At 42.5% G+C, this 270486-nt stretch overlaps 1 protein-coding gene and 1 long non-coding RNA gene across 3 annotated transcripts; one reads left to right on the top strand and one right to left on the bottom strand.

The window, feature by feature from the left end:
• Nucleotides 1–33473: 33473 nt before the first annotated feature.
• LOC135448636 (uncharacterized) lies at nt 33474–43868 on the bottom strand. Of its 2 annotated transcripts, none has more exons than XR_010440538.1 (3): nt 43612–43868; nt 35874–35951; nt 33474–34478 (listed from the first exon to the last, which is right to left on the bottom strand). It is a non-coding gene; the product is annotated as an uncharacterized LOC135448636 (long non-coding RNA). The 2 variants fall into 2 exon arrangements; XR_010440537.1 differs by lacking the exon at nt 43612–43868 and adding an exon at nt 36082–36194.
• A 489-nt stretch (nt 43869–44357) lies between these two features.
• On the top strand, nt 44358–206319 carry KCNH5 (potassium voltage-gated channel subfamily H member 5). Its single transcript, XM_064713419.1, has 11 exons — nt 44358–44489; nt 57211–57334; nt 63333–63439; nt 67742–67870; nt 82122–82237; nt 86951–87343; nt 102389–102818; nt 143724–143923; nt 155239–155491; nt 165950–166146; nt 194145–206319. The coding sequence occupies exons 1-11, from the start codon at nt 44417–44419 to the stop codon at nt 195090–195092; spliced, it is 2970 nt and encodes a 989-aa protein (XP_064569489.1). The 5' UTR covers nt 44358–44416; the 3' UTR covers nt 195093–206319.
• Nucleotides 206320–270486: the final 64167 nt, after the last annotated feature.

Genomic DNA, 270486 nt, shown 5'->3' with positions numbered 1-270486 from the left:
TGTGAATAATGGAAGTGTGGCCATGAAGCCAGAGCCTAAACAAAGGATGACCTGGAATAAACCAGCATGAGGAGTTTACCTTGCAGGTGAAGGAAGGCTGACGTCTGACCTGCAAAACTCAAACTCAGTGCTACCAGTTTGCTTTCCCTGTATGAGTGATATGTGCAGCTTTAGAGGAGTTATGATGAAGTTATAAAATAAGAATTGTATCCAGACTAAAAACACATGTTCTTTTAATCTCATGACTTTAACTCAGTTTGGCACCATTTAGATCAGCTGGATCAAAACATTTTATGAGCTGGTTTAGCTTCAGCAAATTCTGATCACGTTGTTTTATACCACTTTACTCAGGGGACTGAGAGAGTGCTTATCCCTCTGCTGCTCTGGGCTTGTTGTTTTTTACTTATCTTGGCTGTGTGAATTAACAGGCCAGACCTGTCATCCAGCAGTCTGGCAAAGTTTGAGGCAATCCTGTTGCACTTTACAGAAAATTTGTTAACCTGCAAATGGTAAGTGACAATTCTATAGGTTAAACTGACCCTTCTGCACTGCTGTGCAAGTTTCAGCTCCCCCAAGAGTCCTTCTGAACAATGGAGCTGCCTTCAAGCCCCAGCCTGGAAGCCACGGGGTTATTGGTAATCATTAGCAAATGTCAGAGAGTTCTAATGATTTAGTCTGCATCCAGGGCTTTTTTTTTTTTTGCTTTTTCACTAATCAGATTAGAATTGGTCAGATTTTTTTCCCAAGATTTCAGTCATTACCATCTCACAAACCCAATAAGAGCAGGCTGGTTACAAGCCTGTGGGAAGGTGTGTCTGAAGCAAAAATAAAAAAAGAAAGTAAAGCAAATGAGTCTGAATGCTTGGAAATCTTGTTTAAATGCGTGTGGTTCTCAAGTATCCAGTCTGTTTCCCACTGATTTTACAAGTTTCTAGCCAAGGGCACCTCAGCTCAAGCAGATGTGGGCAGGTGGAGTGAAGATGAGCACTGTAGAGTGAAGATGCCACCTGAGGCACTTCCCAGCCAAGTTTCTCAGGCAATCTCTGCTCTTGATGAAGTGCCTCTGACCTTTTGCTAATTAATGGATTTACTGGCAGCAGATCTATTCCTAAGGCTGCAGAGTATCTCCAGCTCCCATGAGCATCACCTTCATCTTCATCAGCACAGGTCAGACAGGGGTGCCTGGCACTGCTTCCTTGGGGAGTAGCAAGTTCAAGGCTGGTGCAAAAACTTTAGGTGAGAAGATCTTCAGGACACAAAGGACTTGCAAATTTCTAAATTAGCTCTGCAATTAGCAATATCTTGGCCAATTAACTTTATTTTGTATTTCTGTGCAGGCTCACAGGAGGAAAAAAGGGATATGATGCTTTGTCATGCTCTCCCTGCTCTCTTCCCCTGGCCAACCTGCCATCCCCACATTTCTCCAGTGCCTCCTGAAATGCAGTGGTCTAACTCTGTGCAATCTTATGAATTTAAAACCTGGCAGCCAGAGCAATGTTCTGTATTAAGTGTTTTCCTCACCAGACCTGACTGATTTTAAGGGGTTTTAACTCTTTCTTGTGTCTTGTTCTCCTGATTCCTCTCCTGCCCTAAACCAAGCAGATCTGTCTCTACATTCTCATGCTTAAGAAGCTCTCCAGGGTGGGGGATTTTGAAGGTGACAACACTGCTGTGAAGCTTTTCTCCCCATGCCTTGCTGCTAGAAATAGACACATTCAGCCACTCTCCTTCCACCTACCAGTGTTGATGAGGAAATGAAGTTTCTGGCACTACTACTGAACTGTAAATTGATTTCAGGCAAATCTTCTCACATTTTTCTTATCCTTTGTCTAATCTGTTTAGATTTTGAGTTTTTTAGGGCAGGGATTGTGTTGATATTGGACTGAACATAGCAAAACTATATTAAGCTTAACTATCACTGTGCTGTTCAAAACCAAGTTTCCCTGGCTATCAAATTCAGGACCTTGACTGGACTATGTTGTTGCGAGAGCCAACCTTTTGCAGTAAAAAAAAAAATCTTTGAGACTTTAAGACATCCCCACAGTCACCCCATCTCTCACCTCCAGTCTTAGATATTGGGGTGGCTCCTGTTTGTTCCAGGGTTGCTTGATGGACCTTCACATCATGCTAAGATTTAATTAAATGAGAGCATTTTATCCTTATCCCCTCCATCCTCTCTCCCCCTTTCTTTCTGTCAGCCCCATTCATCAGCCTCCCACTCCAGTGAAGTGCTCACTGAGACCTCAAGTGAATTTGATATATCGAAAAGCAGAAGCAGCAAATTCAGGATAAAAAAATGATAGTTTGACAGTGACCACAGGAGGGGTGGAAGTGCTCTGTGTGAAGCCTTTTTAGAGGCATCTTGCTGATGGGCAGGTGCTGAGAGCCAGCTTTGAGGCTTGTTGAGAGAGAGCAAGTCTCTCTCCAACCATGCCACCCCATCAGGCAGATGCCACCAGCACCACCACTGTGGTGGCCATGCCAGCAGTGGGAGTTCTCTGTTTCAAGCTGGTGCCATGGATATAATTAGTGCCATGGATATAATTAGTGCCATTGGATCTCCCTTTGCAAAGATGAGCTAATAAAACAAGAGGCTTTTGGGAGAGGAGGTCAAGCAATGGAAGTTTCATGTCCTGCCCAGCAGAGACACCTCTTTCTTCCCAGAGGGGGCTGCTGTAAAATGAGAACTGCTCATGTTGTGTTTGTGTGTTTGTGAATGGGGAGGGCAGTTTTCTGCTAGGGCAGATGATTCTCTCTGTTACCTCAGAATTACCTGATGCAGTTAATTCTGCATCACTGACTGCAGACAGTGCTCTCTGCGTGTGTCACCACCCCCCCAGCTGGTGGTACTTATCCAGAGTCTGCATTTCCAGCTGTTTTCTGTTCATAGGTATTTGAATTTGGGCTTTGAGGATGAGTTTTCCTTAGAGGTGTGAAAGTTGCCTCTGGATACTGGAATATCTGCACCTGGTGCATTTTCTCCCTGTTTGCATCAGAATTTTCTCATTTTCTTCCAGAAAATCACTGGCTGTTGCCTCTGCCTTCTCTGCTTTATGGCTTTGTTTTTGCATGGCTCTCTTCTTCCCTTCCCTTCCCTTCCCTTCCCTTCCCTTCCCTTCCCTTCCCTTCCCTTCCCTTCCCTTCCCTTCCCTTCCCTTCCCTTCCCTTCCCTTCCCTTCCTTCCCTTCCCTTCCCTTCCCTTCCCTTCCCTTCCCTTCCCTTCCCTTCCCTTCCCTTCCCTTCCCTTCCCTTCCCTTCCCTTCCCTTCCCTTCCCTTCCCTTCCCTTCCCTTCCCTTCCCTTCCCTTCCCTTCCCTTCCCTTCCCTGTTGTTTACCTCTCCCTGTCACAGTGGGGAGAAATGGACTTAGGTAAGAATTCCGCCTGGGATTAGCATAGCAGAAAAAACATCAGGCAATTTCTTTCTCCCTACCTATGATGTTTTCCATAAAGATTTTTTTTTTCCTAAATTACATTTATTTTAGGTTGAGCAGTACAGCAGGAGGTTAAACAAAGAGAAACCTCATCTATGCCTCTTCTGCATCTCGAAATGGCATTTGCCTGTGCTGATGGAGGACTGCTGGGAATGTAAAAGGGCTGCAATCAGGAAATCAAGCAGCACTGGGGGCACCAACACTGTGATCAATTAGCACCGTGTGTGCAGGTACTCAGTGAAGCCATTACAGGGACAAATCTCTTTTGTTCACCTCTGAGTAATGCTTGGGACATAATCTGCAATTTCTTTAAAAGCAGAGAAACTTCCCCAAGTTTAGATGGGTCCAAATGTAATGTTTCCAATGGGGGAAGAGGTTCGTGTCTAAAAACATGCCAGCTGGAATCTGGAGGTTTTCAGCTTCCCCCTTTCCAGCCCAAATTGCCAAGCTGGCTTTATCGTTGAAATGAACACACGTCTGATTCATAAAACATTCATGCAGAGTTTTTACTCTCTTGGAAAGAAGGGAGCAGGCTGCTTCCAGGAAGGGAATGTGCTTTTTTGCTTCATCTGATCTCTCTGCCTCCACTCAAAAAATAAGCAGAAGGCTGCTGCTGCCTCCACAAACCATAGCAGGCAGACAGGAGGAGGACCAAGGTGGCAAGCAAAGGGATGTCACAGTTTTTGTGCTGTGCCTCCTTGCTGAGCCTGCTCTCAGCACAGCCCTGTGCCAAAGCTCTGCAATGAGGCCCAGGAGCACCATTTCCAAACCTGCTGCTCAGACTGGCTCAAGTGGAGTGGATCATCCAAGTAAAGCCCTTATCTCATCAGTGACAGAGGAATGAGGAATGCTTCCTTTTTTTTCTGTCTATTTGTACTGTTGAACCTCAGGGCAGGGACCAGCTCCTGCCTTGTCTGAAGGGTGTGGGCCCATGACACAGCTAAACCGACTTGCTGATTGCCACCCAGAAAGTGCCTGGTCTAACTTGACAATGAGCTTTTTAAAGGAGAAAATGCAGAGAAAATTATTCAGCTCTTTTACCCCCTTTGCACTGATTTTTCTGCAGGCTGATGTCCCCCAGCTTAGTGTCCCCCACTATAGGGACAGCTTGATTTTCCACAAGTGATGAGAATTATGGGAGAAGTTCTGACAGCAGCGGGTTACTTTGCTCCTTTTGTAGGAATTAGAGATTTTATTTGCACTGACAAATCATTCTCTTGCTTTAAAAGTGTCTGGGTGTGGTGGTAAAATGAGTGAGGAGCATGGGCACCCCACCTAGGCTGCTGAAATGTCCAAAAATCACAGGAGGCTGAAGGTTAAGGCCTTAGGTCAAAGCCTCAGGACCTACAAAGAGCTGAGCATACAGTGGAAGGGAGAGGGAGAGGTGGAAAACAGTCAGAAGCAGCAATTTTGCTGCAGGTAATGCAGCTGTCAGTGTGCCTGTGCCAAAGGCTGTGGTTTGTGTGTTGCAGGAACTGCAGCTACACCATGCTGGGCATCCATGGCACACTCAGGCTGATTTAGAAACTCTTCACCCGTCTGTGCCTCCTCTTTCTCATCACTGCCTGGCTCATTCCTTCTCTGAGAAGGTGCTGACATCTCTCAGGAGGAAGCTCTGCTTGTTTTGCAGTGAAATTCAGGTATGATGTCTCCTGGGGGATCTGTGGCTGCTGAATTCTGCTAGTGCTGCTGTGCTCTGCACTGGGCTGCAATCAGTGCAGGCAGCTCCTTGAAGATTTCAGGGGTCAGGGCTCCCTTTCCCTGCTCCCTGTTCTCCCACAGTGGCACATTAAATTAAAATAAGCCTGGTTAAACATTAGCCACCATCTCAGAGCTCTCTGAGTTTGCTCCCAGTGCCTGCCATTGAATGGCAGAAATCCCTGTGGGTTATTTTCCTTAGTTTAGGAGCAGTTGGGACCATCCTGTCTTCATGGCAGTGGATTTTGCACTGGTGATGTCTCTGGAGGTTTAGTGGGCAAAATTGACTCCTAATATTTTCTAATTTTATTTCATAAAATAAATATGATGTGGATGGCAATTACAGAGAATAATTTGTGGATCCACTCCCAGTGAAATATTATTGACTGAGCTTAACTCCAACATAATTTTTCTATTCTTTTCAGGAGATATTTGGTAATAGTCAGATACAGGTTGCTGTTTTCACAGCACATGTTTAGAAAATGGTCAGGAAGATCAGTTTTCTTTCTTGTCTCTCTGATTTGCACCCTGCAGGCATCAGACCTGATTATTTGAGTTGAATCGTGATGAACTCTACAATTTCTGATATGCAGAGAGCACATAATTTCTCCTCCTTGCCTGTGGTGGTGGATTTTGGGCAGAGGTCTCTGATCAAGAGGGGATCAGTAGAGTGTGGAGATGAACAAACATCTCAGACCAAGTGGGTGTATTTCACAAATGAAGGAAAATAACAGAGAAACTGACTTGAAGACAACAAGCAGCTGATGAGCATCAGTACTTTACACTTCAGACTTCTGTGATGGATTTTGCTCATCACTGGTGGGAGCAGAACAGCCCCCAATTTTCTTGCAGGCAATCTGGAGACCCAGCCTGATCCCAGTAGGCATCATCCAATGGAACATTTCCTTGGAAAAGCTTTTCCCAAAGCCCACTGCATTCATCTGAGCCCTGTGGCCATGTGTTGCCCTGGATTTGCCAAGGGCAAACAAATCCATTTGTTGCCCTGGATTTGCCAAGGGTCCCAGATATAAAGTGTCACACACTCTTGTCTTTTTCCACTTGAGCACCCAAGCAGCCTGAGAGCACAGGGCTGCAGAAATCCCATCGTGGTCACACCCTCCAGAGCAATTCCTCCTTATCCCCTGGCCCACGGGGCTTGTGAGGATGGTGAAGCACAGCCAGGCTCCCACACTCAGTCCTGAGCCCACCAGCCTTCATCCTTACCAGCTGGACTCAGTGATCTCAGAGGTCTTTTCCAACCTTAATGATTCTGTGATTATAGAATATTAACCTATTTGTTTCAAATATTCCTTGCAAGGTTCATTTCTCTCAACATGAAGGTGGCTTTAAAGGTATTCATTACATTACTGGCATTTTCACCCTTTTTTTAGCCCAGCCTTCATCACCATCATCAGCTGAGCCAGGAAACCCACATGGCAGATGCTGTTCAGGTGCTCAGCAAAGAGAGCAGATGGTTCCAAGAGCATTTCAACCCTTTCTGTTCTCTCTCAGCCATGTCTCAGCCCTACCTGAGGAGGAAAAGGGCTGGGATCCTGGAATATGTTGTGACTTTCCCTCTGTCATGGGTGACAGCCCTATCCTTTGTTTGCAAGTGAACAGCAGGAATAAGAGGCTTCATTTCAGCCTGTGGCTGTCACACTGAAATCCTCCAGTGGCTTTTAGTCCTTCTTGAAGCTCATCCTCAGACCTCCATCCACTTTCAAAATGCTCATTGAGACCAATTTTCCAATTTTAGTTACTGGTTAACCATTACAAATTAAAATCCCCATTTAAAGCCATTCATTAAATATCTGAATTGTGGCATGACATCTGAATAATGGCATGGCGCTTGCATACATTTCTCTTCTTTCTCAGATGTCTTGAGTACTGTTAATTTTTTTTACTGGTTTGGAAGTACAGCTGGGATCACTACCATTTCAGTGCCCAAGATAATTTTGGGCTACATTCTAATTTTTGGTGGAAAAGAAAAATAATAAAAAAGAAAAAAGAAAAAAAGTAATACATGGAATAACACAGATAAACTTACTTTATAAGTTTTGACAGAAAAGGAGCTGTCAAGCTCTTCAGAAATCTGTCCTCATGAGATTTCCCAAATTTTTGACCAGGTCCTGCTAACAGTCCTTTTCCAAATTTGTGCTGAGGTAAGGAGGACTGGAAAACAGTCCATTGGGAAATCATCTGAGAGTGGGTTCATGTGACAGCTCCTTCTGTGACTTGTCATGCCGTGAATAGCAGAGCAACAGCCTTTCAGCACTCACCCATGTCACTGCCTGCCTTGCTTTTGATGGAACTGGGCTGGGTGGAAACGAGGGAAAACTTAACAGAGCTCTTTATTTCCGTAAAAGGTCTGGTCTGTGCTCCCATTCAATGTTTGCATAATCTGATTTAAGTGCCCTGGTGTCACCGTGGCCCTGCTGCCGTGGCTCTGTGCTGGCATGCAGGGTTTGCACCCAGCAGTGCTTTGGGGATGGGGGACACGCTGCTGTCACACCCAGCACTGTGCACAGGGACAGGGACACTCAGCAGCTCCAGCCTCCGGCAGGGCAGAGGTGCAAGGGAGAGCAGGGGAACCAGGAGGGGAAGTGTGGTCCAGCTGACGTGTGAGGTTCTGGGCTTGCCAGAAATAGCAGCCCATGCCCTTGACCCATGAGCACTGGTTATCTCTGGCTTAGATAAATGCCTTTGAGTCATGTGCTGTGCCTAAAGCAGGTTGCTCTGAGTGCAAGCTGGGGGCCAGAGTAGCTGTTTATGAGATTGTCCTAATGTGGGACCTGCTACTCTGCAGCACGTGGGAAGGACTGGGTGTAAGGTGCTAAAATGGAAAGATGTAGAGCTGCTGGAGTGAGTCCAGAGCAGGCCATGAAGATGATCAGAGGAATGGAGCTCTTCTGCTACAAGGAAAGTCTAAGAGAGTTGGGGCTGTTCAGATCGGAGAAAAGAAGGCTCTGTAATGACCATATTGTGACCTTTCAGTACCAAAAAGGACTCCAGGAGAGCTGGAGAGGAATTATTGATATGGGCAGAGCTTGATAGGACAGGGAGGAATGGCTTCATACTGAAGGAGGGTGGATTTGGATTAGGTACTAGGAAGTAGTTATTGACTGTGAGGGTGGTGAGGCCCTGGCCCAGGTTGCCCAGAGAAGCTGTGGCTGCCCCATCACTGGAAATGTCCAAATCCGGGTGGGATGTGGCTTTGACCAACCTGGTCTATTGGAAGGTATCCCTGCCCATGGCAGGGAGGTTGGAATTAGATGGTTTTTGAGGTCCCTTCCAACCCAAACCATTCTGTGACTGTGATTTCTGTGTAAACTGTCCTGCAGGTGCCCCTCAAGCAGAGCAGACAATTCTCAGGGCTCAGCTCAAGGCTCCTGTGCTTCTCTCTGTTACAGCAGAGATGTCTGCCTGAAAATGTCCTTTAGGAAAGTACATTCCTTCTCCCTGCCCAGCTGTATCAAAGACCATGAAGACATCAGCAATGAACACCTGATGGCACAGAGGCCTTTCCTTAGTTCAGTTCTTTCCTCCTCCTCTTGTTGCCTTTCCCTGTTAAGACCATCCCATTGATTGGGCTTGAATTTGTGCTTGAACTTGTTGCATCACACAAATCCTACCAGCTGCTGCCATTCTGCCCCAAGAGGCAAAATCCAGCTCTGAACACTTCCTGTGACTAAATTTTTTTGGCTGGCAAGTCCCTTGGTTCCCAGCCAACACAAATCAGTTTGGGAACCAACAAGCTGGCAAATTTTGGGGTTTCAGAAGAGTGGGTTCAAAATGGGCTTGGAACACAAAAAGATAGGACAATAGAGACATGAGATCTTCTCAGGTGCACAATCACATGCCACCTTTTCTTCCTTCCAGAGTCTAGAAACCACATTTACATCTGAGCAGGACTGATTTGGTGGCGCAAGCAATTTCCCACAACCACGAGGTTACTTCTCACATCAGGCAGCTGCTCACAGCTGCTGTTTCCCACTGTGGATACACACAGCTTTGCTGTTAAGATGCAGGGGGAGAACTTGAGCTTTCAAACCCTAAACAAGCTATTTGCTTCTCCTTCTGTCTCTTTTTTCCCACAGCTGACCTCCGTGTCCAGCCGCGAAGGCATTTTCTGTTTTACGAGTAGCGGTGAGCGGGGTGCCAGCAGGTGAAATCCCAGCCTCTCCCGCCTCTCTGTAATTAGCAGCCCCAAATATGGAGCAGTGTCTGACCCTGTGACATTTTTTTCCTAAGGCTTTTATTAATTTGACACTGGTTTTCATAGCAACTCACCAGGGAGCTGTAACAAACACTCAGCTGTACCTGACAGAAAATGGGGGGTTTATCTGCTCTAAAGGTTATTCCAAGCGTCAGAGGCCAACTGTGGTTTGCATCCTGGGGAACTGCTCCAACTGTTTGATGGAAAAAACATGGAGCACTAAAGTGGGAACATTACAGTTTAAAAACAGGGTTTGTGTCACCTTGAGCTCTGTTATTGTGGCCTATCCAAACTCCTGCTCTCTGTGGAGCAGGCAGGTAGGGGGCTTCAAACACCCTTAATGTCACTGCTCCTCAGGGGACACTGCCTTGTCACCTCCAAACTGATTTGAAATAAAGGTTTTGTTGTTTCATTCCTTAGCTGATGGGGAATTTTTTTATTTTCTGAAGTGGGCTTTTCTGTTGTTTCCACAAAAAAACTGTTCTCAGGGCTCTTGTGATCACTTTGCTCCTGCTCTGCCCATTTCTGGTAGGAGTACACTGTTGCAAGTAATTCTTGGACACCTCAAATTGCCTGTTTTTTTGGGCCAGACACTGTGGCAATGGCCACAGCATATGCAAGTTTGTGGGGTTTTTTTGTTAGTTTGTGGGTTTGTGCATTTTTTTGTTTCATTGTGTTGTCCAATGGACTTCAACTTTTGGGTTCATGTGGTGTTTTGTCTCAGGTGTTTTGTCATTATCCTAATGAAATTTGATGGCAGTGTTTACCCAGTGCATGCTCTATCTGGACAGGGGTATTTCCTGTCATCCTTTCCTTGATGAACCTGAAGTGCTCTGTTGGAAGATACTTCATTCCTATGGAGTATCTAATGACCCCAAATTCCAGTCATGATCTGGTTGCTACAATCAAGGACTTTGTCCTCCCCTTATTGATACATCATTCTTCTGTAATTTACAGTCTATTCTGTCTTTTTTCCTGTTGTTGCCCACTTTGTAGATACCCCCTTCAGTGAGGAAGGGTGTGGTGTTCAGCACAAAGACACCATTCAGGGGCTCTCTGGTGGCTCAGGACATGATTCAGTGGTAACAGGGTGCTGCTGGATTACCAGTTGGACCTAAAGTGATCTCAGAGGTCTTTTCCAACCTTAATGATTCTGTGATTATAGAATATTAACCTATTTGTTTCACATATCCCTTGCAAGGCTCATTTCTCCCAACACAAAGGTGGCTTTAAAGGTATTCATTGCATTACTGGCATTTTCACCTTTTTTTTAGCCCATATGTTGGTTCTTTTGTCTAACCCTAAGAGTTTCTCCTCTAGCATAAATGAAAATCTCTATTTCTATATTCTCTATTTATTTTCTCTCTGTATCTCTATTATATTGTGAAAATCTCTTCTTTTAGTGTTAGGCACTCTGGAATGTTCTATGTGTTTTTTGTAAAATCCGAATTGTTTCTGAGAAGATTTGAATGCACTGGACAGTTGAGTGATGGACCAGTCAGCTGTCAGTGCAGAATGAGAGAATCACAGAATATGCTGAGTTGGAATAGACCCTCCAGGATCATGGAGTCCAGTTCCTGGCCCTGCACAGGCCAACCCAAGAGTCACACCCTGTGTCTGAGAGCATTGTGCAAACACTCCTTGAGCTCTGTCAGGTTTGGCGCTGTCACCACTGCCCTGGGGAACCTGTTCCAGTGCTCTGGGAGAAAAACTTTTCCCTAAACCTCCCCCTACTCAGGTTCATGCCATTTCCTCTGTGTTTAAGCAGCACTGCAGTTATTAATGCTTCATTCCCCCTCTGCAGATTTAACAGTGGTAGCCTGAGACCTGTACATCCTAAATTTTTACTATTCTTAAACAGATAAACCTGACATTTAAATTCCCTGGAAAACTCATTATTTTCTGTCTCAGATTCCCTTAAGATCTCAGCAAAGCTTCCATAAAAAGGCCTGTGATTGAGACAGGAGTTCTTTCCTCTCTTACCTTGTGTGGGGGCAGCATGTGTGGTGAACTGTTCGTGCTAACTGCAGGTGGGATGTTAAATTCACTAACACCTGCTGCTAATTCTGCTGAGTAGGTAAATAGGCTCATGCTGTTGTTCTTTTCTGGCTGTTTCCATCTGCAGTGAGGTGAAATTTGAGGGACTGCACCTTGCATTCATTTGCAAAGCAAAATCATTCCTAGGTGCGGGCATTTTTGGGAAGAAGGAAAGGACAAAGAACATCCAGACATCATAAAGCAGCAGTCTGTGTCCAAAGCATAGCCCAGTGCAGTTTCACAGCTGCCAGCAGAGAGGGGTAGCCAGCCATGCAGACAACAGCTGCATTGCCAAGGAACAAAATTACAGAGCCAGATGTTCCTCTTGGAAGTACATTACACTGAACTTGGTAGATGCGTGCAGTAGCTGCCAAGTGCTTCTCTTATTTGGTCATAGGTAATGATTCCTCTATCAGGGAATGTGGAGGAAAAAGACCACACAGAATATCCTCCTCAAAATACTGCAGTTGAAACATTAACTTCTCTTGGACCAGAAAGATTTGGGAGCTCCATGGCAACCTTCACATCTTGTTTGAAGGATAATGTTGTTTACTACCAGGCATGAAGTGAGAAACTTACAGCTCCTGAAGCCAAATGCTTTCAAGGTATTTGCTACTGAAAGGTGACTAAAAGACAACTTTTATAGCAACCACAGTTGTTTGTGGGCGCTGTTGTAGTTCTCAGCTCAGGCTGGAAGTGAGAAGGAGAGCTGCTGGTTGTGTCTCTGAAGCAAATACTGGGAGCTCAGGTTTCTGAGGACGTGTCGGTGCTGCAGCCAGGATCTCAGTGCAGATCCAGGCTGAAAGAAGGAGCTGGGTGTGAGCAGGGACTGGCCAGGGGAGTGCTGAGCATCTTCATTCAGCTGTTTTGTCTTCACAGGCAAGTGGTGAAGGCATTTCAGTCTGGAGCTAACACTGAAAGGGTCCATGGTGCTCTGCAAGGCAGCACTCAGGCACACAGGCTCAGACCATGCCAGCTCATAAAAGTGCCTGACTTGGGGCTGCTGGTTGCCAACAGAGAAGGTTTGATATTCTTTAGGGAGATCCACCCCTCCACAGACCCCAGGCACCTCTCTAAGTACTCATCTAATGAGAACTTGGATGACTGAATCCTTGGAAAGAGGGAATATTGGCATCTCTGAGATAACTGGAGAGATAATTCATGTCTTGCATCTCTTCAGTCATCTTTCTTAAACTCTCTGAATCTGATCATTCTCTCCTAGGACTCACAAGTTGCAAACCCAGTTCTTTTTTAAAAGTACCTTCTATTTAATAACCAAAGAAATGCAGAATAGTCCAAATCCCTCTGCCAAATAAATCTGTCAGTAAGGAACTTACCCCTAGAAATTACTTTGGCCCAACATTTCCTGTACATAATATTAAACTTACTTCTGCACCATCAACAAATTTAAGATCCTATATCTCAGGGATTGTAACAGAGTCCAGAAAAGCTGCAGATCATGAATGAAACCTGCAAATCATACTGAGATTTTTAAAAAATTCTAATCACATCCAGTTCATGGTCCCACTATTATTTGAGAAGGGAGGGAAAAGGTCAGATTAAATGCTGAGGGTTGGGAGAGGGAACTGCCTGCCTATTTTCCATTTTTCTATATGATTGAAGGACAATAAGTTTCTCTCCCCACCTAGTGGTCACTAAGAGCCTTTTAATAGAACAGCAGCCTGAACCAGGGTGCTCAGCAGCAGATCCATGCTCTGATTTTTCCACAAAGTGGGAAAATCAGGGAGGAGATGGTTGCTCCCTTTGCTGTAGGTTATCTAGCTCAGATGAAGGCAGAGAGCAGGATCCCTGGAGGATTCACTTTTTATTCCAATATACTCTTAAAATATGGTGAGGGTAAGAAACTGAACTGATGGTAGGAAATGACTGTGAACAAATGATTGGGTTGTGGCTGCTGATTTTTCCTTCTGCTGTAATCCTCCCTCTGTGGGTTTTGTGGTGAGTGAGAGCAAGTTTGAAATGTGACAGGCACAGATACATCTTCATTGCTCAACAGTGAGTTTGGCCTGGCTGTGGTTAATTCTGGAAATAGTGTGGCATCGGGTGAGGGGAGAGGCATATGAAATTAAAATGAATATGGATGTTAAGCAAAGCTGATGCTGACTCTCCTAAATATGAATAAGTAAGCCAGGAGAGTAAGCAGTGAAAGCAAAATTTGAATTCTTCTCATTCCAGTGCCCTAAGGAGTTATCAGTAACAAGAGGAAAATATATGTGAGGCAAAAACATGGTCATAGTACACAAGACATTCCACCTCCTTTTTTGAGATTGTTCATCGTACATATCCTGTGGGGAGTGGGCATTTTGGGGAAAACAATGCCTTTTTTATTGCTACCCCTCCTTTAAAGCAGGTCACAAGACATCACAGAGATGAGCCCTGCTGGTACTTCCTGCTGACTCTGGGTTACCCAGGGATGTCTCCCTGCCTCAAAACTAGGTGATCTCCTGCTGTGCTTCCCAGAACTTCACTGCAATTTTGTTAATCTGTAGCTGTGAAATGAGGGTAATGATATTTTTCTTGCTGTGAATAAAACTTCGAAAATGAAAGTTGAAAATTGTAATTAAAGACTGCAGTATGCCAAAGATGCTGACAGAGGTTTTATCATTTACAGGGCAGTGTAAATGTGTCCTTCCCTCCAGCTGGAAAAGTCTCAGGGAGCCCCAGTCCTGTCCCACATGTGGAGGCAGGGTCTGGATCATCAGCTCACACCCCAACAGACAAATTTCACAGATGAATTTTATAGAAAATCCCTGGAACTGGAGGCTGCCCTGAGCTTTGTCCCTTCCCTCTGGATGCAGACCCAGGTGATCTGTGGGGACTCAGAGGTTGCTCACTCAGGTGCCACTTCGCCATCTCACCCTGGCATACCCAATTCACTGCTTGCTGATGAGCTTTCCCCTCCTGCACACTAATAAAGTCTTTTAACTGAGTTTTGAACTGCTCTCAGCTCTAGCAAATTGGGACAAGCTTCCCTGGAGAGAAGACAGATGTCTCCCCTCAGACTTCCCACCACTTGTCTCAGGTGTCAGACTTGACTTTGTCTTTAATAAATACCTAAACCAGGGAGAGAAGCTGAAAGCCCATGGGAAGGGATCAAATTATCCTGTGGCTCAGGTGAGGAGGAGAAAAAAGGTCTGGCAGGAGGTTTCCACATGTGACACCACGTTTCTGAAAGGTACAGTGGGATTAGCTTGGGATGGAAGAAGTGCAAGTTAAATTCCTTCTCAGCTAAAACCTAGTTATTATTTTCTCCACTTGACTCTACAGGGACCTTCATGCTGTGCCTTACAGTGGTATAATAAAGCAGATGGAGAGAAATGTGCATCCTCCCTCCAGCTCTCTTATCAATACCTCTGCTGAACAGTAAATAACAGGGAAATGGAGCTGGCTTGTCAATGTTCCCAGCTGCCGTGGCTTTCTCCAAACATACAGCCAGATATTTATTGCTAACTGTTCTGAAATAAAGAACAGCATGGGACAGGGATGTGGACACATTGTCTTGCTTAAATAAGATATTACTGACAGCCAGTGTTAGATAGCTTGGGGTTTTTATATTTTTATTTTCAGCAGATGTTTCCCTTACAGAGGGTGCCAGAGAAGCTGTCAATGTAGATTAACTGACTAATTTCAAATTAGGTGAGGTTGACAGCTAACCCTAATTTACACCCTGAATACCTAAAGGGTGTGTTTGTAGGGTTATGGGGCTGATGATTCTTTGCTGGAAGGGGAGTGCATCCCTTCCCCACCATCCTGGCTCTTGGGCCTGCCTGGTCACAGCTGGCTCAGGTTTGTCTCTGGGCATCTCCTGCTCTTCTTGGTGGGTAGGACCTGGTGTATGGTCTCCTTGAGCCAGGTCTCACAAGCTCTTGGAGATCTATATCACACCCTAGATAGCTCAGTTACCTTGGAAGGCATAAAATCAGCAGGATGGATTCTGTGGTAGTGTTGGAAACAAAAAAGTTTTAATAAAAGGCAAAATAACAAAACTCTTGTTCTGGTTTAGGGCAAATCTGGGAGAAAACCTCCAAAGGGGGCCCCTCCCACAAGGCAAACCCACACGGCCCCTCCCCACAACCAATTCAGGAAAAATTCCTCAAAGAGAAGTGGAAAGAACCTGTTTATTTAACAGGCACAGCACCCCCAGCACACAAAATGAACAATGCTGGGTGACACCACTCTGTCACTGCTCTGAAAAAGATGACAAATTCAGAAAGTCTCTCTGGGGGTGCTCGCTCTGTTCTCAGTCCCTCCGGCGCTGGGGCAGCTGCTGCCCAGAGTAGGCCCCGCTGGGCCACAAGGTGCAAACTCTCGGGGTTTGCCAGGGCCCAGCCTGCAGCAGGCTTGAGTGGTTCCAAAAAGGAAAAACAGTCCATGGAAAAATTTGGACTGCTTAGGTAAACTAACTAATGAGAAGGAAAAAGCAAGAGCAAAGCAGGAGCAAGAGGAAGAGCAAAGCAAAAAGCCAAGCAAAAAGCAAAAGCAGTACTATGTACTGCCCTGTCTGTGTGTCCTGCCAGCCGTGACGGAGCGGCTGATAAAACCAAAACAAAACTTTCACTCTTCAGAGCCAGTCTTGAAGGACAGAACATAATATCCAGCATAAACAGAACACATGAATGGGGATACAAGCATCATAATGTCACCCTAGGATAACTCTTTGCAGGGAAAAAGTGAGCCAGGTGCAACAGGTTCTTGCTCCTGGTAAAACACCTCAGAAAAGTGATTAGTTTCTTTGTTCTCTTCTTTTTCTAGTAAATTGCTCAGGCAGGAGCTTTTTTACTTTTTAGCAATTTACTTTTTAGCTTCTGTCCAATTGGCTATCCTTAAGTTTGAGGTGAAGTTCCCCAGGTCCTATGAGGTGGCTTTTTGCCTAATTGAGGAAAGAAACTTCTGGGATTTTTTCCTTTTTAAGGAGACAAAGGATAGTTTTGTCACTCCATCAACAGGGGGCACCTTCCTATAACGACCCTCCTAGCTGAGGCCACCTGCATGCTCCTGAAGCTTTAATTGAGGTCATTAACATGATGGATGGAAGTATTGTGTGCAACTGAGCAGGACAGAGCACGTCAGGAGCCCCGTGTGCTCTCAGCCTGAGGACAGATTGGTGGGACATCTTTTTGCAAGCTCCTGGAAACCACACTTCCCTTGTTTCTCATCACTGAAATCAAGACATCCAACATCTACCACCTCCTGCTTTCCCACTCATCCTGTCAAATAGGGAAATGAGTTTGGGCTGGGTACTATTTGTTCTTGACACTCACTCTAGCTTTTTTTAAAATCACTTTATAGTTCTCCTGGTGTTTATAAACAGATTGTTTAATAATTTGAGCTATTCTCTTTCCAGACTGATGGTTTTTTGGTTCCCCAGACCCTCATTTCCCACCTTTAATACTGAGAAGCACTCTGTTTACTCTCCTGGTGTGCAACACAGAACATTTTATGCAAGAAACAGCAAACTAATATTGCATTGTAGCAACTATTCTGAGTCATCCCAAGGATTAAACAGGAACAACAGCAGTGCTAGAACCTGAATGTTCAGAGAGATAACAAGGCAGCAGGGAAAGGCTATGCCAGCAGCAGCATCCCACCTTTGCACAGGATGGGTGGCAGCCGTGGTGGCTCAGTCAGGATGGGCTGAAGGGAGAAAAGCATCTGCCAGACAAGAATTTCACATCCTGGAGCATCGTCAGAATTGAAATATTTGGGTGTTTGGCTGCTGGAATTTTGATGCTTTGGCAGAGGTGCACTGCTGTCCAACTACTAGTGTGGAAGAGCCAAACTTGCCTTTTCCAGAATGCACTGATGGACTGAAAGAACTGACAGGCCAAAGTCAGACATATGACTTCTGTCATATCCACATTAATCCCTGGTGTTGAAAAAAATGAAAGAATCATCTCGTTTAATAAAAACTGAATTAGGTTCCCAAACAGTTTATTTAAAAAAAAAGTTTCTTTTTCTCTGGCAATGCTTGATTGACCTATTTTGGTGGATTAGGCACTGGGACATGATGCTTATATAAACTTTCTTAATAAGCTGTGCTAGACACAAACATCCCTTATGAAAACTATTATCTTCTTGCTGCTGACAACTGCATCCTTTTTATTGTTCAGAACATAACACAAGGCTAAAGTACTGAGAATTCAGAAGACACTTTTATCATTAATAACTTCTTAATTTTCCCTTTGCCTGTCTTTCCATTAAGAAAAGTAAATGTTTAAATTCAAGTGTACCATTGCTATATTGGATCTGAATTTGTAATTTATATTTCTCATAGCTTAGAAAATTAAAATTTGGGGAAATACCATCATTTTGTCATAATGAATTTCAGTTTCAAACACTCTTGACGTGCACCATCACATAAAATATTTTTTATTTAACATTGAGGAGGAGTTTTGACGCTGTGCAGTGGTTCCTAGGGTTCTCTCTTTACATGTAGGATGGTGTCTCAGCCTTAGCCCCTTGCTGTGAAATGTGAGTCCTGTGCATGGCCATACAAGTCAACACTGAAGGAAGCAAGGGGATGTCTGTACTCCTCAAGGTGAGGCAATATTTTAGCCCAAAAATGAACCCAGGATTTGAGGTGAGGCCTCACAATGCCCAGCACAGGGTATCCCTTCCCTGGTCCTGCTGGCCACACCATTGCTGATTCAGGCCAGGTGCCACTGGCCTCCTTGACCACCTGGGCACAAACTGGCTCATAATAAAGATTGCCACCTCAGGTCCTCTTTGAGTTCTACCATGCTCTTCTTTCCTTCACACCACAAGTTTTCAGTAACCTTTGCTGATGGCAAATAGCTTTCTTTTCCCAGTGTCTTTCTGCAGTGCTTTTCTTCCCATGTGACAGACAAAATAATTTAAAAGTGATTATTTTTTTCTTGATACTATAGCAACTGCATCATGTTCCATATAATATAATTAATATTAATATTATTATACTAAATATATTTCTTATATTAAATACTTTTTTTCTTATATTAATTCTAAAGCAGCTGCATCATGTTCCCAAGTCAAATATTGTCATTATTTAAAACAGATCTCTTCTTCATTCCTTCAGTATTTAGTCAGAAGAAATGAAGTCAGCAGAAAAAATGGTCACAAAGCCCAGTTGCCAAATATTTCCATTACAGAGAGCTCTCAGTCAAGTGTCTGCAGACATAATGAACAGGAACTGCAGCCAAGTTCACAGAGTATTGGGGACAAGTTAATGGGAAGCTCACAGGACAGACTGCAGCTCACTTATGCAGGTACACCCCTTCTCTCCATAAAATGAGGAAGATTTGACTGTAGGGTCTTTAGAGGTGTAAAAGAAAGTCCTTTAGGGAAACCTGTCACTAGACTGGTGTGCAATAAATGCTTGAGATCAGCTGCAAAGCACACTCACCTTGGTTCTTGGGGAAGTGACCCAAGGGTTGTTAGGAAAGTGAATCCTCTGCTTTCAGTGGGATTGGGGGTACTGGCTGCTGCACTCATGTCCTGGTGTTCCCTGGTGGTGGAGAAACCTGAGGGACCTCATGTGGTCACAGCAAAACCTATTTTAACTTTTAACAAACCATAGCTGGGAAGACATCTCACAAGACAAGCACAATCACTTTTTAAATTTCTTTTGTGGCTGACAGAATGGCCCTAAGGAAACAACATCTTGCATCCTAAGAATATCTCTAAATAAAATTGAGGTGAAAGTGGGCAGTGACAACAACATTAGCCCTGTGGCACTGGTGTGATTGGGTATTTAGGAATACCCTGGAGGTGTTGAACAGCCTTTGGTACAAACACTCCTCTATTTTGGTAACAACCTGACTGACTTAGTGGTGCAACACTTCTAAAGCAACTCAGGAGAGCATCTGTCCCTGTTAATATGAAACATTAAATAAATACATTGCAGAAATCAACCATGGAGTGTTACTTGAAGATGATGAATTGACACTGATCACCCAGAAAGAGCACAGACTGAGCAAATTACACTTTATGAAACAGAGTGTTGAGAAAGCTGGAATATTTGCAACCTTTTCAAAATGGTAGAGAACCTGGGCCCACACACTAAATCACTGAAAGGGATGTGAAGGAAAGGTACACATTTATTTTCCTTCTGGTTAATTGGCTGGCTTGCCCTATCTCATGGAGTTATCTTTTTAAATAAAACCTGGTTAAGTGATGTTTGAGCAGTCAGGCCATCCATAATCCAGGCTGGTGAGTTGCTGGTCCTCTGAAGCTGGCTCTGAAGGTACAGAGGACAAAGCAGTGACAATCTGCTGAGGATATTTCAGGGGATATTTCTCTTTGGATTTGGGGAGACAAAGAAATGCACAGCTCCACAATAACCTACAAAACACATGAAAGCTGAAGCCTCCTCCTTTGCTAGGAAATAGAAATTCATCAGATCCCTCCTGAAGGCTGACAGCAAGAAACATCTTGCTAGGATTAAGGTTTTGTTTCATTTCTGCTCCCTTGGAAAGAGCTGATGGTGCTGCAAAACCAAGAGAGACTCTTGGATGGAGGAAAAAAATTAAAAAGAAATTCTAGGATATATTTAAATGTTAAATAATGTTTAATGTATGGTGTCTGAGACAGAATGTGCTTAATTAGGGGAAACAGGAAATCTGTCTAAGAAAATAAATGAGTATTGACTGAAGATTTGAGGGGAGTGGACTGAACTGACCCATAGTGTCAATTTTGTGTTGCTCTTGGGATGAGTTTGGCACAAATTGTATAAATGTCAAAACCAGGTAAAAAGATAATTGTTGATTTTATTTGCACTTAGCCTTGCTCATGGTGGTTGCTGTTCACAGCTGAGTCTCCTGAGAGGATTAGTAATTCAACTAATGAAGACTAATAATGCAGGTAAATTAGTTTGTGTTTGATGTAATGGACTATTTTTTGAAACTCTAATGATGTAACTGGGAAATCTGTACTCATTTTCAAGTTCCAGATGGTTTAAGAGCTAAGTCTGATTTTCTGAAAAAATGCCTCAGATGCATCATCTTCAGAACATCTGTATTTAAATTATATCTGTCTTGTCCTGTGTGATGAGCAAGGTATGCATTTTCTTCTACTCTTCCAGGAAATGTGATTTATGGTTTTATACTGTACAGGAATTGCAGAATAAGCATCCAGATTAAGTCAGGAAGATGCAAGTTTGGGTGCTGTGCAGGGATGGGCTCCAGATTTGGTTAATTACTTCACACTGAAGGAACGACCGCGTCAGAAGAGAAATCTCTGCCCTGCATGTGATTTGGCAACCCTTCTAACAACCAGCTCAAGGCATGAACTGAACTCCTGACCCTGCCTGTCCAGCTACAGTGGGATTTTCCCCTCTCACTCCCTGTCTTCCAGGTGTTTTTGGCTGGTGTTTGGGGCTTAGTAAGACTCAGGCTGAACTTGCTTCCAGCTGAGTTTGGATAATTCATCCCCCTGGGAAGGGGGGGCAGGTGAGCAGAAGAGATGAGATTGCAGAGCACACCTTCATCTCTCTTCCTTCTTCATACCAAATCTGGGATTTGGGATTTGATAGGGGGACAGGGAACACTCCCACATTGTTTTTCAAGAACAGGTTTTTTTCAGCACTTTTCATAGACAGGCACCTCTATTATTTTCTGTAAAAGTGCACTTAAATGCTCTGATCTTATTATTTTTCTACCATTTGTGACCCCTTAATTTAACATTAGGGAGGAGTGACTCTGCAGGCCTTTGGCAGCAATCTGAAAGCCACCAGCTGGAAAACATCCCATAGCACATCTTGAAGCAGCCAACACAGTGTCTGCAAGCTTGGCATGTCCTTCCCTCCTCTGAGCACCTTGCAGCACATAAGCACACAAATAAACCAGCTCTTGTGGGTGTTTAGATTGTGCTCTTGGCTTATCTTTAGGTAGAAAAAATGTGGGCAGAGCAGTGTTTTATTCAGGTGGGGTTTTTTTGAATGTGCACATGTAAGGTCTTCATGGAAAACCCTTCTCCAACAGCCAGCAGCAGTGTGTGTGATACACATTCAGGAAAGGACTTGGAACAGATTTCCTGGAGCTCTTGCTCATGCCAGACACCTTTGTACTGAAAGAAGGGTTCTGTGGGAACTCTGGGAACTCTGCCTTGCACAATTCCTGTCTGCTTTTCTGCTCTCCTGACTTCAGTCCACAGGAAAGCTTGTGGTGGCCCTCTGCAGCATATTGTGATGGTTAATGTGAGTTACCTGTGTGTTACCTCTAGTTTAATTCCTATCCCCAGCTGAAAACCAGAACAAATTATTGCAAGGGAACTGGTGAACTCCTGAGGTGTGACAGAGCCTGGGAAGCCAAAGTTGTGATGATCAGAAGGTAAGACCTCGTGTGGAAAACCAAGAAAAATTGCTCAGTGGTGTGTTGTAGCTTTGAATAATCCATGTAAGGAATGCCAAAAGTCCACTATAAAGGATGATTTGGTGGGCAGGAGGAACCTTGGTGGGTGAGTGGGCACCAGGGACCAGCTGGGTACAGGAAGCTGTACCATGGCTTGTGCCCCTTTCTAGTGTGTCTGATTTTGTTCCTGAACAATGACTACTGAACTTCTTAATCTAGTCTTAATTTTGGTTATTGTTAAATGTTTTCTTCTCTGTTGTTTCTCTAGGGAAATGTTAAATTATCCTTTGTTGTTTTTTTTCTTCTCCATCTGTCTACTGGTGTTTATCTCTTCCTGGAAGAAATCCAGATTTAGTAATTAAGGCACTAGAAACAGTCAGAGGTGGGATCAGTAGATAAAATGTAATTCTAATATATCTATGAATCTCTCTGCAGTAAATATTTTAACAATTTAGGCCAAATCCTCCATGAACACAAACAGAGTTTTTGGAGATCACTGTCTTACACCTACTGGGCATCTGTGTAAAACTGCACTGGCAGCTCCATTGTGATTGTCTGGGAAAACTTAAAAAAGTTACCTTAGGAAGATGAGGTACAATACCCTGCCCAACAGGCAGTTTGGATGAAATGTGTGATTTTTTCCTCACATCCTGTGATGTATGCTTGCTTATCTTTTTCCCTTGGCAGTTTTCAAATACCCTGAAATAGAATTATGTCTGCATAGGTAAAATCTTCAGTTCAGTGGTGAGCAGTTGGATTATTATATTAACTAGACAAGGGGTGTAACTTATTCCCTAATTTGGGCGCTTAGATGAGGATTTGTGGTAGAAACATTCCACAGGAAATAAAACCACAAAAAATCATTCTGGAGAACAGCAGCAAATTGCATGAAAATTCCCCAAATCCCACCACTCCTGGACATCCTGTTTACCCTTCTGCTGAAGTCTGGAGCAGATTTCCATGCCATAGCTGGTGGCATGCACTATTTCTGTCCTCCCTGACCTCAGAAAAGGCTCTCATGGGACACTGGCCCTGAGGTCATCCTCAGCTGCAAGCCCTGGGCAAACTGAGGTCAGGTGTAACCCACCAAACCTGCAAAGTGCCAAATGTTGTTCTGTCACCCCCTGGTGTGGTTCAAAGGCTGCAGAGGGACACATGGGATGGTTGCTGGCCACAGCCATGGCAAGAGAAGGACTTCTGAGTGAACATCTCCCTAGGTGATCAAAAGTTTTCCAAGAGACTGTATGGATGAACCCTAACAAAAGATGAAAAATCAAAAGAAAGTTTCTTAATGGCAATGGAAGCCTGGTGGCAATTCCTGCTTGCCAAAACTGAGAGGCACAGGTCCTTTAGGAGCAAAGGCAGCAGCAGTTAGATGGGAACAGACAGCTTATTGCATAATTAAAGCAATTAATCCCTCAGTGTGTCTTCCTTCACAAGCAGAACCAATAACCTCATGTCTTTTAAACAATGACAGTTCCACTAACTCAATAGAGAGTTTGAAGAAAGCATTGGATAAGAATGCAGCATTCTTATAATAGGAAGAAAAACAGCCTCATTGAAATGTTATGTACATGCTCCATCCTTTAACAAACAGAGATTTCAGGAAGCTGAGAGCAAAATCTGAGTCTATAAATCTTCCTGTATTACTGTGGAACATTATGTAACACAACACAAAGTATAACATAATATAGTGATACAATTTAATAATATAAAATTTAAGGTTTAAAATGCATCTGTTCTTCAAAACCAGGGTCCAAGGCTCATATGGCCCTTCTGGGTGGCCTCTTTCCTTATGTGGAATTGAGATGAAAACCCTTACCTCAAGCTTGTGTCTGCACTGAATGTGTGATCAAAGAACAAACCACAATGATCTTTAAAGTCACCAGAAAGCTGCATGTCTATCAGAGACAAATTTAATTATGATTCTGAGATGCCAAAAGCATCTTTTTCCTTCAAGGTTTGCCAATTCATTTGAAAGAAGACGTAAAGGATGCATCTGTGCAAAAGCTTGGAGTTACACAGCTGGAAAAGGGGGAAGCCAGTTGTTTATCCCTTCTTGCATTTGCACAAGCAAACACTGCACAGGCTGGCAAGGACCTGTCCCACTGTTGTATTGGCAGGGAGGAATGAAGAATCCCTGTTCTCAGAAGGCTAATTTATTACATTATTATATATGTTATATTAAAGAATACTATATTATACTAAAGAATACAGAAAGGATACTTACTCAAAAAGATAATTATGCAAACCCATGACTCTTTCCAGAGCCTCAACACAGCTTGGCCCTGATTGGCCAAAGAGTCAAACAACCAGAATCCAACGAAACAATCACCTGTGGGTAAACAATCTCCAAACACATTCCACATGAGCACAACACAGGAGAAGCAAATGAGGTAAGAATTGTTTTCCTTTTCTCTGAGGCTTCTCAGCTTCCCAGGAGAAAAACCCTGGGTGAAGGGATTTTTTCAGAGAATGTGAATGCTACACCCCACACCATGTCTGTGTCTAGCTGTGAGTGCTCAGACAGGAAAAGCTGTGCCTGGCTCTGACCAGAAGCTTTTGGAAGCAATAATGAGAAAAGCTTGTGGCAGCACCAGCTCATCTATGAGACACAGTGATGTTCCCACAGAAATATGCTCCTGTGGTTAAGTACACACCAAGAGAAAATACACCCCATGCAGATTTCTTGGTCAGTTGGTTTCTGGCAGGGGCAGACAATTAGAAAGAGGAATTTTCAGACATAAATCAGCTTTGTTTGGGCTGAGCAGCATTTGTGATGTAAGAAATGAAGGCCCCAGCAATGGCAGATGCTTGGCTGTCCTTGGCTGTTTCACTTTATTTCAGTGTTAAAGTGTCTGTCCTGGGAGGAGTCAGGAGCTAGGGTTAACTGGGTTTTAGGGAACTACACCAAATTAATTCATTTTGGGGAAACATGTTTTGCAAAGAGTGAATAAAGATCAAAACCTGTGAAGTGACATTAACTCTGACAACCTGCATTTCCATGGGATATTTTTGTCCTCTGAAACAGAACCTGGTAGTGATGATTGAAATAGGGTGCTTTTGTTGTTGATACTAAAAAAAGCAAATACTGTCTGCAATTAGAATTTTCAGTTGGGGTGGAGTTTTTTGGGTATTTTCTTTCCCAGTAGGCTCAAGGATTTTTATTGGGAATTATCAGTAGGAGCTATAAAAAGTTGTCTTGCTATGTCTGTGTAAAAGCTTGCTCTTTGAGATATGCTTGTTGTTTAGGTCTGTTCATTTTGGTTTTGTTTTCCTGGGAGACAAGTCCATGAATGAAGGACCACAGAATGGTTTGGGTTGGAAGAGACCCTAAAGACCATCTTGTTCCATCGCCTGCCATGGGCAGGGACACCTTCCATTATCCCAGGTTGCTCCAAGCCCCATCCAACCTGGCCTTGGACATTTCCAGGGATGGAGCATCCACAGCTTCTCTGGGCACACTCTGTCAGGGCCTCACCACCCTCACAACCGAGAATTTATTCCTATTCTAAACCTCAGATTGTCCTGACCCATGTACAGGATGTTGCACTTGGCCTTGTTGATAATAAACCTTTGTGAGATTTATTATCATTTTTGTATGAGATTTTTTTTTTCTCAGAATAAGTCATGATGGCAGCTGCTGCCCTCAGATTTCCTATTGCAAACAAACAAAAAATCAGAACTTTTGGTTCAGATATTTGTCTCAGTGTTCAAAGAGCAGCTAGATGAGCTCACAGAGGAAGAAGCTGCCTGTCAATGTTAAATGCAAAGGAAACATCTCTGGCTGAGGAAACTCCTGGAGTGCAAAATATCTATTTTGGAGTACATGGACTGTACCCTCATATGGCTGCCAGGTGCTTGTATTCCCTCCCATACTGTCAGTTCTCTGTCAGTTCTGGAAACAGGACAATGGGTCTTTTATCGGCAGCAGCACCTCAGGTTTTTGCCCTTGTGTTTTTATTCCCGGTCATGAAACCACAAAAACTTTGTTGCTTTGAAAATGTTTCTCAGCAGCAACACACCTGATTTTTGGAGCTACTGTGGCTGCATATCACAGCAGAAGATAAACCAGCATGTTGATGTGGTAATCTACATTGCAAAATTTGCATATGAAACAAAAAAATAAATAGAGTGTATTGAAACAGAAAGGTGCTGCAGTGAGGTGCACCTAGGTAACTGTGGAAACTGTCACTTTTTGAAAGTAACCACCAAAAATTAAGAAGACATATGACAAAACCTCATGAAAATCCCTTAAAAGCTTAATACAAACCTCATTAAATAACAATCAGAGCAGTAAACTCTTTGTGGCTTGTTCTGGTCATATGAGCTCATTTGTGGCTTGATTTTCTCTTGATTAAATTCTTTGTGAGAGCTGCTCTCAAAGGCAGGAAAAACAATGGGTTAGTTTCATATACCTGATTTAATCAGATTGCCCAAATTATCATTTTTCAGTGCTGCCAGGGAGTCAGAAACAACCTCATATTCTGCTCCTCAGTCCCAATCATTTTGGCATCCACAGAGTTTGGACCAGGGAAGTGTGAAAGAAACAGGTGGTAGCAGCAGTGCAGTGGAAAGTTTCAATAAGTGGCTCAGGCCAATGCAGCACTTACATGGGGTCAGCTGGCTTAGAAGTCTTGGAGAACTTTGTACTGGAAATATTCAGTGGACCCCAAGGTGACGTGAGCCCCAGCTGTGACTTCTCCAGCCCCTTTGTGCAGCCACTGTCCGTGATGCCTCAGGTTTAGCTTTTGTATTTTTCAGATTCTGTACTGCTTTGGTGCGTAGTTCTGAGCTTCATATAAGGGGATGGTGAGCTCTCTTCACAGAGTAGGGAGACAAAACAATTCCTTCTCTAGCTGGGGACCAAGGAGAAATGATCCAAATCTCAAGCCCAAGAGTATAATCAACATGGACTGAAGAGAAAAAAACAAGAAGGATGGGACTTTATAAGCTAAAGCTGTAATTGGACAATTAACTCCAATATGCAAATGGACCAGAACTTATAAAAGTGTGTGACCCTGTGACCAGTTGTCTGTTTTGTGACCGTTTTGGCTTCATCTTGGATGTAGCCCTGGCTGGGCTGTTTTGCTGCCCAAGGTGAATCCGTTGAGGCCTTTTAATAAATCCCTACTTTACTCTTTAACTCTGTTTAGCCTCTCTTCTAGGTCAGCCTTCACAAAGCATCATCAGGACAAAGTGGGAGTTCCTCGATGGGTTCAATTTGGTTAAAGAACTGCTGATTGTGTGTTAGAGAAGAAAAGGCCTTTCTGCAGATTCCTAAATAATCTGGTTTACTGTTGCTGAATGCCTCTTGCCCTCACCTGAAGCCATTTGGATGAGCTCTGGTCACAGTGATGCTCCTTGAGGGGTGTATTTGCACCCTGTCTTGTGGTAGCCTGCCTGGAAAATATCCCAGCTGTCAAAAATAAACCTATACATCATTCCCTTTTTTTTTCCCTTTCCCCTAAATTTTGTACTCAAGACTTCAAGTTTGATAAGTGAAAAACCATTTAATCAAAACACCTTTCAAAAAAGGAAACTACAAATTAAGAGGACATGTTGCCTTAACAAATGTCTTCAGTTAATTTGAACTGCCCAGCTGCTTGAGGAATCCCAGAAGGATGTAACATAAGGCTATGCCTATTTTTCACCAGCAGTCTCCAAGAAAATTTACCAATTTTTCTATTATTTATTAAGGTCTTCTGTGTTCTTTTATTGAAATCTGCCCAGAAGGAAGCAGGACTCAGCTCCTGCCTCTGATGGACCAGGCAGAATCACGTGCTGTGTTTGACATGCTAGTCCCTCAGAGCCTGGAAAACATGAAGAAATTTGAGATGTCCTGCAGGAATGTGGAAGACATCATGTGCCTTGGAGCTTGGTGAATTTCCAGCAAAATTTACTTTTGCTCCAGATTCATATTAATTCCTCAAAATCTGCCAGTTGAGACACTCTTAGCTAAGAAAACTGGAGGAAATTGAAAATCAGGGTAGACCAGAGGCACCCTTGCACACAGGGTCTGAGTTTTGTGAAAAGAACAACTTTAGGGATCCCTGTGAACCTGGGGAAAACGTCTCCACAATGCAAAGCAGCTGTGAAAAGTCAAGAACATTATGGAAGCTGTGTTAACAAGGGAATAGGGAGTAATACAGAAAGTCCAGGGGCTTGACAAATTAATCAGAGCTGGGCAGCAGTTTAAGAAACCTCACAAGGATATAAACCAGAGCTGCTCAAGTGATTTCCACCAAGAGCTGCTGGAGAGATGTAAACACTGCAAGGGGTTGGGTTGTTTCACTTCAGAGGGATCTCAGGTTATTCAGGAGTGCTGGGGAGAGGGAGGGGGATTGGCAGCACCAAAGGGAAGCCAGGGGTGATGCTCTGGGGGAGGTGTGTGTGACACAGAGCTCCTGTGTGCAGGGCACAGAGGGGATGGAGAGCGATTGGATCATGTGGGGATATGGACAAGGGGAAATGGCTTTAAGATGAAGGAAGATAGATTTAAATTTTATATTAAATTCTTCCCTGTGAGGGTAGTGAGGCACTGGCACAGGCTGCCCAGAGAAGCTGTAGAACATACATCCCTGGAAGAGTTCAAGGCCATTTTGGATGGCATTTTGAACAAGCTGGTCTAGTGGAAGGTGTCCCTGTCCATGACAGGAGGTTGGAATGAGATGATCTTTAAGGTCCCTTCCAACACAGACCATTTGGTGACCCTGTGATTTATTGATTTATTTATTTATTTAGTGGGCTGAAACAGGATTCAGAACGAAAGGACAGCCTGAAGCTGCAGGATTTGAGAAATAAAATAGTAGATGGAGTAAGAAAAAAACATAGATGATCTGAATAAAAAGAATTTCAGGCAATATTTTTTACACTGAGTCTCTGTTCAGACTACACAATAGAGAATTAGTAAACCTTATTCATTAAAAGCAGAATTGTGTTATTTAATTTCCAATTAATAGATATATTTCAACCTCCTAGGCAAAGACAACAGAGTAACTGGAGACAGACCTGCTCATGCTGCAGATCAAATTGCTATTATCTCTTTTAAGGGTGTTCCTTACTGATGCAGCTCCTTGTCCTCTGTCTGCTTATTCCAGCTCACAGATCACCACACTATATCACATTTCTAAAATACATAATGCTTTGCCTGAAAACATTTAGAACTGGCCATGGGTAAAGATCATCTTCAGATTCTGATCACTATTATTGGAACATGAAAGAGGAGAATGTTTTTTTCTCTTGGCAAAAACATCATATCCTTGGGTGAGTTTGGTGGTTCACTCCATTGCAGTGCTGCTCTCTGAATCCACTGTGTTTATTTGTTCTGAACTTGTTCCACCCTTGCAAGAGGCACGGGAGGAGGAAAGTGCAAGAAGAGGAGTTTAAGAGGGAAGAGATCAGGGTCAAAAGGAGGGAAATGGAGAGGGGTGAGAAGCAGCATGAAGTGGAGGCAGAAAGAAAAGGCTGCAGAAGGAGGGGAAGGCACAGATACTCTGAGCTGGGAGGATGTGGGAGCCATTGGAGCCTGGCAGAGGATCCAGCACTGAGCCTGAAATGCAGGGAATCTGCAGAGCCTGTGATCTAAACCATCAAGGGCATCCCACTGTCTTCTGCTCAGCGCATGGGATGTAGGAGTGTGCTCTCTGTTGATGGAGTGACAAAACTATCCTTTGTCTCTTTAACAGGAAAAAGCCCAGAAGTTTCTCTCATCCATTAGGTGAAAAGCCACCTCATAGGACCTAGGAGACTTCACTTCAAACTTAAGGATGACTGATTAGACAGAAGCCAAAGTCCTGCCTGGGCAATTAACTAGAAAAAGGAGTGAACAAAGAAAATAACTGCTTTTGTGAGATGTTTTTACCAAGAGCAAGAAAATCTAGCACCTGACTCAGTTTTTCTGCTTGTTATTTTGCCTTTTATTAAACCTTTTTATTTATAACACTGCAACAGAAGCCATCTTGCTGATTATTGTGCCTCTAAGAGTAGTTGAGCTATTTTGGGTGTGTTATAGGCTTCTTAAAACTCATTAGACCTAGCTTGAAGAGGTTACTATAACAATGGGACTGGGCTTGGGCATCACCTGGAAGGAGGCTGAAATCATGGAAACACTTCAGTGTCAGGAATTGATGTAACCAGGACAAAAGAATGGTTTAGAAGAGGCAGGCAGTTCTGCTTCACAGCATAGATAATTCTGATTGTATTATGTTTTCTGGTTTTGTTGGCAAATATCTGACAGCATGAGACAACAAATGGCTTTTAACTTATTGTTTTCTCTAAGGAAAGCATTATTTTTTAAAGATCTCACCATTAAATCTGCATATACTCCGAGCCTGAAGAAAACAATCTGATGGAGGAAGGGGATGGAAGAGCAGAAAATCTATTTGCTAAGTCTTGCAATGGAGAATATATATTTTAATGCAAAACAGGGATGGCAAGGGAAGCTTTAGACAGCTTCAAAGTAAAAGCATCCAGGCAGGCAGTCCTGCAGGACTTCAAAACCTTGCGTGGAGACAAAGCTTATTGTACATCAGAGCTTGAAATTCAAATCAAGCAGAGATCAAGCCAAGCCAACTTTGAGCATTTTGCCTTTCACTTGATGTCCTTAAAGGCTGCAAGTGTTCCTTTATCATTTTCTTGCATCACATGCCATTTTCAGTGTTGTTTTGCAGGAGTTTCTTTGCTCCTTTTCTCCCGGTTTCCTTGAGTGGTTACACAGATTTGTAGTGTATCACATGTGTTTTTTAAAGCTTTTGTTCAGCTGGATTCCCCTTCCCTCCCTTCAGCCTCAAAGGCAGATTTACAGGAATCTTTCAGAGATATGACATTGCATTATTTTAAAAGCTTTGCTCTTCTTATCTTCATGGCCTTGGAGGTCACAAAGAACTACATGTGAGGATAAACATCAGGTTCCCCAGCATGGAATAAAGTCAGGCTGGATTGCAAAAAACACTTTAACACATAAATCCAGATACTCTTTGCAATGTCTCCCCTGTCTCCTATCACTGATGAGATTTCTTGAATTTATTTAAAAGACAGGAGGGGAAAGTGCCAGGAAGAGCAAAAATATCCCCAAACCTTTTTCAAAGGACCTGAAATAACATTTTAATTCCATCCAAATAATGCTGGTACAAGAGTGGCTCAGTTATTTTATGACAAAAGCAGCAAAGGAATTTTGTTGCCCAACTACTGATAGGGGTTATATTTCATTAATGAACATCCAAAATATCATCTCATGTAGAATGTTTTCATACTAAGGGCAGAGAGGAAATTACATTTGCTTTTGTTGAAGGAGCAACTGGATATTGGAAAATTGTTGCAGGCTTTGCTGGATTTGATTCAGAGAAATGCTTACAGCTTGGTTCTCTATTGCCTGTGTTTTTTACTGTAATTTCAGCCATGCTGTTTCTCCATGTGCTGCTGCAATTAAGGAACCCGAGTCCTTTATATTAGATTTTCCCACATCCAGAGACAACTGAGATGGCTGGAGGGGTGGCACCCCATCTCTTGGCTCCCAGGGTGCAATATCAAAACCTGCACCAGCTGCCTCCTGATCTGCTGGATGAGACCCAGGTGACTGAATTAGCACCAACCCTCCCTCTGCCTGGGACCAAGAATGAAAATGGGACAAATCAGCCTGGTTTTGGCAGTGACACAGTGTCCCTGCAGGGCACCAAGGGGCTGGGTGGCACTTGGGGGTCTCCCAGGCTCCCACTCTGGGTCCCTGGGGATTTCAGCGCCCCTGTAGTGCCTGGGTGCCTGTCCTGATTTAGGGCAAATTTGGGAGCAAACCTCCAAAGGGGGTCCCTCCCCACAACCAGGTTGGGAAGGATTCCTCAGAGAGAAGCAGAAAGAACCTGTTTATTTAACAGGCACAGCACCCCCAGCACACAAAATGAACAATGCTGGGTGACACCACTCTGTCACTGCTCTGAAAAAGATGACAAATTCAGAAAGTCTCTCTGGGGGTGCTCGCTCTGTTCTCAGTCCCTCCGGCGCTGGGGCAGCTGCTGCCCAGAGTAGGCCCCGCTGGGCCACAAGGTGCAAACTCTCGGGGTTTGCCAGGGCCCAGCCTGGAGCAGGCTCGAGTGGTGCCAAAAAAGGGAAAGGAAAAACAGTCCATGGAAAAATTTGGACTGCTTAGGTAAACTAACTAATGAGCAGAAGCAAAAAGCAAGAGAAAAGCAGGAGCAAAGCAGAAGCAAGAGCAAAGCAAAAAACTAAAGTAAAAAGCAAAACACCATGTACTGCCCTGTGTGTCCCGCCAGCCGTGGACTATTTTGCTGATAGCAAAACCAAACCAAAACTTTCACTCTTCAGAGCCAGTCTTGAAGGCACAGAACATCATATCCAGCATAAACAGAACACATGAATGGGGATACAAGCATCATAACGTCACCCTAGGACAGTGCCACTTAAAGCCTGGGAGGGAGTGAGGACAAGGTCCTGTGCTTTGCCAAGTGGGCAGGGTTGGGGCATGCAGAAACAGCTTTGCAGTGATTTAAACAAGACCAAGGAGCAGTGCTGGTTTTGGCTGTGCCTGCTAAGGCTGAGGGAGATGAGGTTCATGTGGCCATCAGACACAAAAATATCTCCTCGTGTTCCCCTGCATTTCAGTGCTCTGTCTTTTCACAGAGAGTTCAGTTTGTCCCTTTTGCTCCTAACCCTGCTCTCACTGGCAAGCTTTTCATCTGAAGGCAGAAATTAGGCTACAAGGAAAGGAGCTACTCCAGGAGCTGAGCTAAGGGAATGGAGTGGGATTAAGGGGCAATGGTTTCAAACGGAGAGGGCTGGCTTAGATGAGGTATTAGGAGGAATTTCTGGACTGTGAGGGAGGTGAGGCACTGGCACAAGTTTCCCAGAGCAGCTGTGGATGCGCCATCCCTGGAAATATTCAAGGCCAGGCTGGATGGGACTTTGAGCAACTTGGTCTTGTGGAAGGTGTCCCTGCCCATGGGATTTGGAATAGAGAATCTTTAAGATTCCTTCCAAGCCAAACCATTCTGTGATTCTGTGACACTGAAGTTCCGATTCTGTGACACTGTGACAGTTCCTTCATCTCTGAACAGTTCCTCCATCAGTGTGGTGGACACCCCAGGAGGAGGCTGCTGCTGCAGATCCCCAGCCCTGGCCTCCCTGTCTCTGAGGAAACCTGGAGTTTGTTGCATCACAGGCTCAAACAAGAGGGGGTGGCACAGGAACCCTCACAAATGGAACAACCTCAATGGTGGCATTTGCAGTAAAATGTGAGAGGATGGTGATTCCTGCTGTGTGCCTCCAATTCTGATGCTGTTTCCAGCTGAGGACAAGAGGATGATCTTTGCATTTTGCTCTGCTGCATAGGTCTGAGCTATTTGTTGCTTCCATAACCTTAAAGGTCTTTTCCAACTGGAATGGCTCTGTGATTCCATACTGAGTGGTTTCTTTCTGAGGGACAAACTGCTCAGCAAGCTCAGGAGGATTGGTCCAGCATCTCCTCTGGGGATGTGTCTGCCAGGCAGGAGGGACAGGATGTCACTATAGGACACGAAACAACATGAGGGCACACACAGCTGCTCTCAAGGTAAAGAAAAATGGGAAGTTTATTTTCTGACTCCAACATTAATAGTTTTCCAAAAGTGACAATGACACCTCTCACACCTCTCCAATGACACTGGACAAACCAACAGTCCATCAAATTTCTCCTCCTCCATAAAGAATGCAAAACAATAAGTTATTTACAGAAAGTGTGTGAGAAAGTTTGCAACAAGAATGTAAACATCAGAAGACTGAGAAAAACTTAAAAAATCAGGGCGACAACAGGCTGAAAGGCAGAGGTACAGAGAGGGGTACAAGCAGCCTCTCTTCACTCACAGGAGTGATTCCTGCCTCTGAAGATGTTGACTCTTACTGCTCCTGAGACCACAGGCAGGAGTCTCTCAGCATCTTCTGCTGTGCTCGACATTCACTCAACAGAAAAAGTGCTGTTGGCCAAAGGAATTTTGGTAAAAGCTCTTCACTTAATTTTGTGTATTTTTGTTTAATTGTTCCTAAGACTTTTTTCAAGGAAGGGCAATTCCAAATTGAGGTTAGATTGACTACAGAATACACACCCAGCTGGAGATGCTGTTAGTTTTCAGTTTGGAGCTCTCCTCAGAAACCAATGAAATATGTTGTGGAAAAGCCAAAAACCCCAAGTAATTTTGGCTTTAAACACCTGACCCACAATTAGCATTTTGCCTTTTTCTAACGGATAGCACAGAAGCCCCAGGCTGTGACTGCTGGTTGTTCAGTCAGGAGAGCAGGAGACTCAGGGGGGCTTTGCTGTTCTCTGCAACTCCCTGCAGGGAGGCTGCAGCCAGGTGGGAGTTGGTCTCTTCTCCCAGGTGATGGGACAAGTGGAAATGGCCTCAAGCTGTGCCAGGAGAGGTTTAGATTGGATTTTTGGAATAGTTTTGTTGCTGAAGGGATGTCAAGCAGTGAAACAGGCTGCCCAGGGCAGTGGTGGAGTCACCATCCCTGGAGGGATTTCAGATATGTAGATGTGGCATTTGGGGATGTGGTTTCATGGTGTGGGCTTGGCAGTGCTGGGTGAATAGCTGGGCTCAGTGATCTTAGAGGTGTTTTTGACCCTAATGATTCTCTGAATCCATTTTCCTGCTATTTCCATGTGCAGAGATTGAGGACAGGATGTTGCAGAGCACATCTGATGGTGTGGGCTGGCTTTGTAGGTACAGAAACAATTCATATACCAGAATGTGACTCTGTGCCTGTGAAGGAGGAGACAAAATTAATTCAGGTGAGTCTGGAGCATAATCCCTGTGCCCATGCAAAGCCTTAAATGTTCAGTGGGATGCTTGAGTCAGCAGGAGGAGATGAGGAGTCCCCGTGGGCACAGGCGAGGGTTTAAGCTGTGTATAACCAACAGGGGGCATTAGGTTTATGCTTATTAAATGTGTATTTCTATTTCTAGCAGGGAAAAATCTCCAAGTAGTTTGATTGAAAACAGCAGGATGTGAATCTTGTACCCTATAAAAGATGCAGGATTCTGTTGTTCAGTTTTTTTTTTTCCCCCAGAAGATTTAGTAACTGTATGTCTGCTTTTCTTTAGGTCTAGCCTGTATCTATTCTGAGACAAAGAGATAGATGATAGATGTAATTAACAATCAGATTATTTTTGCATGATTTGCAGCTCAAAAAGCACTTGAAAAATAGAAGTGTTTCTGGTACAAATTTGTTTGTATTGATAATTCCCAGTTTTCTAACCAGAAATTAATGTAAGGCTGCAATTATATCTTTCTGATGGAAATGAGATTCAGCAATGCACAGTCAACTGCTGCCCTTAATTTTGGAGAAATCCTTGCCCTGAATTATTTCATTACTGAATGCAAAGGACTCCAGTGAGGAGCTACAGTGCAAGCACAAATTGGGGTCTTTGGAAATGAAAGTAATATTTATTACAGAGATAATTATTATGGCTAGAACCACTCATACTCCTGTACATGGCATTATTCATATACACATTCCTTTTGTATTTATATTTTGTATTCACAGCACTGACTGTAAGAGCAACATTTTCCTCTTCACACAGAAGTGGAAAACTGTAGCCTGCTCTGCACTCCTGTCACACCCCAGCAGCTGGAAAACTTTTTTAGGTGATTTCTACAATCTGTAGTTAACTTGAGCTGCATTTGGAAACATGGAAATAGATAAAGCAATTAGATGTCAAATAGTTAAGGCATACAGCTGTGACCTGCTTTCAAATTATTGTCCCTAATGTTCAGATGCTCTGTTTCAAGAAGTTGGTTTAATTACCTGCCTTATGTTAAAATGGGTTTTACACCACCTAATAACTTCTTCCAAAGTAAAGTTAGGATTTTGAAGTAAAGAAATTATCAACCTCTAGCAGTTGCAGACTTTTTGCCTGAGATACTCTCAGCAACTCTTGTTCCCCCACTGTCAGAGAAGAGAAATTCTAATGGATCAGGGGCACACCGTAACTCCTTTCCCCTGAGCCCTCTTTAAACCCTTGTCATAAAAAAAAAAAAAAAAAAAAAAAAAAAAAAAAAAGGTAACACAAGATTGGTTCATTTTTATCCAGCCAGTAGTTGTTTGGTGGGAGGGTTGGATCCAACTCATCAGTGGCTTCACTCTGAGGGACACACCTCATCCAAAGACTTTCTTCCACAGTCCCAATGTGCTGCAGGCAGTTCAAGGTCTGTAGGCTTCAGGCTGGTCACCCACTATAAAGAGAAAAATGTGTTTTATCTTACCCGGTTTGTAAACACAAGGGAAGGAACCAGATCACCTAGAAATATATATATTTTTTTGAAAGTTGCTTGGTCAATGCCCTGGCACATTCTTCCTTCTTACTGAGCAGAATTTTGTGTCCTCCAGTACTTAGGCTGAACAGCATTTTAAGCAGGATCCCATCTGCTGGGCCAGTTTGTGTTAGTGAGGAGTGCTGTTACTCTGTGTATCCAACAGAACAGCAAATTAGGGACACCTTTTCCATGCTAATCAATTAGTCACATAAGATGCTCCTGCTTTCCAAAGAAGTGCTGGAGTAGCAGCTGTGTGACTTGTTATGAAAGGTCTGTGTGTCAGCAGATTCTGCCTCTATGTTGTGCTTTTCTGCAGAGCCAGCAGCAAATCCTAATAAAACTTAATGTGAGAAAACATTGCCAGTGAGGTGATAGGTTGAGATTAACTGCACTAAAGAGAGGCAATTCCATGCTAAGTCTTTTTAAACTTCTCTGTAGAGTCACTGTTATAAACATACCAATTTAAGGGCTTCTTTCTGCTCCCGTGAAAATCAATATGAAAACTCACATTGAATTAATCTAAAAAAGAAAAAGCAGCCAGCCAGCTGCTCATCCTACACTTGGACAGCTACACTTTCTGGCTTTCCAGTAACACAAGTTCTAACAAGTATGTTTAAACTCAAAATTAGCCCCATGCTGAGCTCTAATGACAATTCCTAAAAAAAAAATAAAAAAAATTGCAATTGAGGTAAGCTCTGATCCAAGTAATTTCCTTCTCAAAGATAATTTTTATAAACAAGTGTATATAAATAAGTTTGAAATTGGAAAAAATTACCCAACAACTTGTTCTTAACTTTATCACTGTTATTGTAACATATTCCCCCAAACATATAAAACCCTTCACTTAGATTTCCTACATTAGAAGAAAATGTGTTTTCCACCAAATGTGTTTAACATCTTTTTGTGGTGTTTGGGTTTTTAGGTACATTTAAGTTGGGTTTAAGTTCCAGGACATTTAATGTCGCCCACTTATGTACATCCTTCAGCTGCCAGAAAGTCTTGAGATTTTCTGGTGCACTTGAGGCACAATCCCCAGGCTCTCAGAGATTTCCCTGTAATATAAAATGGGGTGAACACAGTGGACTTTCAGTTCTGGGGAAGGTTTTTTTTTTCTGTAGGTCCTGCTGATTCAGCAGAGGCCCCAAAACTGGCATGATGCTCACATGGAGAAGGATCCAGAAGAGGTGTCAGATGTGGGGATAACCTGTAGCACCTCTGGGGAGGAAAATGAAGTGTCTCACTTTGCCACAGGCACCTGTGATCACTGACTGCTCTGTCCCCCTGCCTGCCAGTGCAGCTCCCCCTGTGTGTGCTACCACCTGTGGAAGGACAAAAATATTCAGCATCCAAAAAAAAAATAAAATAAGAGCCATGATGAAAAACTAGAGCCTCAGATCCTTGAGTCATAGGAGCAGGAACTCTCAGCTTGCCCTTCTTTAGCAAAGAAAATATATGCACTTTGGAATCCCCCAAAAAGCCTGGTCAGAGCACAGCCTATGAAACAATTCCTGTGTTGGAGTCTGCAGGAAGCCTGAAAAAGAGCTCTGATGCAGAAAATGGCTCCATTCTCCAGCAGGGTGCTTGCTCTCCTATCATCTCCCACATGTGCCCGTGGCTCCAAAGAGTGGGGGTTATTTGCTGCTGCTCCTTTCACACTCCCCCAGTTCCCCTCTGATGGGATTGTGACCTTTGGGGTGCAATGGGGGGTGTCATGCTCTTTGGGGCTTCTATCAGACTTAATCCAGGCTATTATCTACTCCTGCCTGAAAAATATCCCTTTCTGCTATGAGGGTAGCATTTATTTCTGAGTTTCCTGCCCCTGTGGTGCCAAGGATTTCTTGCTGGTTCAAGTAGTCCAAAGATTCCCCAAAACATGGAACTTTGGAGTCAGGAGCAGGTTTTTTTAAGTCTATTGCAAACTGTACCCAGGGAGGACCTGTGAGCCTGTGCAGTCTTTGCTTCTGTCATGGATTTCCTCAGAGCATGCCTGCAAGGATGATTTTGGGGTAAAAATCCAGTATTAGTCAAAAAGATCAAGAGAAGCAGAATGAGATTCTGTGACATGTTCTTAGATGGACACTACTTTAAATGCAAAATGCTTCTTCTAAGATAAACCAGTGGATTGTTTCCAATTCTTAATCTTTTCTGTGGTGATTCAGCTATTGGCAAAAATAAGATTAAGAGTATGATGTTGAAGCACTGTCATCCCATCTTCCCATGGTTGTTATTTAATGTATTACCTGTTCAGGGCAAAAATATTTTCTCCATAAGAAAAACCAACAAAAACAACAACCCTCCCCAAAGAAACCCCAAAAGCCCCCACCAAAAACCAAACAAAAAAACCCCAACCCCCCCAACAAAACAAAACAAAACAAGACAAAAAGTCCAACAAACAAACAAAGAACAAAAAAACAACAACAACAACACAAACAAAAAAACCCTCCCCCAAAACAACAGCAAGAAGAAAAGGGGATGAGTCCATTTTTCTTGGTCCTCTGTAATTAATGCAGTGATTTATCTCTGTAAAGCCTGCCAATAAATTATTGGTTGCTATCAAGTTATTTCTCAGCATGAATCCCTGGGAGAGGAAGTTGCCATGGGCTCATCAGAGCCCCCAGTGATTAATGTGGGTGCTGATATTTGCTGTCCTTATGATGGAAGAACATTTCCTGCCCTTATTCCACATACATTTTGGACTACTGAACACCAAACATTTATTTTTCACATCTGACTCTGACTGTGATTTACTTGTCCCAAAAATTTCTTCCTGGGCATCTTCAAGCTGCCATCCTATGGCACTGTGGTCATCCTGGGGCTTTAGGTTAAATCAGAGGACTCTTCTCTCCTTTCCAAACAGGAGATGGAGATTTCCACCTCTTCTCTCCTGAAAGGTCCTGAAGACATGAAAACTTTCACTCTTATCACTGTATGCTTCCTTAGCCACAAATGTGCTGCAGCATGTGTCAGGATTTCCTTTCAGGGTTAGAATTATGAACTCTCTACCCTTAAAAATGACGGACTCCCTTCCTTCCAGGGAGAAAGTACAGAGGAGCCTTGGTTTGGGCCTTGCAGCACCTGCCTGATGCTGTGATAATGGACTTTGAAAGTTCTGATGCTGTTCAATTCTAGGTGTTATTTTAGGTCATTTCAGAAGCTTTAATCGCTCCCTGTGTCTGCACAGCTGGACTCATGATAACTGAAGCACAGACCTTGCAGGTGAAGGAATATGAAAAATAACATTAATAAAATGATAATGTGTTAAAGGCTCTTTTCCCAAGTGTCTGATTCTGGCTAAAGAAAAAGCTGTGGAAAAGGAAAATTGGGTTTCCAGGAACCCCAAAGGGAGGCAATGGCCATATAATGGCTGGGTTGCTTCTGCCCTTATGTCTGTGCATTGAAACACAGTCTTCAGTTTCATTCCTCACAATATTTCATGTATGTGCATGTATAAACTTCTGACTTGTGTGCAACTTTGGCCTGTAATATCTTCGTATGTGTGCCCACTAGAGAAAATGAAAGCGATGAAATAATAAGGCAAGGGCTATAAAAAGTGTCACGTTAAAAGCAAGCAAGAGCTGTTACTGTTAAATCTCCTGTTAAACAGGGATCTTACATGAAGCTGTTCAAGTCATTCAAGCCCAGGCTCTCCCATTCTTCCTCTATTTTTCATGAGCTACTGGAGAATGCAGAGGTTGTGATTTGGAGAATTGCTTTGCTCTCACAGCTGTAACCAAAGCCTCCAGATACTGAATGCACAAAGTTCTGCTGAACTGAGACTCCTCTACTAAAGCATCCTGGAGGTCTCAAGTTGGACACTGTAATTTTGTGACCATTTTGACCTTAATCTCCCCGTGCCCCAGTTTCCTGTCTGATCCTGGTATGACGAGGTAAAATGCAGAAGATATTCAATGGTGCCTACAAAGCACCAGCAGATTAGTGATGAGCACCACACACACAAAAAATTAATCATGCCATCCTTGAGCACAGGTTGGCTGGGGTCCCAGGAAGGTGGCACAGGGCCATGTTGGATGAGAAGTGTAAAAGGGAGAGGCTTAGCCATTATCCTCAGTGCATCCCAGGTGCAGGACACACAGGGAGCCTTAATTCTCCTGATTCCTGTGTGCTTGACTCAGCTGAATGCTGTTGCTTCCCTTAAGTTCTTCATTCCTTTGCTTTGCACTGCCAAAGGGACTGAGGGACAGGACATTCATAACCTCCAGGTCTAGCTGTCCAGACTTAACTTGCCCAACACAACAGAGAATAAAGAATTCTCATCGGTGCCAAATTAGAATCCGGCGAGTGCTTTAGGTCTGAGGTTTCATCAATACTTTCCATCAATTTTTATACCAAAAGCAGCGAGTTTTGTCAAGTTTTTATTGATTTCCTGTCTGCCAAACTGCTTTTTCAAATTTGTAATGGGGTAAGAAGCAAAACCCCTCAAAACAGGGAAGGAAAGAAACAGCAACTTTTTATTTTTAGGAAAGAAACAGCAATTTATTTCCTCCCCCTCTGTATTTTTTGTCATCTAAGTATTTTTCTGGTATTATCAGAGCTGCCATGAGCAGAGGTATTTCCTTCTTTTTGAAGGCTACTGTCTGAAGGCAATGCAGAAATGCAGATCTGATGCCATCCCCTCAGCAACCTTAAGACTCAGATTCCACCTTTATGGTGAGCAGGATGGTGAGCTCAGAGATGCTGCTTTGCTTCCTGCAGGTTTCTGACAAACCTCTCCACAGTTCTTGGGTAATGTTTTTGGAGTCAGTAAAAAACCCCCATGCCTTATAGTCCTCCCTACTGAGGAGAAAAAATTGCAGTATGAGCTCCCCTGTTGTCCCACCCCAGTGTCTGACAACAAATGTTCTTCTTCACTCACGGAGTAAGATTTATTGTCGAATGCCTCTTAGGAGAAAAGTCTCTTCTCTCACATTCTTTGGTGCAGATTTTTTTGCCTTTAAGGAGAAAACTCTACCTGCTTTTCCACCATTAAATGTTAAGGATGTTAAAATGAAGGATGTTAAATCCTTCAAATGTCTGGCATTTGTTTCCCACTTGAGCTGTTGTTACAGTAATACATGCAGCTCATTGGAAATCAAATAGTGCTAATTTGGAGTTCATATGCACAAATCACATTGTTTATAACCAAAGCCCACGTTCATCTTGATGGTGGTTTTTAGAATGGGAAGTCTTCTGTGTGCACCTGGGCTAGCAAATCAGCTCTGAGCCTTGCCAAGGGTATCCCATGACTCAGCTCTGCTCTGAACATTTTTAGCCCTACACGGATGAGTCTCAAGGGTCCCCAGGGCAGTCCCAGGGAACCTGACTCACCTTGTTACACACAGCACTGAGAGCAAAGGGGATGTGGAGCTGTTCAGCAGCTGGGATGTGCCAATGACTCAGGCTGTTGCATTGGATCAGTGCCTGACCTGTTTATGCTGCTCTGTCTCCCTCCTCTCTTAGGAGCCCTGGGAGCGATGATTCTTCAATTCATAAATTCACAGAAGACACATTTAAAGCTCTGTGCTGTGAATAAGAACCAGTTCTGAAATGTTTAATAGTCCCTGAAGGAAAATAACCCTCTCCTGTAGGTTTAGATTCCAAGGGTCAGCTCTTCACTACATGCAGCTGAACTTCATAGTGTGTGCTGCCTCCACTTGCTGTGGGAGCTCCGTGCTCACCCACTGCTGGGTGGATTTGGGGGATTGTGCCTTTTGTAGAAATACCAGAAAAGAGGGAAGTCACCCTGAGCAGCTGCTTCAAATTTTAGAAGAAAGGAAATGGTGAAGCAGAAGAGGAAGGAATCGTGACTACTTTTACTCTGGTACAGAGATGTGCTCATTCCCTTTCTGCCTTTTTCCTTTTAGGAAAGGAAAACTCGTTTCTTCCCTTAAAGAAATGAAGTTTGCAAGCCAGGAAGAAAGAAGAACTAGGAATGCTCTGATCATTCATCAGGAATGTTGTTACATTTAGCTTAAACTACTTTTCTCTTTTTAATGTTTTAACAATTAATTAATTCCTTAAAATTGAAATTGTTTTGACTTATCTATTCTGGAAAAAAAAAGGCATTTTGAATCACAGTGGGTTTTCTGCCACACTTGAGAACAGCAGGTTGAGACTGGGGTGTTTTTGATGTAGAAAGAAGCTGCCTAGTTGTCTTTTTCCTACTTGCAATGACCTCAAACCTTTCTGACAGTTTCCTACCTGGTGGTTCGATGCTGTTTCAAAGCACAATTTGAAGATTCCCAAAAGAAGACAAGAGTCTCTTTGCAGTTCCCAGTTTGCTTTCTTTGTCAGACTCTTCTTTTCAAGATTATCTTTAGCCCTGTCCAGCATTCCAGGAAAAGTAACAAGTGCCCTCTGGAGTTTTTTGCACCCTTGTTATAGAAACATCCCACCACGTCTTGCCATTTCTGTCTGACGTCTGTGACATTTAAAGATATGTTTTTGGAGCTTGCCCCTCTCCATAACCTATTGTTTAATTAGTGCCACTGGAAATACAGCAAGAGAACTTAAAAATGAGGGATCTGAAGTTGAGGAGATGGAGCAGGGAGGATGGAGTGGCTCTTGGGCATGATGAAATGTTTAGTGGAAAGGGTGAACAAGGAGTTTGATGAAAAGGGGCATGGGAGGACAAGCAGCAAGTTTAGGTTTCAAAATGAGGTTGGGAAATGAGTAGAAAAAATTCAGATTGGTTGGGAGGGAGGGAACTGGGGAGGAAGAGGTCATGGCAACACTGTCCAGACAGATCAGTCACACAGTATTTGCTGGGTTAGGTGACCTACAGCTCACTTGAAACAAACAAAGGTGTTGCCCTCCAGCATCCAATTACCAGGAGAAAAATTCCCCTGCACCTCGGGGCAGCGCTCAGCAGGAGTATCTTTTAAACCACACCACTCTAAGGAAAGCCCTGAAGATGCCAGACCTGGGAGGAAAACAGGAATGTTTGACAAATCGGGTCTGGTTCACACCTCAAACTTGTTTTCTGTCAGCACTCCTAATTGAGCTGCTCCTGATTTGCATTCGTTTAAATGAAAGGAAAACCAGACATTTTCCAGGAACAGCAGCAGTGGCACCTAGGAAAGTGCTGCTCCAGCAGCAGCTCCTGGTGTGGCAGAGATTTTAAACTTTAAGCCGTGGAGTGCAGGTGACCTCAGTGTGCGTCGCTGGACCAAGTCTCAAGCACAGGAAGGAGCAGGTGTTGCAAGCAGAATGAAAAGATAAATAAATTGATTTTTCCACAGTGGAATGATGTCCTCTGGGAGATGCACTGCTGCTTGTGCCAAGCAGGGCAGGAGCGTGCGGCACAGCGGGATGTGCTCTGCAGAGCGTGCTCCTGCTCTGAACAAACACTGATTTTCCATGTCTTGGTTCCCTCTACCATCCTTGCCTGTATGCAGCAGCATGCTAAATTAGCAGAGGCAGAAGCAGTAGGTCGAGAAATTCCTTCCAGGATTTTACTGTCCATAGCTTTAAAAAATACGGTCCTAGTCAGGAAAGGGCTGGAGGGAGGAGGGCGGCTGGGTCAGGAACAGGGCAGAGCGTACTCGGGAGCTCGGGTGTGGCGGCTCCGGCACTGACTCACCTGCTCCTCTGGGGCTCCGGCGCGGCAGAGCCTGCTCCCTGAATACAGGGAGAAAAGAGAAAATACGAGGAGAGAAACCCCAAATCCGCCTCCTGTTGCCTCGCACGGAGAGGGGGGAATCCTCCAAGAAACATCTTGATGCCTTCAGGCAAGGCTAGTGGCATTTAACACGTTTCGTTGCACTTTGCGTTTATCTTTTGCGGGCAAAGCGCGGCCGCCTTCCCGTGTGCCACACAAGCATTCCCAAGTGTTTTCCCTCGAACCCAACCGCTGGAAAAAAAAAAAAAAACAAACAAGAAAAACCAACAAAAAACAACCCTACACAAGCCAAAGAACAACCACAAACAAAACAATGTCTAGATGCAGAACCTGAGTTTCGCTCAGGGCAGAACTTCGCAGGGGACCAGCGAAGGCGGGGTGGGGGTGATGCTCGGGGGATGCTCGCGGACTCCGCGCGGTGCCTCCCGCATCTTCCCCATCCCGGGGCGTCCATCCCCGTCCCCATCCCCTGCCGTGTCCCCCCCGCATCCCCCCCATCCCCGGGCGTACCCCGGGTCGGCGGGGCGGGCGCGCAGGCGCAGGGGGGGCGGGCGCGGCGCTGGGAGCGCGGAGCGCGGCGCGGCCCCAGACCGCGCTGCAGCCGCCGCGGGGGCGCCACTACCATGAGCGGCCGCGGCCGCCCCTGCGCGACTCACGGGCACCGGGCGCTGCCGCCGCCGCCGCCGCCGCCGCCGGCCCCCCCCCGCCGCCGCCGCCGCCGCCGCTGCCGCCGCGCACCCCCGGCCCCCGAGCCCGGCGCTGCAGGATGCCGGGGGGCAAGAGAGGGCTGGTGGCACCGCAGAACACCTTCCTGGAGAACATCGTCCGGCGCTCCAGCGGTGAGAGATCCCCCCCGTCATGCATCCATCCGTCCGTCCGTCCATCCATCCGTCCATCCCTCGGTCCCTCCGGCGTTGCCGCGCCGGTGGGTCCGTGCCAAAGCGGTGCCTTCAAGGAACGCGATCCGCTCGTCCCCTCCGGAGCATCCCCTCGCGGTCCTTGCCCTGTCTCCCCGCACTTCTCTCATCGCAGTCGCTACTGCCAATTCGAACCTTCTTCTCTTTTATGATTTTCAGTTTATCCTCTTCGCTTATTGAGTCTATAATTTTTAAATATTTTTTCTTGTTCTTTAGTTTTGTAATAATTAGGACTTGCAACTGTTTCCATGCAGGGGGTTCAAAGTTTTTTTGCGATTCTGTGGCACTTTAAAGTCTGTGGCGAAGGTGCCGGGAAAGCGGTGAGGGAGTGCCTGTGGTTTGGATGATGGCAATCCTGTGGCTGAGCAAATGGGTTAAGAACTGTCTGCACTTGGTCATTTACGGCTCCTCTGTTAGGTGAATATTTACAGGGCTGGTTCAGGACTGTGGCACCCAGTTATTCCTTGCTGCCGGAGTTAATTTCACCCTTTCTATTGCAATGCAGTGATCGAGAGCACTGTACACAGTTCCATTAAAGTTACGATGTGTTTGCAGCTCTTTGGGTGTGCTGGTGTAGGTGCTGCTTTAGGCAAGTCCTGTGCTAGTTATATTAAATTTTTAATGTAGTTTTTGCACTGGCACAGAGCTACTGAGACATAGGAGTGTTTGCACAAATGTAGGAGAGCTCGGCTTTGGGTTTTGCCAAAAGATAACTCCTTGGTCAGCCCAGGTTTAGGGTGATGCTGCCAGGGGGAAGCATTGCTGTGCCAGTGTACACCTGGGCTCAGGAGTGGGAAAGGTGAGCAGAGCAGAGCGTAGAGAAGAATTACTGCATTTAGTATTAATCAAGACACCAGTGGGCTTTGAAATTATGCTGAAAAATGTTCCTTTCCACCTTTCCCTATTGCACAGTGCTGGATGTACCTCTCAGTCACACCAGTGTGGTCTGGTGTGCTGGCTTGGAGTGGATTTGGACAGCAGGTAGTGAACTGGTGATTCATGGGTTTTCCTCATAAGCAGGAGTGGGATGAGGAGTTGGAATTTGTTTTAAAATGTTGTGTGTTAACATGCCAGCTTTGTATTGAGCTGGTTTTGGGGGGCTTCCTCCCTGTTGTGTTGCCTCTGTCAGTTCTGTGGTTGGCAGCTGACTCCCTGTCAAGCCCTGTAGCTGCCCGATCTCCAAGAGCTGCTTTCCCACAGTAGTGTATTTATTTCCCAGAATATTAAATGCAGGCTAATTAATAGGCATTTATATAGCACTTTCCCTCTGACAATTTCAAAGTGTTGGGTGGAATTTAATTACACTTCACGGCTCCTTGTGGAAGAGGACATACAGAGATTTTCTCAACCTGTTCATCAAATTGTGGCATGAATGGGGGCTTGGGGCATCACAGATCCTTTCCCTAGGTCAGGCAGCATGTCAGTGGTGGGCTGGGAGCATGGTTTGGGAATGCCATGGTTTTGTACCATGCTCTAATTAAATCCCACATCCTCCCTGGTGAAAGCTCAGTAAGGCTTTGAGACATCAAAAATTGGAAAGCTCAGAAGGCTTTTGAACATTATACTTTAAAAGCATGTATCCCCTCCGGTTTTTAACCTGGTTTAATTTAGGAGCACAAATCATGCTGATCTGGTCATTCATTCTGCTTTTTCTGTGCCACTGATGATGTCTAAGCATGGTGTTCACTAGAGAGGTAAATCTTCCCTGTTGGACACAAAGAGGAAAGTAGATTGGGAATTTGTATTTAACTCATGTAAGTTGTCAGTGTTATGAGCTGAAACATGATTTAGTTCTTATTTTTGTCATCCAGGACATAGCCTTATTTATCCTGTATAGAAATAGTAATTTTCATTGGATTCAGTACTGTTTAATCCAAACTTAATAGTATACAGTGGAGCAAATCTGGTTCAAGTATCTCCTGCCAGTGCTTGAAGAAGACAAGGATTTGGTCTGCTGGGTTTGTTTTTAGACTTGGATTCACCAAGTTCCAAGGGATTTTTCCTTGACAATTTGAGGAATGGGATGAAGGAAAGACTGATGATTGTTTTTTAAAATACATCTTCAGCATTCCCCCAAAAGTGTTTCTGTCACCGTTCCTGGTTCAGGAACATTCTCTTTTGAGATTTGTCACATTTATGCAATCTCATTGCACTTCTTGATCACAAATCTTTTCTTAACAAGGTTTGTAGGTACAGGTAATAACTTTTATTAGGCTTTGGGTATCGCTGGAAAAAATCAGGCAGGTATTTCAGCAGATAGGCTCTTCTTCAGGTGAAATAGAAGCAATGGCTTCACAATGAAGTGTTGATGGAGACAAATTACTCAGAGTTACCAGAGATGGATCCTAATAACAAAATTTATAGACAGAATTGTAATAATTTTAAAATATGGAAAGTCAGGACTGGGAGCGAGTGTAGCGGGAACACGCTGTGCAGGCTTGGTGTGGTGTCTAGCCTTGTGTTAAAAGCAATCATATATTAAATTTTCAGCATTATTTGGGCACTTTCTCTTTAGGAATGTTGTGAACCCTTCCTTTTTACCTCATCTTTGGCTGCTCATCAGGTTAAAATTGTGGGAGAAGCCCTCACAGTGTGCAGCCAAGAGCAAAGCACCAAGGACTTGAGGAGAAAGGAATGGGGTGGCTGTGACCAGGGTGGCCATGAAACAGTGACTGTGGCTCTTTGCCCTCTCTCTTGGAGAGTGGGAGAGCTGGGCTGCTCTGCTGGATGCCCTGCTGGATGTCCCTCTCCATGCCAGGGTGTTTGGGAAGGCTGGAGCTGGTGTCAGAGTGATGGAGAGGTCCCACCGTGTTCCCCTGGGGGAACAACATCTCCTTTGGAGACAGCTTTACTCCTTGGAGTTAGTGAAGTGTTTAAGGCCAGCATTGAAGGTTGGTTTTTGGGCAGCATCACGGCTGCAGGTCCTTTCCAAAGCATGAGGGGTGCATGGCAGCCTCTGCTCTGCAGGGTCTTTGCCCTCTCCATAGCTGAGCTCCACTTAAGGAGAGCCAAAGCCCACAGGGAGAGCACTCTGTCCTTAGGGCTGCTGTGCCTGGTGAAAGGGACAAGTAGACCTGTCTTCAGGGTAATCTCAGTGCACTCTGTGCAATCTTTTTTTTTTTCCTTTTTTCCTTTAAAGCACAGTGAAAATACACTGAGGCTTATCTGAGGCTCACAAAGATTGATGCGATCTCGCTCCAGCCTTGTCTGTGCCCTAGATCTGAAGAGCACCAGGTGTTTTGCTGAGCTGAAAGGTGTTTTGTGAGAGCACTGGGCTAAATCACATTAAGGTGACTGCCTTTTACTGCCATTAGTATTTGGGATGTTTAATAAGGACCATCCTAAGGGCAATGTTCTCTCCCAAGATGTTCTCAGCAGGCTGTGCCTGTTATTACTGATATTGTTGTTCACTTCTTCAGTGCATTCAGAGCTTTAAGTGATACTGACCTCTGCTCAGCGCCGTGCAAGTGCAGAGGGTACAGAATTGGGCAAGTCTCTAGATCAGGGCTGGGATTTATGGACCTCTCCCATGGGCAGAGTCATCCAGTGAGTTGAGCCATGCAAGTTTTGTCTTGCTTTCACAAATTCTATCAGCAGAAAAATTAAGTATATGTTAATGGCATAATTTGCTTTTGTCGTAGAGCGTGAATTTGTGGAAAGGGTGAGTCTGGGACTTGGCAGCAATATGCAGCAGAGACCGCTAACAGTTTGGAAGAGGGGAGGAATTTAGTGAAAAACTATATAATCTTATCTATATGATAACATTCATCATTATTGGATATTGTTTCTGTTGCAATAACTCTTAGAAGCTTCCTCATGAAAATGGGTCTTTCACAAATGCATTTTGACACTGGGATGAAATATTAGCTCTCTAAGGCTTACATGGGAATTTCAGCATGAGTTTTAATGAAGCTAGCATTTTATTCCTGGCCTTTTTCACCTTTATGCTGTGTTCCTAAAAAGCAATTCCTTCACACAATTCCTTTATGCCCTGCTGGGTCCCTGTGACTGGTGGGTGGAAGGATCTGCTCTGTTCATAGGTGATTTTTGGAGTCAGGTTACCTGGAAAGGAGGAAAAAACAAGTGTCACATCTGTAGCAATAAGGCACCTTTTAAATTTTTATTCCACTGGTTTTACAGCTAAAATACATGTCTCTTGTCTCTTCTGTTCTTACTAGCTGTGTAGGGTTCCTGTCTTCCAGGCAGGGATGTAGGATGTGATGCATGTGGGCTTCTCTCCCCTACATTAAACCAAGCTGCATTTTCATCTGGCGCCAATTAAATCACACATGCTGCACAGAGAAAGTTCTTTAAAGCAAAGTATTTCAAGTTTAGTGCATGTCTGTCACTTGGGATCCTCAGAGAAAAATGCAGGGCTCAGCAGTTCCCTAAATCCCTGCTTGAAAGCAGGATGCACCGTGGGGTGAAAGTTTCCATCCTCCAGTTCAGCTCAGGAGTTAAAGAAGGGATTTCCAAGGTGCTCATGTCATTGGGTTTTCTTTGGCATTGGAAGGTACAGGGCTCCTTCTGCAGTTTCTGTGACTGCAGGGAGCTTGCTGACACATGAATCAATGCAAAGTGGATTTTTACACTGACAAGCATTACTAGATGACATATGTGAGGGGTTTGCAATTGCAGACACCCTGTTTTCCTTGCTTTTCAAGTGGGCTTGCTGAGCACAGACAGATTAAGCATCTCTGTTTGCTGCTGCTGAAATTGGGGGAGTTCTGCATGGCTAAAGTGTTTATTTTTACTTTTAAAGAATAGTTATGGAAGCTCTGTGCCATTTTATTAATTTAGAAACTTAAAGAATTGCTATGTTGTTAGTGAAAGGAAAAGCTGGATTTTCTTGAGATATGATCAGCTGCTTTGTGGTCTTATTTCTAATTATGGCTGTGCCCTTCCTTCCTTCCTTCCTTCCTTCCTTCCTTCCTTCCTTCCTTCCTTCCTTCCTTCCTTCCTTCCTTCCTTCCTTCCTTCCTTCCTTCCTTCCTTCCTTCCTTCCTTCCTTCCTTCCTTCCTTCCTTCCTTCCTTCCTTCCTTCCTTCCTTCCTTCCTTCCTTCCTTCCTTCCTTCCTTCCTTCCTTCCTTCCTTCCTTCCTTCCTTCCTTCCTTCCTTCCTTCCTTCCTTCCTTCCTTCCTTCCTTCCTTCCTTCCTTCCTTCCTTCCTTCCTTCCTTCTTCCCGTTATTTTATTTAATTTTATTCTTATTTTTGTAATTTTTCTTCTTATTTTTGTAATTTTTTTCTTATTTTTGTAGTTTTTTTTCTTATTTTTCTTCCTTATCTTTCGTTCTGTACTTGGTGGAAGAGGTTTCCATCCTCTCTTTTTGGAGGAAGTTTGAGAGCTGCTGAGCACTTGCCACAAGAGGTCACTGCAAGAGTTGCTGCATTCCCAGGTTAATGTTGAAACCTGTGAGAAGGAAAATAATTAAATTGATTTTTTTTTTTTTGAGGAAACATTTGAGTTTTCTTATTGCAGTCGGAAGGAGTTTGCAGCCAAAGAATAATCTCAGGAAGTGGAAATACATTTAATTAGCCTGTTTTACAAGGTGCTGTCTGGTGGTGAACTGGGATTTTAAGTCATTCTCTTGGATAGCTGAAGGAAATAGGATTTTCTGATTTGATAACATTAAATAATAGAAGATTTGGGAGTTGGTACTCTAATAATCTGCTTTTCAGATAAAAGGACAATACTTGTTTAATCAGCACACTCAGGACACTGGCTATTGGAACTGCTGAGCCCTGGCTATCCCAAGTGCCTGACTCCCCACCTGGGAGGGGTTTTAGGATCAGTCCTGTGGAAAGCTTTGCTCCAGCCCCTGGCACAGAGAGGAGACACAGGGGGTGCAGCTGATTTTCTGCCCAAACAGGTTTTTTGGAGAAGCAGCCAGGCTCTGTGGAGCTGCAGCCAGGGCTGGATCAGTGTTTGCAAGAGGAGCCCTGTGTCTGAGGAGCTCCTGGTACCACAATTTTCTCCTCTGGGAATGTGAAGACAGCACTTTCATTTGGGTAAAGCTGGAAGTCTGGATTCTGCTTCTCCCTGAGGGTGCCTGTGTGCCTTGAGTGAGAGCTGCAGCGTGCTCCAGTTTGAATTTAGATCCGGTATATCTATGTTGTGTTCTGCATAATTTTAATAGAGAGCAGATTCAGCAGTGGCATCTAGATGATTACTAGGATAGGTGAGGGTCAGTTTAATTCTAGGATAAATGGATGTGTGGGGGAGAAACTGTGATCAGAATTGTATAAAATGTCAATTTTTCAGGTAATTCATAGAGATTCTCTCATGTCCTTACTGCCTCAGAGCTCTTCCTGGGGTCAGTGACGTGCCACAGGAAAGGCAGGGGCTGTTTGCGGGCTTCCATTCACATTCCAAATGACTGCAGTTCATTTTCTGACTTTTCGAGGAGGTAAATTTCAGGCAGGCTCTAATTTTTCTTCTTGAGCTCTCTTGCTAAATTGCTGAAAGCTGCTGTGTTCCCAGCTGAGTGGCTTACATGTGGATTTAATATTTCAGCCAGGGCTGGGTTATTCATCTTCTGTTTTGTTTGAGGAGCACGTTTTTGAGGCAGGAAGTGGATAATTCCAGCCCAGTCAGTGTGATCACACCTTGCTCTGGCTTTAGCCCTCTGCATCTTCATGAGTATTAAATAAAGACAACACTGGCACAGAAAGGTGACGTAAAGAGTCAGTCCTTTGAGAGGTTTTTTTGTTTTTTTCAGGCAAGCAACACTTAATGTACTAGGTAAATTGGATGACAGTGATGTTTTGCATGCTTTAAAGACACTGGGGAAATTACAGCTTTGTTAGAAAACAGCGCTGTGGTTTTACAGACAGGAGTACAAAGTGCTGGTGGAGGTTGTGCTTCAAGAGCAGAGGTTTGTCTGCAGCCAGCCCCAGAGCTGGAGGGGTGTTGGTGCCTGTTGAGGCAGATTTCAGAGGGCTGTGCCCTCCAAGAGGGTTTAGGATCTTCCTCTGTATTCCATGGGGATGCAGCACATCTGGAGCACGTGGCTGGAGTCAGCACAGACAACACCAGGGGTTGTCAGGGGCAGGACTCACTCAGGAAAGCTAAGAAAATTAAAAAAGAGACTTTTTTTATTACAACCCTCCTGAGTACACCCTTTACAAGATGCTCTAAACAAGTCTGCAGCAATTTGCTGACCCTGTGTAGATTTGAGGAGAATCAACTGACAGCAGTTGAAGTGGTTTGGGTCTTTTATATCAGCAAAAAAAGGCAAATTCCAGATATTTCCCAGCCCCATGAGGTCTGAGCTGCCTTTGCTGTGCAGTGGAAGGGTGGCAATTCTGAAGGACAGCTCTGTGTAAAGTTGACAGAGGTAGGAATTTGCTCCTAGATGAAAATGCTGCTGCTTTTTGTTATTATAATCATTATTGTTGTTTGTGTTCTGCTGCTACTTTATTTTCTTTAGAACGTCTTTTCAGTGGTGACCTTTCTAAAAGAGGTCAGTTGCCAGTTTCCTTGAGGAGAAAGGGAATTCTCAAAAATGGTGATTTAAACAATTTTGGTTGCAAGTGGTACCCAAGCATTCTTGAGAAAAGATGATTAGAGACAACGTTTCTCACTTGGTTAAGCATATCTCCTGGAATGATTTAGCTGTTCTTGCTCTCTTGTCATTACATAACAAGAATTTTACACTGCTTTAGGCATTTTGTTAGTTAAAAAAATTGCTCGCACGCTGTGGTCTTTTTATTTTGTTTTAATAACAAACACAAGGCTCAGCACCGTGTTGAGTGCCAGCTACTGCAAGATAGAGTAAGATTAAAAGCTTGCTGCTCTAAAGCATAGGCTGCCTTTAAACAAAAGAGCTTTTTTTACAAAATAAAATCGTGGCAACAGCAAATGCAGTGCCTTTTAAAAAATTGTTTTTCTCAATTGTGTTTTCCAACATGAAGTTTTGCTGACTGAATGCCTCTAATACCCTGTTTCCTTGCCATCAGCATTAAACCTTGCAAATAGGAGAGTTATGTTAGTTAATAAAAAACCTGCTGCCTTCCTGAGAGGAATCTGGCAACTCTGAGACAGATAAATGTGCTGGCAGACCCTGCTTTCCTTACAGACAGACAGACAGACAGACGGACAGACGCTGGTGTTCAGAGGTGTCCAGCCAAGGAGCATGCACAACCTACAGAGCTGGGATTTGGGTTCCCCACAGCACATCAGAAAGGGGAATGGGTGGAGAAGATGGTTGGTGGAGGCAATGACATCAAGACAAGCTTAGAAATAATAAAAATTGACATCAAGCTTGGAAATAATAAAAATTGGCCTTTTATCTGTAAGGAAATGGGAAGTGGATGTGCACTTTCAGTGCATTGGAGAAATCCAAGAAGGATGAACACATCACCAGGGATTTTGGGGTAGTCATCATGTGAGTTTTGAAATTAGCTGCATGTAAGTGTTTTCAGAATATGAGGCACCACAGCATGGTCATCTGGATCCCAGTTTCCTGGAGTTTCACCACATGCTGGATCAGACCAGAGTTTATCAGAGTTGCTGTCCAGCTTGCAGCAGTGACCAGTGTCTCTCTGACCAGTGGGGAAGCCTCCAGCTTCTGTAGAGAAATATTTATGAGATTGGGAAGCTTCACAGAGAGAGATTTTCCTTTCTGGGCACAGCAGGGATATTGCACAAGTTTTGGTTTACAGCACCTTACAGATGACATCAGCTGTATTTGTGCCCTGCCATTCCTAACTTTGGCTGTCCTTGGCAATCCCTGCTGTGATCTTTCCATGAAGTTGTGACATAATTAAAGCAAATTCATGTATTCTGGTGTAGGTATAGTGGCTGGATTCAGTAATGCCCAGTTAAAAGTAACTAATCTCTCTTAAGAAACACTTTTTATTGAGAATAACTCCAACAGAACATATTCTCTCAAAAGACTTGCTTGCAGAATGTAGTTCTTGTCTATTGGATCTGACAGGAATATGGCTATGGAGATCCCAGTGCTGGTGCCATGCCCATCACTCTGCCATTTCCAGATCTTTTGCTGGCTCCTTTTTCTTCTGAAGAGGGTCTAAAACACCCCTTTTATCTGTCAAAGACCCCTTTTATCTGTCAAAGAGGTTGCCTCTCCCATGAAAGGAGTCTGAACACCTCCATTTTTGGCTGTCCTGTGGCAAATGGAGATGGAGATAAAATGAGGTTTTTTCCAGTCTTTGTCTCTTACATCTGGTTCAGGCAGCCAGCTGGAAATTGGACAGAGTGGAATTGGCCATAGACTTGTGGAAATAATGATCAAAGACACAACTGTGATGACCTTTCTTTGCCAGGAAATCATGAATCTGAACTGTGGGAATACAAAAGTCAGGCATGCAAAATTTAGTCCAGAACTGGCTGTGGATTCATCCTCATTGGAAGGAACTGCAGAAATGAGCTTTCAATGAGTAGTTAGTGGTGATAACACGATTTTATAAAATTGTGGTCAAAACCAGAGAGGTTCTCTCAAAATGTCCTGTCATCCAGTACACAGTTTGGATTTTTACAGCTGGGTATGTCCTGGCTCATGTAGAATTAAATCTGCATGGAGTTATGATTTGTAACTGCAGAAATAGGGGAGAATTAATTGTGTCTTTGTTGAAGAAAATAATGACTTCTGGTAAAATATAAGGTAGGTTAAATACAGAGGGTTCAGTGAATACTGAGATGTGGGTACCCAGTAAAACCAAAGGGTCAGACACTGACCTGTTCTTCCTTCAATTTTATCAAGTTGCTCAGTGAGCAGCAGCATTAATGAAACGTGGATTCCTGTGGATTTGTGCCTGGATTTATTGGTCCCTAACAAGAGGCAAAGACTGATTTAAGATTTTCCTTCAACTGGAATTGCACACACACACACACACACACACACACACATATTGGTAATGGACTTGGAGTGCTGAATTTGCAGTTGGGCTCAATAATCTTGGAGGCTTTTTCAAGCCAAAAAGATTCTATGATTCATATTCCTGTGCTGAGAATGGGTGAATGAGCTTTGCTTGTTTAGAAGACAAGGGTAAAAAAAAGAAGTCAGTTAAGTAAAGGAAAATTCAAGGGGACAAAAGAAAATGTCGTCTAAAACCTGGTCAAGTTTCTAGTATGAATATTATGAATCTGATCTAACATTAAATATTAAAAATACTAATATCTACCAAGATGTTTCTAGTGTCTTTTTTACCTCAAATTTATGGGATTTAAAAGAAAAACAAACCCGCAACAATTTGTCAATAGCTTGGCTTTACATTTTGTCCCTTTCAAGTTTCTTGAGGATTCGATCAATTTGTTGAATGCCTTACCAAATATTTTGACACCCTCGTGTGCAAAGAAGTATAAAATCCACAGAAAACAACAATTAAATGCTATTTATCTGGCTGCAGCGCATATCTTCTGCTGTGTGCTCTGTGTCCTGAAACAGGGATGGGATGGGATGGGATGGGATGGGATGGGATGGGATGGGATGGGATGGGATGGGATGGGATGGGATGGGATGGGATGGGATGGGATGGGATGGGATGGGATGGGAACACCCAAGTGAGTCATGTCTGAGGCTGGGAGGCTTTGCAGGAGGGTTGTCTGCTCTTGGACTGTGACCCTCTGGGGAGCTCAGGGATCTGCAGAGCACCCCTGAGTGCGTCATCACCAGGCTGTGCCCTTTGTGTCAAGGTGTGTTGTTGTTGGAACCCAGGACATCCCTCTGGCTGTCCTGAGTAGCCCGGACCCTGCCAGGGGGCTCAGAGACTCTGGCACAGAGCCCAAGATGCCCCTGTGGTTTGATTATGACCCATGGAGCAAGTTATCAACCTTAGATGAAGATCAGCAAGCCATGACAAACTAATTAGAATTATAGTGAATTTATCATGAGGTGAAAAAGTAGATTTTGTGGTTTTTAGAATGGGATTCAGGGGGAAAGATGGAGGGATCTGGGTGTGTCCAGTCTTTCTCCTTCTTCTTCTTGGCCTCCATCTTCTGCTGTGATGCTCTGTGCACACGTGAAAAAGGATTTTCACAATTTTTTTAAGGTTAATTAATTAGTGTATCTGGCCAGTACAGCCAATAGGAAATCAGTTACCTCAGTAACCCACCCTTGGGCCAGCCCTTTGGAGTTGCTCCCGGGGCTTCTTTGCCCTATTTTCTTGTTATGTCTTTTAAGTTCTGGTGGAAAACAAAATGTCCTTATGAGAAATTCCTTAAGTATAAGATTAAACAGAATTTCAAGAATGTGATAGAAAAAGGGTAGCTTATTATGAGAAAGGGCGAGAAAAGCACTAGAAGGTATACACATATTAAATTAAAATATATGAAAATATATAAAAAAAATCTTGAGGCATCAGTGGAGATGCAGGTGTGGGGGTAGTGCCAGTACAGTGGGATGAGCTCCAGCAAACCCTTTGTTCCCAGGGGGTTGAGCTAGTGGAATCCAGGGATATTTTATGTAATACTCAGGTTTTACTCTGTGTCTTCTGCTGTTTGTAGAGAGGGCATCTTTCTGGGCAGGAAAGCAAATTTTTAAAGTTGACATTTAGGCTTAAAGACTATTTGTGATGGATCTGAATAAATGCCTTGAGTGTAAAAGTCGATTTCACAAAATCTAAACTTCTATTTCTCCCATTGGTTGGCTTTTAAATATTTTAAAATCTGCTTTTCTGTAGAAAATCCAATAATCTCCAGATTATTTTTTTTCAAAATTCATGCTTATAAAGGAAAAATATAGAATTACTGTTTTTTAAAATACATGTTCCACATCCAATAGAATAATATTTGCAGAATGTGCAATCCAGTCACAGTTATAAACACTCTGAGTAGGGCATGTGTAGCTCATGCAAACTCAGTGTCACTTTTATGTTTAAATCACTATGCACACCTGAGTGAATGTCTGTTGTTGTCATAACCATTCTTTGGCTATTATGAGGAAAATTTGTAAAAATATCCCTTTTTTCCCCCACAAGAACTGCTGAAAAGAACATTTCCTGTAATTTTTATGCAGCAATGATTGTTAATAGTTACATTTTAATAGCTTTTTAGCAGCAGTGAATGGGACATATAGTTCCATAGCTGTAGTCAAAATGAAATTGAAAACTAACAGTAAAAATAAAGAAAACATTGAAGATTACCATGGACTACAATTTTAAAACATCTGCTTTCCTCAGTGTCACCTGGCACTCTGTCCCTCTTCCCAGGGATGCTGGCTGTGTCCTGCAAAACAGAATCAGACCTGCCAGGAAGAAAAATATTCCTTCTCTCAAGCAAAAGAGTCATTGTCAGCTTTGGGCACAGATACATTTCAGCATTAAAACTCAGTTTGCATGTTAATTTAATGTTGCTTTCAAGACATGTATCAAATAAAAATAAAACATGCTGTCTTGCCCAGACGTGGTGAATAAATGAATGCTTTCTAAATTGTTAAGGAATTGGGGCTTATATTGGTGTTTTGTGGTGTAGGAAGCTTCTTGCATTACCAGGATTATTATACAGTTACTGTGTTTGATAACAAATTCTTTTCAGATGTCCACTTGGATTTCCCTCTGAAACACCAAGGTAGAAATTACTGTCAGGAACAACTCTGCATCTGCTGTGTAACACAAGCAGGATTTCTTTGTGCTTTGCCACTGACAGCAGCCCTTTCTCCCTTGTGCTTTTGTCCTTTCAGAATCCAGTTTTTTGTTGGGAAACGCCCAGATTGTGGACTGGCCCGTAGTTTACAGTAATGACGGATTTTGCAAACTCTCTGGGTACCACCGAGCTGACGTCATGCAGAAGAGCAGCACCTGCAGGTATGCACATTGCCTTTTCTGCTGCCATTTGGTGCACTGGGAAACTTTTAATCTGCTGGGAGGAATGGTGAGGGTCTGGGAGAAAGGATTCAGGTGAGAAAGGCATTGTTTTGTGGATGCTGAAGTCTTAAAACAGGATTTAAATGAAACTGATACAGAATTTATACAGCTCACAACTTACACAGAACATGGTAAAGCACCTTGAAATTTATCCTGGCTAGTATTGGTGATCCAGTAAATGAGTGGGGTTTTAGGTAATACAGTTCAAAGGCATTTTTGCTAGATTGTTCTGAGTTCTGCTGTTACATGTCAGGAGGCAGTGGGCTCTTCTGCAACCCATGCTGGCCCCTATTATTAAGCAAACACAGAGCCGAGTAATGCACAAAGTGCATCTTTATTCCCCAGAGAGTGATTAGGCTGCTGATATATTTACTCTAAGCATTGCAGCTTTATGGCTTTTTTCTTTCACTGGTGGTCTTTCAGGAGCCAGCAGCTGTGATTTGTGGCTGGATGTGCATTTGAGCTGTGCCTGCTGCCTCCTTTAGAAAGGGATGCTTTTGGGGAAGGACTGGCTCCCTGATGTGTGTGTGAGCAAAGCAAATGAGGGACAGGGGCAAGAAGGGAGGGCTGAGATACAAGTTTGTGTAGATTGTCCCTTTCAGCCTTCAGGGACTGACCAATTTCAGACATTAGGGACAGAGGATGGAATATTTGGAAGTGTTCAAGGCCAGGCTGGACAGAGCTTGGAGGAACGTGGTCTGGCGGAAGGTGTCCCTGCCCATGTCAGGGGGTTTGGGTCTTTAATGGTCCCTTTCAGCCCAAACCATTCTGTGATTCTGTGATGGTTCTGTGATCAGCAGTGATGATTTCTGGGAGATGATGCTGCCATACACTGGTGATCAGTTGATGCTTCAGCTGGCAGGGGCAGGGTGGGGAGGGATCCTGTCCCTGGATGGCAGTCACTGCTTCCTCCAGAGAGCAACCCCTGCTGGTCATTGTAAACAAGGTGCCCTGACAAAGGCAGGAATGATGCATCTGACTCCATATTCTCAGAAGGCTCATTTATTACCTTATTACACTGTATTATATTAAAGAATACTATACTATACTAAAGAATACAGAAAGGATACTTACAGAAAGCTAAAAGATAATAATGAAAACTCGTGACTCTTTCCAAAGTCCTGGCACAGCTTGGTCCTGATTGGCCAAAGAGTCAAAACAACCCACAGCAGAACCCAATGAAACAATCACCCGTGGGTAAACAATCTCCAAACAGATACTAACAATGTATATCTAGCCCCTGATCCAAGTTGTTTTTATTACTGATCCTGAGTGTGATAAAGGACAATTTATAAATATTGCAATGTTTGGTCAATTGGCCTCAGGCTATAAGTGCTTCAAAATCATCTTTCAGCCCTACTTTTCTCCTGGTAGTCCAGTGAGAATTCACTATATTCTCTTTCCCACCCCATCCCCTGCATTTGGACTGTTCATGTGCTGTGTAGGTGTGGCACTCATGGACATGATTTAGTGATGGATGTGGCAGTGTTGGGTTAACAATTAGATTTGATGATCTTGAAGGTCTTTCCCAACCTAAATAATTCTGTGGTTGTGTGATTTTAAATCTCAGATGGTCTTGCCTGATACAGATCACAGGGAGAGGTGGATCAGCTGAAGGCACTGGAGGTGTGAGTGAGTTTTGTTCCAGCTCAGGCAATGAGCTAGTCCTGTGACAGGCTGGTAATTCCTTTGAATTTGTACTTCTCTCATCTTTTTAATCAGCAACAGTATGCTCACTGGCAGGAAAATCACTTAGAAATCCCTCAGTATGGGTGCCAGTCTCCTTAGTTTCACAGGCACTATATAAAAAGCACATTATACATAGGAGTCAGCCTATACTGGGTGTTGGGAGTTGATATGTGTTCTTTCTGAGCTCACGTGGCACTCAAAACTGCATGTGTAGCTTGGGCTGATATATAGAATCATTGGTATAAATGAGTGCTAAAATGCAGAGAATTTTTTTGGTGGAAGAACTTTTCATCTGCTGTGCCAGGTGAAAATGAGCTGACAGTCCAGGAGGAACGGGGTTCATGTGACTGAGACACCTCTAACCTCCATTTAACCAAAAAAAGACCTTCTGGAGGTGTAGGTCAGCCAGCATCCAGGAAAATCACTGATTTGTGCCCAATTGTCCCCAGACATGACCATGTGTGTCTTCATGAAAGAATAAACAGTTGTAAAACACTGAAATGCAGTTTAATGTTGCAAGTTATTTCAGTATTTTCTAAATATTGCTGCTTATCAGCTAAGCTCTGTGATTTCATCATGCCTTTGGGAGAGCAGGCATCCTTTAATGGACCTACCCTGGCATTTGGCACCTGGCATTCACTCCAGGCTTTGCTCTGCTTGCCTTTCCTTGCACATGAGATTTCCACAGCCACTGTTCCCACTGGAACACCTGGTCAGCATCTCTGCCCTGCCTTGTTTTGATTTGCTGCCCTGACAAGTGGGATTAAAAACCAGCCTGCAAGGGAAATCCTGGCTCTAGTGAAGCTAAAGGCAAAATTCCCACTGTGCTCAAAGAAATGGGATTGTGCATGGTGGGTACAGCTGGACTTGAAGAAGGGTGGATCTGGTGCTGGGGTGGCACCTCTGTGGCCTGAGTTTTGTGTGTCCTTACAGTGCCAATGGTGTCTGCTCTTCACCTTGCAGAGTTTTGAAGCTAAATGTGTGCAGATGTGTATCTGTATTTGCTGTTCCTGATGTGTGGATGTTTTTCTCTTGTAATTGCTGCCCTGACTGCTTGTGGATGAAGAGAGCTGTAAATAGGTGTAGGGCTGGATGCCTTCAGTGCTTCACTTTTCCTCTGTCCTGGATAATTCCTTTCAAAGGAAGGAGGAATTTTTGCAGTTTGCTGCTGCCCTGCAAACCCAGACCTGCTCTGATGCTGCTGCTCTGCATCCTGGCAAAGGACAGAGCAGCACAATGTGAACCTTCAGACTTTGAGGCTTTTCTGTGCCAAGAAGTGCTTTAACAGGAAGGTGGGAGCCCAGGCATCCTAAGTGACAACTGGTCTGTTTTAGAGGTGGAGAAAATATCTAAGATCGTTCCTCTCTCTGTGTACTTCAGCAAGTCTTGCTTCTCTTTGATAAGTGTGTTTTCTATGTAGTAAGATTCCCAGTAGCAGAGTGGTTTTGATATTTATGTCTTGTGCAGTTTGCACTCAAGGCATTTGACAAGCACAAAATAACAGAAAAAAAAGAAAAGGCAGAAAAAGACAGAGTGATTGACTAAAGAAGTAGGAGTCCCTCCATGTGTACAAAATAGGACAGACTAAATTAAATTAAACTTGTGATAAGCAAAAATCTTATATAACTCATGCAGTAAAAGGCTCTGAGGTTCCTTTGGTGCTGTTAAAAATTGCCTTCTGAAAAATGTTTTTATTGTTCCAGAAGCCTTTAAAATGTCTCTTTATGTGTGAATATAATATGAGATTTGAGCATTACAGGTTTACTGCAACAATAAGCTGCTTGTAATTTAAAACATAAAGTTGATTGATCATGTTCTGCAGCACTAACTGGTATCGTCCACCTCTCATCATCAAATAGGATTTGTCATTTTAACACTAATTAGTGATGACTTTCTGTATTATAAATGATGTAAAATCAAGCACTCAACAAATTCTTGCTAGTTTTTCCTTCAGGACTATGAGAAACATTGTTTTAAGTCTCAAGAAAACAAAAAAGAGATGCATCAGAGCATTAAAAAAGGCATAGATTAAAAAAAAAATTAAAAATATCAAACTCTTTTTGCTGTCCTCTCCTGTATAAATGTATAAAAGGTTATCAGGTGAAATGGGGAAAGGCAGGTCATTCGAAAAGCAGCAGTGGGCTGTGTTCTGCATGTCCTCCAGACACCTGTGCATGTTAATGACAATCAGGACATTACTGAGGCCTCGTGCCTGGCTGAAACCATTTCCTGCTGTCAGCTCCTCTGGTGGCACCTCCTTTGCTGTCCCAAAGGTGACACCATCCCAGCACCGCCACCTGCACCACACAGCCATGCTCCCAGTGCCACATCCTCGTGTCTTCTGAGCACTTCCAGGGTTGGTGATCCCACAGCATTCCTGGGCAGCCTGAGCCCCCTTTCAGTGATGTTTTTCCCAATACCCCATCTAATCAATGCCTGTGCTGTGTGACCAGTGAAGAGGCAACTGCAGGGACACTCAGATGTAGCAGCCACTCTGATGCCTCCATCACCCAGACTAGGTGTTGTCTTTGGTGGGAATGCCCCAACGAAGGCAGGAATGATGAATCTGACTCCATGTTCTCAGAAGGATAATTTATTACTTTATAATACTATATTATATTAAAAAATACTTTACTATACTAAAGGATACAGAAAAGATACTTATTAAAATGCTAAAAAAGATAATAAAGAAAACTCGTGACTCTTTCCAGAGTCCCAACACATCTTGGCCCTGATTGGCCAAAAAGTGAGAACAACTCACACCAGAATCCAATGAAACAATCACCTGTGGGTAAACAATCTCCAAACACATTCCACATGAGCAAAACACAGGAGAAGCAAATGAGATAAGAGTTGTTTTCCTTTTCTCTGAGGCTTCTCAGCTTCCCAGGAGAAAAACCCTGGGTGAAGGGACTTTTTCAGAGAATGTGAATGCTACAACCAGGCACCACCCTGTTGTGGGAGCAGCTCCATTGCTTCCCTGGGCTGGCTGTGAAGGGAAAAGATTCATGGTCTGGCCTTCATTGAGTACTTTAATGCTTGCTGAGCCTCTAACCGCTGTGTTGTTTTATTGTTTCTTTCAGAGCAGTAGACATAAAATAAATGTTTATTGAACCTTTGGAGGTCTGTTGATCAATAAGAGAAGCTGCACTGAAACCACAGAGGCACTGATAGCTTTTCCCTTTCATATTTTCAGAGTGTTCTGTTGTAGGTTTCAGCTGAGGCTCAAACTGTTTGTGAACTATGAGAATGGAGGGTGGGGGGAAAGTCTGATCAATTAAAATTATATTCATCTAAGTGTCTGGAAGCTTTTATCTGATGTTCCATTTTCTTTCAGGCCTGTAATTGGGAATTTGCACAGAGCAGCCTTCACTTATTTTTAATCCAGGGTAGAATGACAATAAAAGCCTGGCTGTTTCCTTACAAAGGCTGTCAAAAGCAAGGTCAGGGGGTTGGGTTTGCTTACACCAGCTGGAGGTCTGACCTGGAAAAGAATGCCAAGATGAGATGCTTAAGTGGCAAGAAATAGCAGAGTTAAAATTACATTTTTACATTCTCAGCCTGGAGAGGGATGAGTCTCCAAAAGCTTTCTAGTATTTTCCACTGAACTATTAAAGAAATGTGGTATACAGTAAGGAAAATGAAGATGAATTTGGTTGTCTGATCGTAGTGGGGACATAGCTACACACTGCAGTCATTGCTCTTCACTGTTTAAATCCTACCTCTATTTGGATTGGTATTTAGTAAAAGAATTCCAATTATCTCATTGTCCCAGATGTATCTTGACAAGATTAGATTTGCATCCATTGGTTCAGCCAACAGCCTTTACCTGTAGTAGCTTACATCCCTCCTCCGGAAGGATTTTCAGGAGGATTGAACAAAATTTGGGAGATTTTAGAGGTTTTGTTCAATTTTCTCTGTTTTGACAGGAATACTGCCATGGCCTGCAGCTGTGGTGATAATGGTTTCATAAGCTGTCAGCTTTTTCTAACCTTATATCCTTAAAGATATACTCAGTAAAGCACTTAATGAAGCATTACGTTGGATTTATTTGCAGTAAGGAGGTGGTCATGGTTACTTGCTATTGTAGGTGTCCTTGTGACACTCTAAATATTTAAATGGGGTGTAAATCATAATTAAACCTTGGTAAATGACAGTTCACAGCATCTTTAATGCTTTTGCTATTTAGGGTGACTGTAAAAATGTTGTTGCTTGTCTAGAAAAAAAGAGAATTTTTTTCTTTTTTCAGTTTTATGTATGGTGAACTGACAGACAAGAAGACCATTGAAAAAGTCAGACAGACTTTCGACAACTATGAGTCAAACTGCTTTGAAATTCTCCTCTACAAGAAAAACAGTATGTATATATTTGTGTGTGGTGCTGGGAGTGAAAAAGCATATTGAAAGCTTGTAATAGACTGAAAGAAATTTTCATTTTGACATATGAGTAAATTTGGGGCAAGATTTGGAGAAGAAACAGGCATTATGGTTGCCACAGCTCAGGAAGAGATTTCTCTTTTCAGGCCAAGCATTCAGATTGCCAAGAATAGTAGTTGTTCCCTGCTGTCTCTAGTCTGACTCCTTCTTTCAAAAATATATTTAGTTTTGAGGATTGTTTCCCTGAAGGGAAACTGACTGGGCTAAGTGAAAAGAAATGCTGAATGAGGCTCCCCCACATCCTCAGGAAACTCCCCCATGTTTCCACAAGTGAGAAGCCAGGCCCTGGTTGTGGAGTGGCTGCTCCTGGTGCTGTTGAGATGCCTCTGTGTGTATAAACCAACATGTGCCAGCTCTAGGGAGATCACTAAGCTGGCACATGGCCCAGGGATTAGTGAGAAAACCAGGGACTTCCATGGCTCAGTGAGATTCAGGGCCTCTGTTCCTTCTTCTTGGTGGCATTGGGTTTGCAGGAAGTTGCCAGAACTGGAGATTTTCTTCATTTTTTCTTAACCATGAGCCATTCCAGCCACATTTTCTCTCCTGGGCAGCACTGGCTTGTTGACTTAGAGCACATTCTGAGCCCAGCCCATGCTGTTGTGTGGCCTCCTGCTGGACTTGTGCATGGTGGACAGATCTGCTGAGCTGGTGGTTGTGCAGCCTCCTTCCCTAGCACAGGCCATCTTCCAAGATAGAAAGCCAAAACTCAGATTAAAGGTGCTCCAAAAAAGCTGGTTCCTCTGTCTGCACAGAGTTAGTCCAGGTGACAGGGCTAGTGGCCAAGAGCAGCCCAAGCAGACCTGATGGAGATGCTCTCCTCAGTCTGGCTCTCAGTACAGGGTGCAGGTGCTATGTGGGGCTGGGGATCTTTCCCCTGGTTCACCTGCTTGGAGCCCAGAATCTGAGGCCATGCTTCCCCTGGGTGGGCTTTGATGTTGACATGGGATTGCCAGAGCTTTGCCTTTTATGCTGACATGGGATTACCAGAGCTTTTCCCTCCATGCTGTGGCTGAGGGAAGTGAATGCTGTGCCTCAGGAAAGAGCTCCCTGTGCCTGACTGCCCCATTTCACTGCAAACTCACCCAAACCTTTCATGACATTGAAGGGAGCGTCCTGGACACCTCCTCTTATGCTTTACCTCTGTTTTCCCTTTTTAGACTCAATCTTCCTGTGTGGGCACTAAAATAGCAGAAAATGCTTGTAGAGTTCTCAGTTCTGCCTACATCAAGGCATTTTAGCCAACATGTTAATTAAAGTGAGAAGCCAGAGCAGCTCTGAAGTCCTGCTGTTCCTGCAGGTGCCCAGGGGAGCCCTCCAAATGACCTCTTTTTGGTTCCTAAGCATATGGATGTGTCTGTTCCACAGATCTTCTGCTTCTCTTCCTGTTTCCTGTGCATTCCAGGTCACCTGGATGCTCCCTCACATCAGGGGAATCTCCTGGGACAGGCTCATGTTGGGTATCTTTGCCAGTGGTGGTGCCCAGCACTGCCATGCCCTGTGTCCATGTGATTTCCAAAGTGGATCCCAGAGACCCTGTGCTCACTCCAACCCTGGCTTCTCTTAGTAAATGCTGCTCTTAGCTCTTGCTCTAGAATGGGCCTGAATTATATGCCTTTCTATTTTATTTATGTATAAGAAGAGAAAAGTCTTCTTTTGGTGACTTTCCTGTAACAAGGCAGATGCTTTTTGCTTTGGGTTGTGGATTGTCTGCTGGAGATTGATGATGCTGCAGAGATTTATTGAGCTGCAGTTGCCTTAATAAAATCTTCACCTTTGCCCAGATCTGCGAGCCTACACTTTCCATAAATTATGCAGGATTACAGAAGGACTTTATGGAAAATTACTCAGTATTTCTCTCTGGGCTTGAGTCACTTCCCATCCATAACATCTGTTGTCAGCTTTCTTCTCCATCACCCAGAGCCCAGAACCTCAACCCCTCACTGATGCTAACAGGCTCACTCTGGGCTCCAGCTCAGCAGCTACTGTGCTCAGGGTTTCCTTCCATTTGTCATTCTCTGAGCCTTGTGGAAGATGGTCCTTAGGAAGAAACTGCCTGCTAATCCCCCAGGCTGGAAATTGGAGCAGAGAAGGAAATAAAGATTAGTTATCTCTTGGTATGAATGTACTTCTGCAGAGTGTAGGTGTGGAAAAGCTTGTGTTTATCACCTACATGAGACTTGCAATGCCTTCAGAGCACCCTCCCACCCACATTTTCAAACTGAAGGTCCAGGTGTGTATTTTTGATAATGTGCCACAATGTGTTTTTTTTTTTTTTTGTTTGTTTGTTTTTTTCCTTTACCCATTCCCTTTTGCTTCTGGCCCAGGGAGATTTGGAGGTTTTCAGGTTGTTTTCCCATCCTTCTCTGCTGTGTTAGAGATGATCTTTAAGGGCTGATGTTCTCTGGCAGCATCTGTTTGACTGCTGCCTTCAACACTCCCCTTGGTGTGTTCTAACTCAGCTTGTAGCTTCCAGCTTCAAGACTTGAAAGCTTGCTACAACCCTCTTCTGCTTTGCTGCATTCCCTTATTATATAGTCCTTACCTCTGCCCACACAGCTATTCACCAACCACATTAGGCATGCCTACATATATATATGTATATATGTGTATATATATATGTATATTCATGCCTCTCTATATATGAATATCTATATGGTGATACTCAGGAAGCATCTTTACTGCTTTTTCTCATTTTGCTGCGTCTACAGCAGTAGCCACCTTGCCTCTGTCTTTGATTTTTGTCAGCACCCTTGTGCAGGGTGTTTTGCCTACTTGCTTTCATCTCCAAGGGTACCAATGGATTCCCAGGTATAAGTGCAAATTACTTCTCCAGAAAGCTGCAGCACTCTGTTTTAGTAGTTATGAAAAGTCCTTTGTCTTGGGTTAGCAACTGGGAATTAAGATAATCAGCATAATAGCTTTGGAATTATCACAAAAAGCAGTCCCACATCTCGCCCACTTCTCCAGTTTACTGGTAGTGAGTTACTGGTTTAATCTGGGTTGAATTTCAATAAACCCTTGTGGGTTTTAACCTTCCCCACAGTAATCCTAGCCCAAATGGTTTTCTCTGCCCTCTGGGACCTGTGCTGCAGCTCCTGGCACAGCTCCCAGACCTGGTGCATCAGAGGAGATTTGGGGGGGCCAGCAGTGCCCATGGGGGATAACAGTGGGCAAGAGGCTTGTGTCAATGTGTCAGCTCTCAGGCAGCTCAGGAGAAAAGCCATTCTGTCAACTGGCTGAAAGCACATCAAATCCCAGAGGTAATTATCTGGCTGTGAAGGCATTTATGGTGCAGTGCGCGTAGGTGCTCGTTTGGGAGGGAGGGACACGGAGCTCTGCTGGATGGAGAACATCTGACATTCCCAGCCCTGCAGGGAACAGGGTTTTCTAAGAAAATTACTCCAGTTTTCTGGGATTTCACCCCTTGTGGAGCACACCTGCATATGTGTAGGGCATTGCCTCGTGTGTGTCAGCCTGGAAGCTTCAGCTCCTGAGCACCTGCAGGATGCTCTGCAAACAGGGGGGATTTACCAAAAGCCAAGCTGGCCACTCCAAAACCAAGGGCTCTTTTTGGCTGTCTATTTGGTGGGTGGTAGGATTTGAAAAACACTTGGTTTCATTTCAGAAGTTAAGTAGAGATAACTGTGCTGGGAGAGTGCTGCACTGGGCAGGGCAGTGAGGAGGTGGAGGTGTGACCTGAGACACAGAAAAAGAAATCAAATCTGATTTGATTTTTGAATTGTCTGGTAAGACATTGAGAGTCCAACTCAGATCCTCTTAAATAATGTAGTCATATAAAATTTGGAGCAATTCACAGTATATTCTATCATTTTTGGACTTGATTGCTCCATATTATGTAAAGAGGGAATCAAAGATGCCATCCACCTGATTTTTTTCTCACCTTTCTACATTTCAGACCTCAGTTTGTGCAACTTGCTGGGAAAAAACAAGAGCAAGAGGGGAAGAACAATGTATTTTATTTCAGAATAAATTTTTATATAGCCTTCTGTCTCTGTTTATCATCTAGTTAGGTTATTGAAGCCGTAAAAATGGGAATATGTTATTTTCCTTGGAGGAAGTAAAATTAAAAACTCTGGAAGATGTGGAAATATTGAGATACACAGCTAAACTACATGTGTGTGTTAATAATGTGTAAATGTTATGGGTTGGGGGTAGTTTGTGCTACACCACATTCCAATATCCCTTTTTTTCTCTGCTCCAGGAACCCCAGTTTGGTTCTACATGCAAATTGCACCTATAAGAAATGAACATGAAAAAGTGGTTTTGTTCTTGTGCACTTTTAAGGATATCACTTTATTCAAGCAACCGATCGAAGATGATTCAACAAAAGGTAAACATGAAATACATTATTATATTTTGTGAAGGATAGAAGTAAATGCTTGATCTCCAACCTGTCCCAGGGATGTGTCATGTCTGTGATCTGTGTCTTGAACTGAGGAAATGTTTCGTGACTTGTCAGAGTTTCAATGCCACTCTCCTAAATTAGTAAAAAAAAAAACAGGATAAGTTACCATGAGTGGAAATTCCCTACCAATGTTTTTCTACAGTCACAAGCCTTCATTTTTCTTTGTAATTCACTTCTTCATCACTACAGCAGGCATTTTCTAAAAATTACACAGTTTTGAATCATTTGAATGCTGTGCTGTTTTGGGAGATCTTTCTGTTACGGGACAGGTGTCATCTTTTCAGGAAAAAATAATTCCAGCTCTTTGTGATGACATGCTGATATTTCTTCCCATTCTCCCTCTTGGAGGTGAAATGTGAGACATCCTGCTTGAGTCATTTATTGCTGCTGAGGAGTGATGACTGCATGGCAGTGGGCATTGTGCTTGTTACTTATCAGCTGCAGGGCAGGATTTTGTTGGAATGCTTTTGTCACTGAACAGCTCCTGGCCAGGCCTGCAGCCTTGCAGGAGGAATTTGTGGGGAAAGGTAGAGAGGATCTGACAGCATCATCCTCTGCTTTAGTTACAAAACACGTGTCTTGTGTCAGGTTTACATGTGTATTGCTTTGGGTGAAACAATGCATGCTTGCATAAAGAAGGACATTATCCACATCTCTTGGAAGTTGCCTCCTGATGATTAATTCTTTACTGTGTTTTTCCCTTCATGCTTGAAGAAGGTTTGATATCTCACTTGGAGCTGCTGTGCTCTAAGCCATCTTCTTTAGGATAAAAAGTTGGTGTCATTTGAATGCAAACAGCTTCTTAATATCTAGATAGCACTTATTGCAAGTGTTTGGATAACTGAGAAGTCAGTTTATAAAGGCAGACTTAAAATGAAAGGTTCCCCTCCGAGCTAACACTAAATATGACAGGTTTTTTTGTCTAGAGAGTATTATCCATAAAATTATAAGATCCTGATATAGGAATACCTTCCCAGCCATCATAAACTTTATTGCCTCTACAATTTAGCTAGCAACCTGCAAATGTTCTGTATTTCACTTCATGCTCTATAATGTGGAATTCTTCTGCCTGGAAAGAATCAGAGTTTTTTAGGGTAAATGTCAGTTAATTAAAAGGACTTTATACGTATGTGAAGGCATGGGGCTGGCTCCTTGCTGCAGTGTGTGTAATACATAATGTGAGCTCATAAAGGAAAAAGCCAGTCTTTGCAAGAATCCTCTTGTAAGGTTCCCTTTTTGATGCTTTCTGGGGGAACCAAGATGAACCTCACATAGAACAGCTCCCAAATGCCCCCTTTTTCCCAGCTCTGCCCCACTTCCCACAGGACTGAGTTGCACTGAGAAGTGTTGGACTGCAGCAGGACAGAGAGAACGTACTGAAGGTGGCTCTCAGATGCAGAAATCATGAATGTTGCCTCCTTTGGGTTCTCAGCCCGGGGGATTCAACTCTGCTGCCTTCCCTGGGGAGGCAGGGATGTGCTCCAGGGACTGAACTCTTCCCCTCCCCATCTTGTGGCTGAGGAGGAGCAGAACCCATGTGGCATCCAGAACAGGAATATGTGTTCCTATGGGAAAGAGCAGTAGCAGTGAAATGCATGATTTGTGTGCTGCATTGGAGAGCAGCATTAATTAAAATGCCAGGTATTAATGATGGACATCACAAAACACTGCCTTCAGCAGCCAAGGAGGTTTGGCCTTATGTCTAAAGAGCCCTTACTTCTGTCAAAGTCATACTCTAAAACCCCCAAAACTCAACCAGAACATTGCAGAGGCAGTGCAGCCACATTTCCCACATTTCTTTAAAGCACAGAATTGGAGCCTTAAGAATCTGCTTTGGTTGGAGCATTGAAGAACATTGATCTGTTCCTCCAACAAACCTCATCATCACAAACCACTGACCTGATTTTTCTTCTGCTTCTGTATAAATTAAAGCTTGTCTTTTGCATCCTTGATATAAGGAAAACATATTCAAATATTTGCAGCACGTTACTACAGGGTGGGAAAGCAGCACTGTTTTATCACCCTGTGTGTCTCAGCTGTGTGGGTCTCTGGGATCCCACAGCACTGGGATCATAGTGGTTTTGTGTCAGACATGGTGCTATGGGAGATACATAATTCATTGTCCCTGCAGATAACATTGCAATATGCTTAGAAGCTGCCAGGCCACTTCCTTTTTGAATTATGAGATTGGTAAACATACACGTTAAAATTTAGCAGAGAATTTTTATAAGTCTTGTGGGAAAGGGTTTCAATAAAATGCTGCTGTTGAGTGCTGGGATTTGCCATTGAAAAGGCTATTTTTTTTTTCTTTTTAAAAGAAGGATATTTCTTAAGAAATTCTGCCAGGACCATGCAATACATAATACATAAGTAACTATGGTGCAGATGAGTTACTGTGTGTTACTTATGGGAGCAGTAAATTCGAGATAAAAAATTCAGCAGGAATAAAATATTGATGCCATTATGCAATAATCTCTCCATACCAAAACGTTCTGCACCGTTCAAAGGTGTGTTGCTTTGTTGTGAAGCTTCAGTAAATCATGCCATGTGAGGCATTTCAATCATGCCATTGGTTGTATCTACACTGCAGAGTGTCTGTGTGGAAATACCTGGTTGGGGTTGGCCAGACCTACTTGCAGTGGGGTTGGCATCTCGTGGAGCCCTTGCCAGGGAACAGAAGGCTGGGGACAGAGAGTGGTGCTGAGGATGCAGATCTGCCCAAAATTGTCAAGCAGCTTGTTGGGTTTGGAAAACAGGGCACACAAATGAAACAGTTGTCTTACTACAAAGCACATTGCCAGGGTGAGGTGGGATATTTTTTTTTCCTGATGGGGGTTTAAAAACGTGTTTGTTGAGTGCAAAAAATGCAGCTGACCTCACGGGGACAAGCCCCGTGCGAGCAGAGGGAGTCAGAGAGGTCTGGGACACTGTGACAGATGGTGTCTCTGCTTACCTGCGTGCTCACCACTTGCTCTGTTAATGCTGAAAGGAGGAGGAGGAGGAGGGAGAAGGGAAGAGGAAGGAGCTTTGCTTGCCAGAGGGAGTAAAAGTAATGAAAATTTTCTCCAGGCTCACCCAGGGGGCTGTGAATTTGCTGCAGACCAGAAAGCTGTTGAAACTTACTGGACTGTAAGCAAGACTTGAGAAAAGGGATATTTAAAAGCCACCTTCCTCTCATAAAATACAGTGACAGAGTTCAAAACCCTTGTTTTCTGAGAGGGTGCAGGCAGTTGACTGAAGATTGGACTGACTTTTCTTGTTACTTGTGCTCCAATCTGTTATTGCTGGGTGATGCGTGGGAGACCTATGATGTATGGCAATGTAACAGTGACCAAAACCTGCTGTAAAGCCATTCCTTGTAAATGGAAAATTACTTTCAAAAGTGTCTAACCAGTCAAAAGTGTCAAAACCCCCCAGCAACTCCAGCAGAAGCAGCAAAATTGATGATGGAAGGCAGGATCAGCCTCCTGGTTGAAGGAAGGATCAGCCTCCTGGTTGATGTGTTCCCCCCTGGGTGAAGGTGTCACCAGCAGCTTGGGTGTCTGGAGGGTAGAGAGAACCCCTCCATTGGTTTGAGTTTGGATTTTTAGTGCCCCAGCTCCTGAGCCAGTGGCTACTGAGCTGTGGATGGGGGCAGTGTGGAAGAAGAAGAGGTGTGAGAATTCATGGTGAGGCAGGAGGTGATGGCTGCCCTTGGTGGTCACTGGGCCAGTGCTTTATTTTCTGGTTAAGGAGCTGTGCTGTGCTTGTCTGATCTCTCCTTTCCTTCTCCTGCTCCTCTTTGCTAATGGGAGTGTTTGTCTGATGTGGATTCAGCAGCAAGCAGCAGGTCCCACCTGTGGTGGCAGAGGGCCAGATCCCCAGGTCTCTGTGCACAGCAGAGCTGGAAGTCCATTACAAGCATATGAAAGATCCTATTATGTATTTTCTTTAGGTGAATAAAACCCAAAGGATCTTTTTTTTTTTTTTTAATGTTTGTACCATTGTCAGGTCACAGTTGGATGCTTTTATCAGCTTGCTGAGCTTTTATTCTGTCTTTACCCAATGGCCTTTTAAAAACATCTGAAGACTTTCAATTCCTCCAAAGACACACAGTGGTAATAATCTTCTGTTTATTTGTCAGGAAAAAAATTAAGCCATTTTTCTGGGCCCTAACTATTAGAAGGGTGAATGGAGACACTTAAAATGTTAACACCATTTGAAGCCAGGAGTGCTGTAGAGTCTATGGAACAAAAAATTTAAGTATAGAAAAAAAAAAAAAGACCAGCAATTTTGGTTAATAGGGGAGTTTCACCTAGTTGAGCAATGGTTTTATTCCCTTTGTTATCATCAGTGAAGAAAAAAACTGGCCTCAATGTAAACTTAGAATTTTTTGTTGGCTGGGATTCTCAGTGGTTATCTGGAGTCTCTGTGAAGTGAAACATCAGGCTTGTCACATCTTTAGTGATGGGGAAGTTCTGGTGAATAATGAGGGGATGTAGAATCAGGATGCAAAGTTGTGGTAATGAGCTCCCTACAACTCAGGACAGTGTGTTGTTAACAGATGGGATCAGGAAATGGCACAGCAGGATCCTGAAGTTGCTTTTTTTTTTTTTTCTTTTCCCTTTTCACTTGCTAGAGCCAGACTCTGATAATCAAGTCTGTCTGGGACAATGCTGTAATGCTTCCAGTGATATAACTCTTTATGGTTATATAACTCTATATAATGATACAACTCTATCTCAGAGTGTGACAGGGCTATAAAAAGTGTAGTAGTTGCAGAAATATGCACTTATGGCTTGCTAATCCTTGCTAAGCCTATAATTCTGATCCTTTTTTATCTTTAATAAGTGCAAGTTATTAAGCATATATAACTAGTTGCACATGGGAACCTTTTTTCTTCCTTGAGGGGGTATCCATCCTGGTGATAATAGAAGAAGTGGGTGGAGGGATTAGAGCATGAAAATAAGGTTTCTGCCTTTAGCTGATGCACAGTGTACCCTGTTGAGTACATCACCTTGACAGTAATCCATCACAGTAATTTAATAGGTTACAATTTGGATATCCTTAACATGTTTTTATTGCTCTTTTCTGTGGCTGTAATAACAAGGGTCACAATAGAGACCCACTTGTTCTCATGCTGCTTCCTTCTGCTGTGATCTGCAGTTTCCCTCCCTTCCAGGCAGCAAGGAGATCCCCTCCAGTTCTCCATTCTCCCCTGGGTCTAGAGTGCAGCAGAAAGGGCTTTGGTTTGGGAGGGGTGACAAGAATGGGAATTTGCCAGGACACCAGGTGGGTTTTCAGTGCCAAGAGCAGACAGCTCAGTGCAATGATGCTGACAGAGAATATCTTTCAGTATTTAGATAGTTAAGATAATATTCTTATAAAACACTATTTTAGGTAGTATTTTAAACCATCCATTTGGGATAGGCACAGCTTGCCAGTTACCTGGAAGACCTTCCAAGGTTGCTTTTTTCCTGTTCCTGCAGGACAAACACCCCTGTTATTCATCCCTGCTATGTCTTCAGTGGTGTGCTGCTGGCACTTTCTGCAGACACTGCACAGGCTAAATAGTCACAGAGAGATTTTCTTCCTCACTTTCCGGAGTGATGTTCCAAGGCCTTATTTCCATTTCCTCTTCCTCCTTTGTATCCTTTTTTTGCTTTACTACTGCTGGAGACCCACCATGGTGAAGACAAGGGAATTCCCGTTTCCATATCCAGGGCTGCTTAGTTTCTTTCACAGAAATGAAATTCTTTTTTACTGAATCTGATACAGCCTTTGGAGCCCTTTGTGTGCTCCATCAGCAGCCCACCAATGCACATTAACTGTCTGCAAATTTCTGGAAGTTTAATGTGCAATGAAAATGAAATCCCGTTGAAATGAAATCTAGCCCTGTGAGAGATTGAATTAAACTGGAAGCTGATCTTTGAAGCAGAAGCTGTTTGTAGATGGATACACTTTGTGTGTAGAAAACTGAACACTCATCATTAGCCAAATCTAAAATAATAACTATAAATGTAGTGGGGTTTAAAAGTCTGATCTGTGTAACACAGGGCATTCCACTTCACTGAGTTGCTCCTCTGCTGAACCCATGAACTTGTGTGTAACTAGATCATCCCCTCCAGGGAGGCATCCAGTATTGATTTAGGAGAGGCTGAGCATCCACTACATTACTCACTATGTTTTGTGCTTCTCCATTAGGCTTTTGGCATTAAAGAAGTGTCAAATTAGCCTGGCTTCAGCTTCTTGAAGTGGCATCTTCTTATGTCTTCTTTCCCACTGTATTAAGAAAGTCCCACTAAGGCACTTACACATATAATCAGCTCATCACTGTGCCTCTATTTGATAAAGTAAATGAGTTCAGCTCCTTAAACCTCTGTCTAGACTGAATTTGAAGGCCTGGTGATGGCAGATACGTGGATATTTTAGCTGCCCTTTAATCCAGCTCATTGGCAGCAGTAGGGATGAAGCTGTGGTGGCCTGGATTTCATCCTCCCAGGTTCCCAGTGAGTTTCTGCAGCAATTATTGTGGCCAGGTGGGTTTCTGGCTAATTCCTCATTATTGCTCATTGCTCAGCCTCCAAGCCCAGTTCTTACTGTTATGTATCCAAGGAGCAGGTGACTTTTTGCCAAAGCCAATTACATGCTGAACTGCTCATCTACCAAGACCTTTGGATCCTTTTCAGACCTGTTCTTTGCCTGGGACGTTTCCCCCTCCTTGTGATGGAGTTCAAATTTTCATTGCTTTTCTCTGGATGACTGTTTTCCATTTAAAACATGTTTTAATGGCACGTGCCCAGGCATCAAGCGCAGCATCCTGACTGTCCTCAGTGCTGTTTAACATTCTTCTAATCCTCCTGTCATTTGACACTTCTATCAGTCATTTTATGAGGACTTTCATACCCTGGAGATAAGTGCTGAATAGGATGCCTGGCCGCTGGTGTCCAGAAGGATCCCAGTAATAAATTTTTACTATTTCCCACTGCTCTTTGTTTTATACTTGCCAAGTAATACAATTTTCACCCATTTAACCTGTAATTTACTGAAGTGTGTGGTCTCAATATCTTGTTGAGAGTGTCACACAAAGGTCAGTTTGGTGAAGATTGCTGTGCAAGAAGCTTTGGCCACTCAGTGTCTCTGGGGTGATTCAAATGCAGAACCAGGATGAGATGGTGTGATGGGATGAGCACTTTATCTGACCAACTTGTAAAAGCCAGTTAACTGATATTTACAGTTATTAGTATTTTTTCCCCCTTCTTCTTCCCCAACATTGCACCTGTTTTTGTACACTTATGGGAAGTAGTTTCCCTGTGTTTGTGTATAAAGTTTAGGCTTATTTGCAGAAAAATGAAATGTAAGAAGTTGGGCACTGTACATTTAAGGCTATTTGAGAATTAAATTAAAAAATATTTTGTAATTTTAAAATGTATGCCTAGTGTAGTCTAGATTTATATAAATCTTAGCTCTCCTTATCAGTAGATCTCAAAATGGCTTGCAAATTAGGTAATTTGCATTATCTTCATTTTAAGGATGAGAAGCTGAAGCTCAGAGAGGTAAAATGATATGCCCAAGATTACCTATTAGTTCTTCATCCATACTGAGCTCCCCAGCAGTTGCAGTGGGTGGATGGTAACTGGGAAGACAACACTGAGCAAGAAGTGAGGTTGGATGTAAAAATTATCCCAGGAGTGCAGTGCGTTTTCAGACAGTGGAACACGCAGAGTTTCTATTCCAGAAATTTATCCCAATATTTTGAATTTCATTTTAATAGACTCTAAGTCCAGAAATATTTTTACTACACCATGGGAATGATTGAACATTGTTTGACTATTAAGCTGTTTATTCAGGAATCTTGTTTATTCCCCTCTGTCTCTAAAAACCCAATACTGGGACTATCAATTTTTTCAGCGAGACAGTGAACTCTTTCAGACATACTTTGCCTGCAGTAAAGAGCAAACAGCCAGCCATTGTCATGATTTTACTGCTGGAGAGTCTAGAAAGAGTTTAGATTTATACATGCTAACTATTTATGCCAAAGGATGATCTGTGTTAGCAATTGAATTCCACACTTCCTAACTCTGAGCAGTGCCAGCTCTTTGCTCTTGTGGGTAAGTCATAAATTATGTATTATTTAAGCATTCTGCATGTTAACTGTTTTGTGCTTCTCAATGACATCAGAACAATCTTCCCATGGCTGGGATCTGTTCCCTGTGCTCCTGCAGCAGGAATCAACACCGGCACTGCTGGAATTGCCCTCTGCAATTGTTTTTTCACACTGCATATAATTCTTAACCCAAGTGTATTCCCTGTAATCTAAGGTAGGGGATAGTTCCCTGTTATACTGATTTAAAAGTCACCATTATTTAAGACCAGACAAACCCTGACAAAAAGGTTAATTGCAACCCAGTAGAGCTGCATTAATGCTTTATTAGGGGCAGCTAGTCATGTCGAGGTTTTTCAGAGCAAGTGCACCATAAAGGACATTAACATTTCACCTTGAGATTTTAAACTCTTCATAAACTCTGATGTATGAATTTAGCTTTAAAATGACATAATGTAGTTTATGAACTAAATATTTTTTTCAGTGTGGCTGCTAGCTGGGTGGTTAGATCTGCATTTGGAACTGTACACAAACCCAGTCAGAGAGACTGCGGACTGAGAATGAATGCAAATTTTCAACTCCTAATTAAATTACGGTGAGAGTTCTAAAGGTTTTATCACTTGCATTTAGTTATATTTGAAAATATTTTCTGTTTTGTGAGCTTTGTGAGCTTGGAAATCCTTCTGATTCCAAGGTTTTGTCTCCACATAACCTTCAGGAAAGAGTCTCAGACGTCTTTTCCAACCTAAACGATTCAATGATTCTGTCTCATCCATTCCAACATCAATTCTGCATGGGGAAGCCTCCCTTGCTGCACTTTGTTTGGACAGATTTTTACTCTGGTTTTTTGGGGTTTTTTATGCTCTCCTATACACTGCATCAACATCTTGGAGCTGGCTGATGTTTCTCCCTGCCCAGGGAAGGCAGCAGGGATGAGGAGTTGTGTTGGAGCTGCCTGGGGGTGTTTGTGGGCTGCATCCATCTGCAGGCTGTGGTGTTGGGGAGCAGGCTGGTGACCAGAAGGGCACAGAGAGGTCCCTGTGGTAGTGCAAGGGTGCAGCTGGCAGAAATGTGAAAATGTGAGGTCTCTAAATGAGGCTGGAAAGGATTTTGCACACAGAGAAAGCAGTAAGTGCAGCAGTGGAGGGGAGGTTTGTGCAGAGCAGCTGCCACAGAACTGTGCCCATCCCAGAGATGCTGCACAGATGTGCCATCCCAGCTGTCCAGTGTAAAACAGAATGATGGATTTGGGATCCCAGGGAGAGAGATGTGTGGGCATAATACTGCTGTTGTTGGAGGAGGAGCTGATGGAAAGGCACGTGCTGTAGTGAGGGGATAGTTTGGACTTTCGGGTGGTGGAGGGACAAAAGGATCAACTTCTAACCTTGAAATACCATTTCCCCCTCAGCCACCATGAAGTTTCTGTAGTGATGTATAAATCTATACATTTATAAACCACTGAGTGGCTAAATGAGATCCTCAGATCCTTCTGGAAAGCTTTTCCTCCCCTGAGGAGGTGTTTGGGTGCTCTGACTTGCTTCACCTGACTATTCCCTACCTCCCCCCTGTGCTCCTGCACTCCCCCAGGAATCCTGTCACAGCATCAACACCTTCAACCAGTGTCACAGCATCTAAGGTTTAGAAAAAATACCTTTTTTAAAAATTAATTTGGTATTCCTGTTTGTATTTCTCTTCAGAGAAACCTCTGGCTTAGCTGTTGTGTGAAGGACGTCAAAAAGTCATCTCTGTCTCAGACCCACAGTCAGAGGGCTGTCAAATTGACAGTCTGGTTTAAGGCAAGAGGCATGGAGAACAGTGGATGTAAAAAATTTAATTGTGTCTAAAATAAACGGAGGAAGAAGGAAGTTTCCTGCTTTGGAGGGCAGCATTACAGCTGGGCCAAGGCAGAGAGTTTAGCCCATGTCCATCAGCATGCTTGCCTTTTTCATGTCCTGTTCTTGTAAACCTCCAATTTAATGAGAATGCAGTAACTTTATTTTGAATAATGGATAGAAACAGGGAAATATTTTGCTAGGTTCCTGTTTAAGGGATCATTGTTTTGGGGACTGAGAATGAATGCAAATCATGAGGTTTTTTTTTTAAAAGCAGGGGAACAAATGCTTCTTATTTTGTCCCTGGATAAGAAAGTAATTAAAGAGAACCAGGGGAAACAATCATTTTGTTTATAAGCTACTCCAGAATTTTCCATTTGAGGTGGTCTCTGTGTGAAACACCCAGTTTAACTGCTTGTAAGGAGAAGCAGCTGCTGGCCTGATCTGGTGTGTGACCTGATGATGATGCTTTTTTTCCCAAGAATCTGAGTGCAATGGTGCAAGTTCAGGGTGCTTTTTCTCAGGCAATGCTGGGGAATAATGATGCAATCCAGCTGAGCTGAAGAGAGCATCAAAAGTGTTGCATTTTCTCATAGTTACATTTTTGTTTTTGCCCCTCTTGCACCTGCTATTTGTGCATCTCCTTTTACTCCTTCCAGACTGAAAATATCTGTGAGGACAGACGGTCACTAATACTTGGGATAAAATTATCATTCTTTTTAAGTGTCTGTCTAAAGAGGAAAAGAGAGAATCGTTTGAAGAAACATTGACAGCAGTAGGCAGCTATGCAAATTTTCCCTGGTCTATTTAAACATACACATTGGTTTTAAATATAATTCTGAACTTGTCTAGTCTACAACAAGGTCAAGAAAGAGAGAAATGTACCCTGTGCAGATTATTTCAGACACAAGGCAGCCTGTGTGCATTTTCACCTTCCCACTCATAACCCAGCATCTTGCTGTTGCTGTGTTTTTAATTCTCTTGGGTTGTAAATAGGAAACAAAAGAACTTGGTACTTTTTTTTCACACTATTGCAGATGGGTAGGTTGGAGAAGGTAAAATAATGCTGGACTTGGTGCTGAATTGGAGAAAAATGTTAGTGTATTCTGGGCTTCCAGTGTCCAGAATCATGGGCTTCACAGGGCTGAAAGAAATGTGAAAATGTGAATTCTCTAAATGAGGCTGGAAGGGTTTTGCAGAAGGTCTGCTCTGGCACAAAGCAAAGTTTTGGTCTTGGTGGAGAAAGGAGACAATGAAATGGTTTGTACTGTGGAAAGAAGAGGTTACAGCAGATGGTAACTTTGAATGCTAAAATGTGTGGCTTCTTTCTTTCACATGATATTGATGATTTCAGGTGGTGGTAAAGAAGGATTTGAAAAAATTATAGTTTTCCTTTTTTTTTTTTTTTTTACAGCAAAAGGGTTGCTGTTGTCTGGTGTGCAGCTTGTTGCTCCATCTTCCCAAACTTCCCCAGGAATGCTGCATTTGTGGTTAATACAGGACAGATGCTTTTCTTACCTAGAACAGTGACAAGGGATTTCTTACCAGTTCTGCTTTTATAAGAGAGGCATTTTAAACACTGTATTTTTAGGAGAGGGATCTCTCAGCCTGCAAAGCCCCATGACAGAGGATTTCTAGAGGGTACATGAAGCCATCTCCTGTCATTGCCACCCTCTGACTCTTCTCCGAATCCTCCTCACTGCAGGAACTGGCCTGACCAGTGAGGAGGAGATGGGAGGGATCCCCCTCCTGGACCTGCTGGCAGCTCTGTGTCTCACTCAGTCAAGGATTTCCACCATGGACACATTCAGCTCAGTCCTCTGGGAATCCCCACACCATTTTCTGCCAAACCACTTCCCAGCATGTATTGTCCATGGGCTTTTACCTCTCCCTGCTGGACCTCCCCAGGTCCCTGTCAGGAGCTGGAGTAGTGACAACTCTGGGATGTGACAAATGAGAGTGATTTGGGCTGCACCCAGCAGTTTGTCTGTGGTGGTTTTGTGTTTGCTGAGCACTTTTCCATGGCTCTTGTATCAGCTGTGAGGCAGGATGACAAAATAAAGGTTGGGGACTGGCCCGTATTTGTCTTATGGACCACAGGGAAATATTTTTCCAGGGGAAGAGGACCATGACTGAATACCTGAATGTGTGAGTACCTGCCCAGGATTGGAAGTGAGTGAACACCTTCCTGGAGAAGAGCTTCTCTTTTTCCCTGGTTCTTGCTGTGTGTTTGCAGTGACCCAAAATAAATCACCTGCACGCAATGTGGCCTCCAGCAATTACTAGAAATGCTGGGGCAGAGCTGTCACAATGTTGTTACCAGGCTCACTTGGTCTTTGAAATTGCTGGTTTAGAAAAATAAAGAACAGTTCTGACTTCTGTCTTAAAGCTTCTGCAGTTTTAGAGACAATTAGGAGAAGGAAAAGTGCAAGGATTTTTTAATAGAAATTAATAGTTCACAGATCACTGTATTCTGCCTCGACCTTGTTAAATAGAGAAAGTGCATATTCCTAATTGAATATCCCTGTAAGCTCCAGAAGCATGAGACATATCCAAAGCTCACATTTAAAGTTTACATTTGAAAAGTTAATAAAATGCTTCTATTTTTTACCTTTTCCCAGTGAATTTTTTATGTGCATTTTTGAGGTCATGTATAAATAGCCAGACACAAATGTTTGTGCAGTGCTGGTGGCATGTCATGATATTTTAAGCTGTTCTGATTGTGAAATGATGAACAATAGATTTACATTTGTGTGAATGTGGTATGTATGCGGTAAATGGCAAAGCCAAGTTTGTACATCATTTTTTCTTGACATTTTACTGTCCTTTCTGTTCCTTGCTTGCTATTTTGTCTCCCTCAGGGCTTCCCTTAACATTCCAAGTCTCTGACTTGGAATTTAAAGGCATTTAAAATATAAAGCATTTAAAAATAAGCCTAGCACTGGCACAGGTTGCCCAGAGCAGCTCTGGGTGCCCCATCCCTGGGGGTGTTCAGGGCCAGGTTGGATGGGCTTGGAGCAACCTGGGATGGTGGAAGATGTCCCTGTCCATGGCAGGAGGTTGGAATGAGAGGATCTTTAAGATCCCTTCCAACCCAAACCATTCTGTGATTCTGTGATGATTCTAATGCAGAAATGCTATGTTTCCTTTCTCAAATGCGAGTATTTTTCCTAATTTTCACCTACTCAGTATTCAAATTAAATAAAAGTTAAACCTTCCCCTGAACCCCTTTCCTGTCTGTAATTTGTTTGATATTTTATCCACGACTCTGATAAAACAGTGACATTATACCTGGCTAAACTGAATGTTCAGCATCTCCTTCCATGTCCTTGGGAATATGTTTCCTTCCTAAAGATACTTGGATTTTCAGTTTTTCTGCTCAATACTGTGGTGCTGCACTGCAGAAAATCCTGGTGTTTTCTTTGCTGCACCCATCTACCCCATCCACTGATGCATCCCTACCATCACAAACACTGGGGTGTTTTTCCAGCAGGAATGACTTGCTGACATGTCCCTGGGCTGGTGCTGCTGTCAGTGACAAACTGCTCCTTGCCAGGTGCTGCAGGAAAATGTTCCTCAGGGGCAGCTCAGTGTGTGGGTCCCAGGCTACAATTAAAGCAGATGTTTATCATTAGTATAATAGCTATATTTATTTCTTAATGCCATTTGAAATCAAGTTCTTAATCTGAATTCAAATGCTTAATCGTATTTTTTCTTCTAGTTTGAAGCATTACTGGTAGTGCAGTCTTTTTAATTTTTTCGAGTTTATTTTTGTCCCTGAAGTCTAGCTGAGGTAAAAACCAGTAAAGACTTAAGGATCAGACTTCGGGGGCTGCTCCAGTGGTCCTGAATCAGCAGGAGCCTTTCTGTAGCTGGGAAGGATTTTCCTTCAGCAGGATTTGCAGACTTGGGAAGCTTTTGCCTGAACTTCAGTGGCTTAGAATTAGATTTCAGCAGCAGAGAATGTCCCCAGAAGGCTGAAAACGGGATGTCATCCCTCTAACACAATGTCTCCAGAAGGCAGAGGAGCGAATGTTTTGATTCCTTTCTCATTTACCTGTGCTGCCTTGAAGGAGCAGCATTTTCCCTCTTTTGCAAGCTCTTTAAGTGCGGAGCCTGAAGCCGCTCTGTGCGGCAATTTAGAGAAACCATTCATGTCTGAGACTGAACATCGCTGAGCAGAAAGGATCCTTACTAGCACTGGATGATGCCTGGGTAGTTCTGATGTGATTTCTGACACGGTTCCCTTCTTTCCCTGCAGGCTGGACCAAGTTTGCCCGGCTGACGCGGGCGCTGACCAACAGCCGCAGCGTGCTGCAGCAGCTGACGCCCATGAACAAGGCTGAGGTGGTGCACAAGCACTCCCGCTTGGCCGAAGTAAGTGCCTGTCCTGGGTTGACAAGATGATGCTTTTATCCCCCATCATCTTGTTCTGAATAATAAGTTTTGCACCTTTAGGACTTGTTCCAGAGTGTGAAGGGGGGAGAGAAGAAGCTGCAGTTTGTTTTCAGACACTGCACTCACTCCTCCACATCCCTGCTCCTGGACTGTGTTGTCTGCGGATGGACAGACAGCAGGACAGAGCTGTCCTTTGTTTTAGTTAGTTTAGCTAGCTGAGGCAAAGAAGTTCCCTGGACTGTGGGTTTTTTCCCTTTTCTTTGGGCCTGTTCAAACCTGCTCTGGACTGAACACCAGAGGAGCACCGGCAGCTCCCACCTGAGGCCCACTGGGCCAGGCCTGGGCCGCGACATTTCCATCACCAAGAGACTGAGTGAGCTGAGCTGCAGCCAGGGGAGGGACTTTCTCAGTTTGTCATCTCTTTTGGAGCAGCAAGGGGTTTTATTGTTTAATATTGTTTAGGTTTTATTGTTTAATAAACAGGGTTTTTTCCACTTTTCTCCAAGGAGGTATTTTTCTCCCGGACCGTTGTGGGGAGGGGACGATTGAATCTGCTTTCCTAGAGGGGCCCCTTTGGGGGTTCTCTCCAAAATTTGCTCCGAACCAGGACAGTGGGGTGGACACCAGCCTGCTCCCTTCCTGGGGAGGTGGGGGAAAGAAAACCCACCCTAATTCCCATTAGGAAAGGATTTTCTTAGCGGAGAATATTTCCCGACTCTGATTTTTTCAGCCTCGCCTCTACTCGTCGTAAAGCAGCTCCACGTGGCAAGCTCACGTGTTTAGGACAGGTCATAAAACACTTTTATTTAAATGACACTATTTCTGTGCACACAGTCCTCAGCTTCCTGGGTGTTCCTTAACTTGGGGTGCACAGTGTGCTTCTCTACTGTGCTGTCTCACAGGGACATGGAACCAGGTTTGGTGTCCTTGAACCTCTCTCCCAGGAAAATGGGATTGTTTGAGAAACCTCTTGGAAGCATCCCTGTCTAGGTCCCCATGGCCTGCATATAATACCCTGATCTTGACTTTCCTGCAAGGCCATTGCTACAATATTTCCCCCATCACTTTTATCTTCAGAACTGATGCAATGAACTCTTTGTCTGGTTGCAAATAACTCCTGAACAGTGAGGGTGGTGCAACAAGTGAATACCTTCAGATTAATTTATGAAATAGGTACTGCCTTCATCTTCATGTCCACTGGTAATGGAAAATAATTGGTCAAAAATACAGGGTCAAAATATATGACCTACTGAAAAAGACAGACCTTGTGCCAGAGAACTTATCCTGGCAAGTGGCTGTGGAGACCACTGAACTATAATGATTATTTCTTTCATGCTGCATGGATTTTTAATTTTAAATCAGCAAAGAATACACAATATCTTGTTAGTCAGCTGCATTCACCACAGACTGTCTGAATTATTCCTGTGTACAGCTAATAAAAATGACTGGTAACTGTTAAGTCTGATAAGGTGAGCAGCACATTCTGGAAGGAATGAGCTGGGAAGATAATGCTCCTCCTCAGATACAGAAATATGGAAAATGGGACGTGTATAGCAATGGTGAACCCCCCCCTCAGTCTGCCTTCCTCACAGCACTTTGCCTACAAAGCACTTTCCAGCCATAAAGTACTTTTAAGAGAGGAGTTTGCACACTCTGCAAGCAGCTACTCCTGAGTCCAACCTCATCCCAGCTATTCCTGAGCACACCTACTCCCTTACTTGAGATTTTTCTTGGGGTAGAACTGATAGCAGCTTTAAATGTTTGATTTTTTTGTTTTTTTGTTTTCATTACCTTTCTGGTTTTTATCAAAGTGAACTTTGATAATAAAAATCTCGAATTAGCAGAATGAAAACCCACAGTTTTCAGATGTTGGCAGTGTGGTGTTTTCCCTTGAATAATCCCATACCAGTAGCTTGGATAAATGATAGATTACTTACACCTCATGCTTTTCAAAATCATGTGGGTCATTGTCCTGTAAATCCATTTACAGCCATTCTTGAAAATTGTTCACCAGGACCACTATAGCTAGAGGGAAAAAAAATTGCAAGGGAGATTTAGATCAGGGAGCAGCAAAACCTCAAGTAAGGGAGTAGGTGTGCTCAGGAATAGCTGGGATGAGGTTGTACTCAGGAGTAGTTGCTTGCAGAGTGTGCAAACTCCTCTCTTAAAAGTACTTTATGGCTGGAAAGTGCTTTGAAGGCAAAGTGCTGTGAGGAAGGCAGACTGAGGGTGGGTTCACCATTGCTATACACGTCCCATTTTCCATATTTCTGCATCTGAGGAGGAGCATTATCTTCACAGCTCATTCCTTGCAGAATGTGCTGCTCACCTTATCAGACTTAACAGTTACCAGTCATTTTTATTAGCTGTACACAGGAATAATTCAGACAGTCTGTGGTGAATGCAGCTGACTAACAAGATATTGTGTATTCTTTGGTGATTAAAAATCCATGCAGCATGAAAGAAATAATCATTATAGTTCAGTGGTCTCCACAGCCACTTGCCACCCACTCACCATGTCAAACTCAGCATGAGATTATGTTAAGAATAATAATTATGCTTTTACAGTATCGTGGGAGCTCCCAAGCACTCCACCACCAGAGGCACAGGGAACTATCAAGCATATGTTAATCACATTCTGCTTGAGCCCTAAGTAGTTTATTTTTCCAGCCCTAGTGAGGACATTTCCAGCTCCTGCCTCAGTGAACAAGGCAAGGAACAAACAGGCCTGAAGGAACCAGGGAAAGAAGTCCCAGAGCTGATTTATCAGCAAAGTGTTGGGCACTGATGTGTCCAAAGAGATATCTGGAGATAACAACCTGGAGTTTGATATTTCATATGTCTCACCAGGGGTTTGCCATCTGTGCTTGTCTCTGGCAAGTGCCATTGGGACCACACCACTCCACAGAGGGCTCTGGGTTACACTGGGGCTGGTGTGACATGAGGATGTTGGCAAAGGGAGCAGCCACGGGCTCCTGGAGGTCTCTGCTGCTCTCCCACCACTGCCTGTGCAGTGGGTCCAGTGCTTTTCTGGCCATGGGATAATTCTGTACAATTCTGCTGACCCTGTAGAAAAGAAATGGCTAATTAATGGAACAAGTTAGTTTTTCCTTGTATCAGCTCTGCTGACTTTCCCTACAGATCCTGATTGCTCAATATGGGCTGAGGGAGGGTGGGACCAGGTAGGCAGGAGCAGGTTTGCATCCCTTCAGCCTGACACTGGCCAGGATTTGACATTTTGGGAAGGCACATTCCCCATCACAGAATGAGGGAGGCTGCTGTCGTTGTCCCTTGGTGTTTCCTGGAGAACAGATTTTCAGCAGAGCCAGACTTTTACTGTCTGATCTCAGCAACAGCTTTCTCTTAAAAACACCTAAAAGACAAGACTGCAAAGAATTAATGGAGAATCCCTATCTGTGGTGCTTGAGTTCATATTCTTAGTTATTATACAGTTTATTCAGAGTCATTTACTCCTCTCCATTGAGGAAGGAAGGATCCTGTGTTTCATCAGTTTCACACATCTGAGGCTGCTGTTTTCAATCCTGGAAATATGGTGCATCATCCAGCATGGGGCAGGTGTTAGGCTGAAATGAGTTTTAAAGTTGCTGTAATTACTTATTTTATCCCATACAGACTTCAGATCCCCAGATGGATCCCCAAATGGATCTTTCAGTTGTCAGTGCAATAAATTACCACGTGTGTGTTCCTTTGTGCTTTTGTCTCTTGTGTTGGGCTGAGATAAGAGGTAATTAGATTAGCTGGGAATGCCTTAAGTGAATTTGGCTTGGTTTCTGCAGTGTTTCCAGTTCCACAATTTTACAGCAGTGAGCATGCAGGAGATTATAGTCCTATGCAGAAAAAATGAGAAGTAATTACAGGAAATAAAGGAGAACCCACTAGTGATACTGAGCTTGTGGGAGCAACAACTTTTTGAAGAAAATATGAAGGAAGTGTGATATTGGCAGGGTTTTAGGCAGAGATTGTGCACATGATGCCTCATTTTAGGAGGTCAGCCAGCAAGGCTGGGGTCACCTTTGATAGGGTGTTGCTCTGGCTCAGCAGTGATTTAAAAAGGAGGTCAGGCACAAAGAATTAGTCTTGTAACTATTACAAATCTGAATGAGTGTTCATGTTTAGATTATGTGTTAGGAAGAAGCTCCTTTTTCTGAGGCTGGTGAGGAATGGGAGCAGGTTGCCAGAGAAGCTGAGGCTGCCCCATCCCTGAAAGTGCTCAAGGCCAGGTTGTGTAGGACTTGAAACAACCTGATGTAGTGGAAGATTCCCTGTCCATAGCAGGAGGGTTGGAGATAGATCATCCTTTCGGTCCCTTCCGAACCTAAACCATTCTATGATTTTTTGTTCATAACTGCAAAGCAGCTGCTGGTGTGGCAGTACCCAAAACCTCTGTATGGAGCCTCTCTTCCCTTGCTGTTGGCATGGTTTCCCCACAGTCCATCTGCAAAGACCTTCCTTTTTGCAGGAAGATCCTGAGGTGCCATGCTCCTCCCATTCATTGAGTGATAGCTGCCTCTACACGTCCTAAATAAATCAGATTATTTAGAAACTGTGGATTGCCTTGCAATGTTCAAAGAGCACAGTCCTATCTCTGCTGTTCCTCACAGAAGCCTGTAGGACCCATCACTGGATCCTGTTCACTGAAAACTGTAACATCTGCCTCTCTGCCTCCTACAGGTTCTCCAGCTGGGATCTGACATTCTTCCTCAGTACAAACAAGAAGCTCCAAAGACTCCACCACACATTATACTCCACTATTGTGCTTTCAAAACCACCTGGGACTGGGTCATCCTAATTCTAACCTTCTACACAGCAATCATGGTTCCATATAACGTGTCCTTCAAGACAAAGCAGAACAACATTGCCTGGCTGGTGCTGGACAGCGTGGTGGACGTTATTTTTCTGGTGGACATTGTTTTGAACTTTCACACCACCTTTGTTGGCCCTGGGGGAGAGGTTATATCTGATCCCAAGCTCATAAGGATGAACTACCTGAAGACATGGTTTGTGATTGATCTTCTGTCCTGTTTACCATATGACATCATCAATGCCTTTGAGAATGTGGATGAGGTGAGTGGCTGTAGTCTGTCTCAAAAGGGTTGTTTGAACTAAAGGTTCATTTAGAAGCTTCTTCCCTGGTGCCTTGTGTAGGCTGACCTAGAGCAGAGACTAGATGCAGTTAAAGTAGGGATTTATTAAAAGGGCTCAATGGATCCAGCTTGGGCAGCACAAGAGCCCAACCAGGGCTACACCCAAGATGAACCAAAATGGTCACAGAATGTGCAATCAGTCAGGAGGTCTCACACTTTTATAAGTTCTGGTTCATTTGCATGTTGGAGTTAATTGTCCAGTTATAGCTCCAGCTCATGAATTCCCATCCTTCTTGTTTTTCTCTCTTCAGTCCAATGTTGTTTATGCTTTTGGGCCTGAGAGTTGGATAATTTGTCCTTGGTCCCCAGCTAGAGAAGGAATTGTTTTGTCTCCCTATTTTGTGAAGAGAGCTCACCATCCCTTAATATATCTCAGAACTACACACAAAAGCAGCACAGAATCTGAAAAATAGAAAAGCCAAAACCTGAGGCGTCACCCAGTGAGGCAGCTCAAGTTCTGTGCAAATATAGGGGGTTGGCCTTGAGCTGCTGGGATTTACCGGCAAGATGCTCCTGTGTTGGTGGAGAGGTGTCTTAGGGTTCCACTACCATGTGTGGATGTTTATTTTAGAGATGGGGCTTTTAGAATGGCTTGAGTGTCATCCAAAAGCATTGGTGCAAATCCTGTCAATGGGCTGGGCCAGTTGGGATGTCCCCTGTCACAGCCTCCCTTTTCAGCTCGGTCTTTGGGCAGCTCTGACCCACTGCAGGCCTTGATTACGGTTCTGTTATTGCTCTGGCTGAAGCTGGTGACAAATTTGTCACTTATATGAAAGCAGGGAATGGCTCTGAATAAGCATTTTTTAAAATCCTGCCCTAGGACTACCTTTAGAACCAGGCTGTAATTTTTTAAATGCCATTTTAAATGTTTGATTGAGAGAGAGATTTATTTCCATTTTTTTTGTACAATTATTCAACTACGGCTAAAATTTGAGAAACTGTTTGAGGAGAGAGAACATAAATATCATAGATGGATGCTGAATGAAAGCTTTTTAACTGTAAGAGTGTTAACATTTATGCAGTTGAGCTTGCAGCCTAAGCTAATACAGAAAACAAGCAATAACTACAACAAATAATGCATGCGCGAGTCAGTGTACAGAAATTCATTATTAAAATGGAACTGTAATGGCTTTAGGACTTGTTTTAATTTTTCTCTAGAGCATTTTATCTTCAGGGCCATAAACAGATGAAAAAGCCTCTGTTCAGTTTTGAACATTTTAGCAGTTTTTTCTTAGAACACCGTTTAGTGGGGTTGTTTGTTTGTTTGTTTTTTAATTCTCAATTCTGCACTTATATATCCTCACTATCCAAAACCTACATTCTTTTTTTTTTTTTTTTAATGCAGGTTTTACTGCAAATTTTGTAGAGCTCCTTTAAAATTCCATCCCTGCCTCTGCGTGCTGAGTAGCATCTTTTGACATTGTTCCATTTTATTTATAGCAAATATGACAGAAGTGATAATACTTGCAGCTTAAATTCAAGATCCTATGAGGGCTGCCCATCTGAAACCAGGTTGTACAGTCAGGCTGTGTAAGAAGGTGATATTAGCAAGGCTGTAGATGTAATACATCTTTTAAAGGTAACCAGTTTCAGACTCAGAGGAACCTGATTTTTATAAAAAATGCAGCATTATCTCCAGATTTTTGAGCTTTAATATGTAAAACAAACAGAAAATTTCTGTGCCCAAGCAGGACAAATTTAAAGGATGAGGTTAACCTCTTTCTCTAACATAAACATGGGAAATAAACCATCTACAATATTTGTGACAGGGAAGAGAATCTTGACAGAGCATTATAATTGAGACACACCTAAAGTGACAAACTTTAATCAAAATGTAATAACCATAGCAAGGTATCATGAACTCCAGTGATCCTAGAGCAGCTGTCATTTGCTTTCAAACAAATGAAACATTAACTCCTTTTTAATAAAGGAGACAACAGTAAGATTCCCTTGTCATGAAGCACTGTGTTATGGCTCTGGAGCCTCCAGCAGGTTTATATTTACTTGATTTCCCTCCCCTCCAACTCCAGCTTTCCCTAGTGTCTGAAAAGAATTGAAGAATTGATTTTGAAAACAGGTATGTAAACAGTCAGCCTTTCTTCCCTGGGTCTACATTTTCTCTTTTCCCTGTCCTTCAGGGGAGATCTTGTTATTTTTTGTGATATATCTTCATTTGTGACATTTAAGTATTTTGAGCTGGTTGGTGTGTTCTGGGTGGTTGCAGTTATTAATTCTCTTTATCATCATTTGGTTTTTAACATTTATTTTAACTGGTGCTTCTTGCCTGGAATTTAACTTTTTGCCCCCCCCCAGCAGCACGGTGTTCAAACACTGTTCATAGGTAAAGAATTCAGAAATCCATAATCTTAATTTGGGAGAGATACTCTCTCCCAAATAAATAATGAATAAATATTATAATAATATTTATTATTAAATAAAATAATAATAATAAATAATAATAATGAATAAATAATGAATAAAACCAATGTTTCTTGTTAGAAAAAGGATGTTTCCTTCTTAAGGTAAGCAGGAGAGAGTTCTTTTAGCAAAGGTTTTAGCTCTCTGTCTTGGCCCTGGATGTTGGATAAAGGTCTTAAAGTTGATGATTTTGGCATTTCAGATAAAGTTGCAGAAAATGAGCTTAGCAATAAAGACCTTGGGTGCAGGTCCTGGTGCTCTTTGAGTTCTTGGTGTGGTGATGAGGGATGGACCCAAATCAGAGTGAACAGCCCTAAAAGCCAGCTGAGTGATAGGTGACTTCCCAAATTTCCCTTGTTTTTCCTACATCTGACCCTTGTTTCACATAAAGCATCAAATGCTTTTTTGCTAGTTGTTAAGGAGCTGGATGAGAAGGGAGAACACCATTGGAGGGGATTTCTTTTCCTCCCTGTGGGCAGATCTCTCACTCATGAAGAAGGATATGGCCAAGGAGGTTTGGGATTTTGTCTCTCTGTTGTATCCATAGACTGCTCTATGTGATACCGGTGCTTGAAGTGAACTGAGATGCCTTAAGCACTAGAGTGCTAATTATAATGCCAAAATTAAGGAGATAAATTGAAAGATTAAAAAAATAAGGTTGAAAAAAGGAAATGTGTGTTTTCTTGCCAAGGGTTTTAGTCCTTCAGATGTATCCAGGGTAGGATCTGTGTCATTTCCCTCATAGACAACTTTAGGTGGAGGCTGGAGTTCCCACCTGAGGCAAGCATGACTGCAAATCAAAGTTATTTTGCTGCTGAGTACATGTAGAGCCTTGGTAGAAGGAGAGGATTATGACACACAGATTGGGAGCTGGGGGGGATTAAGATGAATTGAGGCAGAATTAGAGGTGTTGGTTTCCAGCCTGGAGTTACAGAGCCAGGCTGTTGGAGTCTGTTCAGGGGGATTGGGATGTGTGAGAGGGAGAGGGAAAGGGAACATAATGAGAAACACCTTGTTGACATCTAAGATGATGTGATGGATGAGGAATTAAGTGCCTAAGTGGTATTGAAAGGGCAAGAAAACAAGGTAAAATAGGCTGGAGAAAGATGAACTAATGGAGAATCCTTAGTGGGACATTTGATTTAGGAAACTTGCTAGGATGATAGTCCCAGACCCAGAAAATCAGAAAAATGCATATCTTTTCTAATTGGGCAGCATATCCTGCGCTGAAATACATCCTGGCTAAACCAAAACCTTACAGAAAACCTTTCCTATACAGAAGTGAGACAGGGGACAGCATAGTGGGGAATCTAAGCATTTTTCAAGGAACAAACCAGAATAGAGTTTGTGTGCTCAGGGTCTCTGAAACTTGGATGAATTTTGGTTTTTTTAGTATAAGAGTTCTCTGAAACTTCAGATTTAGTCTAAAAGTGTCTGCCTGTGTCTTCTTTAACGTTATGCAAAAAAAAAAAAAAAAAAGACACTAAACTTTAGATTAAAGGGGAATATGATGTTTGGATCCAAAGATTTTGGTCCCATGAAGTTCCTATATGTATTAGGATGTGAAGTGTGTAGAGACTGGAAATTGGATTTTTGTCTTGAAGTTCCATGTTGAAGCTTGCAGTGATTCTAATTTTTTTTCCCTGAGTAATGAGCTGCATATAACAACTCTTCCACTGCTATATGCCCCAGTTTATAAAATTTATAAAATCACGACTCCCTGCTTTTGAAGCTGGAGAATTATGTTACCTTGAGACTTAACCTTTATATGTGTTCTGCCTATTAGAGAGAGAAATATCCAACCTCTGTCACTCTGGGCTACCAAAAAATTGTTTCTAATCATTTTTTCCATACAAGTCAGACTTATCAGCCTCATATTGTGATGAAATTGTCAGCAAATTTGCAGGTACCCAAGGATTCTGATCAGGTATGGTAAAACCATGCTGAAATCTCCCTTTGGGACCAAATATATTGACTGGCATCCCAGGACACCAGGATGTCGGGCAGGTGTTTGGATCTTGTCTTCACATGCATTTGAGCCTCAGCAAATAAGTATTTTGAATAAATATTCCCCAAACTAGATGGATGGATGAGCTTTTGGCCAAATGGAAAATTCTTCCACAAATTAAGGGTTAAATTCAGCTGAAAAAGCCTCTTATTATTTTGAAATACATGATTTTTTTTCTGGGAATTTTAACTGAGATTCATGAATTTCTGAGTTTGTCATGAAATAATATCTAGAAGCTAGATCTCCTCTGTGCCAGAAACATGGTTCTGAAATAACAGATCACGTACTGTGAAGAAAGGGATCCACAAAGTCAGGGTGGGATCCAGATGGTTTTCAGATGAGTTGTGTAAAAGATCATCCTTTCTGCAGGAATTAATTTTTGCAAGGCAATGGCTGGAAATGAAAGCAGAGAAATTTAAATGACCTAAACCAAAATTCTGTGCCTGTTGTTTAATAATGTAAGACTACATGACCCAGTGGCCTTTAAAATTTAGTGATCTATGCAGGGCACATAAAGCACGGACTCCTTGTAATTGTAATTTTCTTTTAATTGCTATTATCGATCTATTTCAGCACTGTCAGGAACTTCTTTGTATCACTGCAATTAATAGAAACTAAAATTGCAATGTCTGTAAATTGAAAGCAAACAAGAGCTGATTAAGCTGGTGTAGCCATGTTCACACCTGCAGTGCTTTACTGCAAACATTTCCATTGTGGGAGATATTTGAAGGAGAATTTTTGGGCACCAGGCTGAGTGGTGTATGCAAGGTGAAGATAAATTGGTGTCTTTCAAGAGTGTGACTTTGGCTCTGAAGTACAGTCTATGGCTAGCTAGCTATTTTAGGTCTTGGTGGCTGACTTGGAGAAAATAATTCCCAGAACTAAATCCTGGCTGCAACCAAGTGTTAAACTACAATGGAAATTCCTAGCAAGTAATGACAGAAGCACTAACCCTGGGACCTGGCATTTTCCCCCTTGTTATGCATTCAGAAGAAATTTTAATGTGGAGAATGCTGTAATTCTGTTGTAGAGTGTGAAAACCCACAATAGAATAATAAAGTGGCATGAGTATGGTATTAAGTTATAAATGTATCCACTGTAGGTATATATTTTGTAGAATTTCAACCATTTTCACCCCTTTCACTTAGTCACCTCTGTCACCCCATTGCATGGACTTGCAGAATTGCATCTCTTTGGCTTTTATTCTGAGGTTTTATTAAAGTTCTTCCACCAGTTAATTAATCAGCTTTAATTTTTTTTTTCTTAATTAATTAACCAGCTACTTTAATGCTGTACAAGGTCTGGGATATGTCTGCAGGTTTCCCTGTGGAAACACCTGGAAGTCTCCATGATGTGAGAGGCAACTTGTGAAAGGAAGGAGCTGAGGCAGAGCCAGGGCAGGGGGTGGTGGGTGACCTGACAGCCTCATACACCTCTCTGATGTGGGTTCTGGCACATGAACTGTAATTAGATCTCCCAGTGGTCTTTTATTATTCCATTTTTAAAATATTTTATTTCAATGTGGTGTATATATTTCTGGGAAGCAGATGTTGGGTACAAGCCATTCAAATCAAATTTTCAGTCAGAGCTGAGTAAGCTGATACAGAGTCCAGCAGAAGAAATTGTTTGTGGAGCACTTTCAAGGGAAGCTTGGAATCCTGTGTGATCCCTATTGCTCACAAGGAAAGGGAAGGCTTACAAAGGAGATGAGGAAATGAAATCATCTGATCAGATGCTCACTGAAGTGATGCTGATGGGAGTAGCACAAATTCCTATTTTGTCATCTGCCCACCTTCTCTACGTGAGTGAACATTATAATATTTCATGATACTGTCTTTTTTCTCTTTTTTTGGGCACACTCATGCACTAACAAATAAGCAGTTCAAGATGCCACATCCCCCTTGTATCTAGAAAAAATATTTTGCAATCACCCTTGTCTTTAAAACCTCAGTTATTTACTGTTTGACATGTGCTGCACTGTATGGTTGTGCCATAAACAATTCACTGGAATTTTATTTATAATGTTACAGCTTATTGACATTTGTGTTGGAGGAAAAAACAAGGAAAGTTTCTTCATCCCCCTGGTAAAAAACCAGAAGATAAATCCCAAGCAATAAATTTAGGGGTACTTTTGGAAAATGCACCAAGAAACCTGCTTGCTTACATTTTGCTGTAAGGACTGAAATTTTTGCTCACTAAAGTCACTACTCCCATTGCTTCCAGTGGTGCACAGTCAAGTATTAACTGGGCTCTGCTTATATCTGGACCTGGGATCTAGATAGCTGGTGCAGAAGGAAAGCCCTTTACTCCTGTGTGTATCTACATAATTGAATACAACTCTAAATTCTGCTCTTAAAGTGGTGATAAATCAGAAATGTTGCTGTTTTTTGTTTTGTTTTGCTTTTGTCATTTGCACATTTTGACATGTAGCTCTATAGCTCTGCAGCTTTATTATATTAATTGTTTACCAAGAAATAAAGATTCCTGATACAAGTTAGAAGATTTACTTTAACATTAACTCCAGTAAAGCAGAATTAAGGAGCTAACCAGGGATTTTGGAGCTAAGCTCTATTTAAGTAGCTAAGCTCGAAAATTTCTTTTGGGAATGATTTGCTGGTTGCATTTCAAACAGCCTTTACTTCCTCCAGGATACTCCTCCTGCTCTGCACAGAATAGAAGTTTTTGGTTGTGTGCCTGCAGGCTCACCTGCTGGTGTTGGCAGGGCTCACCCTTTCAGTCATTCCCAAAGTCTATAAGCACTTTGTTTCCTCTTACATCGTGGAACAACTGTTTGGTGGAGATTGCCCAAGGTTTACAAAAATCCTGCCTCTTTCACTGCTTCAATACTTTAATTACAGAATTCACAGAATGAGCTATGTGATTTATTTGGGTTATTTTTTGTTTTTGTTTTTTACTTCTGGTGAGAGAAAGGTAATGAAAATTTTGCCCATGCATCTTTAAAGAAAGTATTTGGACTGTACTTCAAAATGTGCTAAGCATGAGTTTCACCTGATGAATTCACCACATGGGGCCAGGCATTGTTCACAATGAGGTACAGGCAATTTGGGGCAGGGCTCCTCATGTTGTAAGATGCATCTCCAGAGTAGGTCTGAGGAGTCATTCTGCCCTAAATCTTCCATTTCTCACCCTTGAATGTAGTGACACTGCTGTGACAGCTCAGATGCAAACTCCTCTGTGGTCTAGTTTGGGCTGGGGTGAAATATATCCCCCCTTGAGACTGAATTTACCTCACTTAGATTTTTCAAAGGATAAAAGCAAAAGCAGAAAAAAAAAAGGTGTAAAACTCATGGGGTCCTTTTGAGTCTCTTGAGTCATCAGCTTTGGTGAGCAGGTTCATTGTATCACCCATCCTATAAACTGGTCAAAATCCACCTTTCTTCATGATGTCTCAACAAATCTCTCTTAATTTGCAGTCTGTGCATTCCTCCCTGTGCCAACCTCCTTGGTTAAATATTTCTTTTCCCTCCCTCATGTTTGTCTCCTCGATGTGCTTAGAAAGAAGAGTCATCCCTCCCCTGCATAAACACCCCTATTTTCCTTTCCTTAATTTAGGCAAACTGATCTTGTCTAGACAACTCATTTATGAAATTTTATGAGCATTTTGGTGGCTGTTCCAGCTGCCTCTCTCTGCAGGAAGTGAAGTTCAAATACATCTCTTTAGGGCAGAGCTTTACAGGTTACTCCAGGTGGAGAATTCATCTTCACTTTGCAACTGGGGTTTGGCTTTTCTTGTTGATGGTGGAAACATTCAGCTGACCTGTCCTGGAGCTGGATGTGCCTGAGTGCAGCTCACTGATTGCTCTGGGTCATGTGGGATGGGTATGTGGGATTAGCCCATATACGCAAATATTTCGTTTTCTCAGTAATCTTCAGGTAAAGACCCTTGTAGTTGTAGACATTTTTGTTAATTTGTGCTGTAATGGATGCCTTGGGACTCTATATTGCCAAGCTTTATCATATTTTCCTTTATTCCCACATGGTTATTCTCTGTTTCTGACAGTGTGCCATTAGCAGGTTCTGTGATCATATACTATTTCTGTTTATGTCACTAAGAAGCCAGAAAAATCATTAGTAATCACCACTTGTAACTTCTGCTAGACTCCCCTTTTAGGATTTCCATTTTTTCACCCTGTCCACAAGTTCTTCAATCACCCTGGTATCCCAGTGGTGGTTCCTGTTTTCCCTGTGTTTCATAAGAATTTCACCTCTTGTGTTACTGAAATACTGCATTTCTTATATTTAGAAAATGGGCTGTGTTATCAGAGAAAGCTATGAGGAAACCTTGGATAGATCCCAGCTAGCCTGAGCTCAGCTAACCTACTGCTCCACGATTGCATTTTGATTTATCTGAAAGTTTCTAATTACTCTTTCCCTTTACATTTGTTCAGGTAATGTATCTGTTTATTTCCTTCTTGATGCATTGGATTTCCTGGGAAATAGCAACATCATTTTTGGAAACTAATGCTCAGGATAAATTTAATTTTTAGCCCAAGCCTGGATTATTTTTACTTCATTGCAGCTTGATCACTTTAGTTGTTTTAGTTGGGTATTTTTTTTTTGTTTGTTTTGGGGTTTTTTTGGTTGTTTTTTCTTCTTCCAGTTTTGAATTTGAAGGATCTTTGGATATTTGTTTTAGTATTCTTTGGAAATGTTCAACCTGGCATTTGGCAATTCTAACTTTATCTCTACTTCTTCTCTAAGGTGTAGTTTTCTGTTGATCAATTTTTTGTTTCTTATATGTTGTCAGTTCTCTGTGTTTTCTTCCTCTGGGTGATTATTTACTCATTTATAACTGATGCTCAACTTCACAAGTTTTTCCATTTATTTGAGTTACAACTTTTTTTGTACTTTTTGATGTAAGGACGTTCCAGGTGTCTGACTCTTCTACCTCTCAAAGTCCACCTGTCTTCACTTATTCCTATCTCCAGAACAATATTTATGATTTACCAGCTCTTGCCCTTTTGAGAGCAAGAACCCCAGTCCATTTTACTTTCTGATTGTTCACTTTTTTATGAACTGATTCAATTCCTTCCTCAAGCCAATGGGGACTTGTGCAAAGCCCTGCCAGAACCGTAGGTAGTGTAGCATCACATTATGTGGAGTAATTGGCTGTTAAATGAAGAAATGAGCATGCTGCTGCATCTGCAGAGCCTCTCAGCCTCCTGTTATTAATAGCATTTATTCCCCAAGCTCCTCTGGAGCAGGATCAGTCTCACCTTGGGAGGCAGTGCTCTGTATTTTCTGTTTCTCTGGTGCACAGCACAGATGGGGCTGTGTGCAGATCCAGCTTTCTGGGTTTCTGGGGGTGGGCTTGATTTCTGGGTTTCTGGGGGTGGGTTTGATTTCTCCTCACAGCAGCAGTGCCAGCAATAGCCCTCAGCTCCTGTGTGCTTAGTGGCAGGGGAGGGAGGTGATTCATCCCCTCCCCATCTGGCAGAGGTGGATGGGGTGAATCACTCCCCTGACATGCCCCACTCCTCCTCTCCGGGAGGAAGGATGGGCTGCTCACAGGGACAGGGTGGTTGGCCATCAGCTTGCAACGTTCTGTGGGATCCAGAGGGTGCTTGGAGCTCAGTCCATGCTGTGGCCACACAAAATCATTTTGCTCTTGCACACTTTAGAGTCCTGGCTGCAAAATCCACTGAGGATTTGATCACTTTGATGGAAGTTTTGCTGTAGTTGTAGTGTCCAGCATAAAGATACTAGCTTAAATTTAACATCTATATATGGTACAATCCCCCTTTCACTGCATTTGCAACACAACCTACCAAAATTTCATAGCTTTGGTTCTTGGCCACCCCATAAATTCTTCAAAGCCACAGTGTGCTGAACATTAAAATTAAGTGAAAAGTTGTTTTTTTCCTCTGACCTTTTCTGAGACAGTGTTTTCTATTAAATGATGCAGTACTGATCCCCATTTTCAAAGCTCAGAGTATTTCAGTTTTAGAACACATTGAAAATGCATATTTCGTTTCTTTTTGTTGTTGTCATTGTGTGTGTACCCACAGCTAACAACAAATAAATAAATAATCATGGAGTGAAATCTAATTGAAAAAGTGCCTAGAGTTAAAAACACATTGTTCCCTAGTAGAAAGAAAAAGATATGCATGATTTACCATTCCAGTATACTGGGATTTAATTTTGAGGTTTAAGCAGAATTTTGTATATTTAGATGGTGGAAACTAATGGCTGTTTTTGTTTTTTATTTTACTTTAAAAAATAATTTATGCAATAATTTCCAACTTCAGAAAAGATTAATTAGATTAGCAAGTAACCAGCTATTCTTTTTCAGATTCTGCATACATGCAGCTCTGCTATTCTGCTGCTGCTTCAGTGTAGAGAATACTCCACTCTCTTTTCCCTGGTTTAGGAGGTTTTAGGTAGAGTCATTTTGGACTCAGATGATTTCCTGCCCCTGTTAACCTTCCTTTTCCTTTGGTGACAGTGTTCCCTTCATCCTCTTGCATGTTTGGCTCTTGGCCTCTGTATAACACAACTTTATCAGCTTCATCCTTCCTGCTGCCTGGCTTATCAGGGATTCATTAAGTGCAAGAGAACTTTGCTCCCTGTTCTTGCTGGAGGTGCAGAGATCTGTTCCCACGCCGTGCATGGCAATTTTGGGAAACATCTGTCTCAGTGCTGTGTCTGGAAGAGTTCAGCTGGATGCAGACACACAGCTTAGACACTTCTTTCATTCTGGAGAGCAGCAGTTTGACAGTGTGGGAACATCTAGGGTCTGAAATGGCAAGAGTCAGGTAGTTAAAAAGGAAGGGTTGGTCCCTCTGCATGTCAGATTAAGTGCTGTTATCAGTTGTGACTCCACTATCAAATTTAATTTCCCTTCTTAGTGTATCAAGAGGATTTGAGAACACAGACTTTGCAAGGTGCTTGTATCAAGCAATCTGGGCTTTGTTTAATCATGAATGTCTAAGTTAATTCCAAAGTTAAACATCCACCCCTCAAAAATATTTTTCTGGATAAATTTGACAGAGTCTATGTCTTTTGTACAGCCTGAATTGAAACGGTGGTACAAAAATGGCTGGTTCAGAGCCACTACTCTTGTCCTCTCCTGATCCAGTGGCCTTAGAAGTCCCTGGGAAGGACTCCTGTGACTCACATTTGGAATAGTTAAATGGATGATGTGTGCCAGATGGGAATTTGGTTCCGAACTTAACACCCAAAAGGGCAGTTTTGGAGTGGGTGGTTTTTCAGTGGAAAGATTTCTGCAGCTGAGATGATTGATGATGAGCAAGCTGAGTGTCCTCATCTGATTGGGATGTGATAAAATACATTAGCCAAAACCCCAAGGGGCTGGATTGGATGGTTGATAACATAAGGAGATATTCTCAATTAGAGAACACAGCCCAGCAGCTGTTACAGACAGTTGGCCCAGTTGAAATGGCAATGGAGTCACAAATGCTCCTCCCAGAAGGTTGGATCTCCAGCATCCAACATGTGCTTTATTCACAGGATAAATAAATCCAAACTGGATTACATGCCCCATTCACAATTTCTAATCACCTCTCTGTTCCTTGAGTGCTGAAGTTACTTCTGTCAGAGCAGATGCTCATCCTGGAGTAGGAGGGTTTCCAAAGTATTCATTATGGAGTACAAACACGGTTAAAAGAAAAATGAAATTAAAGGCAGCCTGCAATCAATTGAGTTTAGGAAACTGAATTTCTTAATTGCCCAAACGTGATTCAAGGCAGTTAAGTCTTTCACATAACTTCTGTCAAAGATGTTGCTGAAATGAGGAAGAGCTTAGCATATTAACAATTGTGCATTAATTGTTGGCAATTTTATAAGTATGAAGGTACCAGCCAGCTTGACCCAGCAATAGTTAATGCATATGTGATTTATATATATATATATATATATATACACATACATTTATATACTCTATACATGATATATCACATATTCATTTAGCATTTGTTTAGTTGTTATTTCCTACAAAGTGCTTTATGAAAGAGGCTTTTGAAGCTTCCAATATTGTCTTTCTGTTTTGGAAGATTAGACATAAAATGTCAATGTTCAATATGTCTTGTTTTTTTTTGGCCTTAATTAAGGGGTCAAAGTGAAGAGGCTTTAAGATTTACAGTGAAACTTTTAACAATTAAATTCATTTAATTGTTAAATTAAATGAATTGCTTTTTGGAAATAATACATTTCATTGTCAGCTAAAATGAAGTATTTCTCTTTGTTTTTTATGTAAGAGATGTGATTGTTACTTGTGCTTAGGGAAAAAAAAGCACAAATTTTCTCCCAGACTTTGGAATAAATGCTGTATTTTTGTATTATTTGTATAACTGCTAAATTGTCCATGTAACTTAGAGAAGATGAAGTGTGGGTGGGGGATGGAGGTCACTCTGTAAACTCTTCTGTTCAAGGGTTGTTTGGGCAGTAAAAATTGCAGTGTAAGCTGTGTCACTGGGACAAACTTAAACTACTGTGTGTAAAAAAAGGCCCCTCAAGTTTGAATTCCAGGTTTTTAACTCCTTCCCTAGCCTTAATCCTGGAAATGAATGGTGACAATTTAATAAAAACAGAATTAATATGTCTCTGTTTGACCGATGCAAAAAGGTTTGGGTGCTACTGTGCTGTCTTCTCCCTCTTTTGAAAGTTGTAAGCTTTCAAAGTCAAGGTTAACTCAGTAAAATATACTGAATATTTTCAGAATAACTATAAATTAGCCTGAAGTTCTCTCTTTTTTTTTGGTTTTTTTTTTAATGTACATATTGTTACTGTGGTGTTAGACCTTTGTTCAGTCATCCATTGGCCACAGTCCATTGTGTCAGGAATATTGGAAGGGACTTCCCAGTTTATTGGAAAAGTTGGTTGCTCAGAGTGTCTCCCAGTCATAAATCCTAAAGCAAATAAGTAGATATACATTTAGATGGAAATAAGGATGATACTCTGATCTCTGTCTTGTGTAAATGCAAAATGCAGAAATCAAAATGGGAAAATTCCACTTCCCTCTGTGGTATTAGTCATCATGAGAGCTTGAATGCAAATATAGAGCTTCAATTTATTAAGGATTTGGGGATCTGAAACACATTCCAACAGGATTTGAAAAGCATACAAGAACTGTGCCAAACAGATTACATCTAGAAATATCAGATGTATGTTACCCTTCAAATGCTGGGAAAAGGGAGGGAAGGTGCAAAAGAAGGAGAAACAGAGGTGCAAAAGAGACAAATGTTTTTCTGGTATGGAAAACTCCAGAAACTCCAGTCTTTTACTGTTTGATAATATAATTAGCCAGTGTTTTGACTAGACTGATTTGATAATGATGCATAGAAAAGGGCAATTTAATCTTGGCACAGTAACGAGGAATGTTTGCCTCATTGCTTTCTATGTCTTAATTTCTACTTTAAATTAAATGTCTTCAGCTTCTGAATGTTTTATATTAGAAACCTTCCTTTACAAACCTTCTATTTTGAGCCACTAGTTAATTTAATGCACAAGTTAGTTATATCATGGGATTGCAGTAGATCAAGAGCATATTTTTGTTCTGTTTCTGCATCTCTAAACTCCCAAACCATTTGTGCATTGAGAAGGACATACACATTTCTCATCTCTTCTCAGATGTTTCTATTAACTTTCTGATGGTCCTTGTGCTCTTATTCCCTAAATATTTGTATTTCCATTTATTTGTATGTCATCTATCTTGCGTGACAGGAAAAAAACAACACTGCACCAACACTTGCTTTAGGAAAATATCTTTTGATTGGAAAGGAAATTAACCCTAAATGGAAACACCCTTGTGGTCTGTGTTTCCCTTGCTCAGGAAGATGATATGCCCCCAGTTGTTTAATTCCATGGTCAGTCAGTGAGACTTCTTATAAATAACAAAATATCCAGAGTTATGTTTGAAGGATAATAAGAGGTGGAGAGTTTTGTACCGGAGGAAGTTACTCAGCTCCTGTTTGATTGGTGAGAGTAGCAACAGGCAGATTTCTCTGAGTTTCCCACTGTGATTACATTCTGATGTTTCTCTTGAGCATCTCCTAATATTGAGGGTTCCTAAAGTAGGTGTGCCCCTGTTTTGGCCAGAATAAAAATCCTGTGCTTGGATTTAATAGAAGGCTGTTCTCTGGGAAACTTCAGGAATGCTCCACAGGGTTGGTGAAGTTCCATCTGTGACTCCTCTTCCACTTCCTTTTATCTTCTTGGGGTCAAAAGAGTCTCCAATTTACTTCAAACTGGTGAGGCATTGAACCACTCCTTTTGTAATAAACTTGCTGTTTCCACTTTGGATTCTACTGAGCCCTTCTGTTGCTTTGAAAGACTGAGTTTGAACAAAGTAATTTATCCACCTAGTGAGTGCCAAACTCAATTTAGCCTGACGAGGACAAAAGCACTGGAGGGACAGGAGGTTTGATCTTGTATTCTGTTATTCGAGGCCTGAAAAATTACATAGAAAGATTTTAAGCAGATGCAGGAATTGCTGTATAGCCTTCTGTCCTAAACCAGCAGGATATTTCAGCTCAAATAATGCTTTTTATTCCTTTCCAGGGAATCAGTAGCCTCTTCAGCTCCTTAAAAGTGGTGCGCCTTCTGCGGCTGGGCCGGGTGGCCAGGAAGCTGGACCATTACCTGGAATATGGTGCTGCTGTGCTGGTGCTCCTGGTGTGTGTCTTTGGGCTGGTGGCCCACTGGCTGGCCTGCATCTGGTACAGCATTGGGGACTACGAGGTGATCGATGAACTGACCAACACCATCAAAACAGACAGCTGGCTCTACCAGCTGGCCCTGAGCATCGGGACCCCATATCGCTATAACACCACGGGCTCGGGCCAGTGGGAGGGAGGGCCCAGCAAAGACTCCTTGTACATATCCTCCCTCTACTTTACCATGACAAGCCTTACAACCATAGGATTTGGGAACATAGCACCCACCACGGATGGGGAGAAGATTTTTTCGGTGGCCATGATGATGGTTGGCTGTAAGTAAAATCTGATTTTCTTGTGTTCCGTGGCTGGTACCATGCTTGTAGAGGACACAGTCTCAAGCTACATCAGGGAAGGTATAGGTTGGATACTAGGAAAAAAATTTTCACCAAAAGAATAATAAAGTATTGGAATGCTCTTCCCAGGGAGGTGGTAGAATCACCATCTCTGGATGTGTTTAAAAAAAGACTGGACATGGCTGTTGGTGCTGTAGTCTAGTCGAGGTGTTAGGGCACAGGTTGGACTCAATGATCCTATAGATCTCTTCCAACCTCATTATTCTGTGATTCTGTGTGATTCTTATATAGTGCGCTTGCTTTAAGCTTTCTTAGCATCCTAAAAAACCTGTATTACCTGTAAATAATAATGAAATGAACTTGGAATTCTTGAAAACAAGTATTGAGATTATGTAGTAGCTGTACCTTTTAAATTGCTGTCAAGGCTACATAGTCTGGGAACATAAGTACATAAGTGTGCCCAGTGGCAAGTTTATACATGGAGCCTCATCTTTGCACTTTAAAGATGGCTTTTATCATGTTTGTAAGGTCTTTGCTAGAATTTGGTTAAAAGTTACAAAGTGTATTTGAATTCAGGTAGTCTGAGTTTTGCTTATAAACTTACACAAGGCTGGAATTGTTTGATGTGGTTTTATCCAATTCTTGAAACATTTAGTGATTCCATAAATTGATTGTTTACTTTATGACACTGCTTTGAGATATAAATCCTGATTTTATCTTCTGAATGTGGTGGCCTTTGTCACCAGCAAAGCTGGAAGTGAAGGAAATGGTGAGACAATATATTGCACCTTTTTTTCTGCTTCCTGCTGTTTCACAGCTCTGCTGAAATAGTCCAAAATCAGGAGTGGTAAGGCACAACTCTCATTTCATGGTTACATCACTGCCAAGGTTACATCACTGAGGGCTCTACAGATAACCAGAAATCTTCAAAATATAGTAGAGACAACTTAAAATGTTAATACTATTTGGAGAATTATTTTTCTATTAAATCAATAACTTGTGGTATTTCTCTGGTGCTTTCTATTTCCTGAGCACCACGCAAACACTAAGCAATTATGTAACAAGAGAGCAAACAAAACCTTTTGATAATAAGATCTGCATAATCTCTCTGATAATTATCTCAGCTAACACTTGGAGCTCATCTCTGAGAAATACTGAACTATAAAAAGGAAGTTTTCTTGCCACAGTCTTTCTAGATCTTTAGAAGATTAAAGACATTTGTTTGGAGATTTTAAAATGCTTTTTAAAAAGAGAGGTTGCAATTTTAGGACCCTTGCAGCGTGGTGCAATTAAATTTCTGCATGATGGGTTGATGTGTTGCAAAACATTTCCAAGTCCATAAAAAGCAAATCCCCAAGCCAGAGCACTAGTGAGCTATTGCAGATAGGTCATCAAAAGCCCATAGGAGCTGATGTGCTGTTTGTTGACACTGATTTGTGGTATTTACAGAATCTGGGGACTTGGAGAATAAAGTGGATGTAGAACATTTTTATACATTGTAATACTTGCTGCCCTTGCTTTGTTTTGGGGTATTTGTTTTGTTGTCGTTGGTTTTTTTAAATTTTATTTGGTTTTTAAGGTTTTTTGTTTGTTTGTTGTTTTTGTTTTGTGGGGACTTCTGTTGTCCTGTTGAGAGGTATTTGACAGAAAAAGCTAAGTGGTAAATGACTTAGTGTGTGATGAGAGCCATAAAAACAGGATGAATGCCACTACTATTATTTGTGATAATAACAACAGCAAAAAAATACATGCATGGCCTCAGCAGGGTAAAAGGAAGGAGAGATTGTAACCTGCTTTGTGTCTGTTCCAGTTGGGTTGCTTCCTTGCTTTTTCATCTCTGAAACTCATATTAAAATGGAGAATACAAAGTAGCAGGATCAAAATTGACTCTGACAACAAGCCTGTGTATGTGGCACTGGCTAACAATTTCCATAAGTGTTACCTACAAAATTACTAAATGTTCATATCAAATTTATAAGTGGCAACTGTGAATTTAGCAGTTGGGAAATTGTGTGTAGGATTATAGGCTTTCAGACAAAATCAAAAGTAGAATCTAAAATTTAAGAAGTGTGGCAAAAGGATTACTGAGTTGCTTATTGCATCACAATAGTAATACCAAAATAAATGTGCTTTCCCTTGTGGGGTGAAAAGCAATGTGGCAGACAGGAGAAACCTTTTTGGTTTATTTTCAAGTAAATTTTACAAGTAAAAGTGCTAAATTATCATCAAATGATGAATTTTCTGCAACAACATCAGTGCAGATTTAAAGATTCCTGATCCATGCCCATCAGTGTGATGAGTGCTCCTGACTGAAATCCAAACCTTCATTGATCTTTTTCCACTGGTTAGAAAATAAACCAGCTTTGGAACAGGTTAATATTCCACTGGTCATGAGCTTAATATTTGCAATATTTGTGCGGAGAGATCAGACCTGCAGGATTGTATAGACATGCTTTTCAGAGCCAGCTGCTGAAAGCCTGGCACTCTGAGCTCCAAAATAAAACAGGGAGGCACAACAAATAGTCGAGGGAAAATGCAATTTCCCAGGCATTCAGAGTGTCCACTGAGCTCGGGAGAAGGATTTGGCCTCATGAAAAGGTGTAACTAAGAACTGAGTTATTTTCAAACCAAGATGATTTAGTTTCTCTTTTGAAACAGTGTTTTGAGATAAACATTCAGTAAAATTCAATTACAGTTCAGTCAATAAATATGTCTGGTCCACAAACACGCTCCTGTTATAAGCAGGGAGAGGCAGTGAAATACCTTTGGTAGTTCTCCTGAAGAAGTTTGCTAATACCAATAGCTGATATTGGCAGTGGGTTTTTTCTAACAGACTATGCCAAATAAATGTTTTAAACTTAGCACTGGAATCAGAGATAGTAATTCATCACAATCCCAGCTGCCTACTCATGCAAACTGCAGATAGGAAAGGAAATCTTGCCAGCCTTGTCAGCGAGCTGCAGCTTGTTCTGAAAAGCCCCAAGTTTCCTATTCATGCTGGCAAAGTTATCAGGACCTGGGAGGAGTATTTGGAGAGATTTGCAAATCCTTCTGGGTGGGCAGGGTTGCAGGATGGTGTTCTTGTTAAAAATATCAGATTCAGATTCTGTAGGTGCTGATGAAGCACTGCTTGGTGCGGGGCAGGGGCGGGGGAAGCCCTGATGGATGGGGAGCTTTTCAGCTGGATTGGCAGCTTGTCACCTGCTTGTTCACTGAGGACAGATCGAGTGGGATATTTAAGCTGAAATACATCACCTGTCTTGCAGGAAAGAGAGCTTTGAATAACTTAACTTCATCTTGTGGAGCTTGCTTCAGATTTCTTTTTGTCTCACTTGTTTTATCTTGGTGTCCAGTGCTGTTCAGCAGTATTTTTTTCCATTGCTTCTTGACACTTGAAAAGCTAAAAATAGCCAACAAATCATCCTATGACAAGGGAGCAAGGTTTTTGCAAGGGGTGTTGTTTAAATACCTATTGTGTGTTTGCTGCCTAGAGTTGCTGAATATGCATTGAAAATCTGATTTTTGTAGCGCCTTTTGTGTTGATCTAGGTCATTTCATCCCCTCTCTGTGCAGAGCAGAACAAATAGGTAGGTCTGTCAGATCCTTCGAATGCACCAGGAATCATTTATCATTCAGGAAGGACCTTTGTTGTAAATCCCCCATTATCTTCTGTCAGCTCAGAGCCTCCAAACAAAATCTTAGCCTGTGCTGCTGCGTGTTGCTCTGCTTCTGTCCACAAGCAGCTCTAAGGCTCCTGCAGCACTGCCATAGAAGCAGAGGTAAAACTGACTGGGTTTGTGTCTTTCACAAAAAGAAACCCAAAAAACCAACAACAGTAACAAAAAAAAAAAAAAAAAACCAAAAACCCCCAAAAAAACAACCAACCCCAAAAAATAAAAATAACCCCATCAAGTACCAAAAAACCCCCAAATCGTATAAAGAAAGAGAACAGAAAGAAACTTTTGGTGCATACACCACTATCACTGTCTTGCAACTCAGCCCAGCCAGGCTTTTAGCAAGCAGAAAATAAAGGGGGGAAAGCATTTTGGGGAAGGTGGCAGTGTGGTTGGGTGAAATAGCTTGAAAAGTTTAGGAGAGATGGGGTTTTTTGAAGGAACAAGTGTGAATGTTTAAACAATAAGAGTACAGTCATATGCTTCCTTCCTTCCTGTACTTTCACTGTGAGCAGCAGGCAGCTTTCCAAAGCCCTTGTTTAGGCAGGGATAGAGTTAATTGTTTTCCCAGTAGCTGGTACAGTGCTGTGTGTTGGATTTAGAATGAGAATGATGCTGATAGAACACTGAGGTTTCAGCTGTTGCTCTCAGGAAGTCAAGGACTTTTCAGCTCCTCATTGCCTGCCAGCGAGGAGGCTGGGGGGCGCAGGAGCCATCAGGGGACACAGCTGGGACAGTGACCCAAACTGGCCAAAGGGACATTGCACACCATATGGCATCATGTTAAACAATAAAACTGGGGGAGCTGGAGGGTGGCTGGTCAGCAGGCAGTGAGTAATAGCATTGTGCATCACTTGTTTTTTCTGTTTTATCATTACTATTTTTTTTCCCCACTTCCTTTTCTGTTCTGTGAAGCTGTGCTCATCTCAGCTCATGAGTTTTGCCTTTTTTTCTGATTCTTTCCCCATTCCAGTGGGGAAGAGGGGGTGAGCAGGTGGCTGGGTGAGTTTTAGCTGCCTGCTAGGTTGAAGCACAGCACCCAGCCTGGGGCTCAGAGGGTCTCTGACACATTTCGTGCTGCTGCTGTAATCTGGAGTAAAGGCTTTGGCCCTGTCCATGTGCACCAGTGAAATGGCTCTGTGTGGCACAGAGCAGATTGCAGCATCAGTCTGGCCCCATAAAAACAGCAATTACAAGAGTTTATTTGTCCAGCTGAGTGAAGCTGGCATGTACATCCAGGCAGTTGGAGAAATCCAGTATATTCCACTGGTCACTGAAATGCTCTAATGATCTGCGCAGCAAGGGAAGGGCAGAATGAGATACTGAAGGCAGGAGTGTCAGTGAACATTGAATAATTCTCTGTTTCTCAGGCTGTGAAAAACTCAGGAGAACCTCTTAGTTATCCATTGATACCCAGAACTGCTGAGCAAAGGGTGCTTTGTTGTTCTTTCTTTAGGGAAATACTTTTATCCATATACATAATTTGGCTTCTATTTACTCCAGTTTTATGGGGAGATGTTGTGGGAGAGATGATATTTTTCAGTGACTGGTTTTAAATTATGGTGAAAACAGGCCTGGTTTTGCACATTGGTTTTGCATATGAGCAGAAGAATTTGTTGTAGTGATTGTACAGGAAACCTCCTCTGGAAAATGGGAGTAATTTCTAAATTCCTCTTTCCAGGAGTTTCTAGTTTAATGTCTCAAAATGCTAACTTCTTGTTTTCCTCTTAAAATACCCAGGTTCATGATTTTCAACTTTGAAAAGGAGACTGATGTAATTGCTGTCACTTGGACCTTAAGTTATATTGCTCATGGGAGAGATGATGAAGGAGGGTGTGGGTGGGTTCCTCTTGACATCCCAGAACCACAGAATGCTTTGGGTTGGAAAGGACCTTAAACATCATCCAGTACCAACCTCCCTGCCATGGGCTGGGACATGTTTCACCAGAAGGTGTCTGCTAGACACATAAATATAGATATCATTGATATCTATTAAATACATAGATATCCTGCCCTCCTTCTAATTTTATTAAACAGAGAGAATAGAGGACACAGTCTCAAGCTATATCAGGGAAGGTATAGGTTGGATATTAAGAAAAAAAATTTTCACTGAAGAATAATAAAGTACTGGAATGCTCTTCCCAGGGAGGTGGTAGAATCACCATCTCTGGATGTGTTTAAAAAAAGACTGGACATGGCTGTTGGTGCTGTAGTCTAGTTGAGGTGTTAGGGCACATGTTGGACTCAATGATCTTATAGATCTCTTCCAACCTCATTATTCTGTGATTCTGTGACTTGCTCTTTCCTTTTTAAAACCAGTCAGATGCTCTCATCTGAGCCACCCCTGGCCCTGAACTCTCCTGTATTTGACAAACAGCCCTGAGAGGCTGCTGACTGCTCATGGCACCCCCCTTGCTGCTGCTCAGCTCGTTCAGAGCTGTGGCGTGGGGTGCCAGGGGCTGTCAGTCAGGCCTCCATTGATCTGTCAAACCAAATTCATTATTTGAGTGGCTTCTCTCATTGTTCCAGCAGCGTTCAGCAGCTCCCTGCCAATATTTGGTAGTTAGCCACTTGAATGCTGTTTGGATGAATCATGGAAGTTTATCCAGCAAATTTTTTAAGCAGTGGCTGAGCCCACTCGCTGCCACAACAGTGTATCATTGCAGGGAAGCACTTGTCTGGCAGCTTCCCAGACAAGCAATCCCAAGAGCCCATAGGATTTAATTTTTGATCCTGGGGAAAGTGTGTAAGATAGCACCTTCCAGCAAAAATCACTGCCAGCAACGTAGATTGAATTGTATTTTTCCTAGCAACAGATACTAATATGAGAAGGTTTTACACCTGTAGGAATTCATAGGCTGGAGTGTTTAGCTCAGGTTGAAATCCAGGTCTGCCCCTAAGGGTGTCCTACAAGAGTCAGTTCTGTGGAAGGGCTGTTTCTTTTCCTTTCTTTCCTTCTTTTCCTTCCTTTTCCAGAGGTCTGGGATATGGGAGAGATGTGGCTCTGCATCAAGGAGCTGCAGAAGGATTTCAGCTCTTCAGCAGCAGAGGACTGGTGCCATTTTTGTGCTGTTCCTTAAGTTTCTTAAAATAGGGGCCAGTGAGGGGAATGTCTCTTCCAACAATATAGCCCTGCTAGCAAGCTCTTAATTGTTTCTTAGAATCACAAAATGATAAAATTATTTGGGCTGGAAGGGACCTTAAAGATCATCTGGGTGCAAACCCGTGGCATGGGCAGGGACATTTGTCTTCTACCAGGTTACTCAGGGTCCCATCCCTGGCCTTGAACACTTCCAGGAATGAATGTCACATCCATAATTTCACTGTGCAACCTGTTCTGCTACAAACAGATGTAATCCTCAAGCAATGAGAAAGGTGGTAAGTTCTTCAACATCCAAATCAAGAGACAGTAAAACTGTACATTCACATTTACCCATTAGTGCAAAAAGAAGAAAGTGGCACAGAAAGTTACAAGAAGTTGCCTTACAAGGGAAAATTTCCCCTCTTGAGTGCTATTGAAAAAGCATTTTGACACTTTTGGATTGCTGAACCATAGCCCAAGTGCTATTAGCTCTACAAAGAAAGGATATCAGGGTCTTTCTATGATATCTTTTAGTGCTTACCAATCTTACTTATGTCTCACAGCTGGGGCAGATGAAGTATTTTGAGCCAGGTTATTGGTGTCAGTGCAGCAGTTAATTTGGCAATCTCAATATTCTCTGAGCAGCTGCATGGAAAAGCCTTAAGAGTATAATCACATCTCAATAGCCTACAGTAAAAAAAAATCAAATTACTCTTGGGGAGTAAAAGATGTAGCACCATCCACTTAATGGAAGTTGAGTGTAAGAGTGAGATTGTAAAATCATTGTTTAAGTTGGAAAAGAGTTGTAATGTCATTGAGCCAAACCATTACTGTGGGGTAAGCTGCCAAGCCCACCACTAAACCATGGCCTCAAGTACACATCTACATGTCTTTTAAATATCTCTAGGGATGGTGACTTTACCACTGCCCTGGGCAGCCTGTTCTGGTGCTTGACACCCTTTCTGTGAAGAAACTGTTCCTAATATCCAATCTAAACCTCCCCTGGTGCATATTGAGGCTGTTTCCTCGTGTCCTGTCACTTGCTACCTGGAGAAGATGCCACCACCCTCTGGCTACACCCTCCTTTCAGGGACTTGTAGAGAGCAATGAGATCCCTCCCATCTTTCTTTTCTCCAGGCTAAACACCCACAGCTCCTTCAGCTGCTCCTCATCAGGTTTGTACTCCAGACCCTTCCCCAGATGTTTCCCCTCTCAGGACAGACTCCATCATCTGGTTGTATCCACCAGACTGGGGCCATATGTGCTTTGTTTTGCTGTAATTCTGTCAGAGCAGGAGATTTTTAGATATTCAGGTTCTAGTTTATAGCAAAAACGTGTCTTTATATAAAGAGCTTTAAAACTGTAAAACAGCCTCCTTGGGAAGCTTATGGGATTTTTTTTCCCTCAAGGTTATAGCTAGCATGTGTTTATATAAGGTTTACTTTTATTGTCATTGGCTTGATGTGTTTAAAGGAAATTATGGTATCAAGAGAGATAGGACAGTGAGTGGGAGAGGTAACAATGAAGAGGGAAATGTTATTTCATGCTACTGAGCAATATTATTTAAAACAACTGAAAATTGTTATTGAATAAATGATACATAAATGTTGGAAATGAACCTTTATGCTCACAGGCAGAGTGCAAGCAATCACCTGAGATGGTCCCAGAGGGATTATCAAGTAGTCCTGGATTACTCAAAACAACTGTATCTCTCAGGAAACAGAAAGTTTTAATTAGCCCAGCTAGATCAGCAAATATATCTGACTGGCTAAGACACAACATAGCTCAGTTTTATAGCATATTGTGCTAGAGGGATAAACAAATCTGAGATAAAAGATAACCCCCAGGGTGTCACACTGCTTGGATGGAAGGGGCTTGGCAGCCCCTTTGTGTTTGCCTGTTCTGAAGTTTCAGAGAGCCAAGTGGGTGATCTGAGTCTGTGTCTGCAGAGATCCTTGGTTAATTTTGTGTACCCAGGAGATAATACCTCTGTGTGGTTGGCATTTAAAAGGGAGAGTTACCCAAGTAAGTCAGGCCAGTGAACAGGCCTGAAAAACAGGTATTTTCTCTTGAATCTCATTAATACTGGCCCAGTTTTGCTTACAGATAACTGCTGTGTTTTATCAACTCAAGTGGAAGTTAGGATGGGCAGTTCAGCGAGGAGACAAGTTGTTTTAACAAGTGTCCTGTTGCAGAAAATTTGAATCATACCACTGAATCAGGCCTTAAAATACCGTTTTTCACGTCCAGCAATAGATTTCCATGCTTAAATTTTGTTAGGCTGACTTTCAGAACTGAAAATCCGTGTGACATTGTCACACATCCAGATATGCTGACAGAGCTGGGGGATTTTGTGTTGTTTCTGTAAAATATACAAAAAGCCCCAATTTCTGGATGGTTTCATTATCACAGTACTGCCTGTGGTACTGAAACACGTTTGGTGGTACTGGGGGATGTCAGATAATTGGATGAAAGATGACAGGTACCAGTTCTTGCTTTCTAGTTGCTTTCTTTCTGTAGGTCTGAACTAGTGCAATGTCATATTCCTCTTGAACATTCTGAGCACTGAGGACTCAGCCTGTGTATATCTCATCCTCGTTCATCCTTCCTGTGGTTTTTTCTGCAAGAACTTTGGTAGAACCAGGAAAAACAAGCATATTCTGTGTAGGAGTATGGCTGTGGGTTCCTCCTTGAAGAGCTTTACTCCTTTCCCTTCTATTTTGGAGGAAGGACAGGAGAGCATCCAAACTGGCATCTCTCCCCTGGGTACCTGCTGTGCATCCCTGCAAGTGCTGAGTCAAATCCATTTGTGTTTCAGTAGGAATATTTTGGTCATGAATGATTAAGACTAATTTTCTTCCACTGGCCAGCAGCCAGCGTGGATTTGTCAAGAAGAGTTCATGGCAAATTAATCTGATTTCTCTCTTTGACAAGATAACTGCCTAGAGAATAAAAGGAATTGAGTAGATACAATATATCTGAACTTTTTAGAAGTCTTTCTGACAGTTTTTTACTTAGTGGCCTTACAGCAAATGTGTGAAAGACGATCTCAACACAGTCATAACAAAGTTGGTGATAACTGATTGAACAATCTCTCTCAAAATATAATCAAGGGCTTTGCTGTCAAACTTGGAGGGAATTGCCAGCGAGATTTTTGCCCTGCGTGTGATTCTGCTCAACACTTTCATTAGCAGAGATGAGTGACAGAACAGAGAGAGCACATTGGGAGAGTTCTGGGAAGGGTTGCAAGCAGTTCAGATGACAGCATCAGAATCCATAATCATCCCAATCAATTGGAAAGGCGTCCCCAAGCCAGCGAGGTGAATGTCAAGAGAGGGAAATGCAGTGCACCACGTGCAAAGAGGGCAAATCAAATGCACAAGCACAGTCTAGCAAAGTCTTTGGAATAACTGGGTCTGCTGCTGTGAGGCTGGAGAGGATTTTGGAGGATATTGTAGGAGAAAAGGGACAGGTGACTGCAGACTGAATGTAGCAACACAGCAGAGGGGTGAAACCTGTAAATTTCACTCCAGAAAGTATCAGGAGCAGTGCTACAAACAAGCTGAAAAGGTATTTATTCTGCTGGGACTAGGACTGGGTAGACACCTTTTTCCTTTCTTTTTTAGAAAGGAAACAGCACTTTAAGGGAGCTGTAGACCAGCTGGAGGGAGAGGAGATCATAAAAATGTGTTACAAGGCAGGATCTCAGGGGAACAGTTGGAAGAACTGACTTTGGCTTAAGCTGATGGAAGCTTAAGGGGAGCATGAAGATTGACTTCTACCATGGAAAGAATGTGCTTGAAAGGGAAAAAACTATTGATCTTCTGTGTTTCCTGGGGGGCAGTCAGGTCACTTAGGAGAGAATGAAAGACTGATGTTGGAAACAGGAATTTCCAACACCAGTCCACCAAAAATTTTACAGCTTGGGCAGAACTTTGCAGATCATGGACAGAGCAAGCACCAGGTTTTGTAGACTCCATTTAATTGGTGAGCATTGCTACAGGTAATCCTTGCTCCTCCCTCAGGATTGCACTCCCTTGAGGTCCCTCAAAGCCTACAAATCTCTGATGCTGTAGAGTAAGGCACAGCTACAAACGCCTGTTTTGTCTCAGCAAGGCCAAGCTGGCAAAGCTCACTTTTTCCAGGTGGTTGACCATCCCTAAACATCTAGTGATTAATTTCAGTACAGGAGTTCTGACTTTTTTTGGCTTTAAAATTTTTTGTAACTGAAATATAATTCTGAGCTAAAAGTTCTTACCTCTGGGTTTTCATAATGACTTTTTTCATTAGTAAATATTTACACTAAAGAAAGAAAAAAAGAATGTAAGACGTTTTGTTCCTCTCCCCTCCTTTTTTCCTCTTGTCTTTATTTCTTTAAAGTTTGTTTTTTTAAATGCTGCATCTTTTGGTATAACATGCTGGAAGTATAGTAGAAGGATGGAAGTAAAATTTTCCTTGAAGACTGAGAAAAAAAAAAGAGACATTTGGGAGCAATTTTTTTATTTTCAGCCATTTCTCTGTTTTTCCAGGGGAAACCAAGCAGGTAGATAAAAGGAAGACCAACAGATACAAAAAGATATTTTTAAAATTTGAAAGATTAGTAAGCTTTTATCTTACTTTGTCCACATTTTTGTTGCATAACAACATAAAAGATTTTCTAATAGAGCAGAATATTTAATTTCTTCCAAAGTGCCTCATGAAAATTAAAACACATATCAAAGCTCCATTGTGAAGTGTAATCAGAATCTAAATAGGATGAAGTTGATGGAAAAGGGTTTATAAATATCTGCTGCTGGTTTCTGCATGGTGATGTGACAATGGGAGATGGAGGGGAAGCTGCATTCCTCTTCAGGAAAAGCCCAGCTCTGTACCAGTGGTATTGTGTTGGGAGAATTGTGTCAGTTCTTCTTCAATGGAAGATGGTCAGTTCTGAGGTAAAAGCCCCTTAAATTGATTTTTTCCTGTATTTGGAACACTGGGAGGAGCAGTCATATCCATGGCCCTACAAAATTTGTGGCTTTGCCTGTACATTCCAACAGTAATGGTGGCAGCTACAGAAAAATTGTGATTCTTACATTGTATGGGCAAGGTTGAAGAACCTGAACTCAGCATCAGTGTCACCCAGGCAAACACTGTCACCCTGTGAGTGGGTGCTGCATCCCTCAGGCCTCATCTCTCTTGCCTCATATGTGACCAAAGGATGTTAGGTTAAGGGCTAGGAGGGCAGAATGAGGTGTGATGAATTCCTGTCTATTTTTAAAATTCATTTTACCCAGTCCTTCAGTGCTTCTTCAACTGGGAGCTTTAAACTTCAGGTGTTTTTTTAAGTCCCACTGACCTCATTGTTGCTCAGTGAGAATTTACCTTTATGTGTTCTTTGGCCACAAACCCCAATGAAGGAACATTTCTGACATTTCAGGTTTATTGGTGAATCTTCCAAGTATTGGCAATAGTGCATTAGGGGGGTAAGCCCCATTTTTAGGCTCACACCTAAAATCCATGTAGGTGTGTTGTAAAACCTCAGCATCCATTTCAATGAGGTCCCATGTATGGAAATTATGGATTTTTTTTACATTATATGTTTGAATGGGATTGGTAAAGACATTGGAAAACACCATCATTCCTGTATATGGTGAAAGGACAAGCTTCATTTTCCTCCTTCTTCCTCCTCATTCAGGAACCTTTCAAAACACAAAATCTGATGCCTCCTTCCACTCCCTTATTTTTGACTAGGAGATGGAGGCATAAAGAAAGTTATTACTGAGCTTCATTAATGCAAGCATTTCCTGCTGAAATTGATAATCCACCTTACCTAAAGGAAATGTAACTTTCTAGTTAATCAAACACAGTCTTGAAAGGGGGAAAAAAAGGAGAGTCCATGGTGTAAGAAAGAAGTTCAGAATAAAGCTGCTGGCAGCAGTGCCAAAGTAGGAAACTATTTAATGGCTGTGAGTCTGAAATAATTAAGTGTGAGTGAAGATTGGTCATGCAAGAAGGATCGTGTAATCAAATCTTTTTGTCTCAGGATGAATGAAGGAGGAGAGAAGGGGAAGACAAGTGTGTGAGATCCCTACAAAATGTGTGGTGTGGCCACAGCCCTTGGAGGTTGTTGGGCAGCCCTGCCGTGCCCCGTGCACAAGGTGATTTCAGCAGAGCCCTGTCCAGTGAGGAGCAGGCTGGGTGTGTGTGATTCCATAGCAGTGATGCCGTGCTGAGCCCCATCACATCCTGCACTTTCTGTCTCCTCTGGGAAGTCAAGGGGTGGCACTGGCTGTTAAATGGGATGTAAAATGACAGAATTGGAGAGATTTATCTGAAACATTACTCTATGTCAAAATAATAAATTTTCACTGGCTGAACTTTCTTAATATTTTTCAGGGGTTGCAAGAGATGCTCTTTATTTGTGTGTGTGTTGATGAGCAGGGTTGGAGCAGGGTTACAGTTTTACTTTGTAGATCCCAAAGGCTGATTTGGATATTTTTGAAGAAAGTATTTTTTTCCCAAGCTTCTGAGTGGGACCCAGCCCTGCAGCTCTTTTTTTATGTTCCACCAACTGCTAAGGGAGCAAAGCAAATGAAAGCACAAGCTTAGAACAAGTTTCTGTTTACCCTGCTAAAAACCCAAACAAGCCCAGGAATAGCAGAAAATATTAATGCATTAAATCCTGAGTGCTTTGCTAAACAGAGGATTTAATGATAAATGTTGGGGCCCTCCCACTTCTTCCTGTCTTAGGAACAGCTGAGATTTAAACTCCTCTGCATTACAGACAAAATAGCAAGAAAATTATTCATATGCTTTAAACATGGATGTGCTCTTGTTTAAATGCTTCTTATAAGCATTTAAACAAATGTTTCTAAATGGTTGCAATATTCCATGGGTGATTAGAGGCTTTGGAAGGAGTTTAATGGAAGCTGCAGCAGTACTGAACACCCACACGGACACCCAGAACAGGAGGGACAGGAAGCCGAGCTGAGCAGATTTGATCCAGCCTAATTAGTCAGGTTGTTGTTGTTTTTACAGTCTATTATTGATACACAAACATGCTGCTGAAGAATTAGTAATCTACAACACTACAGTTCATTAGAGTTTTTAGTGGTGCTCTAATAGCCACGCTCCATCTGGATGATAATAAGAAATAATGGGCCATAGAGAAGTTATGCATCCTCACCTTCTAATCCATTTTCAGCCAGCTGAGAAGGCAACAAAGAGGATGTTTGCTGAAATATTATAAATTCAAAGGGAACAGAGTCCTCTGTTTATCTCTGCAAAAGGCATTTATCCCTTTATTCCTTTGTGTGCTGCTCTACTGTTTCTAACCAAATTTCTGCTGTGGATGAAGGCAGATCATCGTGTCAGAGTGACACAGACATCTCTGCAGTGGCATGATATCTTTAATGGTTTTTGTGTTACTACAATGAGAATGTCAGAATTAATCATACTTTCTCTCAAGTTTATTGTCTGTCAGGTTATAATTGCAGCAGCAAGGCATGCTCAGGTGTAATGGCAACACATGGAGGTTGTTTACTGATGTGTTTTCATGTGTACATGAAAAGGAGAAGGACTCAGCTGTGGCTGCTTTTAATTGGCAACATTTAATACAGAAACAAAAGCTTTTGGGTAGAGGTGTCTAAAGGTTGAGGCTTTCATCTAGGAAAGTGAAACTCTCGTTTCATTTCCAGATCTGACATTTCGTAGAATTGTGAACTGTGGTGTTTGATAAATATTGTGGGGCTTTATTCCTCTCCAAACCCTGATTTGTTGGTTTAAATGCTAAATGGTTGGGGGCAGGAACTCCACATGTTTTTGTAAAGTGCCTATCAAACCATATTATGGGTTACAGGGAACAAAGTAAAACGAATTGCAATATTCCAGGAATCAAAAGAAAAAAATAAAAGTAAAAAAACCCAACTGACTCCACTGAATTAATCGGAATTTCTGTAGCTGACTCCACATAACTGGTTCAGACTTTGGGTTAAGTTCAAAGAGTGCAGGAGACATTTAATCTTTGCCAATCTAAGCTTAAAAGCTGAGGTGAAGGCAGAGGTAAATGTAGGATAGTGTGCATTGCTGTGGCTGGCCTAATTGTCTGCAGTCAGGATATTCCATGATAGCCAAGAGCTCACATGGGCCTGGGCTCTAACATTTGTGGGAATAAATCAGATGAACCTTGTAGTTCATCCTAATTTAAAAAATAATAAAATACATACATTGTTTTGCTTCAGTGGATGGAGCCTTGCAAGTAGTTAGGACTGGAGGCAATTCTTCCTACCTGGAGCAGTGTGTTCCATGGTAAATAGTTCCAGGATTATTATAGCCAGGGTACATGGGAACTGTACAGATTTGTGCTGAAATTAGTCCCTGTCTCATGCTTCTCAGACAAATGTGATGAACATACGTAGGCATAAAGGCAATGGTCTGATACATCCTGATCTTTTAAATGGAGAGAGTAACGTGTTTAAGGCAGAGCCAATGTTATTTAGTTGAATGGCAAGAAATACCTGGCTGACATTGCAAAGCCACAACAGCTATCTGCTATAGATATGCCAAAGTCCCCTAACAGACACTGGAAATGGGAGTTATATAGGATAATATGCAAATATTGAAAACACCAGCACAGCTTTGGGAGTTTTATGTCCCATTCCCTGTCAGAGAGATCTCGGCTTTAACATCATGTCCCTGTTTTCTGTAAGCCTTTCCCATTGCGATCAATATGGAACATTTCAAACTGGTTTAGGATCTGCTCCTTGCTCTTCTTTTGCTCTCCAAAGCAACACAGAAATGTTAGTCACAAAAAGGAAATGTGAGATAATAGCAAGGTTAAGATGAGCCATCAAGCCACCACTCAGAGGCTCCTGACCTCTGAGCATGAGATCTTGGAGTGCTAAGCCTTAAGAGTAATTAATATAGACAATTCTTTTATATTTCATAAAGAACAGAAAACCACAGTCTCACTGGTTTCAGTTTTTATATTGCTTTGCACTTGCTGCATTAGATTTTCTTGTTTTTTTGTTCTTTGAACCTGTTTCTGTCTGAAACATTTTGTATTAAGTTTAAAAAAACCCACAATAAATTCAATTCTTCTGTAGATGAACGAATGTTGGTTTTGAATGCCTTTCATATTAGAAGGATATTTCCAAAATTTTTATGTGCATTTTATCCTGCTGTGATCAAAAATTGCATTGAATTTGAGGTGTGTGTGCCAATAGCTCCTGCTGCTCTTAGACATACTTCCAAAAATTAATGAAAAAGTCTGTATTTTTCATGTAGAACTACAACAGATCAAAACCAGCCAAAATAATTTTCCCTCAGATTTCCTGGGAACATTCACCTTGACGTTGGAAAATATCAGGCCAAAACAAATTAGTCTGACGAAAGGAAGGAAGTTTAGAGTGGGAGGTGAAACTGTCTCAGCTGGGGAATGCAGTGTTCAGTCTGCAGATGATAGTTTAACTTTCTTACTTCTTAATTAAAAACCCCCAATGCTGACTATACTTTTGTGAGACATAGTATTGCCTGACTTCCATTTCCTGCCCCAAATGAAATTTGGCTATCAGCTTTATATTTGCAATATCCTCTTTCCTTCATTTTATAGTTGCTTCACATTCAAGACACCTAAATAAAAATATCAAGAAAATTAATATCCTACTCAGCAAATTTGGTTGAGAGTATCACAAAGTGAGGACAGATTTAATTTTTGACAAATCCATTTCTTAGGTTTTGATTCTGTTAGTTCATTTCGGAACCCAGTACTAAACAATGGGCTTTACTCAATTCAATTTAAGCAGTCTGGGTGTGTCATTGATCAGATTAAGATGTTTTGTCAGTTATTCTGTTGTTATCCTCAGAGACTTATACACTGTTTTTCTTGAAATGGTTTCTGTGAAGATGATAGTTAATTTTTTCCCTAATCTTTCTCCCCAAATTGCTGTTGTGGCACAGCTATGGCGTTCTGTTTGGCTATAATTGGGATCAGGCCATCTGTGTTGTCCCAGGGCAAAATCCTGATGTCCATTTACCCCTGTTGTTTTGACAATAAGGGAAAACCTACAGGATACATGATAATAATTTCCTCAATTCTTCTCTTCTCTTCTCTTCTCTTCTCTTCTCTTCTCTTCTCTTCTCTTCTCTTCTCTTCTCTTCTCTTCTCTTCTCTTCTCTTCTCTTCTCTTCTCTTCTCTTCTCTTCTCTTTTGTGTATTTGTGATGCTGAGATGTAAAAGTGAGTATCTCTCAACTCAGAGTTACTTTTTTATGGGTGATCTGTTTCTACAAGCCTGTGTTGTGCATCACAGTAAAATATGGAATTGCAAGAAAAATACTTTTTTTGGTTTTGTTATGAAATAATCCATGTGATCCGATCATGCAGTGGAAATGGCATGGAACATGGGAAATAATTGCTGTTAATTAAACCTTCCTGATTTAAAACCATTTCTGTAATCTAATTAAGCTAAGTATGTAGCTCAATACTGTATAGATTAGTTAATGAAAATATTTTTGAACATGAATCATGATGAAATTAGAAAAGGTTAAAATTAATTATGGTCAGGAATTTTTCTTCCTCCTTTCCAACCCTATCCATGTGAATTAACTGGGATGTGAGGTCTCCTCCCTGTGTTTCTTTGTGCTGGCAGAGGAGAGAGATTCTGCTGTTGTCTGAAACATTTATCACAGCAACAGCCATAAGTATTTTCTTTCCTTTGGGAGGTGAGTGCTCTGTGTTCTTTATGCAGGATAAATAAGCTTTTTCACAGAATTATGTTGTCAAAGTCTTTAAGTACAGAATATTGGAGGCATTTTAAACATTATTAAAAAGGCACTTTGGGCCCATTTTGTAGCAGTCATTCTGTTTGCTTTGGCTTTAATCTTGCCCGTTTTTCACTGGAAAATCTGATGCACACTTTTCCCACACAAAGGACAGACTCCCACCTTTTTGTAGTCAGCACCTACAGAGCTGTCCATTAATCAAGCACTTAATAGAGACTACAGCAAACTTATTTCAGAAGCAAAGGACTCCCACTTTTAAGGAAATACAGGTACCAAATAGCTGTGCTAAATTCTCCAAGGAGGAGGATTCAGTTTGCCTCCTCCTTCCAGTGGCTGCATTGACAGAGCTCGTTTCTGTGTGTTTTATGCAGATCCCTGAGATTTCACCTCAGCAAAGGATGAGCAAAACTAGAGAGAGAGTAGGGAAAGGGGAAAAATGGCAGACAAGTGTGGTTTTCCTCATCCAGACCTCATGGGAGGAGAAGGCCCCAGACTTTGGAGTGTCAGTAGTGACCTGGGTTCATGTTAAAACCTGGGTGAAACTGGAATGGTTGTTCTGTGCAAGGGGCTTATTTGCAGTGGAAGTGCTTTCATGGAAAGGACAGTGCATTATTTTATTTATAATAAAATAAGTTCATTTCAATTCTAAAATTTCCATAAGGGAAACAATTACATAGCCAGATTGAAATACTCTGAGCTTTTACTCTGTCAATTCTTTTATTGGCCTGAAAAAAAAATGCAGTGGGGAAAGAAGGAAAAGAGAGGGACAGCATCTTCTGCTTGGAGCATGCAGGGGGGAATTTCAAGGCGCTTTCTCCTCCTCCTTGAGAAGTGTATTCCTTTACCTTGGGATCCTAATTCCATCAGAAATTCTGTTCCTCAACCCCGTGGTTCTAATCCCTTTGCTAATTCCACTCCAGGGCTCCAGGTTGAGTGGATTTTGTGTAAGCACATCTTTGAATCTGGTACAGTGCCTTCTTACCTTGTTTCTGATTAAAGGCTGACATGGTGGGAAAAGAATTAGAAAATGCTTTTATGCACATATCCAGAAACATTCCAAGGGACAACCAGTGATTTCTGATCCCAGAAATTATCATGAGACATTTAGGGCAGGAAATGTTGGCAAGCAGTGGCAAGTTACCTTACCAGGGGTATCATTGGCTTAGATGAACATTAAATTACTCCTGTGGTGGGTCTTGTAAATGTGATTACCATATTATTGCAGCAGTGTCCTCTGGGAGGATTTGAGTTAGGAAGATTTGCAATGAAGAGTTGGATGTTGAGGCTCAGAGAGTACCAGGAAGGTTTGGGTTTGAGTGTGCTGTGCCTGTATTTGAACCCAGGCAGGAATATGGATTTACTGGCCAGCACTGAGCAGAGGCTGAGGATGGAGAGATGAAAGCCTGTGCATCCTAAAATTTCTCTCCTTTTGAGCTTTTCAGCTTCCCAGGATGCATCAATTTTTAAAATGAGACTTCAATCTACAATATTTTAGCCCCTTTAATGAAGGTTTGGGTTTTTTCCTTTACTTTTCCCTTTTTGCCAGTTATGTAAAACCATCTGCTGTTTACATTCTGCCACTTTGAGTGCTCAATCCCTTTCTTTACTTTGTTTCCTTCTGTCTTTCACTCTGTGGAAATAATCATAATGATATTTGGAAGTTTGATTTGGAAGTTGTTCTGTGTTTTTCTGTGGTGAGTCCAGTGGCTGGCAGGCACAGCAAGGCTCAGAGGTCCTGTGACACCCTTGATAGTCAGGGTTGATACTCAGGGTTGATTTTCCCAGGGCAGAGTGGGTGCAGGAGGCTGGGAATGGCACTGGCTCCACACAAGCAGCTTTGCAGGAATGTTCAGTTGTGCACCTGTGGCCTAGAGCTGGTTTTCAGGATAGCCTTGAGCTCAGCATTGCAATAATTTGTTTTCTGGGCCCTGTGAAGAGCTGGTTTGTCTTCCACCTTCTGTAGAAGATATAGAGGGGAAGAGGTTAATCTGAGTAAATTTGGGGTTTGATGCTCAACTGCTGCTAAGCAATTATTCCTCCTGACAGCAGGAAGGCATTTTTCAAATGCTGGTTTATTTTTTATTCTCACTTTGCTGGAAAACCCACAGATTACTGCTTTACAGCTTCTCCATTTGCTTATCCCAGCTTTTGATCAGCTCTAGAGGTACATATTAAAACTGCTGACAAGATGTTCATCAAGAGAATCAAACAAAAAGAGGAGGAAATGGATTGTCAAATTTGTTTCTGAACATCCTCTCCTTCCTTTTTATCCCAATGACTCTGTTTCCTAATCATGCCTGACTTGGGGTAAAATTCATCAGTGCAAATTATCATCCCAATTATTATTTAAATACCAATGGTTTTAATTAAAGAGAAGATTTTTGTCTGCTATTCTTCCGCCTCTCCTTTTTTTTTGTTTCCTTCCTCTTTTAAAAAAATTAAATCCCAGCTCTGTATCCACTCAACAGCCTCAGCAATTTAAACATTAAATACCTGACAGTACATTGACTCTCAAAGATGATAGATTGGAAGAGCTGTAATGCAAAAAACTCTTGGAAAAACTCCTCAAAACCAAGAATGTCAGGGTACCCTACATTTTAGTGTTGGTCTTACTTGTGTTTCATTTGTTAAATGCAGAAGCAGTGGTGGTGTGAAAGACAAGAGACCTGATGTTAGACAGGTCTGGCTCTTTAACCTGTCCTTGTTCACTGGGTAAAGCTGAGGGATCATTTAACCTCTTCCCTAAGATGATGTGATAGTGCAAAGACTGAATCCCTATTTTATAGGAATATTGCAGTGAAAAGAAGCTTTGATATTATGACAAAACCACAAATGCTGCATAACCTGATGTTAAAGTAGCTTAGATAAATTCTTAAATATGAAGAAGAGTTGGAATGGACTGTGTTTGTAGTCTGATGGAAACCATAGCTTAGTTATGCTGGAGATTTTTTATTGCAGTTTTCCAGGGTGTTTCTCAGCCCTGGGTTTTCTTTATGTTTTATCTTTTGGCAGATGCTTTACAAGCATTTCAGTCACTGAGGCTGCTATATTTAATGCCTGTATTACTGTTACCACAGAAGGTGTTAATATCCAAAATGATATTTCCCCTGAAAAAGCCAGCAGCATTTATTCTTGCTCTTTGTCTTTAAGGTGATTGTCAAGATTTTGCTATGTTTGGAGAAGGAAATTATGACATTCAAGCCACCTCAGAGTAGTAATTCCATTAGAGTATACTTTTCAATTCCTTAGCTATGGTCTTAGCTTCTTTAATTAGCAGAGAAATTTAATAGAGATGTATTAGTGAAAGGAAACTAGCTTTGGAGTGTTATCTGAAGACAAAAATAAATACCCACTTTCAAGGGTGACTGAATGTGGACAGCTAAACTGGATCCACAGGATTTTCTCCAAGGATTTGTTTTGCAGGATGAACACCAGAGGTTACAAAAATGCCCCACCATGTCAAATCTTCAAAGCACTGGCTGAAGCTACAAACCTTATAAATTCTGTGCGGGAAAAGGAGCCTTTTCCTTGCTTCCTGCATGGGAGCATGGGGCACAACTATGGAAATGGCCAGATGAGTTTGCCAAGGATTTGTTGTTGAATACAGTGAGTATTTAAATGTTGGGAATCCCATGAGCAGAAGGGTATGAGGCAGGGTGGCTGGCAGGATGCTCTGCCCATCTGGGACCCAGCCCCACAAGGGCAGCTGGAGTCAGAGTTTGCTCTTTGACGGGAGCCAGGGGTGATTCCCCATGGCAGAGTCACTGCCCTCCCCTGGGTCCTGAGGGGAAGCTGGGCATTTCTTTCCCCAGGAAAATCACTCTGAGCAACCATTTGTGGGCTGAGGGGTTTCAGTCCCTCATCATTCACCCTCTAGACGTTCCAGATCACCTTTCTGGCTTATCCCTCTTCCTGTCCTAGGCTCCTGCCTGTTTCTTCCCCAGGTGTTCCCTCCCAGGTGAACTCACTCATCTAGGAGCTGGCCACTTTTCTGAACCCTTTCCCACATCCTCTGAGTTTTCAGCAACCTCCACTGATTGCAGGTCCTTCTGCCTGGTCCCTCCCAGATCTTTGCTGAGTCTCAGTCTCTGCAGAAAAGCAGCATTCAAGGTGATTCGGGAATATTTAGATTAAAAAGACAAGCAGCTGATGGTTCTGAGTAATTCCAGGGTTAGTCCTTATTGCAACACAATGATGCAGGCATCAGAATTTTCTTAAAGTTTGTTTTCTGCTTCTGTTTTTTCTCTGGTTCTGTTCCATGCTGTCCAGAGACCCTAACAATGATTCAGTTTTCACTTTGCACGGCACTCATCCAAGTGAAATTCTGCGTCCTGAATGTTTATGCTGAAATGCTCTGGCATCACAGCAAAGCTGCCTGTACAGACCAGTTTTGCCTGCAGTATCCTGCCCCTGGTTCTTTAAAAAAAAAAATAAATTCTGTGACTAAGAGCATTTAATACAATTACATAATTGCATTAGGAGAAAAAGTAAATTTTTTTAAATGGAGTGCTTCTTCCAAAATTGGTATTTTAAAAGACTAGAAAAAAAAAGCCTACTTCTTGGAAAAAATCAAATTATCAAGATGGTGTTTTTTGTGTAAATGCTTCCTACTTTTGAAGGCTTTATTTTTCAACTTTTGCAAAAAGAGTTGAGCACATTAACAAGCAATTGAAAAACATCTGAGAACACTGCAGCCATTTTATACTCCTTGCGAAGAAGGGAGAAAATGAAGATAATGTTTTGCCTTTTTTAAACAGGTATACTTTTTGCATAAGTAATAGGCTTTTATTTGTCAAATGCCTTTCACTGCATGTTTACTGCTATTTGTGGGAAAAGCAGCAGCTATAGTACAATTCTTGAGAAGAAAAGCTGAAAACAGGCAGCTTAAAATAACCACGGTCAGGTGCTTGTTTGGGATTCGGGCAGAAAGGAGAAGATTGCACCTGTGTTTGCCATCCCAGTGCAGCTGACTTCTTAAAATCTTTGATCACCCAGTTTGTCATTTCTTTTCTCAGTCAGAAATAGTGCTTGGCTAGCAAAGCAAAGCACTATCTAAATTCTTTTGCCTTTTCCCTTTCATTTCCTCTTTACTTCTGCTGGTGCTAAAATCAATATACACAACTCCCAGAAACGTCTCTGGAGTTGCCTGGGGCAAAGGAGTCAGTCAGGAGGTTTTGTTGTCAGAGTGGTGTTAATTCAGCACCTCCAACAATGCAGATAATGTCAAACTGTCAGGATACAGACACTTTTTGAGTTCTCAAAATAGGTGGCAGCTTTTCTGTATCGATTTTGAATGGATCATAAAAAGTTCATGTAGCAAAGGTAAAAAGATTCTAAAACCATTACTACCAACACCAGGAAAAAATATTAAATATTTTCAGTCTAGCCTCAGTCCTCCTTCCTCATCTTTCACCCTTTTCTATTCCCTTCCTTTCCCTTCTCAGCCAGGGACTGCTTAAAAGTTCTGTCAGCTCATGGGGAAGGACTGCTGCAATCACTGGAGTTTGATTCTTCTGATTCCAGTTTTATGTAACTTTTTTTCCTCCAGAACGTCTATTGTCACTCTTCTCTGAATAGACATTACACTTAATACAGATTCTTCTTGTCTTTTTTGTCATTTAAATGTAAAGCCCATAAATTTAGAACCTGTTAGAAATTATTTTTAGTTAGGAAAAGAAAGTGCTGGGTAATGTTCTTTTCTCTGACCAACTGCTGGATACAAAGAGCTGGTGAACAGCCTCCAGAGCCTCCAGTTCATCAGTGACAGTGACAGCATTAAGTCATCTCTAAGATCCATGCAGAGGACAAAGCCACTGCTCCTCTGTGGACAGGTGTGCTGCCCCTGTCATGATTTTAACAAAGAGGAGTTTTAATGATTCAGTTTCTATTTGAAATAAAGTAGGTGAAACATAGTGAGAAATAGACTTGCTTCTGAAAGACTGTGCTGCGTATTTTTGGAAGTTGCCACTGAGAAGTTCTATTTTTTATTTTTCTCTGAAGGAAAGTGAAAAATATCATGTGGGGATCAGTCATGGTAAATGTGCTCAGTAGCCTTTCCCAGATGTCATCTCAGCCCATGTGAGGATCATGAGATCAAAAAGAGAGGAGTTTTCTTCTTCCAGTAATTAAGAAAAATCAAGGTACTGGATGAACAATTGCTTTCAAATTGCTTGTAGTAATTTAGTACTGGACTGTGCCTCAGTGGTAGCTGGCCTGAACATCCTCATGAGTTTCAAAACACAGATATTCGGTGTGGCCCTTGGGAGTCTGAATGCCCTGAATGCAAATACCATCAGAGCATTGCAGAAATCCCTTCCTAGGAAAAAAAATTGGGAGATTCTTAAAGCCAGTTAAAATCTTTGAGGGAGAATATTATTTCAATAGAAGAAGCTAATTTGTCAAAAAAGGAGGCATTTAACTGATCTTGCCAAAATATCTTTTAAAACCTTGTTAGCACTCTGTGTCCCCTTCATTCCATTATGGGACAAACTGACCTATTAATTTTGTCATTAACCATCCTTAGCTTTGAGTTTTTTATTGTCTCATGTTACCTAGTGGAACATAAAATTGTGAAAAACTGATTTAATTTTAATTCCTATCACCATAACTCACCCCCACCTGCCCACAGTGTTTAAATCTAAAAATTATTCTTTCTTTCCCATTTGGACTCAAAATCAAAGCTTCCTAAGAAGAAGAAAATCTGAGCCTTATCAATCTCTACATATTTTTGAGGGAGATTTCAAAGGCAAATATAAAAATATATATGGTACCTGTTAAGAGGAGACCATGAGTGGACATGCTTTGCCATGTGTGTTTCACTAATGTCTTGGTGACATTAATTTATTTTATTTGTTAAATTATGGAGCAATTAATGACTCTGTGTCTGCTTGTGGCAGGAGTTTTATGGGGTAGGCACAGGTTTGCTTAAATTATCTGTGGGCTCTGAGCAGGGTCAAAAGGATCATTTTTCTACACAGTCCCTCTATGTTCTTTGAAATACTTGCTGTTGGCTGACTACTTGTAGGGGAGGAACCTGGAAATGGACTGTAAATTCATTTTGTGTAAATGAGACAGGAGATTGGCAAACTCTTAGTAATTATAATCAGTAAATTGTAACTTTTGAGAATTTTAATTTGCTGTTACTTTGGTTGCAGTGCTCAGAAATGTTTCACAAAGGAAAATAAATACATTAGCTGAATAAATCAGTTATTGAATCTGGTGTCAATCTGCCCCAATTAACAATTAAAAAAATGGAATTTCATAATAGCCTTATGCCTCTGAAGTGTGAAAGGGATAAAACATCAAGGACTTCAGATACAGTTTTGTTATTTGACTTTTTCCTTAAGTTTTCATTAGCTTTTTATCTTAGCCTTGTGAATGAATCCTCATCAACAACAATAAAAGCAGGTTTTGCTCAGCAAGTTTCTTAATAATGTATAAATGAAAATAAATGGATTTTTTCTTTCTGTGCAAAGCTTGGCTATTCCCAATCTGTATAATTTCTGCAGTATTGAGTGCATAGTTTTGAAGAGCACAACCACAACTCCAGTGGTGTGTGTAAGTAAAAATAATGAATTTAGTTAACATTCTGTTTTGCTAGAGACATTCACAAGGACAAACGCACTATGTCCATGCTGTGCATTTCTGACTGCCTCAGATACAAACTGTGGTCCTCTAAATTGTTCATAATTGCCCAGAGGGCTGTAATATCAGCACTGTCCAAAGCCAGGCCAAAAGGGATTGAGCTTTGAATGCTGCTTGGTGTGCACTTAACATGCTTTGGCTTCATTTCAAGTTTTCAAATTAATTTTCAAATTATGTTTTCCTGGTTGGAAAGGTCTGGGTCAGGAGGTAGAGGAGGTTGTGAGAAAATTTGGATTAAAGTTTGGAGTGATATAGCGGCCAGGCAGGAGGGGTTGGGGTTGTCAGAATTGAGAGGAACTTGTACCAAGGACCACTCTTCTAAGTAAGATGTCGAATTAATCTGGAGCTCCTGGCTGTGCCCCTGCTCTTTGCAGGAACTCCTCTCAATGTGGACCTTTTTCTGGAGCTGTGAAGCTCCTCGAGAGCTGCAGAGCCCTGAAAATCATCTCAGCCATTCATGTCTGCTCTGAAATGCACTGTCTTAAATCACATTGCTGGAAATTCAGGAAGCTTGCCTGACCCTTTAGGGTGAGGCTCCATCTTAGGCATCTGTGTGCTGTAAACTGCATTTTTTTCCTTCCTTGTTTTTGTTGGTGTGAATGGTGGGGGGGCTTGGCAAAAGCACTCAGCTGTGACCCAGCTTGTCTCCTAAGATATATCCTCATCAGTTGCCTCATGCTGATGGATGCTGAACAAACCTCACTGCTTGTTGCCTTCCTCTGGGTGCCCTTGGCTTGTCACTTCAAGCATGGCCTATGTCCCTCCACAGCCTGGCTTGTACCAGCAGCAGTGTGGCCAGCAGGAGCAGGCAGCGATTGGCCCCCTGTGCTGGGCACTGCTGAGGCTGCGCCTCAAACCCTGTGTCCAATTTTGGGGCCCTCATGACAGGATGGATGTGGAGGGGCTGGAGTGTGTGCAGAGAAGGGAACAGAGCTAGGGAAGGGTCTGGAGCATGAGGGAGGATGATGACGATGAGGAGCAGCTGAGGGAGCTGGGAATGTTTAGCCTGGAGAAAAGGAGGTTCAAGGGAAGACCTCATCACTCTGTACAGCTCCCTAACAGGAGGATGCAGCCAGGTAGGGGTTGGGCTCTGCTCCTGGGTAAAAAGTGATGGGAGAAAAGGAAATGGTGTCAAGTTGCTCCAGGAGAGGTTTAAATTGAATACTAGGAACAATTTCTTCAGGGAAGGGTTTGTCAAGCAGTGGCACAGGCTGCCCAGGGCAGTGGTGTGTCGGGGTCTCTCGCTGGTCAGAGTGACCCTGAGAAATGTTAGAAAGTCTCTTTTCCCAGCCTGGTGCTCGGAGAAGGAGTCAGAGCTCTTCATTTCTCGGTCTCAAGGTTGTTTATTGTATCTTATCTATAAAATTCTTTCTCCTGTCCTGCCGAGGTCCTCTCAGCAAGACAATTCCAGGCACTCTGCCTGCCCCCAGGGCAGTGTTATGTCTTTATACTAAAAACTACATGTACAATGTTTACAATTACTTTCCAATACCGATCACCTATGTTAGACAGTGAGCTTCTACTCTAAACCAATCTAAAAGTGCCAACATCACCCAGAAGATGGAGGCCAAGAAGAAGAAGAAGGAGAAAGACTGGACATGCCCAGATCCCTCCATCTTGCCCCCCTGAACCCCCATTCTAAATACCCCAAAATCTACTTTTCCACCGTTGATAAATACAATGTCATTCTGCTTAATTTGTCATGGCTTGCAGATCTTCATCTAAGGTTGGTAATTTGCTCCATGGGTCATAATCAAAATGGGGCACCTTGGGCTCTGTGCCAGGGTCTCTGAGCCCCCTGGCAGGGTCTGGGTGCTCAGCACAGCCAGAGGGATGTTCTGGGTGCTGACAGTGATGGAATCTTCATCCCTGGAAGGATTTGAAAAGGGTGTGAAAGTGGCACATGGAGTTTAATGGTGGCCTTGGCAGTGTTGGGTGAAGAGTTGGACTCAATGATCCCAAAGGTCTTCTCCAACCTAAACAATTCTGTGCTTGCATAAAGCTGTGCAGTCTTGGTCACTATCAGCAGAAGAAGGCTTTACAAAAAAGCACCCCCAATTTTAGCCCTATTATTCCATGAAATCTGCCTGCAAGGATTAGCTCATTAGTTATTTTTTATGGATGTGTGCGAAGGTAGGGAGCTGGTGAAGATGTTCTGCATAAATTCTTTAGGAAGATCCAGGAATGGAGAAATATGGAGTAATTTCTTACAGTGTCATGGCAACCAGCTCTACCCAGAGGAGGCATCCTATCAATTAGGTTAAATAATTACGAACAACATTGAGTAAAATGAAGAAAAACAGCTTAGAATCATGTCAGGTGGGAGGCAGCTGAGCTACTAAACAAAATAAAAAATAAGCTATATCACTTCTGGAAGAATTCAGCAGAGGCTGAAGGCAGATGTGGAGAAGAGAAAGAAATGAAGAGAGTTAATGAGATAGAGAAAAAAAACTTGTGGTGGAAACTTACTCAGATAAAATAAGAAGTGTTTGGGAAAGTCCTTAGTTTTGTTGAAAATTTATTCTTATTCTTAATTATGCATTTTGAGGAAAAGAATTGATATACACAAGGGGTCTTTTTAACATCCAAACTAATATGTCCCTGTTTTCCAGAGAACTGAAAAGTCCTCTCTTGATCATTCTCTTACTCTGCTATTCAGATTTTTCTTTTCACACTACAGCGAAATGAAAAAAAATCCTTCCCTTGTTTTTGCTGCTGGAAAAGTGGGAGAAAAATCTTAACTTATTTAAAAAAAATTTACTTGGATGTTGGAAAAGTAGAACATATTAAAAAAAATAAAACATTTGAATTCTACTTTGACTTTAGAAGGTCTTCTACAGTTACAAATTCAGACTAAGACTCAGGTTAAGGTGTTTCTTTTTTTTTTTTTTTTTTCTAAATCTTATCCTCTTTCATAGAATAAAAGCAGCAAAATAATGAAGTGGGAAATAATAATTTTTAAAACCAAGACTGCACGTCTCAATTTTATAAAATATTTCATTCTGAATTTCCTAATGAAAAATAGAACAGGGACAATTGACATAAATGATTAAGTGGAACTTAATCATAAATGTTTAAGTATGGAACAAAATTGAATAATTTACCTTTCTTTGTAAAATGTATGTATTAATGAGAAATGTGAAGTGACTGTGAAATGATGATGATGATTGTTATTATTCCTAATTCTAACTATGAATAGGCATGAAGAAAATTAAAATTGTGTCCCAAAGGCCTTTTCTGCTGCCTTTGGGAAATTTCTCATACAGCTTCTCAAAGGAAAATACACTCCTACATGTTTATTGCCAACCCTAAAACTCACTAACATCAGCAGCTACTTTTTATTGACCTCAGTGAATTATGGACCACAACCTCTGGGAAAAATGACTTCAGATTAATATCATTAAGAACTAAAGCAGGTTAGCTTGCAAATTTGGTTCAAAGTGTTTTTATTTAGGTTAGGTAGACGTGTTTTAATGTTATGCTTACTAATATGTGCTCACAGGAACAAGCACTTGCATAAAATGAGAAATATGTGAAAGATTGTTTCTCCTAGACCATCAGCAGAGGAGATGAAGAGGCTCTGCTCCATAGTTAATAAATCTGAATGCCTGAAAAGATTAAAGGAAATATTTGCAATTTGATCAAACAACTGTGGGGAATAAGATGAACTCCTTTGGGATTGGGTTTGCGAAACGGAATAAAAAATGTAAAGAAAAGAGCTTTGCAAAGTCAACTGCAATTAATAGTTCAGTACAAAATTAATGTACTATACTGCAGAGGCTGGGGGAGAAGCAGGCTGGAAGGCCTGAAGAGATGTGCTAATAGAGGGGTTGTTGAATATAATTTTCCTGGGGTTTGAAGACTGCATCCTGCAGGGCTTGCAGCAGTTTCTTGCAGAAGTAGTTGGTGGTAAGATAGCTCAACGTGAGTGATACTTGCAGGTGTTTAGTAACATGCAAAAAACATTAATATACTGTCAAACTCCTCATTTCATGTGCAAAGCCTGTTTTTTGTGCAATTTCAGATGTCATTGTCCCTAAAAAAGAACATTATTGGCACACATGACTAGCTATGAGTGCCTTGCAACAGCTGAGAAACAACTGAGGGTGGCAAAATAACTGGGGAGACACCCTGCAGTCATTGCCTCAGCTCTTAACATGTGAACAAGTTTGTCAAAGGCATCAAGGCCACTGAAATTAAAACCTCTTGCATTTGTGGCTGATCTCACTGGTGTGTGAATAAAGAGAGCAAGATGCTCAGTGTTAATGGCACATTCAGGCTACCAGACTGGAGGGCTGAATGTGTCTTTTAGAAATTCATGCTTTCTCCTGCTGCTAAAGAGTTAATGCTTGAGAGATATCCATCCCATAACTGTTGTAACTGTTGGGTCAAATCTTGATATTTTTATTCTGTCAAATCTCTCGTTTATTTTCACTGGACTTTCAGGGTTGGCTTAGTCACTCTTGGGTAACATCCAAGAACAGCTTTGTCCTGCTCTGGGAAATAGTCAGTCCTGCTTGTAGTAGAAAGATAATAAAATCTTCCCAATTATTGTGACCTAGGCTGTGATACTGGCATAAACCTAAAAAAAATTTAAAACTATTAAATTTTGCACAGACTTCTATTTTTAGCTCATAGTTGTATCTAAATGTAGCTTAGGAGATAGCTTAGGAGAAGCAAAGAGAACACTCCCTTGTGCTGCAGGTCTGCTGAATCCTGAAATCAGGGTTTCTGGTTTGGTCCAGCAATCCCACACAGGATTGTGAAAAGGACTGATGAAATTCAGTGTCAGTGCACACAAATGAGTAGGTAGCAATACCTACACAGTAATGTTTTCTAAATTAGCAGCTCCCACTGAGGGTTGACACCCGACTCCTCCTGCTGAGACTCCCTTGAAAATATCGGTGCAATATTCAGTACCAGTCAACAAAAGGCAAATAGGATTCCTGGGCAGGCAATTGAAATTAATGTTGTTGCGCCACACTGCTCTGCTCTGCAGCAAGATGCTGTAAGATTAAAAAGGGTGTCTGAAAGGTGACAGGAATGAGGCATGGCATGAGGGCTACAAACACAGAGTGGGCAATGGCTTAAAAAATCAAGAGTGGTGCGAAGGAGATGGAGAGGAGCAATTACTCACTTTCTACAAAGGGTGGCTGAGGGTCGTCAGTGTAAAGGCTAGGGCAGCCAGGCTTGCAAAATAGCACAAAAAAAAAAATAATGTTGTGGTGAGGAAAAAACCCAGAAATGGATTTGTGGAGTGGTATTAGATATTCTGGGGGGAGATGGTCGGTGTGAGTGCAGTCCCTGGGCTCTCTGGGTTTGTGGAAACCTGAAAGGAGTGGCCCAGGGCAGGAGTGCACTCTGCACCTCTTTCTTGAGCTCTTCTCCTAAATATCTGGAGGGGGCTGCAGTCAGGGGATGGGTTTTGGCTGGGTGAGCAGTTAGTGTGGTGCTGCTTGTCACATTTATCACTGTACACATCTCCGTGTTCCCATCCCTGGAATCTTCCAGGCACTGTCTGGAGCTTTACAGCAAAAACTCCTTGGTCCCACAGAGCAACTTCACTGCAGCATCCCAGAGCAAGTACATTTTAGTGAAATGGGACATTTAAAAATGCCATGAAACAGTCATCAAAAAAAGTCGAAGGAAAGTGATAAAATACACTCAATTATTCTCCTCAGACACTCTCCAGACACCAGTTTAATTTCATTGACTTCAGTGAAATTAGTGTTAATGTAGGAATGGAAATGCAGCAAATCTAATTCCAGCATCTCCTTCCTGGAATAGTGAGCAAGAAAACAGAGAGGTAATCAGGTAGAAACAAGTGCTGATCAGAAGGAGTTGGACAGGGAGGAGAGGAGCTCCAGGAGCTGCTGCCAGGAAATAAAGATACTTTTCCAGTCTCACATAGTCATGGAGAGTTCAGCAATATGTGCACTGAGACCAAAATGAAAAACCAGGGATGTTTTTGTCTTAGTTTGAAGATATATGCAGTCTTTTGATGTTCTTTTGAATATGCTCAAACTCTTCTGCCAGGACTACATTGATGGCTGGCAATGTTTTAGTGTTTGGCTAGCTAGTCCTGTGCAAACATTTACCTTTGCACAGGACTTTGTGCAGTGTGCTAGCAATGTTTCCAGAAATATTTTTTTATTTTTGGTGTAATGGAGAAGAGAATGATGCAGAGCTGTGGGACTGGTGGAGAGAAGTGGAGGTAATGTGAATAGTACAGTACTTGGACAGCTTTTTTCACTGAAAACAGATCTTTTTATAGCCTTTGGAGTGCTGATGTCCAGTTCTATATATAAATTTATAAATAAATATATAAATAAATAATAGCTTTTACTGTCTGACTTCGTGATCCTCTGATGAACAATGCAAAAACATTTTTGTGATGTTGTCTGCCATTTTGCCCTTCACAAGGGTGCTTTTTGTCACTTGGCAAAGGTGAGCAAAGAGAGTCTCTGTCAGACCATAGGTGTTCTCTGAAGTGCTGTAAAAACTCCCCAAATATACTGAAATTCAAATCAACATCATTTAGGGAATGAAACCTTTTTCTTAAGCACATTCACCTTCCCCAAAGAGCCTTCTCCCTGGATAAGATGTGGTTTTGTGGCAGATCTGAGTGACTGCCAAGACACAGACCTGTGACACGGTTGTGACAGTGTTCACAGAGGTCTTAGGATGAGGGAAGAGACGAGGATCTGACTCCATGTTTCAGAAGGCTTGATTTATTATTTTATGATATATATTATATTAAAACTAAAAGAATAGAAGAAAGGATTTCATCAGAAGGCTAGCTAAGAATAGAAAAAGAAGGAATGATAACAAAGGTTTGTAGCTCAGACTCTCTGTCTGAGCCAGCTGCCTGTGATTGGCCATTAATTACAAACATCCAACATGGGCCAATCACAGATGCACCTGTTGCATTCCACAGCAGCAGATAATAATTGTTTACATTTTGTTCCTGAGGCCTCTCAGCTTCTCAGGAGAAAGATGTCTGCGACATGCGGTCCCACCAACATGTCAGGCAGGGGGGTGGACGTGCTTTGAGTACACAAAGGGTTAATTGATAATGCTGAGTGCCCCATTGAGAGGCCAGCTTCTTTCCTCCTCCCAGAGGGATACAGCACAAAGCAGGACATGTGATTTCATGGAGTATAAAAGTGGGAAACGTGCTTGTTTTCACAGTTGAGTTCAATTGGCGATTGGCTGTTCTACAAGGCAGCCACAGAGGAAGCTCTGAAGAAGCTGTCAGGCTTGGTGACAGCTCAGCATCTGTCACAGTAAATCAATACTGCCATGGAGGACAGGTTCCCAGAGTGAATAATCAAAGTAGAGTAAAGCTAATTCACCTTGAAAGTCTGAAAACGTTGGTGTGAAATTTTTTAGATAAAACCAGCATTATTCCAGCAAAAGAGGAGAGGTGCTGAGGCCCAGCCCTGAGCTCTGCCCAAGTGTGGGAGTGGGGAGCAGGCTTCACACCAGTCATGTGCACAAATGTGCTGATAAAATGGAAATCTGGTGCTAATAAATTAGGCAAAAAGGAGTTTGGATTGGCCCTTATTGCTAGCAATGTGCTAGGAACTCATGGCTTGGTTTTGTGGAAAATATTCCATTGCAATGCAAACTGAGGGTGTGTGTGAAGATAATGAATGTTCCACTTTTTTTTAGGCTGTTAAGACTTTTTTTTTGCATCAAAATATTATTTTCTTCCATTGTTCAGGTTTCTAATATTTAAAATTAAAAGACTGGAGGAAAAATGTTTTGCTGTGGATGGTTTTAGTTTTATAAAACCTGGAGGTGAATTGTTTCAACTTTTTGTGAGACTTTTTTTTTCCATTGGTTTTAGTGCAAACATGTCAGGGAAGAGAAATTTAATCAGAGCTAATCTGTCAGCATCAGATGGAAACTTTTGGATACAAAAGTTTGCTAAGCTCTGTCTAGAAGTGCTGAATTTGCTGGATAGAGAATTAAAGTGCTTCTGTAGATGACTTAGATAAGTAAGAAATATTACTCTTGAGTTCAGTAAAGCAGTTTTGTGGTCATTTTATGAAGCAGAATTACTCTGAAAATAATAGGATGGAAACATCATCTCCAAATTTGAGGCTTTTAATATTAAGGGCTAAGTACTTAACTTTGTTCCTAAAAATAATCTAAAATTACTCACAAAAATCCATTTTCACACAGAGTTCAGGCTGAGTTCTACTGAATGGAAGCAATATTGCTTTAGCTGTTCTCTGTCTCATTAATATTTTCAGACAGATATTGTATAAATACTCACTCTTGTGGTAACAGGGATGTTTACCACATCTCTCAGGGCTCTACATGGCCTGTATTTTATAGCTGGAATAATTTCTTTAATTGTCCCAAATCATTCTTGTTATTTGTGTTAAGATAAAACCCGACATTGAAGTAAATGAACAAGCAAAATTGGATTTTAAAGAACTAGAAAGAATGAGCAAATTAGAAGACTCAAAGTAAAATTTGCACCTGCCAAAATTCTGAGCCCACTGATGTTTTACATTCACCTTCACACTGTGTATGTGTGTATGTACATATATATATATGTATATTTATGAGTATGTAAACCACACCAGCACACAGATTTATACAGCACAAACTTCTGCACTGGCATACACATAAAAAAAGAGCCCAGGAGCACAGAACTAGAGGCATCTTTTCATACAGTGCAGTACTTTGAAGGTGTGTTTACAAACTTTCCATTATATTTTAACAAGACAGGCAATTTAGGTGGTGTTCTCAGTGTGCAAGTGATGTTTTGGCATCCTGCCTCCAGCAACATTGCTATCCTGAGTTCATCTTAATGTGACAAGAACTTGGTGTCCCACTAAAAAAAAAAAAAAATCCTTTAAAAGTATTAAAGGGGGCAAAAAAATCATCAAGAGAAAAAAGCCTTGAGGCTCAAATCCAGCAAGGAGCCGTGAAGTCATTTCACACAGGGATACTGACAGCTGCCAACTTTGCTCAGGAAACTTTTTTCTTTGAGGTGATCCCTTTGGTTCCTGTGCTACAGTTCAGTAGTGCTGGAGACCCTTTGTGTCCTGTGCTTGTTATTGGTGACAGTTTTGACACACTGAGGCACAGAGAGCAAGGCTCAGGATGGTTTTGATCCCTGGGTCTTAGTTCTGGACAGTAACAGGAGTAGGGACAGCACTCTGGAATTATTTTTTTGATGGAGAATGGAAAGAGAAAGATTTATGTGATAGGTGGACGATTGTCTGACAGACACAATTCAGCTTTTCCTGAAATACTGGGGAGATTTGCATGGAAATGAGGCAATGTTGGAGATAATATTCAAAATGGAGAAGATGATAAATAAGGATGGAGCAAAGCGTGCTAGAGGCGCAGAAGTTGCTGGAATTTTGCGTGAATGTAATTCTCATGAACTTTGGTTAACTTCTGCTTCTCTACTTTCCTCCTGCACCCACTGTAATTACTTTAGGAAAGTGATTGTGTTTTAATTACCATTTACCTTTGCACAGGATTTTGTGCAGTGTGTAAAATGCTAGACATGCCATTTGGAAAGGAGGTGATGGCTTTTTGAAGAAACAGGAATGATGAAGCATTATTACAAGAAATGGTTTCACTCATTTCACTAGTTAATTCTTATCTGTGTTTGTGTCATACTGTTCTGCTAAATGGTAAGTTAAATATTCCTGCCCCAACTGTCACCCTTAAAAGCTGTGACCCATTAAACCTAAAATCTATTGCATATGAAATGTGTAAAAGAAGCCCTAATCAGCCTTTTACTTCAGAGCTCTTAGAGGGAAAGATTCTAGAATTAAGGTCTTTTCATTGCAAAATAAGGATTTTTCCAGCAATGTGATGTTTTTACCATTCAGTTAACACAGGGTACTGCTGGTTGCCCTGCTGCCTGTTGTGGTGTAATTGCCACCATTTTTCAGGCTGTGCCTTCCCATATGTTGCTTAACACCCCTGACTAATGTGATGAGGAAGAAGCAGACCCTGGCAGTCCCAAGACCTGTAAAGCTTTCAGATGGAAAGAAATGCAGGAAATTCAATCCAGATACCAACAGGAACCCCCTGAGCTTGTGCAGGGCTCTCTTTCTGATGGCTGGCACTGTTTCTCAGGTGAAAGAATGAAGTAATTTGATAACCTGAGTGGCTGTGGAAGGCGAAGTTGGGCAGGGAATGTGTGTGCAAACTGATTTGAAGCTGCTTAGCATCAGACCTGGGAGGCCTTGGCCCCTCATCCTCAGGGGTTGAAATGAGGAATTTTCTTGTCAGTGCTGCTGAATGAGCTTAGCCAACTCCAGCTCTTGTCCATCACTGCCACAGGACTGGAACCCAAACTCACTGATAGCTGTGGACAATGGTGGCTTTAATTTAAGACTGTGTTTTGCAATACCATTTCAGCCCTCTTGGCTTGCGGCTCTGTGCAAAAGTGCAGGTGGTCAGGTCATCACATCTGTGTGGCAGCAAGACATTGGAGCTTTAAAGTAAGTATGTTCCATTAGCTGAGCGTGCTCATGGAAAAAAATAATCTCCTAGGTTCACCATTTAAACATTAGTGACTGACCACACAAGTGCAGTTGAAAGCCGTCATTTTAATAAAAATTTATACATAAGGAATGCCAAATGCCCAACTGCCTCCAAAGCAGCTGTCCCTCCCTTCTGTGCAGTGCCCCTGCAAGGGGAAGAACAGTGGGAGCTCCTACACTTTGCTACTGATAGTCATCTAATTTACATATTCATTAAGTTCTTGTCAAGCAAATATCAATGTTAACAGGGATTTTACAGGCTTATCTTTTTTATCACTATCATCTTAATTTAGGATTTGCACTACTGTAGTATCAGGAAGGTTTAAAATAAAGCCTGGATGTGGCACTGGGTGCCATGGTTTAGCTGAGGTGTTGGGGCATGGGTTGGACTCAGTGATCTTTATTGGTCTCTTCCAACCCAGTGATTCTGTGAATTCTGTGGAGCTGCTGGGCCAGGAAAGCAGGGGTGGCTGTCAGTGGGACCCAGGAGGAGCTGTGCATGTTGTGTGGCTGCAGAGTGGGATGTAGGAATGCCACCCAATGCAGGACACACATCTGGGCCAGGCTGCTGGTGGGATCAGACTGGAACCTGCAATCATAGTGGGCTTTTGGCCAGACACAGCTGTGTGCAACTCCCCCCTGATTTCAGATGGTTTTGGTGAGGAGTTCAGAGCTGAATTTCATGGCTGAATCCAGAGCTTTGCCCATTAGGTTCTCCTCTGCAAGGTGGGTTTGACAATGCACTCTTACGGGAGGATAAATACATTGAATGATGTGTCATGGGCTGCAGGGGTAATTGGAGGAAAGGTTTTTTTAATGCTTTGGATGGTTTTAGAAGAAAAATTTAAAAGTTACTGTGCTCTGGTGTTGGCATCTCCCTGTAAATGGGGAAAACCAGTGATTGAACACTGATGTAAAACATTCCTGGGATGGGGGAGAGTATTTTAACAGCAAAATATTTAGTGGGGCCAAAGATTTAAAATCAGGGTTGGCCTTTTGAAGAGCTGTAAAACCACGAGGCTGTGTTGGTGCTTTCACAGGCACAGCTGGCAGACAGGAGTGTCCCTGAGGGGGAGAGGTGGGAGGCTGGGGCTGGCATCAAAGAAGTGCTAAAAAACAGTGATGGGGGAGGGGGCTTAGCAGGATTATTTTCTCCCAAGTAGTAACTTGGTTGAAATGTGTTGGTGGATCTGAGGAAAGCTATTTCTGTTAAGAAAGTGGCAGCTTTTTGCTGCTGCTGCAGCATCTCAGCGAGGCTGTTTGAGCTGTAGGAGATGGCCACTGCCTGGTGTTGCACCAAACAGAGCCTGCAAACATTTTGCAGTCTGAGCAGATGTATTAAGGTGAGGTGGAAAGAAATAACAGAAAACTGCTCAGCTTCTAAAAACATAAATCAGATATTTGGGTACTGGATTTCTCTCTACTTATATTTAGTAAATTCTAGTGGTTTGAGCCTGTCTGGATGCCAGACACCCACCTTGTTCCTGTCACACATTCTCACCCTTCTCTTCTCTGGCTGCAGTTATATCTGCATAATACCTTTTTTTTTTCTTTATTATTCTTAAATATGATACCCCAGAGGTGTTACCATCATTTCTAATTGGCCTTGGCCAGTGGCACATCTGTCCTGGAGCTGCCTGGCATTGGGTCTGCTGGACGTGGAGGGAGCTTCCAGCAGCTTCTCACAGATGCCACCCCTGTGTACACAGAAGCCACCCTCTCAGTACCAAAATTAGGCTGTGCAAACCCAGCGCAAAAAATGTATGTTGGAGTTCTTATTTAATCTCTCCTGAATGATAGAAATTTAATAATACTTACCTTAAAATCTTGCAGGAATAGCTTATGTCAAGAATTAGTCAAAGAAATTGCAGCTAGCCTCAACATGCAGAAATGAAAATCTATATTTTTCCATGATCACTGCCTCATAGAATTGTTTATGTTGGAAAAGACCTCTATGGTCATTGAGTCCAACCATTAACCCAGCACTGCCCAGCCCACCACTAACCCAAGTCCGCAAGTGCCACATCTGCTGTCACTTAAATCCCTTCAGGGATGGTGACTCCACCACTGCCCTGGGCAATCTGTTCTACTGCTGGACACTCCTTCAATGAAGAAATGTTTCCTAATTTCCAATGTAACTCTCCCTTGGCACAACTTGAGGCCATTTCCACTTGTGCTGTTGACTGATATTTGGAAGAAGAGGCTGGTACCACCTCACTAATCTTCACAACTACAGTTTAGAGGAACATTGTATATGCTTGGATTAATAATTTTCCAGGACGTAAGGAAAATCAGATCTCTCAATTAAACCTTCAGTTCCTTAAGGCAGATGTTCCTATCTGGGTGTATTTAGCATACAGTCAGGATAATAGGAGATCTGAAATGCTTTAGCATTATTTAGGTAAGTCTGAGTCATTTTTTCTTCCAGAAAGCTCCTTATTTTTAAATAGGCTAAAACATTTATGTAACACCATTGCTAAATCATTCAGAAATGTTTTATAAAAGTACAAATGTAATAACATTTTATATGTAAAAATATATAGTACTTGGGTTCTCGTATGTAATTTTGGGGAGATTTTCCACACTTAAGAGTAAAAATAGAAACTACAATTATAGTTGAACGACTTACCTCACCTTTAGGACTGAGAAAAAATATTTCTGCATCATTACACCAAATTTATCTCTATAAAATTTAGTGAAGACTGTTCCAGATCTACACACATAGAACAATTGAGTTAATGAGTGTTGCATGACTGTAGGAACATAACAGGAAATGTTTGGAGAAATTCAAGTCATTATAGAGAAGGTGAATAAATGCAGTTTGACCTAAGCAGTCTTTTAATGAAATTGGATAATTTCACCTTCAACCTCGTCTTTCCTGTTTATTGTAAATGGAGAAACTAATTTAAAACTATTGTGTTTTAAGTGTATGAATAACTTCAGAGACTTCTTTAGAGGTTGTTTAAATACTTTTACTGTAAAGAGAGGCACAGCATTACATTTTCTTTCCTTTCAGAACCTTTTGCACATGTTTTTTACTGCCAATTCCACCTGCCAAAAATAATTAAAATACAGCAAAAGTGAAATGCCCTTGGTAGTGCTTATCTGCCTTTGTTTTTTTTTATAGGTGAGGGGTAAGACTCATACTTGTCACTTCAATATTTTCTCATTAAGTAGAGATTCTCTGACAAATCTTCACTTGCTAATTATGGACAATATGGGCTATTGATGGAGAGCCTTAACCCACTGAAGGTGCCAGGAGCATTAGATGCTTGTCAGCATCTCCAAAGTTCTGTTGCATACCAAGGCCTGCAAAATGATAAAATCAGCTTTTTACATATGTCCTCCTTTTCTAGTTATTATGTAGAGAACAGGGATGGGGAGAGTATTTACAGAGAGAGGTAAATTATGAAAAATCTTCTCTCCCCCAAAACCTGCAAACCACCCTCATCAGGGTGTGGGCATGGGGGAGCACCACGAGTGAGGAGAGCCTTTGAGGCACAGCTCCAAAGCTGTGAACATCTAAGCAGGCTCCCTTCAACTCTTTGCCAAAGATCCCCCATGCAGTAACCTGTGAGAGAAGTGGAGTATTTGGATGAACTCATGAACCATTTTTACCATGTCCAATTGGAAAGGAAGGCTTTAGTTTCCAACAGAGAAACAATGCTGAGTTTTTCTCTGCAGTCTCCACAGCCTGGTGGATTCTGGCTAGGTGGTGTGTACAGGAATTTTGTGTGCTTGATTCAATGATTCATTCTACCCATAATTTCTTGAAGAAACTTTTTTTTTTTTAAGTACAACTTTTCCAGGGCCCTATATCATGAGACATAAACCCGGAATTTGTTCTCTGGCTTTATATTTTTCTACAATTCCTCTCTGCCAAGAGGAGTTAATAGGTGCCAGTTGCTCCAGACAAGCTGTGTTCACCATGGCATCCTTAGCTGTTTCCAGCCTGGCAGGTGACAGAGTTGCATCTCTTTGTGCCAGTCTTGCAGGGCACATTTTCAATCAGCCTGTGTGCTCTGGGTAGGTCTGCATGGCCAGCTGGGTTGCAGGAATTGGATTTGCAGGTGCAGTCTAGCTGTAGTTGGAGGTTGTAGGAATTCTACTTCTGCAGAAAAACAGCATTTTGGGGGCAATTGGGGCTTCTCTATACATTTATAATGATTTGCAGTAACATCTAACATCAGGGATTTTGTGCCCTCACATACCTGATGAGATGAGTGCATGATAAATCAGCAACTGTTCAAAAGGATGAGGGATGTTGCACTTAAGAGAAGTGATATTTCATCAGGTTTGTCCTGCTGCAGAAGTCCAAAAGAGCAGAGAAAGCTAAAGAAATTTGAAAAGTCATGTGGCATTCATCCATCTAAACTTTCCTATAATCCATATGCTTTTACTCTTAAGTGTTGATATATGTCTGAATGGATACAGAGGAACAGAAAAATCTTTCTGTAGCTTGCAGATATGACACAGCAATCAGAAAAGCAAGGAAAAAACCTGCCCTTGCAGCATCACACAGACTGTTATTCTGCTCTGTTTTCTTAAACAGAAATCTTGTGTTCATTTGTGCTACACATTGAGCGACTTTGTTTGGTTTGAATTCTGTATTTGTGATGAACTTCGACATCTGATTTCTAGCTGGACACAAAAATATCACAGTGTGAAATGGGAGTACAGTTCTTCTATTAGATAGGTTTTAGGAGAACACCATGTTGCTTTAAAAATGCCACCTCTCACGTAGGGGTGATGTACAATAGTAAATTGGTTTGAAACAAAGTGAGATTTCTGGAATGAGGTAGAAATGGGTTGTGTAGAGGGAAGACATTAAGCACTGAGTGATAGAAGGCATTTTTTCCTTTCACAGTGGTTTATTTCTTACCATTTGTAGGCTGCAGTTGTTTTTTTTTTTTTTTAAAGCACTATGGAAATGCATAACTGAATTCTGCTATAAAGTATGTCTGAGCAAAGATTATTAAAAATGACAGGCACATTTCTGTGTATTTGATAATGTCAAAAACAGAAGTAGTGCAGCACATTGGTATTATGAGATACCAGAATATTTCTCTTTTCTGAAAAGTCTGTAATGTCTAATGTTAGAGTGTAAGACATAAAATTCTCTGACATTATCTTTGAATTATGATTAGCATTTACTAGAGTATACATACATATTTTCAATTTTTTTTTTTTTGCAGCTCTTCTTTATGCAACTATTTTTGGAAACGTCACCACCATTTTCCAGCAAATGTATGCCAACACCAACCGGTACCACGAGATGCTGAACAATGTGAGGGATTTCCTAAAATTATATCAAGTCCCAAAAGGCCTTAGTGAAAGAGTCATGGATTACATTGTCTCAACCTGGTCTATGTCTAAAGGAATTGACACAGAAAAGGTATGAGTACCTGAGGTACCACTTTAGATAGCAAGAGTTTGTGTCCATTGTGTGCTTTTTCTGTGTAGCAGCTTATAATTTACTAACAAATTCTTAACTGCATGTTACACCTTTATTATGTCTGTGTTTGGAAAAAAAAATAATTGTTTTTAGAATGGACTGTTTTGCTGCTTTGAATGTATGCCTTTATTTTTCATTGTTGTAAATGTTTTCTGCTTTCCTTCCAGTCTTGGTTCTAAATATTAAATAATTTTAATGTATTAACTATTGAAATCAATGGGAAATTGGTCTTCAAATTAGCCCAAGAACGTAGTTTTGTGTCTAAACTACATCTGTATTATCCTGAGAAGTATTGGCATCTGTGCATTGCAATTAAATGAGTTTGATTGGCTTGGACCTTTTGCTGATGCCCAGGCCAAAGACGTATCCATCAGCATAATTAGTATAAGATTTAATGGCAGTAGAGATTGATCTCCCTGAGCTCAAATCTCTGGAATGGCACTTTGGCCCTTTGGTAGGGAGGCACAGAGAATGTGATACCCTTGGCATCCATGCCAGGGTGGAAGTCCTGCAGGACTTTAGCCCTCAGAAGGAACTGATCATTTAGATTTCTTCAAAATCTGGTTTAAGAAGATCATCTTTGGAGAGTGATTCATCATGTGCCAGGACTGACCTCATGGCTTGTCCTCAAGAATTCTCTTTCTGCACTGCATGTGCAGTGAGCCTGTCCAGCCTTGGATATTTCAGAGAGCTGAAGTCAGATGAGGGAAGGGCTCCAGCTGCAATGCCTTGAACATAGGGCAAGATAAAACAGCTTTAGGTTCAGATTTTTGTTCAGTGAGGATCAGCCATGCTCCTGTGGCTCCTGTGGACCTGGTACACGTCAGCTTAAATTGGGCATTCAAGCTCCAGTATCCATGATTTCCCTCCTGAGAACTTAAAGGCCAAGGGTCCAAAGGAGTTAAGGAAGAGTCATGACAGATGACAGATGACTCTTGAAATGTGCTTGCAGAGCTTTAAAGTTCTTTCTTCAGTTGAATCTCTGGTGCAATATGGGAGGGTGGTGCAGATTGTTCAGGTATTCCAGGATGAAATCTCTGCACAGAAAAATTTAGTCTTACATCATGTTTTTGCAACACCAGTTCTCTGATTTATCATCTGCTATGAAATTCAGTTTACCACAACAAATACAACTACTTTAAGTAGCAAAAATCTGTATTTCTTTGATTCTTGTGCTTCAGTATGCCACATTCTTTAACATGCTAACTTCTTAAACACTAATACCCTAATTTCCTAATCCTGATTTACGTGTTAAAAGTGAGCTTTTCTATTCTAAACTCCTGTAAATGCATTCAGTCCTACTGTATAAACTTCCAACTACATGAAAATTCAACTGCCATTTGCATTTATCTCCTTGCTATTAAGCCAGAGTCCTGTGTTTCTCCACTACAGTTTCATTAGATTTTAATGATGCTTTGCAGTTAATTAGGAGAACCTATGCTTTAATTACTGAAATTTCCTACCATAGTTTCCGCATGTCCGGTTTTATAGATGATAAAAACACAGTTAGAGCCCTAATCTCTGACTCATGGCAAGCATTGTTCTCTGGTCTGTAGGATGGAGTGGCTGCTTAGCTAGATAATTAATTTACCTGTAAAATCTGTGACTTAGGTTTTTAACAATTTTTCCCTTGGTGAAGACTTGCCTAAACCTAGGCCTGGATGCAAACCCAGTTTAAAACAGTGGAAGGATTTCAGGAACCTCTGCATCTGGACATCAGTAGTTGAACTAATGGAGCTTCCCAGAAAAGCCTATGGTACAGAAGAACACAGACAAGAGAAATGTAAGAACTTGAGCACTGGGTTGGATATTTTGGTATTTTGTGTCCCTCACAGCCTGCAAAAGTCTGCAAAAGCAGCAGCTCCAGTGGCCTGTAGTGCCTGCACAGAGCAGCCCAGGGGCTGGATGAGGGCAAGGACAAGGCAGTTTGCTTTCTGCTTTCTGCAAAAACCTTGCCTTTAGCAAAAGCTTGGGAAGCTGTGTTGCAGCCAGCCTTACATTTATCTCCACTCAGGAAGGTGTCATGATGTACATCACCCAAACCATTGCAAATTAAAGCTGAAAAATCATAGAAACAGAGGTACAGTCCTAGAGATTGGTCATCTAGGGTGGGTGGCTTCTCTTGCCTTTTCCATTAACCCTTCAAGCCTTGCTGAAGACCCTCTGTACTTACATTGCATCCATCTGCACCAAACCCAGAGCAGCCAGAGGATGGGAGCAGAGGGACCCCGAGGTACCCAGTGTCACATCAGATTTAATTTTGTGGCTACAGAGAGGCTGGTGGGATGCACTGCACCTGCAGCTGAGCTGCTGAGTCCAGACAGTGCTCCAGCTTAGAAGAGGGGATTCTTCTTCCAGGTCTTGGATTGCTTCTCTGCACTCCTTCTTCTGGCAGCCTGGACCTGACCTTAGAGGTTTCTGCAGTTTCATTTTCAAAGCTCCAGCAATGACATTCTGAGCAGTCTGTAGTGAGGATATATTTGCATCACATGATTTCCCATTTTCCTTAATTTTTATGAATTTTTCAATAAGCTTCTTATTATCTTGCAAAACACACATGTGCTCATGACACAGCATAATTACTGAGGAATTTCAGCTTTTAATTTTTCATCAGACAGATCAGACAATTTCTATCATCCAAGGATGTTTTTCAACCTAACATACTGTATTACATCCTAAATTGTTCCACATATATCTCCATGGTCACACTGGAGTGTGTTTTGGGACATCATTTGCCCCAAATTTGTAATACATTTAATTCAGTCACACAGCATGTTAAAATGACTGTGTTTTGAATCCCAAATTTAAAGAAAAGAAGAAAGAATGAGTTTTTTATGAGTATTACAATAGATTTCTGTGGCGTTGGACAATCCCACCATTGAAGGAACAAGAGGTAACATGTGTTTCTTTGATAATTAAAGATTTTAAATTATTGTGCTTGAAATCAAAATATAAGTTAAAAACTTGATTGAAATTACTACCACTTCACATCTGTTGATTTGCTGTTCCAATTATTTATCCCTGAATAGCACATTCAGTGTGCAGTCCCAAAGAAGATTTTGGCCAAAAGTGAAGAGTCCTTACATGAGAACTGAAGGCAAAGTGGAAGTTAGAGTGGAGGAGGTGAAGATCTAATCCTTGCTGTCTGTGTAGCAGGATGTCCTGAAGAGAATTTAAAATCTCAGTGTACTTTCCTTGTATGTGGAAGAGGATTTGGTCTCCCACACTGAAGTGGAGGTGCTTTAAGCTCAGAATTTTGGCTTCCCTGATCTCCTTGGGAATAACTCATCTTCAAATCTTGCCTTCAGACCACATTGCTTCAGCCTGTCTCTGAGTGCTCACAAACAAGGAATTAACAATGACACTAAAAGCATTAGCATATTTATTATTATTACCTAAGGGGAAGCAATTGGCATCTGATCCATAATCTTAAATCACTTAAACATGAGAGCCCTCCTCTGACAGCTGGGATGAGAGATGTAGTACATGGACACTTATCTCCTGGTATAACTTTGGCTCAAACAAGATGGGATTTTTTTAAAAATTTTTTTTTAATGTTTAGTGATGCAGATTTTGGGGTCATTCATCTAATAACGAGTAGGGTTAAAAACCTGACAAAACTGAAAAGCTTTTATATATTAAGCAGTATCTCTCATCCATCAGAACCTGGGGTTGTTTTGTGAGAGGTAAAAGAAGCACTGCTTTATGTGTATGTGACCATTTTAAAGTAGATTTAAAAAATCTTTGCAGAAATAATTTGGTGTATGAAATACACTGAACTCAAATATCTTTGTTTTTATGAAAATATCCAGGCAGCAAGTGAGAAATTTATAGATACTAGCTCTTCTGTGAGAAATAGGTCATTATCCAGGAAAGCAGAACAACCATTAACTAACATGCAGATGTCTCAAGGTCTTATCTAATGATAACACTGAAATGTCTGTAAAACCCAAAGATTTTCTCATCTTGACCTTTGTGCTGTTGTATGGCTTACAATTTGCTCAGAAGGCAATTAAATAAATGTCTGTCATGTTTTAACAGTAGTTTCCTTCAGAAAAGCCATAGGTTGAATGAGAAAAAAGTAATCTTATTTAGTTTCAACCTGAACATCAATGGCAATTGGGATAATGAAAGCCAATTCCACATTGCACTGGCTGAAATGGAAATCACAGGAACATAACACAGTATTAGAATTATTCACTGCCAAGCTTTCATAATGAAGATGGGTTTATGTTAAATAGACACAGGTTATAACTTCATTAAACATGAATCTACATGAGGACAATGCAGCTTATTCATGTTCGTTGTTAATAAAAGCTTCAAGAGATGTAGAAATAATTAGTGATACCCTGGGACAAATTGAGGAATCAGGCTGCCATTCCTGCCATGTCCCATCGATTGAGGTGCCCATAAGTGCTGGCCGGATTTCCTTGTGGATGACCAGGAGTAGAAGCCTGCCAAGCTTTGTGGCCAAAGAGAACTTCCACAACATTACCTGGGACAGCTGCACACAGTTCCCTGCTGGGAAGGGTAGGTAAAAATCATTTGGACAAACATTTTTGTTTTGCTGTAGAGGCTGCAGAGGTTGTTGGTGGTTTCTTGCAGGTTGGGATGAGGTGAACAAGGAGTTGTGGCTCACCTCCCAGAGCTGAGCTAGGAACAGGTACAGCTGGAATCCACAGATCTCTGGAGAGTGGAAGGCAGGAGAGATGCTCAAAATCTCACTGTCCTTCCCATGGGTCCGTGAGTGGGGCCTGTGCACTGGTAGAGCTTTCTGTTTCCCCTTTATGGATTGTTTGCTTCCTGTATGCACTCTGCAGGACCAGGAGAGAGTATTCACAGTTATCTCTGCCTCTTGGATGTAATATCTTGGGATTAATACAGAATAAATGGTGATTTTGTCATGCTTGAGGAGATGCCAGGCAGGGCTATGGAGTTGCTCATGAATTTAATTCCTGAGGGAGTAAGTCCCTGAGTGGATGGGCCAGGCAATTTCCTGGGCACTGCCACCAAAGAGATGGAGCAGACAAAGGGGCTCTCAGTTCCAGACCACATCTCAGGGAAGCTCTATCCACATCTGGTTTCATCCTTCATTTCCCTGAGTGTCTTTACACAAAATGAAGCCACCTCCAGAAGATGCACAAAATGAAATAATGCACTGAACAATTCCATTCTTCCAAGGCTGACCTTAAGTGTCAGAAACTGTTGTGACTTGAGAAATTCTTTGATGCATGACACATGCTTTCTGATATTTCTTTTTCTTGTTTTATCTAAAAAGCTGTTTTTTGAGGATAGATTTCCCAGTAGTGTGCAATCCCTTGCCCCATTAGAAGGCTGTGCAATAATTTTGCTTGCTGTAGCTATGACAATAAAACTGAAAACTATAAAACCTTTCAATATGCAATCTTTAGGCAACCTGGGATCTACTACTTGGGGTCATCCATGGATGTTATCAGTGCGCCACTTTTCAGTGCATTAGACAGACCAGTAGCTCCTGTGCTGGTGAACCACTTGATTCCTTAAAGGATGTGTTGTTGCCTTTCTTCTTGCCCTGATTTTCAGACCCTCAGCCAGATTCTATGTGTGTTGACAAAACAGAATTTAATGGACTCTACAGCAAATTTCTAGGGATTTTTTAAATGTGTCTAGCCAGTTACTTGGCTAAAAAAAACAAGTTAATTTTGTTATGATATCACTAAATCTATCAATTTGAATCACTGCTTCAGCTCATATATTATTAATAAGAAAACAAGCCAAACTCAACTTAGATGTGATTTTCAGATTTCAACTTTAGAGCATTTAAATCCAAGTGACCTTGGATCTTAGTGCAATTAAAACAGAGCACAACATTGCTGCTGACATTCAGTTCTTAGGGCCAAGATACTCAGTGATGTGCTAAAGACTGCCCTAATGCATTCAGGGTTAATTACTGCTCAGCTCCATACATCATCTTTGAGATCCTTACAAAATTACCTGATTATTACAGAAAAAGGCTGTGATTTGCCAATCAGATGTTTTCTTACCTTTGTCTCTTTGGCCTCCATCCAGTGCTTTTGTTTTGGCCAGGCCTGAAATAGAATTCCATACTCATATGAGCCAAATCTTTCTAAAAAATCTGAGTGACTTGGTCAGCTGCCTAGTGAGTATTGTGGGTTTTTTGTAAAGAGCTGACCTTGATTCTGACTGCTGAATATGTCTGAAAACCCAGAGTGGCCTTTCTCCACAAAATAAAAAGACCTATCTGTGGCCTCAATGGGTTTGAGGTTGGAGTTTATTTTCTTTATTTTCAAAGCTGGCATTTTTAGTATCTTGGATATTTGTTACAGTTATTAATTCAGGAAGCAGTCCTAGTTATTGCACCATAGAATGTCAAAGCTCTTGGCTTGGTTATCAGTCAATATATTCCCAACATGCAACCCCCAAAATGTGGGAATCCTGTGTGCTCAAAGAGGATTGATAGCTAATGTTCATTATTCATTGGCCTCTGCCCTTTTTGTTGGCAAGTCTTAGCAGATTCTGTAACACCTGCTAAGTCATTCTGTAGTGTTTTCCAGCTGGGAAAGATTTTTTTAACAAATACTTAAACCTGTAAACCCATCCTAAAAGTTATTGTTTGGACGCGCTCTTAATCTGTGCAGTTTTTGTTTTGATTCATTTGCTTTTGTTTGAAGTTTTTATAATCTCTGCTCCCTGTAGAGTTCTTTGAGCTGCTCAGGAAGCTTATCTTGAAATGCCTGCACATGCTGGGGCAATGGATGAGAGAGTTAAAAAATCAGATGGAACCTCCTGGGGAGTTTAATTCCCCACCCCTACAGATATCGAGCTGAAAAGACTGTGAGACCTTTTGTGCTAATTCCCTGTGAGTCTTCCAGAGCTCGTTCCTGTCTTTTCCCATCTCTAGCAGCAGCCACAAGCCATTCTCTCACTGTCAGCATTTTCCATATGAGATGATCTAGAGATGATGGTGTCGTTGAGTCTTTGCTTTGGGACTCATCTTGCTGGGGTCTGCATCAGCTGGGTGCCAGGTGGTGATGGCAGAGTTCAGCAATTGTCTTACACTGACTTGGAGGAGATTCAGTTTCCTGTGCAAAGAGGGAAAGTGATAAATATTATTCTGTTCATTTAAATATTTTTCTGTTTCTTTATTCTACTTTCTCCTCCCTCAGCTTTGGAGTGGCTCAGGTATTTGTGGATACCAGTGTGCTGTTCAGGGAGCCTTGCTTCTTTCCTGGTGAAATCAGAGTTGGTACAGCCAGCAAAGATTCTCCTCTGGGTAGAATTCAGCATTCTCCTTTGATTTTGCACTGATATGTAGCAGGTTCTGTTCTTTCATGCTGCTTGGACACATAAGGGAGAGCTGGCTGCAAAGTCTGTGGCTACAGATTTATTACAAAGCAAATTCTGTAGCAGCACAAGCACCTGTCCCCTCCAAATGCTCCAAAACCCTCAGTTAGCACCTGAATCCCCTGCCTGCCTTACAAACTGCAGGTTTCACTGCCAAAGGCCACCGAATCTGCTAGAAAATCTCCTCTTAAGAAATCTGTCCTGATGGTTTTTGCTGCACTGTTGGAAGAACACACAGGGCAGAAGCAATGTCCCAGCTGAGCTTTGGTTCTGTTGCCAGGATGTGTTGGAGGTATTTCCCTCACAGTGAAAAGACTGACAGAGCATTGCAGAATATCCCCTCCCTTAACCTTTTTTTTTTTATTTGCACCCACATGTGTGCATTTATACCCAATATGGACTCAGGGACAGCCATGGTGCTACTAGTTTGTATTTCTTTGGCTGCATGCTTGCTTAAAAATGCTGAGATCTCAGTGAGAGCAATTCACTACAAGAATGTCCAAAGTCTTGTATTGTCAGTAAGGGGTCATTTTCATGAATTTGAAGTGCTCATTTGAAGAGCATGCATTAAACACGTAGCTGAGTGTTGCAATTGTCTATCTTTGCTCTCTTTTTTCCCCTACATGTATCTACATTTATCTATGGCAGTCAAAAATGCCTTGCCAAATCTTCTAGTATTAAATATTTGTTTTTCTTGTCATCTGTTTCATTCTCTGCTCTCAATGCCTATGTAGCAGGCAGGAAAAATCAAATTAAGCATATTTGTTCCTGGCTAACTCTTAGATCATTACTCATTCACTGCTGATGTTGATAACCGATATCTCCATATATCTCTGTACAGTGATTTGTCATTAGGAAAATCACTTTATCATGACATCAGAAAATTCCTGAATTATGCTTTCTAAGACTGGCTTTTCTCTGTGCAATGGATTTTTTTCTCTCTCTCTTCATATTACAGTGTGTAATGATAGATATGCTGCTTGTGTCTATAAAAAGAATGATTCTTTGAGTGTTCACTTTTAATACTCTGTATTTAAGTCTGTATTTGTGAGGAAATGATATGCTGCTTTGTACCCAAGTGTTTTTTATTCTTAAGGGACACAATTATTTTACAGTCCAAACAAGCAAAGGGTCTTGGAATATCTCAGAATATTACAGGAACAACCTCTGCATCAGCTTTACCAATTTTTTCTGCAGTTTGGAAGCTCAAAAGCTAAAGTTTTGTAATCAGTCATGTATGAACACAGACATTTTTCTTAAGAGCAATGTTTGAGAATTCCTAGCTGGTGGCCTTGTTAAGTCAAAAGCACTTAAATTTCTGATAGTATTAAAGGGGCCTAAAAAACTTATAACCATGATTCAGGCCCAAGAGTAGATAAAAATGTTCAAAATCATCAATCATGGTAGAAAAGAAAGCAGAATTTTTCATTAAGTTACTATTGAGATGAAGAAAGATGGCATGTTTCTGTTTTATTGTAATAAAGACAAACTTTCTGTTTGATCCTCAAGTAAGGCTGAGGTGAAACAATCACTCTCAAAAGTTTTTTTTTTTGCTGAGAAACTAAGGTGTGCCCATATTTCTACTGGTAAATGGAATGACTCAGGTAAATAAACTTTTGTAAAATTGACATTTGCCCCTGTTAAATTATGGAAATGTGATACAGAACATGGTCTACAGTGACTCAGACAAGATACTATTACTAATGCAAATGATGGCTTATAGAGAATATGCCTTGTCAAATGTGTTTATTACTATTTTTATGATAAAACATACTTATGCAGGGGATTTTAATGTGTTCTGTACAGCATTCTGTTACATGAAAATACTGTTAACTCAAATTGACTTACTCTGTGTTAACTAAAATAAAAACTAATGATCTGGTAGCTCTGGGAAGTTGGTTGTGAGAAAACCTCATGCAGGGGGAAGTTCCCAAAGAGAGCCTGTGCTTCATAGTGTTAGACAGAAAAAGAAAGCTCTATCTTTCTTGTTTTTTCAAAATTGAGAGGTGACCTGGTCATATTCTATGAACACCTGCATGTGGAAGAGATTTATGAGTATTGCAGGTCTTCTATCTCAACAAGATCATAGATTCTCTGACTGTTGGCTGAAAATGAGAAAAAAAAATAGTTCAGAAACAACACCTGTTTTGAAAGAGAGAGTGGCTGTCCATTGTAACAAATAAACTGTATCATTTGCAAACTTCCAACTGTAATTTTACCAGGTATTCTGGGATTGATGGGAATATTTGGAGTGGAAGAGGTTAGTGGAGATGATTACAGTAGCCCCTTCTCACCACACACTGGCATAGTACAGAGAATGGGAGAATAACTTCGGTTTCACCTTTCTGCATTCATTATGTCTTTGATCCCAAAGGCACTTTGATCTATCTGAATAAGAAAAGGACTAATTATTATTATTAAAATAGAATTTATTTATTCTTTTCACATTCTGTGCTCTAAGAGCTTTAGTAATGCTTTGCAGTAATTTGTTTTATACCTCTCCTGCATTAAACAGAAATTAAAATCGTGGCTTGAGTTCATTAGCATGACCATTTACCTCAAAGCTTAGTCAGGGTTACCAGAGTCTCCCTCTCCTATTATTACATGATAGTTAACTCATTAACCCAATGTCCCTGTCTCCTGCATTGTCTGCAGAGCAAGCTGCCAGATTAATTCCATATGATGGGAAATTAATCAGTACTATTGATCTGCAGTCTTCTTGATATGAGACTTCCAGGGTGCTCTTAGTCTGATGCTCTTTTTTATCATTTATTCTAGAAAAACATTAAGAGGCTTTATATGTTTCCTAGTGCAATTAGCTACTGTGCATTTTGGGGCTATGAGAATGTTAGTGTGTTTAGGAGGCTGTGCAGATATTAAACACACAGTTTACAAACCCAACAAAACCCACAGGTTTTCACTTTCTTTCTTCAGGTGTATTTGTGTTACTGTTTCAATAGGGAAAGCTATTTAAGGTAAAAAACTAGTTGAAGGTCTTATTTAATTGATCTACAATGAAGATGTCTTCATAGTGGACAGTTCTTCACTCACCTTTACTTTACATTTCATGAGGTTTCAATATACTTCCTTTTTCCTCCAATCTCTTTGGATTTTGTAGTCTAGTGGGCCCTCCTGAGCAGGTAATTCCTTGTATATCTCACTGAACTGAGCCCTGGGTGTGTTTGGACATGTGTTGGTAAGTGGTCACTACATCAAGACTTCTGTAAGTTGTTTTTTCTGAGTGTGAACAAAATGTGGTGGTTTTCTTTGTTGATGGTCTGTCTTTGCGTGTCCTTGAGCTCCTTCAGCTCTGTGAGTCTGTTCTGTGCTCCTGCAGGGACTGAGCATAGCAGCAGGCAGACAGTCTGGGCACCAGGTGTGGACGGACACCCACAGACAGGACAGAGCATTTCCACCTCTGGAAATGAGTGTGAGAGTGGTGAGGAGTGAGCAGAGTGTAACAAAACAGTCCCGTCTTCCACATCATGCTTTCAGACAAAGTGAAAGCTGTAGATGGGTGGGAAAAGACTGCCCCAAATCAGGATAAAACTCCCATCACAAGCTGTATGAAATGACTGGATGGATGGATGGATGGATGGGTGGGTGGAATGCATTGATAGATGGATGGATGCATGGATGGATGATGGATGGATGCAAGCATGGATGTATGGATGATGGATGGATGGATGGATGGATGGATGGATGATGGATGCGCATGGATGGATGCATTGATGGGTGCATGGGTGGATGGATGGATGCATTGATGGATGCATGGATGGATGGATGCATGGATGGATTTCAAGATCCCCCCAGGCACACCTTCAGACCCACCCCTGCGGTTTATTTCAAACAGTGGTGGCCTTGGTGTCCTATGCCCAGCTGATTATTTTTCCATCTTTTCTTTCGCCCAGGTCCTGTCGATCTGCCCCAAGGACATGAGAGCAGACATCTGCGTGCACCTGAACAGGAAGGTTTTCAATGAGCACCCTGCCTTCCGGCTGGCCAGCGACGGCTGCCTGCGAGCCCTGGCCGTGGAGTTCCAGACCATCCATTGTGCCCCGGGGGACCTCATCTACCACGCTGGGGAAAGCGTCGATGCTCTCTGCTTTGTGGTCTCAGGGTCCTTGGAAGTCATCCAGGACGACGAGGTGGTGGCTATTTTAGGTACTGTGATCTCTGCTGTGGTCTGTGCATGTTTTCCTTTTGCTGAGGTTTGAATATTAATGAGTTTTGCCTAAAATTAGCTGGGACTATGGGAAGGTAGCAGTTGTCATAAGATGGAGATGCTGTGCCTCCAGAGATCCTTCTCTAGAAGCAAATCCTTCATGTTTTGTGCCATTGGGAGTGCTCTTTCTGCCCAGGATGGGTCACTGGGCACAGCTACAGTGTCTCTGAGCAGAGGAGAATGGCATCTGTGTGCTTGACATGTTTAAACGGAGGAAATGCACATTGTTTTATCTTACTCCCTCAGGAGGATTTCCTCATTAACCTTCACACAGGGATTTTCATTTTTATCTGCTCTAGCCCAGAATAATACCTGCAAACAGTCTCTGCAAGGAGGCAAAATTTTTGCTTGTAGTGAGCTGGCTTTATAGAAAATAGAGCGATCTGACTTTGCAAAGGGATGGGGTTACGCCGTACATCAAACCACAATCATGAGAACTCTGAGTAGTGGGGAAATTTAGGTTAATCACCCTGTCACTCCACTGTGCTGTCTGGTTTTGGAAAATAGCCCAGTGCAGACCCTCATTAGCTTGTATGGGACTGGGAAAGGTGTGCCATGTGATGGGACTGAGTGGTCAGCACCAGTGTGGAGGCAGGAATCCTCCTCAGAGGCAGAGCTATGTGGAGAAAAACTGGTGGCTCTGCAGAAGAAAACTACCCAGAGCCTGTCTTGCCTGTTTCAAATAGGCCCATTTATTGTAGAACTCATATCCTGTTGAATATCTGCCTTCTCTTAAGGTGGAGCTGAGGGCAGATCCAGAGGGTTCCTCGTCCTAGGGCAGCTGTCAGACCCCACTGAAGCTCTGTGCTGCTTCTTCCCTCTAAGGGTGGCTCCAGTGGGCTCCTGAATTTCCCTAAAACTGTGTGTGTGCCTGGGACTGGGGTGGGACTGGGCAGTGTGGATGGGGCTGAATGGGAACAGCTCCCCCAGGGCATCACTTGGATTCTCCCAGCTGGAGTAGGAGCTCAGGAAAACTCACATCCATGTTCTTTGGAAATACCTGGTGCACCTTTCTGTGTTCTACTGTACACTAAGTTTTTAAAAAAGAGAGATTTAGTGTAAGAATGAATCTGTTTCCATATTCAGACATGAAGTCATTATGATGAAAGCTCCTAAATCAACAATTTCCATAGGAAATTATTCCTTGTATTCCAGCTCACTGGACCATTTCATTTTTATAATTAATCTCAGTGATGATATCTTATATTTGCTTACAGTTATTTAAAAAACAAAAGGCTTAGAATAAGTAGCAGTATTTAAACAAATAAATGGTTTTTATAATGAAAACAATAAGTATGTAATTTACTGAACTAAGAGCTATCACTCTTGGATTACACGCAAAAATTGATTGCAGTTATTAATGAATACTGTGTGTTTAGAATGACAAGACAGTTAAACTTTTTGTTTCTACCTTTTAGATGTATTAAATCTAGCATCTATGTTAATTCCCATTTGACCAGAGAGAATTTTAACTATCTCTGTTTAAATGAATTACCTTTAATTACCAAAAGTGCCTTCAATTCTTCCATGACTCAGAGCTGTGTTCATCATGTACTACAGGGATTGGCAGAACGTGTAAATGTAACTTAAAGCAAGATAAACTGCTTCCTCTAGTCTCAGAACACACTGAAGAGTTTTTTCATGCTCTGACAGATTATTTAGCAGAATAGTGAACTGAATAATTATGGGATATTTTGTCCTAAAAATTCACTTGTGGAAGAAAATCTCTCCCAGATGTAGCTGCAAAGGCATTTCTAGTGGCAGCTGTGGCACCTGAAACAGCAACTGAGATCAGACAGTGAAAAACATAATTTTTATTGATCTTTTCTGCCTTGAGAAGTTCAAGCACAAGGAACATGAATTTGCCTAAGGGGGAGACCAGGTTTAAAAAAACTGACTAATGGGAAAACCTCAGTACTTGCTTTGAATGCTCCAATCATCTGCTGCCACACTAGTTTTCCCAGGGAAAGTCAACTTGCAGGGTTGTGCTGCCAGTCTGTCCATCTTCTCACCTCCCAGCAGTGACCTAGAGTAGAGGAAATGCAATAAGTATCCTTTGGAAACTTGTCCTCATTAATTTCCTCTATGAGAGCAGGAATGAACAGGACATTCTGTCTGCAGCCTCTGCTCCTCACAGGGGAAATAATAGTGCAATGTGGTTTTATACAGTAGTGTGTGATTTGCCTTACTTAAGGAGAGAGAGAAGGGGTGTTTTTTTTATTTTTCAACCATGCGTACCCACAGATGGATGGTCTGATGTATTTTTAAATGTGGAATATCCAAGAGAAGTGAGTCAGGTAGGGACATTAGAACAGGTTAAGAACCATCATGTCCCATCTCTGACATTCGTGCTTCCATTCAAAGTGCAGGGCTTCATCCTCCCTCAGGTCCTGGCATGAATCACTCCATGAGTTTTGCTGCTCTTTCCCTTTGTCCGTCTTCCCTTATCGTGTTCCCTTGCCTCCAGCCAGGGTGAGCTGGCACATCCAGCCTCCCTGCCTGCAGAGACTTGGCATCCTGTCCAGCTGCTTTCCTTTTTTTCCACCTTCATGGAACAACCATCCTTTCTTTCAGCAGCTTTCTTCCTGCCTCAGCAGTGCCAGCTTTGGTGTTCCCTGAGCTTGAAATCAGCTGGAGCCTGGTGATTGACAGGGCTACTTGCAGCACTGTGGTATTTGGTTCCCCCCAGTTTGATTTTGTTCTCATTTGTGGATAATTAAACACCCAGCCGCTGCAGTAATCAGCATTACAGAAACACTAACAGTGAGAGAATGACTCCAATTGCAGACCTGCAGTTTTTAGGACTCATTAAAGGAGCTATCCAGGTGCCCCATTATGTTCCCCTCATTACTTACCTCCCCTTCTCGAGGGCAGTGTCCCACCTTTTGCAGGTCCTGGCTGGAGCAGGGAGCTCTCCATGTGCAGAGCTGGGGTGCTGCTACACTGGGGAAAAGGAGACACAGACATTTTAACATAACTCATCTGCAGCTGCCAGCAGAGTGGAGAAGGGCAAACAGTCTTGTCTCTAATTATCCAAACTTTCCCAGCAAGCAGGGTGACCCTGAGAAGGCACGTCAGTAATTTTCCACCGTCTCAAGCAGGAGTAAACAATTTAACTGGCACGGCTCTGCACAGGGAGGTGTTACCAGCAGAGCATCTCAGGGAGGACCAGGGGTTTGGAGTCCCCAGGCTAATGAAAAGAGGCATCAGCTACCAGAGGGCAGCTCATCATTCACCCTGCTGCCATTAACCTGCATTTGCTCCAGATGAGGAGTTACACATCGGTGGCAATGCCATCCAGGTGGCTCTGAAAGTTGCTTCCCAGCTCCTGCTATCTGCACAGCTGGCTGTTTAAGTTGTGCAGTAACTTAAACTGGGCATATTGATTAACAAGGTTTAAAGAAGTTGTTTTTTCAGCAGAAAAATAATGGTCTGCTGCGTTCAGATGTTGATTGTAGGAATTGATCAAAAATATTGCTCAAGCTGCATAGCGATAAAAATATATTGAGCAGTGAAATCCTGGTGGGGGTTGCTGCTGAGTGAACTCAGTATGATAGTCAAATCAAAATGAATATAAATGTAATCGTTCACATTTCAGCCACAACTTAGGGTCCTGATCCCATAGTATTCAGTTATTTGTCTTTATGTTAATTCGCAGCATGTTCTGCATATAATTCCAGAGTAACCCATTGTTAATTGCTGCTAGACAAACCAGACCTTATTAAAGGTCTGCTTCCTTAATTATTTCCTTTTTTTTTTTTTATCTGGGAAGGGGATATGATGCAGTATGAGAGGAGTAAAGCAAGTTTCTTGAGTTTGGTATGGCGGGTGAAAATCGGGATGAGTCTTTTTCTGCTCTTAATGCAACTTGTGTTTGGAGATCAAAAGACTGATAAAAGATCTCCCACCAAATCACACAGAGAAAAGTTATTTAGAGGAAGGGCAAGTAAGAAGCTCCCATTTGGGTGAGCAGGAATCCCAGGAGCTCCCTAGCTCTCATCCATGGCATTAGCAAGATGATATTTGGTATCCATGCAGCAGCACTTTGAATTTCCATGCCAGGGCAGCTGGGCATGTGCTTTGTGCAGGACAGGAATGAGTGTACATGTGGTGCACTTTGTGACAGGAAAACCTGCTAGTCCAGTTCCATCTCACAGTATTAGTGGCTAATTGCCTGATTTTAATTTGTTTAGTTGCAGCTTGGGTTTCTTCTCAAGTGGAATGAGGGTGGCAGAATTGGCCCCTGTGTCAAATCAGCTCTTGTTAATTTATACTGAACTTTTGTGATGTTTTCCATGTGAAGTCGACCAAGGCAGACTAATTGTGAACATTTCCCCAGGTTAGTAGCATGCACCTGGTAGCAATTTTCAGAACAGGCTGTGTCCTATTTCATCTATAGGAAAAGTCCCCTGTGTTCCAATGAGTTAAAGCTCTAAATTAACTAAGAGGAAAATGAATCATAGAGAAAAGGGTTGGGGTTTTTTTCAGCTAGCAGAACTGAAATAATTAATGTGATTTAGGCTGGGTTTTAAGTGCTGAATCTGAAACTATTTTGCAAAATATGAAGGGTTACCGGTTCTGAAGAAAGAGTGTGATTTGCTGGTTTGCGCTGTGCAGTTCTCCTTAAGTGCCTTGGAAGCATTCAGATCTTGCAGGACTGGGTTGACATCTGCATTACTGTTGTAAGATTTAGTCCTACTGATGCTTGTTCAAAAGTATCATTAGTTCTTGCTGACAAACCTGAATTTTTCATATTGTTTTGTAAATTTAATATATTTTTGTGTTTCTGCATGATGGTTAATTATGATAAGAAACATCAGTCTTAATTTAGTGCCAGCTAGTGTGTTACAGATTTGATCCATAGCCTCCAGAGTCTGAAAGATTCCTTTCTCTGAATTGATATGTTTTTGAATTAGACCTGCATGCTTCACTGCCAAAACTTGAAAGTCTCGCCAGCACAAGAATAGGAAAATTATTTAAAAATCGTGTGGTACAGTTCTTTTAAATCCAAATAACAGTTTGAGGCAATCTGATTTGCCCTATGAGTTTTCAAGGTGGTAGGAATGGTCATGCTTTCAGGTTTATTTCCTCAGTCAGGAAAGATAGAAACCTATTTCTGTATAAAATCAAAATGGAAATAACCTGTCTCTAGGAGCTGGGGCTTCTAGAAGGATGTGAGGCAGTGATGCTACTTGCACAAAATCTTTCTGGACTTTGGGCCCTGCTTTTAGCAGTCCTGAATGCTGGAAGAAAGGTAATTCCTTTGTGTTTCCAGGTGCAGATGGGGAAGGTTGCACTGTGTTAAATAATGCAAAGTACCTTTGCCAGCATGGAGCAGGGTTTTGGCACAGTCATTGCTGCTTTAGTGACTGTTTGACAATGCCTGAGAGGCTGGAAATGCTGTTTCTCCTGTCATTCTGCCCTTTCACATGCAGTCCCATAGAGGTGGGTTTATGTGCAGCTCAGTGATCAGCTCTGGTCTGATTTTCAAGGAAGTTCTGGCCCTTCTGGATGCCCCAGAAGAAGTTGAGGCTAGAACATTCACAGAGGCAAGAAAACCTCTCTTCACAGTTTAGAATCATCCCTGCACATCTTGGGCTGTGCTGGCAGTGATGTCCCAGATGGGAAGTGCACCTGATGGATTTGCACCACTGCATCACCTTCTCCAGACACCCTCTTTAGGCAGAAACCACCATTTCAGCTAAGCCAAATGTCTTGGAGTGACTTATGGTCTGGTATCCCCTATTTTTCCCAAATTTGTTTCCTCCCAAATTTGTCTCCAACCAGGACACCCAGAAATCCAGCCAGCCCAGCAGCCTGTCTCCAAAAGTGGTCAACAGCAGAAGTGCAGGAGAGAGTAGGAAGGTGAAGTAAGGAAACTGTGATGCTTCCCCAGAATGTTTCCAACCCTCCACTAGACTGTATTTCACCCAGAGGGAAATCTTTTGTGTTTAGTAGCCACAGATGGATTTTATTCCATGAATATATTGCATCATTTTGTAAACCTGTGCTACCAGTCCCAGAGTGCCATGGTGAGGAGATGCAGAACTGCTCACTGACCCATCTCAGAGCTGCTCTGGGTGACAGGAGCTGATTCACTCCCTGCTGATTTGGTTTCTACATCAGTTTGGTCCTGCAGCAGGAGGTTTCACTGCAGATGAACACAGAAATATGAATTTGTATGAATACAGACAGCAATAGATGTAATTATGACCTCCACTTGTGTGCATGCTGCCATCACTTCATGGTATTTGGCCCTTAAGCTGATTGGATGAACATTTTCTCTCTGTGGTACACTTTTACTGATCTTCAAACAACATCAGCCTTTGCTTTTCATGAGCAGTGTAAGATTTGAGTGCATCTTGATGGAGAGCCAACATCATTCATCATGTCTGGCTCATGCTAGCGTGACTGATGAGGCTTTGGAGGTATTTTCAAATGGTTAAAGGGTAGCTGGTTTATTAGCTAAGACTGCACAAAAACCACCTCCTTAAGAAGACTTGGTTCCCTTTATGTGTTTTTACCCAGTGCTATTTCCCACCAAGGATTTATTCTTTAACTGCCTGCCTAAACTTTCTTCCAAAGGATCCATCAAGCTCTTATTTCTGCTAGGATATTTATTAGCTCAGTTTCTGTCCCCATCTGAAGGAGGATAAATTTTGTCTCTGCATAAATACACATGTGGATTCTGAGATGTTGTTTAAACAGGGTGTTTCTGAGTGTTTCATTCCATCTGCAAGCTCTGGGGGGTTCCATAAAGCCTTTAAAAATTTTTCTACCTGAAAGGTCCAGGCATGAGCTCCTGTCTGGCAAATTGGCAGGTCAGTCCATGGTGTAAGGCTGCAGAGAACATCTGTCCCCCCAAATCTGTTCGGCAAGGTCATCAGAATATAGAAGATAGAGCAGTGCATAGAAATATCCTGACAGCTGCATACCATCTGATTGTCCCTGAATAAATTTATGTGAATATGCATGAATATATATGTATATTTTATGTACAGGCACACATACATAGTATTTAGAATGAAACCAATGTTGGTATTTCAGCAAAAATGATGCCTGCCACCACCAACACCCTTCACATGTCCTCTTGTTGCAAAAATCTGAATTTTTATGATTTTAGTGGTCTTTTCCAGCCCAATGATTCTGTAGATGTGGCATTTAGGGGCATGTTTTAGTGTGGATTTGGCATTGCTGGGTTAAGGGTTGGACTTGATATCTTGGAGGTCTTTTCCAACCCAAAGGATTTTATGATTCTGTGATGTGTAAAATGTATGCAAGTAGTTCCCTTGCACTCTAATTTAGAGCATTCCTTCTTCCAGTGATGCTTTGGGCACTGTGAGAAGGGGCAGGAGGGTTTCCCAGAGGGAAAGGGGTTGGGAAGGGTTTGCCTGCATTCAGGAGGTGCTCAGGACTCGGGACAGGGCAGATTCGGGAGGAAATGTCCTAAGACCTCAGTAAATCTCTAGAGAATCTCTGGAAATCATGCAGGCTGCATAAATATCCACCTCTGCATTCCCAGCTCAGCCCCAGCAGCACTTCCCCTGGAGCTCTGAACATCCCCTGCAAGTGAAAAATTCTTGCCTGTGACTCTGGGTGGCTGTGTCAGACCTAACCAGTTAAGTTTGCTGTTTTGCAACCATGACATTTTTGTTTTTATTTAGTTGCAATGTGTAAAATTACCCTCAGAATCATGGAATGGGTTGAGACACCTTCCACTAGACCAAGTTGCTCAAAGCCCCTTCCAGCCTGGCCCTGAGCATTTCAGGGATGTGACACCCACAGCTTCTCTGAGCATCCTGTTCAATGCCTCACCACCCCCTGAACAGAGAATCCTTTCCTAACTTCTGATTTTGTCCTGAGTGAGAAATTACCTCTCTGCACAGTGAACTGCAGTAAATAGGGATAAAGTATAGTGCATTAATCTCCGTATTTATGAAAAAAGAGGCATTGTTTTGGAGAATCTGGTAGGTTTTGTTTTCATTCTGTACATTCCTTAGCACATTTATAACCAGCAGACAAGCTCGGAAGTGTTTGTGGGAAATGTCAAATTCAAAATCCCTTAAAGGCTCCCAAGATTTTGTACTTTCTGAAGAGTATAAACCTCAATGTAAGAGGAGCTTAGAGTTTCACCCTTCAAATCCAGTGAGTGATGGCTCATGGAAGAGTGAACAAATTCAGTTCATTGTGTCCCAACCTTTAAGTCCCAACTAGTGCAGTCCCAAATCTCTGCCACACTGAAGGACACCAAGATCTTCTCAAGATTATGAATATTATTTCATTTATCCAAGGTCTATATACAGATTCTGTGACAACATTGTTGTCCTGAGTTTTGGGGTGAACATCCACTGCTTTCAACCTCTTGCTTAAATTAACTACATATTAGCCTAAATTTGAAAAGAGAACAAGTGGTTTGCTCACATTTCAGTGGTAAAACCACTGTCTTTTAACTGCACTCTGCACTGAAAGTAGGACTCAGCTCTGTCCTGTGTCCACCTCAGAGAACAAATCCATTAAGCAATTTTCTGCATTTCAGAGATGGCTGTTTTCTATAAATTATGTAACTCTGCTGAGCATGTCTGTAAACTGGGTTTTGAACTCTAAGTAGAGACAAGGACAATTAACTGCAAAAGGTAATTTCAAAGCAGTACATTGGATAAATTATAATGTTACTATAAAATGCTCTGTATTAACGAAAACATTTTAAAGCACCTTGTTTTATAAATTATACCAGCTGTGTTATGTATTGTAGTTAAATTTAATTACGTAAAAATATGTAGAATCAAAAGCCGCTCAATGAGATGCAGCTATAACCTTTCTAAGGGATGATTCTGTTATAGAGACATTTTTTGGAAAATAAAAACAGAGAAGAGAAGATAAAGACTTGCACATTTTATTTCACTCTGCCTGAGAAATGTTAGATATGTTTTACTGGATACAATACCAAAAACAGAAATGGAAATAGAGCCTCTGACCCCTAAAAGTAATAAGGTTGGGTAGATTACCCCTCTGGTCTGTGTTTCCACAGTAGAGTGGAGCAAAATGTTAAAAGTTCTTAAAAGAGGAAATACTAAAATCCATTACCTTTTTTATGCCAAAACTGTAACATCCCTAACCTTCACCAAGGGGATGCTTGAGGTGCCTGAAATCAATAGCCACTGGCTGACTGATCTGAGTTCCCTTTAAATAACTGCTGAAATACAGATCTGGGATAACTCTGGGGGTCTGAAACAAAAAACACCCTTTGCACCATGGTTTCTGCTTCAGGATTTGAGGTGTCAGCCACAAACCACACACCAGGGTCCTGGCCAAGCCCAGGCAGCAAGAGGCAGCTTTGGAATCCTTCAGTGTGTTTTCTGTTGCCTCTTCTCAGAACAACCAGAAGGTCCAAACCTGAAAGCTTATCTCCAACCTGCACCCATGCTGGGCTTCTGGTTGGGTCAGAAGTCTGATTTTGAAGCTGGTGTCCTCATCCTCTTCTCCTGCTTGGGTGTCTGGCACAGGTTTGAGGGATGTGAATTCCTTGCAGAGGAAAGAAAACTGGGCTAAGTCATAGAATTCCCAGTCCCTGAAGCTCTTCTGTCCATGGCACTGGACTACAGCTAGTCCCAAGTCCTCAATCAGCTGTCCTGATACACTGCAGAGGTAGCCTTAGGTGTAATTTTCCCCTCTGGTTAAGGGGGAATATACATGTAAGTGTCTCAGGTGTCAAACCCTCTCTTACTCAGCAAACACTGAAATAAGGGACTTAAGCCTAAGCCTCTACTTAAATGGATGAATTTGGGTTTAGAACTATACTTTTGGATGTGTTTAAGATTTAGAAGTGGTTATTTTAAAGTTAAAAATCTGTGAGGCTTTTGGTTGGTTTTTCAGAAGGAGTGTTACCAATGACACTGAATTAAAAATGTTAAAATGTCCTCTAAAATGTGGTCCTTGGGCCCTGGAAGCTGGCTCCTGCCCCTCACTGTAGAGCCATGAGGATGAAAGAACCTAGATGTCAGAAGGTTTTTGTAAGACCAGGACTCCTAAATCACTTGGGAACAGACACCTGAAGTATTCAATCACCTGAACATTAGTTAAGTGCTCATTATATTTGGTAGCCTTTGAAAAATCCATTACTTGAATCCTCAGCTACAAGGAGACCTTTACAATTTGGCTCTTATGCTTTGTGACACTTCACAGAGCAATCTATTAATACCTTAAAAACCTGGGGCTACTGCTAAGGATGCTCAAGTACCTCAGCTAATTTTAAAACTTTTACCCTTGTTAGTTTTCATGGCTGGGAGCTTGCGTTGGGATAATTGGGAGCATAAGACTGGTTGTGAAAAAATAATCTGTGTGCTGAGAAACTCTGCCTAAGCATTACCTTTTAACAAATCTGCCCTGCTGTTTTTCAGGTAAAGGTGATGTTTTTGGTGATATCTTCTGGAAGGAAACCAGCCTGGCCCATGCCTGTGCCAACGTTCGGGCTCTGACCTACTGCGATTTGCATATAATCAAGCGAGAAGCCTTGCTGAAAGTGCTGGACTTTTACACTGCTTTTGCCAACTCCTTCTCCAGGAACCTCACTCTCACCTGCAATCTGAGGAAGAGGGTAAGCTCCTTATTTCCCCCTTCCTCTCACCAGATGCTTGCAGTGTTTAACAGCCTGCCATTTCCTCCTGATGTTTTCAGGTCATGGCAGATTGAGTGGCCTTTCGATAAATGCTCTTGTCACTGTTGGTAATGATGGCTCAATAAAAGTTACCTGTAGATTTGCAGCTCTGGAGAGCAGTCCTAGCAGGATGACATATGGATTGCATTTCTTTTCCTTTTCTTCATAGTTGCTGGTTTTCATTTTGTTGGGTTTTTTTCCACTCCGTCGCATAAATGTATAAAGTTATATTTTATAGAATCCAGATTCTGGATTTCTCAAAGTTGAAGTCTCTAAGACACAGTTCAGAGGACAATCTGATAGATCTCCATGTTATAGATCAACTAAGAGAAATCTGTTGATGTTAAATAAATAAAATACACTCATCAAAGGTACTGTATTAATACCTGCTTTTCGCAGTTGCATAGTCTAGAATTTTAATATGGCAAAGTTAATAAAGCTGGGTAGTGATTTTACATTCGCAGCTCACTTCTTAAACCCTCCTGCTCATTTTATAATCAATCAGCAATGCTCACTATCCATTAGTCCTTTCAAAGAACACTCCATCTGAAAATTAATTAGCTATAAAGACGTATCTTGAACACAGGTTAAGGGATCCTTTAATTCACATTGCAGCTGCAAAATTTCATCTTTATGATTTTTTTTTTTTACGATTGATGAGGGTTATATAAATTTCATTTGCATAGAGAAATCTCATAACAATGATTTATAGATTGCTGAGCATTAGCTGTGATCCTCTAGCTGCTGAAACACGTTTTTCTGCAGCTGTACCTTGGGCATCTCACCTGAAAATGTAACAAGGCTACCTCAGTAATTCACAAGACCATTTCATCCTCTGCAGTAAGAGGACTTCAACACAACCACAATTTTATGTCTTAAGTCTAGTTTCTCCCTAGCCACTGGAACTGCTTTCAGAGGAGGTTTCAATTTCTGTGCATCACTTGTGCTCATTAATACCCCAAGTGTGGCACAAAATGGCAAGAAGCAGACGCAATGGGATTACAGTGCCCCTCTGTCTGTGCTGGAGCCTGAAGGAGCTGAGTTATAATCAGGTTTGGTTCCAGCTTGTCAGCTTACCTCTGACTCGAGGTTGTTAGCTCCACTTCAGACCTAAAGGAGGGCTTTGGGGCTTGGAAGCTGGTTCATGATTTCTAGCTTATCACTTCTGTGTTGATAAGAAGTGCTCCAAGCCTTGACTTCAGCATCCCCCCTCTTGCCATCTCACCAGCTACAGCCCTGCAATGACAGCTCTGCTCAGGCACTGCTGATGGTGATTTCATGGGACAAGATAATGCCACTATATTGTACCAAAATGTATTCTTTCCTTCTTAAAACTGTGAACCTGTCACTCCAGCTGGATTCCTGAGAAAAACATGGACATGTCTGTTCCTGACAGGGCACTGTGCTGGAGTTCAGCTCTGCAGTCCAGGGCTGTGTATGGGGAGTAGTCTCCTGCCTGAGTTGTCGCAGAATTTCTTCTCATTTTCTCTCTATCTTCTCAGAAATTGTTCCTAATTTTTTTAAAGAAAGTTGGTTTCCCTGGCATGGGGAATCACCCAGGAGAAACCAATGGAATTCCAGTTGCCAGTATACCTGCTGTTTAGCTCAGTGTCAGGTACATGGACTTTGACATGGGGGCAGTGACTCCCAGTGAGAAGGAACAGCATTCCTAAAGAAATGTTGGATTGTTGGATTTTGCAGAAGGAGAGGGAATGCTATTTGGGGGAATGTGTGGGCAGTATGTGAAAGTGGATGAAGAGTCAGAGAAAGGTTATGTCAATGTGGAATATGGAGAGTAAGAGTTCATTCCATTAGAAACTGGATGATGATGTCAAGGGTAGTCACCAATCACTTCCATAGTCCATGAAGGATGGTTCCTCTGGGAGGAACCAGTTTGGGTTCCCAGTTTGGGATTGGAAAACCATCCGCTTTTGATTTCACAGAGTCTAACTAAGTGGCTTTTAAACACCTCACGTCCATCAGCTGAACTCCACCCGTCTCCTGCAGTTGCAGTCAATAACTGTTTGGGAAGCAGCCTGGCATTGCAGTCAGATGAGCTCAGCCAGAGCCTGCTTGCAGAAATTTGCAGAAATTCTGTGTTTTGTTCCTGGGCACAAAATAGATCATGCTACATTCAACACCAGGGACACAACCCAAGTCCTGTTACATAAAGATATTCAGGGGATTGTTTCAAACCTCCTATCTGCTGGAGGGATACGTGATTCCCTGTTGGGAATCACAGAAGCATTTGGCAGTGAGTTCACCCCTGAGGAAAATCGGTGCCATCCAGGACAGGTCCATCAGGTGAACAGAAAGCAATTGTTCAGGCACTGAGGCAGGGCTGACAGCTGCACTGTGCTGCAGCAGCTTGTGCTGGAGTCATGGAGCCTAAATGGAAAGAAAATCATTGTCTCCTTTAATTGATTTCTATAGAAATATATACTTAGCACTTTTTCTACATAGTCATCACTCATAAGGTTTGACATTTAATTATAACTTAAATAAACTCCTTGGGGGTTTGTGCCTGAGAAAATGGCTGTTCTCACTGACAAAAATACATAGGCAGAAGTGTTCTTGCACCAGGTCCGCTCTTTGAAACACATATCCATGGATTTGGGTGCACACAGCATGTGTTTGTGCTGCCCTGTCCCTCAGCCAGCACTTTGATGCAGTCCACAGACTGCAAAACATTTAGACGTTCAAAAGGCTAATAAATTAATAACAGCACTGGGCACAAAAGGTTATTTCCACATGACAGGGAAGCTAAAGTCTTGTTGAAGTGGGAAAATAATGTTTTCTCACTCCCAAATAGCATTTAGAGCCTGGCATGTTGAATGACCTCCTTAAGGCATCTGCTCAGCAAAAGTATTGCAGCATATCATGTTTAGTGCTCTGATATCTTTACAGCATGTCTGACATCACTAATGCACACTCCAAGGCAGTACCAGGACTTTGAACCTCTTTTTTTTTTTCTTTTTTCAATCAAGGAAAATAATTGTTCTGAAAAGATATTCTTTAAAATCACAATGAGATTACATAGCTGCCTCTGAGGATTGAGTAATAAAGCAGGGTTTGGGATAAGTCTTCAAAGAGTTAATTACTGCCTTCTGATGCTGGAAGAGAATATTAATAATATCTGATTCATTAAGTGCCTCTCAAGATTTCACACAGCTGGAGGGGGCCCTCTCTGCAAACTTGAGCCATGGAGTTTGGCCTGAGGAGGGGAGTCATGACTGATTTTTAGGAAGCTCTGTGGCATCCTAACATCAAAGGGAAATGAGCAACCAGGGTGGAAATCTTGGGTTGAAAGAACAACAGAAGTCAGGGGGTCTGCAAATGTTTGCAAAGTTTCATTAGTAAATTACACACTTGACATGGGAATTTTTATGAGTTAGTCCCTATTCTCCTTGTGTAAGCACACAGCAGTGGGTTTTGGATAAAGGAGTGGGGTGAAAGGGAGCAGAGAAAGAGAGAGATGAATGAAAGCAAGCAAACAAGCAAAAGAAGGGTGAAGAAGAGGATCACCAGTCCTGGCTCCAGTTGTTCCAGCTGGGGTGTCCTGAGTTGTGGGATGCACACATGCCCAGGCTTTACCCAGGGGGGGTACCTGTTTGTAAATAGGTTTTCCCATCCTGGAGATAAGTTTCTCATTTTCTAACTAATTTTCTAAATTAGTTATCATGCACAGTCAGTTCTTCCAGACATTCCTGGCATTGGGTTGGAAAGCTTTGAGGGTCTTGCTGCTGTCCATGCCCACATCTCAACCTCATTCCTGTGCTTGTGCTGTGCTATTTCCAGGAGCCAGAACAAGGATGTTTGTCCTGGAAAAGTGCTGCCCTACCTACCTCCATATGCCCCCTGCTCCAGCCACATTCTGGGTTTTTTCTTTTCCTTTTCTCATCATTGCTTCCATTTGCTAATGTACCACCTCTGCTGAACTGCCAGCCCAGCACAGCCTGTGCAAGTGCGGGGGAAAATCCAGATGAAACCTTCTCCCTGCTGAAATCACAGCTAAAATTCTCCTGTGCTTCCATACAGCAAAGATTTCAGCTTTTAAGGCACACAGTCACATCCTGCTGCTTTCTGCTGTGGCAGAATGAGCTGTGTTAAAGGAATGAATCAGGGGAAGAGGACAATTGTTCCTGTCTGACCCCTGGTGCGTTTGCTCCTGGAAGGTGTGCTGAGAGCCAGCCAGGAGATGTGAGGAGAGATGAGTGCCTTTAAGGCAGTGAAATCCCATTTGGGGAGCTCAGGTTTTTCTCCCTGTGATGCTCTTAAAGCCAGGGACAACACTGTGAGTAGCTGATGTTATCTAATACCTCCAGCACATGGAATCTCTGGGGCTTTTTAGCAGGTGAGGCCATCAGACTGTGTTAACACACACGTCCTATTTTCCTTTTTTCCTTCAGATTAGAATAATTTCTTTTTAAATTGCCTTCCTCTTCTTGCTTGAGGTTTTAATGCATCACTTATGGTTTCTTGACTGAATCACTCACCAGTTCTGTGTCATGTGGTTTTTAGAAAAGCTTTATTTTAAGTTGAATTCTGCATTCACTTGTCCTAAAAGTGAAGGTTGTCCCAAGGTTCAGTCACAATCCTTATTTTCATTTTCCACACCCCCCCAATGGTGCAATGGTGTGCTGTATTAGTGACAGATGCAGAATAGCAGAGGCAGGGAGCATTGTTTAGCTATCAGCCCTTGCCCCTGCAGGTCACTTGTGTTCTGGTGACTCTGAGGACTTCCACACGTTTTGAGCTCTGAATTGAGCTGCTCACAATTGCAGGGGCTGAGGTCAGAGCTGTCAGCACTTCACCAGCTGGTGCTCACACACAGTCCCCACCAGTCCTGAGGAGTGACTTGCTTACATGGAAAGGGGTCACAGCATTGTCCTTGTCTCAGGCCTTTTCTCTCCCTCTCTGGTTTTAAGTTGGGTTGTTTTTCTTTTATATGAACATGCTATCCCAAAAAATTAAGTTACTATTGCTGTAGTTTATCTTTAGTGATTGTTTAGTGTGATTACCAAGCAAGTAAGTTACACCCTCAAAAGTCAATTTGGTTTTGTTTTGTTCACATCTTAGGTGACTTTGCAGCTGTCATTGTTCTTGGAAAGACTTTCACTTTGGAACATTTTTGAAGATTTTTATTGTTTAGCTTTATTTCATTCACCACTCTTTCCAGATATGTTAATACTCAATTGCAATATTTTCTAAAGGACTGTTCAACTGATTTATATCTAACACCACCTCTGATGGTGTCTACAGATGTATGTTAAATGGGCTTGGGTGGGAAGAGCCCACTCCAAGCCTTCAAATAAACTCACCTTGTCCAAATTGTTAATTGGTGTTCTTGGGCTGCAAATTTCTGGAGAAACTGCTCAGGGATCTGAGCAATCTGAGCAATCCAAACCCATATGAGGAATTTATCAGTACAGGTAGTGCAGCAATTCATTGTGTGTTTGTAGCTGTGTGGTTACAGACAGCCCAGCAAAGGCCATCCTCCTCCTCCTGCCACTGAGAGCCCCAAGGATCCTTCCAAGTGAGAATTACAGATCTGAGGCCAGAGTTATTTCTGCAGCTCCTTTCCCATCTCCTGCTCCCCTGAGCAATTCCTTGTGTCTTTGCCCCTCTTCAGGGACATGGGGATTTGAATTTAAGGCATTCAGAGTAAGGCAGTGAGTCCTTGGAGGACTGTGTGTGACTTTGCTAGGTAGAAGAGCAGCATAAAAATTGAAAGGGAGAACTGCAGCAGCTTCAAGTTCAGCCCTTGCCAGCTGGGGTGGGACAGCTGGGGCAGAGTGAATGCTGCAGGAGCTGCTGCGGGTTTGCTGTCTCACTTCTGTGTCTGTGACAGAGCTGGACTCTTTTCCCTGAGCCTCACTCCTATCCCTCTCCTTATTGCCACTTCTTCATCTGCTGTACACTCATCTCTTCTTCAGGTCATCTCCTCTGGGTGCTTTTCAGATCATTCTGATCATGGGAAATGAGGTGCAGTGAATCCCCTCCCTGCAGGAGCAGAGGGAGCACAGAGGTTTTCTCCTGCTTGGCTGTGCAAAACTTGGTGCTAAGTGAACTTGGTGAAACTCTTGAATGCACTAAGGCAGCAAAGCTGGTGAAAGGGCTGGAAGGAGTGTGGGGAGCAGCTGAGCACTTTGGGCTCTCTGGTGTGGAGAAAAGGAGGCTGAGGGGTGGCCTCATTTCCCCCTGCAGCTGCTTGAGGAGGGGAAGGGCAGAGAGAGAACTGCTGATCTCTTCTCCGTGGGGTCCAGTGGCTGGATGTGTAGGGATGGTTCAGAGCTGCTCCAGGAAAGGTTTACTGGAAATTAGGAAGCATTTATTTACTGAGAGGATGGTCAAACACTGGAATGGGCTTCCTAGAGAGAAGGTCGATACCCTCAGCCCATCCGTGTTTAAGAGGCATTTGGACATTGCCCTTAAGATCATGCTGTAAGTGTTGATCAGCCCTGAAATGGTCAGGCAATTGAATTAGATTATGGTTGTAGACTCCTCTCCTCTCCTCTCCTCTCCTCTCCTCTCCTCTCCTCTCCTCTCCTCTCCTCTCCTCTCCTCTCCTCTCCCCTCTCCTCTCCTCTCCTCTCCTCTCCTCTCCTCCTCTCCTCTCCTCTCCTCTCTCCTCTCCTCTCCTCCCCTCTCCTCCTCTCCTCTCCTCTCCTCTCCTCTCCTCTCCTCTCCTCCTTCCCTCTCCTCTCCTCTCCTCTCCTCTCCTCTCCTCTCCTCTCCTCTCCTCTCCTCTCCTCTCCTTCCTTCCTCTCCTCTCCTCTCCTCTCCTCTCCTCTCCTCTCCTCTCCTCTCCTCTCCTCTCCTCTCCTCTCCTCTCCTCTCCTCTCCTCTCCTCTCCTCTCCTCTCCTCCTTTCAATACTCACCTCAAACCCAGGGCACTGAATATCCAATGGGAGGTTTGGGATGCTGTGGATTCACAGCACAGTCTGGATTAGCACATTTTGACTGCAGGCAGATGCAGAGATCAGCCAGTGCACTATCATCTTTAGTAGTGTTTCAGAGCCACATAAATCCCCCAGGGTACCAGCAGGCCAATATTTTATCTGGATATAATCTCTGAGTTAAATACCTTCCTCAGACATCCTGGCCATGCTTCGGTAGGAGCAAGAGACAAATCACCAGCTCTGTTAAAAGCAGGACTGAACCCAATTCTGATAATCCTTTGGCATTACAGAGGTAGACTTATTATTTTCCTGTATGTGGAACTTCCCTGTCTAAATCTAAATCAAAAGGTCATTTTATGTTGTTTTTCTGCTGGTCTTTATTGAGGAATGCAAGGCAATTTTGCATACTTCTCATTCACGGATCTTGGAACAGCATTGTCTAGCTGCAGGACAAAGAATCCTGTGTGCTGGTGTGATGATTTCTGCACCCAGAGACTCAGCAGCTGATGCTGAAGGCACTCAGCTGATGGACCCCAGTGAGAGGTGTGAGCATCCCCTCCTCAGGCAGGCAGTGCAGTCTGGGTGATTTGTTTGTGTGTGGAAAGTGTCATTAAACAGGAATGTCAGGTCCATAGGGAGACCAAAATGTGACTGGCTGTGTTAGAGTGAAGATCCAGATTGGTGATTATTTGCTATTGTATTTTCTGTGAATTAATACTATTTTCTTGTTTAGAAAGCTCTGATAGTTAAGAAATTCTCCTTGGTTGACACAGAAAGCATTCTGCAGGCTGTCTGTTGATACCAGTTCAAGGCAGCATTGCTTGCACAGGACATGACTGCTAATAAAAAAAAATAAATCAAAGGTTTGCTATTTTTAATCTTGTAAATATTAAAAAATAAACATTTTGTGTTTACCTCCCCTCATCAATTAAAATTTATGCTTTTAATCTCTTCCCACTGCAAAAGAAGGGGACAGAATGTGCATGGTGCAATGGGAAGGAACATTGCCATTTCATTTTTGATTTCCAGTTAAGGAAGTTTTTACCAGCAGGCAAGATTCACACAGAAAGTGAGGACAGAGGTTACCTCACACCCCTCCAAACAATTATTCCAGAGCGATGGATTTCTTCTTACAGGGGCTGCTGAGTCTAATTCCTGTGTGGATCTATGATTTTCTTTTCAACCTGATAACTTCAAGAAAATGGGGAGATGTTAAAAAACTGAGATGGTTTATTCTGTCATTGCTCCCTGGAGCTGAGCACCAGACATTTTAGCAACAGCACAATATGACTTGAAGGTACAAAACAAGCTTCTGACCCAGACTTCTCATTCCCTAAACCTTATTTCTGCCAGACTGGGAATGCAGGTAGAAATGCACCCAAAGCCATGGCTGGGGAAAGAACCTCTGCCTGTTCATGGGGGTCATATCAGTGGATCCCCATGGGCTTCACAAGGCACAGGCAGAGCCTGAGCATTCATCCAAGTGGAAATTGTCTGGCTCTGCCCAAAATGGATCCATTTTCACCCATCTAGAAATGATCAGTAACAATTTCACAGAAGTTTTGCAATGGAGACAGCGCTGATTTTATTTATTAGGTTTTTGCCTTGGCTTGAACAAAACAGCTCCTCAAATAAATAAATAAATAAATAAACAAATAGCTTCTCAAATGCTAAATAAAACTCCCTGTGTAAGGCCTTTCTTTTCTGTGCAAGTTTAAATCCATTATTCTATTATTTTTCAGCTCACACTACACACATGCAATAATACCCAAATGTGCTGGTTCAGTACACAATAATCATTGCAGTCCTGCAAATCCTAGATTTACCTTGCTGTCAGTGCTTCCTACAGTGCATGTAGGAAAGTATTAAATTGTAAACAAAGTGCGAGAGGACCTTTGTGGGAGAGTTTGCATAAATCTCACTAGTTTTAGTTAAAAATAAAATCCAGCCTGTCACTCCCAACTTGATGATGGCTGATTGACTGTGCCTTTTTTAATTGTCTGCCAGTGGCTGTGATTAGCAAGCTGGCTCAGTTTAGGTCCCATGCAAAGAAGCTCTGGAGGAACCAATTCAGGAGATGCTTTAATATATTCCAGAGGTGGGCATAGCTGTCAGGAGGGACAGGGACATTCTGGGAAGCACCTGAAATAAGCTGAATCCCCTATTATTTTACTTCTGAGCAACTTACTGAAAGCTAAAAATATTCTGCGCTTTTAGGAAGGAATATATATTATTCATTTGTTTTTTCCCCCATATTTTTATTTCTCAGAACTTACAGCCCTAGCTCTTAATTTGTTTCCCTTCCTGAAGATAGCAAAACCATAATATAGGTTTTAGTTGTAGGTTACTGTTAAAAAAAGGAGCACAGTGTGAGCAGTTATAAAAGCCTCTGATTCTCTCAACTCCTTAATTAAACTGTCAGTGATCTTTTGATATTTTGAACTTTGGGACCTCCCCTCTGACTTCTGGGTGAATATCAGATTTTTATTAGTACTCTACAAAGCTGTCTCAGCTGCCAAAAAGGTTCTGTAACTGTTTCCTGTATTAAATTTCCATCAGTCATGTACCTGCAGAGCAGGGGACTTTACCTCTCTGTGCTCTCTGAGTACATATCCCTTTGGAAGCAGTCCATTGTCCTCTTTTCTATTATGAACAGCACTCCTGTTACCTCAGGAACAGGCTCTGGCTTCTTCTGAGAGCCTTGAACACTTCACACTCCTTTAAAAATGTGAAAATGGGGACCTAAGCAACCAGCAGATGACAGCAGCAAAGAACAGCCATTTCTAATCAGGATATTTCTAACTGATCAGATGAAATGAAGCCTTTTTATTATGATTGAATTTGCTTTTCCATTCATGCTCACTGCTTGCCTCTCAGTGCACAGACATCCACTTTTCCTGTCCATGTCCCTGACCTTAACAGAGCAATCTTGTCGTCTCCATAATTAATTTCTTGTCTAACCTCACTATTTTCACCAATTCTGCCTTCCTTGACTTGATGCCACTGTAGTGAATTTCCATCTCCATCATTTGTCTGAGGTAAATCCATTTTAAATGGGACAGTTACTGGTCAGAGCAGCTCAGCTATGAATGACCATCCTTCTCCCAGGCTGTATTTGCCATCCTGCCAAGGAAGGCCACACTACAGATGTAAATGGATGAACTGGATCATGCATGTTTTTCATGTGTGGATAATTGTCCCTGTTCCCATTTCATGAAGGACACAGCCAAAAACCTCAAGATGTTCTACAAAAGTACATGAATAATAATTTACAAGCTCAGTGCAGCCATGCATTAATGTCCCAAACAGATGCCTGGCTGAGCCTGATGAACCATCAGCTGTAACTTTAAGCATTTGTTAGAAATTCTGTAGTATGTGTCCCATGAAGAGCTTCCTGCCAGACCAGTTGGGCTCAAATTCAGTCCAGCATGTCAGGCAGCTGCTAATGGGGGTGGTCAGGAATGTGCCAGGACAGAGACTGTGTCTGCAAAACCCCAACAGCCTTCTTTAGCCTTGCTGGCCTTCTTGGGGACAAGATGCTCTGGCCCCATGGATCAGCCCTGCCCCATGTGGAACACAGAATTACAGAATCACTGAATAGTTTGGGTCAGTTTGGCTTTGAAGATCATTTCCACACCCCCTGCCATGGGCAGGGACACCTTTTACTACATCAGGTTGTTCTGAGGCCCATCCAGTGAGGCCTTGAACACTTCCATAGGTGGAGCATCCACAGCTTCTCTGGGCAACCATGTGCAAATCCTTCTCCCAGGGAAGATTTCTTCCTTAAATTGAATCTAAACCTTTCTGCATAAAGCCATTTCCCCTTGTCCTGTTACTGTGTGCCCCTGTCAAAATTCCTTCTCCAGCTCTCTTGTAGCCCCTTTGGATGCTGGAAGGGGCTCTCAGGTCTGTCTGCCTGGAGCCTTGTCCAGGCTGAACCAGCCCAGCTCTCTCTGCCTGTCATCACAGGTGAGGTGCTGCAGCCTCTGAGCACCTTCATGGTGCTAACATCCAACACAGGTGCACATTTGTCCCCAGTGTAAGAGCCTGAATGAGAGATGTGGGACTCCAGGCAGCTCTTCAAAATGCAGTTTATTGTATCCAAGAGGTTACAGCAGCCCAGGGTGGTGGGTGACAGAGCTGTGCCTACAGCTGTCAGCACCAGCTGCAGACAGGCCTGGACACCCTGAGTTTAGGTTACAAATGCATTATATACTTTTATTTTGGTCACAATGCATTATATACTTTGCTGAGCATCTTCATATAGTAGAACCAATCTATACCTTAACTGTTTTCTATATGAGCCTATCATAACTGCTGTCATTGCCATATTCATGTTACTATTCTCCAATCACTAAAAGTTAGTACATTACAGCTTAAGCTAGAAGTTGTTTTTCAGTTTTCTTGCAGTGGAAAATTCTGAGACTTTTTTCCTAGTTGCAACTTTGCTGACATGTTTGCCTGTGCTCTTTTTCTGCTTGGTAAAAACATTTTCGTGTTTGAGGTGGGTTTATCCTTTGCTCTAAGCCATAAAAACTCCTTCTAACTAACACACCCTTTGCCTCCTTGGTTATCCAGTAAAACTGCCTCAGCAGTTTTTTCTTCTATATCAAAACTTGCTTCTGTTTCTATTCCTTCATCAGACTCTACATTTGAAAATCTTTCTGCTAAACATACATATCTGTGAGACTTTCTTATCAAACTTTCATCCTTCCCAACACCCCTAACAGCATCTAAGGTGAGTGACAAACCCCACTGAGGAGAGTCAGGCTCCTGGACAAGGCTTCCCTGGGAGAAGGTGACTGAAGAACTGCTGTCTTGTGTGGAAAGCTTGGAGTTAGCTGGATTTTTTGGACCTCAGAAAAAAAAAAATCTAGGAGAAAACCAGGGAGATGCTTTAGCCAAAGTTTCTGAGCTCTGAAGGAGCTCTGGAAGGCAAACACAGCATCTGAGATGGAAAATAACAGAGGTAGAGATCTGTACTTTTGTGTAGTATCTTTTTACATCCCTGCAGCAGTGTTTATCTTGCACCAGCTGGTGTTTCATTAATTGTGTGTGCACAGGGAGTGGTAGAAAGCAATACAAACTGTGTGTAAACAGAGTGAAGCATGGCCAAAAATAGGCAAATACAGAATTATCAATATTATTGATTGCAAAGACCTGTTATTTGTGCAGGTACGGGGTTTTCTTCTAGCTCCAGACAGGAAGAGGGGATTGAGTCTAGTTTTACATGAAGTAATTTCTGATCAGTTTTAAAGCCAGGTTTTCCAGAGCATACAATAGTGAGGATTACAAACTAATTTGTTTAGGTCTGGAGCAATGAGATAAGCAAAGGCTCTGCAGAACCAGCAGGCTCAGCCCCTATGGAGCATCCTGTGTCAGTGCCTGAGTGCATGGATGGGAACAAAAACACTGCTGGTGAGCTTTACAGAGATCCACAGCTGGCACAGAGGCAGTGGCTGCCATACAGATAGCAGGGGAGATCACCAAGAAGCACATGAGGAAAATGGAAGGAGCTTCCCTGAGAGTAAATAAAATGGGGAGACCCAACAGAATGATACCCACAAGCAGGAAATGGTCAGATTGTTAAAACCCTTCACAGCACAGCCTCAGCTCATTGCCATGAAAGCCCAGAGATTGACTTAATGCAGTCAGTGTGCAAGTGGGAAGGAAATGGCTCTTCACCACACCATCTGCTCATGCCATCCCCATAAGCCCACCAGTAACTCTCCTGTGCTGCCTCTTCCTCCTGTGGGGGGAGGAGGCCTTCAGAAATAAATGCAAAGCTCTGCAGAGTTCCCACTTGCCAAGTGCCTCAAGTGACATCTCCTGAGCTGGGAGAAAATGCAGTGCTCCCTTTGGGGACAGGAAGAGCACTTCATCCTCAGGGGATGTGTGTCACATAGGCAGCCCCGTGGTGCTGTCCAGGAGTGCTGTGCCACGGCTGTCATCAGCAGCTCCATCTCTGCACAGGCGGCTTCAGGGAGCAGCACTCTGAATTTTCACACAGGGAGCAGCACTCTGAATTTTCACATGGCTGGTGCTGTGTTTCTGTGCTGTGGTAGGGAGCGCACTAGCTGGTGGGTAGCTCGCCTCCTGGCTTGCCCAGCTGTGGGTGATTTCCCTTGACTCTGCACCAGAAAGGAAGAGCTCTTCTCTGGTGCACAGTTAAGTATGAGGAAACATTAGCAGAATCTTTGAAATAGTGTCTTTGCTCTCTAAAAATTAATTTAATTTGATCCGGCTATAAATAGAAGGCCCCTGCTCTGCTGACAATTACAAATGTCTCTAAAAAGCTGTAATTCCTTCAGTCTCCTGAGCTAAAGCACCCTCAGTGGCAGAGCTATGCCAGACACTTAAGGCTAAAGGGAAAACTTTTAGGTGAAAGCAGCACATCCTCTTCATGATAAATTTCTTCTTCACAGCATACTCCTTAATGTTTGCATGCTTGTATTGGGTCTTTTTTTTCTCCCCAAGTGGTTCCTCCCCACTGAAGCAGTGACTGGCATCATATTAAAGGCAATTTCAGCATGTTCCAACAGCCAGCACTCCTTAATCACACACTGCCAACCAAGAGCTCCCAACTGGGAAAAGCTTTGCTCTTGCTGGGTGAGATGTTTCACTTGAAGAATCCCTGGGATGCTTTTTAAGGTTATTCCACCAAGCTTTCTGTAGTTAAATGAAGTAGATATTAAAAGTTTAAATAACCTTTTGGCCTTCTTTTCCTATCAAATTTGGATTTCCCAATGGTTCAAATGAGTTATTTCAGATCTATTGCACAGTGGGCTGACCCTGTCTTTCAGAGGTGTTAATCCTTTCCAAGTCTTGATTTCAAATTAAAAGAATTGTCAGGTCACCCTGCCAGTGGTTTTTGTGCTGTGTCTCTGTGTTGCTGAATTGCCCCAGCTCATTCTCCCTGGCAGCATCCCTGTGGCTTCCTTTGCAGGGCATTCCATGGGTAAGGTGGGCACTGGGATATGATCAGTGGTCATTTGAACTTAGGTTTCATCCAGAAGATCTGTAGAAAGGGAGTGAGCACTGGCAGGAATGTTCTGAGTTTGGTTCATACTGCTTCAGTCTTCTCTGATACGGCAATAGGCTGTAAAGAAATAACTGAGGTAATTTTGGCATGATTGGTTGACTGAGAGCAGAACCATGGTGCAAGCTTTGAGATTGCTAACAGAGAGAGATGAGAGCAGTTCTGAGTGCAGCCTGATCAGAGAATCACAGAATCCCAGGATGGGACCTCAGTGGATGACAGTCCAGCATGTCAGGCAGCTGGACTGTCAAGAAAAACACAAGAAAAAAAAAGAACAAAATACCATGTTGGAGGTGGAGAGCTGAAGAGCTCAGGTTTGTGGATGGAAGAGCAGAAGAATCTAGTTGGGATTTCCTAGGAAAACAATGAAAGTTTGGAAACTTCCATTAGAACTCTCTGAGCATCTTCAGACACTCAAAAATCTGGTTATGTTGAGGTGAGGGATATCTGACAGTGACTTAGCACCATTTTTTACCTCCCTGTTTTGTAATACAAGCTGGAGTCTTGGCTCTTCTAGGTACAGAGGCTGCCCCGATTCCCTTCCATTTGGGTTTTTTTAAGTTATTTCTTCATTTCTGACTTAGCACTTCCAAACAAAACTGGTGGTGGGTGTTCTACCTTGCATGGCAATGGAAGTGCATTGTTCTAATTGAAGCTCCTGCTGTAAAAGCTTTTCAATAAATTAACAAAACCTTGAAAGTGATGAAGTCAACAGAGTAGCTGGTGGCGCATTCCATATAAAACCAAGGTTTCTGAAAGCCAGGTGGAATGTTCTCAATGTCAGAAGCAAGGCTGATAGCTACGGGTGTTATTTTTTATTGGGCCAGTGGATATAGCTGGAAAAAAATCAACAGTCTTTCAGTTGCAAAATGCTTTTTCAGGTCTGAAGACTTCAGATTAAATTTCAGGCACTTTATAGTCTGGTACAGTAATATTTAAGTTAAGAAACTTAAGCCATAATGATTCCAATTAATTTAAATTTCCACTTAAAGCAGAGAGTAGCATATTTGGGGAACAATTTGCAATTCTTTTGCTGATGTATTACTTTGTAAATGGAGAGACTCTCTTAGGCATTTAGTGAGACCATTTAGTCTTCAGGCAAAAAGCAATAAGAGGCAAAAATGCAGAGAAGAAAATACAAATTCTGCAAATCCTCTGTGCCCATGTTCTGAGTGGGTTTGTGCTGGGGATGTGCAGGAACACTGCACAAACAGGGCTGGCCAGAAGCCAAACATGAGGATTTTGATATTTTTCATTGGAATAAAAGCACAACCTTTGTCACTAAATAAACAGAAATAGTTCTGCCTCCTTCCTCACCCCTCTTGCAACAAAAACCTGAGCAGCAGTAATTTGTCCTGGTCTGGATTTAATTTCAGCAATTAACTGCAATTAAAGGTGAGCCTTTTCAATTATTCCAAATCCAGAACTCTATACACCAGACTGGACAGTGGTGAAAATAAAGGTTGTTGTTATATTAATAATCTTCTTTTACTTCTAAAAACTATCTTTGTATGCTTAATCTTTTTGCAGTATGGATTTCCCTACTTTAGGGGCTTTAGGTTGGAAACCTCGGCTCCATCCCCCCAGCTTATGCACTGAGCAGCTCAGTGACCCTGGGCCAGGGATGCACGACCTCTCTGTGCCCTGTGCTGGTCTCTGGCACCAATGGCGGCTGCGTAAATTCAAATTCCTCCAATGCGGGGACAGGGGAGGGCTGGATTACTGCTGCATATTGTTATTGGTGATTGATTTTCTGCTCCACGTTAAATCAGGCTGAAGAGCAACTTGTAAAGTCTTTTGGCACTTTTCCCCTGTTTCTGCAGTGTGCCCCAAGCTCAAACCACCCTGCTGTCATGTGCAGGCTTTGAACTGTGTTTCCCTCTCCCTGCCCAGGAGCATGGCCCCCTTAGGAGATCCTGAAGAACTGAAGGCTGTTTTCTTCTTTTAATCATCCCTGGTAAAATGCAGAGACAGTGATCTGCAGCAGAGATGAGTGTGGATCAATTGGCAGTGCTGCTGACTGACATGTCATTAGGCCAGTGCCAATAGCAGATATTGATCCAGCAGCCAGTCAATATAAGTTTGCAAGGACCCAGGCTGGCTGATGGAGTTGGGAGCTGTGCTGTGGAAGAGGAAACTGTCTGGCAGTGAGCACAGCACCCCTCAGCTGGGCTGGGAGGCAGTGGGAAGCTCCTAAACCCTGGGGTACCTGATGCTGATGTGCTGGCAGGGTTGGCAGTGACAACGTGGTCATAGTGGTGCCACATGTCACCATCTCCTTACATCATGGGGTTCTCTGAATGTCATGAGATGGTCTGGTTAGAGTGGATGGAGGCTGTCTTTGCTGGGATTCACTTCCACATGCAGTGAAAGATCTTGGGTGTAATGGGCTTGGGTTTTTAGCCATCTGCAGGGCTCCTCTTTCCCCCTCTGTAAGTACCTCAGCTTCCCATCTTGCAGGAGAAAGAAACATCTGCAAAATGGAAAAAAAACCAAGAAATCCTGTCAAGAGAATTCTGCTTTTCCCTCTGCCTTAATGCCAGAAAAAGAAATAGGAGAAATATGTTCCTTGCCCTTTGCTCTCTAATAATTGCATCTTCAAGGAAAAAAAGAGAAAGGGGAAGGAGAGATGGCTATGTGATACTCTCCATGAAGAGCACATCTGCAAGTAGTTTGCTCACCCACAAAATGCCCAGTCCAGATTAGACTTGTTTACATGGGAAGGTTGTCAGGGAGTGATAGAAGGTGTGAGTTTAAATCCCAAAGTGATAACCCTGACCAGTGAGAGGGAACAGGGGTGCCCACAAGACACTGCTCAGTAACAGTTACACTGCAGCAGCAGTCAGACTCAAATTGTCCTCTGCTGTTTCCCCATGTTTAACCAACTCAGTGTTATATACAGAAAACAGATTAGACTCTGATTCAATGCATTATTTCAGCTCTCCTATCCAGTTTTGTCTTTTTATTGAGTTCATTGTAGGATTTAGGGTTCTGAAAAGGAGTTAGGAGGCTAAAGCTGGGCTTCTTTGCTCCCAGCTGTGACAGGAGCCCCAGAGGAGCTGTGACCATGGTCACAATCCTTCTGAGGCCACACAGATCAATACTTCACTCTACAACAGACTGATCTTACAAGGCCAAGCAGCAACAGATCATGGCTGAAACCCACCATAAATTCATAAACAAAGTTGCCTTTCTGGTTTATTGATTGAAATGATTTTATATATGGAAGGAGCATTTTCCTCACTTGGATACTATTGCAGAAATCGTTCTGAATCTGTCTGCTCTGCAACATGCTAAAGCATCTGCTGTTTGGTTACAGCAAAGAAAACAGAAAATACTGAGTGAGAAAGCAACAAAAATAAGCGATCAATTCCAATTCCAGAGTCTCATTTAAAATCAGTGGAAAAGCTCCCCACTTCCAAAGGAGCACAGTGCCCTTCTTCAGCATCCCTTTCCAAGCAGACAAATAGAGCCCAGCAGACAGCAGAGACAACAGCTGAACCTGCAGCCACAGGAAATCCATGAGCTGTTTTCCCCCGGGATATCAAAAGGTGGAGGCATCTCTGGGCAGGAGGTGCTCAGGCCTGAGTGACTGAAAGAACAAAAAAATTCAGGAAACTGAACTGCTCTCAGATAATGCTCTTGTAGTTGGTGGAAAATTGTGCAATTTTGCCAAGGGAGGAGAAGGTTTTGGCATTTCTTCTGGAAATCTGACTCCATAGCTCAGCCCACACTTGGCTGAAGGCGTAATCACATTGTTAAAGAATCCATCAGGCCAGCTGAGTGATCTGACTGATCCTTCCTTGCAGAGTAGGTGTCAGTAGATGTCAGTGCCTTTAATCAATCTGAGATTGAAGTCTCAGGGGATGAGACCAGGACTTCATGTAGCACTGTACATCCATTGTGCACGGCCCTGAATGTCTCAGGGCAGCATGCTCTGGGCCCTTGATCTTGAGCTGAAACCCTGAGCACACCTATGTGCATTCTTTCTGTGCCTGTTTTTGTTTTTGTTTTTGTTTTTGTTTTTTTAATGAACTGCCTCAGTTTTGGCAAGAGGCCAGCACAGTGACCTCTCTCTGCTGTCAGCCATGGGTTTTAGTCTCTCAGTTGTAAATAGTTAGCAGTGACAGAGGGATTTCCAGTTAATTGGGGAAATGAGGGCAGTGTTATTATCCTGTGTTACACCGGGGGAGATGGAGACATGAAGAGTGATTTGTGCAGGACTTCCCACTTGGCTGAAGGTCAGGCCAGCAGGATAATCCATCCCTGTGAATCCCAGCCTGCTGCTCTCTGAGTTTGGCCACGATGCTCCAGGGATGTGAAAATTAGACTTGGATCTCTGCCCCCTTCTCTCCTCTTTCTTCTTCCATCCTGACATGTTCTAAATGAAACCAGGATGACTTCAGATCCATACTCAGTATGAAGAGGATGGGTCAAACTCTCAATCACTTTCTTCTTAATATTCATGTTTTTTCACAAATGCAGATCAGCCTAATTGGCTGCCAGCATGCACAGATGTCTCTCTGCAAGAGTACTCAGGTGCTGTGAGAATTGATTGTGAACATGAAATGGAACCAGATTAAAATTTGACCTACAGTAATCAATTTCTAAACAGTAGGACAAGCAGTAAGGAGATGATGGAATTTCTGGACTTTGGAAATCAGTTATTTGCTACTGTTGTGCTCTTCTGAAGGGTGTCTTCCTCATTACATGTCCTGATTTTTCTTTAGATGAGCAACTTGGGGGGACAAAGATCTTTATTAAGTCATCATAAAAGAATTAACCTCTTCCTTGCACATAAAGTGCTACTAAATAACCCTTAAAAGGGCTTTTTCAGCATCATGGAAATAATTCTCATTTGCTTGAAGCAACATCACTTTGTTACTTGGATTGGAAATCTTCACATCTTTTGCAGGTCAATTCAATAGTTGCTGAGGAAGAATATATGTGAATACAGTTTCTCCAAAGCAAAATTAAAATGTGCTTGGTAGGAAGCTTTTGCTGTTACTGTGTCTGTGAAGTGAGGATCAATGGAAATTTGCAGAAAGGCTATTATTTACTGTTTCTTTCAAGCAGCTGGAAGACTAACCTGCAGAAATCTTCTTTTCCTCCAAAATCCAGCATGAAAGACTGTTTAGTGAGACATCCCTATCCTGGAGATTAACTAATTGCTCAGCAGTCAGTCATTTTCACTGCACAGCCAAGGACAGAGATTCCTTTCTCACACGCAGATGGAGCAGTGGTTTAACACAAAACACTTCCTGGGACAGGAGGATTAAGGGGAATTTACTAGAGAGCAATTAAAAGAGTTGTTAGAGCAGTTTGTTTTTGAGGCTGAACTTCACATCAAAGTGAAGCTATCTGAGGAGTGTACAGAGAAGAAGAACAATAAAGCCATCATTTCAAACCATCTACTCTGCATCCTTGGAGTGCAGATTAATAAAGTGAGCTAAGAGTTTATGGAGATTTGCAGGAGTGAATTAGGGGAAGCAGCCTAAAGGCTTGTGTGGGGTCATTTCCTATTAATCCATTTCTGTCTAGTCTTTCATAGTTTGACTTTTTAAATTTACTCTTTAATTAATGTAAACAAAAAAGGGAGATTTTTTAATATAATGTAAGTTTTTTGGTTTTTTAAAAACAACATCTGAAAAATAAGATTTAAAAGCATTTTGGCATTAGGTATTAGTAATATCTTGGGAGCTTTCTGAAAAAGAAAATCTGAAAAATAAGATTTAAAAGCATTTTAACATCAAGTATTAATAGTGAGTCTAGTTCTCTGGGACCTGCCTAGATTTTAAAAACACGTTCATTTTGGAGCAAGTCTTTTCACCAAGGGTTATACATTAGGAATTGGGTTTGACTGTCCTAGTTTTCAGAATATCAGAAAAGAGGGTCCCAGATATGCCCTGTTTTGACAGCTGAAGGCTCCTAGAGGGGACCAGTCCTCAAAGACTGAGGGATGCAGATCCCAGAGCCCCCTGAGTCCATCAGAGCCATGGCCTGGGAAGGGTTTGCTGGGTTTGGCAGTGCCAGTGGTGGGAGTGATCCAAAAGGGAGTGATCCCAGCAGGATCTGTCCTACAACACCAAAAGGCTGGGTATGCAGAACATACCAGGTGGTTTCCAGTTTCCCAGGGGCTGTGGGAAGGGAGTCTCCATTCCCCTGCTGGAAGGTTTTCTTGGGAAGTGTAGTGAGAATAAGAAGGAAGGGGTGGGTTTCCTTTCCCTGCTGGTGGTTTGTCACAGACATCTTTTATGGAAAGTACTTTCTTTAAGATTTTTCCTCCTGAGAAGCTAAGAGGCCTCAGGAACAAAATGTAAACATTGATTATCTGCTGCTGTGGAATGCAACAGGTGCATCTGTGATTGGTCTCATGTGGTTGTTTCTAATTAATGGCCAATCACAGTCAGCTGGCTCAGATAGAGACCTGAGCCACAAACTTTATCATTCCTTTCTATTCTATTCTTAGCTAGCCTTCTGATGAAATCTTTATTCTATTCTTCTTATTCTATTCTTACTTCTATTCTTTTAGTATAGTTTTAATGTAATATATATCATAAAATAATAAATCAAGCCTTCTGAAACATGGAGTCAGATCCTCATCTCTTCCCTCAACCTGAGACCCTGTGAACATGGTCACAGTGGTTCATCCAGGAAATTGGAGACCACCTGAGATGTGTCTGTTCTATCCACCTAAGCTTTTGCACTGCAAAGCTCATCCCACTCCAGGTGTTGTGGGACTGATCCTGCTGGGATCACTCCCACCCCTGGCACTGCCAAACCCAGCAAACCCTTCCTAGGCCATTGCTCTGATGGGCTTTGAGGGGTCTGGGATGCTCCGTCTGATTTTCCACAAGCTTTCAATGAGAGCCACCAGTCTGGCAGGGTCTCCTGGGCAGTCATGGCTTGTCCTCCCTCTGCAGCTTTTGGAAGAATAAAGTTTGTCTGTAAGGACTGGCTGGGCCCTGAGGCTGTGGGGAATTCATCCCAGCCAGAAATTGGCAATACCCCAACACCCTGAGGTGGAAATAAAACCAGCATCAGATGAAGGGTGCAAAACACACACACACACGCAGAGAATAGCTACAGGAGGCTTTTTTACACCCTCTGCACCAAACCCTGACATTTTCACTGCCAGAGGTGGGGATTTGACTCCTCCATCCCACCATCCATGGAGGGTGTCTGCTCAGAGGCGACAGGCACGGAGCTGGCTGTGCAGACACCAGAGACAAGCAGGCAGCTCAGGGTACAGCTTGTCTGACCTGCTTTAACATCCAGCTGCAGGTGAAAGAAATGACTCACACCTTCCAAGTGCCTTTGTCTTCCTCCCTCCGCTGTGCAGGGCTCCTGGAGGGTGAGTTCAGATGCAGACAGAGGCTTTGTAGGTGAACCCTGTTCCGAGTGTCTGTGCTCTGGAAATTGGGTGTATTTTATGGGGCAGGAAATGTATTTATGTATTTATGTATTATGTATTTTCAGGAGCAGGAAATAGCACACACGTCTGCACTGGAGTATCCTGTGTCTCTCTAAATCCTGGATCTGACATAAATCTGCCTTCCACATTAGCATGACAAAAATGTAAATTACTTTTGTACAGTGCACTCCAAGATGTGAAAATTAATAGTATTTTTTGCAGACATCTTTATGGAAATTTTATATTGTACAGCCTTGTAGCATTATTTCCAAAGAAAATGAGATCTGTGTTATTGCAGTATTGGATATTGGTTATACCACTTAAAACTTTTAAAATCCATTTGCCAGCTTTGGCTAAGCTTGTGTAATTTCAGGCCAAGGAGGCAAGGGAAGGCAGCTCTCCTATTTCCAAAAACAAAAAAAAAAGGCTTATATAAAAGGGAGCCAAGGCCAACACACCTTGTGAGGACACTCTAACTCCCTTTTTGAATGGGAATTAGACATTCCTGGAGAAGGTGGAGCAGCCCAAATCCTTCTGGTGGGATCTGAAAGCTGGTGAAGGAGCTGCTGGGTGGGTCTAAGCCAACTGCAATCCAGCTGCCAGCTCTGCAGTGTGGTTCAAGGAAGGGTGCATTTCCCTGAAATCCTGCCTCCATCACCTGGAAAGCTCCAACTTACCTTGTCTGCTCCTTTCCCTTGCTCCATCTGCAGTGTTTTCAAGTACAGCTCTGGACCTGTGCTACCAGGTGGGTCCAGGTTAAAAAAAGCCCTCTATTTCTTCAAATTGATTAACCTGAGGAATTAATCAAGATCATCAACCATTAACTTGATTATCTTGATTCTAACCTTAATAATTCTGTGATTCTATTATTCTTATCTCACTGATCTCAGATGCCTTCTCAGAAGTTGCTGTATTAAATAGGAACAAAAATACAGGGATCTGGACAAATACATTGGATTGTGAACAATCAGATGCAAGGGAGATGGGGCTTCTACAAGACATTGATTCAGACAAGATAATTACCCCCAAAACAAACTTTTCAGAGATGATCAGCACTGACATCAGCCTGGTCTGTGCTTCAATGAGAGTGACCTGTGGTTACTGAGTGGATGTGGATGTGGCTGTGGCTGTGGGGACTGAAGTGTGGTGTTTCTGCTGCAGAAATGTCCAGTGAGCTGAGTCAAACCAATTCTCCCAGGACAGGGTCTGTGACAATCTTTGCTTTTTGGTGGCTTTGTGTGGCTCTCCCTCCCTCCTCCCCTCTCTCCCTCCCAGTCAGTGCACACACACTGCATCCATCACCATGACAACTGTGCTCCCTCTGGATCCATGGCTGTCCCTTTCTGGCCATTTCTGTGGAGAGGAGCAGGCACACCTTGGGCACCACTAACAACGGCATGGGATGTTCAGGCACAGGACAGGGTGATCTCTGCTCAGACAGCTGCCACTGTTTATGAACTCCCTGTAATTCTTCAAGACTTTTACCAGCTCTGTAATCCCTTCACGTACCTGCCTTGGAGTCACTTATTAAGGGATCTTTGTGCAGATCTCCTGGATGGAGCAAGGTCATGCAGGGATGATTTCCACAGTACTGCTACAAAAAAAAGACAGCAGACAAGTGATGCATTTCAAAGCACCTGAAAAGGCCACAGCTTTACTCTTTAATTCAGTGTGTGTCTCAGCTTTGAGCTGCCTCCCTGACTCCTCATTGCTGGTGCCCTCATCTGCACTTGGCTTTGGGGCTGGTTATACCAGCTGGCGCCTCAGAGGGGCTGCGACACATCCATTGCCAGGACCTGGGGTAAGGTCCCCCTTTGGAGGGACAGAGTTCACACTCACATCAGTTACCTCTTGGTGTGGAAGGGAGGCTGAGGTTGAGATCAGATGGAGAATCTTAAAATGCTGTTTACTCCTCTGTGCCTGCCTCATAAATAACCTGAGTATTTCAATCCCCATGGCTGAATGTCAGTTAACTTCTGCTTCATCTTTGCCAGCTCAGTAATTAATGTCATCTCTGTTGCCCCTTCTTCCTAAAATAAATACACTAAGAGAAAACCAGGAACCTGGACCCATGGGACAAAATGTGTGCCACATGGAAGAGTCTTTCACAATCTCATCCATAAAGGAATTGGAGTCCTGTACTTAATGTCTGTTACATTAATGAATTTAGAACTTGGTGTGAGACAGAACTGTGGCTCTTTATTCCTTGAAATAAACTATACACACTTAATTCAGCTTTTTCTTTAAAGATTGTGACTGTTCCTGGGACATACATTTGGGCAGGCCTGTGTGTAACTTCTCTGAGAAGGGTCAGGGACAAATGAAATAGCTCATCCAGCCTAAGATTTCAAAATAACGCTCTTCCAATCTGCAGAGAAATGTCAGATCGCATGAGATGTTTTCCAGTTCTTATTTATAAAGAAAAAAAGCTGGTTAAAGTTATTAGACATTAATAGAATTAAGTTTCCATGCAAACATTTGTAAATGTAAACACATTTTAGCTATTCTGGTTTAGTTTAAACCACTGTGGAAGCAGATTAAATCCAGCCACATGAAAAATCTCCTAATATGGAAAAAATTGGTAATGAAAAACAACTATTGCTCTGTTAGTGCTAGAATTCACATCTTGTTTTTTTTCTTCAGTTCTTTGTCTATTTAGGATCTTTCTTTTCTTTTACTTGTACATATTCTACTGCTCTCAAGTACTCCTGACCAAAACTGGATCCTTGCTGTGCTAGGATGCATCTTCCTTGGTTAAGGGGAAGGAAGAGAGGGAAGTTCTCCATGGGGTGAAATGATTTCCTTGGCAGAGTAGTTCAGTGGGAGAGTAAGGACCAAGACCTCAGTCTCCATCCAAAGTGCCATTATCCCACACGGTGAGTTGGGATGTGAGGGTCTGCTTGGTTATGCATTTCTGAGTGAAAAAGAAAATAAAACAGCTATGAACACCTACAAGTTACATGAGAGAGCCAAGGAGGGAGTAGGCCCAGGGCTGTGCTCCAGCCCACCTTTGCTCCTTTGGAAATAGGGCTCCACTGGGGTAGATCACTCCTGAATCCTTGACTCTCAGCAAACCCCTGCATTTCTGAGTCCCTGGGCATTTTCTGCACTAATCAGCATGTGGCAGATCTGCTTCTTCAAAGGAGCTGCCCAGAACCATCTCAGGCTGGAGCATTTTCTGTCCCAAGAGAAGAAAAGGGAAATAATTCATTGAAGATCTCTGTCAGCTTGTGTCCTGCAGGAAGCTGAGAGAACATGTTCTGAGGAGGTGACAGCAGGGCTTTGGGTGTGTGTCTTCACTGCATGGCCATAAAGCTTTGCCATGGGGTAAAGCTCATGGCTGTCAGTGGTCAGTGGGTCCTTGGCCTCACACAGCAGACCAGATCCTGTATTGCATCCTGTATTTGATGGCATTTTCCACCTTGGCCACCATCCCTTTCTGCTGTTCCCAAAGTGTTTGCTCTGCTCTGAGTCACAGCAGCACTCAGGCTCAGACGCCTTTGCCACTGGGCTCAACTCATCCAAATGACGACTGGCCAAGTGGTTCTGGGGCAAAAAGCTTCACAGTAATTTCCTGACTTCTATAAGGACGTACTTCAGGAGTGTGAGGTACAGGTGGTGTCAGATTAGAGAGGTTTTGGCTTTTCTTCTGCCAAATCCAGCAGCAGCAGTCACTGGTAATTATATTCTGTGCAGGGAGATAACCTCTTTCTGGGGAAGGTTTGAGCTGAGTCTAGAAGAGAGATAAAAGAACCAAGATTGGACTGAGGGAGACAGGGAGGTGAGGGTAATTTTCAGTGAAGTGCAAGCTTTGGGAGAGGAATCAAAAACTGCTGCTGTGGTCTTTGTTGCTGTCATTCTGGTTATTGTAAACATGCAGTAGGACAGGAGTTGTCAGAGTTCCTCCTGCCTTTCCCAATGGCACATCCAGTGCCACACTGGCCAGGGAAGCACTGTGGGCCTGTGCCAGGCTGCTGGAGCTGCCTCCCTTCCAACATCCTCCCCTTCCAGCATCCTACACTGCCTCTGGACAGCCCAGCCAGGCACAGGCTGCATTCAGGGAGCAGGGGGCTCGAGCTGTGAAACAGATTCATGGCCAGAAAGCAGGGGAATCATGGAAACATAGAATGGTTTGGGTTGGAAGGGACTTGAAAGATCATACTGCCATGGGCAGGGACATCTTCCACTATCCCAGGTTGCTCCAAGGCCCATCCATCCTGGCCTGGAACACTGCCAGGGATGAGGCCGCTCTGGGCAATCTGTGCCAGGGCCTCACGCCCTCACAGTAAATAATTTCCACCTAGCATCCAGTCTAAACCTAGTCTCATTCCCCCTTTTCCTGTCCCCACACAACCTTGTAAAGCATTAGGTGGAGGATGTTTCCCCCACTGAAGATGTTTTCAGGACTCAGCACAAGGCAGAGCATCACAGCCAAACAGGGACACCTGGAGGGGAACCAGCCATGTCCCCTGAGACACTCCTTGGGGACACATCCTTGGGGACACATCCCTGCAGCTGGCTGCTTTCACTGCTGCATCTTCTGCCAGAGGTGCTGTGCTGCCCTCTGGGGCAAGAGAGGCACAAACAAAACATCACACACCACCCACCTTCCAAATGTGCCTTTAGAGAGCGTGGCTTCAATTAAATGTGATCACTCAATTTTGAATCAAGGGCAGTTTCTCTTGCCCTTATTTGCTCTTGAGAGTAGCCTGAGAGAGAGAGAGAGAGAGAGAGAGAGAGAGAGAGAGAGAGAGGGAAAAAGCTCCATAAGGGAAGCTGCTAATGAAGGGGAGCCTCCAAATGAGGGAATGTGTCACTGCATCTAGGTCAGAGTAGTCACATTAAAGTAACTTCCATGGTTGTCCCTTGGTTTTGTTTATATTTTTTTAACTGGGCTTCTAATAAGCAAGTTAACCAAATTATTCTAAGCAGCTGTGTCTATCAGCAGCAGGCAAGGAGAGATCTACTGCATTTGAAAGCTCTCTAATGAAGCTTTGAAGTCCAGCTCATCCCAGATTCATGCAGTGAAGATCTGTACCCATCATGGCACTTCTCTGCTGACTTCTGAAGATGTGAGACTTGAAAGTAAATAGATTCTCAAATATGGATACTCAAGTTGATATTTCAAAAGCCTACGGCTGACTGACACAGGGTTTTGTTTGTGTATTTCAAGGGCTTTGTTTTCCTTTTCTTACCACACTATCCCTTCACAGTCCATATTTGTATTTAATCACAGGCTGCTTTTCACAGTGTTGTCAAACAGAGAACCAGTTTCCCAGATTCCCAGTCCCACATTCAAGAAAACTGGATGAACCTAAAAATAAAAAAAAAAATCATATGAGTAACATGCAGAAAATCAACAAAAAGATTTTTCTCTGTAGATCCTCCCTCAGCTTGAGACTGAAATTCCTTTTTCTGTAGCAGCCTGAGAGATACTGCTGGGTGAAATAACTCAGCATTAAATGGCATGATGAGAGGTTGGATATTGCTGGGATTTAGAGCCACACACAGCCCTGTTACTCTGCTTCTCCGTGGTGCTGCCAGTTCACCTACACATATTAGACATATGTGCAGTAAACACTCGTATAATGTGTGAAGCCACACTTGTGACCCACGAGGAACCTAATTGCACCCTCCAACACTCCTAAAAACCCTGACCCTAACAGCAAAACCAAAAAGTATTGAGCAAGCTGGGATTTTGCAGCCTCTGGAAGGGTGTGTACATTGAATTTATCTTGCAGCTGTGTAGTCCCTGCTGAATTACTGTTTCCTTTTGATCTGTACTAAAGATAGTGACAGAGCAGGTATGAGTGTGAGTAATGGCATCACAGTATTTGGGTTCTTTGTCAAGGGCTTTCTTCTCTTTGTTCCGTTTCTTTCCTTCTGTTGGTGTTTGGATATTTTTAGTTCTTCAAGTAGTAGTATCTTCTGCATCAAGAAAAAAGGTGAAACCCACCTTTAATGTATCCTGTTAAGAAAGTGTCTGTGTGTATGTGTAAGTATGTGACAGTGTTCACAGGGGTCCCAGGATGAGGATCTGACTCCATGTTTCAGAAGGCTTGATTTATTATTTTATTTTATATATTTTATTAAAACTATACTGAAAGAATAGAAGAAAAGATTTCATCAGAAGGCTGGCTAAGAGTAGAAAAAGAAGGAATGATAACAAAGGCTTGTATCTCAGACAGAGTCCGAGCCAGCTGTGATTGGCCATTAATTAGAAACAACCAACATGGGCCAATCACAGATGCACCTGTTGCATTCCACAGCAACAGATAATCAATGTTTACATTTTGTTCCTGAGGCCTCTCAGCTTCTCAGGAGGAAAAATCCTAAGGAAAGGATTTTTCAGAAAACATGTCTGTGACATAAGTACCCTATCTATAGTGGTTAACCTTGAGGTTGCTGTGTCTTGATCAGCTCCATTTGAAATCACTACAAAAAATTAAGATGGAAAAGAAGATCAGAATTAAGAATAAAGAGAGAAATGGCTGTTCTCAAGACTTATTACCCATCTCAAATTAATATTTTCATGCCGTGTCCTTTGGGTCCTGACTCTGTCGTGGATTTATCCCCCCACAGATCATCTTTAGGAAGATCAGCGACGTCAAGAAGGAGGAAGAGGAGCGCCTGCGCCAGAAGAACGAGGTGACCCTGAGCATCCCCGTGGACCACCCCGTGCGGAAGCTCTTCCAGAAATTCAAACAGCAGAAGGAGATGCGCAACCAGGGCTCCAGCCACGCCGACCCCGAGCGGAACCAGCTGCAGGTGGAGAGCAGGAGCGTGCAGAACGGGGCCTCCATCACGGGCACCAGCGTGGTCACCGTGTCCCAGATCACGCCCATCCAGACCACCCTGGCCTACATGAAAAGCAGCGAGGCCGTGAAGCAGAACAACCGCGACGTGATGGAGCTGAAGCCAAACGGGAACGGAGAGCAGAAATGCCTCAAGGTGAACAGCCCCATGAGGATGAAGAACGGGAACGGGAAGGGCTGGCTCCGGCTGAAGAACACCATGGGCGCCCACGAGGAGAAGAAGGAGGACTGGAACAACGTCACAAAGGCCGAGTCCATGGGGTTGCTGTCCGATGACCCCAAGTCCAATGACTCGGAGAACGGTGTAAATAAAAACCCACTGAGGAAAACAGACTCTTGTGACAGTGGGATCACAAAAAGTGACCTTCGCTTGGATAAAGCTGGTGAGACTCGCAGCCCCCTGGAGCATAGCCCCATCCAGGCGGATGCTAGGTGTCCTTTCTACCCCATTCCTGAGCAGGCCTTACAAACCACGCTGCAGGAAGTCAAGCACGAACTCAAAGAAGATATCCAGCTGCTAAGCAGCAGGATGGCTGCCCTTGAGAAGCAGGTGGCAGAAATTTTAAAAATATTATCTGAAAAGAACGTATCCCAGCTCTCTTCCCCCAAGTCTCATTTATCACCCCAGTCCCCTCCCCAGATATCCTGTCAGGATATTTTTAGTGTTTCAAGGCCTGCATCACCCGAATCTGAAAAAGATGAAATCCACTTTTAGCATATACCTATGTGTATATATGTATACAGTATATATGCAGAGGTGTATATATACCTTTATACATATATATATATAAATGTGTGTGTATACGGTAAATATATATACATATATATTTTCACTTGCATCCAATATGACTTGAACACACCAAGGATTTTGATATGTAAATATTGCATGTCCAGCTGGATTCTGGCCTGCCAAAGAAAGCAATTATTAACATAGATATTGCTTGTATAATATGCAGTTGACTGCATGCACACTTTACATTTATTTATAATCTCTATTATGTAATAAAAGAATGACTTTTGTTTAACAAAGGCAATGTACTATTTAAAGAATCAGGGTCTAACCTGCCAATATTGCCATGACAGTTTTGATCTCAGGCTGGGTGAATTGAGCTTTTATTTCCTCACTGTCTTTTCTGCCGAGTTAAACAGTAGATTAATATGACGTGAAGGACACGTTCAGACTCCTGTTAGTATTGTTTGTTTCCTGGTATCATTCCATGACTATACTGTATATTTGGTGATGAATTCCCCTACTCCTCCTAAAGGGAGGGCTCAGCTCAGTGGGCAGGGAAGGGCACCGTGCCTGGTGCTAGGGTGGAACACTGGAATTTATTTGTGTGGGTATTGTGCATGCACAGCCTTTTATTTCAAGTATCCTCCTGCTCTTTTAACATCGTAAGTAAGAAATAATAATAATAAGAAGAATAATAACAATGGTGATTTATGTAACAAAATGAAACTAACAGAAACTCAGTTGCACTCCCTGAGTGTTTGGGGGTAACTTATTTCTTGAAAGCCTCCTTTTACTGATGTCATTTTTACTGAACTGTTAGAGTAACATTATGTAAATTCTCTTTGCAGCACTCAGTGGTGGTGTCCGGTTCTGTCAGTATCTTCATTAGCATGTCCCATTTTTGTGGGGTTGAGGTTGCTCTCCCCCTGTCCCCCCCTATTGCCCCTGGCGGAAAGACTTTGCACGAGGTCTGAGCAAGGGAGAGAACACTCACAGTTCAGCTTCTTGGGAACAACAGGAGCAGATTTGAAAGCCTGAAGTTAAAAGGCTGCAGTAAATCCCCCTCCACTCTCTTCCATGAGGTCATTTATCAGTCTGCAGCTGCCTTTAGAAAAAGAGACAATAACTGGTCAGGGTGTAGTTCTGTGTAGTCCAAGGTGCTTGGATGATGCTGGGAGGGTGGTGGGTGTGCTGGGGGATGGAGCCCTGCCTGGAGTGCTCCTGCCTGGGGATCCTGCAGGTTTCAGTGCATGGAGGGGCCACATTTCAGGAGCAAGTTTGCAGTGCCCACAGGTCCCACACACACTGAGTCCCTCAGGCTGGTGTCAGAGGTTCTGTCCCTCCTCTTAGCTGCCTCCCATCAGCATCTGCGAGCCTTGGGCTGTGCTCAGACCCCCTCTCCACTCCTGGGCTGGAGCTGCTGGCTTCGCAGGGCTACAACAGGGCAGGCTTTGCACTGGATCTTGTTTGGTCTCCTGTTTGGAGCTGGACTTCGGGACTCTGCCCCTGAGTGTGGTGAGGGTTTTTGCCTCTCCATTTGCACTGGTTTGAATCCAGGTACACAAGATGCATAGCAGAAATTGCCATTGCAGCTTCAGAGGTGTTACCTGGTATAGTTTGAGGCCAACCCAGCAGAGCACAGTGGCCCCTTCAGAGAAGGATTCCCCCTGGCTCTGGCTTAAAGGACCTCTTGTATCAAGATCCTGTTTTCAAAAGTGCCTGGAGTAAAACATGGATGTACCACAAGACATCACTATGATTCAGGTATATCAAATACATGGCTATAATTAGTGAGCATTCTAAACACCAGTATTAGATCCATTTTTTAACATTAGAAAACTAGACTAAACAAAATCACATCCTGAAAAACTAACAGAACCCCTAAACCCAAACAAACCATCATTTGCAGTAGTGGCAGTTAGGAATCGACATCTTAGGGTGAACATATCTTTGACTGTGAAATGCAAACCCATAGAGCTCCAAAAGTTCATAAGAAGTCTAGAGAAGTCATTCCTTCTGTTGTGTTAACTCATGGAGGCTTTTGGGGAGATGACAGTTTTTTCTGTCCTGTTTTTGCCTCTTTCTTAGAGAAATTAGAGAAAAAAAAAAAAAAAAGAGGGGGGGGAAGAACAAAAAGCCACAGTAGGGCACAGCCCTCCCCAAAGCCTGGTGGTCAGGCCAAACGCTCATTCTCATTTTAGTTCTCAGCAGCTGCAGTTGCCTCTGTTAGAATTTTCAGCTGTATTTTGCAGCTGCTGTTCTGACACAAGTGCAAATCCATGACTCTGCAGCCATGGTTTGGACTGCAAGAACAACCTGCACCTGCAAAACAACAGGACTTCCCATTCCTGTGAAAATTCCCACCATGGGACTCTGAAAGAATGGGGTGTTGTGGGCTTAGGGAGTTACAGGAGTCTGCACAGACCTTGTGGGTACAGTTCAAGTGCCAAGGTGTCAAGTGTTGAATGTTCTTGCCTGACTTGGTCTGCTGGTGTAGACAGACACACAGCCACTGCCCAGGGCTGCCTGGTGAATAGCTGAGCCATCAGGCTCAGTCTGGGGGCCAGGCTTTGTTAAAATTCCTGGAATGCATGAACCTGCCATGAAGTGATGCTGTAAAAGAGACAGCAGGATAATGGGGGTTGGCTTTGTTAGAAAGCTTTAGCCTTAATTCCTCTGCCTTTGTGACAGACTGCTTTTCTTTCTCTATGACTGATATTAATTCTAGGTAGAACTGCATGGCATGCAAAGGGATCTCTGTTTAGGTTTATCTTGCAAGTCAGGTGTAACTTTGTGCCACTTTACAATGAGAGAATGTATTAACAGGATTCGTCTGACCTTGAAAATCATTTGGGCAGGCCCAGAATGTCTATTACAGTTCAAGTGCAGCTTGAGTGGTTCAAATGTGTAGTGAGTGGCTAAATAGTGTAAAATACCAAGTCCATGGAACAAATACAGTGTCTCCAGGTCTATTTCTAGTGCTGCTTTGACTCTGATATCCCAGCACTGTCCATTGCCAGTTCAGTGGAACCAGCTTGTACCTTGCACAAAGCAGTGGAGTGTGTGATGGATGCCCTGTGGATGGGCTGTCCCAGGCTCTGTGTGCTGGGGGAGGCCCAGTTTGTGGGGTTGGCAATGACTGGTGCAATTCTGAAGGACTTTGCCTCCAAAATCAGTGTTTGGGAGCATTACCTGTTGCTTCATGGAGTCGTCAGCAGTTCGTCTCCCACGGGGTTGTCATTGTCCCCTCGTGGAGATGTCATTGTGCATGATGTGATGAGTGACTGGGGCTTTCCTTCTCTGTTCAAAAGCATGATTCACAGTCCTGTAGTTCAGGCTGGACTGAAAGCAGCCACCTGTAGTCATTAAGTGCAATAAGGACACCAAGGTGTCACTTCCACCCAGGCCAGTGCTCAAGCAGTGACACACCATGGGGAGGGAGCTCTTGGCTGCATGCTTTCCTTTCCTTTCCTGTAAGAGCTCAAAACCTGTACAGATGTTCCTGCCAGATGCTGGGAACAGCATCCTTAGCACCTACCCTGTGCTTTGTGTGTCCAAAGCATTTTACCTGCACACCAGTGGATTTTATCTTTCTGGACTCTGGAATAGAAATAAATTGTGTACAGAAAATGTGTACAGAAAAGTAAACACTTCCCAAAGCAAATGAACTAGAGTACTTTTAATAGCTTTTTTGGTGTAATGTTGCATATAAGAGATAGAACAGCACTTCAGGATAATTACTGAAAAAAAAAAACCTGTTGTAGTGAGGATTCAGTTCTTCTGAGTTTGTATTTATAATTTTTTTTTCCTGTCTTTGCCAGGGCACGGGGGTTAGAGCAGAGCTGATTCTGGAAGTGACAAGCTAAGCTTTGTCCATTTTTCTTCTCTGTGTTCTGTAGAAGTAGCACAAGTGTAGGGGCTTGATGCTGCACCAGAGTTTGGGCTCATTGCCAGACTCAAGTTCAGTCTTCATTTAGCACCACATGGAGAGTAACCCTGTTGCACAGGTGTGAAGGCTGAATCTGATAATCAGACCAGACTTTAATATGTATTTTGGATCCCAGGACAGTTTCAGAGGACTGGAAGCTGCAGAAATAATGCTGTACTCTTTGCAAAGCCAAGAGCAGTTGCCCTGGAAGTAACTGAGACCATTCCACATCATTGCCTGGGTCAGAAAACAGATGTTGTGCTCATGAAATAGCTTAGAGGGTTTTAGGGGAAAAAGATGTCCTGAACTGGAGGGAAAAACAAAAAAATAATCCAAAGTTTTAATAGGAATTTGGGAGTGAGGACATAGAAGGATATATTGTGAGAAATTTCTGCTTTTTTTACTTGGATTTTGAGCATTTAGAAAACTCAAGCCTATCTTTTTGGATGTCAAAATTGGACAGATTGTCTTTTAAAATAAATACTTTTTTCCCTAAGAGAGGTGGTGTCAAAGTGATACCTGATTTATTTTTTTAAAAAAAGGTTTTCAAATACCATTTTCCTGCAGAGGAGGGTTTGAATGGGTTTTGTTAACATTGCTCTTAATAGGCTGTAGGAGGAAAAGTTTGATCCATCTAGATTTCCACATCTGGGAATATTTTTTATGACTCTCCCCTAATTTTTTTGGTGCAAGAAGATAACACAATCTCTACGTGTTTTATTTGGTTTAATATGCTATGGTGCATTTTCAAATGTAATATGTTCTTAAAGCAAAGTGCTGAATGGAGCTAGAACTGACAAAAAGTCCACATTTCTTCTGGCAGAGAAGCAGTGAATGTTCTTACTGACATAAAGAATATTGTGCAAAGATCAGTGCTGTGCTATCTAACAAATGACAAACAAACTAAAATCATCCTTACTGAGGGTGCATTTAGCCAGGCAGAAAATTGACCTTGTAGTGCACAGTGGGACAAGAAGGCACATATTGATTTTGTACACTCAAATAGCAGAAGCATTTAAAAAGGGCTTGACCAGGCCGTGCTGAGTAAATTGTATTTATTTCTTATATTATGCTAATCAGCCCCCTGATGCATGGCACGTGGAACCAGGGATCTGAGGCAGTATTCTCACAAACCTTTTATCTGTTTTCTATGAAGCAGATATGTTCTTTTCTTTGTTGTTTTCTTCTTGGAGATGCAAGCTTGTTTGGCCCACAATCTGAGACTACTGGTGTGCACCAACTCTGTGTCTGGCTGCCTGCCATGAATACATCAATTAGCCTTAATTAAAAGCCCTATAAAAAGGATTTTGTGCTAGGTTGGGCTCAGCCCTCTTTGCTCCAGGACAGGATGAGGCTGGCAGAATTATTTCCCCTGTGGGACAGGGAAAGTCCATTTAAGGATATTCAAAAATATGCTGTTAGGGGAAAATGTGGGCTTCAGGAGAGCCAAAGCTCTTCCAGTATCCCAAAATCCTGTTGGAAAGGGGAATATAGTATCTAAATTATGTAGCATCAGTGTATGGACTCTCTATTTGCAGCTGGCCCTGCAATGAACAGAGGGGGTTGGACCAAGTGATTTCCAGAAAGTCACAAGTTCTGTTTTATCATTTGGTGATTCTGTAGATTTTAATAGCACAAACAGGAGGTAAATTTTGAAGGTTTTTAGTTATGTCCTATTTTTTTCTGATTTTCAGTTTAAATACCATGCGGAGGAGCGTGTTGCCAATTTTCCAGATAATAGCTGTGAGAGCCAATACTCATCAAACAGACAGCAGAGAAATCTGGCATATTCTAAACTATGGCATAGAAATAAATTAAGCATTTAGTCAGGCATCAGCTAAAATCCACACTTGGTGCCAAACACTGAGAATAATGTCTCGGTGACTATGCAGTTTCTGGAAGCAGTGGGCTGATATGGATACATCAACAACACCCACACCCTCTTCCAGCCTCTTCCCCAGTCCAGTGAAAGGTGATTACATGTCTGAAAATGCCATCAAAATATCCATAGCATGTGAGCTGGTTTTCAGTGCAGCTCTGGCAGACCTGCACATCCAAGGCTGTAGGAAATGTGCAGGTTTCTTGTTAGTGGCTGGATCTGGAGGTGATTTTCATCCCTCTGGATTTTCATCCCTCTGGACTCAGTCTGCTCCTCTCACAATGTGTGCATACCATTGATGAAAAGGCCTGGGCTTGTCCAAAGGCATTGGGCACATCCATGGGGTCTGCCCAAGCCCCATTCCCAGGATTATTCCCTGCTTGTCAAGGCACATTCAAAGGTTTACACTGGCTCCATTATTAGATGTTTTCCCAGACTCTGTAATGTCCTCAGTCTCTATGATGGCTCATGGGGTTGCTCACAAAATACTTCCCAATCTGTGGCTTAGCAACAAGTCTCCAAATTAAACAGGAATAACAGGGTGAGCCACTCTCAGGGCATTATTTTATTAAACAAACCTTCATCTTATTTTATTTTATTTTATTTTATTTTGTTTTGTTTTGTTTTGTTTTGTTTTCTTTTATTTTGTTTTGTGGTCCTTTTGTACACTCTTGAGCAGCGCAGTGTTCCACAGAATGGCAGGGACTGGGGTGTTTGTGGGTTTTAATGAGCCACTTTGAGAAGGGGAACTGGAGTGAGACACCAGCTTCTGCCATGTGTGTGACCATTCCTACTCCAGGTACACTTTGGGTGAACTTCAGCCCCAGCAGCAATTTGAACCAGTGCCATTTAGGGATAGTAACATTTCTCTGTATTTCCTCAGGCTCTGCTCAGCTTCTCCCCGTGTCCAATGCCAAGACATGTGGGCACTTTCCTGTTCTGGACTTGTTTTCAGTAGAGTTTCCTGACATGTTCCACCTCTTTTCTCTGTCACCACTTTTATTTCCTAGAAAAGAGAAAAAAAAAAAAAAAAAAAGAAAACAAAAAGCACTTTCTGACTAATCATTGGGAATTCAATTGCATCCAAGGCTGCTGCCAGGACCATTAGTTGGAGGTCACAGTTCAGTTTGTAAATTGGGCGTCTTATCTGAACTCTCATGGAAAAAGGCATTTTTTTTTTCTAAAGGAAAACAAAATTTCTGCTCTGCTTCTAATTAGTCCTCTGTTGTCCCTGCAGGATTAATTACTGCCTTCTTCACTCTAATCATCAAATGCTATTTGGCAACAGCTTCATTTTTTTTATATTTCATTTTATTTTAGGTATAATTAGGAGTCCTGGCATTGCAAACAATCTCAGTCAGGTTGTACCTTAAAATTTCAGAGCTGAAATATCACCTCAACCAGTTGTTTATATTCAGCTTTTTGAATACCAGCAACCCCACTGCACTCAGTGCATGTTCAGAGCTCATCCCTTTGAGGTCATCAGTGTGTGAGTGTGAACATCTTTCTCCTGAAATCAATCCCAGAAAGGGTTTTATTCTGCAGGATCCCCCACAATGGGACTTTTAGAAAATAATTATGGGTGCAAGGATGCAATGTCACCTCCCAACCCCTCCTGCTGCCTGTTGATGGTCTGTAGCTTCCCAGAAAAATCTTTTTTCTGTTTAAAGGAAGGGCTGAGGGCCACCAACTGCCTAATTCTATCAAGTGGTAAATTGAATTTATTGGGTGAGAGAGGCAGTAGCCAGCAATAAGGCAGGATTTGGGTTTTAAAAATCTGCCTGGTGGGAATTGGGCAAGCTACCAGAAAGACAATAAAGGATCTATCTGGCAATGCATGCCAAAGGAATGCTAAACTTGTGAGTAGGAGAATTTATTGATACCAGTGGAAAAGCTCATTAGCATTGAAGTGTGAAGCAGGTCTGTAAATGTTCCTTTCAGCTGTCCCAATAAAATCCCTGCACTCAGACAAGGGGAGCTGAGGCTCATTTCTGTGGAGGGCACAACTGGCTAACGAGCTTTCCCAGAAAACTTGCACACAAACCATGTTTTCTCCAATGTAGTAGTTGGCACTATTTCCCTTCCATGGGCACATCTCACAGCTGACCTCAGTGTCAGCCTCCCCCTGCCCCTGTTTCACAGGGGTTCAGAGATGCTCCTAAAGATGGAAATGCTGCAGCATTTCTCCTAGGGCAGCTTTGTTCCCCCCTTCCTTGTTGGTTGTTGATTTTTTGTCCTTTAAGATATTCTGCAGCCCTGTAAGGGATGTGGGGCAGCCTGTGGGGCTGCAAGCAGAGGGAAAGGTTCACCATATCTTGTCTGCAAAACATGCCAGCCATAAAAATACTCCTGCTAACAGTTTAAAGCTCCAATGCCTTATCAGCACAGTTTATGTAACAAAATCCCATTAGTCCTGCCAACCACCCTCACATGAATTAGGACATGATATGCTTCATAAACCTTACATACCCATTGACTGTTCTGCTACACAGAGACTTCCCTGCCTGGGCTTTCATGTGCAGGTGTAGCTGAGTATCTTGAGTTAATTTTTGTGCTTTGAAAGCTACATAATATGAAGCAGGATATTTTCCACAATGAAATGAAGTGTTACCTTCCTTATTTGTTTGTTTATATCTTTTTCTCGCCTCTTCCTTCCTCCTATGTTTTCTTGCCTAGATCATTAGCCTAGCAAACTGTAGAAATGGGGAGATTGATTAAGTGATGTTGCATCAGCAGATTTAATGAGGTAATGATCTGTTTTGCTGTTTGTGTTCAGGAGAAATAATATGCTAATAAGAATTGTAGCAAGAGCAGATTTTTTAATGTCCTGCTTAAATACCAGCCAGTGACTGAGTGGTTCAGTAAAGTGGTCTCAGCAGATCTTCTAAATTGTGTTCTCTGTTTTGGAGGTAAATATTTTCAAGCTTTGAGCATCTTGTGTAAATATTCCTTCTAAGGTCAGTGGAAGTCTCTCCATTAATTTCTCTAGCACAGTTTGTGCAGAGGGACCAGGACACTGAGTCCCAGCGTGGGCTGAGCTTTCTCAAAACTGAGAACTGTGGGTACTAGAATTTTAATTTCAGGCCCTTGTCTAATGCAAATGGGTCCAAGATTTCATGCCCTACTAAATGCTGCATGCTGCATGCAGAAATGTAGAGGATGTCTTTGAAGATTGGGACAGCAAGGTGGATTGCCATAAAAATCAGCTGACCCGATCAGGGAAAGGGCACTTTTTAATTAACACATTTTGGAATCCAAAAGACACATTCTTGGTGTCTGAACTGTCAGTAATTTCCATCCAAAGTAACTGCTCAAAATTCACGGCTGTCTGGAATATCCTTGCACAAGCCAGATATGTACATAAGCTGTGCAAACTCCCTCTGGGGAGAAGCACAGCTAAAAATAAAGCTATTATTGCCACCACAGAGAGAGATGATGACAAAGACAAGGGGCTGAGCACCAGGTGAGGCTGTGAGGCTGAATCCTGCCATGCAGCCCTCCAGCTGAGCATTGCTGATCCAGCTGTGGGCAGATGTGCTCAACTTTTGGGTCCTGTTCGTGTCCACACCTGGAGCAGAGCAGGGAAGGGAAGGGGCAGCTTGTGGGGGGTTCCTCAGGTGTATCCCCACCCCAGACCAGGCTTTGAAGGATGAAATCTTGGCTCTGGGAGGGACACATGGGTTTTAGGCTTCCTCCCCTGCCTCCCCCATCCCTTTGATATGCTTATGAGTTCCCACACATTTAGGCAACTAGTCATCCTAGGCTCCTAAATGCAGAAAAATCTAGGGAATTTATACTGGGAAGAAAGAGGGACAAGGGGTGGGCACGATCTGTGCACCCTCAGCTTTGCAGAAGTATCCTGGTAGGAGCATGTTCACAGAATAATCACAATTAGTGGCAGGGGGAGATTATTTTTTAATGAATTGTCATCGCAGGGGACCTCATTACAGTCAAAACATTGCACTGTTTTTCTAGGTTTTTTTCCTTAGGCTTCCCCCCCTTACCCAAAATGACAATAAAACTAAACTGAGCAGGAGCTGCTGTACAAACCTGCAGAGATGTTTAACCTAAAAACCAGCCTGCCCTCACAAGGTACCCATGGGGCTGTGCTGAGCACCCCAACTTGGCATAACCTGCCTTCTATTTATTCTATTTATTTATTTTTTCTGCTGAAATTGTAATGTGCATTTTTTTCCTTCCCTTGTATCACCTGCTCAGCACTCCCCACTCCACATTTGTGGCACATTTGTGCTGTGGTGTCTCTCTCCACCCTCCAGCACCTAACAGGGACTAATCCCTGGATCCCTGGCTTGTGGGAATCTTTCTATGAACATTAGCAGGACTTTGAAAGCATGGTGAGCTTTAAATCCTCTTTTATTTTTATTTATTTTATTTTATCCTGAGGTCCTTACTTTCTGTGTTCAAGTTTCAAGGTGTCCCATTAGCTGAAAAAGCACCAGCTGGTATAATTGTGTTTGTGCCACCCTCATGGAGAACTTGGGCAAAACAAGTGGTTTTAAAAGCTCATGTTGGAAAACCTGATCTACAGAGTGACTGCTGCTTTTGAATGTATGTGATTCACAGACACGGGACTGTGGGGAGGAAAAGTATTTTGAGAAAACTCTTTTTTTTGCAAGGAAGAAATTGGGGGAAAGGGTTATTGCTGGGGTGATGTTTTTTTTGTTACTACTTGCTGCTCTTTGTACACTAGCCAATGCAAATGACATTCATGTTCCCAACAATATTTTTGAACAGCCCAGCTATCTTTTTTGCTGTTGTTAATATACTGAGGATTTGTGAGGATTTTAAATGCCTCTGCCTTTCAGGATTATTTCTACAAAAGCAATTGAGAACTGTGTTTTGACAGCAGGAAGCTTATAAAAACCTAGAGGAGAAAAAAATAAAATAAAATAAAGCGTTTGAAAGTGAACAGCTATGAAAGGAATGCGTCTCTGCTACCATATCTGAAACCTGCAAAGCAATCAGGAATTGCAGCAAGGAAGGACCATCTTTCTGCTGGAAATCACACATCAGTTTGTGCAGAGTGGATGCTCCCTTGGCCACCTGTGTGCTGCCCAGGAGGGAGCTGGGGATGCTTTTGTTGGTTGTGATTCTCCTGTCACCCCTGGACGTTGCTGTGTGCTCGGGGAAATTGGTTTATCTGTAGGAAGCTTCTTGTTGCACTTTTCTGTTTGCTAAAATTCAACAACTAGGAAAATTGTGGGTCACTTTAAAGCATTGGCAGACAACTGTTTCTAACCCAAAGGAAAATGGGTTTTAGCACAATGAACTGTACTTCTTCAGGGAGGATCAATGTTGATTTTTTTTTTCCACACGTCTTTATTTACATGTGGCTATATTTTCATTGATACAGAATAAAAAGTGCATTTTATTGACCTTGAGTGTTTGTGTCCTTACTTTTCTTGAGCACCATAAGAGCCATAGCTCTTGTTTTCCTGACCAAAGCAGAGCACAATTTGTTGAGATTAATGAGCAAAACATAATCTTATTTTTAGGTGGTTTGGGGATGAGGGAGATACATAAATCTCTTGTTACAATGGAGCTTTTCTACAGGACAATAGGAACAGTTCTTGACCCTCCTCCTTGTTAGCCTGAAGACAACAGGAAATAAATCAAGCTGAGCTGGTCACAGATACCTCATCCATAAAATTTCTGTAGCCTCCAATTCCCTCTCCCAAGCAAATCAGGCTGAAGAGGGAATACTTTATCTAAGTAGAAAATAAGTGTTTTCTTAAAACCTTTTGTTCATAAAATGTTCCATTTTATTTGCTGCTGTAACCTTGCTTCAAAAAAATTACACTTCAGATACAAAATGAAGATTTTGAAGGACAGTGGGATAGAGGCAGAAGTGTTTCACTTGGAAATTTAAATAATTTATAAGACATGGCTCCCTTTGCTTCTTGCATCATTAGCTTGGTTACAAATGCATTCCCAAAAGAACTGCCTGTGCCAAGGTACAAGAGATTTTTTGACATAAACACACACAACATTGCTGACCTGTTCTTGAAACCACCATTGCTCTGCGGCTCCAGTGCAGAAACCAAAGCATGTGGAAATTGGTGGAGTTTTTTCTATTCCCTTGCAAGTGGCTTTGACCAGACCTTACAGGTTTTGTCCCAGCCAGGAATGGTGTCTGGATGTGGAGTAATCACAGGTGTGAGAGACAGAGTGGCATTAATTCAATTTGAGGATAAAGCACCCAAATCTAGTTGTCCACAGATAGGTTTTGCCATCTGTAGGGACAGGTGCAGGAAACTTCTTCAATTTATGGTGTAAAATATTCATTGGGGAGCTTTTAATTTTTTTTTACTCTCTGAGTCTCCTCTCAGCATCCTCAGCTGGGGTGAGGAGACCCTGGGCTCAGCACTGGAGGGAGAACAGGCTAAAGCCTTCAAACCCTGGTAGAACAGGCCATAATTTCCACTGCTGAAGAAAACAGTGTCAGGGACTGCTCCTGCTGCTTGTCCTTTGTAATTGTGGTTGGCTTTTGCCAGACTGGGAGCTGGCAGCATCAGCACAGCAGCTTCTTCCAAGTGGGCATTTGGGAGAGTGTCAAGGCCGTACATCCCAGCCCTGGGAGCCTTGCTGGAAAGGGAACTGTCAGGATGGGGTATGAGGGTATGAGGCAAGAATGGATTTATTTGCAGGAGCTGGTTTGGCAGACAGCCCTGGTTTGGGGGGTCTTGCAGCTGTGCCTGAGCAAGCTGGCAATTCCTGTCATTATCCATGGGATGAGCCCTCACCAGATGCCAGACTCCTTCCACAACCCCAGACAGGGTTTGGATTGTAATCTGCTCTCCAAAATGCAGGATCAGCCACAAAAATTGCTGAGGCCCTGGGGCACCCATTTTGCTTTGCAGAACTGCTTTGCCTGTGCTCATAACCTCTGCCTAAACAGGCCCTGTGGAGCCAGGGAAACAAGTTAATATATGCACATCTCAATCCCTTTAGGAGAGCATCATCCAACACACCAGGATGAAGATTTATTCTCCCTGGCTGATGCTGCTCCTGATTTAGGATCCAGATATAAACAACGTGTAAGCCAGCACAAGGCAGGAGCACAGGGCAGAGACAGAGGCTTAGCTCTGTCCAGCTCCCTCCTCACATCAGAGCACCCTTTACAGGCACCTTTCTTACAGAAGATTTTTCCTAATTCTCCACAGTGATGTTGCACTGGCTGGGCTGGATGGGGCTTGGAGCAGCCTGGCATGGTGAGAGGTGTCCCTGCCCATGGCAGGAGCTGGAACTGAATGAGATTTAAGGTCCCTTCCAGCCCAAACCATTCTGTGATTCTGTGATTCTGTTATTTGACAGAGAATGAGGCTAAAACGATCATCTTACACATCTGATTAAATGAAGTAATGAAGATGGACTAAGCAAGTTCTTCAGCACTGAAAATTCTCTGTCTGCATAGAAATAAAACAGCTGCTCATTTCAGGGCACAAATTGAGCCGGGCATTGAAAGCCACCTGAACCTTTGCAATGCACAACTCAGAAATGGATAAAGAGAGGTGTGCCACTGGTGTCAGCTATTTTTCTAGACACTTTGAGACCTTCTCCTGGTCAATAATTTCCATCTAGCCAGGTCTGTCTGAGTAAAGCCTCTTGCTCACTTGGTTGCACTAAAGGAAATGTATAAATCATTACTTTCAAGCATGAGCAGGCTGGTCCAGCAAGCCTGAGAGGGATGTTTGTGTGTGGGCAGCAGGGGACAGAGGCACTGAGGTGACATTCCCAAAGAGCAGCAAAGCTGTCCCAGGGAGGATTCCTTCCCAAGTGCTGCTGCAGGGATTGCTGCTGCTCAACACCTCCTTCAGCAAGAGCTGTCTGTAGTGCTCACAAAGGGGAGCACATGAGGAGGAAAAGTGATCAGGCAGCAGGAGGAGTGGCTCTGAGTGCTCTGACCTGGGAAGGTGCTGGCTCTGAACATCATCAAGGCTGGCAGCACATCAGCAGGCACTCGGGAAACATTGCTGGAGCAGAGCTGGAGTGTGCCCTGCCAGGAACTGCTGCTGATTGGCAGGAAGATGGACTGACCAATTTAATGAACCTTCCATCCCTCCCCAGGTAATCCTGTGGCATTTTCTCCAGGAAAGTAACATGGTTCCAAATAAATCTGATTGCAGTGGAGCAGGCTGTCATCAGCCCCTGTGGAGAGCAGAAGGGTGTGATCCATCCCAGTGAGAGCAGGTGAGACTGCTGCTCCAAAGGTACCCAAAGGGCAGAAGGTGCTGAGTCTGCCTACTAATAATTAGCAGAGAATTAAGAAAGATAGGATGAGGAAATAGATTGAATCAATTTATTTCCTGCTAGGTAAATAAATAATGGGAAAGAAAAGAACTGAGATGAGAAATAGATGGACAGAGAGAAATGAGGGACTAATCAGTCTTGCAATCTACTTATAGGATTATAGATCAGTGATACAGACACTACTCAAAGAAAAGCACAACTCTGTGTGAGATCTGGGACTGCAGAGCAGACTCTATTCAACATGGGAGGAGAATTTGGGCATATTTATCTGTTTTTCATATATATATATGTGTGTGTGTGTGTGTGTTGTGATGTTCACTCCAGAGCTTGGCAGTAGCATGCAGGTGAGGCAGCAGGTACCAGTGGGAAGAGCTGCAGGAGCTGGATGGATGCAGCTCTGCTCCCTGCCTGTTCTCAGGTTTATTCCAGCCATTAGGAAGCATCAGAGTGAGGAGCTAGGCAGTGCAGACATGGGAAAGCAGATATTTCATTTAACAAGAGAAAATCCAAATCTGTGCTCATGCAGCACATGAACATTCAGAAGTCAAATAAAGGATTCAACACCAATGAAAAGTTTTGTTTGTTGAGATGTAAAGGAAGGAGGCAAGAGGATTGGAGAAGCACAATTCTGTCCCTGATGATTTCCCTCTTCTCCAGTTTCTTATATTCTTCCATTCAGGTGCCATAAATTAAGAGCTTCCATCAGGAAGGTAGAAAATATTCACTTGAAATAATTTTCCAAAGAAGCAGAAGAGTGAAGAATGACACCCTGATTCCATGGGTGGCAGAAAGTCAAGGAGTCTGAGAGTGTCCACAGCCTTTCAGAAGTAGCTGAGCCTGTTGTTATATTCCAAACTTTCTCACAAGGGTTCTGCTTTATGCTTGGGACTTCCTTCTGCAGCAGAAGTTTTCAGATGGGAAAAGCCCTGGATCAATGGGTATAAGGAGACTCTGAATCCCATTTGAAGCTCACAATCTGATAGCACAAATTGTATTGCTTATCTAAAATGCCCCCATCACCGTTATCTGCTATTTACATTAACAGGGCCAGGAACAGCACAGATTTCCTGCAGTCAACAGATCACTCACCCTAAAGATTAAAGAATGCTACCTCAGCCTTTCACAGTGTAATTTTTTAATTGTCTATGCAGCCAGCTTTTCTTAATGAAAAATGAAATGTGCTAAACCATGGCTTCTTAGCCATGAGCAGACTTCTGCATCCCTGTGAGAGAGGAGGCCTGACTCAACATAGACTCATTTCTAATAAACCTAGAGTATCAACAGGTTGGTCAGCTTTGTCCTGGGAGTATAGGAAAGTGCAGTGACGTCACAGAAGACTTAGTTTTCCTTCAGTAAGGTGATGCCTCTTTCCATCTCCCTTTTCTCTTCTCTTTTCCTTTATTTCCTTTTTTTTCTCTCTCTCTTTTTTTTTTTTTTTTTTTTTTTTTTGCTTCTTCTTTAGCTTTCTTTTCCTCTTGTCCTTTTCTTTATCCTTTTGAGCTCCATGCAGAAATGCAGACATTTGTTCAGGCCAGCCTGACCTGCAGCATCCAGCTAGGCTTTTTATTCTGTCCAGATGACTTTCTAGCTGTACCAGGGAAAGGGAAAAGAATGGAAGAGATCCAAGACATCAATTGTGACAGCAACTGTATGCTGGCAGTCTAGCACACTCTATATTTCTAGATAAGCTTGCTTGAAACAAAGACAACTAAAGAAAACAAACAAACAAAAAGCCCCCAACCTCTCAGAACTTGACAGAACTAACCCCTCACCATATGATATTTGCTAATGAACTGCATGCAGTGAAAAATGTGTGAGAATCCTTTCCGTGCCTTTTTGGGGAGGGTGATAAATTAATTTGAGTAATGTAATAAGCGAGTCTGAAAATGGGTTGTGGTGGGTGGCTGCTTGCCCCCCCTCTGCTAAATCATGCCATAAATGTTTCCCTCAGCAGATGCAGACGCACATAATTTCTTTCGGGATTTTATAACCATGACAACCAGTTTTAAAGGAACGTTTTCAGTTTCCACAGTTTAAATTAGAAGTGTATCCAAAAAAGAGGGTTGTAAAATGAGCAGAAGTCAGCTACTATTGCCACATCATCCTCAGAACAATGGGGTGTTGCATTTTTGCTTTTGGTTTTACATACAAATATGATAACACGTAAAATAAACCTTCTGTGCCCCCTTTTACTTTAAAAATATTTCTTAAAGAAAATTTTATTCCCATGCTAAAATGCCTTCATTTTAAAGATAGTGAAATTAAATCTTTCCCATTTAACTCATGTTAGATTTAATGATACTGTAATTTATAATGAGTAAAGCATGTTGACATTTAATGCATATGCCTTCTTTGAAGTTACATCCTTTTAGTAGAGATGAATTTTGATGAGTTTTACCAAAGGGGTTGAAAGAGTTTAGGCAAGCTAAAAATAACTCAGGAGCAAGCTTAATCTGGGTTAGACAATGTTCCTTTTATTTTACATTGAAATCTCATTAGCAGCAAGGTGCAGAGAACCTTTCAGGGCTTTCAAATTCTTTAAAAATCGATGCCAAGCCTTTGGGCTGGAGTCACAGAGAGGACACTACCCAAGCCCAACATGCTGCCAGTGCTGCTGTGCTGGTCACCTGCTGAACTGGGGTTTCACCCCAAAAGGCTCTGCTGTGCTCCCATTTCTGTTTAAGGCCATGTCCAGCTCCACCCAGGGCTCTTCAGCCCTGTCCTGATCACCTGGAGCCCAGCAGGGCTCATTAACACAGGCACTGCCCATTTGGGCACCTGAAGGCCCAGGGTAATAGGCAAAAGACTTGTGCAATCCTATAGAAAGAGAGGAGAAGATGATCCTGTCCCAGAATTTCCCTAAGCAAAACTTTTTCTCAAAATGAAACATTTAGATAGGTCAGATGAGCCATGCTGCATGAGCATCTCTTCCTCTCTTGTTTTAAATTAGGCCTCACAGAGAGGCAGGTGCATGCTTTTGCATGGATAAATCCCATCTGTTCTTGAAGGCTCTGATCCCACTGTGACCAGCAGATAACTACAAACTTTTGGTTGTAGGGTCCCTAGAGTTCAGCAGTGCTCCCAGTCTCTGATTACAGCACCCTGGCTACTGCCCTCATGCTTTTGCTCCATATTTTGGCTACAAGAGCTTTTATTACTCAGATTATCAATTTGAAACTCTGCTGGGCTCATTGGGATTTATACAGGGTGCTCAGTAGAGCTTTCTCAGTGCTTCTGTTTGGTGAGTATCTCTTCCCTTTGCATGTTTCACATGATTAGCCCCTGGTTTGGCATTTGCAGCTCCTATTTCTAACCCATCTTGAAGTGGTTTGCATAAAGTCTCTGTGGAGTTTGTTTGCCATGTTGCCAGAACCCTGTGCCAGTCTGGGTGGGTGGTGCAGCCCTTCCTCTTCTCCCAGGGCAGGGTAAAACTCACCTACAAGGTCCTGGGCAATCCCAGGGTTCATTTACCACGTGGCACATAGAAAATCTGCTTTCCAAACAGGCAGCACACAACATCAGCTGATCCTTTCTGCATAAATCAGCATTACTCTGGCACTACTAAGAGGTGCAGGTTGCTCTGTGCTCAGCTGCAGCTAGCAGCAAATTCTTCTCCCCCTTGTGACTGGGGATCCACCAAAGGAAGATGAGCTTGTTGGGTCGTTTATTACAAAACCACTGAGGACTCAATACTCGTGTAACTTCTCCTTAGAGATGACTAAGGTGTCTTGGTAATTCCTCTTGGTAATTCAGGTAATTCCTCCTTGGAAGTCTCCAGCCTTATCCTGAGAAAGCAATTTCAGCCCACATTGCAGCCCAGCTTTCCAGGCTGAGGTTCTCCATCACCAGAGGGGCTTCTTCTGCACACCCAGTTGCACACTGTGAAATTCACATTCTCTAAAAAAAACCCATTGTCCCAGGATTTTTCTGGGAATCTGAGAAGCCTCAGAGAAAAAGGAAACAATTCTTATCTCATTTGCTTCTCCTGTGTTTTGCTCATGTGGAGTGTGTTTGGAGATTGTTTACCCACAGGTGATTGTTTCATTGGGTTCTGCTGTGAGTTGTTTTGACTCTTTGGCCAATCAGGGCCAAGCTGTGTTGGGACTCTGGAAAGAGTCACAAGTTGTCATTATTAGCTTTTTAGCATTCTGTAAGTATCCTTTCTGTATTCTTTAGTTTAGTATAGTACAGTATTCTTTAATATAATATAGTATAATAAAATAATAAATTAGCCTTCAGAGAACATGGAGTCAGATGCATCATTCCTTCCTTGGTCTGGGGGGAATGCAAATACAGTAGCACACCCCTGCTGGCTCTGCTAATTGATGGACCACTCCAGCTGCCTGCCCAGCTGGGCACAGCTCCTGGGAGCACATTTCCCTTCCTGCAGAATCACCTCAGTGATGAGAGTGATCACCTCACCCTGTCCTGAGAGTATTCAGACCTGTGCCTTGATTCCTCAGGCTTGCACTTGTGTGTTCCATTTAAGCCCTGGTGTCAAGCCAAAACAAGCTGCTGGTACAGGGCTACAACAATCAGCTCATGTTTCCTTTATCTAATCACATCTTTTCATGCTGAGCAATAAAACCCCAAACAAATGAAGCAAAGTCTTGGCTTCAGAGACGCCTGGCAGACAATTGTAACTAGGAAATCATTATCAGGAGAGCAGCACACCAGGCACAAGCAGGTAGCACAGAGGTATCCAGAGGAGAGGTGGGGTTTAATCTAGCACAAGGTCTGCTTAGGCTGAGCATTACAGAAAGTAATAATCTTGGGTTTTTATTACTATTTTTATGGAAAATTTCTTGATACATGGCAGCTGTACAAGCATTAGACCCTACAGCTCTATGAGCACACCAGAGCCATCATTTACAGGTTTTCAAGGTAAATGAATGCTCCCCAACCCTTGGGAATAACATGCAAACATCAGAAGGAATTATGACCTCAAACTGCTGTGTGCATCACCTGGATCTCTGAGGGGAACCAGGCTCATGGATTTGGGCTGTGCAGTGCTCACCATACTGGTTAACATGGATTGACACTAAACTTGGTGCTCTGAAACACCTTTGATTTCTTTCCTGTTTAAACATAAATATAATCTAACTGTGATATGGAGAGAGACTCTGCACAACCAAATTTCAGAGTGATACAGGTTTTTTATCAGGCTCCAGCTGAATTTTCAGTTCACTGCTGAGCCCTCACTGCTCCCCTGCCCTGCTGTACCCTCTCAGCTCTGCTGGAGCTGTGCTCTGGGTACAGCATCAGACCTGCAGCACGCTTGGCAAAGCCAGGAGCAGCAGCCACTCCATTGGAAGCAGAACTGAGCACAGCAAAGGTAAACAGCCCCATTTCCCTTCCCTTTTAGCAGCAGGTCAGTGATGCAGTGTCTCTAATTAGCACTCACAGCTGGCCATTGCTGAGTGCAGGGAGATGTTCAGTGCCCTGCAGGTATTTTGCCATCCTCCCCTTCCACTGCTGGTTGCTTTCAATGCTCCTGCTCCTGTCTGCTGTTAGTTGAGCTGCAGAGCCAGCTGTTACACTCTGGATGAGGTCAGGGGATTTTTGTTACCTGAGTGAACAAAGGAGTGGGCAGAACACAGAGAGAATCTTTCACAGACACATCAAACCTTTGCCATGTCAGGAATTAAAAACAGTTTGGGTTAGGGGACAATGTAATTTCCTTCTCCCTGTAGATGTGGTCTAGTAAGACCAGACCCCCTAGATATGGTCTAATAAGAAAATGCTGGGTGTGATTTTCAAGCAGAAGTAAATATTTATGAAAATTTACCATTTAGAACAGGGCTCTTAGTCTGTGAGAGAAAAGCAGCAACATGATTTCAGTTCAAATCAAAATGTACAATACACACTTCTATATAAAAATATGTGCTATACATATGAATATATATCTGTGTGCTCCCATTTTTCCATGTGCGTGCAAATAAAATTATTGAAGGCTGTCCTGGTTTAGGGCAAATTTGGGAGAAAGCCTCCAAAGGGGGCTCCAGAAAGCAAACCCACACGGCCCTTACCCCCAGCCGGTTCGGGAAGGATTCCTCAGAGAGGAGTAGAAAGAACCTGTTTATTTACCCAGCACACAAAATGAACAATGCTGGGTGACACCACTCTGTCACCGCTCTGAAAATGATGACAAATTCAGAAAGTCTCTCTGGGGGTGCTCGCTCTGCTCTCAGTCCCTCCGGCGCTGGGGCAGCTGCTGCCCAGAGTAGGCCCCGCTGGGCCACAAGGTGCAAACTCTCGGGGTTTGCCAGGGCCCAGCCCGGAGCAGGCTCGAGTTGGTCCTGGAGAAACAGTCCAGGGAAAGATTTGGACTGTTTAGCTAAACCAGTTAATGAGCAGAAGCAAAAAGCAGGAGCAAAGCGGAAGCAAGAGCAAGAGCAAAGCCAAAAGCAAAAGCAGCACCATGTACTGCCCTGTCTGTGTGTCCTGCCAGCTGTGGAGGAGCAGCTGATAACAAAACCAAACAAAACTTTCACTCTTCAGAGCCAGTCTTGAAGGCACAGAATATAATATCCAGCATAAACAGGACCACACAAATGGGGATACAAGCATCATAATGTCACCCTAGGACAAAGGCATAGACTGAAGAGAGAAGGAAAAAGTAGAGGAAGATGGCAAGTTTTCACCCTCTGGAACAAAGCCTCTAAACTCCATGTTTAGAATAATTGCTGAGAAGATAACAGTGTAAAGCAGTAATGTTCCCACAGTCTTTCTCCCCTAGCTAGTGCTGCTCCCTCCTTTTTGGCCTCTGCAAAATAAATTAAGCTTAAGGAAATGCTTCCCAGCCTCAGTGATGCAGGACTCCTCCAGGGCTATGCTTTGCTTGGGAGGAGCAGTCTTTTCCACCAGGAGCCTGTGAAAGGCAAATGCTAAAGGCAGCCAAGCCCACTGCAGTGCTGGGGTCTGCAGTGCCACAGGAGGGGATTTTTCACAGCTTTTCACAGAGCTGGGGCTGGCTGTAGGAGTGAAAGGCTGGCCTTGTCCCTAGTTACTCACAAAGAGCACCAATGTTTTCACTAAGCAATATTACACAAAAATATCATTCAATTCTGTGAATGGCGGTGCTCAGAAAGACAAGAACTCTTAAAAGAACAAAAATTCTGCAGGTTGGGTTTTATTTTTTAGGAATCATCCTTTCAAATCAGCTATGACACACCTAGCAAACCTGTAAGGCTTGATAGGGCTGAGTGGAGTATTAGACTCTCTTCCCAAGGCTCTTATCTTAATTTTATCACAGCTCTCAGGAAATTAAATGCATTTTATACCATTCCTTCATTTGTGATATACCTGACCTTGGTCTAGATTTAGTTTTTTCCTGCTGGCTCAAATTGGGCACTGATAATCCCTCCTTTCTGCTGTGGCTGAATCTGAAATACCTGAATTAATGAAGTCTCTTGTTTCTCTATCACATGATCTAGGCTGCCAAAATATTTACTTTCTCCCTGAGTGATGTACAAAAGACTGAAAATGTAAATTGTCTACGTGCTCCTTCAAGCTCTACTTTACATATAAACTACTAACCTTGCTGCCTTCTACTTTCCCAGCTGTACACTGCAATACACAAAGAATGCTCAAATTCTGTCAAATTTAACCACAAGTATAAATATAATCCTGGGAATGATGGGCTTTAGACCCACTTAAACTGCAAAAAATCAGCTTAACCAAACTATCTGCTTATACTGTATCTTTGGGCTAAGTCTCTCAAATATATAGCTCCCAGCTCACAGGATAAACCCAATGATATATTAGGAACTCGAATGAAACCATAAAGATTAGGGATAGCTAAGACTTTAAAGTCCTTCCAACATTAATTTGAAAGTGGAACCTTTCCTTAATGGGAGAGGAGAGATGAAAACCTAATAAAAATACTTGTACTTTATGCCTCATCTAATGAATGATCCCATAACAAATGTTAATAGTTAAATAAGGCAAAAACCATTAAAGTGCTGTTGCTCAGGCCCTGCTGTCAGCTGGAATAACTCCACATCTTCAATGGAGTGAAAGCCAGCTCAGAAACAGCAGAAGATCTGGTCCATTGTGTTTCTAAGGAGGCAGAGAAGCATCTCAGCAGAAAAACTTTCCTTCACATTTTCTCCATACTTCTGAACATACAGGTGGCTGGAGCAACTTTCCACTTTTCAACTTGCAGGCTGGTGAAAGGAGAGGAATCCTCACCTGTTTGGTGCCACAGCCAAAGCCAAGCAGCAGCCAAGGTACTCTGGCGCTCAGGTATCTGTGTTTCTGCAAGCCAGCTGTGTGCCCCAGCTACCAATAAATCTGTATTTAAGAACACAAATAGTGTTTCTTCCACGCCAGTCTGTAGGAAATACACTTGGGGTAAGATAATTATGTGCAAATAAAGAATTTATTGGGATCAACTCAAGGAGGTGCCTTGTATTTAGCACAAAATACACACAAAAGGAATTTTATCTCTTGATGCTTCACTTTGGTCAGGGGAAAATCCCCACAAATTGCCTAGAATGCTAGAGCAAGCTGCACAGGCAGGTGATATCAGGTCCATTCCTGGTGGCTTTCAAGAAAGACAAAATCACATCTGACTGCTAAATCAGACTATAGATCTCCAGGGTGATTCCTGCAACAGATGTGTCATTCTTACCCACCTTTCTCTGCTGGCAAAACCTTCATTCTCCCAGATAAATGGAACTTTTGTGATATATCTCAAAGTTCTGACAAAGCACAGGTGTCTTTGAGCCCCTGAGGAAAACTTTTGATCAGAAATTTGTTTTCTTTGTGGCAATCTGTTTTTGTCCTTCGCGTCCCCTGAGTATTGAAAATAGAGAAAAGTACTTCAAATATTAACATTAAAAAAAATTAACTGATAGTAGGGTATCTTCTGCTTTCACTACAGGAACTTTGTCTCATTTGAAAGAGGAGTTCCAGCTAGGGAGCCAAAAATTATTATGGGTAGGGATCCCAACAGACCTTTGCTTGTATTAATCGAAATGGAGATGGGCCACAGGCTCAGCCAGTTCAGCATCTCAGAGTCAGCGAAGATATTGTGATTTACACCAGCTGAGATGTGGTTTTCTGTTTTAATAAATCAGCTGAGAGACTAAGTTTCTCCTTACTAGCCTGGCAAGGTTCTATTGAGATGTTTAACCACACTAACACAGTGACTATGATTTTAGTGCAAACCACAAATGAAACATCTTCTGTGCACATCCTCTAGCTCAGACTGATTGTAGAGGTGCTAATTATATTAGTGTTGCAGGAACTGCAGTAATTCACTTCTAAAATCCATTTAATTTCTTTTTAATTACTCATGTTTACCAATTCCTTTCGATTCAGAAAAGGCTCAAAATTGCAGTTAGCAAAGGAGGCTTGAAGTGGAATGATTAAGAGCATCTGGCATATACATAATTATACCAGGCAATTTATTCCACCATTACCACTTCACTATAGCCATGGTAATGAGCTGGGGCTGGATTCTATCACTTTTCTGAACATTTCCAAGTACCTTACTACACAGACAGCTTCACTGATATGACTGGCAATAATTAAAGGGTACAACAGCAAACCCTGGGAGAAACAATGGTAGATTCTTTCTCTTGCTAAGTAAAAATGCCAGCCCCAGATGTGTGGTCAGCTTTGTCCATCAACAGATTCAGGCAAGTTTGAGTTTATCTGAAAAAATGTTACCTGATTGTAACTAAATGTAGCTTAAGAAAATAATGAATCAATACTAAAGTCATGTTGATTTTCTGCAAGGATTTTGTCTTTGGAAGAAAACAAAAGGAAAAAGTCAGGCTATCTCACACCCTAGTGTGAGATAGGATCTTTGAAGGATCTTTTCAAGGATCTTTGAAGTTTGACATTTCATTCTTGCTTTAAAATGCTACATGAATATAGAGGAGAAGTTAATTAAAGAATTTTACTTTCAAACCAGGTTCAACCTAATCTTCTGTCATGGGACACTTAAAAGATTTACTTTTCTTGAAATTTGTGCAAGGCCAAATTTCCAAAGCAACTCAAAGAAGGACTTAGATTTTCATAGATATATTTCTGCCTCAGTAAGTGTTTCATTATGTAAATGATGAGGCTGGTTGATCAGAGTGACTCCTTGTGGCCAAGGATCTCTTAATTTTACTCCCTGACTACCATTTTTTGGATCTCTTTGCACTTTGCAACCTCTGACCAGCACAGCTCAGACCATCTCCTGGGAAGTGCCATGAGCCACAGGGTCACCAACAGCTCCTATTTCCTGTGGCCCTGGGGTAACATGGAAGAAAACATTCCTGAAAGTATTCCAGGAGGATTTGGCCAGTGTCAGGAGTTGTGATAACCCAGGAGAAAACATCTTCTGAGAGAATTGCAGGATGAATTGACCAGTGCCAGGAGTAACCTTAAGACCCAGATGCCTGCAGAGATCCTGACTCCTTCTGTACAAATTCTTAACAGAGAAAAATGAGCAAAAAATAAACCAGTGGAATCTAGGTTCCTTCCTCTGCAGCATTTCACAGGAAAAATCTTACCATCCCATTAATTTAGCATCTCAATAGTCCAATTTGAAAATTCTGCATTATGGATTTCCATGAGACATGTAATGGAAAAATCCAGCCCTACTGAGCAGTCAGAACTCCAGCTGCAGTGAGCCAGGGCTGAGTAATTAAATTTGAGAGGGATATTATTTGAGAGTTTGGAAGTTTTGAAGTGCTTAGACTGTTGTCACCACCAGAGCTCACCACTGTGGCCAGCTGGGGGAGGGACAGCTCAGCCCAGCTCCCCCTGCACTGCTCACCTCACCTCTGTGCACCAGCAAGGGCTTGGAGGAGATGGGCTTGTGCAGCCTCACAAAATTGTCTTCTCACCACAAAACTAATTACAAAAAGAGTGCTGATCCAGGCCACAGCCACTCAGCTTTATTTTTAAGGTAAGCAATATTGTCCAGGACCATTTCCTTGTGCCGTTCTACAAGTTCTTAACCCAAGATCTTCTTTTGCACTCTCCTGTTCTTATCGTTCATTTGTTATTGGCTCCTAGCTGCCATGTGGAACTGATTTCCTTTTACATTTAGGCAGTCTGTCAATTCTGCCACAAAATTGACCCTCACTTATCTTTTCTTGTGGTTTTGTGTATCTTTTGCTCCATCTTCCTGTTTGTTCCTTTGTGCAGTTTCAATGCACCTCACTTTAGTCTATATTACTCTTGTGAATAGGAGTGACAATTTTATTGAAGATTCAGCTTTTCTTCTGTGTTCCCTGTCTGCCAAATATTGAACCAAGTTATTTCAGAGACTACTTTTCAAATCCAGGCACCAAAAATGCATATGCTTCCTCCAAACAGACTTTGTAGGATGCAGTCCAAACCTGATTTGAGTTGGCCCAGCAGCTGCCTCTACACAGTAACATTAGCATTTCCCCGCATAAACTGAGTCTTAAAAAATTCATTGAAGAATGTTTTATTCTGAAAAAACCCCAAACCCAACCAAAAAAACAAACAAAAAAACCCCTCTCACAACGTTTTTATATGAGATGCATGTTCCTACCTCAAATTTAGATTTCTTTCCATATATATCTTGCCTGGGCATACTTTCAAATTTCTGCAAGGGAATTTCTTTCATGCTCTTTCAAAGGCTGAATGGAAAAAATTTAATTTTTTTCTTCGTTTATTCTAGTGGCTGTTGTTTTCAAGTGAAATACTATATTGACATATTTGCAAGTTTCTTGATGTGTGCAAATTTTGCATCTGTGGCCAAGACATGATTTGATTCTTCCTTACAGAGTCAAAATGACTCCTTGTGTTTTAGCTGAAATCAGGAACCCCTGATTTCAGTCTGAGATTTTCTGTTCTAAGTCTGCTCAGTGGCTGTCAGTTTTCCTGGTTAACACAAGACTGTGCACTGGTACAGATGGCACCTTAAACCTCCCTTCCTGCAAGCCATCCCTGGGTCACCAGTTCTCAACCCATTGAGACAACCAAGACAATTTCCAGGAATGTCTGATGAAGATGCTCAAGCACAGAACTGTGCCAGTTATCTTTACCATTTGGGTAAAGATATAAATATTGGGGGTTTCTTTAATATTAACATGGATGCTTCTGGCTCCAACATGAGTCCAAATTTCACACGAAGATAAGTCTCAATAGACTCATCAGTTCTCCCTATTTTCTTTGGAACTACAGTGTTGTTGTGAACAACAAAAAACAAGGAAAAAACTTTCAAAAGCTAAGGAAGGAAAAATAACTGAAGTAAGTAGCAAACATCGAAACTCAGGCCTTAGCTGATCCAAAGATTTTATTTCTATTAAGTGCTTGTTTTCCTAGGTTTCAGATAGCCTATTTCTCACCCTGTGTAAATACAAACATGCCACTGCTGTTCAGTCTATCTACTTTGCAGACAAAATGGGAATGTAAGCCCTCAACAATGGTAATTTCCATTCTTTCATCAGATTTAGACATTACCTTTATGATGTTATAAATCAGTGTTGACATCAAACATTGCTGAGGTGTGCTGCTTTTGGCTGGGTAGAGTTAATTTTCTTCACAGCAGCTGGCGTGGGGCTGTGTCTTGGATTTGTGCTGAACACAGGGTTGGTAACACAGAGATGTTTTTGTTATTGCTCACACAAAGCCTTTTCTGCTTTTCCTACAGCCACACTGATAAAGAGGTTGGGAGTGCAGGGAGGGCTGGGAGGAGACACAGCCAGGACAGGAGACCCCAACTGTTCCTCTCTGAGAATTCATATAAGGAGGGGTTGCTTGGGGCTTTTTGTTTCTGTTTTGATTATTATGGTTTGGGTTTTCTTTTTTCTCACTTCTTTTTAGGTGAAAAAGGTTGAGGAAAAAATTTAGCGCTTTGGAACAAGAATTAAAGAGAAGAGGAAGCATATTTTCCTTTTCTGTCTTAAAATAATATTGGCAAGCCTTTCTGTTTTGTTTTGCTTTGCTTTGCTTGGTTTCAATAGAAACTGTGAGCACACTTGGATTTAGTGCAGGTGTGTTCTTTGGGGCTACAGCTCTGCCTTTCCCTGCTGCTGTGAGAATACACCAAGCTATAAGGCTCAGTTTATTGTTTTTTTTTTTTTTCCTCTCATTTTGGCTGTTGCTGCTTTTGAAGGTGACATTATTCACTCAGAAAATTTGCACATTTATGATGTGTGTGATCCATGGGGCAGCACCTGTTGCAGCCAGGGGTGGTGGATGTGGAGTTGGAATTTCTCTTCCACCACTGCTGAATCTCACTGTGCAGCACTCAAATGAGGGACAGAAAGAATAACATGATGAAAATGAAAAGCACACAGAACTTGAAGCCTTGGTGAGGCAGGGAAGGCAGGGAAGAAAGGGGGAGATGAGTTTGGGAGGAGGAGCCATCAAAGGGACAGAATAGAGAAAGAACAAAGACACAAGACAGGATCTGAACTAAGGAGAAGGGTTCAAGGCAGGATTGAATTACACAAGAGGAAAAAAAAAGAACAAAAAACCAGGTTGGGGGTGGAGAGCTGAAGAGCTCAGGTTTATGGATGGAAGAGCAGAAGAATCTATTTGGGATTTTCAAGGAAAACAATGAAACTTTGGAAACTTCCATTAGAAATCTTCAGACACCCCAAAATCTGGTTATGTTACTACAGTGATAATCCCAGTTAGAGAGGGACAGTGTACTGGGGCTCTGGAGCAGCAGTAAAAAGGATTGAAGCCACACTTTGCCCAGTGAGGAGACAAAAATTGTGTCCACTCAGGTGCTGAAAGGTCAGGAGGATTAGATGGTGGTCTGTCAGTTAAAAACCACATCACAAAATGTCTGTAGAATGGACTTTGCATGAGTTCTTTAACCCTGGCAGTCACCTGTGAGTGCAGAACTCTGCACCTGATGGAACTCCTGGGAAGTGACACTTTTCACTGCGTCCAGGGATGGTTTAAGGGCTTTGAAGCACTTCATGGTGGTGGTTTTCCACTGGCTGTAAGTGAGCTCAATTCCAAGCTGTGCTAAAAGTCTCACCCTTATTTTATGTAAATTTTCCTAAGGGAAGAAAGGCTCCTTAAGATGTGGAAAAGCAACAGTGTCAAAAAGACCATCCTGAGGTGGGAAACAAAGCAGAAAAGAGGAGAAAATATGTATTTTTTTTTCCTTAGAAAATGCAACTTATAGCAATTTGGAACTCCAAGGGTATTTTAAATCCATTTCACACTGCACTTAAACTTGTTCCATTTAAGAATTAGCTGATAATACCATTTTCTATCTGTCTTTTTCCTCTTAGTTGATGAATAGAGGCAAGGAAGTCTTTATCAGTAAATAATAAAGCAATTATTTTTTAACAATTTCAATTTCTCAGTTGAAATAAATAATGAAACAATTATTTTTTTCTTGAGTCCTTCACAGAAAATCAGCACATTCTGTCTCTGTGTAGCTCACAGGCTTTTACTCCTAACCACATCAAGAAGACCTTGCTTCCCTCTTTACCATTGCTAACACTTTGCAGGGATGGTAAATGCTTTAATTTCAGGAACTGATAACCTCACGTCAGCCTACAAGGTGACATGAATTGTTTGCACAGCACAGCTTTTAGTTTAAATCTCAAAATTTTCCTTGGTTAAAATACTTCTTACCTTCTTCTTCTGTGCTTTCAGGGTTCTGCCTGAAAGCACCCAAACTGCAAATGGCCAGAGAGATAAAAAAGGGACACAAACATGGGAGAGAACAGCACGTTTCAAACATGCCATGTAAAAAGTGCCATTTTTGGAGGGATAGGGTATGCAAATATCCTGTTAAATTCAGCTGACTTAGTGTTGCTGATTTAAACAATAAGCCCAAAGAAGCTCTCCAGGTTATTGATTTTTGCCATGCATTGTGTGCATTTACGTAAATCTAATTAAAACCCCGGGCCTAACCCAATTACGAGCTATTCCCTTAAAGCAAGTTTTATATTTATCTAAGCCAAGCTGTGCCAGCTGTGAGAATAACCCTGGATTTGCATATAGTTATTGTGTAACAGCTGAAGTGGTCAGGGAAATACACTGAGGATTTTGCTTTTTTCCTAAGGGATCATGTACTTGTGGATCGGGACTGGTTTTGGCTTTATCAGGTCACTGAGTTGTACATCAGATTGCTCACATCAAGTTAAAGGTAAAACTTAAAGTTTCAACTTTATGGTTAGAGGAGGGACAACAAAACACCCTCTATAAAACCCGGTACTAGTAAGTCTTGCTACAGTAGTTCCACACCATGGTTCTGACAGTAATAGATTATGCATATTCTTTTCTACCATTGGATGAAATATAAGATTCAGGAGGAGCAAACACTGGACTGAACTTTTCTATCCAGGAGTAGAGCCAGCCCTGAACCTCCTTTTCCAGGAGCACTTTGGAGAAGTGCCCTCACTCAGGGCTCAAATCTGTGCTCTCCACTTTAGGAAGAAGAGCTGGCACTGAAGAACCCTTCCTAAGCCTGGGGAATGAGAGAAGCCTCTATAAAACCCTCTATAAAGCCCAGTATTATGCATAAGTCTTCCTACAGTAGTTCTACCCCATGATTCTGACAGTAATAAACTATGCATAACCTTTTCTACCATTGGATTCAGGAGGAGCAAACACGGGACTGAACTTTTCTCTCCAGGAGCAGAGCCAGCCCTGAGCCCCCTTGTCCTCTCCAGGAGAAGTGCCCTCACTCAGGGCTCAAATCTGTGCTCTCCAGTTCAGGAAGAAGAGCTGGCACTGAAGAACCCTTCCTAAACCTGGGGAATAGGGGAAGGAGGATAAATCTGGTTGAACCATGTAGGAGAAGGGGCAGTGAAGCAGGAAAGCCCAGTTAGGCATATACAGAGTCACTGAGAGAAGAAGGGGAGAGGAGAAGGCAGGGAGGCAGAGCACTGGTGAGGGTGAAACAGAGCCAAAGTGATTGTGAGCAGATTTTGACTGGGTCAGCACAGAGGGACAGTGGGAAGAAAGGACACAAGATTTTCTCCAGTGAATTACACACTGTTCATCACTCTCAGGCAGGAACTGATGCTGTCAGGTGAAAAGCCCAGGTAAATTCTCGCCTGTGACTCTCAGTAAATTACTTTTCCTTTCCTTTCTCCATTTCCATGCTCTTGGGGACAGCTTAGCTGATCAGCAGGTTAGAAACCATCCCAACCCAAGCAGCAATTTGCCAAGCAAGATTTCAGCTCCCAAGCAAGACTTCAGCTGCTGCAGAGCAGCATGACAAGGAGCAGCCTCTCCTCGTGTGACCTTTATGTGTGGGCTTGGTACAGTGCTGGAAGCATCCCCCTGGGGCAAACGAGGTTGACTTGGCAGCTGAGCACATGTACTGCCCAACCCCAGGATTTCAAACTGCATCCCACTTCCTTCCAGTTGGAGACAAGTTTATGAGCTTGAGCAGGCAATAAAAGCTCCTCTCTGCACGCTAATGAAATGTCCAAGTCCTAATGGATTAGTAGTTTTCATATCAGATTATACATGCATTTTTTGCTGATAAAGACAGAGAAGTCACTCCTATTAGGCTTTCAGATTCTGTTAGTAAAAATACACCTCAGTGGAGCTCAGTGCCTGTGGGATGCAAACAGGAGAGAAAAGGCAGTGACACGTGATGGGGGACTGCTCAAAATCTCTGCTCTCCTCCAGCTGTCCAGAACACAGTCAGGCAATGTGCAGGAAGATATTGCTGGTGGGGAGAAACCCTGTGGACACTTTCCTAGAAGACCACGCACAACCCCAGTCCCTGGAGCTCTTCTGCAGCCATGTAAGATATGAAGCCCCTGGAACCATGGAAACTTCTCCCACTCCCTTCAAAGAGTCCAGGAGATTCTGGAATCTGCTCCACGTGTCTCTTTGTGAAGCCTCTGGATGAGCAGTGACCCCAAACTCAATCCTCATCAGTAACTTTCCACCCCTAAAGAACTGCAAGTATTATTTTGGGGTACAACATCGACCCAAATTCCTCCAGAAAGCTCCTTGAGCCCTGCCTGTGCTGCTGAAGGAAACAGCCTCAGACACCAAGCAAGCACAGGTGGAAGCAGCTGGCTCACATCTCTGCTATTTACAGCTCATCCTTTCTGTCCTGAATTTGTCTAAAGGGGGTTGTGTGGGTCGACAGCAGAGCTGAAAAGTGAATTATCAGCTAAGCAAGGTGGACAATAGATGTCCAGCACTTAAGCTGGTTCCATACCTTTGATTCAGCAGCACAGAAATTCCCTGGGAGCCTGGCAAAGGGTGGGGATGTCACTGTGTGCTCGGACTGCACTGAAACTGTGATCCAGGAGAGGAGCACAGGGCAGTGACCCAGCACAGCTACTCCAAAACTCCATGGCAGGAGAGAATTCCTGGCTGTGGATCCCCCACCTGCAGCTCCCCATGGGTGCCCAGATGCTGCATCTCAGATCCTGAATCCCCCTTGCAGCAGTGCCTTGTCACCTGTCCCTTTGTGCTTTGCAAGCCAAACACTCAGGGTCTCCTCTCTGGAAGTAGTTTAATAATGTGCAGGACAAAATTGACTCAACCAGAGGGAACTTTGCTGATATTTTATACTCATGGCTGCTTTTGTTTTTTGTTTTTCCTTTTAATTATTTACCTTTTGGAAACTTTTGTTGTTTTATACCTTAATACAGTGATGCTGTTTTCCATTTTAGTCAGTGACCCTGCTCACTCCCCCTCTTCCATTTCTGACTGAGTCCAAGGAATAAAAAGTGATAGATGAATTATGGCATTTGAAGTCAGAGGAAAAAACTCTGAAAGGAAAATGTAATTAAGAAATAAATTGAAAAATGGAAGCACCTGTGATACAGTGACCAGGAATGATTATTTTAGGGGGGAGACCATCACAGGCAGCCTAATTCCATTTCATTCTGTTGCTTTGGGATTTGGACTGTTTGCTCATTTATTTGGATAAATGGTAAGCCTATTCTACTTGCACTGTTAGATGTAATGAGTATTATTTTGCATTTAATTAAAATACTGACACATTCCCACTGATAGAAAAGTTTCCATTGCTTTTCAGAGAGTGCTGGGTCATTTGATTTATAAGACACAGTTATTAACTGCTCAGCAAATACCTGCAATGGAAATAATTTTACATGTTGGGAAAAGCAAGGCTGCTCCTGTAAAAACAGAGGTTTCAAAGAGACTGAAATGTCGGAAAGAAATTCAAAGTGGGAAGGGAAAATTCACAGGAAGGCAACTGCAAAAATGGTAAAGTGACATTTTGAGTGTCATTTGTATCAGTCATTTTTATCAATGACTGATACAAATGTAATCACACGTGGAAATGTGACTACACTGGGACAGGAAGCACTACTGAACCTCTGTAAAATCTGGATTCAGTAGCTGAAGTGGGATGACTTGCAATAAAAGAACTGATACCTGAAAAATGACAGAAAGGGACTGAGCCAAAGCTTCCCTCAATCTGAATTTGCATGGTATAAATGGGAACCTTTTCCTAAGTGAGTCTGCTACTTTTACAGTACCATTTACAGCTACTTCATTGCTGTGGGAGAAGGTGAGCAGAGCAGGAGACAAATCAAAAACTGACCCAAAGTTCCGAATTAATAGTCAGAGGAATTCTGCCCAACAGCAACCCTGTGCTATCATTCTCTTCCAGCTGCCTCCTGACATTTCTTCTTCTTCCCAAAAGCAAAATTACTCTTCCCAATACTGGACTCTCATTCCTACCAAAGATTGGTAAAAGTCTAGAAATCAGGGAGGAGGGCAGTGGCTCTGTCTGGAAGTGCCTGCTCACACCTAACAAACTTACAGCATCTTTTCTGGTGATGTTTAAAAAATAAAGTGACTCCATTTTCCAGGGTTTCAGCCTTTTGGAACAAGAAGGGACAGGAGAGCTGGCACAGCTATTTATGCTACAAAGGAAGAAGAAGGTTTCTTCATGTCTTGATGCACTCAACCATCACCTGGTGATGGGAGCATCCAGGAGATCCCTTGATGTGATGGGGACAGGCTCTCTCCTGGGGTCCTGAATGAGCACCAGAGCTTCTCTCCAGCCCCTCACACTTGCAGATCCCTCTCACAGGGACTGAAAGCAAGATCCCATGGAAGATCTTGTCTAATAACACAGAAGTACATTTCTCATGGATGGATCCGAAGCTATCCCATCACCACAGAGCACCAAACCCTGTCACTGTTTTTCTTTCCAAAGGTGTACGAAACTTCTGACCTTTTTATTTTATATTATCAGTGGCACAGGGAATCTTTGGTAGAAATTAGGCTGTGGCATAAGAAAGGCTGCCAGAATGTGCCATTATTCCTACTTCCTATTCAAGCTAGCTTTTTTTTAAATCTCGAAAGAGAGAGAGGTGTCTCATATCTAATATTTGTACCTCAAATGATTTCAATGTGGCTTAGTTGAAAAGCTGAGGAAGAACATGATGAACAAATCAGGAGTACAAATACAACAAATGCTATGAGTGATTTCAATTCACAACTTTTAACAGCACTTTCAGGATGCTGTTCACTTCTGTGCTGTTACACACTTAGGAATAAAACTTAACAGCTGAATAAAAGATCTGAAGCTGCAGAATCCCACCAAAGAATCACAGGGGAAACCAGGGAAATGGATGAGATGACATTAGCCTGGTTACTGGGTTTATTAAATCTAAAGTACTTGCAAAAAACAGAGACAAAAATTTTAAAATTGCTGCAATTAATTGTTACCAGAATTCTGAGGCTTTGAGACAGCAACAACCTCCATAGAGAGTAACTGAGATGAACTTATAACATATATTTTGTCCAAAGCTTCCATGAAAAACATGCACAGAGTCCAGTTAGGAATACATCAGGCTTGGAAGGAACCTAGAACTGGTGTAGACAGCAATGTTTCAAGTGCTGGTGTCTCTGCCTCCAGAGCTGGGCAGTTTATTATGGATGTGGAAGCTTTTCACACAGCAACTCTGGGAATTACAGCAGGTGAAAGTTTTGTGGAAGCGCTTTTACACTAGGAAAAATTGCACTGTAGCAGATTGAAACCACATAAGGACATACTGAGGGGGAAAAATACAACAGCAAACCAACACACATAAGTGTTTTCAAAACAAATATTTCAATATTGTTGCAACCAAACAGAATCACAGCTTATGGAATGGATGAGGCTGGAAATATCCCTGGAAGCCACCTAGTCTCACACTGCCATGCTCAAGAAGAGTCTCCTAGGGCAGGCTGCTCATCTAACAAACCTGGTTTTTTTCACCCATTCCCCCAGAACAACGCACCTGCATTTTACTAAATGTCCTCAGATGCTTCTGATACAAACACTGATGGTCAAGACCATGGATTTGTTACAGTTACAGTATGAGATTTATTGAACAATATAACAATAAACATTAATTTATTAAATATAATAAAAATTAATAAACCTAATATTAAACACAACTTATTAATATAGCATAAAAAGATAATATCTTTTTCAATATATTTAGGAATTTATTGGCTGATGCCAACAGCTGTCCAAGGGAGTAGAGAAATCCTAGGTAGTTTTAAGGATTTGTTTCTGAAATATTTGGCTCAGTGGAATCATGGGGTGGTCCTTGATGGACTGCACAAAGTACAGAATGGACACATTAATAAATGTTCATTTTTATTTCAGTTTCATGGGTCAGTGCTGAGCTTTTGCTACAGCTCTGTGAGTCTCAGCCTCTGGGGGCCTGCAGGGCAGCCCAAGGGCACTGCTTTGATGGGAAGATTTCTTCAAATGACCACTTGATGTCACTTGACACCATGCTAATAATCTTGTTAAAGCCCAATTCTGGGCAGTAACTAAATGTTCTTAGAAAAAGGTGTCGGAAAAAGGGAAAGCAAAGTGCTAAAAAAGTCCTATAAAAAGGTCGTATTTATCTTGCTTACTTGTTCTTGTAAACCAGTACTGATCATTGCCAAATTACTTACAAATCCACAATTTCTTTTGTCCAGATAACCCCAGGATTATAAAATCATTGAAGCTGGAAAAGACCTCCCAAGATCATTGAATCCAACATTTGACTGATCCCCACCTTGTCAATTAAACCATGACTCTAAGTGTCACATCCAGCTGGTTCTTGCACAGCTCCAGGGGTGGTGACTCCACTAGAGCCCATTCCAATGTTCAACAACCTTTTCCATGAATAAATTTTTCCTGATGTCCAAGCTCAGCCTCCTCTGGCACAGCATGAGGCCATTTCTTCTCCTCCTGTTGGTGGTTGCCTGGCAGAAGAGGCCAAACCTCACCTTGGTATTGGTGCCCACTTTCTCCTCTAGAAATGGCTTAGAATTAATCACTAAGACAATGTTTTACTAAACTGGGATGTGTTCCTCACTTTTTGGATGCCCAGTTCTGAAGAGGCATCAAAGAGACTGCTGATGCCAGATGTTTCTGGATTACTCTTGCACAGATAATATTCCATTAGCAATCCAGTGTCACCAGTCCCTTTAAAAGTTTTGGCTAAGCCTTAGATTTTCTCTTCCCTACAGCTTCATTCCTGACTGGCACTGAGAATTTCACATTTCCCATGCATGTGAAATGCCAACTCTGAAAACTAATACAAGATTCCATATTTCCTCATCTATCTAGTCCAAAGGAAAGTGAATTATTGTTCCCTGACAACATTTTTCATACATCAGCATGACCTGAATCCTAATAAAGTGACATGATCAGGGCCTTAAGGTCTCTCTTTTTCCACTTTCCATTTATGTGCTGCTGGGACATTGATTTATTTGTGACAGAAACCTTTGTCCTGAGACTTGTATATGTTGGTTTTATCTCCTGGTGTTCACCAGCCAGGTGGTCTTGGATGAAAATAGATCTGTCTCTAAAATAAATGCTAACCCAGAATTTTTTCAATCCCAAAGCTGGTTAAAATATTTTAGCCAGAAGAAATTTTCCCTGCAAGTTTCACTGCAAGTGAAATGTTTCTCTGGGTGCTGTTTTCGAACTATTATTAGATAGAAAAAAAAAGTAAATGACTTATTGAGGTTGTCCCATTTTGTTTTGAAAATGTCATGAGAAATTTGTTCTTACTTTAATCAAAGCAAAATGAATAAGCCATATTGAACTATATTTTAAAAATATTTTATATTGGTTTTGATGTCTTTTTAGTATTTGAGTTGTTCCAAATTTAAATAGTTTGGAAACTCTGTTATCCTAAATTTTGGAGAACAGACTAGATTCTGCTTCTTGTTTTCCTTTCAGCATTGGTATTTATCACTAAAAGAAAATAGCCAGCCTGGTCATATAAATGTTTGGCACTTGTTCTCATTTATGATGTGTTTTATTTGGAGGTTACACAATTTCTCCCAGGTAACAAGCTTTTCCTTGGCAAGTCAGCCTAAATCTGTACCAACAGGCCAGTGACACTCCTCATTCCCTGCAATCAGCTGAAAACAGCAAAAATTCTCTCCTTATGCTTGAGGGCTGCCTAAGCCCCTGCAGGTATCTCATTTATGATTTGCTGTGCCTTATCAGCTATCACTCCTCCTGCTCTGCCCTTTCCCTCTTGGCTGGGACCAGAATGAGCTGTGGCAGATACTGCTGTGAGCTGGGCTGGGTGAGAGGCTGCCCAGGAGCTGGCAAAGAGCATTTTCAGCCCAGAAAGCCAATCCCATTTCCTTGGTTTGGAAAGACAGGAGTCTGCTAAGGAAGGCAGGAGCCTCTCCTGAAATGGAGAATGTAAACCCTCCCCACCCCTCCAAATTGCTATAAATTTTAAATTAAGGGGCTCTTAGGCAAAAATATGGGAGCAGAAAATAACAGTTCTTAAATAGGGAAGAAAATTAAAAGGATAAAATAAACATTGCAGTACACTAGAACAACCCTGACAGAGTCAGAACACAACCTGACACCCTGTGGGTCAGGGTGTTGGCAGCAGTCCCATTGGAATTGTGGTTCAGCCCTCCTGCAGTGTCAGGGGTGGTTCTGCTGGAGCAGGGATCCTGTAGAAAAGGGTATAGTCATCCTCTGAAGATCCAGTGGAAGAGGCAGCTACTGTTCCTCTGGGGAATCCAGTGGAGAAGCTGTGCAGTTATTCCAGGATCTCCAGATTATATCCAGGTAGGAATGCTTGGCTCCTCCCTCTGGGCTCACATCTCCCAATGGGATGCTGTAGTTCTTATCAGCCATGCACTGACATTCAATAGCTGTTATCAGCAGATGTCCCCTCCCGAGGGAGGAGTGATTGTGATCACTCAGAGAGACAGATAAGGCAAACTGCCCACTTGACAAAAGATAATCTGCCATATAGATGGTAATGGAATACATCTTGCATTGCACTCTCCATCCCTGAGAGTGTTCCAGGCCAGGTTAGACGGGGCTTTGAGCAACCTGGTCTGGTAGAAGATCTCCTCCTCTAAGACAGGGGAGTGGAATTGGATGACATTTTAAGTCCCTCTCAACCTAAACCATTGTTGGTAACTATTTTTCTATAACCTTTCCATAAACCTTCAAGGTCATACAAGTAATGTCCATAAACGTCCATAACAAATTTACCTCTACTCAGTAGCTGAGATTATCTTTTTTTAATGCATGACAAGCGAAAAAAATCCCCAAAGCTGGGTCTCTGTACACACACCATGAAGGTTTCTGGAGAGCTCTTTGGTGATACTGAGTGGAAGAACTTGGAGGGAGGCACCTTCCATAAATATGTGTTGCTCTCTAATACTGAGTATAATATAATCCTGAGTATTGCCATGGTTGGACAAGGGGAGGGTGGTCAGCAAGAGAGCCAAGCTTGCAGATTTTCAAGCAAACTAAATTTGTTGTATATTGAATCTGTCTGTAAATTAGGGCTGGCTGTGACTCCTTCAAGAGGACCAAGGTCATAAAAATGAACTTTACATAGCAGACATAGGCACTTTTTGGACATCTTAACCTCCTTTACTTTCTACAGGAACAATAAGCTGGAGTATTTTCAGAGATCAAGACATAATTTTGTTTGAGACAATTAAGAAAAGTATTCTGCATACTCTCATCTCTGAAAGGTGGTGTTTTGTACACCACAGTTTTTCTATTTGGGGTAATTTCTAGATTTTTCTGCCTATACCCCAGCTCAGACTCATTTCCAAAGTTCTGATCCCCAAAGAATTAAAAGAATAACTGTATAATTATCATAATTAACTCTCTTGCTTAGGGAGGTACCTTTAGTCACAGTCTGCCTTCCAGCACCATCCTCTCTAGCTGCCAGTGTTTGCAGTTCTCTGGTGCTTTATAACCTCAGTTTCCACAAACACTGTGCAGATATTGGTGATTTATTCCTGTAATTACTGTGCTCTTGAAGCTGTACCAAATGGAGTGTGCAGTTCTGTTCTAAACACTGTGAGTTAAATCCCACTGGTCAGGACGGAGAAAAGCAGCACCACCGAAGGATGTCAGAGCACATTTCAGCCCTTGCTTGGCAGTCCATCAAGCAAGATGGTCTACAAGACAAAGATGAGACAAGGAAACACACACAATCCATCTTCTTCCAGTGCAGGCAGTGCGTGCAAGTCATTTATCTTGTGCTTTAAACTGTGTCCCTTGGCCCATTGCTTTAAAATGAGAGCTTATGATGATTTCTAGGCCCAGGAAATTTTGCTATTTCACTGCAAATTGGAATGAAAGCTGCAAGTATTTTAAGAAATCATGAAAATAATTGGTAAAGCCACTTTGTTGCAGACAGGGAGTTGGGTTTCCAATGCAACACGAGATGTGATAATGGTGAAAAGTGACAGAAAGCAAAAGCTTAACAAAAACCAACAGAGATAATGACCATATCCTATCAGAACAAGACATTCTGCAGACACAGAAATTATCAAGCCATCTGTTCCCATAGAAAAACATATTTGCAGATATTTTTTGTTAAAAGTAGATGTGAAAATTTATTTATTACTTAACTTGAGACTTCATGGGTTAGGTGACAATGCACCGCCATCTTAATATTAAATAAAAAGCAAGAGTCAGCCAGGCAGTGTATTGCTGGAGCAAACATCTCTTTCTTCCCTCCAGGTTGGCAACCCAAAAGGAAGGGGGTTGGCACTTTTCTGATGAGTTTTTCAGCTCCCTCAGCCTTTCCCTATAAGAGGTGCTGCAGTGCCCTAACAACCTGAACATAAATCCAAATGTCACTGCTTCAGCTCAGTGATGCTGTGTATTGGATCACCAGTTATCCATAATTATTCCTCTCATTAGCAGCCATTACAGTGCATTTTCCTTCCCATTTTTTCTCCTCCCAGCAATGTTTCCACTTGCATTAATTCAAAAAACTCTTAGGGCTAAATCTGCTCTTGGAGAGTTGTAAATCAGGCCAGCATCATAAATCAGGTGTCCACAGTGGTATAGCAGCCACGAAAATGAGATTGGAAGAGACTTGCAATTTCACTCTGTGCAGAGAAAGCTCTTTGCTTTTTCAGCAAGTTAACTTAGCCTTCCTTCTGAGAGATGACCACACTTAAATATGAATCTGTGAGGAAGTGGAATGAGCCCAAGCAGCACACAGCAAGCTCTGAATGCAAAGCAGCCACAAGCAGCTCCCCCAGCCAGCCAAAAATCTGAGGAACTGCACCAGCAATAGTTAATGTTCTATTGAGCACCTTTGAACTGTGATGAAGCAAGCCTTGGGAAGACTATTGCTTTGGTTAAAATCACAAATTGAAATGAAAGACTGTGGCACAGGTTCACAGCTGTGTTTCATGTCTGTGCTCATTTGAAGGAAGCAGACTTGAAGGCAGTGGTGGAAAGCAATTTATTTACTGGATGTACTCTGGCTTTCCACCCAAAGGCATCAGGAAGGCACACAGGTAGCTCATTAGGCTTGAGGATAGATGGCAGCTCAGCTGCAGACATTAACCTTATAACGTCTTATAACCTTCCAAAACTTCATATCAACAAATACAGTCAATTACTGGAGATGGAGAGCAGGAAACGCCACCCAGAGTTCTCCCTGCATTGAACAAGCTCAGCTGAGTGTTGCTCCACACAATTCCCCGTCTGCGGGCAAAACCTCTGCTGGAATTTCAGAATTGGATGTGGCACATTAATCACCCTGGGCTGGCACAGCACAGACCTGCAGGGTGCTGGAGGTGGTGCCTCACATGGGGCTTGTCAAAGGATCTCTTGGCTGTCTCTACATTGACATGGGAGCTCAAAAAGAAAAACTAACATAAATAGCTAACTCAAGTGTGGGAACCCAGAACATCCCTCTGGCTGTCCAGGATGGCCAGGACCCCTGCCAAGGGGCTCAGAGACCCTGGCACAGAGCCCAAAACACCTGTGGGTTTGATTATGACCCCTGGAACAAATTACCAACCTTAGATGAAGATCAGCAAGCCACAACAGTTTAGGCAGAATAATGGTGAAGTTATCATGGGGTGGAAAAGTAGATTTTGGGGTATTTAGAATGGGGGTTCAGGGGGCAAGATGGAGTGAACTGGGTGTGTCCAGCCTTCATCCTTTTTCTTCTTGGCCTCCATCTTCTGCTGTGATGTTGGCACTTTTAGATTGGTTTAGAGTAGAAGCTCACTGTCTAACATAGGTGATTGGTATCGGGAAGTAATTGTAAACATTGTACATGTATTTTTTAGAATGAAGACATAACACTGCCCTGGGGGCAGGCAGAGTGCCTGGAACTGTCCTGCTGGATGGACCTTGGCAGGACAGGAGAAACAATTTTATAGATAAGGAACAATAAACAACCTTGAGACTGAGAAATGAACAGCTCTGACTCCTTCTTCAAGCGCCAGGCAAGGAAAAGAGATTTTTAACATTCTCGGGGTCCCAGCAACCTAAAAAGATCCCAAGACTCAAGTGCTCCCCCATCTCTGTAGCTCAAGAGGTGACCTGCACAATATTCATCACATTGCACATGTGAAGGAGTGAGTCATGTGTTGGTTCTGTGAAAGAATGGATGGACCAGAGGGTGCTGTGATGTTCTGCACACCTGACAGTGCAGTGGGGTGTCTGTCATCCTTGTCCTTCCCTGAAATGTCCTGTGGCTCTCACCATGCTTCTGTGTGAGCCAAGACTCCTTCCATCCTCAGACTGACACTGCTCTCACAAATTGTTCTGGGCTGAGGTACAGCTTTACTAGAATCTCTTTATAATCAAGAATTTTGGGCCATAAATCCCTGCACTCTGTGACAAGCACAGGCTGAAGGTGACCTCCAGAAGTCACCCCTGAAAGAGGTAGCTTTTGAGAGGAATTTGCAAATAGTGGTTTCCCTTTTCACTTGTCAGAATCAGATTTCTGTGTTGATTATGTGTTTGACACGGAGACAGATATCAGTAATTAATACCTTTTGTCAAGCTCATCTTACAGGGCTGAAATAAATAATGTGAGTGCCACTCTAATTCATTTGAACTATTGAACTCTGCATCATTTTCGGAAGGAAAATGCAGGCTGACTGTATTTACAGGACAGAAAGCGCAGAAAGCCACCTATTTGTTTTCCTGAGAGGTTTCCCAGGGCACACATCTGCACAGATTCAGTTTACAAAGGATTTTTGAAAGCCAGGATACCACTCTAAAGTGAAGCATTATGAAAGTAACAGACCTGCTATTTTGTAAAAGGATTACACATTCTTCCTGGTCCCTCTGGATTCAATCTGCTTTGTAGCTACTTTGTTCCTCACCTTTCCAGTGCTCCTCTTCTTGGACTCCAAATACTTCTCAGATTTCCTTTACCTTGTTTAGTACCCAAAAATACCAGGTGTGGGCTATGTATTTGTCCCTAAAAAACACTTGATTGATCATTTCTTCAGGCCTTTCATGAGCTGCAACATCTGCAGTGCAAGAGCAGTAAAGGTAGTGAGAAACCAGGCAAAAATCTGCTCCTTTCCTTCCACAAAACCTCTGAGCCAAGGAAGTCTCATGCTGAGAATAGGGCTGCTCCCACATGAGGAACTCAAGCTACCTTAAAAGGCAAAAAGCAAATGTAAAATCCTGCAGTGAATCAGAAGAGGGAAGAGGGAGGGCAGTGGACACCACACACTAAAGTCAGGCATCCTGCCCTTCAGAAATCATGGGAAATGGGAGTGGAAGCAATGAGAGAGAAGAGATGCCTAACAGACTCAGGAGATCAGTGGTTTCCTGACTCCTTGCTCCCTGTTGGTTGGCAAAGCTCAGCAGGATGAGGTCAGCCCACAGTATCCCCATTTTCAGCCAGACACAAAGGGAATTTTCTGTCTTTACCATCACTTTCTAAGGAGTTGTTGGCTGCAGCTGTCTCTCTTTGGCCACAATAGTTTCATTACTATGCTTCCTTACAGCTTGGTACATTAGTTTCTGAATACTTCATCTTTTTGCCTCATGATGTGTCCATCCCTAAATGTGCAGAAACTGAGTGAGACTTCAGACAAACCCTTCCCAGACCCAACAGAGAGCACTTGACCCTGAAAGCAGTGAGGATGGATGGGGAGCACACTTCTTCTGTCTCCTTGATCAGATCCTGCAAGTGACATCCAGGCAGCCTGAATTCTGCTCAGGTCCCAGACCTGCTGCAGCTCTCTGCTCTCCAGCACTGCTGAACTCTTGAATCTCAGTGTGCTCTGATGTGGCCAGAGGGTTCCTTGTGTATCCAAAAGAAAAGGCAACATTCCCTTGACTAAACTCTTGTGTTTGGTTACTTGTGGTGGTGTTTGCAGGGGACCCAGGACCAGGGAAGAGACAAGAATGTTGACTCTGTGTTTCAGAAAGCTGGTTTATTATTTTATGTTATATATTAGATTAAAACTATATTAAAAGAATAGAAGAAAGGATTTCATCAGAAGGCCAGCTAAGAATACAAAAGGAATTATAACAAAGGCTTGTGACTGACTGAGACAGTCCAGACAGCTGGACTGTGATTGGCCATTAATTAGAAACAACCACATGAGACCAATCACAGAGAAAAAATCCTATGGAAAGGATTTTTCATAAAACATGTCTGTGTCTGTTACTGGCTACTGTGGGTTGTACACTTGGCTACTGTGGGTTGGGGGTGCTGGATGGATAAGGATAGGGTCTCTCTGCCTTTCTTTTGGGGAAGATGAAACAGGAAAGCCTTATAAACATGATTGTCTAGCAAAAGATTTTGAGAATATAGAAACTATAAGTGAGATTGAAATGAAGGCAAGCTTTGAGATCTCTTAATTACTGAACAACGGGAAAACAATGGTGTGGCTGACTGAAGGTAATCCCCTTCTTGATGAAACAACCCCCTCTGCTTGCAGACAGGTCTAAGGGTCAGAGCAGACCCTTCTAGCTTGGCAGAAGGGCCCAAAGAGGAGTTTTTAGAGTTTAAAATGTAACACAGTCTGGTAATGTAATGATTCTTATAGGCTGTATGTAAATGCTATAGGATTTGCATATTGTACTAGATTAGTTAGTGAGAATCAGAATATTCAACACAGAAGAAGATTTATTGTATTGTAACAGGAACTTTGCTCTCTTACCGCTTCTTCTCTCCTACTCCTTTTTACTCTCTTATGCTTTGGCTCTTTTACCTTTATACTCTCTCACCCTCTCATCCTCTCTCCCCTTCTCTTCTCTCGGGCCTGCTCTGAGCTGTGGCTGGCAGCTCCAAGCAGGGCCCTGCACCCAGGCCCTTTGCAATAAACCACAAGTTCCATGACCTGGCTGCAGAGATCTCTCATCTCTGTCCATCCATCCCAACTGACCGTCCTACCCGTGATGGTCCTACACCTTTCCTGGGACATGGAGCAGCCAGAGGCACAGGAATTGCAGGGCAGTGGAAGAACAACTTGGATGAAGAGAAAGCGACCATGGCTCCCAAGTTTGGATGTTCAGATGCTGCTGTGTGGCCTGGAGCTGTTCCAGCTGGATTTTCTCCTGGCTGTGAGGGCTCCTGTCAGATGCTGACAGCTGAGCTACATCTGTGGTTGGTGTGAGGACAAACTTCACCCCTGCTCAGGAGAGATGAGCCCAATGAACCCGCTGAGGGCAAAACACTCACATGGACCTGACATTTACTTTTTGGAAAGTATTTTAATAGATATTTTGTATTTCTTCAGTTTACTTCTGACTAATGATTTGCTTCATGCCCCCAGAATTGGGGTTGAAATCAGACAGGCAGAAACTAATTCAATGAAATTGGTTTAATGTCTTCCACAGCATTGGAATAAAATTTGAACAGAGTGAACAGAACTACAGATAGTACATTTATATTGAAGTGGAAGAAAGGAAATTCTTCACTCATCAGAAGGGTCCTAAAATAAGCAAAGCAATATCAAAGCCAATTAGGGAGACAGCAATGTGATTCAAAGACAAAATAAGGAGCATTCTGTGATGTGGTTTATGAACAATTTATTACCACACTTTGGCTCCATCAGGAATATAGTCCAAAAAGCTACTGGCTTCAACTTACCTTTAGATCTCTATATCTGACTCAAAATGATGGAGTCAGGACCTGAGAGTGGTGATAAAATGAACCATTTCCAATTATTCAAACTCAACAAAGGGTCTTCTAACAAACACATTGAATATATTAAACTGAATTAATTTCCTTTGATGGATTCCCAGCGCTGCTAAAATCAGTAAATCGGTAGAGTGAAAAAAAGGAAAAAAAAAAAGAAAATCTGTGTGTTGAAGTGACAGCACAAATCCATAACCAGATACAAAACTGCAGACCCCCAGCAGCCTGGGAAGGGAGCACATTAGGCTAAACAGAGGATGACCACTGCTGGAGGGAGGAAAGGAGAGTGGGTATTGTGCATCCTGTGCCTAATGCACCAAATTAACACAAAACCTGCCTTTACTCTAAAATATCATTGCAGCGGTAGAAGAATTTGAAAATCCTGTTTCAGACAAGAGAAACCATGGTGAGTGTGCTGGAAATGCTCAAATGCAAAATGAATGGTCATTTGAGGAAGGCTTTAGAAAGGAATAAACAGAGAAGTGCACACATAAAATGTCTCTGATCTTTCCTTCTACAAATCAAGAAGTTATAGCAGGAGAGATTACAAGCCTAAGCCTGGTTTTCAGTGAGCTGGAGGCCCAAAGCAGGCCTAGGGTTTGTTCGATTTCTGATTCCAGACTCACATTCCCTTCTCTGAGGAATGGGACTTCTCAGGGACACATTTAAGAGCAGAACACAGCAGCCAGACCAGACTTCTTGGTCCAGGATTACCAAAAGTAAAACATCATCAGGGAAATGGAATTGCATCAGGGTCAAGTCCCTCTTTCCTATTGCAAAGATGCTGTGAGGATTGAGACTCTGATGTTACTGTTGGAAGAACCCATGGACAGGTGGTCCCAAACTTCCATCCAGTGATTTGGACACCAGCCCACCAAATCCCTGCTTCCCACCAAAATTTTTCTCCTGAATGACCCCGAGCAGCAGCAACATGCTAAGGACACTTTGATCCAGGCCTTTCCATCAGTGTCACCATGTCTTGCTTGTCCTGACCATGATAGGACACAGGAGGGCAGGAGGTTGCACAAACACCAATGAATCTTTGATTGTAAAGTTTGGGGCAAAGCCTGAACCTTGCTCTGGAGAAAGCCAACCTCGGAAATTTGCAACTTAGCCAGAAATGTTCTGCAGTTGCAGCGCACAAAGCAATCCCCACTCCAATGGCACAGGGAAGAAATGCAGACACTGATTTGCCCTGCACAGGCTGCAAAGAGAAGCACAGGGGGATGTTGATTGAGCTCCAACACACAGGGAGCTGCAGGAAACCATCACACAGGACAGGGACAAATTCCTCACACCATAAGAAATGAAGACAGCAAAAACTACATTTGTTTGTAGCACCTCACCATGCTCAGAGGATCCTCAACTTCTGTGTCCCATTTCCTTTTGTTAAACTGCTCAAATTCTCTCCTCCTTTTTTAGGAAGATTGATCCCTTTTTTCACATGGACATATTGGTTGTAAACCAAACGAGAATAGCTAAACTTGCTGGAAGATGGTGCATTTGTTCTTTTGAATTTCTTTGCTCCAGAGCCACCATAAAAAAAACCCAAAAATCTGAGTTGAAGAGGTAATAATTTTAGTTATATCAGCAAAGTGAAGGGCTGATACATTCCCAACTGAGTAACAAATTAAAATAAGCCTAAAGCAGCAAGAAATTTCTGACTTTTCCATGTGTGTTTTTATTTCCAGGTCTCTGGTGGCTACCTACAAGGAGGAATATGTCAAAAGCTTCCCTTAACTCTTAATTTCAAGCCTGAATTATATTATTAGTGTCAGCAGATGCTCCACCATGCTTACTGAACTCATGAAGCATGCATCCTGCCTGTTTTCCAGCCAGACTTCCTGGGATGCCTGTCTGAACCTGGATAGGAGAATCTTCCCTCAGGAGGAGCCCTGTGGGATTTGGGGAGTCCTCAGCAGCATGAAGGGATCTGGCCTCAGCTGTGTGAGTCCCAAAATAAAAACCTCCCTGCTGCAGTCCCTTCTGAGGACACCCCAGCAAGTCTCACTGTATCTCCTGTACCTCCACTTGGCCTGCTCCCATCATACTGCATCAAATTTTCACTGGACAGTCAATCTAAACTAAGAGAAAAATTAGCTCAGATGGCCTTCCAGAAATGAAGAGTAATCAGGAAGGATGGGAAGACTTACAGACTGCGCTGTGGCATTTCCCCACTGCCACAAACCCTGTGTTACTGATGCCAGCAGGACGTACAGTCCTGCCTTCCCTGTCACCATGATATTTTCTGAAAAATCCCTTTGCCAGGATTTTTCTCCTCAGAAGCTGAGAAGCTTCAGAGGAAAAGAAAAACAATAATTATCTGCTGCTGTGGAATGCAACGGGAGCATCTTTGATTGGTCCATGTTGGTTGTTTGTAATTAATGGCCAATCACAGTCAGCTGGCTCAGACTCTGTGGTCAGACGCAAGATTTTATTATCATTCCATTCTATTCTTTTCTAGCCTTCTGATGAAATCCATTCTTCTATTCTTTTAGTATAGTTCTAATCTATAATTTTCTTTTAATATAATATATATCATAACATAATAAATCAGCTTTCTGAAACATGGAGTCAGATCCTCATCTCTTCCTTCATCCCGGGACCCCTGCAAACACCACCACAGTTCCCAACCTGCAGTGAATTTATCTGTATGCCTCCACCTGCCTCCAAGCCTGTGAGTAAATCCTGCTGCTCACTTTGGAGGAAAAACTGCTCCAAGTTTTCAGCCTGCCACTCTGCAGACAGTCAGACCTCAACATCTGTAGCACTCAGCCAGCAGCAATCAAAGCCACAAACTATTCTCTGCCACTTCACTCCTCCATCACAGCCCCAGCCAGGCTTGTTCTCCACTCCTGTGAGTCAAAAAAAGGGACAGAGAGCACAAGTTCAACTTGGGGAATGTTTCACAGATAAGTTCTGCTTTGTAAGCCGGCTTGACTTTGTTCACTGCCATCTGAACTGCCTGAAAAGGAATCAAACACAGCCTTTCCTAGCAACAGGGTGTTAGAAGAGGATCAGACTTACAATACCTGCAGTGCCTAAAAATGGAGCATTGTAATGACTACAGTCAGTCAGTTAAACCTAAAAATTCTAAAATTAGAGTCCACAATTCCAGCATTTAAAGGGATGATTTTCCACTTGAAGATTTTTAGACTTGAACACTTTTCTCCCAGCTTGTTGAGGGAGCAGCTTGTCTTATGAAGAAAGCTGTGCTGTTCCCCAGTTTCTCTTTCTGGGCCCTGAAACCTGGATTTTTCTGACACCTCACCTTGCACTGCTTCTCTGTGTACAGTGACTCTGTTGTAAATGCCATATAAGAAGCAATGAATAGCATATGGGGTTTTTTTCTCCAGCAGCAGCAAAATTAATCTCCAAGGATAAGATTAGCAGTGGTTAAACTGTTCTAAACTATGGCCAAAGCTTTCAAAAACAACTGCACCATAACTTTTTGCAGGTTTGGGAAAATCTAACAGCTTCCTTTTTCATTATTATTATTATTATTATTTCTAAACATTTTCTGTGTTCAGCCTTCACCAGGAGTGCTGAGGCTACAAATGCTTTTTGGCATGTGTAGACAGTAATATCCCTCATTGTCTGATGGCAATGCACTTTTCAAGCCTCATATTCATAAATCTCCTCAATGCCCTGGGGATAACCAAGCATCACGGTGTACCACTATGATAACCCAAGGCATAAAGAGGGTAAGAAACTTTTCATGCCTTACCAACTGAATCAGAGCTTGGCATGTGTGACAGTGTTCACAGGGGTTTTAGGTTGAGGGAAGAGATAAGGATCTGACTCCATGTTTCAGAAGGCTTCAGTTATTATTTTATGATATATATTACATTAAAACTATACTGAAAGAACAGAAGTAAGAAACAGAAGTAAGAAACAGAAGTAAGAATAGAATAAGAAGAATAGAATAAAGATTTCATCAGAAAGCTAGCTAAGAATAGAATAGAAAGGAATGATAAAGGTTTGTGGCTCAGCTCTCTGTCTGAGCCAGCTGACTGTGATTGGCCATTAATTAGAAACAACCAACATGGGACCAATCACAGATCCACCTGTTGCATTCCACAGCAGCAGATAATCAATGTTTATATTTTGTCCCTGAGGCCTCTCAGCTTCTCAGGAGGAAAAATCCCAAGGAAAGGATTTTTCATAAAAGATGTCTGTGACAGGCATGGAACCTCTAAGGCCTGATCCCTCATTTTTCTTCCAACCACTCACCACCCACCCCTTTTCCAGTAACCAGGCATGATTTCCAAACTTTAGCTGCTGGTTCTTCTTGTTACCTTCAGCAAAATCATCCACTGGTAGGACTTCATCCATTGCTTATGTGAATGGAAAAGGCATTTAAAAATCTTAGCATGGAGAATTTGGATTTTTATTAAGGAAAATCCACCTCCTGCACCATCCACTTGCTCTCTTCCCTTCTAGGGATCCACCTTGCAAGCAAAAGTCTTATCCAGCAGCCACCCTGCTGCCTTGCAGCCACTTTTGGAGGCTCAACCTGATGCCAAATGTGCATTATGACACCAGAGAGACAGTGGGAGGAGGTGAGATCTCACAGCAAGGTACAGGGAGAGGAGGGGAGGGAGAAGGAAAGGCAGTGGTGTAGGAGCACCACTGACAGGCTGCATCTCCTCAGATGAAAGCATTTTAATGTCCCTGGTGCAGCATCAGCCCCTTTTTGAGCCCTCTTGCACAAAATGAGGAGGATAGGCATTTTCTGCATTTATTGCCTTGGCTCTCTGCCAGTGGTGGGCACACGGTCAGGCTGAACACTGATGAATTTGGCTGCAGGCCTCCACATTGAGTTTAGGCCTTTTCCAAAGCAATTTCTATAAGGTGAGGCCAGCAGATGTATTTTTCATTTTAAAACAAGCAGGCTGTTTTAAAATGTTTTTAGCAGGGATTAATCCTGGTCTGGAAGGGAAAAAATAGTCTTAGGAACAAGTTTTTGATATTGAATTTTTGAAATCAATGTGTGTAAAGGTCACCATACACAGCATCTCCTGGGGCCTACCTTTGGGGTATCCCAAAGAGAGGTACCCGTGGGTAGTTTCCTCAGCTGAAAACTCCTTCAGATGACAATCCAGGCTCCCAGGGGCCAGAGGGCAGAGAAAAAGCCTGCTTAGTGGGGAGCTGCTTTACTTTGCTAAATAAAGTGAATAACTGCACAATCCTCCTGGTGAGGAGGTGTCAGGGAAGAGAGTCCTGAAGACTTTAACTCTCCATGTGTTCAGTCTGGTAAGACTGGTCCTCAGCCTGCCAGCTGCAGTCTCTGTCATGGGAAGAGCTGGGATTGCACAAATGGGATGATTTGTTCCCATTTTTGCTCCATTCTTACAGGCAGAGCTGACAGAAGTGATGTTATCCTTCACAGGAGTCAGCACCAGGGGCTCTTGTGGGGAAACAAGGAAGGAGAGGTGTCAAGGAAGCTCCCCTGAGAAATCACCTATGGGGCTGTGAAGAGGCCACAGAAAGAACTGGAACACTGGAGACAGAGGCTCTGCCAGGTTTCTTAGTTCTGCTGGATGCCCTTTGATAATTTCTTGCCCCATTCTCCCCACAATGTGCCTTACTTGAAAGAAACATTTGTGACCTCACATGCCCAAAACAGAAACAGACCACTAAACCACAGCTGCCCACAAAAAATGGCTTCAAACAGGTTTGTTACAGATGGTGATGAATAAAGCAGGGATTTATTAAAAGGCCTCAATGGATCCACCTTGGGCAGCGCAAGGGCCCAGCCAGGGCTACACCCAAGATGAACCAAAATGGTCACAAAATGGACAATCAGTCATGAGGTCTCTCACTTTTATAAGTTCTGGTCCATTTGCATATTGGAGTTAATTGTCCAGTTACAGCTTTAGCTTATGAAGTCCCATCCTTCTTGTTTTTCTCTCTTCAGTCCACTGTTGTTTATGCTCTTGGTTCTGAGATATGGATCATTTGTCCTTGGTGCCCAGCTAGAGCAGGAATTGTTTTGTCTCCCTACTCTGTGCAGAGAGCTCCCCATCCCCTAACATGAAGCTCAGAAATATACACTAAAGCAGCACAGAATTAACAAATATTTAAAAATCAATTAAAATATAATATGAAAAGCTAAAACCTGAGACATCAATGGGAAGACCAGAAGAAAGTGAGGGTTTTTGGCACCTACCCCCAGAACCAAGGATCAGCTGATACAGAAGCTGCCAAGCCACCTGAGGAACTGAGAGCTGATGGAGCAGCAGATGCAGCCCCTGCTCTGCCTGAAGGAGCAGGAGTTTGTACAGCCCTTGTGGCCAAAGGGGTGAGAAAACAAAGCCATTCCCTGTGGGGTGGTTGCTGGAGGAGTGGGAGAATCTGGCTCCAAGAGAAACTCTGCTGCAGTTTCATTGCTCTGGTGTGAAATCGTGCGTCCAGGGGACACACGCTGCAGTGCTGTTTTCCACATTAACCTCAGACAAAGAAGAAGCACTCCTTGCAGTGCAGCTAAAGGGAGACATCCTCTTCAGGGACTCTGACTAGGTTTTAACAGCATTTGTTGGCCAAAGCTGCCAGTATATGTTTAAAACCCTCTACTTGGATTAAAATCAACTCTAAGCAGTTACTTGAAGGCTTCCTCTCCATCTGAGGGATTTTTTTCAGAAGCTCTGGTTGACCATCACCAGAATTTTACTAATTATTTTAAAAATGACAGGTCCAGCAGAGAATTTGCTTGGATATGTAATAAAAGTAAAAAAAGACCTAGACTCATTCCTCTTCAACAAAAGAAGCACAAAAGAAGCCTTAAAAAATGACAGCCACTCCTGGTCTGGCAGCATAACAACTAACATAATTACAGAGGCACTGAGGGAGTCAAGGTTTTGGCAAAATTAAAAGCAATTAAGACAATTACCTGATTGTCTTAGAGAGCAAAACCAGCACTCATTTGCAGAGTCACTGTGGATATACTGACCAGAATGTCTCTGCCTTACACCCCCTCTAAGACTCTCTTATGCTCTATTTTCATCATCCTAGATTTTCCATGAGAATAAAGCATTTTTTATGATCTGTTATACACCCAGGCAGGTTTGTAAGGGGAGACAGTAGCCAGGGACTTCTTTTTTTAACCACATGATAGAAACCTCAGACTTCAGGGCTGCTGCTGGTACATGCAGCAGACAGTAAGAATATTGCATTTCTTTCTTATCTTGCTGCATAATTTAATTTCTGGTTGGTGGATTTTCTTTTTCTGCTTTCTCTGGACACCAAAGAGCAGCCAAATTTCAAAATTATAGGGAGGATGATTTTCTGGGGCTCTCAATGAAATTGTATTCTCTGAAGTATGCAGGGCTTGCACTCCAACAGGTTTGGAACTCCCTAGGAGGGAATTTTCCCCCTAGGTAAGATAAGCAAGAATTTTGACGCATTTATTGCTTGCTCCCTTCATGTGCCTTTTCTCTCCTCCATAATCTCAAGAAAAATCTGTTTATTGAGTTCTCTGGTATCAAAGGAGTGTAAAGACATTGCTGATTCCTTCAATCTCTTCTGTTCTCTTTTAGTCACCCATTTAAGGCATTTTATCTCTTACTAATGCCCAAATAGGACATGATTTCAATGCTTCTTGGTATGAGGATAAGCCTGTGGATTTTTTTGAGTACTTCTTGGTCTCCTGCTCTTGCAAAGGACCAAAATCAATGCCCTGGGGTCCCTCTTCCAACCCTGTGCCTTTTTATTTCATTTACCTTTCATTAAATGCAAAATATACGACCAGCCACATGAATGAGATGAAATATTACCAGGCTGCTGAAATTGTGCTAGAGCATTACATTAGCCTAAAAGTTCTAAAATATCACCTGAAACTACCTAAAAACTGGATTCTAAGGGTTAAAAAAGTGCTCCCATAATATCTGTGCTTCCTGCAATCATTCTATTCTGACAGTGTCATAAACACAAAGGCTTGAGAAAAGAGGAGGAGGGCCAAACTTTTTGCTAAAAATATCCAGATATTGGTTGCTTCAGGCTATGCCAGCAACATTTAGCTTCCCTTAGTACAAGAGCTCTTTCAAGCAGCATTTTAACCATGCAGGTAAAAAGGCCAGTCTTTTAGGAGCCCCAGTCTTCTATGAGGATTTTATTTTCCACTCATCCTGGTTACCACCTCCCACCTTGCAGATTCTCTAGAGCAATGGCTAATGTTACAGTGCCAGTTTATATAACACAATTTACAGGCAATTCAGTTTCAGTCTGTGAAAATAAAAATTGCATGGAAAAAACACCTTGCTTGTTTTTCCCTAAGAGACACAGCAGTGAGCATGCTGGCTTTCTATTCTGATCATTTTTATTTGCTTGTGGATCATATTTGAAGGATATGGCACCCACAAGGGCAGGGCATGAATATTCACAGAATCACAGAGTAATCAAAGTTGGAAGAGACCTTCAAGATCATCTAGTCCAGCTGTCAGCCTAATCACCCCTAAAACATATCCCCAGGAGCCTCTGGATTGCTCCTGGACAATTCCAAAGGTTGTGGCTTCACCATCCCCCATGGAAACTTATTCCAATTCTTTCAATGATTTTTTTTTCTAATATCTAAACTGAACTTCCCCTGGTTACTCCTAGAGGCCATTTCTTCTTCTCCTTTCACTTGGGCCATTCTCACCAGCCCTTGTGTCTAGCTGGGCTCTCCCTGCCTTTGTTCTCCCCAGCCTCTGACTCTCTGATCTGCAGTACCGAGCTCCGTGGAAAGGACAAACCAAATAATACAATACAAATAATACAATGCAATACAATACAAATAATACAATACAATACAATACAATACAATGCAATACAATTAATACAATTTTTTCACACACAGGCTGTGCCCTGCAAGCAGACCGTCCAGTTTGACCAGAGTCCATTATTTGTTCCTTTAAAAAATGACACAGAATTCCAACCAAAGCTGAGAAGCTGTGAAGCACTCCAGAAATCATTGCAACCCTCTGGCCCTGTGGTCAGCAAGGAACTTTTTTGCCTCACACTTGGTGACAAATCTCGGGTGTTTTCAAGGATTACCAGTCTCAAAGACAGAGTGAGCAAGAAATAGAGTATTTGAGCACCAGTCTTTGGAAATATCCCGTGGCAAGGCACCCCGCTTCCTTTAGATATGGGCCACCACCCTGATGGATGGAAGTGCTCTGAGCAACCACATGGACAATGATACATCCACTCTGTCCTTGGGGTCACCACTGACTGCACTGGCCCAGCCAAGTTCATCCAAAACAACATTTTTCTCACTTCCACCTGCCAGTGCTGCAGGGCTGCAAACAAAGCACAGCCTTTACAGTCTGTTAATCAAAGGCCAGGAGAAAAGAAATGAAGAGCTTCAGCAGCCCTCACCAGCAGATTCTGACCTCTGTGTGTTGGGGTGAGCTTGTTGCTTGTGAAATAACGTCTGCAGAGTTTTTTATTTTGCCACAGGCAGAAAATCAGTGAAGGCCTCAGCACCATGTTGTTTCCTCTAGCAAACACCAAGTTTCCATCACTATATCTCAGTTCTATGAGATCGAAAGATCTTAAAGATATCAGGATCTAAAGATCTCAAAGCTTTGTGATAAAATGATTTTGCTCTACATCCAGGCATTTTAGTGTCTGTGTAGGGTAACACAAAACCTTTCTTAAACTGATCCCACATTAAACAGTCAATTTATTTGGATTGCAGATTTTACAGCCTGAATGAACACCCCTACACCCACATAACTGTTTTGTACATTCCTGAATTTGATCACCACCTCAATACAGATGTCCTGTCACAACAAGTGGTTGAGGTCCAACAAAACCAAGCACCTTGATATGATGTCTATGATTAATATTTAGATTCTTCTGAAAGATCAGCAAAATGTTGCCTAGCAGAGAGGGTCCTATTAGATAAAGGTAATGCAGTTTCTGAACAAATTCTATTATTACAATAGAAGCACAGATACTTTCCCCCCCCCAAAAAAAAAATTCCACCATTGCATGTCTGTGATTTTGAAGAAAATATGCTGAAGAAGAGCATTTGTTAGCTGTCCTCAGAGACAGCCTGAGTGGGCAGTTAACCTGAGCTATTTTCTTTTCATCAGGATATGAACCAAGGCATGACTAACAAAAAACAACCACTAGATCAAAGCTCATGGGTTTGTATCTTCTTGTTCAAAAGATAGCACATACCAACTGAAAGTGTGCAGGTTTTTATTAAATTGCTAAATCTCCACCAGCATGCAGCTGTCCATTTCAGGGTAAACTCTGTATTTCAGACTCAGGCAAGGATGCAGCATTACTGCAACATTCTCAATCTTGATTAAAACAGGAAAAATTGGAGGCCAGTTCTCTCATATGGTCAATTAACCCAGACAGACACTAAAGCAACTGAGAGCCCAAAAGCCATAGAATATCTTTATAATGCCACTTTAATTATGATTATCTTTATTGTCTTAAAATATTCATTGTGTAATTTCATATAATAGCAACATGTAAATTTGTTGTGGTATTATTTCAGAGCATTTTCATTTGCAATCTCCCAAGACATGAACAGTGAAAGAAAACATCACTTTCTAATGGTTAGAGACACAAGCAGAAGATCTGCTCTCTGGCTTCAGAACAAGTCATGCCTCTCCCTTATGTTTGCCAGCTGCACAAGGACAGCCAAGCCTCCTCTGTTCTGCACTGTGGATCCCACCTCTCTGTATTATCAGAGAAACACAGATCACAGGATGGTTTGGGTTGGAAGGGACCTCAAAGATCATCTATTCTCACTCCCCTGCCATGGGCAGGGGCACCTTTCATCAGACCAGGCTGCTCCAAGCTCCATCCAACCTGGGCTGGAACATTTCCAGGGATGGGGCAGCCACAGCTGCTCTGGGCAGTGTGGACCAGAAACTCACAGTAAAGAATCTTTTCTCACCAAACTCACAGTAAAGAATCGTTTCTTAATATCTCACCTAAATCTACTCTCAGATCAAAGCCATTCCCCCGTGTCCTGACACTACATGCTTTTGTAACAAGTCCCTTTCCTTGTTGGCTGATTTCAGGTACTGGAATGCTGCATTATTAAGGATAAACTACAGGAATTAAACCACATTTCATTGCAGACTTGAGTGAAGAGGGTGTGTATGAGATGAACTTCTCCTGAGCTGTCTGATGATCCATCATTAGAATGCATGCCTTACCTCCCCTAGCCAGCCTCTCCCAAAGTTAATACCTGTGGTCAAATGACAAATTTTCTTTTCATGCTTTTTCTCATTTCCTGAACTGTCTTTCCACTTCCAGCACTGTCAATTTCAGATCACAGTGTTTAAATCCATCAGTAAATTCATTGAGTCATTTCATTTTATTATTCACTTCCCTCCTCACTAAGGTAGATGATGCATCAAGCCTCCATGCTAACCCCAACTTGCTGTGCCACCTCTCAAAGAGATCAGAAATTCTTGCAGAAAACTCACCCCAGCATTTCTGATTTGACACATTTAGGTGAATTTATCTACTGGCTTGTGTAACAAAAGCAAAAATACCCCTTTGACACAACAGTGTTAGAGGCCACACAGGCATTTCTGAGCATGGTCTGGCAGAGAGTTTGCATAACATTAAGTGCTATAAAAGCACAAATATTTGATGGCTGTGGAGTTATTTTACAATATCCCTACAGGGTACATAAAGCGTGGGTGCTTGACAACCTGGGCAATGACTCCCACTGGAGGAGTGTGTGTCTGTGTTTGAAGACATTACTTCTATTTCAGTTTGGAGAGAAGGTTGCTGGTTTTTGTTGTTGTTGCTATAGCTGACTGATCCTATACTCTGGTGATATATTACTCTCCCCTGCCTGCCTTCAGCAATCACTGCATGTCTGTCAAAAATGTTAGAATCAAGTGGCACAGCTGCATCATGAGTGGGAACAAGCCAGGTCTTTTGGAAATCTTTTGAATTTTCATAGCCCGAACCAGTTAGCTACAGCACCTGGCTGAAATTTTAGTGTTCTTTAAGGCATTGGAAAAAAATCAGACAGCACTTAACAGGTCTGAATTATTGAGGTGGGAAGTTAAAAAAAAAACAAACCCAAACCCAATAACAAAAAACCAGTCAGTCACAGAGGACAATTGTGAATTCTGAGAAAGCAATTGGAACATTTAATAGACTTTTTAAAGGCCCTGAATGAAGTCATGAAGTCCTCAGACATTGAATTAAGATATCCACAATAGGCTCTTCCAAAGTGGAGCCTGGGACGTTTCAGAAGTAGAATAAATTTCAGACTTTGAACTCAGTGCCAAGACTTCAATTCCAACTTTTAGTTGCTTCACTTCAATATTGTCTAAACTTACTTTTTTTTTTCCACTGTGTGTTGAGATTTAGAATTGGTGCTGTGCTGGCAGGAACTGTTATTAGGTGCTGAAGAATTCAATCATGCAGAGGGGAGTGGGGTGGGAAGGAACACCAGGTTATTTATTTTCTCTCTACAGGTGCCCTGCATTTTGCCCAGGCAGCATCCTAAGGAAAATTTCACTGTGCTCATAAAGACAAGGCAACAATGGAAAATATGGTTAAAAGTCTAGAAATTCTGATAGCAGCTCTGCATTCAGTCTGGTTTAATTCAGCTACTTTTCTTCAATATATGTCAATCTAATTAAGAGCCAGTGAGCAGCTATTAATAGACACATATCTTGGATGCTAATATTGTGGGCTTTATGCTCCTGCCTAGCAAAGCTGAGATGTTAGGGGTGATAGGAGTATTGGTGTCAGAGAGCTGTCACACTTGCCAAGGTGGGTGAAGGCTCCCTGTGGGAAGGGTTTTCCTCTCCTGTGAGCACTCACAGTGTCCCTCTGCCTACCTGCAAAAAGCCAACATTTATAGTTCCCAAGTGGTTCAAAGGATTGGCTGGTCTTTGAAAAGCACGGATGAGAAGGAGGTTGAGCAGCAAGAGAAGCACTTTGTGAAGCAGCACCTAACAGCTGTCACCTCCTCCACCCCTACACACGACCCTGTCTGGCTGTCACAGCCCCCTGAGCTCAGTTGCAAAGAAATAAAGTCACAGCCTCCATCAGGAGAGGTGGAGCACATCCTGTGCAAAGGCAGGCTCTAAGGGGCTGCCAAAAACCACTGAGTTTAGCAGACATGGCTAGCAGTCCTGTCAGGATGGAGAGAAAATCTTCTCAGGTCTGGTGCCTGCCTGGCGCTGCAGAAACTCCATGTTAGAGGGAAGGTGATCATCTCAGAGCTTTGATGGGTTCTCCTGTCATCACAGGCCGGACATTCATCCCCATGCTAAGATAAATACTTGAAAGGATGAAGGAACTCTGAGATTAAGTATTTAGGTCAACTGAACAGAAAATCAGATGGAAAAGAGACCTAAATCTCCATGATGTCTTTCTCCACACTGGTTATCAAGATATACCTTTCCATTCACCGGCACTGTTTTTACACAAAATATCACAGATGACAGTGGAATAACGAGTCCAAAAGGGCTGCTTGACCAAGTTTTACAACAACAAGAGCTTTTTTGACTGAAGTGTGAAAATTGGGAAATGCTTCAAGAAGGTATCAAATTCCATCAGTTCTTTCACCAGAAATTACATTTCACTGTGATAGATTCAATCATTTTGTTTCAATAGAATAATTTCAGCTACCATTGTGACAAGCAGAAATAAGAGCAAAATGTTCTAAATTACCATTACGAAGCATTTCAATCAAGACATTTCAATGTTACAGGAACAAAAAAATCCCCCAACTTCACTTGGTATTTAATTTTGACTTCTAGTGCTTGTTTGAAAATAAAATTGTAAGTTTCCTGCAGAATGAATATTTCATTTTCTGACCTGTCACGTTCAGTAAAGATATTTCAAAGGTAATTTAGAGGAATAAAATGGGTCTATTTCCACACACTGCTATGGGACACTCTTTCAGTTGTCTCTTGGTCTGCCAAGAACCTCCTCCTCTGCTCACAGGGCATCAAATAATATTTCATGGGCAGCAGCAGTGAGCTGCACACAGCCCATCAGCCTGCAAAACTAGCCAGGAGGGGTCTTCATCACTTTAAAATATTACAAAGCCAAAATCAGACAAATCTAATAAACCAAGGGAAAAGAAACCCATTTTAGAGAGCACTAGAAGGGAAGTAAAGGAGAGGAAATAGAGTTAAAAGAACCCATTTACCCATCACAGGATTGACAGTGGGTCTCTCACATAATTTGCAGAGATAGAATGGGGTGCAAATGTTTGATCTCTGGGTTTGATAAATAACTCAGACTCAGAGCTTCCAATATTCTATATTTTTATACTTATTTGTATCTGAGAAAGAGTAGAGGGAAACAGCCCTAAGGAATTTTAGTTTGCATTTCCTTTACCCACTTGGTGAGCACCTCTCTGCTTTTCTGGGATAGCTAATGCCTCATGAAAAAGCCCTTTGGAAAGGCTTTTTTTTTCTATGGAGAACAAACCAGACAGGTATTCCTGTGGTGCCTTCTGTCCTGCACATGCTCAGGCCCTACACCTGGATGGATGGTCAGTGGAGATGAAGCTCCCTGGAGGAACCACACAGAGCAGTTTAATTGAAGAACCTCTTCCTATCCAACATGCTCAAGGATTTGCACAGTTTGGAGACATTTAAATGTTCTAGGTTTTTTTGGTTTTTTTCACTTAGTGATATATTTCACATCTCAAAATAGTGAGAGATAGCATGGAGGGTTACAGCAATGAGCATTGCATTCCACAGAAGTCTTGAGTACGTTTGCCCAAGAGAAAGGGAGAAGGTAGCAGGTGCATGCAGGGGCTGTGATGCACAGCTCTGTACTGAGGCAGCACCACAGCATGCTGTTCCACCCCAGCACCATGGAGAAACCAGCTGGGATTCATTTGGACTGGGCTCAGATGGGCGCTCTCAGTGTCCCTGCAGGAAGAGAGGTACAGAAAGGATGTCCAGGCTGCTGCTCCTCTTTTTCTGCTTCCACATGGTATAAAGGCCAAAAACTACTGTTGGGTCACTTTTGCCACTCTGGAGAGACCCCTCAGTCTGCTGCCTGGCCCCTCAAGCAGGCTGTATGCCATGAAGTCAAAAAACTAAGTTTGGGGTGACCAGAGATGTGGTTAACAACCAAGAAGCTGCTAAAGGGACCTTTACCAGCACACACATGTCCTTCTGTCTGCCTCCATACCAAACCATCCCTGCCATCCAGCAAAGATCCATATCCTTCAGCCTGATCTTCTGCAGATCCTTGCACTGGGAGCAAGTTCTGTGGGTTGTCTAAAGCATCCCCTCTTTCCTGTGCTTTCCATCTCCTCCCTGAGCCACAACAGCTAAAATTGGTAGGAAAAGGAGTGGCATATAAAGGTAAAGGGTCTGAAGGGGGCCACAAGCATGACCCTGGGGATAACAGAAACCAACACACAGCCCAGTGCCTTTTTGGAGAGGTTGCAGAGCTGTCTGCACTGCACCAAGTGCCGCTTTCAGCAGAGGGGCACACTGCCAGGACAATCTGAGCAGTTCTGAGTCCTATCTGTGCCTTTCCTGGTCATCTGAGCAGTTCTGAGTCCTGTCTGTGCCTTTCCTGGTGTGACAGACACACTTCTGCTGCAGGCTGTGCAGTAGGGATGGATTTCATTTGCTTTCCAGAGGCACCTGGCCCAAGCACCAGCCAGCACGCAGAGATGTGATGCTGACAAGGCAGCCATCAGCAGGGTTTTGTTTCCTAGCCTCTTTTAATTGCAGTGTTAACTTGTCCAACGCCACAACACTGCCTTCCCATGACCTCTGCTGTCAGCCAGAGATTCAGGGCAGGTTGGATTGCTTCTCATCCTCAGCAGCAGCTGTGGGAGCAGCCGACTGCGTTCAGGCAATCTGCAACCAGAGGGACTGACTCAAAAGCATTAATTGAAGTGTGAAATTTGCCTTCCCCTCTCCTCCTAATCAGCCCTTCAAATTTAAAACCCCTGTAAGGACTTTGATGCCACCATAGAGGGGGGAAGCAATAGCTGCCTGAATGCAAATTATGGTTTATGCATTAATGATGAATATTCATTAAGTGGGCCAGCCAGTGCTAGTGTGCTCCTGTTTGGAAGGGTCTCAGCAGCATGAAGAAGGCTCTTTAAAAAGTAGCATTACTTTTAGGACAAATGAACAGTTGTCCAAAAGGCCAGAACTTGTAATACATATCCACACCCTGCTGGGAGATTTTCTTGCAGGAAATTTGTGTATCTTCCATGTCCATTAGGTCAAACTCTGCTCTGTCTGCATTCCCTGCTGATGCTTCATGTCTGAAGCATGCAAGCCCACATAAAGCTTGTGTTGCTTCAGGCCATGCAACAGCTCTGATCCAAAGGAAATCTTTTCTGTGGTCACATCACAGCTCTGCTGTCTTTTATGTGCATTCCTGTTCCCAGGATGGGTGGTCCAGTTCACAAAATGAAAATATCATTCCAAAGAAAATTTAAGTTTTCCACCTGAGACCCAGTTGGTTGAAATTATTTTATCAAACGTTACCAATATGGTTTACAAGAAAAAACCCCACTCACTGGAAATATTTACAATGCAGGATAATAATAAAAATATAGAAAACCCCAAATAAATTAATGGCAGAAGCACGCTGAATAGTAATTTTAGCAATAACAAGTTGCAACATTTTCAAGATATTTCCTTTGTGGGATTTTCATATGCTGTGAGCAGTGCTGAGTGCTGCCTGTTGGACATCTGGGGTTGATTTTGGGGCAGGACAGGTTTCTTCTCAAAAAGCAAGAGACAGGTAAAGAACTACTGTGGTTTGCAAACAGGAGATCCTTCTCTTGTTACAGCAGGGCACACACAGCAGAACACATGGTGTCTTCATAACACTTTGTCTGAAGTGAATAAGTGAATCTTTAGAAGAAGTTCAAATCCTGGCACAGTTCAATCACCACTTCAGGGTTCTTGAATGCAGAAGAAGTGTTTAACCAGCCTTGGTCCTTCAGATGAGAGCAAAATCCTTCTTGTGGTGAAGGAAGTTCACAGAATATTGTGTCCTCAGGATGTGATTTCATTATGATTTGGAACCTCTCCTACAAAGACAGAGGGACCTGGGGCAGTTCAGACCCTTAGAGAACCTTCCAGTGCCTGAAGGGGCTGCAGGAGAGCTGGAGAGGGACTTTTGACAAGGGCATGGAGTGACTGGACAAGGAGGAATGAATGGCCTCAAAATGAAAGAGAGTGGATTTAGACAAGGTATTAGGAAGAAGTTCCACCCTGTGAGGGTGGTGGGCCCTGGCACAGGTTACCCAGAGAAGCTGTGGATGCCCCATCTCAGGAAGTGTTCAAGGCCAGATTAGAGGGACTTTGGAGCAGCCTGGCGTGGTGCAAGGTGTCCCTGCCCATGGCAAAGGGAGTGGAATGAGATGATCTTTAAGCCCCCTTCCATCCCAGACCATTCCATGATTCTGTGATATTTACCCATGTACCCACAGCTACGCCTCATGTGTCACTACTAAAAATGGTGACACTTCACTGGTGTAGGGTATAACGAAAGAGAGAAATCTGAGGCTTCTCCTTTCACTGTTCTTTGAACCAGCTTGTGCACACATAGCAAACACAGTGTAATCTTCAAATATTTCTATCTCAGGGCCACACAAGTGGGATAAGTTGGTGCAACAAGATCAGTAAAATATACCCAACTGATCTGAAAACTTTGGTTTAATTAGAGGGAGATGAACTCTCCCGATTCAGCCTTCAATAAAAAGCAGGCTCCTCTATAACCTTCCCTGAGAGTTTTGGTAAGCAGCACCACAGCTCAGCTGTTAGTCTGTGATCAGGAACAGCAGAGGATGCTTCACACCAAGGGATCAACACATCTATCTGGGGCAGTCTCAACACAGCCCACAGCCCTGTGTCTGCCTCATCTCCACACTACTCATTCCCATATGAGCTGAGCTCCATCTGCAAACTTAAAAATGGAAAAAAAAATAAAACCAAGCAAACTTTTTTCCTCCCCCCATCAAATTCTGTCTGAGCAGACAGCTTTCAGAAGGCTCAGCATTTTCTGAGTTGCAGGTTCCCTTTGGATTTCTCACAAAGTGGTTGCCCACAGTCATCAGATCTGCTTGAAAACCTTTGCCTTCACTGGTAGGAAATTAGATGCACAATTGCATTTCCCCGGGGTTTGGAATGGTCTCTGTGGCTCACAAAACAGAGCATGAAAGAGGCAGGTTTATGTCAGAAATACAGACAATAAGTGGTAGCTCTCAGTGTGAAGATTTATTTATTTAGCGAAGTCTCAGAGTGAAAAAGGACGACTTGAAAGGAAAGGGCAAATGTATTTCTTATTTTGCCCACCACATGGAACTTCTTTTCCTAATCCTTCACCATTTGAATATGACTGCTCCTGGAGGCTGCAGGGATCAGGGAGATGAAAGGGCAATCCTTCATGTAAGCACCAGCCCTCCACTTTAAAAGGTCCCCATGCACTCTTTCAACTTTCAACTGCCCCCAATTATATGTTTTTAACATTTGAAAACACTTTAGGACAGCAGGTGCATCTGTCACTCGTGTATTGTTCACCTGTCATCACCCTCTGCCTGCCCTCTCCCACTGTAAACGCTCTCCTTTTTCTGAAAAATACCATAATAGTCTTGTATCCCAAAGGGAGAACATGGGAGGACAGAGGAGGTGCAGTCCTCTGGTACCTGCTGCTGTTTCACAGCCTGATCTCTGTGCTCTGAGGTGCTCTGTGTGATTGCAACTCTTGTGCCATAGAGAAGGAGCCAAGCTGGGTGCACACCTGCATTACCAGGGCTGTTGTCAGGACCCAGGACATCCCTCTGGCTGTGCTGAGCAGCCCAGACCCTGCCAGGGGGCTCAGAGACCCTGGCACAGAGCCCAAAACACCTGTGGGTTTGATTATGACCTGTGGAGCAAATTACCAACCTTATATGAAGATCTGCAAGCCACGATAGTTTAGGTAGAATGATAGTGAATTTATCACAGGGTAGAAAAGTAGATTTTGGGGTTTTTAGAATGGGGATTCAGGAGGCAAGATGGAAGGATCTGGGCGTGTGCAGCCTTTCTCCTTCTTCTTCTTGGCCTCCATCTTCTGCTGTGATGTTGGCACTTTTGGATTTGTTTAGAGTAGAAGCTCACTGTCTAACATAGGTGATGGGTATTGGGAAGTTACAAGTAAAAATTGTACACGTAGTTTTTAGTATAAAGACATAACACTGCCCTGGGGGCAGGCAGAGTGCCTGGAACTGTCCAGCTGGATGGACCTCAGCAGGACAGGAGAAACAATTTTATAGATAGGATACAATAAACAACCTTGAGACCGAGAAATGAAGAGCCCTGGCTCCTCCTTCAAGCACTGGGCTGGGAAAAGAGACTTTTAACATTTCTTGGGGTCACTCTGACCAGTGAGAGATCCCAATAGGCTGTGACTGCAAACCACTGGTCCCTCACCTCGGGGACTCTGCCTGCTGCAGCCAAGCCAGAAGCTGCTGCTGGCTCCATGACTGGAGCTCCAGGTGGAGCTGGCAGAGCTGGAGAGAGGAGAGGGTGAGGTGCACACAGCCCCTGAGTCACTGAGGCTGTGGGGCTGAAGATGAGGCAGTGAATCTCATCTGAGAGGGTGAGGGAGAGGCAGCAGAGAATGCAGGGCAGGGTGGCTGTTTCTCTTCAGAGTGTGAACACCAAGTTTGGTTTGCCTTCCAAACTTCTCTGAGGAAGATGATACTAGGAGGGCCCCACCACTTATCAAAGAAGCCCTGTGCACAATTCAAGTGATGAATCCCACACAAGGGGATTCCTGGGGCTACAACAATGTGGGACAAAAGCTTAGCTTTCAACTCCCCCTGTTGCATTTTACACTCACAAAACTCAGCTGAAGGTTCATCTAGTCCCACATCTGCCACAGACATCCTATATGAAAAATCCTTTCCTTAGGATTTTTCTTCCTGAGAAGCTAAGAGGCCTCAGGAACAAAATGTAAACATTGATTATCTGCTGCTGTGGAATGCAACAGGTGCATCTGTGATTGGTCTCATGGTTGTTTCTAATTAATGGCCAATCACAGTTAGCTGGCTCGGACTCTCTCTCTGAGACAAGATTTTGTTATTCATTCCTTCTTTTTCTATTCTTAGCTAGCCTTCTGATGAAATCCTTTCTTCTGTTCTTTTAGTACAGTTTTATTATATTATATATAATAAAATAATAAATCAAGCCTTCTGAAACATGGAGTCAGATCCTTATCTCTTCCCTCATCCTTGGACCCCTGTGAACACGGTCACACACATCCACCTCCTTGCTGTTTGAAGCTAATAAACTAAATCTACCAGGCAGCAAACCAAATCTACCAAAACAGCCAGGCAGCATCTTCTGATGAGGGCTGGACAGCCCATAAAGACCCAGGGAGTGAGCTCCTGTACCTTGGGCTACCCAGCAGTGGAGTCTGTGTAGGAAAACCAGAAGGTAATAAAACCACACCATTTAAAAATTCATATCTGCATAATGAGTCCTTCAACTGCTCTCTGTGCCCAGAGTGAGTCAGGCCCACATGGCTGGGGAGAGCTTTCAGAGCAATAAAGGCAGCACTGCCTGCTCCAGGATGCTCACACAGACATTACCACTGCAGAGAGGGTCTGCAAATCACAGGGCCTGCCCTGCTGCAGGCAGCCAGCACAGCACACTGTGTTTGTTACATGGGCTGCCACGTTGGCCATTGTTATTAAAGAATAAATCATGTGCAGGAAGGGAGGGGTGTCTTTGTGCTGCTCTGCAAGGGCTCCTGATTAAGCTTTTAATGACCCTCGAGTCTGACCTTTGAGTGCCTGGCAGGGGTGCAGGGCTTTCATTTCACAGCATCAAGGAAACATGATAAACAGAATCAGTTGATTAAGGTAATCAATAAAACCTTTTGATTCCCATTTCTTTGTAGAAAACTGAATAGCTTAAGGCAACAAGGAGAGACAAAACTGTCCTGATGTGTCCTCATTACCTCGAGCCTCATCACAGATCTTATACACTAATGACTCAGACACAACCAGTGACTATCAAATACTCATTTTTACCTGTGGATGAAGCCTTGCAAGGACTAATGAAAATATTAAAGTGGGAAGGAGAAAGTTTAATCCCTGTGCAATTCCTGTGCCATTCTGAAAGAATTTAACTGTTCCATCCTGAAGAAATCCTGAGAAATGGAAAAAAAATGTAATCCAAACTGCTTTCAATGATCATCCTCCTTCCACCTGAACAGAATGCCAGTTCTAAGCTCCATCTGGATATGAGGAAAGGGAGGGGAAGGGAATGGCTTTTCCAGTGTCTCTCATCCCCTTCAGCCAAGGCTTCAGAAGCTGCAGGATGCCCTGAGAGAACCTTCCCAGCCAGGGGTGGCCTCTTGAGGCACATGGGAAGGGCAGGAGAAATGGGTAGGGCTTTTCTCTTGGCAAGAATTGCAGCAGCAAAGCCAGAGGGAATCTGTCTGAATCCAAATTCATCACAGTGAAAATCTCTAAAATCTCTAAATTCCCACTGCCCTTCCCCTCTGGTGGCACAGCCTTGCCAGGTGGTGTAGAATTTATCTTCAGATGGCAAGGTCAGGAGGAAATACTGCAGTAATCTAGACTGATTTTCTGTGTAATATACACCTGAGAACTTCCTGGGACTTTTCCCCATTTGGAGTTGTGCTCCATTTCAAAAAACACTTAATCTCATTTAAAGACATGCCAACAAGCAGCTGACAAGAATATTCCAGATGTGCTCCACTGGTTGTCTGCCACTGCCATGGAAAGCACACTCTGGTCCCGGCCTGGTTTTGGCTTCTCTGGAAATCCCAGTGCCTGCATTCAAGGCTCTGAAAAGGAAATGCAGGTTTAGCAAAGATGCACAAAATATGATAACCTTTTAGAACACCTACAACATGAGGAAAAGCTCTTTTCCTGGGCTTGTAACCAATTTTTGTCAAAGACCTCAAGTACCAGCCCTTCACCAAGATGTTAGACCCAAGTGGCATTTTCTACTCTCCATTTAAGTCTGTCTCTGTAGCAAAGATTCCCTTTAAAGACCTTGATCACAGAGGTTATTGCAGACACTGGTATTTCAAATAACCTGACCTACCCATTAAAATGATAACCTCAGTGTATGTTCAATAAGTACTAACAGTGCTTTGAGTTCAGTGAAGTCCCCAACTTTCATCATTTTATCCCATTTTTCACCATTTTTCAAAAACTGATTTTAGGCATTTTTCTGATATTCTCTCTCTCTTTTTATTTTTTTTACTTTTTCCTTTTTTTTTTTTTAACTTTAAACCAGTTTGTTTTACATAAGAATATTAAAAATACAGCTTTGTGATACTTATCTCTCACCTTCCAACCCGTGTTAGCAACTCAGGTTGCAGTGAACCCAAAGTGTCAGTTTTGGACTGTCTCAGAAGATGGAGTAGATGCAATTACTTGCATTCTTTAAAACATGATTGATCTAATGCTGTCACAGGAGAATTCACACTGGATTCTGATGGCACAAACACTGCTGAAATGAACCTAAAGTGTCAGTCTGTGACTAAGATACATAACGAAAGACAGAATAATTTTTTTTCAGCTTGGGTCAAAGATCTTTCCTGATGCCTCATGGAAAATTCTGAAACATGCTTGGAGGTGATTTTGATGACAGAAATTTTTCTATATTTTTCTGTTTATTTTAGGCACAATCTTGTGCTCTCTTTGTCATCAATAGCCTACATACTTATGCAATATCCTGGGTTATGCATCCTGATACCTGGATGAACAGATGATCTTTGGAAGATTCAAACCACACCTGCTACAACTGGGTCTTAAACCATCCTGTGCAATCTTTTTTTGGACATGTACTTAGGAAACATGGCAGGAATTTTTTGAGGGAGGGAAATAAATTACTATGATTTTTCATCAAAACCTGCTGGCTGACTGAAACTAAACCCTTTCAAGGAAATATACTGATTTTGATGGAAGGTTTGTAAACATTAGTGCAGAATTCAAAGTTTTGCTCAACCCAAACACAAAATTATTCTTCCTCAATGTGAGTGTGCCAGTTTAAGGTTAATAAGTCATCAGTAGAGATTCAGAACATGCAGACCTCCTGCAATCTGGGAAAAAATCCTTGCTCTTGGCTGGTTTCTGACTGGCTCCTTTCCCCAACTCTCCTGTTGGAGGTGTTAGCTTCTATTTTGCACATAAAACGTTGTGGGGGAAGCAGCAGTTCTGGAGACTCAGATCCAGGACACTCTCCCCAAGAACAGGGAGGAGTTTATGTGTCAGCAGAACAGCAGACATGCAAAAGAAACCAGAAATGATGCTGAAGTGGCCATTTGTTACTTCGAAACTGGACAAATTCACCCTAGGAATAAAAATAGAGAGAGAAATATATTCTGGAGCTGGAAGCACACTTGGGCTGAATCTCATCTCATGGGCATGGTTTTATCTCAGGTCCTTTCTCCTTTGATCAGACATTTCACAGTTCCCATCTGCCATGGCAGATCAAAAGCTTCTGATCTCCTTAGAATGGAGTTTCCCCACAAGATGCACATCACCCTGTCTGGGATGAGACCCAGCAGGGAACAAGGATCACAGACTAACTAGGGCAGCACAGCCCCAGCCTTCAGACCCTGGCTTATAAATACAGAAACAAAACATGACAATCAGAAGAAATGTTAAGGTTTTCTCACTGAAGATGCCAGAGCAGCATCGGTGTGTAAAGGAAATGTGGCTGTGGGACCTTGGCAGGAAGATCCCAGTGACTTGGTGTGCACCTCAGCTTCCCAAAACTGTGCACTGGCCCCATCTTCCATCATACCCACAACCTCAAAGGGATCCCATTCCCACTGGGCTCCTCCATCCACATGAGGGTCTTATCCGTGAGGTAGCCACAAAATAAACTCATTCCTGGGCATTTTTGGGATGGAGTCACTGCTAAAGACAGACTAATAGAAAAGAAGGTGTACTAAATTTGGAGAAAAAATTGTCTGGGGCCAAATTCTGAGCAGTTCCATCCTGGGTGGAGCTCATCCACAACAACTTCCATGGATTTACAGGAGTATTGACAATCAGCTGTGTACCAAACAATAAAAAGGTAGAAAAGCCCTTGTGAAAATATGCAGAGACCAAGGATAGACAGAAGTCTACAGTTTGTAAAAGAAAGGAGAATTGTTCATGAAGCAACAGCTATTTGGATCCCAAGAGGATCATGTAATGAAGCTGAGGGCAACAAGTGGCTGTGAGGTGGTTTGTTGGTTAATAAAATCACTGACAATGAAACCACTGAGCTGCATTTATGAAAGATGGATTAACATCTCATTTGGCAGGGTAAGTGGCAGAAAGACTCGAAGCAAGGTGGCATGGCAAGTCTAATCAAGTCAAACTATGCGCAGCAATGACACGAGCAGACAGCAAATTACTTCCCTGGCAATTCATTTGGGTAATTGACCAAGAAGATACAGAAAACTATTGAAAAAGAAGCTGTTGGAGGAAAATTAACTAAGTGGAACAAAACATAAAGAGCTCCTACAAGGTCCTTGTTTTCACAAAGGGGTGTCATAGACTCTGTTTATGTCTTCACACATGGAATTATAAAGCCATTGAGGGAAAATCTTCTAAAAGGATGTTGAGAAACTGCATTGTCTTAAAGATACATCTTGACAGAAAAAAGAAGCCGAAGCAAAGCAGCAATTTGCCAACAGCATGATCTCATATCTGAAGCTACCTTTCATAAGAGAAGTTTTCAATACAAAAGTCATCTATTTAAACGAAATTTCCCTCAGAAACACACCAACTAAAATATTTGAGTCACATTAAAACATTGCAGTTTAATGTTGCTCCAACAGGTTGCCTGCATTTTGCAGTGGTTTAATATAACGTGTGTTCTGACCCAATTAATGTAAATATCCCAACCCATTTTCCTTCATGGAACAGAACTTTTGACTTCCATATATGCTATTTTCTTCATCAGAGATAAAATTAAGGTGTGATTTAAATGAATTAAAGAGACAGGAGGAGTGGAAACAGGCTTCATGCAAAGGACACTGCAAACCAGCAAATGTAGCAATCCTTGGAGGTTAAATCTGCAAAATCCAAATAAAGAATAAGACTTTTGTATGGTGGCAATAACTAAGCATTGGAGCAGAATGTAAAAACCTGGAGGAAAAAAAAGCAGGCTCACAGGAGTGCCAGAGGCTCTGGGAAACTCTTGTGCCATGGCTTTTAACTATTTCTGGTACTGTAATCCAGTTCTGGATTATCATAATAAGAACCCTTTTGCCCTGATATCTCCATCACTAGAGACTCTTAACTGTAAAACAGAGATTGTGCTGTCCTTGGAACTGACCAGAAATGTGTTTGCACATGGAGTTTGCAGGGGTGTGCTTTGTAACCAGGCACAGCACCTGTCTGTGCTGGAAAAGTGCTTAAATATTTTACTTTCTAAAAAATGGTGAATGAAAAAAAATAAAGGGACATGAGGTTCATTCACCATCTCCACCCCAATTTCAACTGTAAGGAGACCCTGCAGAGTTTCTGGTATAATCTCAGACCCTATTCTTGAACCCAAAATCTTTTCAGCTGTGGTCACACTAACCTTGTAGGGCACATCTTAATTGTGTGAGCAATTCCCAGAAGTAAAGATCAGGAGTTCACAACAAATAAATGAACTCAAGTGGAAAGATCCTTGCAGGTACCAACATCACATTCCCAGATGGAATCCTGCCTGTGTCAGCCAGGGAGACACAGCTCTGTCCCTGCTCAGAGAACACCTTGGAGTCACCACACAGAGGAGTTTTGATGAAGCTCCAGTCATGGGAATGAAATACAGCAATGACTCCACTACAGAGATCTTGATAATCCCTCAAAAAGAACAATTATCCTGGTTTCTGTGGCTCTAAGCAACACATTTGTGCATAAATTTCCTAATTTCCTTCTATTACTGTTCTTGTTTGCTCACATTGCTCAAACACTTCTGAGATTTTGCACCTGCCTCGTGCCACAGCCCCATGGAGCTGGAACTTCAGCCCTGAGGCAGAAAGAGATCTGGGATTGATTTGATTGCTGAAGACTCTGAGGAATACAGGACATCCCTATTATGTATACCAACAACAATTTTGAAAAAATTGTCCAGGGCATAGTTTTCCTCAAATTTTTGAGGCAACCAGTGTTTGCTGCGCAGCTGGTCTCCAAATGGCTGCAAAGATGCAAAAATATCACAGAAAGGTTTCAGCTGGAAGGGACCCTAAAAACCATCTCATTCCAACCTTACACTAGATCAGGTTGCTCAGGTATTCCCAAAGTCCTGCCCTCACCTGGATCTCACCCAGATTTCAGGCTGCATTTAGGAAAAAAAGGAATGTTCAAATGGCATTTTATAAACTACTGACATGATACAACAGCACTCTCATGCTGCTAGTCAATGGCACAGGAAAACCATTTGATTTATCAACAATTGCATAGGCAATGAGTGCTCATGACTTTGGCATTTGGGTTTAAGTTTTGATATTTTTTTGCCTGACTGGCATCTGCATGCTGGGTCAGCATGTTACCAAATGGGATTAAATTAATAATTATTACTAATTTATACCAGTAACATATTTGCATTACTATCAAGGCAATGTCTATAAGAATAACCTTAAGATAGTGGAGCAATTATAGCATTTCTTAGTGAAATTAAATGGTTTTACAGTCCTTGCCAGGTCTGCTGCTGATGTCAAGACACCTTTTTCCAGAAAAACAATTCTAAGATTAAGCTCCAAATAGTTACCAAATCTATGTTAAAATATTTCCTAGAATTTTTTAAAGTTCCAATTTATTCTGGAATAGTCTGAAGCCTATTCTCCCACTCAGGGGCTTGTTTAGATTAAAAAGATTATCAAGGAAAGCTGCACCTCATAGTGTTTTTAAGATGAGTAAATCTGTGTGTCTGAGAGGTCTGTTCCAGCTGAAACGGAGGCTGGGATGCAAAGTACAGGGCAGGAATTACTGGGAGCAATTCTCAGGCATGTTTTAGGCAGAGGTTTAGAATGAAGCACTAAACAGCTTTTTTTTAATTTAAATTATGGCTTTCTGGTGCAGAGAAGTACAAAACTCATCACTCTGAGGATGTGAGGGCTCTGAAGGGCTGCAGCCTGTGAGGAGGACAGACTGGATGTGACCCTTTACCCTTTATATTCTGCTGCATTCACAGCTCTAGCCCACACCCGAGGAAACATGAAATAAACTCCATCAGCATTGCTGCTTTCACACCACATCCTGGCTGTCACTCCCACCCGGGGCTCTGTGCAACAGCAGATTTCTGGAGAAAAGAGAAATACTGGTGTTTCTTCTCATTGCAGCCTCCCTCCAGGGCAAACTTGGCTTTAGTTCATGTTCGAAAAAGAACAACCCAGTGTAGCCACTGAGAAAAGGGAAACCATCCTTCCCCTCTATTCAGACACTACATCTGGGGGGCTCTGCCTGCTCTAGATTAGAAAACCTCTTGACATCCCTTTTGACCCAAATTATTCATTGATTACCAAGGTACTACCATACCTAACCACATGCATTGCCTGTTTCATCACACACACCAACAACAGGGGTCTCTGCTGGGGTTTCACAATGAATTTCATTGGGGAAGGGGGTGCCAGGCAGCAGAGAGTGGAACATGCCCTAGAACTGACATTAGGATCATGTTCAGTCACTAGGGATGCGCAGAGAGGAGCAGGAGGGGTAAAACCAGCAATTCAGGTGAATGTGAAGGTGGAAAATACTGTATAGTGGGGAAATTTTTAAGGCCTGATATATGACTGATACAGAGAAGGATATTCTAATTAATCTTATTAATTATTAATAAAACTCTAATTAAGCTAAAAAAATCACAAACAACCAGTTTTCAATAACTTCCTATTATGCCTTTAGTTAGGGTAAAAATACACTTCCAAGTGACATTTAGGTTTAAGATGAGCAACCACAAGTAGCAATAAATAATGACAACTACAAAAAAATGCAAAAGTTAAGAGGTCTTGTTACTTTTGCAAGTACAGAACACATCCCAAACTTGAAGTTTATCATAGAGGAGATACAGAAGCTGCAGAAATCCTTCCAAATTCACTCCTCCTCAGAAACAAGCAGGGGCACTGAGTGTACAGTTGCAGTTCAGTCTGGGTGTTGCTCTGAACAGATGATATTGCACAAAGCTTGACTTGGAGGTATTTTTAAATCAGATGCTAGACAGATTTATTTAAGAGTAGTCACAAGGCAAAGGTCCATGAGACCAGATCCAAGATGGGAAATGAGACAGTGAGGTTCTCTCTTGTACATCTCAGCCCAGGGGCTTGGTCTGTGGTGGGGAAAGGGTGATAAAACCAGGAGAGAAAGTGGAATACAACATATTGGGAGCCTCACTCCCTGCAGAGCACATCATTGTCTCTTGGCAGACTTAAGTAGGTTTGACTTAAGACAGCCATTTCTGGGGACAGAGCTGTCAGTTCACTGTCTGGCCTGTGTCTGGTGTCTCCATGTGGCAGGAAGGAGCCTGAGTTAGGGTGAGGCTTTTCCTCAGAGAAATCTCTTGGTGCCTGACTGGTGCCTCCAACGGTGTCCTGGGCCACCAACCTGAGCCAGGAAAGGGCCTGGACCTGCCCTTGCAGCATGGACATGGTCAGGGCCTGCTCAGTGCCCATCTCTGCTCCAAACATCCACAGGAACAGGGCAGGACCTGGGGACACGGCTGGGAAGAGGAGTCACAGGAAAATGTGAGAAATAATGCCTGTACAAGCCTCTTCCCTCAGCCAGGGCATTTATACAGCACTAAATGCCTGGCATGGATAATATTTTCACACTGGATGGGAAAAAGAACCCTTTTTAATTGACTCAAGCCCCACACCACCACTCATGCTGCATTTTCTTTCACTTAGCTCTGTTCACTTTTATTAGCTTGGGGCTTTTTTGATACAAACCTTAAAGAGATTTTTTAAATGGTAGAAATTACAATCTCAAACAGAATCTTTCTTTCTTAATACTGGTGTTCCTTCTTCAAATGCAGCTCTGCTAAAAGTTTCTTACTTCAGGTAATCCAGGGAAAAATATAGAGACAAAACCTCAGAAGAAATTCAAGTTAAAAAAAGGAAACCACGCACTAGGAAAATCACTATCAAGAAATCTTTCACAGGCAAGGCTTCTTCTTCAGGAAACTGCTAACAAAATTACTTCATTTTATTTATCCCAAGTGAATGTTTCTCCTATGGGGTGTTTGAATTAGACAGAAGGTGGCTGCAGGAAAGGGTAGAACTGGGAATTTCTCATTCCTCTAAAGCACAAACTGATACAAAGCTGTATCAGGTACTGAGCAAGGATTAAAAAATAAAATTATTCTGACCAGCGAAAATTTTGGAGTGCCCAGGTGATCCTGCCATACATTGGGATAAAATTATGCCTCAATTTATTTTTTTTTTTTTTTGCTTTGGCAAAGAGAAGAGTCTGTGGCTGATTGCATGAAGGATGCTCAGCTGGACTCTGGCAAGCTGAAGGACAGGCACTGCTCTGCCAGCAAGAGCTAATCCTGGCTCTTCTGTCATCTCTGATTGCTCTGAGGATTGAGATGAGGAGCTGTTCCAGCTCTTGGAGGAGAAATTCCACTTTTTAATCAGACTTTGGGCAGAAGGAGCAGGCAGGCTGATCCTGTGGCATGCCAGGCAGTAGCTCTGTGCTCCAGGGGGGCAGCTGGGCAGCAGCAGAGCTCACCTGGCTTTGTGCAGGTGGGATAACACAGCTAGGCAGCAGCAGAGCTCACCTGGCTCTGTGCAGGTGGAATACACATCTGCTCACAGCACCTGCCTCAGGGGAGATGTGAACCAGGTAAATTCTGGTCTCTTTGTCCAGGGGCAGATCCACAAGATCTGTTACTTTTACAGGTGAAGTGTGCTCTTTATAAGTATCATGTTCTTCATAGTCCCTAAATATAGGGCAAGATGTGTTATCCACAGTGCAGCTTCTGACAAAAAGTGTGCTAGATACTGGGGCCAATCCAGCTGCTGCTGCCTGTTTTCAGTGCCACTAAGAACACTCTAAAAATAGAAACCAGTCAAAGGACCAAAACCCTACAGCAGCCTGCGTCACTGCTGGGTATCTTCAAACCATGGCAATATGAGATGATAAATAAAAGAGGGAGAGAAAACCTCCAGGCCATAAAAACAGAGAAAAGACATAATTTTCTAAGAGGAAAAAAAAATCTCCCTCAAATGTTGCAGTTTTAAATTAAAAACAACAGAACATTAGGATTAGCATTTTATCCTTCCAGGACAGAGAGAAATACCCTAAGTGTGTAAAGAAAAATATGTTGTGGCCCAGAAAGTGTTTCTGTAAAGAAGTGCATGGAATTGTTTAGATCCTACAGCCTGGGGATCAAAGATCCTCCACTCCAAAACCACCACCAAACCCAGTTTCTTTGAAAAATGCCCATGTTTTAGAAGGCTAAATAATCAAGTCTAGGATGGTGATGTTCCTATGTATTTCCTCATAAGCAGTTTCAGTGCTCAATAATCCTCATTATCAAAATCACACTCTCTGTTTTCAGCATGAATTAGTCTGATTTTCCTGTTCCACTTCTTTGACCACATTCTGTCTTCGTTAGTTTGATGACCATTCCCCAGTCTCAGAGGCCATCCGTCATCAGAGATGGAAAACTAACTCACCTTCAAGCTCAGCCTCTCCAGGGCACAGTCCCATGCCCACAGACATTTCTGTAGCTCTTTTCTAAGGTTTTGAACCTCTGTTTTCAGGGTGGCTACCAGAACTCACGATCTTCCAGCCATGGGCTTTTTAATGCCAATGGCCACCTCTCCTCTCCTCCCAACCAACAGCACCTGGTCTTTGACACCCAAGGGTCACGTCTTGAAACCAGATGAGTGTAGGATGACATTTGGGCCATGGAAGTGTGAGACAAGCAGGCAGAGCTCCCCCTTGCATTAAATAAATGACCCAGGATGCGGAACTGGATCCCCCAATTCCCCAGGGAGATGCTGAGCATGGGGCTGAAGGGGCTCACAGGT

Source organism: Zonotrichia leucophrys, chromosome 5, assembly GCF_028769735.1.
Source record: "Zonotrichia leucophrys gambelii isolate GWCS_2022_RI chromosome 5, RI_Zleu_2.0, whole genome shotgun sequence".
Lineage (NCBI taxonomy): Eukaryota > Metazoa > Chordata > Aves > Passeriformes > Passerellidae > Zonotrichia > Zonotrichia leucophrys.
The sequence above is the reverse complement of the archived record's forward strand: the minus strand, read 5'-3'. Positions and strand labels throughout refer to the sequence as shown.

Bases quoted from the DNA above. Each gene is read 5' to 3' on its own strand.
- KCNH5 (XM_064713419.1), top strand. From the start codon at position 44,417: ATGCCGGGGGGCAAGAGAGGGCTGGTGGCACCGCAGAACACCTTCCTG. The intron at 44,490-57,210 runs GTGAGAGATCCC...TTGTCCTTTCAG, and splicing joins CATCGTCCGGCGCTCCAGCG to AATCCAGTTTTTTGTTGGGA. The intron at 57,335-63,332 runs GTATGCACATTG...TTCTTTTTTCAG, and splicing joins CAGAAGAGCAGCACCTGCAG to TTTTATGTATGGTGAACTGA.